This window comes from Chiloscyllium plagiosum, unplaced genomic scaffold (assembly GCF_037043375.1).
Source record: "Chiloscyllium plagiosum isolate Xiang-an unplaced genomic scaffold, Cpla_swu_hap1 HiC_scaffold_27, whole genome shotgun sequence".
Lineage (NCBI taxonomy): Eukaryota > Metazoa > Chordata > Chondrichthyes > Orectolobiformes > Hemiscylliidae > Chiloscyllium > Chiloscyllium plagiosum.
Window position 1 is genome coordinate 19,474,627 of NW_028270165.1, and position 243,793 is coordinate 19,718,419.

At 45.7% G+C, this 243,793-nt stretch overlaps 1 protein-coding gene, 1 long non-coding RNA gene, 4 other non-coding genes and 1 pseudogene across 6 annotated transcripts; 5 read left to right on the forward strand and 2 right to left on the reverse strand.

Annotated features, from left to right (window-relative positions):
* The first annotated feature begins 29,300 nt into the window (after positions 1 to 29,300).
* On the forward strand, positions 29,301 to 29,372 carry trnaw-cca (transfer RNA tryptophan (anticodon CCA)). Its single transcript has one exon. It is a non-coding gene; the product is annotated as a tRNA-Trp (tRNA).
* Positions 29,373 to 47,534: 18,162 nt separating this feature from the next.
* On the reverse strand, positions 47,535 to 199,068 carry LOC148143349 (uncharacterized). The gene is made up of 5 exons (XM_087975175.1): positions 198,322 to 199,068; positions 196,870 to 196,903; positions 119,270 to 120,153; positions 62,905 to 63,561; positions 47,535 to 47,657 (listed from the first exon to the last, which is right to left on the reverse strand). Exons 1-5 carry the CDS (start codon positions 199,066 to 199,068, stop codon positions 47,535 to 47,537), a joined length of 2,445 nt encoding a protein of 814 aa, XP_087831301.1.
* On the forward strand, positions 153,280 to 195,963 carry LOC148143350 (uncharacterized; annotated as a pseudogene).
* A 72-nt stretch (positions 199,069 to 199,140) lies between the features above and the next one.
* Positions 199,141 to 212,735, reverse strand: LOC148143351 (uncharacterized). Its single transcript, XR_015751197.1, has 3 exons — positions 212,680 to 212,735; positions 206,998 to 207,179; positions 199,141 to 199,467 (listed from the first exon to the last, which is right to left on the reverse strand). It is a non-coding gene; the product is annotated as an uncharacterized LOC148143351 (long non-coding RNA).
* A 9,099-nt stretch (positions 212,736 to 221,834) lies between these two features.
* Positions 221,835 to 221,908, forward strand: trnan-guu (transfer RNA asparagine (anticodon GUU)). Its single transcript has one exon. It is a non-coding gene; the product is annotated as a tRNA-Asn (tRNA).
* Positions 221,909 to 225,197: 3,289 nt separating this feature from the next.
* On the forward strand, positions 225,198 to 225,271 carry trnan-guu (transfer RNA asparagine (anticodon GUU)). Its single transcript has one exon. It is a non-coding gene; the product is annotated as a tRNA-Asn (tRNA).
* An 8,179-nt stretch (positions 225,272 to 233,450) lies between these two features.
* Positions 233,451 to 233,540, forward strand: trnap-ggg (transfer RNA proline (anticodon GGG)). The gene is given in 2 exon segments: positions 233,451 to 233,486; positions 233,505 to 233,540. It is a non-coding gene; the product is annotated as a tRNA-Pro (tRNA).
* The last annotated feature ends 10,253 nt before the right edge of the window (positions 233,541 to 243,793 follow it).

Here is a 243,793-nt window from a genome sequence, read left to right on the forward strand (position 1 = left end):
CAGATACTGGCTAAGGCAACAATCCGGGAAAAGGGTTTGACACTTTTTTTCTAAAACACTTCTACAATGAAAGGGCAGTTGTCCCATTCTTTTCCCCTGCTTTTGGTTTTAGCAAGCAGTCTGTCTGAAGCTGCTGCAGGAAGAGATGTTTCCTGATTCAACAGATGTTTCTGGCTGACTCTAAAGCTTCAGGGAAAATAGTACCAGCGTATTCAGCCTCTCCCTGTAGCTCAAACCTTGCAACCCGGGCAATATCCTTCCAAACTTTTCTGAACACTTTCAATTTTCACAATGTCTTAAAAAGACGTCTACTTTGCTCGACTAATGTGGGAGAATTTTCTGCATGATGCGTTGTGTCTGAAAGAGCCCTCCCCTGTGCTGTGACAGAGCTGCAGTGACTTTCAAAAGCCTGACAAATGCGGTTATCAGTCAAAGATTCATTGGGAGAAGCTTCTCAATCACATCTGTAAATGGAGAAAGTGTTTTTAATAATGAGACATGAATAAAGGGCTGCATTAATCTTTTGTTCTGAAGATTTACTCATACATCTCAAAACAGAGCATTTGAACCCGGTCACAAGAAGTCTACGGGAATATAAGACACCAATGCCTATTTCCTGACCAGGACCGACTTTGCACAGGAAACATGGACATTTTAAATGAATGCGGTGCCAGTCGTTTTAAGATCAGGTGAACTTAAGAGGCACAGCATTGGCTTAGAAATGAGAGATCCTTAACACACACACAGCCAAAATCATCACTGCCATTATTGTCAAATTAGAATTTAGGCTGGATAGGCTGGGATGTTTTTCCACTGGAGCAGAGGAAGTTGAGAGGCAATATTTTCAAACCATGAGGGGTAGATTTGGGTTAATTGTAGCTGTCTCTTCCCTAGGGGGAGGATTTCAAGTCCAAGGACGCGTTTTTATGGCGAGAGGAGAAAGATGGAAGAAAAGATGTGGGGCAAAATATTTACAGAGTGTAGTTCGCCTGGGGAAACAGCTGCCAGTGGAAGTGGTTGAAACAGGTACATTAACAATATTGAAAAGGCGTTTCAACAAATACATGGGTAGGAAAGCTTGAGAAAGATATGGGCCAAGTGCAGGGAAATGAGGTTAGTGTTGACAAACATTTTGGTCAACATGGACCAGTTTGAGCTGAAGGGCCTGTCTCTGTGCTATAGTACTCGATGACTGGCATCTCTTCGTAACTCTGACAATGTTGAGTTTCCACATGAACCAGGAAAAAGTAAGGACTGAAAATGCTGGAGATCAGAGTTGAGAGTGTGGAGCTGGAAAAGCACAGCAGGTCAGGCAGCACCCGAGGAGCAGGAGAATCGATGTTTCAGGCATAAGGGCAGCCAGATGAATATCTCACGAAATCATGCTGAATATAATCTGATCTCATTCGTCAACTCTGATGTGGAGGTGCTGGGGGTGGACAGGTCAGAAGTCACACAACACAAGGTGACAATCCCAATAGATTGATTTGAACTCATGAGCTTTCGAAGCACTGTTCCTTCATCAGGTGAAGTGATGAAGGAGCAGCACTGATGAAGGAGCAATGCTCCCAAAGCTTGGGATTTCAAATAGACCTGTTGGACTGTAACCTCCTGTTGTGTGACTTCTGACTTCAACTTCTTCAACTGCGCATTCATGTTGAACTTGATGGGATACTTTATCCAACTCGGCATAGTTAACTCATATCGCTTGGAGGGGTTCATTTGAAACCTTTCAGGAGGTGAATTCAACAAGATTGAATTCTTCAAAGTTACTCAATTCTAAACTTACATCAGGACCAGTAGTCATAGAGAGGTACAGCTTGGAAACAGATCCTTCAGTCCGACTCGTCCACGCTGACCAGATATTCTAAATTAATCTCGTTCCATTTGCCAGCACTTGGCCCAAAACCCTCTAACCCTTTCTATTCAAGTCCCCAACCAAATGTCTTTTAAATTCGACCAGCCTCCTCCACTTCCTCTGGCAGCTTGTTCCATACACGCACCACACTGCATGAAAAGTTTTCCCTTTCGGTCCCTTTTAAATCTTTCCCCTCTCATTCTAAACCCATGCCCTCTAGTCCTAACAACATCCTGATAAATCATTTCTGATGGAGTTGTCAACGTTTCGGGTAGAACCCTTCTTCAGTCCTGAGGGATAATACCTGAAATGCTGACTGCTCCACCTCCTGGTGCTGCCTGCCTTGTTGTGCCCAGCCTCCTGTTTGTCTATTTTAGATTCCAGCATCTGCAGTTTTTTATTTTGTCTCTAACAGATGGTGGAGCAGATTCGATGGGTCAAAATATTCTAACTTCTGCTCCAATGGTCTTGTGGTCGTAGGTTTGTGCGAGTCCTGGGCTCAATGAGCAGCAGCGCCCACTGGAAGCAACGTTCACAGAATCATAGAATCACTACAGTGAGGAAACAGGTCCTTCTGCCCAACAAGTTCACAGCGACCCTTTGAAGAGTAACTCACCCAGATACATTCTCCTACCCTATCACTCTGCATTACCCCTAACTAATGCACCACACCTACACATTCATCAACACTATGGGACTATTTAGCTTGGCCAATTCGCCCAAACATGCACACGTTTGGACTTTGGGAAGACACTGCAACACGCAAAGGAAACCCACGCAGACACAGGGGGGAATTACATGCAAATGCCACACAGACAATCTCCCTGAGGATGGAATTAAATCTGGGTCCCTGGCGCTATGAGGCAGCAGTTCTAACCACTGAGCCACCACCCCCGCTCCCCCAGTAGAAAGCAAAAAAGCCTACCAACTCTCCCACTACCCCCACTGTCAGAAAGGGCAGGAGGTTCAATCCTGGGGGTGACCCTCAGCAGCGTTACCGGCAGAATCTGATTGTTTGGAGCATTGGTGCCTCCGCTGGTGCTTGTTCAAGCTGCAGGACATTGTGAACCTCTGCCCACACTCGGGGCAGGCAAACGGCCTCTCCCCAGTGAGGACCCGCTGGTGCGTCAGTCGAGTGGAGGAGACAGCAAAGCCCTTCCCGCACTCGAGGCAGGTGAATGGCCTCTCCCCAGTGTGGAGCGACCGGTGTGTCAACAGGTGGGAGGCCTGGGGAAAGCCCTTCCCGCACACAGAGCAGCTGAAGGGCCTTTCCCCAGTGTGGACCCGCTGGTGCTTCAGCAGGTCGGAAGAGCGTGTAAAGCACTTCCCGCAGACAGAGCAGGTGAATGGCCTCTCGCCGGTGTGGACCCGCTGGTGGGCCAGCAGGTCAGAGGAATCGCTGAAGGCGTTCCCACATTTGGGGCAGGGGAAGGGCTTCTCACCGGTGTGGACCCGCTGGTGAATCACGAGGTGGGAGAAGCGAGTGAACACCTTCCCACAATCGGGGCAGCGGAAGGGCCTCTCCCCTGTGTGCACCCACTGGTGCCTCATCAGGGCGGAGGAATCGCTGAAGGTGTTCCCACACTTGAGGCAGCTGAAGGGCCTCTCCCCTTTGTGAACCCGCAAGTGCCTCAGCCGGGCGGAGGAATCGCTGAAGCTCTTCCTGCACTCAGGACAGCTGAAAGGCCTCTCCCCTGTGTGCACCCGCCGGTGCCTCAGCAGGGCAGAGGAATCACTGAAGGCCTTAACACACTCAGGACAGGAGAATGGCTTCTCCCTGGTGTGACTGCGCCGATGTGTCTCCGGGGCAGACGGGACACGGGAGCCTTTCCCGCAGTCGCCACACCTCCATGGTTTCTCCATGGCCGAAGGTACAGTTGCACACAAACGCGTGTATGTCCCCTCCCTGCCTTGAATTCCTCTTTCCAGGCCAGATAACCGTTTCAGGCTCCACACTCACTGCGTTGCTGCAACAGTAGGGTCTCTCTTCAAGTCCCACTGATGCTGAAAACGTACTGAAACAGGAACCAATTGGATCACAGTTGAAAATTGTTGCAGTCGTGATGGATTGAGTGACTCACAAATGCTGGAGAATCAGAGTCGAAAACTGCAGGTCAGGCAGCATCTGAGGAGCAGGAGAGTCAATGGGTCAGGCATAAGCCTTTCATCTGTTGATTTTGAAACTTCATCTTCAGATCAAATACTCTGAAAAGAGATTACAAAAGTCATCATTATCAGTCCAGGGTAGAAATTCAGAACAAGCAATTCTACTTTCTGCAGAACATTCTTTTCTTTTGTTATTCCACAAAACTGAAAGCACCATCCTTCTCACTCTCTCTCCCTCTATTCTGACTCCATTCTAATTCTCCTGAAAGTGCTGATTCAGGATCTGACAGGGACAGAAGAGCAAAACAGTCACAACTGACACCTCTCTGAATTTTGGATACCTGCACCTGAAAATCTTGGAGTGCCGTCACTAGCGGTGTTCCGCAAGGATCTGTTTTGGGACCATTGTTGTTTGTCATTTTTATAAATGACCTGGAGGAGGGGTTAGAAGGTTGGGTGAGGAAGTTTGCGGATGATACGAAAGTCAGAGGAGTTGTAGACAGTGAGGAAGGATGTGGCAGGTTACAGCGGGATATAGATAAGCTGCAGAACTGGGTAGAAAGGTGGCAAATGGAGTTCAATGTAGCTAAGTGTGAGGTGATTCACTTTGGTAAGGGTAAAAAAAGATGGGGTACTGGGCTAACAGTTGGATACTTGGTAGTGTGGATGAGCAGAGGGATCTTGGTGTCCATGTACACAAATCTTTGAAAGTTGCCACCCAGGTAAATAGTGCGGTGAAGAAGGCATATGGTGTACTGGCTTTTATTGGTAGAGGAATTGAGTTCCAGAGTACTGAGGTCATGTTGCAGTTGTATAAGACTCTGGTGCGGCCGCATCTGGAGTATTGTGTGCAGTTTTGGTCGCCATACTATAGGAAGGATGTGGAGGCACTGGAACGGGTGCAGAGGAGGTTTACCAGGATGTTGCCTGGTATGGTAGAAAGATCGTATGAGGAAAGGCTGAGGCACTTGGGGTTGTTTTCATTGGAGAAAAGAAGGTTTAGGGGTGACTTGACAGAGGTGTATAAGATGATTAGGGGTTTAGATAGGGTCGACAGTGAGAATCTTTTTCCACGTATGGAGTCAGCTATTACAAGGGGGCATAGCTTTAAATTAAGGGGGGGGGGGTAGGTATAGGACAGATGTTAGGGGTAGGTTCTTTACTCAGCGAGTCGTGAGTTCATGGAATGCCCTGCCAGTAGCAGTGGTGGACTCTCCCTCATTATGGGCATTTAAGCGGGCATTGGATAGGCATATGGAGGATAGTGGGCTAGTGTAGGTGAGGTGGGCTTGGATCGGCGCAACATCGAGGGCCGAAGGGCCTGTACTGCGCTGTATTCTTCTATGTTCTATGTTCTATGTAAAATTAATATCTTCCACGACATTGGGATACTGTTGAGAGTGAGCAGGTCTGATCTTTGGAAGTAACAATTTGATTAGATTACTTACAGTGTGGAAACAGGCCCTTCGGCCCAACAAGTCCACACCGCCCCGCCGAAGCGCAACCCACCCATACCCCTACATTTACCCCTTACCTAACACTACGGGAAATTTAGCATGGCCAATTCACCTGACCTGCATAGTTTTGGATTGTGGGAGGAAACCGGAGCACCCGGAGGAAACCCACGCAGACACGCAGTCTAGCAGCTCTTTCCTTATACGCGCAATCTTCTGCATGAATTGCCCCTTAGGTTCCTTTTAAATTCCTCGCCCCCTCCCCGGGCCACCTCACCCTTAACCTATTACTCTATAGTTCTACACTCCCAGAGAAACGACCTTGTCTATTTACCCTATCGATGCCTCTCTTGATTTTATAAACAATCGAAGCATCAAAGGCTCAGGGCAGGGATGGGGGCGGGTGGGGGGTGGGGTGGGGTGGGGGGGAGGAAGACGAATGTGCCGGAGCCAATGCGGAAGAAGAGGACATAAAACCTTGAAGCTGCAATGAGGAATACTGCATGTGCTGTACTTGTACCTGTTGATTTTATTTGTGGGAATCAAGTGCATTTTAAAAATAAAAACAAACAAGATACCTATCCCTCCCTTTTCCCAATCTACTAATGCTGTCCTGGACACAGAGTGAGAGAAATGGGAGCAGGTGTTGGCCATTTGAGCCTGCACCAACACTGAACAGATCATAACTGAATATGAATATACCTACAGCCAGGTGGATAGATTGGGTTTTCTTTCACTGGAGCAGAGGAGATTGAGAGGTGACCTTATAGAGGATTATAATATCATGAAGGGTACAGATGAGGTGAAAGGCAGGTGTCCTTTCCCTAGAGTGGGGCTTTCAAAATTAGGGAGCAAATTTTGAAGGGGAGAGGAGAAAGATTTTAAAAAGACATGAAGAGCACCATGTCTTTCACACAGACAGTGGTTTGTGTGTGGAATGTGTGTCCAGAGGAAGTAGTGGATGCAGGTACAGTGACAATGTTTAAAAGACATTTGGAAATGGGCATGAATAGGAAAGGTCCAGAGGGATATGGGCCAATCACTGGCAGATGGGACTAGTAGGGTTTGAGAACATAGTCAGCATAGACCAGTTGGACCGAAGGGTCTGTTTCTGTGCTGTATGACCCTATAGCTGTTCTGTACTGGTCTTTAAACCATTCTCTTGGAAACCCAAGATGGCGGTGGTTTAAGTGGTCTGCTGTGTTGGGCTCTGTGCCATACCCCCGGACTTTTACACCTCCCCCCACCTCATTAACCATCCGTAGGAGAAAACAATTGCTCATATAAACTTACCGAACGTCTGGAGCTGCTATAGTTGTGGTTTGACAGCTTTAGGACCAGAATGAAAGGAAATGAAGGAAAGGGGCTGACAGGGGTTCAGCAGGCAGGGCACTCCCCTATTGCATCGGGGGCGCCTGGAGCCATTGCTCAAACTCCCAGGGCAGTCCCTTTGGATTTAATGGGACAGCAGCAGTTATTCTCGGAGTTTGCCAAATTCTGAGAATAGATTGAAGCAGCGGTGGAACCACTATCTGCCACGCTGGAAAAGCATGGTCAGGAAATTCAAATGTTGGCCCGAAGAGAATAGGCAGCGGAGGAGAGGACCGTGGCATCGGAGACCATGGCGGAGGTCTCAGGAGGAAGGATCCAAACGCTGGAAGACCAGGTTCGGGTCCTTCAGGAGCGAGTGGACGACCTGGAAAACTAAAGTAGAAGAAATATCTTACAGCTCGTGGGTCTTCCGGAATACGAGGAAGGCGAAGACCTCGTTGGATTCCTGGGGCTGGAGTTGGAGTCGGGCCTGTTGAGTGTGGAGCGGGCCCTTCCGGATCGAAATGCGCAGGTCCGGGTCGGACCCGCAGCCCCGCGTGGTCCTAGTGCGCCTCCTGCATTATAAAGAAAAACAGTTAGTGATTGAAACAGCAAGAAGACTGGGAAGAGATCCACAGGCTTTAATGCACAAAGACTCAAGAAAAATATATTTTCAGGACTTCTCAGGAGCCTGGATTAAGAAAAGGGCATTTGATGAAGTTAAGAGAAAATTAAGGATCTGAATATACAATATTCCTTGAGGTCCCTGGCCGTATTGCGTGTCACTCATGGAGGGACGGTGTATAATTTTGATTCAGCAGGAAAGGCAAATGACTTTGCGAATTCGCTGAATTAAAGAAATCGAGTCGGGGTGAAGGCGGGAGGGACATAATTTCAGACAATGCTACTTTTTTGCCCCTTTTTTGTGGTTATTGGCTTTATACGTACTGCCTTGACAAAAAAACTGGAATTATTTAGTATATCGGTCAGTTACATATTGTGTGGGGCCTTTTTCTTTAACTGCTGTCCTTTTGTTTTGGATTGGGAGTGGCTATACCTGTGCTTAAGATGTATGGAGAAGGGGTGTGGGGAGATGGGCAACCATTGTTAACTCTCAGAATGTAAATAACATGTTTTTTTCAACCTGTGAATTGCCTGACGCTTGGGGCACAGCCTCAGTGGAAAGGAGCCAGGATGGTGGCAATGGTGGGGTTTGGGGAGGGGGGTGGAAGAGATCTCTACATAATTGAGGGTTATTTGAGCGTTTGCTTAAGTTATATGTGGTGGTTAGAATTTTATTTATTGTAGTTTTTAATAGGAGCAGTTTTTAGACTTTATAGAGTTAATGTCTTTGTTGCTCACTGCACCCGGATAAGCTTCCTCCTCTTGGGAAACCATGGGCTGCCCTGGATGACCATGGCTACTGATTCGTTCAGGTGGTGCACCTGGAATGTAAAAGGGAGCCATTTCCCCGTTAAAAAGAAAGAAGGTGCTGTCAAGCCTCAGGAAGGAAAAGGTGGACTTCGCCCTGCTGCAGGGCACACAATTAACTGATAAGGAACATCTGAAACTGCAGCAAGGAGGTTATGATAGGGTATTCTTCTCCTCCTTTAGCTCCAAGTGTAGAGGTATGGCTATACCGGTAAGAAGGAACCTCCGTTTGCAGGTAATAGAGCAAATTAAGGACAAACATGGACTGTCCGTCATTCTTAAAGCTCTAATACATGGAGAAGAGTATTGCGTCCTGAATGTGTATTGTCCCCCGGTGCACCCTCTTAAATTTCTAATTGATGCAGTTGCTAAATTAATGAGTCTTGGGGTACGCCACATGGTCATTGGAGAGGATTTTAATCGCCTAATAGATCCCGAGGTAGACAGGATGACAAGGGGCCAGGCAGGTACACCTGCGCAATGTAAGCAGTTGGTGGGCATGTGCGAGGAGTTGGGATTAGTGGATGTGTGCAGGCATCTCCACCCTAATGGAAGAGACTTTATTTTCTCTCCCAACCCACACAAGTACCACATGGGAACTGACTCTTTTTAATGCCATTGGATTGCTTGGACAGAACATTGGCTTGTGAAATTGGCAATATAGCTGTCTCGGACCATGTGCCAGTGTATTTAGATGGTAAAATCAAAAGTGGTGGAATGGATGCACAGCACTGGTGCATGGACCCATTCCTGTTAAGGGATAGCAAATTTGTTGAGTACATCACAAGAGTTCAGAGCCTTCTGGGATATGAACTCGGGTACGGCCAGTAATCCGGAAATACTGAAGGAGGCCACTAAGGCATATTTATGAGGCCTGATTATTTTTTATTTAACGACTAGAAGGACGCAGAGGAAGGAGCAACAACAGATGTTGGAGACCCGTCTGCAGATAGCTGAGGAAGTATATTACAATATGCCTTCACTGGTCACGCTGCAGCTCTCCGGGCTGCTCCCAACTCATTGCACATACTGGGGAAAAAAATGTCTGCTTTGCTCAACAAAGATTGTTTGAATTTGGAGATAAGCCACGTCGATATCTGGCGAGAAAGAAAAATGCTTCCCAATCTATTCTGTCTGTTCGAGAGAAGGTTGGCACAGTTACCCGTGAGTTAACGAAGATTAATGTTAGATTTAGGGAATACTTTGCAGAGTTATATCAGTCAGAGGGAGATGAACACAGTGCAGCGAGAATGCAGGCCTTTTTTGAGACCCTGCACCTCCCTGGTATAAACGCTGAACAGGTTTCCTGTTGAATACGCCTATGAAAATACAGGAGTTGCAGGAAGCAATAAAGCATCTCCAAGGTGGCAAAGCACTGCGGTCAGATGGATTCCCAAGTGAATTCTCTCAGGAATTCATAAATGTGCTGGTGGAGCCACATCTGGGGATGTATAGCTATTCATATGCACAGGATTATCTTCCGCCCTCTCTTAGGGAGGCTAATATCTCCCTCATTTTAAAGAAGGAGAAAGAGCCCGAAGAATGTGCTTCATACAGACCCATTTCACTGTTGAATGTAGATTTTAAAATTCTACCCAAGACGCTGGCCCTGAGGTTGGAAAAGGTGTTGTTCTGTATTGTGAAAGAAGATCAGATGGGTTTTGTTAAGGGCCGTAGCTCCTCCAACAATATCAGGAGGGTACTGAACATGGTGCAGGTATGCCAGCAAAGGTTGATCCTGGGTTCAGTGGCCTCTCCAGATGCAGAAAAGGCATTTGACCAGATAGAATGGCTATACCTGTTTGGGGTCCTCAAGCGCTTTGGTCTGGGGACAACCTTTGCTAGATGGGTGGTGGTGTTGTATAATGATCCGAAGGCAGCAGTCATCACAAACGGCACTAAGTTAGATAACTATAAACCTGGGAGAGGTAGTCGACAGGGGTGTCCTCTTTCACCGCTGCTATTTACCTTGGCAATTGAGTCTTTAGCTGAGGCTATCAGGAGGGACCCTGAAATAGTGGCGCCAGGAGTGGGAATGGGGGAACATAAGATTACCCTATATGCTGATGATGTCCTTTTGTTCTTGGCCAATCTGGAGGAGTCCGTTCCTCGATTGACTCAAACAATTATTTTGTTTGGCAGCTTTTCGGGCTGCAAGAATAACTTTACAAAATCAGAAGCCATGCCGATGGGGGAGGGGAAGAATTAGTGGAGGTGCCTGATCTGAAGGATGGAATGCAGTTCCTGTTTAGATGGTCGTCAAAAGGGTTTTTGTATTTGGGAATTTTTATTACCCCTGCCTTCCACCAGCTGTATAAAGCTAACTGTGTACAATTACTAGAGTGGATAAAGCAGGATTTGCAGCTGTGGGACGGATTATCGTTATCATGGTTAGGCTGAATAGCTCAGATTAAAATGAATGTTCTTCCTTGCCTGTTGTACCCCATGAGAGTGCTCCTGTTGTTGCTACCCAGATGAGTATTACTGAGGCTCAATGGTTGGCTAGGTTCTTTTATTTGGTGTCGCAGCCGCCCCCTAATTAAGTTTACCAAATTGCATCTCTCACAGGGTGAGGAGGAGTGGACCTTTTGGACTTGAAGAGATATCAAAGAAGCGTTTTCTTAGCATTTGTGTGTGACTGGGCACGAGGGGACTCGGGTCAATTTTGCTTGACGTTGAAGCATTGCAGTCGAGATGTCCCCTAGTTAATCTATTATTCATTGATAAGATGAAATCCGAGACTGAGCAGTGTAAGAGTACAATCATTCTAAATCCAGAGAAAGCCTGGAGGATAATGAGGCAAGACAAGGGCAATTGGCTGAAGACCTCACTGATTACCCCACTAGTGGCAGCCCAAGGATTTAAACCTGGGGCAATGGACTCCGGCTTTAAGTCATGGGAGAATAAAGGAATCTTCTGTCTGGGAGATTTATTCGAGGGTTAGGTCTTGATGTCATTTAGCCAGCTAAGTCAGAAATATGCATTGTCTAATAGGGACCTTTTCCAGTACTTTCAGCCAAGGGATTGTATGTAGAGGAATACTACGCTCCTGGCTCAGCATTACAGGTCAAATGTGGAATAAAGAGTATTCTGGTGTACAGGTGCTCTTTCAGTTAGTACGTTGTTTCGTTTACAGAAGGGACGTACCTTAGGTTATGTGGAGGGACTCTCTAGGATGTGGAATTGGGAGCTAGGATAGGATATTTCATTTTTGCAAGATATATGGGAAAATGTAAGGAAAATTTCAATATGTAACAAAGCACAGGGTATGCAATTAAAGATTTTACATAGGGCTTATGTGGTGCCAGAGAGGCTAGCTAAGTTCAACATAGGCACATCACCAGGGTATCCCAAATCCTGATGAAGGTCTTTTTCCAAAAACTTTGACTGTTCTGCACCTCGGATGCTGTCAGACCAGCTGTGCTTTTCCAGCGCCACAATTTTCGACTCTGATTTCCGGTATCTGCAGTCCTCACTTTCTCCACATCCCAATATATCACCATTTAAACAATGTACCTCCTTTCTGTTTTTATTTCATCGGAAAGGCGGCACGGTGGCACAATGGTTAGCACTGCTGCCTCACAGAGACCCGGGTTCAATTCCCGCCTCAGGCGACTGACTGTGTGGAGTTTGCACGTTCTCCCCGTGTCTGCGTGGGTTTCCTCCAGGTGCTCCGGTTTCCTCCCACAGTCCAAAGATGTGCAGGTCAGGTGAATTGGCCATGCTAAATTGCCCATAGTGTTAGGTAAGGGGTAAATGTAGGGGTATGGGTGGGTTGCGCTTCGGCGGGTCAGTGTGGACTTATTGGGCCGAAGGGCCTGTTTCCACACTGTAATCTAATGTAATGTAATGTAAACTTCATACTGCGTTACTACATTTACCATGTGTTGCCAATTAAGACACATACCTGAACCAACTTTGCTGCAAGTCAAGAACTGAACACCAGAGTGAAAAAATAAAATGGAAAAGGGGGTGAGAAGAGTGTGCTGCACCTATGTGACAACTGGCATTGACTGAAATGGAAAGCCTGAGCAGAAGGTAGCTGAGGCACGTTTGTACATCCACACATCATTCCTGATGAAGGGCTTTTGCCCAAAACGTTGACTGTTCTGCACCTCGGATGCTGTCTGACCAGCTGTGCTTTTCCAGCGCCACAATTTTCGACTCTGATTTCCGGTACCTACAGTCCTCACTTACTCCACATCCCATAATATCACCATTTAAACAATGTACCTCCTTTCTGTTTTTATTTCATAGGAAAGGCTATCACTTCACAGTGCGTTACTACATTTACCATGTGTTTGCCAATTAAGACACAGACCTGAACCAACTTTGCTGCAAGTCAAGAACTGAACACCAGAGTGAAAAAATAAAATGGAAAAGGGGGTGAGAAGAGTGTGTTGTACTCACAGATGTTGGACAGAGGAAAGAAGTTGCAGTCTGGGATGAAGTTCAATCTTCATTCATAGAGAGAGGAGCAGCAACACCTTCACATGCCAACTTCCGCATTCCGACAATAGTGGGGAGGCTCTCAATGGCAGGAGGACCACACTCCGTCCGGTCCTTCAGGCTCGATCAGAAGAATGTTGAGTGCCATTTCCGCTGACAGCAAAGAGCATGCGCAGTATTTTGCTGACACCAGCGGACATGTGCAATGCTTCCTGACATCGAGAAGCATGCGCAGTATGCCCAGTGGAGATGCTGGTCCAACTGCCAATCGGAGAGAAAAAACGGCTGGAGCCACACTTCTTTTGTTTTCCTGGAGCTCAATAGTTTATTCCTTTTGCATTTTGTCTGGCTGCTCAACTTTTGAATGTCTTTTCCCCAGGGTAGAGGAAATCCAAAACTGGAGGGGCATAGGTTTAGGGTGAGAGGGGAAAGGTTTAAATGGGACCAAACTGGTAACATTTTCATGCAGAGCGTGGTATATGTATGGAATGAGCTGCCAGAGACAGTGGTCGAAGCTGGAACAATTACAACATTTAACAGGCATCTGGATGGGTATATGAATAGGAAGGGTTGAGAGAGATATGGGCCAAATGGTGACAAATGGATCACCAGATTAATTTAGAATATGTGGTTGGCATGCACCGAAAGGTTTGTTTCCCAGCTCTGCAACTCTATGACTCTAACACTACTTAATCTGAACCAACTTCACAAGACGAGGAATTGGCCATTCCATCCTTACAGCCTGTCCTCAACTGTGGCCTAATTGCAGATTTCAATGCAAGTTTCAGATAAATGTCTGAAGAGTTTTTTTTTTTAAATAATTAAATTTGCTTTCAAACTTTACTGATGTTTTTGAAAATATCATTTTAGCGATTCTCAATGTTTAAGATCAGCCTTTCTCACATCACCCCCTCCCATCTCCCAGGTAGAGTGATCACCAACGGCTCTCTCTCTACCCTTAGACGGGCTGATACAGTGATAAAAGGGCGCTCGAAGCACAAGAAAGGATCAGGGTGGGGGTGCGGGTAGAGAAATTGGGCACGAAACAGAGGCTAGGGGGAAGAGAGAGAGAAAAATGGACACGTAGACTGAGCATTGGAGTTAGAGAAACCCTGGGGGTGCACAGGGTGGGGGGCAGAGCGTTTGTCAGAGAGAGAGAGAATGGGGTGCAGAGTGTGGGGAGAGAGAATGGACGTAGGTCAGTGGGTGGGGAGAGAATGGAAGGAGGCAGAGGGTGGAGGAGAAAGAGCGCAACAATGAATGTTAGGAGAGAGTCGGGGGAGAGAGAGGGAATGGATGGAGAGCAGAGGGTGGGGGAAGAGAGAGAATGGAGGGGGCAGAGAGTGGGAGGAGAGAGAATGAGTGCAGGGAGAGGGACTGGATGGAGGAAGGCAGAGGGTGGACGAGAGACTGGACTGGACAGGGGGCCGAGGACATGGCGATAGAATGGACGGAGGCGCAGTAGGTGGCATGTGAGTGAGACAGGTGAAGCTCGGGATCGCGAGAGAGAATAGACAGGGGGCGCTGTGGGAATGATTGTATCTTGATTGAACAGGGAGTTGGTGAATGCGTCCCACCCACTCCCAGCATCCCCTTCTTTGCACATGTGCAGTGCAGAATGACGTGAGAGAGAATCTGGAGCGTGAGCGCAATTACCCTCAGATCCTGGCATCAGCAAACCACTGCCTTTCTGTTTTAAAAACTAAATAAAGATGTGGGCAACATACTGGAAATGGCAAGAAGTGACTAAGAAACTGAACGGAGAGTCAGCGCTTTCCGGTGAGCGGAGCTGGGCAACAACAGGAGGCTGGAAGGATGAATTCGAGTTGGAATCCATTGAAAGGTGGAGGTAATGGGAGACAGATTTCGGGTAGAAGATAGGGAAGGCTGTTTGGTACGAACGAGAATTCTCTTATCCTATTTCCTGCCCTGCACTGACAGCAATGATCTGTTTTCTCAAGGTATTAGCAGAGGAGGATTTGCTGTTCAGGCGTGCACGAGAAATTTACTCAGGGCCTGAATATCAGCAGCGTTTGAATCCAGGAGGGGAAATTATTTCGAATATCAACGTGCCTTGAGAAGCCCCATGATTACACGCAGCCTGCGTGGGAGTGTTTCAGGGTTCTGACTGTGCAGAGAACTTTAACTCTGTAGCGAAATGTGGACGAGTGTTCTCGCTGTAGACGAGCCCTTCTTTTGATTATTGAAGCTGCTGAGACGCAATGACCCCTGTACCGTGGAAACTCTGTGGAAGCAAATTCAATTCCCCAAATGGGCTGGAGTGTCACCAGGACTGGCATGAAGCCAATCGATTCCTTCAATCCTGGAATGAAGTCAATCGATTCCTTCAATCCAAGACTGTAGGCGCGTGGCAGCAGCTCAGTGGTGAGCACCGCTGCCTCACAGTTCCAGGGACTTGAGTTCGATCCCACCCTCAGGGTGTTTGTCTGTGTGGAGTTTGCACTTTCCTACCTCCCCTCCCCCAATCTCCGGATGCTCTAGTTACCTTCCAAGATGTGCAGCTTAGAGTGGAGTAGGTGTTCTAAATTCAGGGATTAGCTGTGGAGATTATTGAGTAGGATGCTCTAGGGGGGGAGGGGGGGGTGTCAGTGTGCATTGTTGGGCCAAACGGCCCGTTTCACAGTGTAGGGGATTTGATGATTCCCCCAACGTGTCTGCAGCCGGCTTCCAGATGCATCTCCCTGAGGCGAAGGTGCTCCAGCATGTGTGTTCCCTACTTTTCAGCACTCAGAACCTCCCACCTTCTGCAAATCGAAAGACAAGTCCCACCCTGCCCTCTACAATGTGGATATGTAACTGCTTATTCAGTTTTAGTGGCCCAGCAGAGGCAAGTAGCCAAGTTCGGAACACATGAGGATGGCATCAACCAGGACCTTGGATTCATGTCACATGACAGTTAACCCCACTTCACTGTCACGCTCTCTCACACCCACACAAAGCACACACTCACACATTCACACAGATCCCTCTCTCAGACACACACACACATATACACCCTCTCACAGGCTGATACTCTATCACTCACACACTTTATCAAGCACGAACACAGTCACCCATACTCTCATGCATGCGCACTTACATATAAGGCTTTGGTGTGATTTTGTATTTGCAGAGACATTGTGCGCTTTTTGAGACAAATACAATCTACAGGCAGTTAATCCATGTGAGATTTTATAAATTCCTACTTTGGAAATAGAACCAGTCTCACTCAAGATTGGGATACAGATCTTAAGTTGTCTCGAATGTGTCTTCAAACAAGTTCTGGGATTTACATATTAATGAACCAAAACCTGCAACCCATTCTAAAAGATGAAAGACTTCACAACAATCTAAGTTTGTTCTATATCAAGATGCCTTTTAAATGCAAGAGGTTGAAAGAAATGAGCAGTTTTAAAACAAAAACCTATTGGATCTCATAGCTTTTATTGACAGTCTGAGACTGGGGTTAAGTTCAAGTTACCTTTATTGCCACCCAACTTTGTTACAGCTTCAGATCTCCCCAGCAAAAAAAGTGCAAGAATAGAAGCGTTTTTTTAAACAGCTCAAAGCTCACACACTCCTCCCAACTACACTTCCTTGACTGTTGGTCAGCACCGAGTTGTCCCTTTATAATTGGATCCTTGGTACAGCCGAAAGCTGAAGGAAGTATTGCCTCACTCAGCAATTTCAACCCACACACTGTATCCATTTAAGTTACTCCCACTCATTTGACATGGCGGGGAGGGGGCAGTCAATGGTCAACCATGCTGCTGTGGGTCTGGTGTCAGGTGGACGCCAGACCGGATTAAGGATGCAGTTGTAATGACTGAGTGAATCCTTTCCCACAATGGCAGTTTCCTTTCCTAAATGAGACATGAGTGAATTAGATGGCAGTTTCTCCCCCCAAAAATGGTTTCATTATTAGATTCAGAACTCCAAACTTCTGACCGAATTCCAATCCCACCATCTGCCTCGGCGGGATTCAAACCCTGGGAATCCCCGGAACTGGGTTGATAGTCCAGTCAATAATGGCACTCGGCCGTCGCTCCTTCAATCCCCATGCAATGTCACGTGAACTCAATAGACATAAGGTGCAGAGTAGGTCATTCTGCCCTTCGAGCCTGCACCACCATTCATTATGATCATGGCTGATCATCCTCAATCAGTATCCTGTTCCTGCCTTATCTCCTTAACCCTTGATTCCACTATCCTTGAGAGCTCTATCCAACTCTTTCTTAAACGAATCCAGAGACTGGGCCTCCACTGCCTTCTGGGGCACAGCATTCCACACACACACACAACTCTCTGGGTGAAGACGTTTCCCCTCATCTCTGTCCTAAATGGCTTACCCCTTATTTCTAAGCTGTGTCCTCTGGTTCGGGACTCATCCATCAGCGGAAACATGCTTCCTGCCTCCAGAGTGTCCAATCCTGTAATAATCTTATACGTCTCAATCAGATCCCCTCTCAGTCTTCTAAACACAAGGGTATACAAGCCCAGTCGCTCCAATCTTTCAACATAAGATAGTCCCGCTATTCAAGGAATTGACCTCGTGAACCTACGCTGCACTCCCTCAATAGCCAGAATGTCTTTCCTCAAATTTGGAGACCAGAACTGCACACAATATTCCAGGCCAGCATGCTATTAGCTTTCTTCACTACCTGCTGTACGTGCATGCTTACCTTCATTGACTGGTGTACAAGAACACCCAGATCTCTTTGTACTGCCCCTTTACCTAACTTGACTCCATTCAGGTAGTAATCTGCCTTCCTGTTCTTGCCACCAAAGTGGATAACCATACATTTATCCACATTAAACTGCATCTGCCATGCATCTGTCCACTCACCTAACATGTCCAGGTAACCCTGTAATCTCCTAATATCCTCCTCACATTTCACCCTGCCACCCAGCTCTGTATCATCAGCAAATTTGCTCATATTACTATTAATACCATCTTCTATATCATTAACATATATTGTAAAAAGCTGCGGTCCCAGCACTGATCCCTGCGGTACCCCACTGGTCACCACCTGCCATTCCGAAAGGGAGCCGTTTATCACTACTCTTTGTTTCCTGTCAGCCAACCAGTTTTCAATCCAAGTCAGTACTTTGCCCCTAGTACCATGCGCCCTAATCTTGCTCACTAACCTCCTATGTGGGACTTTATCAAAGGCTTTCTGAAACTCCAGGTCCACTACATCCACTGGATCTCCCTCGTCCATCTTCAGAGTTACATCCTCAAAAAATTCCAGAACTCGCTGGTGGCTCCGCAGGTGGGAAGAGCGGGTGAAGCCCTTTCCACACTGAGAGCAGATGAACGCCCTCTCCATGATATGGATCCTTTGGTAGATTACAGTGTAGATGTCTGAGTGAACCCCTTCCCGCACACAGAGCATGTGAACGGCCCCTCTCTGGTGTGGATCGGCTGGTGCCTCCACAAGTTGCCCACATGACTGAAGCTCTTCTCGCACGTAAGGCAGGTGAACGGCGCCTTTCCGATGTGGACCTGCTGGTGGGTCAGCAGGGTGTAAGAATCGACAAATCCCTTCCTGCACTCAGAGCAGGTGAACGGCCTCTCCCCCAGGTGAACCCGCTGGCGTTTCGGGAGGTGGAATGCATCGATGAATCGCTGCCCACACAGAGAGCAGGATAACGGCCTCTTCTTGATGTGAACCTGCTAGTGTGTTTGTAGGTGGGATGACTGAATGAATCCTCTCCCACAATTGCGGCACATGAATAGCCTCTCCCTGATGTGTACTCGCTGGTGTGTCTGCAGGCTGCACAGCCAACTGAATCCCTTCCCGCATACTGAGCAGGAGAACAGCGTCTCCCCAGCGAGAACGCATCTGTGGGTGTCTAGCCCCAATGGGGAAGGGAACCCTATCCCACAGTCCCCACATTTCCATGATTTCCCCATGAGGGGAGCATTCTTTGTGTCGCGCTGGGTTTGAAATAAAAAACAGAATGGATACATAGTCTCTCCCCACTGAGGGGTGTGATTTTGATCCCCCTAGCTGAGTAAATTGTTTGACGCATTTTTTACAGACAGCGTACTGAATCTGCCTCACTCGGGTGTCTCAGTATTATTCCTGCCATACCAGTGTTCAAAATCTCTCACACCGACAAAAGCAAACATTTCTTCTCGAATTGAATGGTTGCTGATATTCAAACCCCATTGATTCAAGTGGCTCTGTCAGAAGATGTATCATTTGTTTTCAGATTTCTTTCTGCATGTCATCCTGCAAAAAGAATCACAAATTGAGTGATCACTGTCAGTACTGTTAAATGAATATAACATCGGTGGCAATTCCTGTAGATTGCTAGATGAGTGCTGACCATATATTATGCAGGACGCAGAAAACCCTCATGCAACAAGATAGCCTTAAGTGTTTATGGAGGAAAACATAATTTCGATCGCAATAACCTTGAACAAGCTGTCGACAAAGGTGCTGGAAATGGAGCTGAATCACGAATATGATAATGAAATGTCAAGGCTGCTTGGGACAAGAAAGCCAGTGAAGTTACTGAATGACTTCCTGCTGTCCTAGTAAATAAAAAAAAGACAAGAAATCTAGAACGTAACTCTGTTACTGCATGAGAAGGTGAAAAATCATAGCCACAAAGTTTTTATAACAGCCAACAATATCAGATATATACCATATGAAGCAGCATATGTCTTCCTTTCAAATCAATGTGCCAGTCCCTTAAATACTGCTCAGTTCCATGAGAAACTACCCTTATAATTCTGAACATGAGGAAAGAAGTAAACCTTTTCCAGGGTGCAAACTCTATACGTGCCAAACTGAGGGAATACTCAAGGAAAATACCTTTGAGAGGGACAGAGAGCATCTGAGCACCTTTGGAGAGCCTGCTCAATCCATCGAGTCACTCCAGTTGCTGCAAGTGAACAGTCTCCACCCCATCCCACACCCACGCCATCCCGGCACGCCTCTCTCTCTCCCCCTCCCAGGTTGAGGAATGGAAAGGGGGAGACATTTCTTTGCTCCCAGATGTTGCCCAGAGGGAGGGAGTTTCACTCTGAAATTGACAGGGCTACCTCCATGTTGAGACGTCCACATTGGGTCGGGGACGCGCTGCCCTGCAGCTGAGGCATATGGGGAGGGGAGGACACTTTGCAAACTCCTTTCGCTCTCCTCCACATCAATGTGGTTTGAGTTCAAGCAAAGCACGGGGGTTTAATTTTAGCTTTACACTCAGAAAACCCCCACCTCTGTGAATCCAACACTTTACTCCCCCCTCCACCCCATGGAAATACCGATTTGAGAGACTCCAGAGTTGGAGTTGCTACCATACCTGCTGTAGGGGGTTTGGTAGAAGCTGCTTATTTTAATGAACCATTTCAATTCAACTTCATCCTTGCCATTCAAATACTAATTTTACGCAGAGGGTGGTTGATGTGTGGAATGAACCTCCTCAGGAAGAGGTGGATGCGGGTACAATAAAAAGACATTTGTTTCAGTACATGAATAGGAAAGGTTTGGAGGGAGACAGGCCAACAGCAGGCAAGAGAGACTGATTTAGTTTGGGATTATGGTTGGCATGGACTGGTTGGACCAAAGGTCAATGATCATGCTGTATACACTCGATGGTAAGTTCATAGTTCCTTGAAAGGGGAGTCGCACATAGACAGCATAGTGAAGAAGGTGTTTGATATGCTTGCCTTTATTGGTCAGTGCACTGAGTGCAGGAGTCGGGAGGTCATGTTGCGACTGTAGTAGACATTGGTTAGGCCACGTTTGGAGTATTGCATGCAATTCTGGTACCAGTGATCCCACCCTGACACACCATAAACCAGAGATAGTGACTGAAATTGACTCGGATATAAAATCAAATCATTAAATCGCTGCAGTGCAGAAAGAGGCCATTTGGCCCATTGAATGCATTGTGCACAGGAGTTGGGAGGTCATGTTGTAGCTGTACAGGACATTGGTTCGCCCACTTTTGGATTCGATTCTGGTCTCCCTACTATAGGATAGGAACGATGTTGTGAAACTTGAAAATGTGCAGAAAAGATTGATAAGGATGTCGCCAGGGTTGGAGAGTTTGAGGTATAAGGAGAGCCTGAATAAGATGGGGCTGCTTCCCTGGAGTGTCGGAGGCTGAGGGGTGATCTTAGGGACATTTATAAAATCAGAAGGGGCATGGATAGGGTAAATAGGCTAGAGGAAGTGGTGGAGGCTGGTACAATTACAACATTTAAAAGGCATCTTGATGGGTGTGTGAATAGGAAAGGTTTGAAGGGATATGGGCCAAATGCTGGCAAATGGGACACTAGATTTGTATAGGACATCTTGTCAGCATGGATGTGTTGGATCATAAAGTCTATTTCCGTGCTGTATATCTCTATGTCTATTTGATAACAGATGCTTTATTGCTGTTGATGTAAATATTGTTAGGGAGAGAGAATTCCTCAAGTAGGGGATGATAAGAATCCTGGGACACCCCTAATTCTGGTTTACTATCTTATGAACACACTTTAAGCGCCAAATGTGCATTTATGTATAATCTTGTTTCATTTTTCTTGTTTTATTCCCTGCTCCGATGACTCTCTCAGTCTGGATGGTTGTCAGGCTGAGAACATTGTGGATTGGGCCTTGATCGACTGAATGTTTTATTGCTCTGGAAGGTGTAAAAGGGGCTCAAAGTTTCAGCAGAAAGCCAGCTGAGCTGAGAACAGACAACATCTTACTCTGTGGGAACAGGGAGAAGAGGACAGAGAAATCAGGACCTGAAATCCGAGCTGACACCAGAGTACCATGTTATTAGTGCTTTGATTAGCAGTGCCAAGCCTCTACCTTTACCTCGCTTCCTCTTTAACCTGAATGCCACGTACCCCCTCAATATTCAGATCCAATCCTTGTCATACTGAAGCCACGTCCCTGTAAGGAGTCTCAGATCATGATTATTCTCTTCAATGTTTGCAGTCAATTCATTCAGTTGTGTTACATTGCAGCACACTTTCAGCCATACAGTCTTCAGTTTCAATTCTTGTGTTCTGTAGAATCCAGTTTTGATTGATTAGATTCGATTCCCTACAGTGTGGAAACAGGCCCTTCGGCCCAACAAGTCCACACCGACACCCTGAAGAGTAACCCTCCCAGACCCATTTCTTTCTGATTAATGAACCTAACACGATGGACAATTTTGCATGGTCATTTGATCTGACCTGCACATCTTTGGACTGGGACATTTACTTTCCGTGTCCCTTTTCTATCATTCTCTGATGTTCATTTCCACATCACTACATTGCTGACCTGCCTTGATACGGATTGGTCATTAAAAAATCATGTTCCTACATTCGCAGTAACAGAAGCAGGAGTAGGCCATTTGGTCCATCGAGCTACTCCACCATTCATTAAGATCATGGCTCATCTATCCATCGTCTCAGCTCCTCTTACCTGCATTATCCTGTCTATCCTAAATTCACCTACCATACAAAATCCCATCGAACTTTGTCTTGAATATGGCTGCTTCTCCTGCTTCCTTGGGCAGAGAATTCCAATGATTCACCACTCTCCGGGAAAAGCAGTTCCTTATCCTCTGTCTTAAACCTACTCCCTCTAATCTTGTGACCTAGTCTCACTCACCAGCAAAAACAACTAGATAGGGTGGGTCTGGGTGGCATGCTCGTCGGATGGGTCAGTGTGGACTTGATGGGATGAATGGCCTGCTTCCACGCTGTATTGATTCTATGATTTACCGCAGTTGTGTTTGCCATTGACCGAAGCACCAGAACCTCCCACCTTCTGCAAATCGAAAGACAAGTCCCACCCTGCCCTCTTGTACGTGTGTTAACTAACTGCTTAATCATTTCTAGTGAATCCAGCCCACACCCACCGCTGCTGCCAGTAACCTTTACAAAGCAGAATGAGACAATGCTATACCTGCAGTACTGAAAATCATAAGGCTTCTAACGATACCAGTAACTGATTCACCACTCCCACTGAAGGACAGCATTGGAAATACAATGTTGGAGGCTAAAAGAAATGAGCAGTTTAAAACAAAACTCACGTAACCCTTCACTCGGCTCCCTGCTCAGCACACTTTACTTAAATCACTTCAACTCCACATTGCAACAAATTCCCACTTTCCACTAATATCCTGAATGTACTCACTCACTCAGTTGCTGTCTCACAAATGAAAGATTTCATTGTAGCTTCTGCTCCCAGTAAGGAGAAAACATCTTTGAAATCTGCTCTGAAAGTTACAGTCTTCACAATGACACTTCTGCTTTCCTTCAGTCTAAATTGTCCGTGCTGACCAGATATCCCAAATTAACATAGTGTCATTTGTCAGCACATAACCCATATCCCTCTCAATTCTCCCTATTACCAGATGCCTTTTAAAATGCTTTAATTATACCAGCCTCCACCACTTCCTCTGGCAGCTCATTCCATACACACAACACCCTCTGTGTGAGAAAGGTGCCTGTAAAGTTCCTTTTAAATATTTCCCTCTCACCTCAGACCTATGCCCTCTAGTTTTGGACTCCCCTACTCTGGGGAAAAGACTTTGGCTATTCACCCTATCCATGCTCCTTATGAACTTCTATAAAGTCACTCCTCAGCCCCCAATGATCCAGAGAAAACAGCCCAGCCTATTCAGCCTCTCCATATAGATCAAACCATCCAACTCTGGCAATAGCCTTGTAAATCTTTTCCAAATCCTTGCAAAGGTTCATAACACTTATCCTGTAGCAGAGAAACCAGAACCGAATGCAGTATTCCAAAAGTGGCCTCATCAATGTCCTGGACAGCCGCAACATGACCTCCCAACATCTGTATTGAAATGCACTGACCTATAAAAGCAAATATACCAAACACCTTCTTTGCTGTCCTGTCCACCTGCGACACCACTATGAACCAGCAATCTAAGGTATGTTTATTCAACAACACTCCCCATTAAATGTGTAGGTCCTGCCCTGATCTGCCTTTCCAAAATCAATATTTCAAAATGTGGTCGAGAAACGTATATGCCGTGATTGAATGGTGGAGCAGATCTGATAGGCTAAATGGTTTAATTTCTGCACCTATGTCGTATGGTCTCTTGCTGTCCTGGACACAGTGAGAGAATTTGAAGCAGGAATAGGTCATTTGTATTTCCAGCTGGCACCAGTATTGAACAGTTCATAACTGGATGTAAATATACCTGCATCTAGATGGATAGGCTGGGACTTCTTTCACTGGAGTATCAGAGGTTGAGAGGTGACCTTAGAGAGGATTATAAAATCATGAGAGATATAGTTCAGGTGAACGGCAGGTATTCTTTCCCGAGTGTGGGTGTTTCAAGATTAGGGAGCAAATTTTGAAGGTGAAGGAAGAAATATTTTAAAAAGACATTAGGGGCACCTTTTTGTTTTTGAAGATAAAGAGGAGTTGGTGAGAGGAATCAATGTCCAGAGGAGTTGCTGGATGCAGGTACAGTTACAATGTTTAAAAGACATTTGGATAAGTACATGAATAGGAAAGGTTCAGAGGGGTATAGGCCAATCATTGGCAGGTGGGACCAGTTTAGTTTCAGAACACCGCCAGCATGGACTAGTTCGACTGAATGGTCTGTTTCTGTGCTGTATGACTCTATAACTGTTCTTTACTGGTCTTAGAACTTTTCACAGTCAGCGCACTGAATCTCCCTCACTCGATGTCTCAGTATTCTTCCTGCCACTGGACTGTCCAAACTCTCTCAAACAAACAAAAACAAACATGACTTCTTGATTGGAATGGCTGCTGATATTCAAGTCCCAATGAATCAAGTGGCTCTGTCAGAATTTGATGTATCATTTGTATTCAGATTTATTTCTGCACGTCTTCCTACAAAGAAAAATCACAAAATAAGTGATCACTGTCAGTACAGTTAATGAACATAACATTGGTGGCAATTCCTGTAGATTGCGAGATGTCTGCTGATCACTTATTATCCAGGCCACAGAAACCTGAAAACCCTCATGCAGCCAGATCGGCTTAGCTGTGCATGGAGGAAAACTTCATTTCAGTGTCAATAACATGGAACAAACTGCCTACAAAGATGCTGGAAATGGAGCTGAATCAAGGATATGAAAATGAAATGTTAAGGCTGCTTGAGAAAAGAAAGGCAGTAAAATTGCTGAATGACTTCCTGCTGACCTATTAAAGAAAACATTATGACAAAAAAGGACGTAACTCCATTACTACATTAGACGGTGAATAATAATTACAAAGAAACTTTTACAACAGTCAACAATATCAGATATACACCATATAGAACAAAGAACAAAGAACGTTTACAGCCCAGGAACAGGCACTTCAAGATTGAGCCGATCCAAATGTACTGTCTCAACCTATCGGTCAATTCCTTAGCATCTGTATCCCTCTACTCCCCACCCACTCATGCATTTATCCAGACGCATCTTAAATGAACCTACCTCTACTACGTCTGCTGGCAACGCATTCCAAACGCCCACCATCCTCTTTGTGAAGTAAAGCACGTATTCTCTTTGAATAAGTGCTGCCCTTGCCGCGTTCATTGAAACGGTATTGCGTGTAATGAAGCTGCTTTTTGAGAGTATTGACTGGCCCTTTTTGCACAAAACAGTGTAAGAAACAAGGGCTCGTCCGGGATTTGGACGCGGGATCTCTCGCATGCCCACGCACCAGAAGGCCCGATGTGAGAATCATACCCCGAGACCAACGAGCCACAGGCTCCAGGTGGCCTACATTTTTTTGAGCAATGTGCAATCCCTTAAATTTTTTTGAGCAATCCCTTAAATGCTGCTCAGTTCCTTGAGAATCTAACCTTTTAGTTGTGAACATGAGGAAAGGAGCAATCCTTTTCTGGGGTGCAAACTGTATACGTGCCAAACTGAGGGAATAGACAAGGAAAATAGCTTTAAGAGAGATAGAAAGTATTTGAGCACCATTGGAGTGTCTGCTCCCTCCCTGGATTCACTCCAGTTGCTACAAGTGAACAGAGTTTCACCCACCCCGACCTCCCCTTCCCCCTCGCTGCTGGAGGATGGTATATGGAAAGGGGGAGACATTGCTTTGCTCCCAGATGTTGCCCAGAGGGAGGGAGTTTCACTCTGAAACTGACAGGGCTGCATTCGCATTGTGACGTCAACAATGGATGGCGGGCCGGACAGCTGTCCTGCAGTTGAGGCACGTGTGGAGGGGAGGACACTTTGCAAATCCCACTCTCCTCCAAGTCAATGCAGTTTGACTTCAAGCAAAGCAAGGGGTTTAAATATACTTTAGAAAACCTCCTTTGTGCCGTGGGAAAACTCCGGCCGCGGGAAATGCAGTGTTACAGATTCAAAGTAACAGAAGCAGGAGGAGACCATTTGGTCAAGCCTGCTCCGTCATTCATTAAGATCACAACTCCACTAGCCTGCACTATCCCGACTACCCTTAATTCCCCCACCATGCAAAAACCCATCCAACTGCGTCTTCAATAAACTTCATGAAGCTGTCTCAGCTGCTCTCTTGGGCAGAGAATCCCATGGAGTCTCACAGAGTGACACAGATGTACTGCACGGAAACAGACCATTCGGTCCAACTCATCCATTCAGCCCAGATATACTAATTTAATCTAGTCCCATTTGCCAGCACTTGGCCCAAATCCACATAAAACCTTCCTACCCTCCAAACTCCAACCCTGGCAACATCCCTGTAAATCCTTTCTGCACCTTTTCTAGTTTCACAACATCTTTCCGATAGGAAGCAGACCAAAATTTAATGCAATATTCCAAACGTGGCCTGACCAATGTTCTGTACAGTGGCAACATGAGCTCCAACATCTATCCTCGAAGCTCTGACCAACAAAGGAAAGCGCACCAAACGCCTTCTTTACTATCCAATCTGCCTGCGTATCTACTTTTAAGGAACTATCAACCTGAACTCCAAGGTCTCTTTGTTCAGCAACACTTTCAAGGAACTTACCATTAAGTGTAAAAGTCCTGCTCTGATTTGTTTTTCAAAAATGCAGCACCTCATATTTATCTACATTAACCTCCAACTGCCATTCCTCAGCACATTGGCCCATCTGATCAAGGTCCCGTTGTGATCTGAGGTAACCTTCTTTACTGTCCACTGCACCTCCAATTTTGGTGTCATCTACAAACTTGCTAACTATACCTCCTCCGTTTACATACAAATCATTTATATAAATGACAAAAAGTAGCGGACCCAGCATCAATCCTTGTGACACACCATTGGTCACAGGCCTTCAGTCTGAAAAGGAACCCTCCGCCTTCACGGCAGTTCTGTTTCCAAATGGCTAGTTGTCCCTGCATGCCATGAGATTAAACCTTGCTCACCAGTCTCCCATCAGGAACCTTGATGATCGCCTTCCTGAAGTCCATATAGATCACGTCCATCGCTCTGCCCTCATCAATCCACTTTGTTACTTCTTCAAAAAACCCAATCATGTTCATGAGACATGATTTCCCAAGCATAAAGCCATGCTGACTATCCCGAATCAATTCTTGCCTTTCCAAATACATGTAAATCCTGTCTCTTAGGATTCTCTCCAAAACCTTGCCCATCACGGATGTCAGGTTCACTGGTCTATAGTTCCCTGGCTTTTCCTTACCACTTTTCTTAAATAGTGGTACCACATTAGCCACCCTCTAGCCTTCAGGCACCTCACCTGTGACTATTGACGATACAAATATCTCAGTAAGACGCCCAGCAATCACTTCCCCAGTTTCCCACAGAGATCTAGGGTACTCCTGATCAGGTCCTTGGGATTTATCCACTTTTATGCATATCAAGATATCCAGCAATTTCTCATCTGTAATATGGGCATTTTTTTCAACATGTTACCATCTACTTTCTCATATTCTCGATCTTCCATGCCCTTCTCCACAGTAAACACTGATGCACAATATCCGTTCAGTATCTCTCTCCCCCCACCCACCCCCCCCCCCCCCCCACGCCCTCCATCTTCTGCAGCTCCACACAAAGGCCGCCTTGCTGATCTTTGAGTGGCCCTATTCTCTCCCTTGTTATCCTTTTGTCCTAAATGTATTTAGAAAAACCCTTTGGGTTATCCATGACTCTATTTGCCAAAGCAATCTCATGTCTCCTTTTTTGCCCTCATTATTTCCCTCTTAAGTATGCTCATACTGCCTTTATACTCTAAGGATTCACTCGATCTCTCTGCCGATACCTGATATATACATCCTTCTTTATCTTAACCAAAATCTCATTTTCTCTAGTCATCCAGCATTCCCCAACCTACCAGCCTTTCCTTTCATCCGAACAGGAATATACTCTATGTCAGACAATCACCTGATGAAGGAGCATCGCTCCGAAAGCTAGTGTGCTTCCAAGTAAACCTGTTGGACTATAACCTGGTATGGTGTGATTTTTTAACTTTGTACTCCCCAGTCCAACACCGGCATCTCCGAATCAGGAATATACTGTGTCTGGACTCTTGTTATCTCATATTTGAAGGCTTCTCATTTTCCAGCATTCCTTGAACCTGCGAACATCTGCCCCCAATCAGCTTTTGAAAGATCTTGCCTAATACCTGAGTCTTCCTCCAATTTAGAACCTCAACTTTTAGATCTGATATATTATTTTCAATCACTGTTCTAAAGTTAATAGAATTATGGTTGCTGGCCCTTAGGTTTTGCACCCTCGCCAGTATGTACATCCATATTGTGAATTAGATAATGTCCTGGTACACACTTAACAAATTCCTCTATTTGGCAGATAGGTAAATGGGCAGGAGTTATACCTTGGGTCCAGTCTTCCTTCATTCCCATCAACCCTAACCCTATTCCCACCCCAATAGTCCAACGGCACTTTCACCTGCAACTGCCGAATGTGTGACACCAGCCCATTTACCTGCTCCCTCCTCTCTATCCAAGGGTCCAAACTTACCTTCCAGGTGAAGCAGCACTTGACCTGCACTTCCCCCAACCCAGTCGACTGCAGTTGCTGCTCACAATGTGTTCTCATCTACATTGGGGCAAACGAAGCATAAACTGGGTGACTGCTGCACAGAACATCTACGTTCTACCTGCAAAAAAGACCCTGAGCTTCCAGTTGCCTGCCAATTCCACACACCACCCTGTTCCCTGGCCAACATCTCTGTCTCAGGTTTGCTGCAGTGTTCCAGCGAAACTCAGCACCAGCAGAACGAAGAGCACCGAATATTACACTTGGGGAGCATACATCCCTCCGGTCCCAATATCGAATTCAATAATTCTCGAGCCTGAAATCCATCGTATCCTCGTCCCTTCCACACACACCAAGCCTTGTTATCACATAGTCTGTCATTACACACTACCTATTCTTAGCCACGAACAGTCTCCATACACCCTCCCACGCAGATCGTTATCAACTCCCTTTCCTGTCCAACAGTTCTTCCCTCGCTTTGGGCTCTGTCCTGATCTATCATTAACTGCATCCGCGTTCCTCCCACAATATCTCCTGCATATAAACGAACCAATCACCATCAGTTCTGTGGAAGGGTCACCGGCAACTCCTGGTTTTTGTTTCTGATATACAGCATCCACAGTTCTTTCACCTTTTTATTGAGGCAGAGTTTGGAAATTGTTTCGAGAGACAGAAGGAGGGAGAGACAGAACAGACATGAACTGTTGATCTCCGTTGTTACTCATAACGTAAAATCATTCCAGTGCGATCACTTCCCTTAAGCATGAATAGAGGACAGACATTTCGCGTGAGCTTGTGGCGCAACGGTAGCGCGTCTGACTCCAGATCAGAAGGTTGCGTGTTCGAATCACGTCAGGCTCACTGACGTCAACTTCTTACATTTCAAATCAAGAAGCTTTGCTGTCAGTTTGATTTGTGAACTCTGTGTCAGGGAGGTGGTGTGCCCATTGTTTGGGTAAATGTTCAGCACCCCCTGTTCAGCACCCCCAGTTCATCACGGGATTTAAACACAGCCGCCTCCCTCTGGGCAGCCGCTTCGTTCAGTTGGTGACAGCGCGGTGTGAATAACGTAATACCGATACTTTAACAACATAATCCAGAGACTCCCAGCTTTATGTTTCAATCTATCAGGAGAGTGATAGCGAGTTCAGATAGAAATGTTTCCCACCAACAGCAAATCCTTTCCTCTCACTGGACACAGTTAAAATTATCTTTATTCAACAGGAGGAGCGGAAACTCTAGTCCGACGGCCCTTCTCCACATTAATGGTGAGCCTGAATTTTATAAACGGTGTCAGTAAAATCCAATGCCGGACACTGATTTGGTTCAATCGATTTTTTTGCCAAGCGTAATTCACCGAGAGGATGCTGCTGTGTGAAACAGCGTGGGGAATTACTGCAGGGCCTCCTGGGCATGGAACACACCGCAACTAATGTGTTTCACCTTCACCTCCCCCCGCCCCAGTTTATTCGTATCTCGGAGAAGAGAGGTTTGATGATTCGGATCATAGCAGCCAGACAGAGAACAGGAGAAGAGCACTCAGACATTCACAAGCTTGTCACCACAGCTGGGTCATCGTGGCCCGTGTATCAGTATGGGATAGTAATCTGCATCTACTGACTGGAAGCACAGCAAATTGGAGTGCTGGTGGGACTATCACACAGGAGAAAACGGCTTCGACCTGTCAACTGGGGTGGCTCCCAATGCGCAACCCCGCTCACCTCAACTGAATAACTGTAAACAAATTACTCAGTGATTCAAAGGAATACTCGGTTTTGAATCTGCATTGTGTCATGTATCTTCGAGAATGATGTCAAAACACCTTCATTGCTGTGATGAAGTATCCTGTTGGGCAGAATATACCCGTTGTCAAATTTCCTACGTTCTGTTGGTCCAACTCCGATTTCACTCGGAATCACGAAATGTGTGACAGCGCAGACTGAGGCTACGTGGCCCACCTTAGCTCTGTTGGCTCAACACAATATGTAAATAAGTGTCTCATTCTGTCGGCTTCTCCCTGTAAATCTGCGCATTGTTACATTGAATATGCCAATCGAATTCCCTTTTGTGTCCATTGAATCTCCCTCTTTGTCACTGTCAGACAGCGACTTACTGACCCCACTCCCTGTGTGAAAACGGTCTTCCTAATGTCACTTTTACTTATTTTCCTGATGACTTTCAATCTCTGCCAAATCATTGTCGATCCTTTCAGGCCTGGGAGCATTTTCACTGCATTATTTCCTCTGTCTAAAACCCTCATGACGTGGAAAACTTCAATCAGACCAGCTTTCAGCCCTCTGTTCTCCAACGAGAGCTACCCCAAACTTTCCAATCTCCCTTCATTGCTGACATTCCTCAGGACGGTACCTGTTAAGCGCTGTCTGCAATCACTTCACTTCCCCGCTTCCTGAAGTATCACCCTCAGAATTGAGTGTAATACAGGTGGAGGCTTCATTCAGACTCGGATTGCGCGGGCGAAAAATCTGCAATACTTGTTTTCACTTTGAACAAGTATTTTCCTTCGCCGTGTTCACTGCAATGGCAGCTCTGCGCCGTCCCTAATTCAGGCAGTCCGATCTTATTTAATGAACCGGCTTTTTGAGAAAATTGATCGGCCATTTTTGCTCAGGTCAATTTGGGAATGATGGTTCGCCTGGAATTGGAACCCGGGAACTCTCACACGGCTGCATATGCTCGAAGACCCAAAGCTAGAATCATACCCCAGACTAACGAGCCACCAGCCATGGGTGCAGCCACCTCCGGAAGCAGATGAGACTTGCTCAGTACGAAATACTTTGTGCATTGCTCCCAGAATTGCAAGTAGGGAAGAGTTTCAAGAACATCTGCTTCTCAATCTGTCTCCCTGCTCCCAGGACGCTGCTGTTTGTCCCGTCCCCTGGGACCGGGTTCTCTCCTCTGGTGGATAATTGAACCATTTCGTTTCTACTTGCAAGCTGTGCTGGTGGAAGGCAGAGCCCATTCACTCTTCTGCTCTCTCACACTATTACGTGAGGCAGGAGAAGTCAGTTACAGTCATGCGTAGGAAATGGGCAACTTTGAACTTGTTCCAAAGGTCTTATTAAAGGAGAGATAGAAAGATGCTGTGCTGTCGGGACAGAGAGAAATGGACACCGGAGACTCTTCCCTCAGGAAAATTGGTATGAGTGCATTTTTGTGCAGCCTGCTTGGTGTTCAGAATTTGTCTTGATACAGCAATCCTGCAGGAAGTCTTTCATTATACAGTTGTTGGTTTCTTTACTGCAGGAAATGGACTAAAACAGCAAGTCATGTGTTTCAACTTCACCGGTTCATTGCCATCTCAGAGAAGAGGTTTCATACGAGATCAGGACACACCGACAGAGAACAGGACAAGACAACTCAGAGCTCCACAAGGGTGCCAGCGCAACTGTGTAAATTTGACTTCTGTATCAATGTAATATATTGAGATCAGATACCCGAAGTTTTGGGAAACAAATGACATGGCAAGGACAAGAACAGAGCGCCGTTATAGAAATTTGGACACTCAGGAATTCGTTTGAAAAGCAAGATGCTGAACAGAGTAACATCGCAAATGAAAGTCGCTTCAGGAGACACTGTACAAGAGCAGAGGATGGTTTCGATCCATCGACCTCAGGGCTATGGGCCAAGCACACTCCCGCTGCGGCACTCTGCTACGACGCACAGGGCCGTTTTCCACGGGTCCCTTCAGCCTTTCGTCTGGCGCGTGGCATGCACGTTCGAGACTAATGTCAACCTCTCCACTGCTGTCGTCTTATATGGTGTTTCGCAAACGTATGGAGGCTGTGTAAATATAAACTCTTTCTAACTTCCCACATTCTGTTGGTCGAACTGTGATTTCACTCTGAATCATGTGCCATAGCGCAGACAGACGCCATGCGGCCCACCTGCGCTCTGCTGGGTTGACACAGTAAGTAAACGTGGTCTCCATTCGTATCATTCTCTTGCCTTGTCCATGTAATTCTGCACATGGTTACTTTAAACATGACCACCGAATTCCCGTTTGTGTCTAATGAATCTACCTCTTTTTAAGTGTCATTTAGAGATTTACTGACCCCAACCACTCCCTGTACGAAAGCGTTCTTCCAAATGTCACTTTGGTTCTTTTCCCCATGACTTTAAAACTCGGCCGATCCTTTCAGGCGTGGGAGCATTTTGACTACATTACTTTCTCTCTCTAGATTCGCATGACTTGGAAAGCTTCAATCGGGCCAGATTTCAAACTTCTGTTCTCCGAGGAGAGCTGTCCCAAATTTCCAATCGCCCCTCACCGTTGACATCCCACAAACACCTCAACACTCACGTCAACCTGTTCAACGCTATCTCCAATCATTTCACTTCGCTGCTTTCTGTCCCATTGGTACTCCAGGGAGCCCAACCTTGTTAAACGAAGGTGCTTTTTGAGAAAGTTAAATAGGCACTTTTGCACAAGTCATGAAACGCGGACTCGCCCGGGATCGGAACCCGGGATCTCTCGCAAATTTGCGTCGGCGGACACCCAAAGCGAGAATCACACCCCTATACCAACGAGCCACACCAGAGGTGTGCCTGACCCCACCCCACCCACCCCCCTCCGCTCGCTCTACCTCTTGAACCAGCTGAGTCTTGCTCAAAGTGAAGTATAGTTGACATTGAACAGGCTGGGGCTGTTTTCTTTGGAACGTCGGAGGCTGAAGGGTGACTTTATGGAGGATTACAAAATTATGAGGGGCATGGATAAGATAAATAGGCAAAGTCTTTTCCCTGGGGTCGGGGAGTCGAGAACTAGAGGGCATCCATTTAGGGTGAGAGGGGAAAGATAGAAAAGAGACCTAAGGGGCAACTTTTTCACGCAGATGGTGGTGCGTGCATGGAATGAGGTGCCAGAGAAAGTAGCGGCGGCGGGTACAATTGCAACATTTAAGAGGCGTTTGGATGGATATATGAATAGGAAGGGTTTGGAGGTATATGGGCCGGGTGCTGGCAGGTGGGACGAGATTGGGGTGGGATATCTGATCGGCATGGACGGGTTGGACCGAAGGGTCTGTTTCCATGCTGTACATCTCTATGACTCTATGAACAGCTGCTTCTCATTCTGTCTCTCTGCTTCCGTTTGCCTGTCCCCAGGAACTACGCCATCTCTACTGGCAGAAAATTAAACCGTTTTCTTTCTAAACTTTTCTCTGACACCGGAGTGACCAGTGACAAGCATTGCCCTCCTCAATATAGGGTACAGAGAACAGGAGAAGACCCCGCAGACCTCCACGAGTGTGTCATCTCAACTGTGCGCATTGGGCATGTGTATCAATGTGAAATATTTACGTCGACGTTTTTTGGGAAGCAGATGAGAAGGCGAGGTGCACAACAGTGCGCCGTGATACGGGAAAGCTGCGAAAGACGACATTGAGTGAATAGGAAAGAGCTGGCGGGAAAGAGAGCAATGTACACTGGAGACTCTGAGCCAGCTGAAACTTGCACAGTGTGAAATACATTCCACTTTGTTACAAGAATTGCAAGCAGCAAAGAGTTTCCAGAACATCGGCTTGTCGTTCTGTCCCCGGGATGCGGTTTCTGACTATGCGGATCGTCTTGTTATTCACGTCAAACGGCGATTTGAAACCGGGATCACTCGCACATTGTGTCGAAGGAGACCCAAAGCGAAAAATCATACCCCTCGACCAACGAGCCACACAGCAGCCATGTCTGCAGCCCCGCTCTACCTCTTGAACCAGCTGAGTCTTGCTCAGAGTGAAATAGAGTTGACATTGAACAGGCTGGGGCTGTTTTCTCTGGAGCCTTGGAGGCTGAGGGGTGACTTTATGGAGGTTTACAAAATTATGAGGGGCATTGATACGAGACGGGCTGAAAATGTGTTGCGAGAAACGCGCAGCAGGTCAGGCAGTATCTAAGGAGCAGGAGAATCGACGTTTCGGCCATGAGCCCTTCTTCAGGAATCCTGCCGCATTGATAGGAAAAACAGACAAGGTCTTTTCTCTCAATTGTGGGAGTCTAGAACTAGATGGCATACATTTACTGTGAGTGGAGAAAGAAATAAAAGGGACTTACGGGACAACGTTTTAACGCAGAGCATGATCCGGGTATGGAATTAGCTGCTTGAGGAAGTCGTGGAGGCTAGTATAATTACGACATTTAAAAGGCATCTGGATGGTTACATGTATTGGAAGGGTTTAGGGAGATATGGGCCAAGTGCGAGCAAATGGGACTAGACTGTTTAGGATACCTGGTCAACATGGGTGAGTTGGACTGAATGGTCTTTTTCCATGTTGTAATTCGTGTGACTCTGTGGACTTCTCTGCCCAAGGGAGCAGATGAGGCAGCTTCATTAACTATATTCAAGACACAGTTGGATCGGATATTCCATGGAGGGGAATTAAGGGTAGATGGAATAATGCAGGTAGGAGGAGCTGAGATGATGGATAGATTAGCCATCATCTGAATGAATAGTGGAGCAAACTCGACAGGCCAAGTAGCCGACTCCTGCTTCTATTACTATGACACGATAACTCTGCATTTCCCATGGCTAACCTGTCTAACCTGCACATCCCTGGACATGATGGGCAATTCCAAATCAAGGCAGGTGAGCAATGTAGTAATGTGGAAAGTGAATGTCAGAGAACAATAGAAAGGGACAAAGGGAATAAATGTACCACTAATCAAAGCTGGATTGAAAAGATCACAAAAATTGAAACTAAAGACTGCGTCTGAATGTATGCTGCACTGTAAGAAAATGAACGAATTTACTGAAGAAAATAACTGTGATCTGAGACTCCTTACAGAGACGTGGTTTTAGGATGACAAGAGTTGGATCCTGAATATTGAGGGTACGTGACATTCAAATCAAATGGGAAGTTCGGTGAAGGTAGAGGGTTGGCAATGCAAATCAAAGCGCTGATAACATGGTAGTCTGATGTCAGCTTGGATTTGAGGTCCAGATTTCTCTGTCCTCTGTTGATCTCCCTGTTCCCACAGAGCTCGGTGTTGTCTGTTCTCAGTTCTGCTGGATTTCTATTGAAGCTTTGACATCCCCCGCCCACCACCCCGCCCGCCCAACCGCAACCCCACCCCCCACCCCGCCCCGGCCTTTTACACCTTCCCGAACAATAAAACATTCAGTCAATCAAGGCCCAACCCACAATCTCCCAGCCTGTCAACCATCAGACAGAGAGAGTCATTTGGCGGGAAATAAAACAAGTAAAGTGAAAATGTGAAAATCATTGTCCTCAAGATTCTCTCTGAGGTTCGCACTGCCTTCACCTGCCCAATACCCAATTCTGGATACTTGGAACTCTTGCACAATTAAATAATGAGAAGTTCAAATCCATTATGTCCAAATCACACTGCAAACACCACTCTCCAGCACCACTTCCATCTATCCTCATGCCAAATGTGTGAGGCTGAAGTAGCCGCTTGAAAGCTTGGTAAATGCTTTACCTCTCAGAAGAGCTACCAGCTGCATGTCCACACTTTCATTGGGACCACCTCTTCAAATCTCAGGAATAATTTCTGACCCTGCCCCACCTCAGTTCATCTGCTTCTGAAAATTACACTATGCCTTTGTCACCTCTTGAGTTTGATTCTTCTGTCACACACCTGAAGGCCTGAAACATTCTCCTCCCCATAAATCTGGATCATCCAAATCGCTAAACAAGAAACAAATAACTGTGGATGCAGGAAATCTGAAACAGAAACAAAAACAAAACTTGCTGGAGAACCTCAGTAGGTCTGGGAGCATCAATGGACAGACAGTACAGTCAACATTTCAAGTCCAGTGACCTCCTTTCCTTCCAGATCACAGCTGCTTCTCGCCTTCCTCACACCAAGTTCATTTAATCTATGATTGCTATGCCTGCTGACGCACACAGGTTCCTGGTGATGCAGCAGATCTATTATAAAATGTCAATCTTTGCTCATAGTCTTGTCCCTCGCTATCTCTATCATCTTCTCCAGCTCTAAACCTCTGAACTCAAGGAGCTCAGTAAATGCCCAACATTCTCGTTCAAACTGACATCGAACCCCAGGGTTTCCTGATGAAGGGCTTTTGCCCGAAACATCGATTCTCCTGCTCCTCGGATGCTGCCTGACCTGCTGTGCTTTTCCAGCACCACACTCTAGAATCCAACTCCAGGGATCTGAAGTCTGGAACTCAGAATAGCACAATTAGGGATAGCAAATCGCTGGTAAAGACGTTCAGGTCCCATGTATGAGTAAGATTGAGGAGTGCAGCTTAACAGTCGCAGCAAACTACAAACCACCAAAATTATCATGTGAATGAGACAGAGGTCAGAAAGACTCACCACATGACTCCAATCAAATATTCAAACATTACTCGAGGAAAGGCCTGTAAATGCCCCCCTCCCATTAGGGCGGCACGGTGACTCGGGGGGTGGTTCCCGCCTCGGGCAACTGTCTGTGTGGAGTTTTCCCCGTGTCTGCGTGGGTTTCCTACAGGTGCTTCGGTTACCTCCCACAGTCCAAAGATGTGCAGGGTCAGGTGAATTGGCCATGCCAAATTGCCCGTAGTGTTAGGTAAGGGGTAAATGTAAGGGTATGGGTGGGTTTCGCTTCGGCGGGTCGGTGTGGACTTGTTGGGCCGAAGGGCCTGTTTCCACACTGTAATGTAATCTAATCTAATCTAAAAAAAAACCCTCCCACAATCCAAAACTGTGCAGGTTAGGTGAATTGGCCATGCTAAATTACCCATCGTGTTAGGTGGAATGGCTAGGGGTAAATGTAGGGGAATGGGTCTGGGTGGGTTGCTCTTCGGAGGGTTGGGGTTGGGCCGAATAGCCTGTTTCCACACTGTAGGTAATCTAATCTAATCTGTGAGAGGAGTTTCTCGGAACGATCACTGTCAGTGTTGGACAGAAATTGACATCATCCTCCCTTCCGGCTTCCAGACCATCAATGCGCATGTTCCCAACTCCAGCCCATGTGCCTGTAAGCGCGCAATGCGCGTGCTCGTGGGACTCCTGCATTAAGAATGGAGTGCGATCATATTCGCATGCCATTTGGGTAAAATATATGCCATGGAAGACCGTGATTTTACATTAGACAGGGCGATTATAGATTGGTCGCTGAAAAAAATTTCAAAATTAATAAACATGGAAATTTTCAGAAAGGTAGCTAGATGCAAGGAAGGGTTTTATAGACTGGAATCTAATCAAGAGATGGGGCTTGTTAACTGACAGAATAACACAACCAGAAGTGAGCTACAGACGGAAATTTAATCGAGGGAATCAGGATGATTACATCCAGTATTACAGAAAACTGAGTGTGTAATACAGGCTATAATCTAATTGAGGGGTTCGGGATAGTTTGTGTATAGAATAACATACTCGGGAGTGAATTACATACTGGAACCTAATCAAGAGGATCGTTGTGATTTATAGAGAGAATAACGTACGCAGTAGTAAATTACATCCTGGAATCTAATCAAAGCACCTTGATGCCGCACTGGGTCGAATGCAGCCTTGAGGTCAAGGGCTGTCAATCTCATCTCACCTCTAGGATTAAGCTTTTTTGTCCATGTTTTAACCAAAGGCTAGAATGAGGTCAGTACCTGAGTGAGCCTGGTGGTACTGAGAGGATGTTATTCGATATGTTGCATACCTTTATCGATAATCGAGAGTATACTGTTAGGACGATTAATCCTGAGTTGGATGTGGCCTGCTACTTGTGCACAGGCAATCTGGCAAATTTCCAGATAGTTGGGTAGATGCCAATGTTGTAACTGCACTGAACAGCTGAGAAAACTGAATGCAGTTTGTATTACACTCGGAGCAAGTGGATGATCTCTCCCCAGTGTGAACTCATTGATGTGTCGGCAGAAGTGAATTCTTTTACACACTCTCACCAGAATGAATGTGTTGATGCATCAGCGGGTTGTGGGACTATCCGAATCCCTTTGCAAACTCTGAGCAAGTAAATAATTTATCTCCAGTGTGAACTCGCTGATGTCGCAACAAGTTTGATGTCCGTACAAATTCCTTCCCACATGCATGGCACATAAACAGCCTGTCCCCAGTTTGAACTCGTTGGTGCACAGTGAGGGTGACTGACTGTGTGAAACACTTTCCACAGGAGGTTCAGCTAAACGGTATCTCCTCAGTGTGATAAGCAAATTTTTCTGGAAGCTAGAATACACTGTGAATCCCTTTCCACATGTAGGGCAGGCAAAAGCTTATTTCCAGTGTGACTGTATCAATCAATTTCCAGCTAGACTGGGTAACTACAATCTCTTCCCATAGTCTCCACATTTACATGGTTGCATCATGGTGTTGGAGTCTTCGTGTTCGTTTAGGACAAATGATCAATGCAATGTTATGAAGTCGAAAGCATGTATTGACAGTTTAAGATAGAGAGTGCTTTTCTCAACTTAAAGTACAGCCACAGCTGCTAGCAAAAGGTCGGGCTGTTTCAAATGTAGCAATTGGCTGTTAAATGGATACCTGTGTTCTGTTTGATGTTTTTACAACAATTTAAATGTAATTAATTTAAGCTATGCCCAGGATACCAGAAGACAATGAGATTTGTATTTAATTGTTTTGATCCCTGGAAATCAATCAAATAAGAATTAAATGTGTCATATGGGGGATATAAACCCGACATTTTGAAAGTTAGTGGGAGAGCAACTTGCTCTCAGAGAAATTGAAAACACTCTCCATCAAAGGTACCTGTTCACGTGAAAAATACAGTAAAAAGAAGAGCACCCAGGAAGATCAGCAGCTAGAAAAGTGAAAACATCAATGAAGAGGAGACTGTGTGGCCTTGAGATTAAGTTCATGTAACGTTTAATAAATATGTTATTAGAATAGCATATTAAGTTGTGTCGAGTTGGGGTCAGATGGTAAGTAGTTAAAGAAAGGGGTGTTGGATTTGTGAAGAGGTTTTGTTCAGTGTTCACTATCAGAGTTAGAAAAAAAATTCTTCAAGTAGTGGAATTTAGGAATTCTGTCACTCATATTTTAACAGATTATGAGGCAAGATGAGCTTTTTCTGTGCGGTTAATTTAATTAACAGGGTTTGATCTCCATGACGTAACAATAAGTATTATTCTTACTCACACACGGATTTATGGATTATGATTCTTCTTTTCATATGTAAATCTTCTCCCTAAAATCCTGTTAGGAAGTTTTACAGAAGTTATTCCTGTCAATTCATGATGGAAATTCTGAATAGATACTTCTGGTTTCCCTAAAACATTGTGTCCTCTTGTTGACCAAAACTGGAAATTCCTGTCACAGGAGACAGTGGTTTTGTCTCAATGTAACTGGTCTAGTCCTAGCAAACCCTGGTTAATGTTCTGTGAGAGATGTTCAAATCTCACCAGGCCAGATAGGGGTGTTCCGTTAAGTCATTAAAAATCTGGACTGTCAACTATTGTAAGATACCATTGGGCTCACCTTTCTCCGGTTAGACTTACATATGACTCCATTGTGGTTAAATCCTCACTGCCCTCCAGACAACGAGGGATGGACAATAAACACACGCCGGCACAGAGATGAACACATATCTCTCTTATGCTTCAGCTCTTGTGTGACTGACCGCATGTCCTGCCCAATAGAAAGTGGGGCAGCTCGGGAGGACATTCTGGAATTGGCGGGACACCGAGCCAATCAGAGTGAACAAAAGGCAACGCCGAGTTATTTATGGAGCATGCGCAGTGCGGGTGTCTGAGCTGGTGGAGTTGAAAAGTGAGAGACAGTGCTGGAGGGAGGGACTGGATGGGTTTAGGAACAACCTGCTGGGAAGTGTTTGTATTCGAGTTAGTACTGAACTCTGGGAAATTCGTTCATACGGGGTTAGAGTGGAAGAATTTCCCCACAGCAATCTCAAACCAAGAGGAACGTTTGTCTCTCCTGCACTAAGAAGGAGAGGCTACGGAGCAGCTGGTTCTTGAAGGTAAGTGAGCTGCAATTCTCTCTCTCTGTCTCTCCCTCTCTCTGAAGAAACAAAAACTTGTGTCTACGGGAGGACAGTGTGTGTCTGAGAGCGGAGTTTATAGGTGATGCTTCTTCATACACTCTGATCTTGATCTTCTTGAAGTGAGGATCTGTCAGTTATTCCTGGGATGGAGATGGAGGAATCTGTCTGTAAGTACCCCACTGCTCTCACGATCTCTACTCTCATTGAGGGCTGACTCTTGTGGAGGGCCAGAACGCGCCCTTTACCTGAAAGACATTTGTCAGCTAGTTGAGTTTTTCGTGACAGTCCAGTAATGTGTCACGGTCAGTATTTGAGTGACTTTCACACAAATTGCTGGATGCAAAGAACTCCATGGTGACCCAATGGTTAGCATTGCTGCCTCTCAGCTCTGGGGACCTGGGTTTGATTCCAGACTCGGGTGACTGCGTGGAGTTTGCCCTTTCTTCATATGTCTGTGTGGTTTCCTCTCGGTGCTCCTGTTTCCTCCCACAATTCAACGGTATATGGGTTAGGTGGGTTGGCCATGCTAAATTGTGCAGGGATGTGCAGGCTGGTGGGTAAGCCATGGGGAATGCAGGGATATGGGGTGAGTCTTTGTGGGATGCTCTTCAGAGGGTGGGTGTGGATTCAAACGGTCTGCTTCCACACTATAAGGTTTTTATGATTCTTTACTCCTTTTAGTATCTTAAACAGTACGATTGCTCAATCTCTTATTTTTCCTGATTGAAATTTGTTTTACAGAGAATCACAGAGACACACTTATCAGCAAGAATTCCAAGCAAATCAGGATCTTAGAGTGAGTCAATTCATCAGGATTTGAAAACCATTAGATTGTCAATGTTTGTCTGTGGGAAAAGTTTGCAAACATCAGCGTACCCAGTGACAAATGGACAAGTCCTGCACCAGTTCCACAGATTGAATAGCATCCCACCATTCACAGCAGGGAGAGATTGTATCGCCACAATGGCTCAATCCCAGCCTCAGGCGACTGTCTCTGTGGAGTTTGCACATTCTCCCTGGGTCTGTGCCAGCTCCCTCTGGGTACTCTGGTTTCTTCTCCCAATTCAAAGATAGACAGGTTAGGTGAATTGACCATGTAAAATTGCACATTGTTTTCAGAGACGTGTTGGTTAGGTGCATTAGTCAAGGGGAAATGTTCAGTAATGGGGTAGGAGAATAGGTCTGGATGTCTTTATCCCCAGAGGGTTGGTGTGGACGTGTGGACTGTCGGGATTCTTTCAGTCTATTAACCCTGTCCTGTGTCTGGGTGAGGAATCAGCTGATCATCCAATATGGAGAGACATGATCTACAGTACAGAAACCATGGAAATGTGCAAACTGTGGGAAGGGATACAAATGTCTATACATGCTGGAAATTCATTGATGCAGTCACACTGGAGATAAATCATTCATCTACTGTTTGTGGGAAGGGATTCAATCAATCACCCGTTCTTGAGAAACAAGAATGCACTCAGTGGGGAGAGTCCATTCATCTGCCCTGAGTGTGGGAAGAGATTCAGTGACTCATCCTACCTGCTGACACACCAGTGAGATCACACTGGGGAGAGGCCATTCCCCTGCTCTGAGTGTAACAAGACATTCTCTGTTATCAACCTCTAGGCACACCAACTGGTTAAAACTGAGAGACATTTCAAATGCTCACATTGAGAGAAAAGCTTTAAACACAAACATGAAATGCTGATACATGAGTACGTTCACACTGGGGAGAGGGCATTCCCCTCTCTGTGTGTGGGAAACGATTTGTCCATTCAAAAAAACCTTCTGAAACCCCAACGAATACACACTGGTAAGAAACTGTTACCTGCTGCTTTTCTGGGAAAGGATTTACTCAGTCATCCCACCTTTTGAGTTCACACCTGACTCAGCCAGCTGTGTGCTGCTGCGGCTGTTCTCATTAAGATTCAGATGGATCTCCCCCAGGAAACAGATGCAGTGGAACAGCGAAATGTGGCGCTTGTGAGCAGAAGGCGGCATTGTGTTACTGTACTTCTCAGAGAGAGGGAAACTCTGACTTTGAAAGAATGAATTATAAACGTGATGATTCAAAGTTTGTCCCATTACAGGCAGAACTGGGCCCACACCAACACTCACAGGCACAAAATCAGATTCACAGACAGCTATAAAGAAACTTTCAGACACACGCTTCCGGGACAATGTGTGCCACTGCAGACAGTTTGTCATTCATACACAGACAGACACACTCAAACTTCCCTCCGACATAATCTGTGACCCATTGCTTGCAGAGATAGTCATATCAACACAGAAAAACAGACATTAATACAGAGATGGAAGCGCAATACGGTCAGAGTGAGACACAGAATCACTGACTTTTACAAAGAAGTTCGGAGATATACTCAGACAATGTTGTGTTCAGCTGTGTGAAAATCCTTGTTTCCTTGTGAAATAAATCTGTGTCCTTTGGGTGCAGAAGCCTGTGTTTTGTTGTCTAAATGAAAGTGTGTTGTGGCTGCTGCTGGTTTGAAACTGCGGCTTTGTCTCTGTGTGGATTTTAAGTCTGTAATCTGTGTGTGAGGTGAGGAGGTGGGGGAAGGAGGACAGCGACAGACAGACAGATAGTTTGGACTAAACTATTGAGCTGCTGCTTTCTCTCACACCACCCCCGCTTCCTCTCAACTCACAACTTGTAATGCTCCATCCCTGGGGGAGGTATACTCTCGGTAGAAGAGCTGAGTTTTGAGCACAGAAGGGTCTTTAAGTCATAGACCTGAAGGTATTTAAAGCTGGTCCTGTCAGCCATAGTTCCCATTGCCATGTGGATGGAGCATGAGGTGAGTATCAAAGGGTGTGTGTGTGTGTGTGTGTGTGTGTGTGTGTGTGTGTGTGTGTGTGTGTGTGTGTGTGTGTGTGTGTGTGTGTGTGTGTGTGTGTGTGTGTGTGTGTGTGTGTGTGTGTGTGTGTGTGTGTGTGTGTGTGTGTGTGTGTGTGTGTGTGTGTGTGAATGAGTGTGGGTACTGTTAGAGTCTCAGTGTCAGTTTTGATCGATTAACCACCGTCCATCACCCCCACACCGTCCGTGAACCAGCCAGACTGTCGTAGATTCTCGGAGCAAGGCCTGTCTCTCATGGATGAGAGGGAGTGTATGAAACCATAGAGAAAGCAGGGACCCAATGGAATTGTATCCCTTCCTCAGTCTCTCTATGTTTTTTCTTAACTTCTGTTTTTCTGACTTTTCTCCCTTTTCTCGCTCACTCTGTGTCTCTCTTTCTTCTTGTCTTCCACTCCCATCCGTCTGTCCTATGGGTTCAGGAACAAAATTGTTTGATGTTTGCGTCACCTACTGACCCTGATCACTCCCTGTACGAAAACGTTCTTCCTAATGTCACTTTTACTTCTTTTCCTCGTGATTTTAAAACTCTGCTGATTCGTTGTCGATCCTTTCAGGCGTGGGAGCATTTGAACTACTTTATTCTTCTGTCTCGATCCTCATGACTTGAATAACGTCAATCAGGCCAGCTTTCAACCTACTGTTCTCCAAGGAGAACTTTCCCAACTTTCCAATCTACCTTCATTGCTGACAATCCTCATACACGGCACCATTAACGTCAACCTGTTCAGCGCTATCTGCAATCACTTCACTGCCCCGCTTCCTGAAATTTCACGCTCACAATTGAGCAATAATGCAGCTGGAGGATTCCATCAGAGTCGGACTGCGCGGGCGAACGATGTGCAATGCTTGTTTTCGCTTTGAGCAAGTGTTTCCTTTTACCCTGTTCGCTGTCATGGGAGCTCGGCCCGATCCCTCCTTCAGGCAGTCCGATCTCGTTTAATAAATGTGCTTTTTGAGAAAATTGCGTCGGCGTTTCTGCAGCAGGCAACTTAAGCAATGAAGGCTCCGTTCGGGATTCGAACCCAGGATCTCTCGCAAGTCCACCCAACTGTAGGTCCGAAGTGAGAATCATACCGCTAGACCAACGGGCGACCGGCCGCTGCCGCCGCGCGCTTCCTTGACCCCGGACGCTCCAAGCGCCCTCCCCTGAAGCAGCTGAGACTTGCTCAGTGTGAAATACGTTTGAGTTGCTCCAAGAATCGCAAGCAGCAAAGAGATTCCACAACATTTGCTTCTCATTCCGTCTCCCTGCGCCCAGGAAGCTGCTGTTTGTCTCGATCCCAGTAACTGGACTCTCTCCACTGGCGGATAATTAAACCAATTTGTTTCGACTTGCAAACTGTTCTGGGGGAGGGCAGAGCCCATTCGCTCTTCTGCTTTCTCTCAATCACTTGGGATGGGAGACGTCAGTTACACTAATGCGGAGGAAATGGGCAAGTTTTAACTACATTACAAAGGTCTGTAATCAAAGAGACAGGAAGATGCTGTGCTGGTGGGACAGAGCGAAATGGACACCAGAAACTGTTCCCTCAGGTAAATTCATATGAGTGCATTTGTGTGCTGCCTGCTCGGAGCTCAGAATTCGTCTTTACACAGCAATCCTGCAGAAAGACTTTTCTAACACGGGCGTCTGTTTATTTGCTGCGAACGGGCAGCCGTGAACATCTGAGCACCAACTGTCCCAGATGAAGTTGAAAATGAGCCATTGTTTCTCCCTCAGTCACTCTGTCCCAGAGACAGGGAGAGGGGCGGCATAAACGCGTGACGTCATTCCGCCGCAGCCTGAAGCCGTTCAGTCCATCATTTCCATGCGACTCTCTGTCACTTGTATCTTTCCGAGGTGATTCGCAATCGGTGATATGTGTCCTAATCACTTGGAACTGTGTCTGTATGGTGATGCTGCTTTCGAAATGCTGATCGTCCTGTCATTCACGTCTGAACCGGAGTGGGGAATTATTGCAGAGAATGAATACGACCGCAAATAATGTGGCTTTGCGGCTCAGTAGTTAACACTGCTGTCTCAGAACGGTACCTGAATTCGATCCTACCCTTGTGCGGCTTGTTTGTGTGGAGTTTGTTCAATCCCCCTGTGTCTGCGTGGGTTTCCTGTGGTGCTCCGGTTTCCTTCCATCGTCGAAAGATGTGCAGGTTAGGTGGACTGACCATGCTAAACTGCCCCATAGTGCCCAGAGGTCGGTAGGTTAGGCGCATCATTCAGAAGTAAATGTCGGGTCTGGGCGGGTTACTCTTCGGAGGGTTGATAAGGACTTGTTGAGCAGGAGGGCCTGTTTCCGCAGTGTAGGGATTAGAATTCGAATTGTTTCAACTTCACCAGCTCATTCACATTTCAGAGAAGAGGTGTTAGGATTCAGTTCAGAGCAGACTGGCGGAAAGCAACTCAAATCTCCACAAGCACTTACCCTCAATTGTGTAAATTGGGCCAATGTTTAGTGACACATTCAGCTCAGATGCTTGAAGATTTCGAAAGCAGAGGCAAAGGCAAGATATAGAACAGAGTACCGTTACAAAGGGAAGCAATAGCAGACGAGAGTTTCGATTGAGAGACATGAACCCAGCACCCTCCCACTGCGACACTCTACTTTCCCACACGGAGTGTTTTCCATAGATCCCTTCAGCCTTTCGTCTGGCACGCGGCAGGCACGTCCGAGACTGATGTCAAAGACCTCCACTGCTGTCGTGTAATATGCTGTTTCGCAGACGTATGGAGGCTGTGTAAATATAAACTTATTTCTAAATTCCCACATTCTGTTGGTCGGGCTGTGATTTCACTGTGAATCACAGCATGTGTCACAGCGCAGACGGAGGCCATGCGGCCCACCTTCGCTCTGCTGGTTCTACACCGTTAGTAAACGTGTGTCTCAATTCGTATTTCCGTGCCTTTTCCGTGTGAATCTGCACATCTGAACATGACCACCAAATTCCCTTTCGGGTTCATTGAATCTTCATCTTTGTCAATGTCAGACAGGGACTTACTGACACCAACCACTCCCTGCACGAAAACGTTCTTCCTAACGTCACTTTTACTTCTTTTCCTTCTGACTTTAAAACTCTGCCGAATCGTTGTGGATCCTTTCAGTCGTGGGAGCATTTTCACAACATTATTTCCTGTGTCCAGGCCGCTCATGATTTGCAAGGCTTCTGTTCTCCGTGGAGGGCAGTCCCAATTTTCCAATCTCGCTTCATTGCTGACATTCTTCAAGCACCGCGTCTCTGGCAAGTCGGAGTAGTAGAAGACTCAAAGCGAAATGTATACCCCAGCTAGAAACCAGGCGCACCCCATCGCCCGTAACAGGCCCACCTCTGGAACTGGCTGAGACTTGCTCAGTGTGAAATACATTTGACATTGCTCTAAGAATTGCAAGCGGCAAAGTGTTTCCAGAATAGCTGCTTCTCATTCAGTCTCCCTGCTGCTGTTTGTCCCGTCCCCAGGAACCGGGCACTCTCCACTGGCAGATAATTCAACCGTTTTGTTTCCAAACATTTTTCTGATACCCAGGTGGCCAGTGACAAGCATTGCCCTCCTCAACATAGGGTACAGAGAACATGAGAAGACCACGCAAAGCTGCTAAAGGCGACATTACGTGAATCGGAGAGAATAGGACATGGCGGATTTCAGGCCCTAAAGACATGGAACTCGATATTGAAGACCGGGGGGGTTGAAGGGTCTTCAAGTGGAAAATGAGGCTTTGTTCTTCCGTCTGGAGTTGAGCTTTTCTGGAACACTACTGCATGCCTGAGACAGAGATGTTGGCCAGGGAACAGGGTGGCGGGCAACCAGAAGCTCAGGGCATTTTTTGAGATGTTCTGCGAAACTGTCATCCAGTTTACGCTTCATGCTACGTTGGGGAAACCACACTGTGAGCAGCGAATGCAGTAGACTAGGTTGTGGCAAATGTGCAGGTAAAGTGCTGCTTCACCTGGAAGGTATGTTCGAACCCTTGGATATTCAGGAGGGAGCAGGTAAATGGGCAGGTGTTACACATTCGGCGGTTGCAGGGGAAAGTGCAATGGGAGGTGGGTGTGGAGTGTTGCGAGTGAAGGAAGAGTGGAACCGAGGTGGAACCCTGCCCATTTACCTCCTCTCATATATAAATCCGTGAAGTTGAAAGAACTTTCCAAAGAATGATTCAGTACCACGTGACTCATGAGCTAATTTGTATTCATGTTCTGGGGCCAGCATCGTTATTGTGTCACAGCAGCTGCAGGCCATCGCCGGGGTCTCGCCCTATGACGTCACGGTGCGGTTGGAAGCCCCGGGACAGTTTATCAAAGAAACCTCCATGTGGGTCAGGGCAGCCCTGCATCGGGAAGCACTGGGATGGCCAACCACTACCAGTTAACATGGGGAACACATCTCCACATTACACAGCCTCGAGGCAAATTTCTCGTCCTTCCACTTAAAGTTCAAGAGCCCTCAAACCGAAATTTCCCAGGTGCGTTTGGAAGAATTTTTTCCAGGTGTTCGCAAAGTATATCTATGAGCACTTTGTTAAAGTTTGAATTTTGCGAGTGTTGAAATTTTGTGCTTTTGAGGTAAATCACAGTTCGAAAAAAGAGAATGTGGGAATTTAGACAGAGTTTATATTTGCGCGTCGGTGATATGTCTGCGGGTGCGTGATAGGAGCATAACCCAGAAGGGAAACAATTTCTCCTATTCACTCAATGTCGTCTTTAGCAGCTTTCCCGTATAACGGCGCTCTGTTGTGCACCTCGCCTTCTCATCTGCTTCCCAAAACACTTGGACATAAATATTTCACATTGATACACTGGCCCAATGTGCACAGTTGAGATGACACACTCGTGGAGGTCTGAGTGGTCTTCTCCTGTTCTCTGTTGAGGAGGGCAACGCTTGTCACTGGTCACTCAGGTGTCAGAGAAAAGTTTAGAAACAAAACGGCTTAATTTTCTGCCAGTAGAGAGGGGCCGGTTCCTGGAGACGGGACAAACTGCAGCAGGAAGACAGAATGAGAAGCAGCTGTTCTGGAAATTCTTTGCCTGACCCCATTAAAAACACACGACTGCGTAGAAGGAGGGAGAGCAACAAACACACCGCCCCTGGGCGGGCTTAAACCACCAAACTTTCGGTTCACAGCTGAATACGCTGACAAATTGCGCCACAGAGACAGGTGATCAGGCTGGCTGCGCCATTGCTTCGGGGAGGCTATTAGTGAATTCATAATTCAGCCTCCCCGCCTCGAATTACAATTGTCGTCTATCAGTTTTACATTTCCATAATAAAGCCTGGGACATTCATTGTGGAGACACCGGGGACAGTCTGATCCCACTCTCTGCAGACACATCCATGTCACGAGGAACGAGCTTTCTTACTCCGGGGCCGTCGCCCTTCGAGCCTTTCAGTGTTTTGCCTGTTCCCGAGTTCTCTCATTGGCTCGGCGGCGAGAAGGAGTTTGAATTCCTGATGTGCAGGAACGACAATTCTTTCAATGTCTCAGATCAGTTCATGTCCCGAGAAAATCAGAGTCAATCTCCCGGCTTCTTTAACAAGGGGACGGTGTCTGGACTGTCTCTACTCAGTCGGACAGTTCATCTTTCATTCTCCTCTAAATCCGCTTCCCAAAGAGTTTCTAAAGATTCACAAAGCTGGAGACTGGGATTTCTGTTTTGCTTCATGAACATTTTTCCATTTCCTAACTGACAATATTTTGCCGAAATCTCTTCCCAATTGTACACCTTGCCTCATGTCCAGGGATGAGGAATTTCCATTTTGGGGAGACATTCCCAAGGTTGGGAATGTTCGCTTTGGAGCAAAGAAGGTTAACTGGAGATTTCCTGGGGCTGTTGGTAATGATGGGAGAAGAAGCGGTGGGAATGGGCAGATTAATGATCAGAAGATCAAAGTTTGTGCGAAGATTTATCGCTCGGGTGCTCGTTGCTGTGGTTGTTTTCGCCGAGCTGGAAGTTTTTGTTGCAAACGTTTCGTCCCCTGGCTAGGCGATATCATCAGTGCTTGGGAGCCTCCTGCGAAGCGCTTCTTTGATGTTTCCTCCGGTGTTTATAGTGGTCTGTCCCTGCCGCTTCCGGTTGTCAGTTTCAGCTGTCCGCTGTAGTGGTTGGCATATTGGGTCCAGGTCGATGTGTTTGTTGATGGAGTTTGTGGATGAATGCCATGCCTCTATGAATTCCCTGGCTGTTCTCTGTCTGGCTTGCCCTATGATAGTAGTGTTGTCCCAGTCGAATTCATGTTGCTTGTTGTCTGCGTGTGTGGCTACTAAGGATAGCTGGTCATGTCGTTTCGTGGCTAGTTGATGTTCATGTATGCGGATTGTTAGCTGCCTTCCTGTTTGTCCTATACAGTGTTTTGTGCAGTCCTTGCATGGTATTTTGTACACTACATTAGTTTTGCTCATATTGGGTATCGGGTCCTTCGTTCTGGTGAGTTGTTGTCTGAGCGTAGCTGTTGGTTTGTGTGCCGTTATGAGTCCGATTCACGAGAGAAGAAGAAAAGGATAGCCAACTCCCATTCCTAGACGTGATGGTACAGAGAACACCGAACGGAGAATTCACTACAAAGGTATACAGGAAAGCCACACACACAGACCAAGTCCTAAACTATGAAAGTAACCACCCCAACACACACAAACGAAGCTGCATCAGGGTACTATTCAAAAGGGCCACAACACACGGCAGTACACCAGAACTGCAAAAAGAAGAAGAGGAACACCTGTACAAGGTATTCGCCAAAAACGTATACCCGCGCAACTTCATCAACAGATGCCTAAGGGAAATACCACGGAACGAGGACATACCACAACCAAAAGGACTAGCCACACTACCATACATCAGGAGCATCTCGGAACTGACCGCCAGACTACTGCGACCCCTTGAGAGATTAATAATCAGGGCCGAAAATAAGAAATTTGGGGTTCATTCAGCAACGCTAATGTAGAACTGTTCACAGAAAATTGTGATGAAAGTCCCTCGAGTTATTTTGATGAGAAGTGTTGATGATGCTAATACATTCGATAGGATGAACGTGGATTGGAAAATGTATTTGGTGACAGTTCTGTTCTAGCCCTGTGAGCGAAACCTGGATCTGAAGGAATAAAAGGGACATTAACAACATCGATCTGAAATTGGATACGTGACAAGAAACAGAGCCATCATTAACAGTTGGCTTTTGAACTGGAGAAGGTTTCTCGTGAAATTAGCTTGAGGCTTGAGGATGCAAGGTCAAGATAATTTAGGTAAAACACGGAAACGCTATCCTCATGAGCAGACAGTGAAAGGATTACAAGACCCAAATTAAACAAATTCGATAAGTGATACAGGGGACTGGGAAGATAAGTATTATAAACTGTGAACAACAAAGTTCTGGAGCACAACACTTACATTCAAAGGCCGAAAACATCCAGATCCTGATTAATCAGATTGCATTGTGGTGCTTTTCTGCAAAACATCCACTTGCAATGTCCTACAAAAGAGTGACAAAACCCATCCCTGTCATCCCAGGATAGAAAATCCGAAAGGATGAACGTTTGCTGATTTTCTGAAGATTCACAAAGCTAAGACTGGGTTTTGGTGATTGTTTCCTTTCCACTCCCAGGAGCCGCAGTGGTTGAGGCGGTGAGTTGGGGAAAGTAAAATGTGCCCGTTAGCAGCGTGTGGGGCTATTTCAGCTTCCCCTCATCTGACAGCGCTGTGACGTGACTCCGATGTCCTCAGGGTCATTGAGTGACGCGAGACAGTGAAAAGATTCTCATTCCCGCAGATCGGAAATTCAAACCGTATGCCGGCTTCAGGACAATGAGAAAGATTAATTGGGGTGTTTGAAGAAGCTGTGAGCTGCATTTCAAACAGGGAGGTGGAGTCAGATGCGTCATCCATTGCGCCCCGGCCCTGTGCATATCTCACGCCACCATGATGCAGAGCTCTGACGTTAACACGGACATGCGCAGCAATGGGAACCTTCACAAGGTGAACAACCAAAGATAATCACCGTCACTGATTCCCTTCCACAGGCCCAACTTTGTGAAGCAGTATCTTTCACTGGCAAAGGAAACACCCTTGTCCTCAGGTGCCTGCTTCATTTCGATCACGATTTCATGCCCGTCACTGTTCTAATCTCATTTCCAAACACTTTGCTCACAGCCTCAAACGAAGGTCTGCGGGTATCTGCTTGTTCCACCCGAACAGGCAGTGGGTTGCAGATTCCCACCAGTCCCAATGTCAGTGAAATACGTTTGCCCCTCCTCTGATTTGAATCTGAAAGAAGAAGCCGGGGAGTAAGTTCCCTTTCTTTTCGACGACATTTCTCATTTTGTCGTCGGCAGGGTTCACACCTGCGTGGGGAAACCGCAATGGATTTCAAGTCCATCGCATTAACCACTCGGCCCACGAATACAGAACCACACTGACAACTTCACTTCCCAGGCCTGTCTGCCTGTGGAGCTGTGAAAGAGTGAATCATCGCAGAGTTTGTTTGAATCCAATCACTTCACAGTGATTCGAAAGGGTTAAATATCTGCACATGGCGAGTCTAGGTGTTTCATCCCAAAAGGTGAAATGAACTTTCAGTTAAAAACAAAACTAGAAATTGCAGGAGGAACTCAGCAGGTCAGGCAACATCTGTGGAAAGAGAATCAGAGACAACATTTCAAGATTCTGTTTTCTCCGACAGGTACTGTCAAACCTGCCGAGTTTCTCTTTTGGTCTCGGCTTTTCAGCATCCGCAGTCCCTTACATTAGACATTAATTCAATTCAGAAACCCCTTTGTGGAGAGGATTTCCGTTTGGGGAACATTTTCCTGACCCCATTAAAAGCGTACAGCTTCGAAGCCAAGGAAAAAGCAGGGAACACACCGCCCCTGGGTGGGCTCGAACTACCAACCTTTTGGTTAACAACCGAACGCGCTGACCAATTGCGCCACAGAGACAGGCGTCGGCGGGGGCTGCACCATCGCTTAGAGGAGGCAATTAGTGAATTCATAATTCAGCCTCCCCGCCTATAATTACAATTGTCGTCTATCAGTCTTAAATTTCCATAATAAAGCCTGGGACATTCATTGTGGAGATACCGGGGACAGTCTGCAGACACATCCATGTCACGAGGAACTAGCTTTCTTACTCCGGGGCCGTCGCCCTTCGAGCCTTTCAGTGTTTTGCCTGTTCCCGAGTTCTCTCATTGCCTCGGAGGCGAGAAGGGGTTTGAATTCCTGATGTGCAGGAACGACAATTCTTTCAATGTCTCAGATCAGTTCATATCCCGAGAACATCAGAGTCAATCTCCCGGCCTCTTTAACAAGGGGACTGTGTCTGGACTGTCTCTGCTCAATCGGAAAGTTCATCTTTCATTCTCCTCTAAATCCGCTAACCAATGAGTTTCTAAAGATTCACAAAGCTGGAGACTGGGATTTCTGTTTTGCTTCATGAACATTTTTCCATTTCCTAACTGACAATATTTTGCCAAAATCTCTTCCCAAGTGTCCGCCATGCTTCATTTCCAGGGATGCGGAATTTTCTTTTTCGGGAGACATTCCCAAGGTTGGGAATGTTCGCTTTGGAGCAAAGAAGGATAACTGGAGATTTCCTGGGGCTGTTGGTAATGATGGGAGAAGAAGCGGTGGGAATGGGCAGATTAATGATCAGAAGAACTAATTGCCACTGACCAGAGTCAGTTACCGGTGGACAGGAATTGAAGTTTTTGAATGAAAAGCAGCACTTGTGCCTAATAAACACAGAGAATACTGCAGAAAGACAACAGGTCGAGCAGCATCTGTGGAAAGATAAACAGAGCTGATGTTTTGAGTCTGGTACGTTGTTTGTTCAGAACTCGAGTTTCCTGCTTGGCAATAAATTCCCAGACATGAGAAAACTTGACTTTATTGAGACGGGCTTTGTGAAGTTTGAGCGATAATGCAACCAACAGGAAGTCATTTAAAATCGCCAGCGAAGAAAGCATAGTCAGCAGGTTACCACCCTGGGCGGGGGAGCCCCAAAGGATCTCTACACCAGCACCTTAAGTGTTCGGTCACAACTACACGCCCAAAGTTGTGGTCTAAAATTTTTCATGGAATTCCAAAGTCATGTGGTTGCCTCTTAACTGCCCTCTGAATTGGCACTTGGTTATTTTTTGGGAGACCAAGTGTCACGTTCCATGAATGAATAAAGAAAAATATTCAGGACAAGATTGTCAATGTCACTGTCAGTGAAGGGAAGATTGTGATCTAGTAATACTGGTTAAGTAACCCAGAGATCTCGGTCTTCTGAGAACAAAAATTAAAATCCCATCATGGATGCTAGTGGACTTTATTTTCAATGAATAAAAAGATCTGGAAGTGAGAGTTTGTCTCTGTACTGGCAACCAGGAAACCATTATTGGCTAAGACAATGAATTGCAGATGTTGGAGATCAGCAACAAAAGGCACAATTGCTGGGGAAATGCAGCAGGTCTGGCAGCATCGGTGGAAAGAAAACAGTTAATGTTTTGAATCCAGCCTAATTTTGAAGGGCCACCGGACTCAAAACAGTAACACTGTCGTCTCCTCATAGATGCTGCCAGAACTGTTGCTTTTGTCCAATCATTACAGAGTGTTGTGAAAGTGTTCTTTTTGGGAGGGAAATCTACCACTCACAACCCTACACACGCGTGCACACGCTCACATCATGTGACTCCAGACCGACACAATGTGGTTGACTCTCAACTGCAATCAAGCATGTAGCCAATTGCTCGGTCCAAAGGCCATGAGGGATGGGGAGGAAATGTTGGACGTGCTTGCAACAATCCCATCCCTCAAAATATTTTCTTATATATTATAAAGCATAGGTTAATGAAGGACAACCAAAACAAACTGCTATGGGAAAGTTATGCCCAACTAACCTGATTTGCTTGTAGTTATAAATATTGTTTTAAAATCCTCTTCAGAGAGGACATTGGTTCCATCATTGTTGCAATACTGCATGCAATTCTGTGCTTTCTGCTACAGGAAGGGTGTTGTGAAACTTGAAAGGGTTCAGAAAACATTTACAAGGATGCTGCCAGGGTTGGAGGGTTTGAGCTACAGGAAGAGGTTGAATAGACTGGAGCTATTTTCCCTGGAGCTTTGGAGGCTGAGGGGTGACATTAAAGACATTTATAAAATCATGAGGGGCATGGGTAGGGTAAATAGGCAAGGTATTTTCCCTTGGGTGGGGGAGTCCAAAATTAGAGGGCATAGGTTGAAGGTTAATGGCAAATGGAGTTTAATATAGATAAGTGTGAGGTCTTACATTTTGTATAGTCAAATCAAGGTAGGAATTTCATGGTGAATGGTAGGACCTTAAGGAGTGCAGTGGAACAGAGGGATCTTGGAGTTACATGTTCACAGTTCTCTGAAAATTGAGTCACAGGTAGAACTTTTTTGGCACACTGGCCTTCATCAGTCATGGCATTCAGTAGAAAATACCGAATTAGAGTCGAGATAAGCACCAAATAATAACACATACCAACAAGCACCAAATCAGTTTCATATGCAAGAGATGTAGGGGTGCAGGTTCATAGCTCCTAGAAAGTGGAGTCATGGGTAGACAGGGCAGTGAAGAAGACTTTCGGCATGCTTGCTTTCATCAGTCAGAGCACTGAGTACAGGAGTTGGGATGAATTGTTGCAGCTGTCACAGATTCCACACAACAACACAAGACGTGACCCTGCCCTCCCCTGACTTGCATATCAGGGGGAAGACACCCCTTTAATTGTGATGATCAGGAAACATGCCATCCTTCAAAAAAAGGCCTGTGTTCACAAATATTTTGACAGAGGAAGGAAGTTGCAGTCTGGGGTGAAGATCAATCTTCATTCAGAGAGGGAGAGGAAGAGCAGCAGCAGCTTCAGAAGTTTATGGTCCAAGTTCTGAAAAGACCTTGTCTGATTTGCAGTTGTTTCTGGGCTTGTAATATCGTACTGCAGCATATTGTAGATCTTCAGTAAGAGTGTCAATACTGCACTACAGAGGTCCATTCAGCAACTTGAGTCCATGTGAACTCTTCGTGGAGGTATGCAGTCTGCCCCATAACCCTGTTGGTTTACAGTTACATATAGATCTACACAAAGATCTTTGGGATTGAGAGGAAAGAATGTTCCACAGTAACTAGAATTACGTTCAGATTTTCTATCATGGACTGACTGTGATGACCTTTGCAATCTCTTCACAGGAATATTACAAGAGAAGAATTTGGTGGCAGAAATATCAGACCAAACATCACATCAAAGTCTGACAGTCACTTGCTTCACGAGGACGTGGATATTGATGGCCTTGAAAACAAAGAGGCGAAGGTCTGTCTGCTTAGTTAGGTTTTAAACGTCAGTGTGAGTGGAAACTCAGAGTCTCACATACCCACACAGCAGAGTAATGACTGGAACAAGCTTTATAGACTGAATGAGAGTGTTCCAATTATCAGAGGGTTCACCAGTAACACCACACACATGCTGTAAGCGTGAGCGAGTTTTCAACTGATTGTTATGGTCTGAGACAGACGAGGGCACCTGCACCATGGAGAAACCGTGGAAATGTGGGGAGTGTGAGAATGGTTTCCCTTCGTCATCTACACTGGAGATTCATCGGCGTTTGCACACCAGGCAGCGGCTGTGCACCTGCACTCAGTGCAGGAAAGGCTTCACTCAGTTACACCACCTCTTGGCCCATCAGTGGGTCCACACCAGCAAGAACCCGTTCATCTGCCGCGTGTGTGGGCAGGGCTTCACTCAGTCACACCACCTGCTGCCGCACCAGCGGATGCACACCGGGGAGAAACCGTTTTCCTGCTCCGTGTGCGGGAAGGGCTACACCCAGTCGTGTCACCTGCTGCTCTGCTTCCGCGTCCACACTGGGGAGAAGCCGTTCACCTGTCCCCTGTGGAGCAATGACTTCTGTGATTCCTCCACCCTGCGCAAACACCAGTGCATCCACACCAAGGAGCGGCCGTTCACCTGTCCAGTGTGTGGGAAGGGCTTCACCCAGTCGTGCAACTTGTGGAGACACCAGCAACTTCACAAGTGAGATGGCGCAGGGATTCAGGTTTGATTCTGCTGTTACCGCTGCTGAGAGTGACATCTTGAACCCTGTTTTGTGGGTGAAGTGGGAGGGGTAAGGGGTTCCTTTATGCTGACTGGCCGCTCTCTCACCCATTTTACTTCCAGTGGGTGCTGATGCTCTCTAAGCCTGGGATTGCACCTTCCCTACCGAAACGTCCACAAAAGCGGCTGAAGTGCGGGTAGATCTGAAATAGATACATTTGTCTCTGTCCCATTGACTCTCCAGCACAGTCGATCCAATTGACCTCTGTCAGTGTTTATGCTCCACCTGAGCCTCCACCCACCCCTTCATCAGCATACAGATATCCCCTGCTTTTTGAAAGTTCACTTTACCCACTGCCCCCTACCCGCCCAAGCCTGTCCAAGTCTTAATCCTAACTTAGACCTGCTATTTATTGCTGATGTGTGGTTTCTGTCCCTGTATTCACATCCCATTCATGTGTCTATCCAGATACACCTTAAGTGTTGCTAAGGTGCCTCTTTCCACTACATCCACTGGCAGTGCATTCCAGGGATCTACCATCCAACTGTGTGAAAAACCTTCCCTTTCAATTCTCCCCCAGACTGTCCCCCTATCACCTTGTACCTGTGCCCTCTTGTAGTTGACTTTTCCACTTTGGGGGAAAGCCTCTGAGTATCTAACAGACTATCTGGTCCAACACCAAACATCCAAAGAATAATCCACACAGACCCATTTCCCTACCCCTATTACTCGACATTTACCCCTGACTAATGTACCCAACTTTCACATTCCTGAACACTGTGGGGCAATTTAAGCACGGACAAACCAACTTAACCTGTCAATCCCTGGGCAGTGGGTAATTTAGCATAGCCACTCCACCCTAACCCACACATTTGGATTGTGAGAGGAAACCGGAGGAAAGCCATATCGACACAGGGAGAATGTGCAAACCCCACACAGACAGTCACCTGAGACTGAAATCGAACTAGTTTCCCTGGCGCTGTGAGGCATCAGTGCTAATTATTGAGCCACCATGCCGCCCCGGTCCAGCCAATCTGTGTGTCTCATCATTTTGTTGAGGTCATCCCTCCGCCTCCATCTTTACAGTGAAAATAATCCAGGTTTATCCCATCTCTTCTCATAATGAGACCTCCAGACCAGGTAATGTCCTAGTGAACCTTCTCTATACCCTCTCCCCAGAGCATCCATGTCCTTCCGGTAGTATGGCGACCAGAACTGCACGCAATATTCTGAATGTGACCGGAATAAATAGCTGTAACATAACTCGCCAACTCTTACACTCAAGACAAACGTGCTGTGTGCCTTCTTGATCACATTACCCGCCTGTGTTGCCACTTTTGGAGATTTATATGGTCAGATCCCTCTGTATGCCAGTGCTTCTATGTGGTCTGAAATTTATCGTACAATTTGTGCATTTCCTATGTATCTGTATCCAGCTTCACCTTAATTGTATTCTCCTCTTTATCTCTTTTCCCCCATCCTCACCCCTCCACACATCAGCATATCATTAGACTATAGGAGCAGAAATTATGCCATTCAGCCCATTGAGTCTGCTCCACCATTCAATCATGGCTGATAAGTTTCTCAACCCCATAACCTTTGATCCTCTTGGTACTCAAGAAAATATATTCAATGATCTGGCCTCAACAGCCTTCTGGGGCAGTGAATTCCATAGATTACCACTCTTTGTCTGAAGTTCTCCTTATTTCTCTTCTAAAAGGTCTTCCCTTTACTTGAAGGCTGGGGAGGAGGCAGAGGGGAGCGTGGTGTGCACCTGTAAACTCCAGAACTTCCCAAACTTCACGAGTCAACAATAACGCTTTCTGGAGGAAGAAATGAAAGGGCTGACGAGAAACTGTGACACCACAGGAAGTGAAATTAGGCCATTCAGCCCATTGAGTCTGCTCCACTATTCACTCATTCTTGAGTATAAGGGGCTGAAAGGTTACGGGAGAATGGGGTTAAGAAACATATCAGCCATTGTTGAATGGCAGAGCAGATTCAATACGATAAATGGCTTGTTAACCATCCCTGGGAAGAAGGAGGCAACACAATAAGTTGTTTCTTGGGACAGGTAAGATAATGTTATTTTACAATGGTGTGACAAAAGGACAATTAATTCTGCCTGTAGAAGGAAAGCCCTGACACAGAGGGGTTAATTGCAGGGCAGGCTGTTTCAAACAGACAGCTAACCCTCAAGGATAAGAAGGTAAGCTGCAGACCTGAGGTCTCCAGCAATGTGAGGTGATGTTAGAGTCTTAAAAAAAAGTCACACCATAGATTTGAAATTGAGGAAACGCCACCATAATTCAACTCCAGAATGATACAGCAGCAGCAGTACTTAGAAGAATAATACTGCATCACACCCCTGGACACTTCCAGAGATGGGCACTGTCGGTGGAAACATGGTTAAATTCAGCCATCAACTGGGTGATAGCCAAGTTTGGTGGGTGGGGGGGCGGGGGGGGGGGGGCGGGTGGGAGTCGTGAAGCTGAATGAACTTGAGAGGTTTTATTTGTGGTTGCTACGTGAAATAAAGTGCAAATCATTGTTTCAGCAGTTGATTCTCTGTGCGGTTTCTGAGTCAGGAGCCAAATTAAGGTGATTCACCCACAACCACACCAAGAGGTTGGGATTAATATTGACTCCATTGCATTCAAGAGAATGTCATCAATACTGTTATAAAGCGAAGGCTGAACTCCCCCTCCCACTCCCCCACCCACTCTCCAAGATCTCAAACCGAAACGTCCAAAGAGTGGCACTTTGCCCTTTAATCTGTAAAGTCAGTGTGATAAGTGGTGTAACCTGCTGTAGTGTTAAAAGTAAATCCCTGACACTTTAAAATGGACAATCAGCAATTTATTTAACCAACTCTCACGGTAAACAAATGAACAAAATTACTAACAAACTGAATAAATCCGGGCAAACGACTGAGTATTCTGGAATAAATCAAGATTCTTCTGGTATGCTGTTATAATCAATACATGTCCCACTCAGATAACACAAAATAGAATTTAATCTCTCAGATTACAACCAGGTTATGTGTCTTCCGGAATATTCTGTGCCATCTTCTGTCGGGGATGCCTCCTCCGATTTCTCTGTCAGGAATGCCCTTCTCTGTTTTTCTCAATGATGCTTTCTCTAATACACAGATGACTGAGAGCACCAATTCTTTATGATAGGATTGGTCCTGTTGTCAAAACTTTACGATTTAAATTTAATAAGTTTTTGGTAGCCAATGGGGCTGATTTAAATTGATTGGTGAAATTGAAAACCTGTTTTCGTGTCCTGCTAACTGGACAGCCTTTTGTTACAAATGTTTCAGTTCAAGTGCTTTTTGTTGTGATTATGCTGCTCCTTTAAGAAGATTATGTTGTTCTTGGTTTATTTTCAGGAGGGGTTGTAAAAGGCAGAGTTTCTCATTCGTCTAGGATTAAAGATTTTGCTAATGGTTAACAGATACTGGCTAAGGCAACAATCAGGGAAAAGAGATTGACGTTTTTTTTCCTAAAACACTTCTACAATGAAAGGGCAGTTGTCCCATTCTTTTCCCCTGGTTTTGGTTTGGGTTTTAGCAAGCAGTCTGTCTGAGGCTGCTGCAGGAAGAGATGTTTCCTGATTCAACAGATGTTTCTGGCTGACTCTGAAGCTTCAGGGAAAATAGTACCAGCGTATTCAGCCTCTCCCTGTAGCTCAAACCTTGCAGCCCTGGCAACATCCTTCCAAACCTTTTCTGAACCCGTTCAAGTTTCACAATGTCTTAAAAAGACGTCAACTTTGCTCGACTAATGTGGGAGAATTTTCTGCATGATGCGTTGTGTCTGAAAGAGCCCTCCCCTGTGCTGTGACAGAGCTGCAGTGACTTTCAAATGATTGATAACAGCATTTGTCAGGCTAAGATTCATTGGGAGAAGCTTCTCAATCACATCTGTAAATGGAGAAAGTGATTTTAATAATGAGACATGAATAAAGGGCTGCATTAATCTTTTGTTCGGAAGATTGACTCATACATCTCAAAACAGAGCATATGAACCCGGTCACAAGAAGTCTACGGGAATATAAGACACCACTGCCTATTTCCTGACCAGGACCGACTTTGCACAGAAAACATGGACATTTTAAATGAATGGGGTGCCATTCATTTTAAGATCAGGTGAACTTCAGAGGCACAGCATTGGCTTAGAAATGAGAGATCCTTGACACACACACAGCCAAAATCATCACTGCCATTATTATCAAATTAGAATTTAGGCTGGATAGGCTGGGATGTTTTTCCACTGGAGCAGAGGAAGTTGAGAGGCAATATTTTCAAACCATGAGGGGTAGAGTTGGCTTAATGGTAGCTGTGTCTTCTCTAGGGGGAGGATTTCAAGAGCAAGGACGCGTTTTTATGGTGAGAGGAGAAAGATGGAAGAAAATATGTGGGGCAAAATATTAACAGAGTGTAGTCCGCCTGGGGAAACAGCTGCCAGTGGAAGTGGTTGAAGCAGGTACATTAACAACATTGAAAAGGCGTTTCAACAAATACATGGATAGGAAAGCTTTAGAAAGATATGGGCCAAGTGCAGGGAAATGAGGTTAGTGTTGACAAACATTTTGGTCAGCATGGACCGGTTTGGGCTGAAGGGCCTGTCTCTGTGCTATAGTACTCGATGACTGGCGTCTCTTTGTAACTCTGACAGTGTTGAGTTTCCACATGAACCAGGAAAAAGTGAGGACTGCAAATGCTGGAGATCAGAGTTGAGAGTGTGGTGCTGGAAAAGCACAGCAGGTCAGGCAGCACCCGAGGCGCAGGAGAATCGATGTTTGAGGCATAAGGACATCCAGATGAATATCTCACTAAATCATGCTGAATAAAGTCTGATCTAATTCGTCAACTCTGATGTGGAGGTGCTGGGGGTGGACAGGTCAGAAGTCACACAACACCAGGTGAGAATCCCAATAGATTGATTTGAACTCATGAGCTTTCGAAGCACTGTTCCTTCATCAGGTGAAGTGATGAAGGAGCAGCACTGATGAAGGAGCAATGCTCCCAAAGCTTGGGATTTCAAATAAACCTGTTGGACTGTAACCTGGTGTTGTGTGACTTCTGACTTCAACTTCTTCAACTGCGCATTCGTGTTGAACCTGATGGGATACTTTATCCAACTCGGCGTAGTTAAATCATATCGCTTGGAGGGGTTCATTTGAAACATTCCAGGAGGTGAATTCAACAAGATTGAATTATTCAAAGTTACTCAATTCTAAACTTACATCAGAACCGGTAGTCATAGATAGGTACAGTGCGGAAACAGATCCTTCAGTCCAACTCGTCCACGCTGACCAGATATTCTAAATTAATCTAGTCCTATTTGCCAGCACTTGGCCCAAATCCCTCTAACCCTTTCTATTCATGTCCCCAACCAATGTCTTTTAAATTCTGTAATTCTACCAGCCTCCTCCACTTCCTCTGGCAGCTTAATCCATACACGCACCACACTCTGCATGAAAAGTTTTCCCTTTAGGTCCCTTTTTAAACCTTTCCCCTCTCACTCTAAACCTATGCCCTCTAATTCTAACAACATCCTGATAAATCATTTCTGATGGAGATGTCAACGTTTCGGGTAGAACCCTTCTTCAGTCCTGAGGGAAAATACTTGAAATGCTGACTTCTCCAGCTCCTGGTGCTGCCTGCCTTATTGTGCCCAGCCTCCTGTTTGTCTATTTTAGATTCCAGCACCTGCAGTTTTTTTATTTTGTCTCTAACAAATGGTGGAGCAGATTCGATGGGTCAAAATATCCTAACTTCTGCTCCAATGGTCTTGTGGTCGTAGGTTTGTGCGGGTCTTGCGCTCAATGAGCAGCAGCGCCCACTGGGAGCAAGGTTCATAGAAACATAGAACCACTACAGTGTGGAAACGGGCCCTTCAGCCCAACAAGTTCAGAGCGACCCTTTGAAGAGTAACTCACCCAGACACAATCTCCTACCCTATCACTCTGCACTTACCCCTAATTAATGCACCACACCTACACATTCATCAACACTATGGGACTATTTAGCTTGGCCAATTCGCCCAAACATGTGCACGTTTGGACTTTGGGAAGACACTGGAACACGCAGAGGAAACCCACGCAGACACAGGGGAGAATTACATGCAAACTCCACACAGACAGTCACCCTGAGGATGGAATCAAATCTGGGTCCCTGGCACTATGAGGCAGCAGTGCTAACCACTGAGCCACCACCCCACCTTCCCCCTCCACTCCCCCAGTAGAAAACAAAAAACCCTACCAACTCTCCCACTAACCCCACTGTCAGAAAGGGCAGGAGATTCAGTCCTGGGGGTGACCCTCAGCAGCGTTACCGGCAGAATCTGATTGTTAGGAGCATTGGTGCCTCCACTGGTGCTTGTTCAAGCTGCAGGACATTGTGAACCTCTGCCCACACTTGGGGCAGGCAAACGGCCTCTCCCCAGTGTGGACCCGCTGGTGCATCAGTAGAGTGGAGGAGACAGCAAAGCCCTTCCCGCACTCGAGGCAGGTGAATGGCCTTTCCCCAGTGTGGACCCACCGGTGTGTCAGCAGGTGGGAGGCCTGGGTAAAGCCCTTCCCGCGCACATAGCAGCTGAAGGGCCTTTCCCCAGTGGACCCGCTGGTGCTTCAGCAGGTCGGAAGAGCGTGTAAAGCACTTCCCGCAGACAGAGCAGGTGAATGCCCTCTCACCGGTGTGGACCCGCCGGTGAGCCAGCAGGTCAGAGGAATCGCTGAAGGCCTTCCCACATTTGGGGCAGGGGAAGGGCTTCTCACCGGTGTGGACCAACCGGTGAATCACGAGGTTGGAGGAGCTAGGGAACACCTTCCCACAATCGGGGCAGCGGAAGGGCCTCTCCCCTGTGTGCACCCACTGGTGCCTCATCAGGGCGGAGGAATCACTGAATGCCTTCCCACACTTGAGGCAGCTGAAGGGCCTCTCCCCTGTGTGAACGCGCAAGTGCCTCAGCCGGGCAGAGGAATTGCTGAAGCTCTTCCTGCACTCAGGGCAGCTGAAGGGCCTCTCCCCTGTGTGCACCCGCCGGTGCCTCAGCAGGGCAGAGGAATCATTGAAGGCTTTCCCACACTCAGGACAGGAGAATGGCTTCTCCCTGGTGTGACTGCGCCGATGTGTCTCCAGGGCAGACGGGACACGGAAGCCTTTCCCGCAGTCGCCACACTTCCATGGTTTCTCCATGGCCGAAGCTACAGTTGCACACAAACGCGTGTATGTCCCCTCCCTGCCTTGAATTCCTCTTTCCAGGCCAGATAACTGTTTCAGGCTCCACACTCAGTGCGTTGCTGCAACAGTAGGGTCTCTCTTCCAGTCCCAATGATGCTGAAAACTTACTGAAACAGGAACCAATTGGATCACAGTTGAAAATTGTTACAGTCCCGATGGATTGAGTGACTCACAAATGCTGGAGAATCAGAGTCGAAAACTGCGGGTCAGGCAGCATCCGAGGAGCAGGAGAGTCAATGGTTCAGGCATAAGCCCTTCATGTGTTGATTTTGAAACTTCATCTTCAGATCAAATACTCTGAAAAGAGATTACAAAAGTCATCACTGTCAGTCCAGGGTAGAAATTCAGAACAAGCAATTCTACTTTCAGCAGAACATTCTTTTCTTTTGTTATTCCACAAAACTGAAAGCACCATCCCACTCTCTCTCTCGCTCCCTCCCTCTGTCCTCACTCCATTCTAATTCTCCTGAAAGTGCTGATTCAGGATCTGACAGGGACAGAAGAGCAAAACAGTCACAACTGACATCTCTCTGAATTTTGGATACCTGCACCTGAAAATTAATATCTTCCACGACATTGGGATACTGTTGAGAGAGAGCAGGTCTGATTTTTGGAAGCAAAATATAGTATTTAAATTCAGGATGAATTTACAATGCAGCTTCTTGACAACCAATCAGACACAAAATAGTTAACGAGCCCCCACAGGGGTGTGGGAGTTATGGACTGAGACATCAAGGCTATGACACCAGAGAGAAATTGAACAGACTGGCGTGGCAAACCAGAGTCATCTAGATATACAGCACAGAAACAGGTCCTTTGGTCCACTGGTCTGTGCTGACCATATATCCTCACTGAATCTGGTCTCATTTGCCAGCATTTGGCCCATATCCCTCTAAACCCTTCCTATTCATAAACCTATCCAGATGCCTTTTAAATGGGTCATAATTATACCAGCATCTACTACTTCCTCTGGCAGCTCTTTCCTGACATGTTCTGCATGAATTGCCCTTTTAAATCCCTTGCCCCCCACTCCGCCCCCCACTCCGCCTCGCCGGGCCACCTCACCCTAATCCTATTACTCTCTGGTTCTACACTGCCAGAGAAACGACCTTGTCTATTTACCCTATCGATGCCTCTCTTGATTTTATAAACAATGGAAGCATCAATTGCTCAGGGCAGGGATGGGGGCGGGTGGGTGGGGGGGGGGGGGGGGTGGAGGTGGGAGGAAGCCGAATGTGCTAGAGCCAACGCGGAAGAAGAGGACATAAAACCTTGAAGCTGCAATGAGGAATACTGCATGTGCTGTACCTGTACCTGTTGCTTTTACTTGTGGGAATCAATGCATTTTAAAAATAAAAACAAACAAGATATCTATCCCTCCCCATTCCCAATCTCCCAATGCTGTCTGGACACAGAGTGAGAGAATTGGGAGCAGGAGTTGGTCATTTGAGCCTGCACCAACACTGAACACATCATAACTGAATATGAATATGTATACAGCCAGTTGGATAGACAGGGATTTCTTTCACTGGAGCAGAGGAGATTGAGAGGTGACCTTATAGAGGATTATAATATCATGAAGGGTACAGATGAGGTGAAAGGCAGGTGTCCTTTCCCTAGAGTGGGGCTTTCAAGATTAGGCAGCAAATTTTGAAGGGGAGAGGAGAAAGATTTTAAAAAGACATGAAGAGCTCCACTTTTTTCTCACAGAGAGTGGTTTGTGTGTGGAATGGGTGTCCAGAGGAAGTAGTGGATGCAGGTACAGTGACAATGTTTAAAAGACATTTGGAAAAGTACATGAATAGGAAAGGTTCAGAGGTATATGGGCCAATCACTGGCAGATGGGACTAGTTGGGTTTGAGAACATAGTCAGCATAGACTAGTTGGAGCGAAGGGTCTGTTTTTGTGCTGTATGACCCTGTAGCTGTTCTGTAATGGTCTTAAAACCATTTTCTTGGAAACCCAAGATGGCGGTGGTTTGAGTGGTCTGCTGTGCTGTGCTCTGTGCCATACCCCCGGCAAGGTGGACTTTTACCCCTCCCCGCACCTCATTAACCATCCGTAGGGGAAAACAATTGCTAATATAAACTTACTGAACGTCTGTAGCTGCTATAATTGTGTTTTGACAGCTTTAGGACCAGAATGAAAGGAAATGAAGGGAAGGGGCCGACAGGGGTGCAGCAGGCAGGGCACTCCCCTACTGCATCGGGAGTGCCTGGAGCCATTGCTCAAACTCCCAGGGCAGTCCCTTTGGATTTAATGGGACAGCAGCAGTTACTCTCGGAGTTTGCCAAACTCTGAGATAAGATTGGAGCAGCGGTGGAACCACTATCTGCCACGCTGGAAAAGCATGGAGCAGGAAATTCAAATGTTGGACCAAAGAGAATAGGCAGCGGAGGAGAGGACCATGGCATCGAGACCGTGGCGGAGGTCTCAGGAGGAAGGATCCAAACGCTGGAAGACCAGGTTCGGGTCCTTCAGGAGCAAGTGGACGACCTGGAAAACTAAAGTAGAAGAAAAATCTTGTAGCTTGTGGGTCTTCCGGAATGTGACGAAGGCGAAGACCTTATTGGATTCCTGGGGCTGGAGTTGGAGTCGGGCCTGTTGAGTGTGGAGCGGGCCCACTGGATCGAAATGCGCAGGTCCGGGTCGAACCCGCAGCCCCGCGTGGTCCTAGTGCGCCTCCTGCATTATAAAGAAAAACAGTTCGTGATTGAAACAGCAAGAAGACTGGGAAGCGATCCACAGGCTTTAATGCACAAAGGGTCAAGAATAATATATTTTCAGGACTTCTCAGTCGCCTGGATTAAGAAAAGGGCATTTGATGAAGTTAAGAGAAAATTAAGGGATCGGAACATACAATATGCCTTGAGGTCCCTGACCGTATTGCGTTTCACTCATGGAGGGACGGTATATAATTTTGATTCAGCAGAAAAGGCGAAGGACTTTTGCGAATTCTCTGAATTGAAGAAATCGAGTCGGGGTGAAGGCGGGAGGGACATCATTACAGACAATGCTACTTTTTTGCCCCTCTTTTGTGGTTATCGGCTTTATACGCACTGCCTTGACAAAAAAATGGAATTATTTAGTATATCGGTCAGTTACGTTTTGTGTGGGCCTTTTCTTTGTCTGCTGTCCTTTTGTTTTTGGATTGGGGGTGGCTATACCTGTGCTTAAGATGTATGGAGAAAGGGGTGTGGGGACATGGGTAACCATTGTTAACTCTCAGAATGTAAATGACTTGTTTTTTTTTCAATCTGTGAATTGCCTGGCGTTTGGGGCACAGCCTCAGTGGAAAGGAGCCAGGATGGTGGCAATGGTGGGGTTTGGGGAGGAGGGGTAAGAGATCTCTACATAATTGGGGGTTATTTGAGCGTTTGCCTAAGTTATATGTGGTGGTTAGATTTTTATTTATCGTAGTTGTTAATAGGAGCAGTTTTTAGACTTTATAGAGTTAATGTCTTTGTTACTCTCTGCACCTCGGATAAGCTTCCTCCTCGTGGGAAACCACGGGCTGCCCTGGATGGCCATGGCTACTGATTCGTTCAGGTGGTACACCTGGAATGTAAAAGGGAGCCATTCCCCCGTTAAAAAGAAAGAAGGTGCTATCAAGCCTCAGGAAGGAAAAGGTGGACATCGCCCTGCTGCAGGGGACACAGATAACTGATAAGGAACATCTGAAACTGCAGCAAGGAGGTTATGATAGGGTATTCTTCTCCTCCTTTAGCTCCAAGTGTAGAGGAGTGGCTATACTGGTAAGAAGGAACCTCCCTTTCCAGGTAATTGAGCAAATTAAGGACAAACATGGACTGCCCGTCATTCTTAAAGCTCTAATACATGGAGAAGAGTATGGCGTCCTGAATGTGTATTGTCCCCCCGGTGCACCCTCTTAAATTTCTAATTGATGCAGTTGCTAAATTAATGAGTCTTGGGGTTCGCCGCATGGTCATTGGAGGGGAATTTTAATCGCCTTATGGATCCCGAGGTAGACAGGATGCCAAGGGGCCAGGCAGGTACACCTGCACAATCTAAGCAGTGGGTGGGCATGTGCGAGGAGTTGGGATTAGTGGATGTGTGGAGGCATCTCCACCCTAATGGAAGAGACTTTACTTTCTCTTCCAACCCACACAAGTACCACATGGTAAATGACTCTTTTTAATGCCATTGGATTGCTTGGACAAAACATTGGCTTGTGAAATTGGCAATATAGCTGTCTCGGACCATGTGCCAGTGTAATTAGATGGTAAATCCAGAGTGGTGGAATGGATGCACAGCACTGGTGCATGGGCCCATTCCTGTTAAGGGAGAGCAAATCTGTTGAGTACATCACAAGAGTTCAGAGCCTTCTGGGATATCAACTCGGGTACGACCAGTAATCCGGAAATACTGTAGGAGGCCACTAAGGCATATTTATGAGTCCTGATTATTTTTTATTCAACGACTAGAAGGACGCAGAGGAAGGAGTAACAACAGATACTGGAAAACCGTCTGCAGATAGCTGAGGAAGTATATTACAATAGGCCTTCACTGGTCACGCTGCAGCTCTCCGGGCTGCTCCCAACTCATTGCACACACTGGGAAAAAAAAGGTCTGCTTTGCTCAACAAAGATTGTTTGATTTTGTAGATAAGCCAGGTAGATATCTGGCCAGAAAGAAAAATGTTTCCCAATCTATTATGTCTGTTAGAGTGAAGGCTGGTACAGTTACCCCTGAGTTAAAGAAGATTTAGGGAATACTTTGCAGGGTTATATCGGTCGGAGGGAGATGAACACGGTGCAGCGAGAATGCAGGCCTTTTTTGAGATTCTGCATCTCCCTCGTATAAACGCGGAACAGGTTTCCTGTTGAATGGGCCTATGACGATACAGGAGGTGCAGGATGCAATAAAGCATCTCCAAGGTGGCAAATCACTGGGGTCAGATGGATTCCCAAGTGAATTCTATAAGGAATTCATAAATGTGTTGGTCGGGATGTATAGCTATTCATATGCACAGGATTATTTTACGCCCTCTCTTAGGAAAGCTAATATCTCCCTCATTTTAAAGAAGGGGAAAGAGCCCGAAGAATGTGCTTCATACAGACCAATTTCACTGTTGAATGTAGATTTTAAAATTCTACCCAAGACGCTGGCCCTGAGGTTGGAAAAGGTGTTGTTCTGTATTGTGAAAGAAGATCAGATGGGTTTTGTTAAGGGCCGTAGATCCTCCAACAATATCAGGAGGGTACTGAACATGGTGCAGGTATGCCAGCAAAGGATGATCCTGGGTTCGGTGGCCTCCCTCGATGCAGAAAAGGCATTTGACCAGATAGAATGGCTGTACCTGTTTGGGGTCCTCAAGCGCTTTGGTCTGGGGACAATCTTTGCTAGATGGTGGTGGTGTTGTATAATGATCCTAAGGCAGCAGTCATCACAAATGGCACTAAGTCAGATAACTGTAATACTGGGAGAGGTAGTCGACAGGGGTGTCCTCTTTCACCACTGCTATGTACCTTGGCAATTGAGCCATTAGCTGAAGCTATCAGGAGGGATCCTGAAATAGTGGCGCCAGGAGTGGGAATGGGGGAACATAAGATTACCCTATATACTGATGACGTCCTTTTGTTCTTGGCCAATCTGGAGGAGTCCGTTCCTCGATTGATTCGAACAATTAATTTATTTGGGTGGGTGGGGGGAGAGAATTAGTGGAGGTGCCTGATCTGAAGGATGGAATGCAGTTCCTGTTTAGATGGTCGTCAAAAGGGTTTTTGTATTTGGGAATTTTTATTACCCCTGCCTTCCACCAGCTGTATAAAGCTAACTATGTACAATTACTGGAGAGTATAAAGCAGGATTTGCAGCGGTGGGATGGATTACCGTTATCATGGTTAGGCCGAATAGCTCTGATTAAAATGAATGTTCTTCCTCGCCTGTTGTACCCCATGATAATGCTCCTGTTGTTGCTACCCAGATGAGTATTACTGACGCTCAATTGTTGGCTCGGTTCTTTTATTTGGTGTCGCAGCCGCCCCCTAATTAAGTTTACCAAATTGCAGCTCTCACAGGATGAGGAAGAGTGGACCTTTTGGACTTGAAGAGATATCAAATAAGCGCTTTCTTAGCATGTGTGTGTGACTGGGCACGAGGGGACTCGGGGTCGATTTTGCTTGACGTTGAAGCATTGCAGTCGAGATGTCCCTAGTTAATCTATTATTCATTGATAAGATGAAATCCGAGACTGAGCAGTGTAAGAGTACAATCATTTTAAATACAGTGAAAGCCTGGAGGATAATGAGGCAAGACAAGGGCAATTGGCTCACTGATTACCCCACTGGTGGCAGCCCAAGGATTTAAGCATGGGGCAATGGACTCCGGCTTTAAGTCATGGGAGAATAAGGGAATCTTCTGTCTGAGAGATTTATTCAAGGGATAGGTCTTGATGTCATTTAGCCAGCTAAGTCAGAAATATGCATTGTCTAATAGGGGCCTTTTCCGGTACTTTCAGCTAAGGAATTATATACAGAGGAATACCACGCTCCCGGCTCAGCATTGCAGGTCAAATCTGAAAATGTGTTGCTGGAAAAGCGCAGCAGGTCAGGCAGCATCCAGGGAACAGGAGAATCGACGTTTCGGGGTAGCATCCAGGGAACAGGAGATTCGACGTTTTGGGCATAAGCCCTTCTTTAGCTCTGATCTCTAGCATCTGCAGTCCTCACTTTCTCCATTACAGGTCAAATGTGGAGTAAAGAGTACTTTGTGTACAGGTGCTCTTTCAGTTAGTACGTTGTATCATTTACAGAAGGGACGTACCTTAGGGGATGTGGAGGGACTCTCTAGGATGTGGAATCGGGAGCTAGGATAGGATATTTCAATAGAATTATGGCAAGATATATGGGAAAATGTAAGGAAAATTTCAATATGTAACAAAGCACAGGGCATGCAATTGAAGATTTTACACAGGGCTTATGTGACGCTAGAGAGGCTAGCTAAGTTCAAGATAAGCACATCACCAGGGTGTCCCAAATGTAAAATTAGTATAGGCACTCACACACTGCTATTGGTCATGTTGTAAGATCCAGAGATACTGGAGTGCTATAGTAAGGGAGCTGAAGGACATCCTGGGGGATTGAAGTTAATGTGAATCCGGTATTTCTTCTTCTGGGGTTGCCAAATTTGCCTTCTCTTGGAGAACACAGGAACAGACTGTGTAACATTCTTATGCACTGTGCAGGGAAGAACATTTTAATTAATTGGACGTTGGAAAAAACCCCATGGCTTATGGGGTGGCATATGCTGGTGATGGAGCATCCCCCCAAGATGACCTCACAAATATGGTGCACCACAAAACAGTAGTTTTACAAGACGTGGCAGCCCTTTCTAAATTATATTGATGCAGACTGATCAGCAGTATTAATTAGCGCCGTGGTATAACTGTGGGAATCAGTCCGGGCGCTCATGGGGCCCTGGGAGGGCAAGGCTGTGTGAAAGGAATACGGGTGCAATAACTGGTGCTCCCATGGATGGGAGCCTTACTGGAGGTGTGGTGAGTGAAATAGAATAAAGTAATGTGATAGAATTCAAAGTAACTTAAATTATGTTTAATTTTATTTTTATTCAATTTGATTGTAGTTTAGTTTAAGCTAAGTTTGTTCTAGCAGAATAATAGGTAGCTCATTATTAATCGTATCATAATATGACATTGTTGTACTGCTATTTTTCTGTATTTTGGTATTGTTCTTTTTTGTATATAGAGGTCTTGAGAGATTTGAAAAAGTTTCTAATAAAAAATTTTTTAAAAAATCTTGCCTTCCCCATAACTATTTTTGACATTCAAAAGTCAGACGAACTCAGCTTTGAATATATTCAATATCTCCCTAACTACAGGAAGGCATCCACACTTTGAACTCAATTCCTCTTGCTAATATACCACTTGCCTTGCTGATTGCTTGCTGCACCGATGTGACAACTGGCATTGACTGGAGTTGAAAGCCTGAGCAGAAGGTAGCTGAGGCACGTTTGTACATCCACACATCATTCCTGATGAAGGGATTTTGCCCAAAACGTTGACTGTTCTGCACCTCGGATGCTGTCTGACCAGCTGTGCTTTTCCAGCGCCACAATTTTCGACTCTGATTTCCGGTATCTGCAGTCCTCACTTACTCCACGTCCCAATATATCACCATTTAAACAATTTACCTCCTTTCTGTTTTTATTTCATAGGAAAGGCTATAACTTCACACTGCGTTACTACATTTACCATGTGTTTGCCAATTGAGACACATACCTGAACCAACTTTGCTGCAAGTCAAGAACTGAACACCAGAGTGAAAAAATAAAATGGAAAAGGGGTGAGAAGAGTGTGTTGTACTCACAGATGTTGGACAGAGGAAAGAGGTTGCAATCTGGGATGAAGTTAAATCTTCATTCATAGAGAGAGGAGCAGCAACACCTTCACAAGCGCATTGTCCAACTTCCGCATTCAGACAATCGGCGGGAGGCTCTCAATTGCAGGAGGACCACACTCCTTCCGGTCCTTCAGAGCTTCCCATTGGTCGATCAGAAGAATGTTGCGCGCCATTTCCGCTAACAGCAAAGAGCATGCGTAGTATTTTGTTGACACCAGCGTACATGCGCAATGCTTCCTGACACCGAGAAGCATGCGCAGTACGCCCAGTGGAGATGCTGGTCCAACTGCCAATCGGAGAGAAAAAAAGGCTGGAGCCACACTTCTTTTGTTTTCCTGGGGCTCAACAGTTTATTCCTTTTGCATTTTGTCTGGCAGCTCAATTTTTGAATGTCTTTTCCCCAGGGTAGAGGAAATTCAAAACTGGAGAGGCATAGGTTTAGGGTGAGAGGGGAAAGGTTTAAATGGGACCGAACTGGTAACATTTTCATGCAGAGCGTGGTATATGTATGGAATGAGCTGCCAGAGACAGTGGTCGAGGCTGGAACAATTACAACATTTAAAAGGCATCTGGATGGGTATATGAATAGGAAGGGTTGAGAGAGATATGAGCCAAATGGTGGCAAATGGATCACCAGATTAATTTAGAATATGTGGTTGGCATGCACCGACAGGTTTGTTTCCCTGCTCTGCAACTCTATGACTCTATTACTACTTAATCTGAACCAACTTCACAAGATGAGGAATTGGCCATTCCATCCTTACAGCCTGTCCTCAACTGTAGCTAATTGCACAGATTTCAATGCAAGTTTCAGAAAAATGTCTGGAGCTTTTTTTAAAAATAAGTGAATTTGCTTTCAACCTTTACTGATGTTTTTGAAAGTATCATTTCAGCGATTCTCAATGTTGAAGATCAGCCATTTCTCACACCACACCCTCCCATCTCCCAGGTAGAGTCATCACCATCCGCGCTCTCTCTGTCCTTAGAAGGGTTGATACAATGATCAAAGAGGGCTCGCGACACAAGAAAGGATGAGGGTGGGGGTGCAGGTAGAGAAATTGGACGGGAAACAGAGGGTAGGGGGAAGAGAGAGAGAAAAATGGACACGGGGACAGAGCATTGGAGTTAGAGAAAACCTGGGGGTGCACAGGGTGGGGGGGCAAAGCGTTTGTCAGAGAGAGAGAGAATGGGGGTGCAGAGTGTGGGGAGAGAGAATGGACGTGGGTCAGTGGGTCGGGAGAGAATGGAAGGGGGGCAGAGGGTGGGGAGAAAGAGAGCAACATTGAGTGTTAGGAGAGGGTGGGGGGAGAGAGAGGGAATGGATGGAGAGCAGAGGGTGGGGGAAGAGAGAGAATGGCGAGGGGCAGAGAGTGGGAGGAGAGAGAGAAAGAATGTGGGGAGAGGGACTGGATGGAGGAAAGCAGAGGGTGGACGAGAGACTGGACTGGACAGGGGGCAGAGGGTATGGAGATAGAATAGTGGGCGGCACGGTGGCACTGTGGTTAGCACTGCTGCCTCACAGCGCCTGAGACCCGGGTTCAATTCCCGCCTCAGGCGACTGACTGTGTGGAGTTTGCACGTTCTCCCCGTGTCTGCGTGGGTTTCCTCCGGGTGCTCCGGTTTCCTCCCACAGTCCAAAAAGATGTGCAGGGTCAGGTGAATTGGCCATGCTAAATTGCCCGTAGTGTTAGGTAAGGGGTAAATGTAGGGGTATGGGTGGGTTTCGCTTCGGCGGGTCGGTGTGGGCCGAAGGGCCTGTTTCTACACTGTAATGTAATCTAATCTAATCTAATCTAATCTAATCTAATCTAATAGAATGGACGGAGGTGCAGAGGGTGGCATGTGTAGGGCGGGGGAGCTAGGGATAGCGAGAGAGAATAGACAGGGGGCGCTGTGCGCATGATTGGATCTTGATTGAATGGGGAGTTGGTGAATGCGTCCCACCCACTCCCAGCATCCCCTTCTTTGCACATGTGCAGTGCAGATTATTGTGAAAGACGCGAGAGAGAATCTGGAGCGTGAGCGCAATTACACTCAGATCCTGGCATCAGCAAACCACTGCCTTTCTGTTTTAAAAACTAAATAAAAAAACTAAATATGCTGGGAATGGCAAGAAGTGACGAAGAAACTGAACCGAGAGTCAGCGCTTTCCGGTGAGGGGAGCTGGGCAAAAACAGGAGAATGGAAGGATGAATTCGAGTTGGAATCCATTGAAAGGTGGAGGAAATGGGAGACAGATTTCGGGTAGGAGATAGGGAAGGCTGTTCGGTACAAACTAGAATTCTCTTATCCTATTTCCTGCCCTGCACTGACAGCAATGATCTGTTTTCTCAAGGTATTAGCAAAGGAGGATTTGCTGTTCAGGCGTGCACAAGAAATTTACTCAGGGCCTGAATATCAGCAGCGTTTGAATCCAGGAGGGGAAATTATTTCGAACATCAACGTGACTTGAGAAGCCCCGTGATTACACGCAGCCTGCGTGGGAGTGTTCCAGGGTTCTGACTGTGCAGAGAACTTTAACTCTGTAGCGAAATGTGGACTCGTGTTCTCGCCGTAGACGAGCCCTTTGGATCGTTGAAGCTGCTGAGACGCAATGACCCCTGCAGCGTGGAAACTCTGTGGAAGCAAATTCAATTCCCCAAACGGGCTGGAGTGTCACCAGGACTGGCATGAAGCCAATCGATTCCTTCAATCGAGACTGTGGGCGGCGCGGCAGCAGCTCAGTGGTTAGCACCGCTGCCTCACAGTGCCAGGGAGTTGAGTTCGATCCCACCCTCAGGGTGATTGTCTGTGTGGAGTTTGCACTTTCCTACACCCTCCTCCCACCAATCTATTGGTGCTCTGGTTTCCTCCCAAGATGTGCAGCTTAGAGTGGATTGGGTGTTCTAAATTCAGGGATTAGCTGTGGAGGTTATTGGGTGGGATGCTCTAATGGGGGTCAGTGTAGATTGTTTCTACAGTGTAGGGGATTTGATGATTCCCCCATCGTGTCTGCAGCCTGGCTTCCAGCTGCATCTCTCTGAGCCGAAGGTCCTCCAACATGTGTTTTGCCTAGTTTCCAGCACCCAGAACCTCCCACCTTCTGCAAATCGAAAGACAAGTCCCACCCTGCCCTCTCCAATGTGTGCTATGTCACTGCTTATTCAGTTTTAGTGGCCCAGCAGAGGCTGGTAGCCAAGTTCGGAACACATGAGGATGGCATCAACCAGGACCTTGGATTCATGTCACATGACAGTTAACCCCACTTCACTGTCACGCTCTCTCACACCCACACAAAACACACACTCTCACATTCACACAGATCCCTCTCTCAGACACACACACATAAACACCCTCTCACAGGCTGATACTCCATCACTCACACACTTTATTAAGCACGCACACACTCACCCATACACTCATGCATGCACACTTACATACAAGGCTTTGGTGTGATTTTGTATTTGCAGATACATTGTACACTTTTTGAGCAAAATACAATCGGCAGGCAGTCAATCCATGTGAGATTTTATAAATTCCTACTTTGGAAATAGAACCAGTCTCACTCAAGATTGGGATACACACCTTAAGTTGTCTTGAGAATGTGTCTTCACACAAGTTCCGGGATTTACATATTAATGAACCAAAATCTGCAACCCATTCTAAAAGATGAAAGACTTCACAACAATCTAAGTTTGTTCTATATCATTTCTGTTGCATGAAGTAAGGCGTTTTATAAGGTTCCCCATGGTAGGCTACTGCAGAAAATACGGAGATATGGCATTGAGGGTGAGTTGGAGGTTTGGATTAGGAATTGGCTGGATGGAAGAAGACAGAGGGTAGTAGTTGATGGCAAAGTTTCTTCATGGAGTGCCGTCACTAGCGGTGTTCCGCAAGGATCTGTTTTGGGACCATTGCTGTTTGTCATTTTTATAACTGACCTGGAAGAGGGGTTAGAAGGTTGGGTGAGCAAGTTTGCGGATGATACGAAAGTCGGAGGAGTTGTTGACAGTGAGGAAGGATGTGGCAGGTTACAGCAGGATATAGAGAAGCTGCAGAGCTGGGCAGAAAGGTGGCAAATGGAATTCAATGTAGCTAAGTGTGAGGTGATTCACTTTGGGAAGAATAACAAAAAGATGGGGTACTGGGCTAATGGTCAGATACTTGGTAGTGTGGATGAGCAGAGGGATCTTGGTGTCCATGTACACAGATCTCTGAAAGTTGCCACCCAGGTAAATCGTGCGGTGAAGAAGGCATATGGCGTACCGGCTTTTATTGGTAGAGGAATTGAGTTCCGGAGTCCTGAGGTCATGATGCAGTTGTATAAGACTCTGGTGCGGCCGCATCTGGAATATTGTGTGCAGTTTTGGTCGCCATACTATAGGAAGGATGTGGAGGCACTGGAACGGGTGCAGAGGAGGTTTACCAGGATGTTGCCTGGTATGGAAGGAAGATCGTATGAGGAAAGACTGAGACACTTGGGGCTGTTTTCATTAGAGAAAAGAAGGTTTAGGGGTGACTTGATTGAGGTGTACAAGATGATTAGGGGGTTAGATAGGGTTGACAGTGTGAACCTTTTCCCGCGTATGGAGTCGGGTATTACAAGGGGGCATAGCTTTAAATTAAGGGGGGTAGATATAGGACTGAAGTTAGGGGTAGGTTCTTCACTCAGCGAATCGTAAGTTCATGGAATACCCTGCCAGTAGCAGTGGTGGACTCTCCCTCTTTATGGGCATTTAAGCGGGCATTGGATAGGTATATGGAGGATAGTGGGTTAGTATAGGTTAGGTGGGCTTGGATCGGCGTAACATCGAGGGCCAAAGGGCCTGTACTGCGCTGTATTCTTCTATGTTCTATGTTCTATGAAACTGCGATCTTTTGCTATAAATTCTCCTATGGTCCTGCTCCACAAACACCTGATGAAGGAGCAGTGTTCCGAAAGTTAGTGCTTCCAAATGAACATGTTGGACTATAACCCGGTGTTGTATGATTTTTAACTTTGTTTCTTGTGAATACATCCCACACTTCCCGGTGCTGCTAGTAAACCTTACAATGTCGATGAAATGATGCAATACCTGCAGAGATGAAAAATTTACAATTTCTAACGATATTAGCTACTCATTCACTGCTCCTTCTGATACACGATATTGGAAACTTAGTGCAAGAGGTTGAAAGAAATGGGCAGTTTTAAAACAAAAACCTATTGGATCTCATAGCTTTCATTGACAGTCTGAGACTGGGGTTAAGTTCAAGTAACCTTTATTGCCACCCAACTTTGTTACAGCTTCAGATCTCCCCAGCAAAAAAAAGTATATGAAAAGAAGCATTTTTTTTAAACAGCTCAAAGCTCACACACTCCCCCCAACTCCACTTTCTTTACTGTTGGTCAGCACCAAGTTGTCCCTTTATAATTGGATTCTTGGTACAGCCTTAAGCTGAAGGAAGTATTGCCTCACTCAGCAATTTCCACCCACACACTGTATCCATTTAAGTTATTCCCACTCATTTGACATGGGGGGGAGGGGTCAGTAAATGGTCAACCATTTGCTCATTGCTTGCTGCACCTTTCTGACAACTGGCAGTGACTGTTGTAGAAGGACACTGAGGCCCCTTTGTCTATCCACACATCACTCCTGATGAAGGGCTCGTGCCCGAAACGTCGACTCTCCTCCTCCTCAGTTGCTACCTGATCTACTGTGGTTTTCCAGCGCCACAATATTCAACTCTGATCTCCAGCATCTCACTTTCGTCACATCTCAACATATCACCATTTAAACAATGCACCTCCTTTCTGCTATTTTTTTCACACTACAAAGGCTATAACTTCACATTGTGGTACTGCATTTGACATGTGTTTGCAAGTTGACACACAGACCTGGGTCAACTTCTCCAGAGTCTGGCCCCTCCCTCGGTTCACTCTTGAACCCCAGAATGAAAAAGTGGTGAACAAACCACTGTTGTACTCACAAATGTTAGACAGAGGAAAGAAGTTACAATCTGGGGGTGAAGTTTAACCTTATGCAGAGAAAAGAACAGCAGCAGCTTCAGAGCTCATGGTCCAACCTCTGCATTTCCACAATGGCCGGCTCTGATTGGCAGGAGGACCAGACTCCTTCCGGTCCTCCAAGGTTCCACATTGCTCCATGGAAAGGAGCTCGCACGCCGTTTCTGCGGACACCCAAGAGGATGCGCAGTGCTTTGCTGACACTGGCGGTCATGCGCAGTACTTGCTGACACCGCGGAACATGCTCAGTGTGCAGGAAATTGTTACAAATTTTAAAGTTAAAAATCACAAAGCACCTGGTGATAGTCCAACAGACTTATTTGGAAGCACTAGCTTTCGGAGCCCTGCTCCTTCATCAGCTGATTGTGGAGTATAACATCGTAAGACACAGAATTTATGATCTTACGATCTTATATTCCACAACCACCTGATAAAGTAGCAGCACTCCGAAAGCTAGTGCTTCCAAACAAACCGATTGGACTGTAACCTGGTGTTGTGTGATTTTTAACTTCGTACACATTAGTGCAACACGGGCACCTCCCGATCATGACAAATAATAAGCGTCCAAATGCGAATACGAGAGAAAAATGCCGAAGCTATTTCATTTTGCCGATTTTTTTTCCCTGTGTCTCGACATTTTATTTCTTTTGCATTTTGTTTGGCTGCTCAACGTTTCTGTCTTTTCCACTGGATAGAGGTATTCCAAAACTAGAGGGTAAAGGTTTAGGGTGTGGGGAAAGATTTTAAAAGATCTAAAAGACTAGGACGAGAACATTCACCCCTTACTGGGGGAAAGTGAGGACTGCAGATGCTGGAGATTAGAGTCGAGATTGTGGAGCTGGAAAAGCACAGCAGGTCAGGCAGCATCCGAGGAGCAGGAGACTCGACGTTTCGGGCAAAACCCTTCGTCAGGAAATAGCCATGGGGAACTGCAGGGTTGTAGCGTAAACGAGTGAGTCTAAGTGGGATGCTGTTGGGAAGGTCGGTGTGAATGGCCTGTTGGGATGATATGGTCCCACTGCCTTAGCCACGCGTATTTTGAGAAATGTGGGAGGAGTGGGTTCCAGTTCGTGGGACATTGACAGGAGTCCTGGAGAAGGTGGCATTTGTGCTGTCTCTCTCTTCACATTCTGCCCCCTGTCCATTTTCTCCCCATCCACTGCCCCCTGCCCATTCTCTCTCCTCACACTGCACCTTCTATTCTCTCCCCCAATCCTCTGAACCCCTGTCCATTTCCCTCCCTTCTCCACCACCACCAGCGACCCCCTCACCGCCCCGACCCCCACAATTGTCCTTTCTCGTGCCTCAGCCCTCTTTGATCGCTGTATGAAGTCTTTCTCAGGGAAGAGAGAGAATGGATGGTGATGACTTTACCTGGGAAACACGGCATGTGAGAAATAGCTGATTCTTAAAATTGAGAATAACTAAAACCATATATTCAGAAACTTCGTTTAAGTCGGGAAGAATGTTATTTTTTTTTTCAAAAAAAAGCTGCACAAATCTTTCTGAAACTTGCATTGATGTATGTGCAGTTAGGCCACAACAAAGGACAGGCTGTAAGGAGTGAATGAGTGAATAAAAGACAAGTCCAACCTTGCTCTCGAGGAGAAGGTGAAAAATGCAGATGCTGGAGATCAGAGTCGAGAGTGTGGTGTTGGAAAAGCACAGGTCCGGCAGCATCCAAGGAACAGGAGAATCGACGTTTCGTGCATAAGCACTTGGCACTCGGCCATCGCTCCTTCAATCCCCCTGTGATGGCGCGTGAATTCACTGGTGCCTCCGCAGGTGGGAGGAGCAGGTGAATCCCTTCCGGCACATACAGCAGATGAACGGCCTCTCTCCAGGGTGAACCCGCTGGTGGGTCAGCAGTGCAGCTGACTGAGTGAAACCCCTCCCGCACATGGGGCACGTGAATGGCTTCTCTCACTTGTGGACTCACTCATGCGTCTGCAGATGGCTGATCCGACTGAAGCCCTTCCTACACACTGAGCAGGTGAATGGCCTCTCCCGGGAGATTATGGATTGGGTCTCAATTGACTGAATGTTTTATTTTTCCCGAACGTGTAAAAGGGGGCGTTAAAGCTTCAGCAGAAATCCAGCAGAGCTGAGAACAGACCAACATCTTACTCTGTGGGAACAGGGAGATCAACAGAGGACAGAGAAATCCGGACCTGAAATCCAAGCTGACACCAGACTACCCTGTGATCAGTGCTTTGATGAGCAGCACCAACCCTCTCCCTTTACTGAGCTTCCCATTTGACTACCCCCTCGATATTCAGGATCCAGTCCTTGCCATCCTGAAGCCATGTCCCTGTAAGGAGTCTCAGATCATAATTATTCTCTTCAATGTGTTCAGTCAATTCATTCACTTCTGTTACAATGCAGCTCACATTCAGTTTTTAGTTTCAGTTTTTGTGATCTTCTGAATCTAGTTTTGATTGCTGGTATATTTACTCTCCTTGTCCCTTTCTATCATTCTCTGATGTTCATTTCCACATCACGACATTGCTCAAAAGCCTTGATTTGGATTGGCCAGGCTAAATTGCCCATAGTGTTCAGGGATGTGCAGGTTAGTTGGGTTAGCCATGGGAAATGCAGGGTTATAGGTTCATTGTAATAGAAGCAGGAGTCAGCCATTTGGCCCGTCCTGCCTGCTCTGCAATTCATTAAGATTATGGCTGATCTATCCATCAACTCAGCTCCTCCTCCCTGCAGTGTCCCAACTATCCTTAATTCCCCAATTATGCAGAAACCCATCTAATTGTGTCTTGAATATACTTAACGAAGCTGCTTTCTATGCTTCCTTGGGCAGAGACTTCCATAGTTTCACTACTCTCCAGGAAAAACAGTTCCTCCTCATCTCTGTCCTAAATCTACTTCCCCTAATCTTGGGGCCGAGTCTCATCTACCAGCAGAAATGACTGGATAGGGTAGGGTTTCATCCCCACAGTGCAATGAATTCCCACTTTCCACCAAATCCCAGATGTACTCACTCAGTTTCTGTCTCACAAATGAAAGATTTCATTGTAACTTCTTCTGCTCTGAGTAAGGGCAAAACATTTTTGAAAGCTGCTTTGAAAGTCCAGTCTTCACAACAACACTTCTGCTTTCACTGAAGATGATTAAAGTCATACAGCACAGAAACAGACCCTTTGGCCCAACTCATCCGTGCCAACTATATATCACAAACTAATCTAGTCCCATTTGCCAGCATTTACTCATCCCTCTAAATCCTTCCTGTTCAAGTACCCATCCAGTGGCTTTTAAATGTTGTCATTGTATCAGCCTCCCCACTTCCTATGGCAGTTCATTCCATGCACGTTTCACCTTGTCTGAAAATATGTTGTCCCTCAGGTCCCTTTCCCTACTCACCTTAAACTTCTGCCCCTTTAGTTCTGGACTCCCCTATCATGGAGAAAAGACCTTGGGTATTCACCCTATCCATGCCCCTTATAAACTTCTTTAAAGGTTACCACTCAGCCTCTGATGCTCCAAAGGAAAATATCTCCCTGGCCTGTTCAGCCCCTTCCTGCAGCTCAAACCCTCCAAATCTGGCAACAGCCTTCTAAGTATTTTCTGACCCCCCTCAAAAGTTTCATAACATCTTTCCTACATCAGAGAGACCAGAATTGAATGCAGTATTCCAAAAATGGCCTAAGCAATGTACTGTACAGCCGCAAAATGATCTTCCAGCTCCTATACTGAATGCTCTGGCCAATAAAGGAAAGCATACCAAACATCTTGTTCACTATACTGTCTATGTAAGACTCCACTTTCAAGGAACTATGAACCTGCACTCCAAGGTCTCTTTGTTCTGCGACACTCCCCTTAACTGTGTCAGTCCTGCCTGGATTGCTGGACCAAAATGCAACATCTCACATTTCTCTGAATTAAACCCCATCTGCTACTCCTTGGCCCATCCAATCAATTCTAATTTATGCTAAACTCTCTTTCCTCTGTTATTCCCTAGAAGCTGAAAATCTCTGTCCCACATACTCTCCCTCCATTCTCTCATTGCTGAACCTAATCCCTGCTGTACCTCATCCTGAAGGGTCTGTTTCATGCTGATTAACAGGCCCACACTCAGAGGGATCTAATGGAAACATACAGAATACTGAATGGCCTGGACAGAGTAGACTTTCAGAGGATGTTTCCATTGGTAGGAGAGACTAGGACCCGAGGGCACAACCTTCGAGTAAAGGGAAGGTGTTTTAGAACGCAGATAAGGAGATACTTCTTCAGTGAAAGAGTGGTGAATCTATGGAATTCATTTCGACAGAAGGTTGTAGAGGCTCGGTCACTGAGGATATTTAAGACTGAGGTAGATAGATTCCTGAGTATCATGGGAATGGAGAGTTCCAGGGAGAGCACGGGAGAATGGGGTTGAGAAAACTATCAGCCACGATTGAATGATATGAACAGACCTGATGGGCTGAATGGCCTAATTTCTGCTCCTATGTCTTATGGTCTCTTGCTGTCCTGGCCACAGTGAGAGAATTGGGAGCAGGAGTTGGCCATTTGGTCTTTCGAGCCTGCACAAGCATTGCACAGATCATAATTGAATATGGATCTACTTACATCTAGATGAATAGGCTGGAACTTTTTCACTGGAACATAGGAGGTTGAGAGGTGACCTTATTGAGGTTTATAAAATCACGAGGGGCATAGAGGAGGTCAATATCAGCTGTTGTTTCAAGAATATGGAGCAATCATTTTAAGGTGAGAGGAGAAAAATTTTAAAAAGACATGAGGAGCACATTTTTCGTTTAAGAGCGTGGAGTGTGTGGCAAATGAATATCCAGAGGAAGTAGTGAATGCAGGTACAGTAACAACATTTAAAATAAATTTGAATAAGTGCACAAATAGAAAAGTTTCAGAAGGATATGGGCCAAATATTGGCAGGTGGGACTAGTTTAATTTGTGAATATAGTCAGCATGGGCTAGTTGGACTGAAGGGTCTGTTTCTGTGCTGTATGACTCTGTAACTGTTCTATACTGGTCTTAAAACCATTTTCTTGCCTTCCCCCAAAACCATCCACTTCTTTGTTCATCAAAGGCAAATGAACTTAGCCTTGAATACATTCAATGACGGGCCTAACTGCTGAAAGACATCCACACCTCTGAACTCAATTCCTCTTGCTAATATATCACTTTGCTCATTGCTTGCTGCACCTGTCTGACAACTGGCAGTAACTGGTTTCGAAGGATGCTGAGGCCCCTTTGTCCATCCACACATCTTTCCTGACGAAAAGCTCGTGCCCGAAACGTCGACTCTCCTCCTCAGTGGCTGCCTTACCTGCTGTGGTTTGCCACACTTTTCAACTCTGATCTCCAGCATCTCACTTTCGCCACATCTCAACATATCACTACATAAACAATGCACCTCCTTTCTGCTTTTTTTTTTTACATACATCAAAGGCTATACCTTTACATTGTGGCACTGCGTTTGCAAAGTGAGACACAGATCTGGATCAACTTTTCCAGAGGTAAAAACAATGACTGCAGATGCTGGAAACCAGATTCTGGATCAGTGGTGCTGGAAGAGCACAGCAATTCAGGCAGCATCCAAAAAGCTTTCTACAAACCCACCGACTCCCACAGCTACCTGGATTACACCTCTTCCCACCCTACCTCTTGCAAAAATGCTATCCCGTATTCTCATTTCCTCCGCCTCCGCCGTATCTGCTCCCAGGAGGAGCAGTTCCACCATAGAACACACCAAATGGCCTCCTTCTTTAGAGACCGCAATTTCCCTTCCCACGTGGTTAAAGATGCCCTCCAACGCATCTCATCCACATCCCGCACCTCCGCCCTCAGACCCAACCCCTCCAACCGCAACAAGGACAGAACGCCCCTGGTGCTCACCTTCCACCCTACCAACCTTCGCATAAACCAAATCATCCGCCGACATTTCTGCCACCTCCAAACAGACCCCACCACCAGGGATATTTTTCCCTCCCCACCCCTCTCAGCCTTCCGCAAAGACCGTTCCCTCCGTGACTACCTGGTCAGGTCCACGCCCCCTACGACCTACCCTCCCATCCTGGCACTTTCCCCTGCCACCGCAGGAACTGTAAAACCTGTGCCCACACCTCCTCCCTCACCTCCATCCAAGGCCCTAAAGGAGCCTTCCACATCCATCAAAGTTTTACCTGCACATCCACTCATATCATTTATTGTATCCGTTGCTCCCGATGCGGTCTCCTCTACATTGGGGAGACTGGGCGCCTCCTAGCAGAGCGCTTTAGGGAACATCTCCGAGACACCCGCACCAATCAACCAAACCGCCCCGTGGCTCAACATTTCAACTCCCCCTCCCACTCTGCCGAGGATATGGAGGTGCTGGGCCTCCTCCACCGCCGCTCCCTCACCACCAGACGCATGGAAGAAGAACGCCTCATCTTCCGCCTCGGAACATTTCAACCCCAGGGCATCAATGTGGACTTCAACAGCTTCCTCATTTCCCCTTCCCCCACCTCATCCTAGTTTCTAACCTCCAGCAACATGAACCCCTTGACTTGTCCGGAATTGTCCGACCTGCCCAGCTCCTTTTCCACCTATCCACTCCACTCTCTCCTCCCTGACCTGTCACCTTCATCTCCTCCCCCACTGACCTATTCTGCTACTCTATTCCCATCCCCACCCTCCTCTAGTTTATCTCTCCACGCTTCAGGCTCTCTGCCTTTATTCCTGATGAAGGGCTTTTGCCCGAAACGTCGATTTCGAAGCTTTTCGGATGCTGCCTGAATTGCTGTGCTCTTCCAGCACCACTGATCCAGAATCAACTTTTCCAGAGTCTGTCCCCTCCCTCGATTCACTCTTTCCTTTCATTTGCTACAAATCAATAACTGAACCCCAGAATGAAAAGAAAATGGAAAACGTGTTGACAAAAACACTATTATACTCACAAATTTTAGACAGAGGAAGGAATTTATAGTCTGGGGTGAGGTTTAGTCTTCATTCAGTGACAAAAGAGCAGCATCAGCGGCTTCAGAGCTCACGGTCCAACTTCCGCATTTCGGCAACGGCCGACTCTGATTGGCAGGAGGACCAGACTCCTTCGGGTCCTCCAAGATTCTCCATTGGTCAATGGAAAGGAGCTCGTGCGCCTTTTCGGCGGACACCCAGGAGTATGCGCAGTACTTTGCTGACACCGGCAGATTTGCGCAGTACTTGCTGACACCGGCAGACATGCGCAGTGCTTACTGACACCGCGGAGTATGCTCTGTCACGATGCTGGTGTTACTGACAAAGTTTAGAGTTAAAAATCACAAAACATCTGGTTATAGTCCAACAGGCTTATTTGGAAGCACGGGTTTTTGGAGCGCTGCTCCTTCATCAGGCGGTTGTGGAGTATAACATGGTAACACAGAATTTATGATCTTCTGATCTTATACTCCACAACCGCGTGATGAAGGAGCAGCGCTCCAAAAGCTAAGTGTTTCTAAACAAGCCGTTTGGACTGTAACCTGGTGTTGTGTGATTTTTAACTTTGTACACGCCAGCCCAACACGGGCACCTCCAGATCATGACAAATTTTAAGTGTCCAAATGCGAATACAAGAGAAAAATGCCAACGCCATTTTGTTTTGCCGAAATGTTTTTTTTCCCTGTGCCTCTGCGGTTTATTCCTTTTGTATTTTGTCTGGCTGCTCAACGTTCCTGTCTTTACCCCAGGGTAGAGATATTCCAATACTAGAGGGTACAGGTTTAGGGTGAGGAGGAAAGATTTGAAGAGATTCAAAAGACTCGGCATAGAACATTCACCCCCTACAGGGCGAAAGTGACGACTACAGATGCTGGAGATTAGGGTCGGGAGTGTGTGCTGGAAAAGCACAGCAGGTCAGGCAGTGTGCGAGGAGCAGGAGAATCGACGTTTCCGGCAAAACCCTTCATCAGGAAATAGCTACGTGGAATTGCAGAGCTGTAGCATAATCGAGTGGGTCTGGATGGGATGCTATTGGGAAGGTCGGTGTGAATGGCCTGCAGGGATGATATGATTCCACTGCCTTAGCCACGCGTATATTGAGAAATGATTGCCCCAAGTCTGCTGTGGGAGGAGTGGGTTCGTTCGTGGGACACTGATACCAGTTCTGGGGAAGGTAGGATTGTGCTGTCTCTCTCTTCACACTCTGCACCCCCCGTCCATTTTCTCCCCCCCCCCCCCCGCAAATTCTCTCTCCTCACACTGCATCCCCAGTCTCTCCCCATAACCTTCTGAACCCCAGTCCTTCTCTCCCCCCCAACCCTGTCCCCCTCTCCATTTCTCTCCCTTCTCCAACCCCACCAGCGACCGGCCCCGTCCTTTCTGGTGCCTGAGCACTCTTTGATCGCTGTATCAAGCCCTTTTAAGGAGAAAGAGAGAATGAGTGGTGACGATTCTACCTGGGAAACAGGGTGTGAGAGAAATGACTGATTTTTAAAATTGAGAAGAGCTAAAATCATATATTCAGAAACGTTGTTAAAGTCTGGAAGAATGTTCTTTTTTTAAAAAAAAACAACCTGTAGAAATCTTTCTGAAACTTGTATTGATATGTGCACAGTTAGGCCACAACCAAGGACAGGCCGTAAGAGTGAATGAGTGAATAAAAGACAAGTTCCACCTCGCCCATGAGGAGAAAGTGAGAACTGCAGATGCTGGAGGTCAGAGTCGAGAATGTGATTCTTAAAAATTACAACAGGTCAGGCAGCATCCAAGGAGCAGGAGAATCAACGTTTCAGACATAAGCCCTTGCCCTCTCCAGTGTGTGTTGTGAAGCTGCTTAACTGCTTAATCATATCTAGTAGCCGAGCAGAGGCTGATAACAAGTTTGGAACACACGAGAATGACCTTAGCTGAGACCGTGGGTCCATGTCTCACTACAGGACACAATACACACAGGACACAGCTACACAATACACACGCAAACTCTCTCTCTCTCTCACACACACACACAGACACACACTCAAGTACTCACACGGTCATGCAGACCCACCCTGAAAGACAGGCTCTCTCTCAGACACACATTGAGACACCCCTCACACTCACATCCATGCACACACCTTCTCACACAATTATAGTCCATCACACGCACACTTTACCCAGCATGCACACACACACACACAGACGCTCTGTCTCATGCATACACTCACACATAGAAGTCTTTGGGGTGAATTGCATTTGCAGGATTATATATTTGGAAATAGAACCAGTCTGACTCGAGACTGGGATACAGACAGACTCTAACCTCACAGCTCTCATGCGTTGTCTGACCTGAGGTGTCACCTCCCTTTATAAAACATTAAGTTACCTGGAGAATGTTACTAAAAAGAAGTTCTGGGATTTGCAGATGAATGAACCGAAATCTGCAACCCATTTTAAAAGATGAAAGACTTAACAGGTTTCTTCAATATATCATTTATGTTGCATGACACTATAATCTTTTGCTATATATTCTGTGTCTTACCATCCTACTCAACAGCTACCTGATGAAGGAACAGCGTTCCAAAACCCAGTGCTTCCAAATAAGCCTGTTGGATTATACCCTGGTGTTTGTGTCATTTTAAAACTATGTTTCCAGTGAATACAGCCCACACCTCCCACTGTTGCCAGTAAACTTTGCAATGCCAATGAAACAATAAACCTGCAGTCCTGAAAAATTTACAATTTCGAACAATACTAGCTACTCATTCACTGCTCCTTCTGAAACCGACACTGGAAACTCGGTGCTGGTGGCTGAAAGAAATGGGAAGCTGTTGGATCTCACAGCTTTCAATGAGAGTTTAAGCCTGACAGTAAGTTCAGGTAACCTTTACTGTGACCCAACTTTGTTACACCTTCAGATCTCCACATCACAAGGGGTACAAAAAGTAGCTTTTCTTTAAAAAAAGCACCTCAAGCTCAAAGTGCACACACTCACCCCCACTCCCCCCACCACACTTTCTTTATTATTGGTCAGTTGAGTTGTCCCTTTGTAACTGGATTCTTCGTACATCCGGGTAAAGCATGTAGCTGGGACGACTGAGTGAATCCTTTCGGCAACGGCAGTTTCCATCACTGAAAAGGACATGAGTGAATCAGATGGGTTTTTGCCCTCTGAAAATGGTTTCATCCTTAGATTCTGAAGTCCAGACTACTGACCGAATCCCAATTCTGCCATCTGCCGCGACAGGATTCGAACCTGAGAGTCCCCAGAGCTGGGTTGTTAGCGGCGCTCGGCCATCGCTCCTTCCATCCCCCTGCGATGGCACGTGAACGCGCTGGTGCCTCCCCAGGTGGGAGGAGCAGGTGAAGCCCTCCCGGCACTGACAGCAGGTGAACGGCCTCTCTCCGGTGTGGACCCACTGGTGGGTCAGCAGTGCAGCTGACTGAGTGAACCCCCTCCCGTACATGGGACACGTGAATGGCTTCTCTCACTTGTGCGTCTCCAGATGGCTGATCCGACTGAAGCCCTTCCTGCACACTGAGCAGGTCAATGGCCTCTCCCCTCTGTGAATACGTCTGTGGGTTTCCAGCACGGATGGGGAAGGGAATCCTTTCCCTCGGTCCCCACATTTCCCCAGTTTCCCCATTGGGGGAGCTTTCCTTGTGTTGGTCTGGGTTTGAAATTACAATCAGAACGGGGACATAGTCTATCCCCACCATGAGGGATGAGACTTTGATTCCCCCAAGCTGAGTAAATGGTGTGAAGCACTTTTCACAGTCAGCGCACTGAATCTCCCTCACTCGGTGTCTCAGTATTCTTCCTGCCACACCAGTTTCCAAAATCTTTCAAGCAAACAAAAGCAACCATGTCTTCTTGATTGGAATGGCTGCTGATATTCAAGTCCCAATGAATCAAGTGGCTCTGTCAGAAGTTGATGTATCATTTGTTTTCAGATTTCTTTCGGCACGTCTTCCTGCAAAAAAAATCACAAAATAAGTGATCGTTGGCGGGACACTTAAACGAACATAACATGGGTGGCAGTTCCCGTAGTTTGCCAGATTCCTGCTGATCACATAATACCCAGCACACAGAAACCTGAAATCCCTCATGCAGCAGATAGACTTAGGTGTGTTTAGAGGAAAACTTCATTCAAATCTAATCTAATCTAATCTTCAACTAAATGCGTGTACACATATATATCAATATGCCAATCCTTTCAATGCGGCTCAGTTCCATGAGAAACGACACTTTTAATTGTGAACATGAGGAAAAAAGCATTTTCCAGCGTGCAAACTGCATACGTGCAAAACTGAGGGAATACACAAGGAAAATACCTAAAAGAGAGATAGAAAGTATTTGAGCACCTTTGCAGAATCTGTTCCCTCTCTGGATTCACTCCAGTTGCTACAAGTAAACCTCCCTGGGGGTCAGGCAGCCCCGCATCGGGAAGCACTGGGATGGTCCACTACGACCAGTTTACATGGAGAACACATCTCCACATTAAGCAGCCTCGAGGCAAATTTCCCTTCCTTCCACTTAAAGTTCAAGACCCGTCAAAGCGAAATTCCCCAGGTAAGGTTGGAACAATTTCTTCCAGGTGTGCATTAATCATTTCTATGAGCACTTTGTTAAAGTTTGAATATTGCGAGTTTTGATAATTAGTGATTCTGAGCGAAATCACAGTTCGAAAAACAGAATGTAAAAATTTAGAAAGAGTTTATTTTTGCACATCGACGATATGTCTGTACAACAGCATATGACACGACAACAGTGAAGATCTTTTGACCTCATTCTCAAACGTGCCTGCCACACGCCAGATGAAAAGCTGAATACTTCTCTGGAAAAACTGCCGAGCAATGCAGGAGAATGGCACAACGCGTGCGCGTTGGGACCAAAACCCAAAAGAAAAACCATTCTCCCCTATTCATTCAACGTCGTCTTTAGCAGCTTTCCCGTATAACGGCGCTCTGTTCTGCACCTTGCCTTCTCATCCGCTTCCCAAAAAAATCAAGTCTCTGAACTTGATTTGTGCAAAAATGGCCCATTTATTTTCTCAAAAAGCACCGTCGTGAAACGATGTTGGGCTGCCTGGAGAACGAATGGGGCAGAAAACAGGCAAGTGAAATGGTGTCGACCCAGCAGAGCGAAGGTGGGCCGCATGGCGTCTATTCAGAGTGAAATCACAGTTCGACCAACAGAATGTGGGAAGTTAGAAAAAGTTTATATTTACACAGCCTCCATACGTCTGCGCAACACCATATAAGACGACAACAGTGAATATCTTTGACATCAGTCTCGAACGTGCATGCCACGCGCCCGACGAAAGGCTGCAGGGACCTGTGGAATACGATGCTGGGCATAGGAGCAGAGTGGCGCAGCGGGAACATGCAAGACCCAGAGATCGATGGATCGAAACCATCCCCTGCTGTTGTTCAATGTCTCCTTGAGCGATTTTCCTTTGCGATGGTATTCTGTTCAGCATCTTGCCTTTCAAACGACTTCCTGAGTGTCGAAATGTCCCCTATCATACCGATACTGTCGCGAAACTCACACCGTTCAAGTGACGTGCTTTTGGAGGTCTGAGTGGTCTTCTCCTGTTCTTCGTCGGTTTCCTATGAACTGAATCGCAAATCCCAGACTAACGAGCCACCAGCCATGGGTGCAGCCACCCCCTGAAGCAGCTGAGACTTGCTCAGTACGAAATACATTGTACATTGCTCCCAGAATTGCAAGAAGAGAAGAGTTTCAAGGACATCTGCTTCTCAATCTGTGTCCCTGCTCCCAGGACGCTGCTGTTTGTCCCGTCCCCAGGGACCGGGCTCTCTCCACTGGTGGATAATTGAGCCATTTCGTTTCTACTTGCAAGCTGTGCTGGTGGAAGGCAGAGTCCATTCACTCTTCTGCTCTCTCACACTATTACGTGAGGCAGGAGAAGTCAGTTACAGTCATGCGTAGGAAATGGGCAACTTTGAACTTGTTACAAAGGTCTTGTTAACGGAGAGATAGAAAAATGGTGTGCTGTCTGGACAGAGAGAAATGGGCACCGGAGACTCTTCCCTCAGGTAAATTGGTATCAGTGCATTTTTGTGCAGCCTGCTTGGTGTTCAGAACTTGTCTTGACAGCAATCCCGCAGAAAGTCTTTTTTACATGGCTGTTGGTTTCTTTACTGCAGGAAATGGACTAAAACAGCAAGTCATGTGTTTCAACTTCACCGCATTATCAGCTCATTGGCATCTCAGAGAAGTGGTTTTGCGATTCAGTTCATAGGAAACCGACGAAGAACAGGAGAAGACCACTCAGACCTCCAAAAGCACGTCACTTGAACGGTGTGAGTTTCGCGACAGTATCGGTATGATAGGGGACATTTCGACACTCAGGAAGTCGTTTGAAAGGCAAGATGCTGAACAGAATACCATCGCAAAGGAAAATCGCTCAAGGAGACATTGAACAACAGCAGGCGATGGTTTCGATCCATCGATCTCTGGGTCTTGCACGTTCCCGCTGCGCCACTCTGCTCCTATGCCCAGCATCGTATTCCACAGGTCCCTGCAGCCTTTCGTCGGGCGCGTGGCATGCACGTTCGAGACTGATGTCAAAGATATTCACTGTTGTCGTCTTATATGGTGTTGCGCAGACGTATGGAGGCTGTGTAAATATAAACTTTTTCTAACTTCCCACATTCTGTTGGTCGAACTGTGATTTCACTCTGAATAGACGCCATGCGGCCCACCTTCGCTCTGCTGGGTCGACACCATTTCACTTGCCTGTTTTCTGCCCCATTCGTTCTCCAGGCAGCCCAACATCGTTTCACGACGGTGCTTTTTGAGAAAATAAATGGGCCATTTTTGCACAAATCAAGTTCAGAGACTTGATTTTTTTGGGAAGCGGATGAGAAGGCAAGGTGCAGAACAGAGCGCCGTTATACGGGAAAGCTGCTAAAGACGACGTTGAATGAATAGGGGAGAATGGTTTTTCTTTTGGGTTTTGGTCCCAACGCGCACGCGTTGTGCCATTCTCCTGCATTGCTCGGCAGTTTTTCCAGAGAAGTATTCAGCTTTTCATCTGGCGTGTGGCAGGCACGTTTGAGAATGAGGTCAAAAGATCTTCACTGTTGTCGTGTCATATGCTGTTGTACAGACATATCGTCGATGTGCAAAAATAAACTCTTTCTAAATTTTTACATTCTGTTTTTCGAACTGTGATTTCGCTCAGAATCACTAATTATCAAAACTCGCAATATTCAAACTTTAACAAAGTGCTCATAGAAATGATTAATGCACACCTGGAAGAAATTGTTCCAACCTTACCTGGGGAATTTCGCTTTGACGGGTCTTGAACTTTAAGTGGAAGGAAGGGAAATTTGCCTCGAGGCTGCTTAATGTGGAGATGTGTTCTCCATGTAAACTGGTCGTAGTGGACCATCCCAGTGCTTCCCGATGCGGGGCTGCCTGACCCCCAGGGAGGTTTACTTGTAGCAACTGGAGTGAATCCAGAGAGGGAACAGATTCTGCAAAGGTGCTCAAATACTTTCTATCTCTCTTTTAGGTATTTTCCTTGTGTATTCCCTCAGTTTTGCACGTATGCAGTTTGCACGCTGGAAAATGCTTTTTTCCTCATGTTCACAATTAAAAGTGTCGTTTCTCATGGAACTGAGCCGCATTGAAAGGATTGGCATATTGATATATATGTGTACACGCATTTAGTTGAAGATTAGATTAGATTAGATTTGAATGAAGTTTTCCTCTAAACACACCTAAGTCTATCTGCTGCATGAGGGATTTCAGGTTTCTGTGTGCTGGGTATTATGTGATCAGCAGGAATCTGGCAAACTACGGGAACTGCCACCCATGTTATGTTCGTTTAAGTGTCCCGCCAACGATCACTTATTTTGTGATTTTTTTTGCAGGAAGACGTGCCGAAAGAAATCTGAAAACAAATGATACATCAACTTCTGACAGAGCCACTTGATTCATTGGGACTTGAATATCAGCAGCCATTCCAATCAAGAAGACATGGTTGCTTTTGTTTGCTTGAAAGATTTTGGAAACTGGTGTGGCAGGAAGAATACTGAGACACCGAGTGAGGGAGATTCAGTGCGCTGACTGTGAAAAGTGCTTCACACCATTTACTCAGCTTGGGGGAATCAAAGTCTCATCCCTCATGGTGGGGATAGACTATGTCCCCGTTCTGATTGTAATTTCAAACCCAGACCAACACAAGGAAAGCTCCCCCAATGGGGAAACTGGGGAAATGTGGGGACCGAGGGAAAGGATTCCCTTCCCCATCCGTGCTGGAAACCCACAGACGTATTCACAGAGGGGAGAGGCCATTGACCTGCTCAGTGTGCAGGAAGGGCTTCAGTCGGATCAGCCATCTGGAGACGCACAAGTGAGAGAAGCCATTCACGTGTCCCATGTACGGGAGGGGGTTCACTCAGTCAGCTGCACTGCTGACCCACCAGTGGGTCCACACCGGAGAGAGGCCGTTCACCTGCTGTCAGTGCCGGGAGGGCTTCACCTGCTCCTCCCACCTGGGGAGGCACCAGCGCGTTCACGTGCCATCGCAGGGGGATGGAAGGAGCGATGGCCGAGCGCCGCTAACAACCCAGCTCTGGGGACTCTCAGGTTCGAATCCTGTCGCGGCAGATGGCAGAATTGGGATTCGGTCAGTAGTCTGGACTTCAGAATCTAAGGATGAAACCATTTTCAGAGGGCAAAAACCCATCTGATTCACTCATGTCCTTTTCAGTGATGGAAACTGCCGTTGCCGAAAGGATTCACTCAGTCGTCCCAGCTACATGCTTTACCCGGATGTACGAAGAATCCAGTTACAAAGGGACAACTCAACTGACCAATAATAAAGAAAGTGTGGTGGGGGGAGTGGGGGTGAGTGTGTGCACTTTGAGCTTGAGGTGCTTTTTTTAAAGAAAAGCTACTTTTTGTACCCCTTGTGATGTGGAGATCTGAAGGTGTAACAAAGTTGGGTCACAGTAAAGGTTACCTGAACTTACTGTCAGGCTTAAACTCTCATTGAAAGCTGTGAGATCCAACAGCTTCCCATTTCTTTCAGCCACCAGCACCGAGTTTCCAGTGTCGGTTTCAGAAGGAGCAGTGAATGAGTAGCTAGTATTGTTCGAAATTGTAAATTTTTCAGGACTGCAGGTTTATTGTTTCATTGGCATTGCAAAGTTTACTGGCAACAGTGGGAGGTGTGGGCTGTATTCACTGGAAACATAGTTTTAAAATGACACAAACACCAGGGTATAATCCAACAGGCTTATTTGGAAGCACTGGGTTTTGGAACGCTGTTCCTTCATCAGGTAGCTGTTGAGTAGGATGGTAAGACACAGAATATATAGCAAAAGATTATAGTGTCATGCAACATAAATGATATATTGAAGAAACCTGTTAAGTCTTTCATCTTTTAAAATGGGTTGCAGATTTCGGTTCATTCATCTGCAAATCCCAGAACTTCTTTTTAGTAACATTCTCCAGGTAACTTAATGTTTTATAAAGGGAGGTGACACCTCAGGTCAGACAACGCATGAGAGCTGTGAGGTTAGAGTCTGTCTGTATCCCAGTCTCGAGTCAGACTGGTTCTATTTCCAAATATATAATCCTGCAAATGCAATTCACCCCAAAGACTTCTATGTGTGAGTGTATGCATGAGACAGAGCGTCTGTGTGTGTGTGTGTGTGCATGCTGGGTAAAGTGTGCGTGTGATGGACTATAATTGTGTGAGAAGGTGTGTGCATGGATGTGAGTGTGAGGGGTGTCTCAATGTGTGTCTGAGAGAGAGCCTGTCTTTCAGGGTGGGTCTGCATGACCGTGTGAGTACTTGAGTGTGTGTCTGTGTGTGTGTGTGAGAGAGAGAGAGAGTTTGCGTGTGTATTGTGTAGCTGTGTCCTGTGTGTATTGTGTCCTGTAGTGAGACATGGACCCACGGTCTCAGCTAAGGTCATTCTCGTGTGTTCCAAACTTGTTATCAGCCTCTGCTCGGCTACTAGATATGATTAAGCAGTTAAGCAGCTTCACAACACACACTGGAGAGGGCAAGGGCTTATGTCTGAAACGTTGATTCTCCTGCTCCTTGGATGCTGCCTGACCTGTTGTAATTTTTAAGAATCACATTCTCGACTCTGACCTCCAGCATCTGCAGTTCTCACTTTCTCCTCATGGGCGAGGTGGAACTTGTCTTTTATTCACTCATTCACTCTTACGGCCTGTCCTTGGTTGTGGCCTAACTGTGCACATATCAATACAAGTTTCAGAAAGATTTCTACAGGTTGTTTTTTTTTAAAAAAAGAACATTCTTCCAGACTTTAACAACGTTTCTGAATATATGATTTTAGCTTTTCTCAATTTTAAAAATCAGTCATTTCTCTCACACCCTGTTTCCCAGGTAGAATCGTCACCACTCATTCTCTCTTTCTCCTTAAAAGGGCTTGATACAGCGATCAAAGAGTGCTCAGGCACCAGAAAGGACGGGGCCGGTCGCTGGTGGGGTTGGAGAAGGGAGAGAAATGGAGAGGGGGACAGGGTTGGGGGGGAGAGAAGGACTGGGGTTCAGAAGGTTATGGGGAGAGACTGGGGATGCAGTGTGAGGAGAGAGAATTTGCGGGGGGGGGGGAGAAAATGGACGGGGGGTGCAGAGTGTGAAGAGAGAGACAGCACAATCCTACCTTCCCCAGAACTGGTATCAGTGTCCCACGAACGAACCCACTCCTCCCACAGCAGACTTGGGGCAATCATTTCTCAATATACGCGTGGCTAAGGCAGTGGAATCATATCATCCCTGCAGGCCATTCACACCGACCTTCCCAATAGCATCCCATCCAGACCCACTCGATTATGCTACAGCTCTGCAATTCCACGTAGCTATTTCCTGATGAAGGGTTTTGCCGGAAACGTCGATTCTCCTGCTCCTCGCACACTGCCTGACCTGCTGTGCTTTTCCAGCACACACTCCCGACCCTAATCTCCAGCATCTGTAGTCGTCACTTTCGCCCTGTAGGGGGTGAATGTTCTATGCCGAGTCTTTTGAATCTCTTCAAATCTTTCCTCCTCACCCTAAACCTGTACCCTCTAGTATTGGAATATCTCTACCCTGGGGTAAAGACAGGAACGTTGAGCAGCCAGACAAAATACAAAAGGAATAAACCGCAGAGGCACAGGGAAAAAAAACATTTCGGCAAAACAAAATGGCGTTGGCATTTTTCTCTTGTATTCGCATTTGGACACTTAAAATTTGTCATGATCTGGAGGTGCCCGTGTTGGGCTGGCGTGTACAAAGTTAAAAATCACACAACACCAGGTTACAGTCCAAACGGCTTGTTTAGAAACACTTAGCTTTTGGAGCGCTGCTCCTTCATCACGCGGTTGTGGAGTATAAGATCAGAAGATCATAAATTCTGTGTTACCATGTTATACTCCACAACCGCCTGATGAAGGAGCAGCGCTCCAAAAACCCGTGCTTCCAAATAAGCCTGTTGGACTATAACCAGATGTTTTGTGATTTTTAACTCTAAACTTTGTCAGTAACACCAGCATCGTGACAGAGCATACTCCGCAGTGTCAGTAAGCACTGCGCATGTCTGCCGGTGTCAGCAAGTACTGCGCAAGTCTGCCGGTGTCAGCAAAGTACTGCGCATACTCCTGGGTGTCCGCCGAAAAGGCGCACGAGCTCCTTTCCATTGACCAATGGAGAATCTTGGAGGACCCGAAGGAGTCTGGTCCTCCTGCCAATCAGAGTCGGCCGTTGCCGAAATGCGGAAGTTGGACCGTGAGCTCTGAAGCCGCTGATGCTGCTCTTTTGTCACTGAATGAAGACTAAACCTCACCCCAGACTATAAATTCCTTCCTCTGTCTAAAATTTGTGAGTATAATAGTGTTTTTGTCAACACGTTTTCCATTTTCTTTTCATTCTGGGGTTCAGTTATTGATTTGTAGCAAATGAAAGGAAAGAGTGAATCGAGGGAGGGGACAGACTCTGGAAAAGTTGATTCTGGATCAGTGGTGCTGGAAGAGCACAGCAATTCAGGCAGCATCCGAAAAGCTTCGAAATCGACGTTTCGGGCAAAAGCCCTTCATCAGGAATAAAGGCAGAGAGCCTGAAGCGTGGAGAGATAAACTAGAGGAGGGTGGGGATGGGAATAGAGTAGCAGAATAGGTCAGTGGGGGAGGAGATGAAGGTGACAGGTCAGGGAGGAGAGAGTGGAGTGGATAGGTGGAAAAGGAGCTGGGCAGGTCGGACAATTCCGGACAAGTCAAGGGGTTCATGTTGCTGGAGGTTAGAAACTAGGATGAGGTGGGGGAAGGGGAAATGAGGAAGCTGTTGAAGTCCACATTGATGCCCTGGGGTTGAAATGTTCCGAGGCGGAAGATGAGGCGTTCTTCTTCCATGCGTCTGGTGGTGAGGGAGCGGCGGTGGAGGAGGCCCAGCACCTCCATATCCTCGGCAGAGTGGGAGGGGGAGTTGAAATGTTGAGCCACGGGGCGGTTTGGTTGATTGGTGCGGGTGTCTCGGAGATGTTCCCTAAAGCGCTCTGCTAGGAGGCGCCCAGTCTCCCCAATGTAGAGGAGACCGCATCGGGAGCAACGGATACAATAAATGATATGAGTGGATGTGCAGGTAAAACTTTGATGGATGTGGAAGGCTCCTTTAGGGCCTTGGATGGAGGTGAGGGAGGAGGTGTGGGCACAGGTTTTACAGTTCCTGCGGTGGCAGGGGAAAGTGCCAGGATGGGAGGGTAGGTCGTAGGGGGCGTGGACCTGACCAGGTAGTCACGGAGGGAACGGTCTTTGCGGAAGGCTGAGAGGGGTGGGGAGGGAAAAATATCCCTGGTGGTGGGGTCTGTTTGGAGGTGGCAGAAATGTCGGCGGATGATTTGGTTTATGCGAAGGTTGGTAGGGTGGAAGGTGAGCACCAGGGGCGTTCTGTCCTTGTTGCGGTTGGAGGGGTTGGGTCTGAGGGCGGAGGTGCGGGATGTGGATGAGATGCGTTGGAGGGCATCTTTAACCATGTGGGAAGGGAAATTGCGGTCTCTAAAGAAGGAGGCCATTTGGTGTGTTCTATGGTGGAACTGCTCCTCCTGGGAGCAGATACGGCGGAGGCGGAGGAAATGAGAATACGGGATAGCATTTTTGCAAGAGGTAGGGTGGGAAGAGGTGTAATCCAGGTAGCTGTGGGAGTCGGTGGGTTTGTAGAAAGCTTTTTGGATGCTGCCTGAATTGCTGTGCTCTTCCAGCACCACTGATCCAGAATCTGGTTTCCAGCATCTGCAGTCATTGTTTTTACCTCTGGAAAAGTTGATCCAGATCTGTGTCTCACTTTGCAAACGCAGTGCCACAATGTAAAGGTATAGCCTTTGATGTATGTAAAAAAAAAAGCAGAAAGGAGGTGCATTGTTTATGTAGTGATATGTTGAGATGTGGCGAAAGTGAGATGCTGGAGATCAGAGTTGAAAAGTGTGGCAAACCACAGCAGGTAAGGCAGCCACTGAGGAGGAGAGTCGACGTTTCGGGCACGAGCTTTTCGTCAGGAAAGATGTGTGGATGGACAAAGGGGCCTCAGCATCCTTCGAAACCAGTTACTGCCAGTTGTCAGACAGGTGCAGCAAGCAATGAGCAAAGTGATATATTAGCAAGAGGAATTGAGTTCAGAGGTGTGGATGTCTTTCAGCAGTTAGGCCCGTCATTGAATGTATTCAAGGCTAAGTTCATTTGCCTTTGATGAACAAAGAAGTGGATGGTTTTGGGGGAAGGCAAGAAAATGGTTTTAAGACCAGTATAGAACAGTTACAGAGTCATACAGCACAGAAACAGACCCTTCAGTCCAACTAGCCCATGCTGACTATATTCACAAATTAAACTAGTCCCACCTGCCAATATTTGGCCCATATCCTTCTGAAACTTTTCTATTTGTGCACTTATTCAAATTTATTTTAAATGTTGTTACTGTACCTTCATTCACTACTTCCTCTGGATATTCATTTGCCACACACTCCACGCTCTTAAACGAAAAATGTGCTCCTCATGTCTTTTTAAAATTTTTCTCCTCTCACCTTAAAATGATTGCTCCATATTCTTGAAACAACAGCTGATATTGACCTCCTCTATGCCCCTCGTGATTTTATAAACCTCAATAAGGTCACCTCTCAACCTCCTATGTTCCAGTGAAAAAGTTCCAGCCTATTCATCTAGATGTAAGTAGATCCATATTCAATTATGATCTGTGCAATGCTTGTGCAGGCTCGAAAGACCAAATGGCCAACTCCTGCTCCCAATTCTCTCACTGTGGCCAGGACAGCAAGAGACCATAAGACATAGGAGCAGAAATTAGGCCATTCAGCCCATCAGGTCTGTTCATATCATTCAATCGTGGCTGATAGTTTTCTCAACTCCATTCTCCCGTGCTCTCCCTGGAACTCTCCATTCCCATGATACTCAGGAATCTATCTACCTCAGTCTTAAATATCCTCAGTGACCGAGCCTCTACAACCTTCTGTCGAAATGAATTCCATAGATTCACCACTCTTTCACTGAAGAAGTATCTCCTTATCTGCGTTCTAAAACACCTTCCCTTTACTCGAAGGTTGTGCCCTCGGGTCCTAGTCTCTCCTACCAATGGAAACATCCTCTGAAAGTCTACTCTGTCCAGGCCATTCAGTATTCTGTATGTTTCCATTAGATCCCTCTGAGTGTGGGCCTGTTAATCAGCATGAAACAGACCCTTCAGGATGAGGTACAGCAGGGATTAGGTTCAGCAATGAGAGAATGGAGGGAGAGTATGTGGGACAGAGATTTTCAGCTTCTAGGGAATAACAGAGGAAAGAGAGTTTAGCATAAATTAGAATTGATTGGATGGGCCAAGGAGTAGCAGATGGGGTTTAATTCAGAGAAATGTGAGATGTTGCATTTTGGTCCAGCAATCCAGGCAGGACTGACACAGTTAAGGGGAGTGTCGCAGAACAAAGAGACCTTGGAGTGCAGGTTCATAGTTCCTTGAAAGTGGAGTCTTACATAGACAGTATAGTGAACAAGATGTTTGGTATGCTTTCCTTTATTGGCCAGAGCATTCAGTATAGGAGCTGGAAGATCATTTTGCGGCTGTACAGTACATTGCTTAGGCCATTTTTGGAATACTGCATTCAATTCTGGTCTCTCTGATGTAGGAAAGATGTTATGAAACTTTTGAGAGGGGTCAGAAAATACTTAGAAGGCTGTTGCCAGATTTGGAGGGTTTGAGCTGCAGGAAGGGGCTGAACAGGCCAGGGAGATATTTTCCTTTGGAGCATCAGAGGCTGAGTGGTAACCTTTAAAGAAGTTTATAAGGGGCATGGATAGGGTGAATACCCAAGGTCTTTTCTCCATGATAGGGGAGTCCAGAACTAAAGGGGCAGAAGTTTAAGGTGAGTAGGGAAAGGGACCTGAGGGACAACATATTTTCAGACAAGGTGAAACGTGCATGGAATGAACTGCCATAGGAAGTGGGGAGGCTGATACAATGACAACATTTAAAAGCCACTGGATGGGTACTTGAACAGGAAGGATTTAGAGGGATGAGTAAATGCTGGCAAATGGGACTAGATTAGTTTGTGATATATAGTTGGCACGGATGAGTTGGGCCAAAGGGTCTGTTTCTGTGCTGTATGACTTTAATCATCTTCAGTGAAAGCAGAAGTGTTGTTGTGAAGACTGGACTTTCAAAGCAGCTTTCAAAAATGTTTTGCCCTTACTCGGAGCAGAAGAAGTTACAATGAAATCTTTCATTTGTGAGACAGAAACTGAGTGAGTACATCTGGGATTTGGTGGAAAGTGGGAATTCATTGCACTGTGGGGATGAAACCCTACCCTATCCAGTCATTTCTGCTGGTAGATGAGACTCGGCCCCAAGATTAGGGGAAGTAGATTTAGGACAGAGATGAGGAGGAACTGTTTTTCCTGGAGAGTAGTGAAACTATGGAAGTCTCTGCCCAAGGAAGCATAGAAAGCAGCTTCGTTAAGTATATTCAAGACACAATTAGATGGGTTTCTGCATAATTGGGGAATTAAGGATAGTTGGGACACTGCAGGGAGGAGGAGCTGAGTTGATGGATAGATCAGCCATAATCTTAATGAATTGCAGAGCAGGCAGGACGGGCCAAATGGCTGACTCCTGCTTCTATTACAATGAACCTATAACCCTGCATTTCCCATGGCTAACCCAACTAACCTGCACATCCCTGAACACTATGGGCAATTTAGTCTGGCCAATCCAAATCAAGGCTTTTGAGCAATGTCGTGATGTGGAAATGAACATCAGAGAATGATAGAAAGGGACAAGGAGAGTAAATATACCAGCAATCAAAACTAGATTCAGAAGATCACAAAAACTGAAACTAAAAACTGAATGTAAGCTGCATTGTAACAGAAGTGAATGAATTGACTGAACACATTGAAGAGAATAATTATGATCTGAGACTCCTTACAGGGACATGGCTTCAGGATGGCAAGGACTGGATCCTGAATATCGAGGGGGTAGTCAAATGGGAAGCTCAGTAAAGGGAGAGGGTTGGTGCTGCTCATCAAAGCACTGATCACAGGGTAGTCTGGTGTCAGCTTGGATTTCAGGTCCGGATTTCTCTGTCCTCTGTTGATCTCCCTGTTCCCACAGAGTAAGATGTTGGTCTGTTCTCAGCTCTGCTGGATTTCTGCTGAAGCTTTAACGCCCCCTTTTACACGTTCGGGAAAAATAAAACATTCAGTCAATTGAGACCCAATCCATAATCTCCCAGACTGTCAACTAGTCCAAGTAAATCTGAAGTAGGGGTCTCCCAGGATTCTGATAGTGCTCTACCTGAGGAATTCTCTCTCCCTTACATATAACTATTAGTACCCAGCTATGATTTACAACAATACTTGCACCAACAAAAATAAAGCATCTGTTATCAAATAGACATATGGATATGCAGCATGGAAACAGGGTTTCTCTATTACACACATAGAACCACACTCTCCATGGGGATGAATTTGAATTTGCAGCATTACATTTGCAGATACATTGTATTTTGCTCAAAAATTCTAAATTGGAGGAAGGACAAATTTGACGGTGTTAGGCAAGAACTTTCAAAAGCTGATTGTGCGCCAATGTTTGCAGGTAAACGGACGGCTGGAAAATGGGAAGCCTTCAGAACTGTGATAACTAGAGTCAAGAGAAAATATATTCTTGTTAGGGTGAAAGGAAAGGCTGGTAGGTATAGGGAATGCTGGATGACTGGAGAAATTGAGGATTTGGTTCAGAAAATGAAGGAAGCATATGTCAGGTATAGACAGGACAGATTGAGTGAAGCCTTACAGTATAAAGGGAGTAGGAGTATACTTAAGAGAGAAATCAGGAGGGGAAAACGGGGGACATGAGATAGCTTTGGCAACTAGAGTTAAAGAGAATCCAAAGGATTTGTACAAATACATTAAGGACAAAAGAATAAGTAGGGAGAGAATAGGGCCCCTCAAAGATCAGTAAGGTGGCCTTTATGTGGAACCGCTGGACGTGGGGGAGATACTAAATGGGTATTTTGCATCAGAGTTTACTGTGGAAAAGGATATGGAAGATAGATGGGAAATAGATGGTGACATCTTGAAAAATGTCCATATTACAGAGGAGCAAGTGCTGGATGCCTTGAAATGAATAAAAGTGTATAAATTCCCAGGACCTGATCAAGTGTACCCAAGAACTCTGTGGGAATCTAGAGAAGTGATTGCTGGGGCTCTTGCTGAGATATTTGTATCATTGATAGTCACAGGTGAGGTGTCGGAAGACTGGAGGTTGATTAACGTTGTGCCACTGTTAAAGAAAGGTGGTAAAGACAAGCCACGGAACTATAGACGAGTGAGCCAGACGTCGGTGTTGTTGGAGGGAATCCAACTGAGGGACAAGATGTACATGTACTGGAAAGGCAAGGACTGATTAGGGATAGTCAACATAGCTTTCCGTGTGGGGAAATCATGTCTCACAAACTTGAATGAGTTTTTTTGAAGAACTAACGAAGGGAACTGATGAGGGCAGAGAATACATGTGATCTATATGGACTTCAGTAAGGTGTTCGAGAAGGTTCCCCATGGGACACTGGTGAGCAAGGTTAGATCTCATGGAATACAGGGAGAACTTGCCATTTGGATACAGAACTGGCTCAAAGGTAGAAGGTGGTGGTGGAGGGTTGTTTTTTTCAGACAGGAGGCCTGTGACCAGTAGAGTGCCGCAAGGATCTGTGCTGAGTCCACTACTTTTCATCATTTATATAAATGATTTGGATGTGAGCATATGAGGTATAGCTATAAGTTTGCTGATGACACTAAAATTGGAGGTGTAGTGGACAGCGAAGAAGGTGACCTCAGATTACAACGAGATCTTGATCAGATGGGCCAATGGGCTGAGAAGTGGCAGATGGAGTTTAATTCAGATAAATGTGAGGTGCTGCATTTTGGGAAAGCAAATCTTAGCAGTACTTATACACTTAATGGTAAGGTCCTAGAGAGTGTTGCTGAACAAAGAGACCTTGGAGTGCAGTTTCATAGCTCCTTGAAAGTGGAGTTGCAGGTAGTGAAGAATAGTATAGTGATTGGATAGTGAAGAAGGCATTTGGTCTGCTTTCCTTTAATAGTCAGAGTATTGAGTACAGGAATTGGGAGGTCATGTTGCGGCTGCACGGGACATTGGTTAGGCTACTGTTGGAATATTACATGCAATTCTGGTCTCCTTCCTATCAGAAAGATGTTGTGAAACTTGAAAAGGTTCAGAAAAGATTTACAAGGATGTTGCTAGGATTGGAGGATTTGAGCTATATAGTGAGGTTGAATAGGCAAGGGCTGTTTTCCCTGGACCGTCAGAGGCTAAGGGGTGACCTTGCAGAGATTTAATTAAATCATGAGGGGCATGGATAGGATAAATGGACAAAGTCTTTCCCCTGGGGTGGGGGAGTCCAGAACTAGAGGGCATAGGTTTAGGGTGAAAGAGACCTCAGAGGCTACTTCTTCACTCAGGGAGTGGTATGTGTATGGAATGAGCTGCCAGAGGAAGTGGTGGAGGCTCGTCTGGATGGGCATGTGAATAGGAAGAGTTTGGAGGGATATGGGCAAGTTGCTGGCAGGTGGGACTTGATTGGGTTGGGATATCTGGTCGTCATGGATGAGTTGGACTGAAGGGTCTGTTTCCATGCTGTCCATCTATGACTGTATAACTCTAAATGCACAATGTGCTGCCAGTCAATACATGTAATATTTTGTAAATTCCACTTTGCAAATCGAAGCGGGCTGACTCAAGATTGGGATACAGACAGACTCTGACCTCACTCCTTTCATGCATTATCTGAGCTGAGATGTCACCTTTTCTTATAAAACCTTAAGTTATCTCGAGAAGGAGCCTGACAGGAAGTTCTGGGACTTGCATATTATTGATACCTGCAACCCATTCTAAACGATGAAAGACTTAACAATCCAGGTTTGTTCACTATATAATTTCAGTGGCAGGACATTATAATGTTTTTCCATAAATTCTGTGTCTTATGATCTTGTACTCCACAACCAACTGAATAAGATGCAGCACTCCGAAAGCCGGTGCTTCGAAATAACTTGTTGGACTGTAACCTGGTATTGTGTTATATGTAACTTTGTCCAGGTTGGGGTGGATTCGCCATATTAAATGACCCATAGTGTTCTGATTTGGATGGGTTCAGGTGGATTGGCAGTGTTCAGTTACCCATATTGTCGAGGGATGTGCAGGTTAGGGTGGATTGGCTGTGCTACTTTACCCATAGTGCCCAGGGATGTGCAGGTTAGCATGGATTGGCCGTGCTAACTTAACCTACACACCCCTGGGCACTATGGATAAGATGGATTCACTGTGCTAAATTCACTCTTTCATTAAGAGAGTGGTGCGTGTAAAGAATGAGCTGTCAGAGGAAATGGTGGATGCTTGTACAATTATGACATTTGAAAGGTATCTGGATGGAAATATAAAATGGAGGGTTGAGAGGGATATGGGCCAAATGCTGGCAAATGGGTCTAGATTAATTTAGAATATCTGGTTGGCATCGACGAGTTGGACTGTTTCCATGCTGTATATCTCTGACTCTGGCTTGCCACATCTGTATGTTCAATTTCTCCCTGGTGTCGGTGTTAATGCCTTTGATGTCTCATTTTGCTCTCTCCTTTCCAGGGATGTTAACCACTTCATGTCTGGTTGTTCCTCAAGAACTTGCATTGCAGGTTCACCCTGAACTGACACTATTTTTTCAGCTTCCCATAATCAGACCTGCTCACTCTCAACAGTGGAGTTATCCAAAATTCAGAGAGATGTCAGTCTTGAAGTTTTTGCTGTTCTGCCCCTGTAAGATCCTGAATCAGCACCTTCAGGAGAATTAGTTAGAGCAGTGTGAGAACAGAGAGGGAGAGAGAGAGTGCGATGGTGCTTTCAATTTTCAGTGTGGAATAACAAAAGAAAAGAATGTTCTACAGAAAGTAGAATTGCTTGTTCTGAATTTCTACCTTGCACTGACAGTCATGACTTTTGTAATCTCTTTTTACAAAGCATTTGATGATCTGAAGATGGAAGTTTCAAAATCAACAGATAAACGGCTAATGCCCGAAACATCAACTTTCCTGCTCCTCGGATGCTGCCGGACCTGTTGTACTTTTTCAGCGCCGCACTGTTCAACTCTGACTCTCCAGCTTCTGCAGTCCTCACTTCGACGTCAATGTCCGACAGTCACTCAGTCCATCAGGACTGCAACAATTTTTGACTGTGATTCTGTGAGAAGGAGCAAAGCCTTTTGGTTCCTGTTGGAGCACGTCTTCAGCATCAATGGGACTGGATGAGAGACCCTACTGTTGCAGCGCACTGATTGTGGAACCTGAAGCAGTTATACGGCCTGGAAAGAGGAATTCACGGCAGGGAGGGGCTGTACATGCGTTTGTGTGCAGCTGAAGCTTCGGCCATGGAGAAACCCAATGGATCCCGCCCCGTGCAGAAACCGTGGAAGTGTGGCGCCTGCGGAAAAGGCTTCTGTGTCCCTTCTATCCTAGAGACTCATCAGCGCAGTCATACTGGGGAGAGGCCCTTCAGCTGCCCCGAATGCGGGAAGGCCTTCAGCAATTCCTCTGACCTGGTGAGGTACCAGCAGGTCCACACAGGGGAGAGGCCCTTCAGCTGCCCCGAGTGTGGGAAGGGCTATACCCAGGCCTCCACCCTGCTGGCCCACAGGCAGGGGCACACCGGAGAGAGGCCGTTCTTCTGCACTGAGTGTGGGAAGGCCTTCAGCAATTCCTCCACCCTGCTGGCCCACAGGCAGGGGCACCCCGGAGAGAGGCCGTTCTTCTGCACTGAGTGTGGGAAGGCCTTCAGCAATTCCTCCATCCTGCTGGCCCACTGGCAGGTGCACACTGGGGAGAGGCAGTTCACCTGCTCTCAGTGTGAGAAGGGCTTTACCCACGCTTCCCATCTGCGGAGGCACCAGCGAGTTCATGTGCCATCGCAGGGGGATTAAAGGAGGGATAGCCAATTGCCTTATTGACTGGACTATCAACCCAGTTCCAGGGACTGCCAGGTTTGAATCCTGCCGTGGCAGATGGTGGAATTGGATTTCGGTCAGAAATCTGGAGTTCAGAACTTCATGAAGAAATGATTGTTTGGGGGACATCACCCATCTGATTCACTCACATCCCTTTTTAGGGAAGGAAACTGCTGTTGTAGGGAAGGATTCACTCAGTTGTCCCAGCTGCATCCTTTACCCGGTCTGGCCTACACGTAACTCCAGACCCACAATAGCATGATTGACTCTTCATTGCCCACCACTGCCACCGGTCATTGAGTGGGTAAACACTTACTTGTTTACAGGGTATGGGTTGAAATTGCTGAGTGAGGCAATACTTCCTACAGTTAAGGCTGTACCAAGGATCCAATTACAAACTGACAACTCAGTGGTAACCATAGTAAAGAAGGTAAGGTGGTGTGGGGTGGGGGTGCACGCTTTGACCTTGAGCTATTTAAAAAGCAGCTACTTTTTCTACACCTTTATGCTGGGGGGGATCTGATGCTGTAACAACGTTGGGTCACAATAAAGGTTACCTGAACTTATCGCCAGGCTCAGACTCTCATTGAAGACTTTGAGCTCCAAGAGGTTTTTGGTTTAAAGTTGCTCATTTCATTTCAGCCTCCTGCACTAAGTTTCCAATGTCATGTATCAGATGGAGCAGTGAATGAGTAGCTCGTATCGTTATAAGTTGTAAATTTTTCAGAAGTGCAAGTACTGCACCGTTTCATCAGCATTGTATAGTTTACTGGCAGCAGCGGGAGATGTGGGCTGCGTTCACTGGAAACGGTGTCGAGGTGCCGGTGTTGGACTGGGGTAGATAAAGTTAAAAATCACACAACACCAGGTTATAATCCAACAGGTTTATTTGGAAGCACTAGCTTTCAGAGTGCTGCTCCTTCATCGGGTAGCTGTTGGCCGGGGAATAATACACCGATTGTATAGCAAAAGATCACAGTGTCATGTGACTGATAGGATATATTGAACAAACCTAGATTGTTGTTATGTCCTTCATCTTTTAGAATGGGTTGCAGGTTTTGATTCATTAATATGTAAATCCCAGAACATCTTTAAAGTCACGTTCTTGAGATGACTTAATGTTTTATCAAAAAAAGTGACATCTCAGTTCAGACAATGCATTAAAGATGTGAGATTCGAGTCTGTCAGTATTCCAATCTTGAATCAGACTGGTTCTATTTCCAAAGTAGGAATTTATAAAATATTGCATGGATTGACTGCCTGCAGATTGTGGGCTTTTTGAGCAAAATTGAAAGTATCTGCAAATATAATTCTGCCAATACAAATTCACTCCATAGAGTTGTGTGTGTGTGTGTTTGTGTTTGAGTGCGTGCATAAGAGTGAAGTGTGAGTGTGATGGAGTTTAAGCCTGTGAGTGTGTTGTGGGGTGTATGTGTGTGTGCACCTATGAGAGAGGTATGAATAAATGTGAGAGGTTGCATTTTGCTAAACAAGGAAGGGCTGGACATAGTGAGTTTTGAGAAGATTTGTAGCTCAGGTTGAGGTTTTGGATGTAGGTTTGCTTGCTGAGCTGCAAGGTTCATTTCCAGATGTTTCGTTACCTACTGGGTAACGTCTTCAGTGGGCTTCAGGCGAAGAATTTTCAGCTTTGCTATGTATAGTTAATGGTAGGTCCCTGGGTTGTGTTGTAGAACACACACTTTGGCAGTGGCGGTGGCGGCGGGGGAGGGGGGGTGGAGTTAGGGGGTTCAGGTATATAGTTCTTTGAAAGTTGCATCACTGGTAGACAGGTGGTAAAGAAGGCATTTCGCACCATTGCCTTCACTGTCCACCCCATTGAGTATAGAAGTTGGGACATCATGTTGAGGTTGTACAGGATGTTGGTGAGGCCACTTTCTGGGTACTGAGTACAGTTTTGGTGGCTCTGTGATAGGAAGAATACTATTAGAGAGAGTTCCGTAAAGATTTACCAGGATGTTGCCAGGACTGGAGGGTTTGAGTTATAAGGAAAGGTTGGGACTGTCTTCATTGGAGTGTAGCGGGTTGAGGGGTGACCTTACTAAGATTTATAAAATCATTAGGAGTGGAGGTACAGTGAATAGCAAAGAGTTCTTCCTTAAGACCATAAGACACAGGAGTGGAAGTAAGGTCATAAGTCCACTCCGCCATTTAATCATGGCTGACGGGCATTTCAACTCCACTTATCATACTCTCCCCATAGAGATACCAAGATTCCTTGCGATACCAAGAATTTATCAATCTCTGCTTTGAAGACATTTAATGTCCCGGTCTCCACTGCGCTCCATGGCAATGAATTCCACAGGCCCACCACTCTCTGGCTGAAGAAATGTCTCCTCATTTCCATTCTAAATTGACCCCCTCTAATTATCAGGCTGTGCCCATGGGTCCTAGTCTCCCTGCCTAATGGAAAAAAAATTACCAGCATCCACGCTTTTTAAGCCATGCACTATCTTGTAAGTTTCTGTTAGATTTCCCCTCAACCTTCTAAACTCTCATGAATATAAATCCAGGATCCTCAGCTGTTCATCGTCTGTTAGGCCTATGATACCAGCGATCATCGTGTGAATCTCCGCTGGAAACGCTCCAGTGCCACTATGTCCTTACTGAGGTGTGGGTCCCAAAATTGGACACAGTATTCTAAATGGAGCCTAACCAGAGCTTTATAAAGTGTCAGTAGCACATCGCTGCTTTTACATTCCAACTCGCTTGAGATAAATGACAACATTTATATTTGCTTTCTTAAGCATGGACTCAACCCGCAAGTCAACCTTTAGAGAATCCTGGACTCGCAGTCCCAGATCTCTTTGTACTTTGGCTTTATGAATTTTCTCACTGTTTAGAAAATAGTCCATGCTGTATTCTATTTTTCCGAAGTGCAAGACCTCACATTTGCTTACATTGAATTTCATCAGCCATTTCCTGGACCACTCTCCTAAACTGTCCAAATCTTTCTGCAGCCTCCCCACCTCCTCAGAACTACCTGCCTGTCTGCCTAACTATGTATCGTCAGCGAACATCGTGGGAATGCCCCCAGTCTTTTTTAACCAGATCATTAATATATAAAGTGAACAGCTGCAGCCCCAACACTGAGCCCTGCGGGACACCACTTCTCACCAGCTGCCATTCCGAAAAAGAACCTTTTATCCCAACTCTCTGCCTTCTCTCAGGCAGCCTATCCTCAATCCATGCCAGTAGCTCAACTCGAATACCATGGACCCTCACTTTACTCAGCAGCCTCCTATGAGGCACCTTATCAAAGGCCTTTTGGAAATCTAGGTAGATAACATCCTCTGGGTTTCCCAAGTCTAACCTACTTGTTAACTCTTCAAGTTTGTCAGGCACGACCTCCCCTTGCTAAATCCATGCTGACTTATTTTAATCCAGCCATGCACTTCCAAGAATTTAGAAATCTCATCCTTAACGATAGATTTTAGAATTTTATCTACAATTGAGGTTAGGCTAAACGGCGTATAATTTTCCAGCTTTTGTCTTGATCCTTTCTTAAACAAAGGACTTACAACAGTGATTTTCCAATCATCTGGGACTTTGCCTGACTCCAGTGATTTTTGAAAGATTACAACCAACATCTCTGCTAATTCTTCAACCACCTCCCTCAGAACGCTAGGCTGTAGCCAGGAGGGCCAGGAGATTTCTCAATTTTTAGACCTATTAGCTTTTCTAGCACTTTCTTTTTTGTAATGGCTATCATACTCAACTCTGCCCCTTAACTCTCCTTAATTGTTAGGATATTACTCATGTCTTCAACTGTGAAAACTGACACAAAGTATTTATTAAGTTCTTCAGCTATTTTCTTATCTCCCATCACTAACCTTCCTGCACCAATTTGGAGCAGCCCAATTTCTACTTTTGCCTCTGGTTTGTTTCTTATGTATTGCAAAAAAACTTTTACTATCATTTCTAACATAACTGGTCCACTTACCTTCATATTTGATCATCTCCTGCCTTATTTCTCTCTTTGTTATCTTCTGTTTGTTTTTGTAGTCTTCCCAAGCTTCTGATTTCCCAGTGGTCTTGGCCACTTTATAGGCTCTCTTTTTCGTTGATACATTTCCTGACTTCCTTTGTCAGCCATGGCAGTCTTCTTCCCCCCTCCCTCCCCACGCTGCCCGATAATCTTTATTTTTGGGGGGATGAACCGCTGTACTGTGTCCTCAATTACACCCAGAAATTCCTGCCATTGTTGCTCTCCTGTCTTCCCCACTAGGCTCTGCTTCCAGTCAATTTTTGACAGTTCCTCCCTTATTGCCCTTTATTTAACTGTAACACCATTACATCTAATTTTGCCTTCTCTCTTTCAAACTGCACACTGATCTCTACCATATTATAATCGCTGCCTCCTAAGTGTTCATTTGCTTTAAGATTTTTAATAAAGTCTGGCTCATTACATAGCACTAAGAATTGAAATATGCTTACTTAGGCCACAATTGAGGACAGTGTGTTAGGGGCGAATGGCCTATTCCTAGCCTTTTGCAATTGGTTCTGGCTCTGTGGAAATAGAACCATTGAGTTGTAGAGCACAAAAAACAATCCTTCGGTATGTGCCAACCAGATAGCCTAAATTAATCTCATCCCATTTGCCAGCACTTTGTCCATATCCCTCTAAAACTTCCTATTCATGTACCTATCCAGATGCCTTTTAAATGTTGTATTTGTACCAGCCTCCACCATTTTTCCTGGCAGCTCATTCAGTTCACACACCAACCTATATTTGAAAAAGTTGCCCCTTGGGGCCGTTTTAAATCTTTCCCCTTTAACCCAAAAACTAATGCCCTCTTGTACTGGACTCCCCCACCCCACGGAACACCTTATCTTTTTCTCATATCCATTCCTGTCAAGATCTTATAAACCTCCATAAGGTCACCCCTCAGCCTCCAATGCTCCAGGGAAAATAGCCCCAGCCAATTCAGCCTCTCCCTGTAGCTCAAACCCTCCAACCCTAGCAACATTCTTATAAATAATTTCTGAACTCTTTTAAGTTTCACAACATCCTTCTTGTTTAGTGAGTAATAGGCTGTGAACAATCTATTTTGTTCAGGTCGTAAGAGGGGGCTTTTCTTGAGGCAAATTAACTTTCACACTTTTTTTTTAATCCTTGGGTTCCTTTTAAATCTTTCCCCTCTCACCCTAAACCTGTGCCCTCTAGTTTGGGATTCCCCCTCCCCTGCGGGAGAGACCAGCAAAAGGAATGAGATGTGAAGTCACAGGGGAAAAAAATTGTGACTCCCGCCTTTTTTATCCCAAATTGGCAATTGGACACAAACTCTGTCAGTAACAACCGGCGCCGGTCGCCATTGGTCAGGTGGAGTAAGATGCGCTCTGATTGGGCGAAGCGTGGATGACGCGCGTCACTGAAGGAGGAGTCGGAAAGAAGAAGAAAAACAAAGATGGCGGCGCGAGGCTGCGGTTTTCTCATCGACTCAGCGGGCGGTTTCTGACGGAGGGAGTGGGCAGACAGGCATCGTTTACCTCAGAAAACACCTTTAAAATACATTTCAAATTAAAGTCGGAACTTTTCAAACAAAAGTTGTGAAGAAAAGGAGACAGTCCCCGGTGGGGTTTATTGTTTATTTGTGTATAATTCCCGGGGCCTGGGAAGGGGGAGGTGACGGTTACGGGGTGAACGAGAAAACAAATTAAAAATGTCGGCGGTGGAGGAGAGAGAGCCGGCGCCCGCGGCTTCCTCGGCGGCGGGAGGTGGAGGAGCGGCGGCGGGGGGTAAAGTCCGGCGGAACACAAGCTGGAGGAGAGGCTGCACTCGGTGCTGTGCTGGACCGTGAGCCTGGAGCTACCCGCGGCTTCACTCTACCAGGTACCGGGCTGGGCTGAGGGGGAACCCGGGGGATAAGGCGGATCGCCATTAGCCTGGAGCCACAATCACTCCCATTCCTAAAACAAACATAATTTCTATTAGAATCACCATCTAATCCTCCATACACCTTCTATAATCCATGTAGGAGGGCAGGCTGTACCATCTGACTGAACTGTTCCGATGTTAAATTGTGTATAATATATAGATATCTTTTTTTTTAATAAAATATACAATGTTATTTAACACATTGGTTATGAAATACTGTCATCATGGGATTTACAGCACTTTACAGCGCTGTAGAAGGTCACAGGCAATATTGTGTACGAGAGCCTGTGTAAACCCCTATGGTTATGTTTTATAAATGTGATTTGAGGTAATTGCACGTAAAATGGGTAGGATTGTGTGTGTGTGTGTATGTAGGTATGTTATTTAGATCCTGGGGTTTTGTCTTGCCCAGTGATGATTTGGCTGTGGAGGGAGGGGAGTGAGGGTACTAATTAATCTTTCTACCAAATCCAGCATTTTGTTGAAGAGCTTCATTTCTTTGCGATTGTCATCTTCCAAAGAATCAACCTACCCAGTATTTAAATGGACATGTGCACATGTATAGTTGTGTATGAATGCTGGAAATCTCTTTTTTTTAAAAAATTCTTTACTTTATTTCCTGTTCTCCATGCATGGCGAATTGGACGTGTTTGATTTCTTTCTCTTGCAAGTGTTGTGAAAAGTAGTCTGATCATGTAAAAGTCGACCCTAGTTCTTCATAGACAACAGACCCATGTTTGTGAGTCAGTGTGATGGCCGTCATGTTCCACTCCAGCTCTGCAGTCTGTCGGTTGTTCGGCTCTGTTCCTGTCTTCCAGTCCGTTGTCTGTATGTTCCACTCAGTTTTCAGAATTACCATAATTTTTTTTGCTTTGTTCATCAGTTGAGCTTCTGCTTATGATACGGTATGAATCTTGACAGGCATGAATTTCAGCCCCTCAAGTAGTATCCAAGTAACAGTCGACCCCCTAAATTTAACCTTAAAAAGTAGTCAAAAATTTGACTATTAATTTGAGTATATACGATATAAATGAATTAATGTTCATTGCTTCTTCGCTTTACGCTATTTTGCCTTATGAAAGGTTTCATAGGAACGCTCCACTTTTGCACAGTGGGGAAAACCTGTATCAGTACAACACAGTCACAAGCCATTCTTATTTGGTTTAGGCACCCCCGTCAATCCTGTGCCAATTCTTAATCATCACTTGGACCTGCTATTTATTGCTCATGTGCGGTTTCTATCCTTCTGTTCATCTCGCGTTCATGTGTCTATCAAGATACACCTTAAACGTTGCTAAGGTGCCTCCTTCCACCACCCATCACCCCTCTGTGTGAAAAACCTTCCCCTCCACTTCTCCCGTAGACTACCCTCCTCTTGCCTTGAACCTGTGCCCTTTTGTTGTTGTTCTTTTCACCCTGGGGAATAAAAAAACCTCTGAGTAACATAGAATCCCGAGTGTGGAAAAGACCATTCGGCGCAACATGTGCACACTGACCCTCTGAAGAGTAACTGACACAGACTTATTCACCTACTCCTATTACGCAACATTAGCCCTTGACTATAGCACCCTCTCCCAGAGCATCCACGTCCTTCTGATAGCGTGGTGACCAGAACTGCATACAATATTCCGAATGTGGTTGAAATAAATAGCTGTAATGTAACTTGCCAACTCTCACACCCAGGAAAGGCAAGCGTCCTATGTGCCTTCTTGACCACCATACCCACCTCTGTTTCCACTTCCAGATCCCTCTGCATGCCAGTGCTCCTAAGAGTTCTGTCATTTATTGTACAGTTCTTGTATTTCTTTCTCCCTTGTGGCTGTATCCAGCTTCCCCTTAATTCTACTCCCCCTTCATCTCTTTGCCCACTCATCACCACTCCACACATCAGCATATCATAAGACAATAGGAGCTGAAATTAGGCCATTCATCCCATTGAATCGACTCCACCATTCAATCGTGGCTGTTAACTTTCTCAAGCCCATTCGTCCCGGAACCCTTGATCCCCTTGATACTCAAGAACATTTCTGTCTCCATCTTAAATCTGCTCAATGACCTGGCCTTCACAGCCTTCTGTGGCTGTGAATTCCATAGATACACCACTCTCTGGCTGAAGAAGGTTTTCCTTATCTCCCAACTAAAGGGTCTTCCTTTTCTTCTTAAGGCTGTACTCTCGGGTCCTACTTTGTCCTAACAATGGAAACATCTTCCCAACATCCACTCTGTCCAGGCCGTTCAATATCCTGTAGGTTTCAATTGTAACCCCCCTCATCCTTCTAAACTTCATATAGTCCCAGAGTCCTCAAAAGTTCCTCATATGTTAAACGTTTCATTCCTGGGACCATTCTCGTGAACCTCCTCTGAACATTCTCCTGGGGCACATCCTTGCGAATAGGAGGCCCAAAACTGCTCTCAATGCTGCAAATGTGGCCTGACTAGAGCCTTATAGAGTCTCAGAAGTACATCCCTGCTTTTGTATTCAAGTCCTGTCAAAATAAATGCGATTATTGCATTTGCCTTCCTAACTACTGACTCAACCTGCAAGTTTACTTTGAGAAAATCCTGGACTTGAACTCCCAAGTCTCTTTGCACTTCGGATTTCTGTATTTTCTTCCCATAATCCTTCTGTTCCAACAGTGACTGTCTGGTGTCAGGGCAGCACTAGTGATTTCCTGACATGTGGATTGTATTTGGGGATACCAAGGAATGTTAGGAATTGCGAGTATCTCAGGAACAGTCGTTATTCCTGGAAGAGGCAGACAGGAATGTGGTGTGGTCCTGTAAACTCCAGAACTTTGATAACTTCATGAGTCAGCAATAACGCTTTCTGGACCAAGAAACGAAAGGGCCAATGAGAAACTGCTTCAAGGGAGTTAACAAATAACATACATTAACTATCGCTGGGAAGGAGGAGGCAAAACAATGAGCTGTTTCTTTGGACAGATGAGATAATGGTGTTTAATAACTGTGACAAAAGGACAATTAATTCTGCTTGTAGAAGGAAGGCCATACAAGGAGCAGGAAAATCAACATTTCGGGCAAAAGCCCTTCATCAGGAATCCTGTATTCCTGATGAAGGGCTTTTGCCCGAAACGTCAATTTTTCCTGCTCCTTGAATGCTGTCTGAACTGCTGTGCTTTACCAGCACCACTCTAATCTCGACTCTGGTTTCCAGCATCTGCAGTCATTGTTTTTACCTTGGCGTAAAGAGGTTAATTGCAGGACAGGCTGTTTCAAACAGGTGGAAAACCCTCAAGGATAAGAAGGTAAGCTACAGACCTGAAGTCTCCAGAAGTGTGGGGAGATGGTGTTAGAATCTAAAGAAACGTTACACCACAAATCTGAAAGTGACGGAACTCCACCAGAATTCAACTCCAGAACGTTTCAGCTGCAGTGCTTGGAAGAACAACCCTGCATCAGACCCCTGTAAACTTCCGGAGATGGGCACTATTGGTAGAAACAATGTTAAATTCCGCCAACATTTGGGTGATAGCCAAGATTTGGGTGGTGAGGGTGAACTTGCTTACTTGAGGGGTTTTATATTTTGGTTCCTACTTACAATAAAGTGTAAATTATGATTCAACAGTTGGTTGTCTGTGCAGTTTCTGAGTCAGTATTCAAATTAAAGCGATTCACCCACAATCAGAGTGAGAGGCTAGGATTAATAATGACTCCTTTGCATTCAGCAGGACGGCACGTCAATACTGTTATAAAACGAATGCTGAATCCCCTCCCCTCTCTGAGATCTCAAACCGAAACACCAATAGAGGAGTGCATTGCCCTATAATTGGAAAATTAGTGTGAAAAGTCGTGTCATCTGCTCTAGTCTTAAACAAAAATAAATCCCTGACACTTTAAAAATCAACAAAAAACAATTTACATATCCAACTTGAATGGTGAACAACTGAACTAAACTATTAACAAACCTAATAAATCCCTTCGAACTACTGACGATTCTGGCATGAAACAGGATTTTTGTCATATGCTGTTCCAATAAATACAAGACCCACTAAAACAACAAGAAATAGAATTTAGTCTCTCAGATTACATCTTCCAGAATATTCTAAGCATCCTTCTATTGAATCTTTTGTCAGGAATGCCTCCTGCAATTCCTGCTCTTCTGGTTTTTTTGTAAATGATGCTGTCTCATTCACAGCTGACTGTCAGAGCTGATGTCTCTCTCTAGTGCTGAGGACTCTTAGCTCTAGCAATGGGGAGTTAGCTCTGGGGTTCTGTCCAACTGTCCCCTTCTTTTATACCCTTGATGCCATATTGAGTTTTTACAATAGGATCGGTCCTCTGTTGTCAAAACCATCACATTTAAATTTAATAGATATTGGTAGCCAAAGGACCGGATTTAAATTGATTGGCTAAATTGAAAAGTCATTATCTTGGCCTGTTAACTGTACAACCTTGTGATAGAAATGTTTCTGTTTGTGTGCTCTCTGTTGTGATGATGTTACTCCTTTAAGAAGATGTCATCTTGATTTTTTTTCCCAAGAGGGGTTGTAAAAGGCAGAGGGTCCGATTCGACTGGGCTAAGGGACTTCACTCATGGCCAGATGTTGGCAAAGGCTACAATCGGAAAAAGGTTTGAGATTTTTTTTTTCTGAAACACTTCTACAGCGAAACAGTCTGTAAGGTCACCCCCCAGCCTCTGACCCTCCAGGGAAAATAGACTGGGGCTATTTCAGCCTCTTGCAACAGCTCAAACCCTCCAACCCTGGCAGTATCTTTGTAAATCTTTTCAGAACCCTTTCATGTTTCACAACTTGTTACAAACATGTCAACTAATTCAGAGAAGCCTCTCAATTACAGCTGTAAATGGAGAAAGTGTGTTTAATCATGAGTCATGAATAAAGGCTGTATTAATCTTTTATTGTGAAGTTTTACTCCTACATCTCCAAACAGATAATACAAACCTGGTCAGAGGGGAGTGATTGAAAAAATATGTGGGGCAAAAATTTTAGAGTGTGGCTTGTGTATGGAATGAGCTGCCAGTGGAAGTGGTTGAGGTCGGTACATTAACAACATTTAAAAGACATTTGGTCAAACACATGGAGAGGAAAGGCTGAGAAGGATAGTGGCCAAGTGCAGGGAAATGGGGTTACTGTTGATGGACATTTTGGTCGGCATGGACCAGTTTGGGCCGATGGGCCTGTCTCCGTGCTGTAGCACTGACTCGTGTCTCTTTGTCTCTCCAACAGTTTTGAGTTTTCAGATGAGCATCTCACTTAATCACACTGAATAAAATCCAATCTCATTAGTCAACTCTGATGTGGAAGTGCTGGTGTTGGATTGGGCTGGACAAGGTCAGAAGTCAAATGGCACCAGGTTAGAGTCCAACAGGTTTATTTGAACTCAAGATTTCAGAGCACTGCTCCTTTGTCGGTGAAGTGATGAAGCAGCAGCATTGAAGAAGGAGCAATGCTTCTAAAGCTTGTAATTTCAAATAAACCTGTTGGTCTCTAAGCTGGTGTTGTGTGATTTCTGATATCTTCAGCTGTGGGTTTGTGTCGAACTTAATGGGATATTTTGTCCAACTCGGCATTTTTAAACAGTATCACTTGGAGGGATTCACTTGAAACCTTTCAAGAGGTGAGTTCAACAAGACTGAACTATTCAAAGTTACTTGGACTCAATTTTAAAACTTACATCAGGACCGGTAGACATAGATGTACAGCACGGAAACAGACCCTTCAGTCCAACTCATCAACGCTGACAAGACATCCTAAATTAATTTGATTCCATTTGTCAGTATTTGGCCCATTATCTTTCTGAACCGTTCCTGTTCATGTCCGAAACCAGATGCCCTCTCAGTGGTATAATTGTACCAGCCTCCACTTTCTCTGGAAACTCATTCCATACATGCACTACCCTCTGCGTGAAAACATTGCCCCTTACGTCCCTTTTAAATCTCTCACCCAGCCAAATAGCCTCTCCCTGCAGCTCAAACCCTCCAACCCCCGGCAACATCCTGGTAAATTGTTTCTGATACAGAAGTCAATGTTTTCGGAAGAACCCTTCTTCAGTCCTGAACGAGGGTTAATACCCGAAATGCTAACTTCACCTCCTAATGCTACCTGGCTTGCTGCGTTCTCCCAGCCTCCTGCTTGCCAACTTTGGATTCCAGCAACCGCAATTATTTTTTGTTTCTAACAAATGGTGGAGCAGACTCAATGGGCTGAATGGCCTCATGTCTGCTCCAGTGCTCTTGTGGTCTAAGGTTTCTGCGGATTCTTAGCAACGTGCAGTCCCAGACTCCGAGTAATGTCGCCCACTGGAAGCAAAGTTTATGGAATCACAGAATCCCTACAGAATGTAAACAGACCTTTGGGACCAAAAAGGCAACATCAACCCTCCGTATAGTTACCCACCCAGACCTATTCTCTTAACCCTGTTACTTTACATTTACTTGGAGAAAGTGAGGACTGCAGATGCTGGAGATCAGAGTCAAGAATGTGGTGCTGGAAAAGCACAGCAGATCAGGCAGCATCCGAAGACCAGGAGAATCCTGATGAAGGACTTATGCCCAAAACGTCGATTCTCCTGCGCCTTAGATGCTGCCTGACCTGCTATGCTTTTCCAGCACCACACTTTTGACCAGTCTACATTTACCCCTGACTACTGCACCACACTTACACATCCCTGAACACTATGGACAATTTAGCTAGGCTAACTCACCCTAACTTGTACATCTTTGTATTGTGGGAGCAAAAGCGGAACACCCGGAGGAAACCCATGCAGACACGGGAGAATCAAACACTAGATTCAAACCCGAATCCATGGCTCTATGAGGCAGCTGTGCTAACCACTGAGCCACCATGTCGCCCCGAGCCACTTTAGAGTTGCACTTGGGGGTGTGAGGCAGTGTGCAGTCCAGACATTTTTTTAAAAGCCCACCAACTTTCCCACTGCACCCATTGTCAGAGTGGGGCACAAGGTTTAATCCACAGTAGCGTCACTTGCAGTATCCGATTGTTGGGAGCACTGGTGCCCCTGCTGGTGTCTTCGCAAGTTCCTGGAAAATGTGAACCTCTTGCCACACTCAGGGCAGCTGAATGGCCTCTCTCCTCTATGGACCCGCTGGTGGGTCAGCAGAGCAGAAGAATTGCTGAAGCCCTTCTTGCACTCAGGACAGTAGAACGGCCACTCTCCCATGTGGACCCGCTGGTGGGTCAGAAGGTGGGAGGAGTGGTTAAAGCGTTTCTCGCACTCTGGGCAGGAGAACGGCTTCTCCCCTATGTGGACCCGCTGATGCCTCAGCAAGTGGGAGGAATTGCTGAAAGCCTTCCCGCACTCGCGACAGCTGAAGGGCCTTTCCCCCGTGTGGAACTGCTGGTGGGCCACGAAGTTGGAGGAGACCGCAAAGCCCTTCCCGCACACTGAGCAGGAGAATGGCTTCTCCCCGGTATGGACCCGCCGGTGGGTCAGCAGTTGGGAGGGCTGGGGAAAATTCTTCCCACACTCAGGGCAGGCAAATGGCCTCTCCCCAGTGTGGACCCGCTGGTGTGTCAGCAGGGAGGAGGAACTGCTGAAGCCCTTCCCACATTCAGGGCAGGGGAACGGCTTCTTGCCTGTGTGGACCCACTGGTGCCTCAGCAGGGCAGAGGAATCGCTAAAGGCCTTCCCGCACTCGGGGCAACTGAATGGCCTCTCCCCTGTGTGGACCCGCTGGTGCTTCAGCAGGTCAGAGGATTTGCTGAAGGCCTTCCCACAATCAGAGCAGGGGAATGGCCCCTCCCCGGTGTGGACAAGCTGGTGCGCCAGCAAGTGGGAGGAGTGGGTGAAGCTGTTCCCGCACTCGGGGCAGGTGAATGGTCTCTCCCCAGTGTGGACTCGGCGGTGGTCCAGCAGGTGGCAAGAGCAGATAAATCCCTTCCCACACTCTGGGCAGGAGAACGGCCTCTCCCTGGTGTGACTGCGCTGATGAATTTCCAGGGCAGATGGGACACTGAAGCCTTTCCCGCAGTCACCACACTTCCACGGTTTCTCCATGGGGCGAGATTCCTCTGGTTTCTCCATGGCCAAAGCTTCAGCTGCACACAAACGCATGTACAAACCCTCCCTGCCGTGAATTCCTCTTTCCAGACTGTATAATTGTGACAGGCTGCACATTCAATGCGCTGCCACAGTAGCGTCTCTCATCCAGCTCCACTGATGCTGAAAGCGTACTGAAACAGAAACCAAAGAATTTTGCTCCTTCTCGCAGAATCATAGTCAAAGATCGTTACAGTCCCAATGGATTGATCGACTGTCTGTCATTGACATGAAAATGACGACTGCAGATGCTGGAGAGTCAGTCAAAATGTGTGGTGCTGGAAATACACAGTAGGTCAGGCAGCATCCAGGGAGCAGGAGAGTTGCTGTTTCGGGCATAAGCCCTTCAACTACTGAATTTGAAACTTCAGTCTTCAAATCTTCAAATGCACTGGAAAAAACAGATTATGAAAGTTATCACTGTCAGTCAGGGTAGAAATTCAGAACAAGCAATTCTCCTTTATGCGGAACATTCTTTTCTTTTGTAATTCCATGAAATTGAAAGCACCATTACCCTACTCTGATTGCTCTACATTTACACCTGATTAATGCATCTAACCTACACATCCTGGACACTATGGACAATTTAACATGGCTAATTCACCCAAACCTGCACATCTTTGGATAGTGGGAAGAAACAGGTGCACTGGAAGAAATCCGCAGCAAACACCAGACGGAGAATGTGCAATATCCACACAGACAACGGCCCCGAGGCTGGAATTGTATCTGGCTCTCTGGTGCCGTGAGGCAGCATCACTAACCACAGACACCGTACCTTCCTTTTCCAGTCCTGCCACCAAGTCACTCAGCTTGAGCTCAAGCAAAGCACTACGTTTAATTTTCGCTTCACACACACTGAACTTTCGGCCCGTCCCCACTTCCCCTACAGGAAATGCAAACAGCTGGTGGGTTGCCACATCGAATCCCTACAGTGCGGATTGAGGCCATTTGGCCCAACAAATCTCCATTTACCTCTGACTAATATACCTAATCCACACATCCCTGAACCCTATGGGGCAATTTAGCATAGCCAATTCATCCTAACCTGTACATCTTTGGACTGTGGGAGGAAACCGGAGCATCTCGATGAAACCCACACAGCTACGGGGGGGAGACAATATTCAAACTCCACACAGACAGACAGTCACCTGAAGCTGGAGTCAAATCCTTGTCCCTGGTGCTGTGAGGCAGCAGTGTAACCACTGAGCCACGTGCTGAAAGAGATGCAATGTGGAACTTTATTGACTGTACCGCACAGTGGATTGTTGAGTAAGGTTGAGTCTCGAAGGATCTGGAAAGAGATAGCTAACATTTAGGAGCGCATTGCGACAGATGCTGGAATCCTTCCTGAAAACAACAAATGCTGGAGATCACAGCTGGTCAGACAGCGTCCACATCGAGAGAGCAAGCTAACATTTCAGGTCTTCTTTGAGATTTATAAAATCTTGCTGGATACAGAGAAGATGAATGCCAGGAGTCATTTCCCTGGAATGAGGGATTTCAAGACGAGCGGACATATTTTTAAGGTGAGAACAGAAAGATTTAAAAACAAAATAAGGGGCAACATTTTTACACAGAGTGCTTCACGTGTGGAATGAATTTCCAGAGAAAGTGATGGATGCGCTTATAGTCCCAACATTTAAATGACATTTGGATAAGTACATGAATAAGAAATGTTCAGAGGGATATTGGGCCAAGCACATGTAGGTGGGACTAGTTTAGTTTGGGATTATAGTCAACATGGACTGGTTGGACCGAAGGATCTGTTTCCGTGCTGCGTGACTCTGACTGGATACAGTGGATGTGGGGAAGATGTTTCCACCAGTAGGAGAAACGAGGACCAGAGGATACAGGCTCAGGGTGAAGGAATGCCTTCAGAACTGAGATGAGGAGGAAATTCTGCAGCCAGAGGATGGTGAATCTGTGGATTTCATTGCTGCAGAGCGCTGTGGAGGCCAAGTCATTGAGGGCATTTAAGACAGGGATAGATAGGTCTTTGATAAGTAAGGGGATCAAGGGTTACGAGGAGAAGGCAACAGAATGGGGTTGAGAAACATATCGGCCATGATCGACTGGTGGAGCAGACTCAATGGGCCAAATGGCCTCATTCTGCTCCTGTCTATTGTCGTCTTAAAACTGGGCAGATTACTGAAGTGGTTTTCATGAACAATTTCAGAGTCCTGAATTAAAGCCGTAGACTTGTACAGCACAGAAACAGACCTTTTAGTCCAACTCATTCATGCCGACCAGTTATCCCAACCTAATCTCGTCCCATTTGCCAGGACTTGGCCACTATCGCTCTAAACCTTTCCTATTCATATACCCATCCAGATGCCTTTTAAATGCCGTAATTGTACCATCCTCCATCACTTCCTCTGACACTCGTTCCATACATGCACCACCCTCTGCATGAAACACTTGTCCCTGAGGTCCCTTTTAAAATCTTTCCCCTCTCACTCTAAACCTATGCCCTCTAGTTCTGGACTCCACAACCCAGGGAAAAGACCTTGTCTGTTTATAAAATCATGAGGATTATGGATAGAATAAACGTGTCGAAGGTCACCCCCACCCCCACCCACCCCCACAAAAGCTTCTGACGCTCCAGGAAAACAGCCCGAGTCTATTCTGCCTCTCCAGATAGCTAAAATCCTCCAAACCTGGCAACATTCTTGTAAATCTTTTCTGAACCCTTTCAAGTTTCACAGCATCCTCCTGTTAGGAAGGAGACCAGAATTGCACACAATATTCCGAAAAGGCCTAACCAGTGTCCTATACAGCTGCAACGTGACCTCTCAACTTTCCTACCCAATGTTCTGACCGATAAAGGAAGGCATACCAAATGCCTTCCTCACTGTTCTATCTACCTGCGACTCTACTGTCAAGAAGCTATGAATCTGCACTCCAAGGTTTCTTTGATCAGCAACACTCCCTCGGACCTTTCCTGATTTGCTTTTCCAAATGTAGTACCTCACATTTATCTAAATTAAACTCCATCTGCCATTCCTTAGCCCATTGGCCCATCGGATCAAGATCCCATTGTCATCTGAGGTAACCTTATTTGCTGTCCACTACATCTCCAATTTTGGTGTCATCTGCAAACTTACTAACTATACCTCTTATGCTCACATCCAAATCATTCATATGAATGATGAAAAGTAGTGGGACCAGCACCAATCCATGTGGCACAACACTGGTCACAGGCCTCCAGGCTGAAAATCAACCCTTCACCACCACTCTCCGTCTACTACCTTCAAGCCAGATCTGTATCCAAATGGCTAATTCTCCCTGTATTTCTCGAGATCTAACCTTGCTAACCAGTCTCTTATGAGGAACCTTGTTGAATGCCTTTCTGAAGTCCATGGAGATTATGTCGACTGCTCTGCTCTCGTCAATCCCTTGTTGCTTCTTCAAAAAATTCGATCAAGTTCGTGAGGCATGATTTCTCACGCACAAAGCCATGCTGACTATCCCTAATCAATCCTTGCCTTTCCAAAGACATGTAAATCCTGTCCCTCAGGATTACCTCCAACCACTTGCCCTCCGGCAATGTCAGGCTCACTGGTTGATAGTTCCCTGGCTTTTCCTTGCAATCTTTCTTAAATATTGGTACCACGTTAGACAACCTCCAGTCTTTCATCACCTCACTTGTGACTATCGATGGTACAAATACCTCAGCAAGGGACCCAGCAATCACTTCTCTCGCTTCCCACAGAGTTCTAGGGTACAACTGTTCAGGTTCTGGGGATTTATCCACTTGCATGCATTTCAAGACATCCAGCACCACCTCCTTTGTAGTATGGACATTTTTACATTTTTCAAGATATCATCATCTGTTTCCACACATTCTATTTCTTCCATGTCCTTCCCTACAGTAAACACTGATGTAAAATACTTGTTTATTATCTCCCCCAACTCCTGCAGCTCCACACATAGGCCGTCTTGCTGATCTTTGAGGGGCCCTGTTCTCTCCCTAGTTACCCTTTTCTCCTTAATATATTTATAAAAATCCTTTGGATTCTCCTTAACTCTACTTGTCGAAGCTATCTCATGTTCCCTTTTTGCCCTCCTGAGTTTACTCTTAAGTATACTCCAACTGCCTTTGTACTGTCAGGATTCACTCGATCTCTCCTGTCTATACTTGTCATATGCTTCCTTCTTTTTCTGAACCAAAAGCTCAATTCCTCTAGTCATTCAGCATTCAGTACACCTACCAACCTCCCCTTTCACCCTGGGTTCTAGATGAGAGTGGTGCTGGAAAAACACAGCAGTTCAGGCAGCATCCGAGGAGCAGGAAAATCGATGTTTTGGGCAAAAGCCCTTCATCTAATCTAGAATCTGGTTTCCAGCATCTGCAGTCCTTGTTTTTACTTAGATTTTCCCCTTTCACCCTAACAGGAATATACTGTCTCTGGACTCTCAGTTTCTTATTTTTGAAGGCTTCCCATTTTCTAGCCATCCCTTTACCTGCGAACATCTGCTCCCAGTTAGCTTTTGAAACATCTTGCCTACTCCCAAGTTAGCCATCCTACAATTTAGATCTGGTCTATACTTTATCTTCACTCTTTTATAGCTCATAGAATTATGGTCACTGGCCCCAAAGTGCTCCTCCACTGACAGCTCAGTCACCTGCCCTGCCTTATTTCCCAAGAGTAGGTCACGGTTTGCACCTTCACTAGTCAGAACATCCACTTACTGAATCAGAAAATTTTCTTGTACACATTTATATTCCTCCTTAACTCTACTTGTCGAAGCTATCTCATGTTCCCTTTTTGCCCTCCTGAGTTTACTCTTAAGTATACTCCAACTGCCTTTGTACTGCCTTTAAACACTATGGCAGTCCCAGTCTATGTTTGGAAAGTTAAAATCCCTGACCATAACCACCCTATTATTATTAAAGATAACTGAAATCTCCTTAAGTTTTTTCTCAATTTCCCTCTGACTATGAGGGAGTCTGTAATAAAATCCCAATAAGGTGATCATCCCTTTTCTTATTTCTCAGTTCCACCCAAATAAGCTTCCTGCATGTATTCCCAGGAATATCCTCCCTAAGCACAGTAATATATCCCTTATCAAAAAAGCCACTCTCCCTCCTCTCCTGCCCCTCTTTCTATCCTTCCAATACCATGAGTGTTCTTGAACATTAAGCTGCCAGTGCTGTCCATGTTTCTGTAACTGCCATGATATCTCAGTCTCAAGTTCCTAACCATCATCTGCCTTCCCTGTTCGGCCTCTTGCAATTGAAATAAATGCAGTTTAATTTACCAGTCCTACCTTGTTCTCTGCTTTGTTACTTCCTGCTCTGATTGTTTAACTCAGTCCCTTTCCCAACTGGACCAGTCACAGACTGATCTCTTTCCTCACTATTTCTCTGGGTCCCAGCAATCCCTGCCCCCCACCCACCCCTACCTTACTAGTTTAAATCCTCCTGAGCAGCTCTCGCAAATCTCCCAGCAATATATTAGTCCCCTTCCACTTCGGGTGCGATCCATCCTTCTTGTACAGGTCTTTTCTACCCCAGAAGAGATTCCAATATTCACATTTTTGGATCCTTTCTCCCATGCACCAGTTCCTCAGCCACTGATTCATCTGCCCTGTCCACTTATTCTCACCCTCACGAGCAACATTCCCCATTAACTGGTTAAGTCCTGGATTGCTTTCCGAAAATGCAACACCTCACGTTCGTCTAAATTAAACTCCATCTGCCAATCCTCGGTCCATTATTCCATCCGATCGATTATAATTTATAGCAAACTCTCTTTCCTCCCTTATTCCCTAAAAGCTGAAAATCTCCATCCCACACACTCTCCTTTCATTCTCATTTTACTGAACGTATTCCCTGCTCTGCCTCATCCTGAAAAGTCTGGTTCATGCTGATTAACAGGCCTACACTCAGGGGGGATTTAATTGAAACATAAGAATGCTGAATGGCTTGGACAGAGTGCATGTTGGGGGAGATGTTTCCAGTGGTAGGAGAGATGGGGACTCGAGGGCACAGCTTTCGAGTAAACGGAAGATCTTTTCGAACAGAGATAAGGAGAAACTTCTTCAGCCAGACAGTGGCGAATCTATGAAATTTACTGCCACAGAAAGCTGCGGTAGCCAAGTCACTGAGTATATTTAAGACTGAAACAGATGATAGGTTCTTGAGCATCAAGGGGAGAAAGCTGGAGAATGGGGTTGAGAAACTTATCAGCCATGATTGAATGGTGGAGCAGACCCAGTGGGCTGATTGGCCAAATTCCCGCTCCTGTGTCTTATGGTCTCTTGCTGTTCTGGACACAGTGAGAGAAACTTGGGAGCAGGAGTAGGCCATTTGGTCTTTCAAGCCTGCACCAGCATTCAACAGATCATGACTGGATATTAATCTACCTACATCTAGGTGGATACACTGGGATTTTTTTTCACTGGAGCACAGAGGTGACCTCACAGAGGATTATAAAATCACGAAGGATAGCGATGTCCTTTCGCTCAGATGTGAGCATCAAGATTAGGGAGCACATTTTTAAGGCGAGAGGAGAAAGATTTTAAAAAGACATCAGAAGCACCCTTTTTTAAGAGAGTAGTTTGTGTGTGGAATGAATGTCCAGAGAAAGCCCAGAGGTCAGATCAGTTTTCCTTCATGTGAATCCAAGGAAAGCGATGGGATCAGACGTAGGACCAGGCCGTGCACTCAGAGCATGGGCAGGTCAACTGACAGAGGTCTTCTCGCACATCTTCAACCTCTTCCTGCAGCAGGCCATTCTCCCTGCCTGTTTCACGAGGGCCAACATCATCCCTGTGCCTCAGAAGACTCATGCAGCACGTGTCGATGACTACCACCCAGTTGCCCTAACTCCGGTGGTCATGAATTGCTTTGAAAAGCTGGTCATGGCATTAATCAACTCCAGCCTTCCCACTACTCTTGCCCCACTCCAATTTGCCTATTGGCAAATTGGGATCCACGTCAGATGCCATATCATTTGCCCTTCCCTCCTCCCTAGAACATCTTGACACCAAGAACAGGTACGTAAGAATCCTACTTGACTGCAGTTCAGCCTTCAACACTGTTATCCCCTCGAGACTGATTACTAAACTTAGTGATCTCGGACTAAGCCCCACTCTCTGTAACTGGATCCTCAGTTTCCTGACCCACAGGCCACAATCAGTGAAGACTGGGGACAACATTTGATCCTCACTAACACTCAACACTGGAGCCCTCCAGGGGTGCATACTCAGCCCCCAACTGTACTCACTGTATACCCATGACTGCGTCACCAAATACAAGACTAATGCCATTTACATGTTCACTGGCACCACTATAGTCAGTCAAATCTCAGATGGCAACAAAACAGACTGCAGACGGGAGATGGAAGACCTGGAAAAATGATGCACTGAAAACAAACCAGATCTCAATGCTAGCAAAACCAAGAAACTCGTTATTGACTTTTGGCGGGATGTTACTCATGCCCCCATACACATTAACAGCACAGAGGTGGAATGAGAGGAGGGTGTCAAGCTCCTGGGAGTGGTCATCCACAACAAGCTGTCTTGGATGTATCACTACCTGGTATGGCAACTGTACCATTCAAGATTGGAGACGGTTACAGAGAGTGGTGAACTCAGCCCGGACAATCACAAAGGCCTACCTCCCATCTATAAAATCCATCTACCAGGCCTGCTGTCAAGGGAAGCTGCCAGCATTCTTAAAGATCCATCCCACTCTGGCAATGTTTGTCTACAACCTCTACCATCAAGGAGAAGGTACAGAAGCCTGAACAAACGCACCAGCCAGTTTTGTAACAGTTTCTACCCTACTATTGTCAGAACACTGAATGGACTCTCAAACTCTCAGGATTTGCCTGAACCTTTATTTTTGTTTTTGCCGCTGTTTACCTATTATTTACTATGCGACTTAACTATGTGATCGCAAGACAACGCTTTTCACTGTGCCTCAGTACATGTGACAATAAAGAAATTCAATTCAGTTCAAGTGGTGGATGTAGTCCAGTTAAAAGGGTTAAAAAGCATTTGGATCAGCACATGAATAGGAATGGTTCAGAGGGATATGGGCCTTACACTGGTAGGTGCAACTAGTTTAGTTTGAGAACATAGTCATCAACATCCATTCTCCTTCTCTCTTCCTAGAAGGGTTTGATACAGCGATCGAAGAGGGTTTGAGGCATCTGCAAGGAGAGGGAGTGGGTGGAAGAGAAGGAGAGAGAATGGACGGATGGGCAGAGTGTCAAGGGGTGAGAGAGATAATTGACAGGGGGACAGAGGGTGGGAGGATGAGAACACTGGGGGGAACAGAGGGTGATGGGATGGAGAAGATTGTGGGTACCGATGGTTAGGGAAAGAGAAAGACTGGTGGGCAGAAGTGGGGAGGAAGAGAATGCAGGGCAGAGGGTGGGGGTTGAGAGAGAATGGACGGGGACAGTGGGTGGGGAGAGATTGGACAGGGGGGCAGAGGGTGGGGGTGAGAGACTGCCCAAATCCCACCTTCCCCAGGACTGGTGTTGATATCTCACGAACTGGAACCCACTCCTCCCACAGCAGACTTGTGTCAATCATTTCTTAATATATACGTGGCAAAAGCAGTAGAATCATAATTCTGACAGGCCATTCGGCCCATCGAATTCACACTGACATTCCAAATAGCATCCCATCCAGACCCATCTGCTGACCCTACAGCCCTGCAGTTCCTCATGGCTAACCCACTCTAATCTGCACGCTTCAGCATGGCCAATCCACCTTAAACTGCAGATCTTTGGACTGTGGGAGAAAACCAGAGCACTCGCAGGTAACCTACACAGACAGAAGGAGGAGGACGTGCCAAGGTCCACACAGACAGTTGCCCAAGGATGGAATCAAACATGGACCCCTGGCACTGTGAGGCTGTGGTACAAACCACTGAGCCACTGTGCCGTCCAGAGTTAGCTTCTAACTTTTCACGTACCCTCAGCAGAGGCTCTCTCCTGACATTTGTGGACCACACCTGCTGTAACCTCCCTTTCCCACATCTTCAGCCCTGAGCACAATGGTTCCCGAATCCTGGCACCAGATAGACACCGATGTCATCTCGCCTCCTGCTTACAATTGCGGAGACCGGAGACAATCCGTCACTATTCTGTCTCTTACCACCACCTCCCCAATGTTGTTCGTATTCCCAGCACCCAGCCAGTTCGCTCCTCCACTCCCTTGCAGCCCTCTCTCAGATTCCCTTTACCTGCCTGATCCACGCTCACACCTCCTGACCCTGTCCACTGACTCAATCAGAAGGGTCTGTCCGGAGAGGAATGACTAACTCCTGGAATAAAATGTCTGGTTATCTTTTACATCAAAGGTCTGCAGCCTGGCTTTCAGCTCCATCTCTCTGAGCTGAATGTCCACCAGCATGTGTTTGCCCTGGATCACAGCATCCAGAGCCTCCCACCTTCTGCAAATCAGAAGACAAGTCCCACCCTACACTCTCCAATGTGTGTTGTGCAACTGCTTAATCATTTCTGGTGGCCGAGCAGAGGCTAAGTTCAACTTGGATTCCAAACTTGGGTATCAATAGCCATGAGGATGGCTTCAAATGGACCTTGGGTTGATGTCACACTACATGTGACTCCACTACACTATACAGTCTCTCTCTCTCTCACACATACACAGACACACACACTCTCATACACACACACATGCATGTAAGTCAATAGGGTGAATTTGCGGAATTATATTTCCAAATACATTGTATTTTGCTCAAAAAGTTCACAATCTGCAGGCAGTCAATGCATGTAATAATTTTATAAATTCCTACTTTGGAAATAGAACCAGTCTGACTCAAGATTGGGATACTGACAGACTTGAACCTCACACCTTCCATGCATTGTCTGAGCTGTCACTTCTTTTTATAAAATAGAGTCATAGAGTCAAAGAGATGTACAGCATGGAAACAGACCCTTCGGTCCAATCCGTCTACACCGACCAGACATCCCAACCCAATCTAATCCCACCTGCCAGCACCCAGCCCATATCCCTCCAAACCCTTCCTATTCATATACCCATCCAAATGCCTCTTAAATGTTACAATTGTACCAGCCTCCATGACATCCTCTGGCAGCTCATTCCATACACGTACCACCCTCTGCGTGAAAAACTTGCCCCTTAGGTCTCTTTTATATCTTTCCCCTCTCACCAAAAGGAATGCCGTCTAGTTCTAGACTCCCCGATCCCAGGGAAAATACTTTGTCTATTTATCGTATCCATGCCCCTCATAATTTTGTAAACCTCTATAAGGTCATCCCTCAGCCTCCGACGCTCCAGGGAAAACAGCCCCAGCCTGTTCAGCCTCTCCCTATAACTCAAATCCTCCAACCCTGACAACATCCTTGTAAATCTTTTCTGAACCCTTTCAAGTTTCGCAACATCTTATGGGTGGCGCAGTGGTTAGCACTGCTGCCTCACAGCGCCAGAGACCTGGGTTCAATTCCTGCCTCCGGCGACTGACTGTGTGGAGTTTGCACATTCTCCCCGTGTCTGCGTGGGTTTCCTCCGGGTGCTCCGGTTTCTTCCCACAGTCATAAAGATGTGCAGGTCAGGTGAATTGGTCATGCTAAATTGCCCCTAGTGTTAGGTAAGGGGTAAATGAAGGGTTATGGGTGGGTTGTGCTTCAGCGGGTCGGTGTGGATTTGTTGGGCCGAAGGGCCTGTTTCCACACTGTAATATAATCTGTAATCTTTCCGATAGGAAGGAGACCACAATTGCATGCAATATTCCAACAGTGGCCTAACCAATGTTTTGAACAGCTGCAGCATGATCTCCCAATTCCTGTACTCAATGCTCTGACCAATAAAGGAAAGCATACCAAATGCCTTCTTCACTATCCTATCTACCTTAAGTTATCTCGAGCATATGACTTAAAAGAAGTTCTAGGATTTGCATATTAATGAACTGAAACCTGCAACCCATTCTAAAAGATGAAAGACTTAACAGCAATCTTGGTTTGTTCAATATATCATTTCAGTTGCATGACACTGATCTTTTGCTATAAATTCTGTGTCTTATGATCCTGCTCCACAGCTACCTGATGAAGGAGCAGCGCGCCGAAAGCTAGTGCTCCCAAATAAACCTGTTGGACTATATCCTGGTGTTATGTGATTTTTAACGTTGTTTCTCATGAACACAGCCACAACACTTCCTGCTGCTGCCAGGAAACATTACAATGCTGATGAAACGATGGAGTACCTGCAGAGATGAAAATCTTAACAGTTTCTAAGGATACTTGCTACTGATTCACTGCTTCTTCTGATACACGACTTTGGTAACATAGTGCTGGAAGCTGAGTGAGCAGCTTTAAAACAGAAACTTGTTGGATTTTAAATCTTTCAATGTCTGAGTCTGAATTTAGGTAACCTTTATTGCGACCCAACTTTGTTACAGCTTCATGATCTCCCCAGCAAAGAAATTACAAAAAGTAGCTTTCCTTTTCTTCAACAGCTGAAGCTCAAAGCACGCACACACACCCCTGACCTCCCCTGCTACCCCAGTTGCTTTATTATTGGTAAGCACTGAGGTGTCCCTTTGTAACTGAATCCTTGATACAGTCTTAACCCGGAGGAAGTAATGCCTCTCTCAGCAATTTCAGCCCATATACTGTATCCAAGTAAGTTTCTCCCCACTCATTTTCCGGGGGCAGGGGTGGGGACAGGGGCTTAAAGTCGACCATATTGCTGAGAGTCTGGAGTCATGTGTAGGCCAGACCGGGTAAAGGATGCATCTGGGACGACTGAGTGAATCCTTTCCCACAACAGCAGTTTCCTTCCCTAAAAAAATCATGAGTGAATTAGATGAGGATGTTTTCCCCCTGAAAATGGTTTCACCATTAGATTCTGAACTCCAGATTTCTGACCAAATTCCAATCTGCCATGGCGGGATTCAAACCCGGGGGAGTTCCCAGAGTTGATGTAGTAATCCAGTTGATAATACCACTCGGCCATTGCTTCTTCGATCCCAGTGATGGCACATGAACTCACTAGTGCCTCCGGAAGTTGTCCACCCAACCAAATCCCTTCCTGCACTCAGCAGGAGAACAGCCTCTCCCAGTGTGGACCCACTGGTATGTCTGCAGGGTGGATGAACTCATGAACCCCTTTCTGCAGTGACAGTAGGTGAACGGCCTCTCCCCAGTGCGGACCCAAGGATGTTTCAGCAGGCCAGGAGAATTGACGAATGTATTCCTGTACTTGGAGCAAGTGAATGGCTTCTCCCCGGTGTGAACATGCCAGTGCATCAGCTGGTTGCACAACCAACTGAATCCCTTCCCACACACAGAGCAGGAGAATGGCCTCTCCCCTGTGTGAATGCTTCTATGAGTCTCCAGCACTGACGGGGAAGGGAACCCTTTCCCACAGTCCCCACATTTCCACAGTTTCCCCATGGGGAGAGCTTTCCTTGTGTCCCTCTGGGTTTGAAATTACCAACAGAATGGGTACACAGTCTCTCTCCACCGTGAGGGATGAAACTTTGATTCCCCAAACTGAGTAACTGGTTTCAAGCACTTTTCACAGTCAGTGCACTGAATCTCCCTCACTTGGGTGTCTCTGTATTCAAAAAGTGTCCAAAATCTCTCAAGCAGACAAAAGCAAACATTTCTTCTCAATTGGAATGGTTGCTGATATTCAAGTCCCAATGAATCAAGTGGCTCTGTCAGAAGTTGATGTATCATTTGCTTTCAGATTTCTTTCTACATGTCTTCCTGCAAAATTAAATTCACAAAATACGTGATCACAGTCAATACTGTTAAATGAACACAACATAGGTGACAATTCCTGTAGTTTGTCAGATGCCTGATCACATCTTATCCAGGACACAGAAACCTGAAAACCCTCATGCAACCAGATAGCCTTAAGTGTGTATGGAGGAAATCTTCATTTCGGTGACAATAACCTAGAACAAGCTGCCGACAAAGGCACTGGAAATGGAGCTGAATCAAGGACAATGAAAATGAAATGTCAAGGCTACTTGAGAAAAACAAACCAGTAAAGTTGCTGAATGACTTTCTACTGTCCTATTCAATAAAAAAGATGACAAGAAATACAGAATATAACTTCAGTGCTAGATTAGAATGTGAAAAATAATAGCCACAAGGCTTTTATAACAGCGAATAATATCAGATATACACCATATGAAGCAACATATGTCTACATTTTATATCAACGTGCCAATCCCTTAGATTCTGCTCCGTCCCATGAGTAACTACCATTTTAATTCTGAACATGAGGAAAGAAGCGATCTTTTTCCGCAATGCAAATTGTATTTAAATAAACGTATCAAACTGAGGGGAAAAATTTAGTATACCGTGAAGAAGGACAGAGAGCATCTGATACCTTTGCAGAGTCTGCTCCCTCCCTGGATTCACTTCAGTTGCTACATGTGAATAGTGTTTCCTCCCTCTCTTTCTCCCTCCAAGGATGAGAAATGGAAAGGGCAAAGATATTGCTTTGCTTCCACAATTTCTCCATGATGTGGGAATCCTTGTCTCTCTCCAGCTTTGACAATCGGTTGAAAGACCACTCATGTATGGAACATGTTCCATCTATTGCTGCTGCGAATGGGGTGTTGCTATTTTAGGCTGTGTACCCGCTTAAAGCTCTTCCCACGGTCAGTTCATTGGAACACTCTCACTCAGGTATGCATACCTCAGTCTCACTGATGTTTGAAACCTTGTGAAGCAGACAGGACAGGAGGGAAATTAAAAAATGCTACTAGATTCAAAGGCCGATGATATTCCCGTGCCAATGAATTGATTGTCTCTATCAGATCTTGTTTTGAGATTTCTGGCTGTAAATCCTCCCTTTCTCGTATACTGTAAAAGGAGATTACAGAAGACATTGCTGTCTACACAGTATAGAAATTCAATACAGACAATTCTGGTTTCTGAGGAACATTCTTTCTTTTCTCCTTCCCTCAAAAATGTGAATCGTAATGCTACAGTCTCCCTCCATTCTTACTCTACTGTGGCTATTATCACCCTCATTTCCGTTCTCCTAAAAATGCTGAAAAATGTTGACTGACAGATCTTGTGGAACCCTAGGTCTGAATATCATACAGAAGTTGAAACATTTTATCTTGTCAAGGTCCCACAGGATGTTTATAAGCCCTTCGACCAAAATAATCCATTCACCCCATCAAATCTGCTCCACCATTTATTACCATAATGATTAATATTATAATCCAAAAATCCACATTCATGCCTTATTATTGATTCCCCTATTGATTAAAATTCTGCCCAACATCTGCCTTGACTGTACTTAGTGATTGAACTTCAATAGCCCTGTCATTCATTACCCTCTGAGAGAAGATATCCACCTCATCTCCATCATAAATATGCAAACACTTAAGATTAGAGGCTATTCCTTCTGGTCTGAAACTCTCCCACAAATGAACACTACCTTTTTGGCAACTAACCTATCAGGCCCACTAAAATTCTGATACTTATTCATTCAGATCTCCTCTCATTCTTCCAAACTCGAACGAATGCTCAGCTAAGCTACTCAACATTTCCTCATTAGCAAACACGTCAATTCCCGGGATGAATTTTGTGAACGCTCTCTCACCAGCTTCCAATATTTCTGTCTTCTCCTCTACTTCGAGGGACCAGAGTGCAAAACACGCAAGTTACAGCATAATAAAGAATGCTGAATAATAGACATTTTTCCAGCAGAAAATCGAAAATGTGCAAAAATAGTCAGATGGAAAAGAGTCCAATCATGTAGTGGTAAGGAGCCTGATGGCTTGGGGGAAGAAACTGTTGCCTAATCTGGTCGTGATAGATTGAATTGGGAGGTGGGTGTGAGGATCTAAAGTTGGAATTAAGGCAACAAAATATGTACATTTTTATTTCAACAAAATGGCTTCTCGATTTAAAAGAATACTACAAAATGGCCTGTGAACCATACTGCTGAACAAACTGTTGATTTGCAGAATTAACTTGCAGTTCAAAGATAAGAGGACAATAGAATTTTCATAAGATGAATACTGACACATTATTTGACCATTTGAACTAACCTTGAACTAATACATGGCATGACAATTTATGTAAATTAGTTATCCTTCATAAAGAAAATATCATTGGATTAACTTGCTGTAAATCATGTCACCTTATTATATGTGATTGGTCTTTCTCGTAATTAAGACTACTATTTCTTAAAAAAATGTAAATAATGTATAATTTTTAAGTGTAATTGCGCAACTTCATCACGGAACACAGAAGCTTCAATCTCTGTGTTGCTGGATAGAATTGTGTTAAGATACCTTAATTCAATAAACTAATGAACCTTGCTTTTCGAATACACCGCATTTGTCGATTCCTTTGACCGATCTCGAACCAAGAGGCCCCTCTTGAGGAGACGCAGATCTTCATTTTGGTGCCCTGGCACGTTTCGGCTCGGACAGATTGTGAACAGCAGTGTACGAGTTAAATGTCCTTCACTATTGAGTGTTGAGGAATTCGGCCTGCCAGACGTGATTATTTAGAGAACGTTTGGTTTCCTGTCAGTCAAGTGGTGTCTGACGTGACCAGTCCAGCCCGAAAGGATCGGTCTCAGCAATGGTTGAGGTAAAAACAATGACTGCAGATGCTGGAAACCAGATTCTGGATCAGTGGTGCTGGAAGAGCACAACAATTCAGGCAGCATCAGAGGACAGGCAAAATCGACGTTTCGGGCAAAAGCCCTTCATCAGGAATAAAGGCAGAGAGCCTGAAGCGTGGAGAGATAAGCTAGAGGAGGGTGGGGGTGGGGAGAGAGTGGCATAGAGTACAATAGGTCAGTGGGGAAGGAGATGAAGGTGATAGGTTAGGGAGGAGAGGGTGGAGTGGATAGGTGGAAAAGGAGCCGGGCAGGTCGGACAAGTCCGGACAGGTCAGGGGATCGAGTTGCTGGAGGTTAGAAGCTAGGATGAAGTGGGGGAAGGGGAAATGAGGAAACTGTTGAAATCCACATTGATGCCCTGGGGTTGAAGTGTTCCGAGGCGGAAGATGAGGCGTTCTTCCTCCAGGCGTCTGGTGGTGAGGGAGCGGCGGTGGAGGAGGCCCAGCACCTCCATATCCTCTTAGCAATGGTTGAGTCTGGGGGACTTGTTAAACTAATTAAGACTACTATTTCTTAAAAAACATGTAAATAATGTATAATTTTTAAGTGTAATTGCGCAACTTCATCACGGAACACAGAAGCTTCAATCTCTGTGTTGCTGTTTAAAAAGGGGAGAGATTAATTGAAGTTGAGGGTGCTTTGGTACTTGCGGACAGTGGTCTTCGAAAATTGCTGAACTCTGAGGGGAGGGTTGAAATCTGAATTCCCAAGCTTTATTAACTTTTGTTTTTTAAAAAAAAATTCTTTCTCCCGAGCTTCGTTGCTTTCAGAAATAAAACAATATCAATCTCCAGAGATTGGTTATTTTCTGGTGTTATCTTTTTAATAGAAAAAAATTCGATCGCTCAAAATTCATTTATTTTCGGTTTGGGTTGTGTTAACTTCGTTACTTTTCGGTTTAAAAAAAACTCCGATTGCCTTAAATTCGTTTATTTTCGGGTTCGCTTAATTTGAAATTCGTTATTTTTCGGGTTTATGTTTCATGCTAAATTGGGAAAACGACACTGCAGTGGACTAGGTTGTGGCAAAAGTGCTGCTTCACCTGGCAGGTATGTTAGAGCCCTTGGATATTCAGGAGGGAGCAGGTAAATGGGCAGGTGTTACACATTCGGCGGTTGCAGGGGAAAGTGCCTTGGCACTATGGGAGGTGGGTGTGGGGTGTTGCGAGTGAAGGAAGAGTGGAACCGAGGTGGAACCCCTGGCACAACGGGTGCATGTTGGGACCATAACCCAGCTGAGAAAGCATTCTCTCCTATTCACTCAATGTCGTCTTTAGCAGCTTTCCGGTATAACAGCGCTCTGTTCTGCACCTCGCCTTCTCATCTGCTGCCGAAAAAAGCTTGGACATAAATATTTCCCAGTGATATACTGGCCCAATGTGCACAGTCGCGTTGATACACTCGTAGAGGTCTGCGTGGACTTCTCCTGTTCTCTGTATCCTATGTTGAGGAGGGCAATGCTTGTCACTGGCCACTCGGGTGTCAGAGAAAAGTTTCGAAACAAAATGGTTGAATTATCTGCCAGTGGAGAGAGCCCGGTTCCCGGGGACGGGACAAACAGCAGCAGGGAGACTGAATGAGAAGCAGCTGTTCGGGAAACTCTTTGCCGTTTGCAATTCTCAGAGCAATCTCAAATGGATTTCATACTGAGCAAGTCTCAGGTCGCGCAAGCGGTGTGGGGGGTTAGTAGCACTCCGGCCCTCTGGCTCGTTGGTCTAGGCGTATGATTCTCGCTTTGGGTCTTTTACTGTACCGAGTTGCGAGAGGTCCCGGTTTCAAATCCCGGACGAGCCCGCGTTTTTTAACTTGACTTGTGCAAAACTGCCTGATTAATTTTCTCAAAAAACGCCTTCGTGAAACGAGGTTGGGCTGTTTGGAGTACGAATGAGGCAGAAAACAGGGAAGTGAAATGGTTGGAGATAGTGTTCAACAGGTTGACGTGAGTGGTGCTGTGTTTGAGGAATGTCAACAATCAAGGGAGATTGGAAAATTGGAACAGCTCTCCTCGGAGAACCGAACTTTTCCAAGTCATGAGGGACCTAGAAACAGGAAATAATGTTGTGAAAATGCTCCCACACCTGAAAGGATCCTCAACGATTCGGCAGAATTTTAAAGTCACGAGGAAAAGAAGTAAAAGTGACATTAGGAAGAACGTTTACGTACAGGGAGTGGTTAGGGTTAGTAAGTCCCTGTCTGACACTGACAAAGAGGAAGATTCAATGGACACAAAAGGGAATTCGGTGGTCACGTTCAGATGTGCAGATTTACGCTGAGAAGGCGAGAGAATGAAACGAATAGAGACACACGTTTACTTAAGTGTAGAACCAGCAGAGCGAAGGTGGGCCGCATGGCCTCCGTCTGCGCTGTGACACATGTTGTGATTCAGTGTGAAATCACAGTTCGACCAACAGAATGTGGGAATTTAGAAATAAGTTTATATTTACACAGCCTCCATACGTCCGCGAAACAGCATATTACACGACAGCAGTGGAGGTCTTTGACATCAGGCTCGAACGTGCCTGCCGCGTGCCAGACGGAAACCTGAAGTGTTCTGTGGAAGGGGTGCGGAGTGCGGCCGCGGAGTGGTGCAGCGGGAGCGTGCTGGGCCCATAACCCAGAGGTCGATGGATCGAAACCATCCTCTGCTATTGTTCAATGTCACCTCGAGCTGCTTTTCTTTGGATCGGTGCTCTCTCTTCTGCAAGCTGCCTTTGCATCTCCTCACCGAATGTCCAAATGGCATGTTAGCATATCAATGCTCTCGTCAAATCAAGTGGCACGGTTGCAGAGGTCTCAGAGGTATTCTGGTCTTCGTCGGTTTCCTCTGAACTGAATCGCAAACCCAGTTCTCTGCGATGCCAATCAGCTGGTAAAGTTGAAACACATGCCTTGCGGTTTCGTCCATTCCCTGCAGGAATTCGCCACCCTGGTTCAGACGAGAATGACAAGCATGTCAGAAACCGCATCACGACTCAGACAGAGTCCCCGACTGTTAGGACGGATACCACCGATTGTGAATAACCTCAGAGAGAGAGACAAGTGACAGACAGTCGTCGTGGACTCGATGGGCTGAACGGCTTCTGTCTGGGCGAGAATGATGCTACGTGTTTTTGCCGTCCCACTGCCTGTCTCTGGGACAGAGAGGCTGAGGGGGCAAAACTGGTTCATTTTTAACCGTCCCTTCCGTGTTGGACTGCCTGCAGTCCCTCAGCTCAGAGCCGTGGGGATGACTCTCAGTGAGTGAAGGTTTCACTCGGATTCTCTTCATCTGGGACACTTGGGGCTCAGATGTTAACTGCTGCGCGATCGCAGCAAAGAAAGCGATGCCCACTTTGCAATAGACTTTCCGTAAGATTGCTGCGTGAAGACGATTTCTGAACACCACGAAGGCTGCACAACAATGTGAATTTACCTGAGCGAAGAGTCCTCGGTGTCCATTTCTTTCTGTCCTGCCAGCACAGCATCTTTCTATCTCTCCGATAACAGACCCTTGGAGAAAGTTCACAATCAAAGTTGTTCATGTTCCCCACATTAATGTAACTGACACCTCTCACCCCAAGGGTTTCATAGAGAGAGAGAGAGAGAGAGAGCAGAAGAGCGAATGGACTCTACCCGCACCCCACCCTATACCCCGTCCCACCCCGCAGAACAACGTGCAAGTAGAAATAAAATGGTTTAATTATCCACCAGTGGAGGTAGTCCAGTTCCTGGGGATGAGACAAATATCAGCGCCCCGGGGAAAGGATGACAAGCAGATGTTCTGGAAACGCTTTGCTGCTTGCAATTCTTGCAGCAATGTGGAATGTACTTCACACTGAGCAAGTTTCAGCTGGCTCAGAGTCTCCGATGTACATTGCTGTGTTTGCCGCCAGCTCAGAGAGAGAACAATAGGAAGGACGTAGGAGTGAATAACGATCCGCGTGAGAGGGCGAATAACTGTTAATGGAGACTGTTAGCGGCTTACAATACGTCGTGCGTCTGAGCAGACGAGGTGATAACAAGGAGTCGTTTGTGTGGTAGGGGTCAAGGACATGGGGGAGTTCAGGCCCTAAAGTTATGGAACTCGATATTGAAGACCGGAGGGCTGTAAGGTCTCCAAGTGGAAAATGAGGTGTTGTTCTTTCATCTGGAGCGAGAACACTGCTGCAAGCCTGAGACAGAGATGTTGGCCAGGGAACAGGGTGATGTGTTAAAGTGGCAGGCAACCGCAAGGTCAGGGCCTTTTTTCTGCGGGCAGAACCGGGTTGTTCTGCGAAGCAGTCACGCAGTTTATGCTTCATGCTACATTGGGGAAACGACACTGTGAGCAGCGAATGCAGTGGACTAGGTTGTGGCAAAAGTGCTGCTTCACCTGGCAGGTATGTTTGAGCCCTTGGATATTCAGGAGGGAGCAGGTAAATGGGCAGGTGTTACACATTCGGCGGTTGCAGGGGAAAGTGCCTTGGCACCACGGGAGGTGGGTGTGGGGTGTTGCGAGTGAAGGAAGAGTGGAACCGAGGTGGAACCCCTGGCACAACGGGTGCGTGTTGGGACCATAACCCAGCTGAGAAAGCATTCTCTCCTATTCACTCAATGTCGTCTTTAGCAGCTTTCCGGTATAACAGCGCTCTGTTCTGCGCCTCGCCTTCTAATATGCTTCCGAAAAAAGCTTGGACATAAATATTTCCCAGTGATATACTGGCCCAATGTTGAATTATCTGCCAGTGGAGAGAGCCCGGTTCCTGGGGACGGGACAAACAGCAGCAGGGAGACTGAATGAGAAGCAGTTGTTCAGGAAACTCTTTGCCGCTTGCAATTCTCAGAGCAATCTCAAATGTATTTCATACTGAGCAAGTCTCAGGTCGTGCAAGCGGTGTGGGGCGCTAGCAGCGTGCCGGCTCTCTGGCTCGTTGGTCTAGGCGTATGTTTCTCGCTTCGGGTCCTTTCCTATGCCGAATTGCGAGAGGTCCCGGGTTCAAATCGCGGGCGAGTCCGCGTTTTTTAACTTGACTTGTGCAAAACTGCCTGATTAATTTTCTCAAAAAACGCCTTCGTGAAACGAGGTTGGGCTGTCTGGAGTACGAATGAGGCGGAAAACAGGGAAGTGAAATGGTTGGAGATAGTGTTCAACAGGTTGACGTGAGTGGTGCAGTGTTTGAGGAATGTCAGCAATCAAGGTAGATTGGAAAATTGGGACAGCTCTCCTCGGAGAACCGAACTTTTCCAAGTCATGAGGGACCCAGAAACAGGAAATAATGTTGTGAAAATGCTCCCACACCTGAAAGGATCCTCAACGATTCGGCAAGTGGAAAATGAGGTGTTGTTCTTTCATCTGGAGCTAGAACACTGCTCCAAGCCTGAAACAGAGATGTTGGCCAGGGAACAGGGTGATGTATTAAAGTGTCAGGCAACCGCATGGTCAGGGCCTTTTTAGTGAAACTGACACCTCTTACCCAAGTGATTCAGAGAGAGGGAGACAGCAGAAGAGCAGGTGATTGGAGACAGCGCTGAACAGGTTGTCGTGAATTGTGCCGTGTATGAGGAATGTCAATAATGAAGGCAGATTGGAAAGTTGGGACAGCTCTCCTTGGAGACAGAAGTTTGAAATCTGGCCCAGTTGACGTTTTACAAGACATGAGGGGTTTAGACAGAGAAAATAATATAGTGAAAATGGTACCACGCCTGAAAGGATCGCTAACAATTAGGCAGTGTCTCGAGGAGAGGAAGTAAAAATAACATTATGAAGAACGTTTTCGTGCAGAGAGTGGTTAGGGTCAGATTTACACAGTTGCGCTGGCACCATGTGGAGCTCTGAGTTGTCTTGTCCTGTTCTGTCGGTGTGTTCTGATCTCAAGTGTGAAACCTCTTCCCTCAGATGGTGAAGTTGAAACACATGACTTGCTTTTCTTCGTCCATTTCCTGTGGTAAAGAAACAGACGCCCGTGTAACAAAATACTTTCTGCAGGATTGCTGTGTCAAGACAAATTCTGAACACCAAACAGGCTGCACAAGCAGGTACTCATATCAATTTACCTGAGGGAAGAGTCTCCGGTGTCCATTTCTGTCAGTCCCGATAGCACATCACCTTGCCATTTCTCCGATAACAGACCTTTGGAACAAGTTCAAAGTTGCCATTTGATGCATTCGTGTCAATGACGTCTCCTACCCCAAGTGATAGTGAGAGAGAGCAGAAGAGCGAATGGGCTCTGCCTTCCACCAGCACAGCTTGCAAATAGAAACAAAATGGTTCAATTATCCGCTCCTGGAGAGAGCCCGGTCCCTGGGGACGGGACAAACAGCAGGGTCCTGGGAGCAGGAGACAGACTGAGAAGCAGATGTTCTTGAAACTCGTTGCGGCTTGAAGTTCTGGGAGCAATGTACAATGTATTTCCTACTGAGCAAGTCTCAGCTGCTTCTGGAGCTGACTGCGTCCATGGCATGTGGCTCGTTGGGCTCAGGGTATCAACAGATTGACGTGAATGGTGCCGTGCCTGAGGAGTGTCAGTTCTGAAGGTAGATTGGAAAGTTGGGACAGATCTCCTTGGACCTGTAGTTGCTGTGGAGGAGGATCATAAGACACAGAATATAGAATAAAAGATTATAGTGTCATGTAACATAAATTATATATTGAAGAAACCTAGATTGCTGTTGAGTCTTTCATCTTTTAAAACGGGTTGTAGATTTCGGTTCATTAATCTGTAAATCCCAGAACTTTTTAAAAATCACATTCTCCAGGTAACTTAAGGTTCTATAAAAGGAGGTGACACCTCAGGTCAGACAATGCATGAAAGCTGTGAGGGTAGGGTCTATCTGTATCCTAATCTTGAGTGAGACTGGTTCTATTTCCAAATATATAATTCTGCAAACGCAGATTCACCCCAAAGACTTCGATAAGTGAGTGCATGCATGAGAGAGAGACTGTGTGTGTGCGTGTGCATGCTGGGTACAGTGTGTGTGTGTGTGTGTGTGTGTGTGTGTGTATGTGTGTGTGTGTGTGTGTGTGTGTGTGTGATGGAGAAGAAGTATGTGAGATGGTGTATGCGTAGGGTTGAGTGTGGGGATGTATTACTGTGTGTCTGAGAGAGAGCATGTCTATCAGAGAGGGTCTGCACGAGCGTGTGAGTATGTAAGAGAGTGTGCTTGTGTGTGTGAGAGTGTATTGTGTAGCTGCGTCTCCTGTAGTGTGATGTGAACCCAGGGTCTCGGCTGAGGCCATTATCATGTGTTCTAAACTTGGCTATCAGCCTCTGCTCGGCCACTAGATCAAAGAGGGCTGAGGCACGAGAAAGGACGGGCGGGAGCACTTGTGGTGGTGAAGAAGGGAGAGAAATGGAGAAGGGACAGACGTTGGGGAGTAGAGAATGACTGGGGTTCAGAGGGTTGGGGAGAGAATCGAGGTGCAGTGTGAAGAGGGGAGAAAGGGCGGGGCAGTGGGTGGGGAGAAAATGGACAAGGGGCAGAATGGGAAGCGAAAGACAGCACAAATCCCACCTTCCCCAGGACTGGTGTCAGTGTCCCACGAACTGGAACCCACTCGCCCCAGAGCAGATTTGGGGCAATCATTTCTCAATATAAGCATGGCTAAGGCATATCATCCCTGCAGGCCATTCACACCGACCTTCCCAACAGCATCCCACCCAGACACACTCGATTATGCTACAGCCCTGCAGTTCCCCATGGCTATTTCCTGATGAAGGGTTTTGCCCAAAACGTCGATTCTCCTGCTCCTCAGATGCTGCCTGACCTGATGTGCTTTTCCAGCACACACTCTCGACCCTAATTTCCAGCATCTGCAGTCCTCACTTTCGCCCTGTAAGGGGTGAATGTTATATTCCGAGTCTTTTAAATCTTTTAAAATCTTTTCCCCTCACCCTAAACCTATACCCTGTATTTTTGCAATACCTCTACCCTGGGGAAACGACAGAAACGTTGAGCAGCCAGACAAAATGCAAAAGGAATAACATGTCTAGGCACAGGGGAAAAACATTTCGACAAAATTTGCTTTGGTATTTTTCTCTCGTATTCGCATTTGGACACTTAAAATTTGTCATGATGTGGAGGTGCCCGTGTTGGACTGGGGTGTACGAAGTTAAAAATCACACAACACCAGGTTACAGTCCATTAGGCTTGTTTGGAAGCACTAGCTTTCGGAGCGCCGCTCCTTCATCAGGCGGTTGTGGAGTATACGAACATAAATTCTGTGTCTTACGATCTTATACTCCACAACCACCTGATGGAGGAGCAGCGCTGTGAAAGCTAGTGCTTCCAAATAAGTCTGTTGGACTATAACCAGGTGTATTGTGATTTTTAACTTTAAAATTTGTAACAAATTCCTGCACACTGAGCATGCTCCGCGGTGTCAGCAAGCACTGCGCATGACCGCCAGTGTCAGCAAAGCACTGCGCATATTCCTTGGTGCCCGCAGAAACTGCGCGTCAGCTCCTTTCCATGGACCAATAGAGAACCTTGGAGGACCGGAAGGAGACTGGTCCTCCTGCCAACCAGAGCCGGCCATTGTCGAAATGTGGAGGTTGGACCGTGAGCTCTGAAGCTGCTGCTGCTCCTTTCTCTGTGAACTTCACCCCAGACTGTAACTTCCTTCCTCTGTCTAACTTTTGTGAGTACAACAGTCTGTTTCTCACCACTTTTTCCATTTTTTGTTTCATTCTGGGGTTCAATTGTTAACTTGCAGCAACTGAAAGGAAAGAATGAATCGGGGAGCGGCGGGGGGACAGACTCTGGAAAAGTTGATCCAGGTCTGTCTCAAATTACAAACACATGGCAAATGCAGTGACACAATCTAGAGCTTTTGATGTTAAAGAAAAGCGCAGAGAGGGGACGTATTGTTTAAATGGTGATATGTTGAGATGTGGTGAAAGTGAGATGATGGAGGTCAGAGTTGAAAAGTGTGGCGCTGGAAAAGCACAGCAGGTTAGGCAGCAACTGAGGAGGAGGAGAGTCAATGTTTTGGGCATGAGCCCTTCATCAGGAATGATGTGTGGATGGACAAAGGGGCCTCAGCGTCCTTCTACACCAGTTGTCAGACAGGCGCAGCAAGCAATCAGCAAGGCAAGTGGTATATTAGCAAGAGGAATTGAGTTCAGAAGTGGGGATGTCTTCCTGCAGTTAGGTCAGTCATTGAATGTATTCAAGGCTGAGTTCATTTGACTTTGAAGAACAAAGAATTGATGGGTATTGGGGGGAGGTAAGAAAATGGTTTTAAGACCAGGATAGAACAGTTACAGAGTCATACCACACAGAAACAAACCATGAAGTCCAACTAGTCCATGCTGGCTGTGTTCTGAAACTAAACTAGTCCCATCTGCCAGTGTTTGGCCCAGACTCTTTGAACCTTTCCTATTACAATTGGAACATTTAAGAGGCATTTGGATGGGTATATGAATAGGAAGGGTTTGGAGGGATATGGGCCGGGTGCTGGCAGGTGGGATTAGATTGGGTTGGGATATCTGGTCGGCATGGATGCGTTGGGCCGAAGGGTCTGTTTCCATGCTGTACATCTCGATGTACTTATCCAAATGTCTTTTAAACACTGTAACTGTACCTGCATCCATCACCTCCTCTGGACATTGATACCACATGAGAACCATTCTCTGTCTTAAAATAAAAAGGTGCCCCTCATGTCTTTTTAAAATATTTCTCCTCTCATCTTCAAAGTTTGCTCCCTAACCTTGAAACACCCATCCCAGGGAAAGAATACCTGCTGTTCACCTCATCGATACCCCTGAAGATCTTATAATCCTCTCTAAGGTCATCTCTCAACCTCCAAAGCTGCAGTGAAAAAAATCCCACCCTGTCCATCTAGATGCCGGGATATTTATATCCAATTATGAACTGTTCAATGCTGGTGCCGACTGGAAAGACCAAATGACCTATTCCTGCTCCCAATTCTCACACTCTGTGTCCAGGACAGCAAGAGACCATATGACATAGGTGCAGAAATGATGCCATTCATCCCATCAGATCTACTCCACCATTCAATCACAACTGATACGTTTCTCAACCCCATTTTGAAATTTTGATTTTGGAAAGGCAGATCAGGACAGGATCTGCGAAGTAAATGGGGAGTGTTGTTGAATAAAGATAGCTTTGAATGCTGGTTCATAGTTTCTTGAAAGTGGAGTCGCAGGTAGATAGGATAGTGAAGGAGTTGTTTGGTATGCTTGCCTTTATAGGTCAGTGCATTTCAGTACAGATGTTGGGAGGTCATGTTGCCCCTGTACTGGACATTGATTCAGCCACTTTTGGAATACTGTGTTCAGTTCTGGTTACCCTGCTACAGAAAAAGTGTTGTGAACTTTTGAAAGGGTTTGGCAAAGATTTACAAGGCTATTGCCAGAGTTGGAGGGTTTGAGCTATAGGGAGAGGCTGAATAGGCCGGGGCTGTTTTCCCTGGAGCATTGAAGGCTGAGGGGTGACTTTATAGAAGTTCATATGGAGCATGGATAGGGTGAATATCTAAAAACATTTCCACATAGTAGGGGAGTCCAAAACTAGAGGGCATAGATTTGAGGTGAGAGGGGAAAGATTTAAAAGGAACCTTATGGACAACTTTCTCACACAGAGAGTGATGCATTCATGGAATGAGCTGCCAGAGGACGTGGTGGAGGCTGGTATAATTACAACATTTTAAATGGCATCTGGTAACAGGGTGAATTGAGAGGGATATAGGCTAAGTGCTGACAAATGGGACTATGTTAATTTGGGATATCTGGTCAGCACAGCCAATTTGGACTGAAGGAAAGCAGAAGTATTGTTGTGAAGACTGGAATTTCAGAGCAGCTTTCAAAGATATTTTGTCCTTACTGGGAGCAGAAGCTACAATGAAATCTTTCATTTCAGAGACAGCAACTGAGTAAGTGACGACATCCAGGATTTTGATGGAATGTGGAACTTGTTGCAATGTGGGGTGAAGTGTTTTAAGCTGGAAATGTGTTGCTGGAAAAGCGCAGCAGGTCAGGCAGCATCCAGGGAACAGGAGAATCGACGTTTCGGGCATAAGTCCTTCTTCAGGAAAGATTTCCTGAAGAAGGGCTTATGCCCGAAACGTCAATTCTCCTGTTCCCTGGATGCTGCCTGACCTGCTGCGCTTTTCCAGCAACACATTTCCAGCTCTGATCTCCAGCATCTGCAGACCTCACTTTCTCCTCCTTGAAGTGTTTTAAGTAAAGTGGCCTGAGCAGGAAGCCCAGTGAAGGGTTAGGTGGGTTTTTGTTTTAAACTGCTCATTTCTTTCAGCCCCCAACAATGTACTTCCAATGCTGTGCATCAGAAGGAGCGGTGAATCAGTAACTGGTATCATCAGAAGCCTTACGGGTTTCAGTACTGCAGGTATTGTATTGTTGCATCAGCATTGTAAAGGTTACTGGCAGCAGTGGGAGGTGTGGGCTGTATTCACTGGAAGCGATGAAGCAGTTTGATAACACACATATGAGAGGGCAGGGTGGGACTTGTCTTTCAATTTGCAGAAGTTGGGAGGTTCTGGGAGTTGTGGTTCTGGGCAAACACAACTGCAGTAAATCAGAGAAGCCCTGCAGTGTGGAAGGAGGCCATTCAACCCATCAAGTCCACATTGACCCATCGAACAGCATGCCACCCAGATCCATCCTATCTCGTCGTTTCTGCTGGTGGGTTAGACTAGGTAACAAGATTAGGGGTAGGTTTAAGGCAGAGGCGGAGGGACTACGTTTCCTGGAGAGTGGTGAATCTATGGAATTCTTTGCCCAAGGAAGCAACAGAAGCAGGCATATTCAAGACACAGTTCGATGGGATTTTGGATGGTAGGTGAATTTAGGGTAGTCAGGATAATGCAGGTAAGAGGAGCTGAGATGATGGATAGATCAGCCATGATCTTAAAGAATGGCGGAGCAGGCTCGATGGGCCAAATGGCCTCTTTCTGCACTGCAGGGATTTTATGATTGCTTCATATGGTGTCTATCTGATATTCGCTGTTGTACAAGCTGCATGGCTATGATTTTTCACCTTCTAATATAGTAATGGAATTACATCCTGTATTTCTTGTATTCATTTTTATTTTAACAGGTCAGCAGGACGTCTTTCAGCAACTTTACTGGCTTTCTTTCCTGAAGCAGCCTTGACATTTCATTTTCATATCCTTCATTCAGCTCCATTTCCAGCAACTTTGTGGGAAGGTTGTTCCAGGTCATTGTCACCTAAATGAAGTTTTCCTCTTTATATACTTAATGCTATCTGGCTGAATGAGGGTTTTCAGGTTTCTGTGTCATGGATAATATATGATCAGCAGGTATGTGGCAATCTAAGGAATTGTCACCGATGTTATGTTCATTTGACTGTACTGACCGTGACTTATTTCGTGATTTTATTTGCAGGAAGACATGGGGAAAGAAATCTGAAACCAAAAGATACATCAGCTTCTGACAGAGTCACGTGATTCATTGGGACTTGAATATCAGCAGCCATTCCAGTCGAGAAGAAATGTTTGCTTCTGTCTGGTTGGACACTGGTGTGGCAGGAAGAATACTGATACACCCGAATGAGGGAGATTCAGTGCGGTGACTGTGAAAAGGACAGGACTTCACACCATTTACTCAGCTTGGAGGGTCAAAGAGGCTGTTCACTCGCTCTCTGTGCGGGAAGGGCTTCACCCGCTCCTCCCACCTGCAGAGACATCAGTGAGTTCACCTCCCATCGCAGGGGGATTGAAGGAGCTTCGGCCGAGTGCCATTATCGACTGCATTAATAACCCAGTTCTGGGGACTCCCGGGTTTGAATCTCACCATAGCAGATGGCGGATTTGGAGTTCAGTCAGAAATCTGGAGTCCAGAATCTCATTATGAAACCATTTTCGGGGAACAAACACCCCAATCTGATTCACTCATGCTTTAGGGGAGGAAACTGCCGTTGTGGGAAAGGATTCACTCAGTCGTCCCAGCTGCATCCTTTCCCTGGTCTGGCCTATATGTGACTCCAGACCCACAGCAGTGTGGTTGACTCTTGACAGCCCATCTGCAAATGCACGGGGAGAATCTTACTTGCAGACAGGCTATGGGTTGCAATTGCTGAGTGAAGCAATACTTCCTCCAGGCTGAGGCTACACCAAGGATCGAATTACAAAGGGACAACTCAGCTGACCAATAGTGAAGAAAGTGGGATGCAGGGGAGTGTGTGTGTGTATATGTATGTGTGTGTGTGTTTAAAAAAAGCTACCTTTTGTGCCTCTTTTTGTTGGGACGATCTGAAGCTGCAACAAAGTTACCTGAACTTACCGTCGGATTCAGACATTGAAGGCTATGAGATCCAACAGGATTTTCTTTTAAAGCTGCTAATTTCTTTCAATCTCCGGCGGGAGGTTTCCAATGTCTTATATCAGAAGGAGCAGTCAATGTGTAGCTCGTATTATTAGAATTGTACATTTTTCAGGACTGATGGTTCATTGTTTCCTCAGCATTGTAAAGTTTACTGGCAGCAGTGGGAGGGGTGGGCTGTTTTAACTGGAAACAAAGTTAAAATCCAGTTCCAGTCCAACAGGTTTATTTGGAAGGACTAGCTTTCGGAGTGTTGCTCCTTCGTCAGGTAGCTGTACAGCAGGATCATAAGACACAGAATTTGTAGCAAAATGATATATTGAACAAACCTCGACTGCTTTTAAGTGTTTCATCTTTAGAATGGGTTGCAGGTTTCAGTTCATTGGTATGTAAATCCCAAAACTTTTTTTAAGTCACAGTCTCGAGATAACTTAAGGTTTTACAAAGAGGTGCCCTCTCAGCTCAGACAATGCATGAAAGATGTGAGGTTCGAGTCTGTCTTGAGTCAGACTGATTCTGTTTCCAAAGTAGGAATTTAGAAAATATTACATGGATTGACTGTCTGTAGATTGTGCACTTTTTGAGCAAAATAGAATGAATCTACAAACATAATTCTGCAAATGCAAATTCAGCCCGTGGTCTTATCTATGTGTGAATGCATGAAAGTGAGTGAGTGTGTGCATACGCATGAGTCTGGCTGAGAGAGTGTGTGTTAGCGTGTGTGCATGCTTGGTAAAGTGAGAGTGTGCAGGAGTATAAGTCGGTGAGAGGATGTGTGTGTGGGTGAGAGTGTGGGTGGGTACATGTGTGCGCATCTGAGAGAGCGCGTATATCTGAGAGAGTGGCTGCGTGAGTATGTGAGAATGTATGGCTGTGTGTGAGAGACAGAGAGACAGAATGTGTACAGTGTAGTGGGGTCACCTGTAATGTAACATGAACCCAAGGTCCTGGTGGAGGCCATCCTCATGGGTTCCAAACTTGCCTATCAGTCTCTGCTCGGCCACTAGAAATGATTAAGCAGTTACACAATAGACACGGGAGAGGGCAGGGTGAGACTTGTCTTTCGATTTGCAAAAGGTGGAATGCTCTGGATGATGTGATCTAGGGCAAACACAACTTGGAGGACCTTCGGCTCAGAGAGGTGGAGCTGGAAGCCAGGCTGCTGACACGCTGGGAAGGCAAGGCGTAAAGTTAATCAGATGTTTTTTTATTCCGGGAGATGGTCTTTCCCTCCATACAGAGCCTTCCGATGGGGTCATTGGACAGGGTCAGGAGGGTGTGAGCCCGGGTCAGGCAGGTAAACGGGATCTGAGAGAGAGCTGCAGGGGCGAGGAGCTAACTGTGGGGTGGTGGGAATAAGAACAACGTTAGGGAGGGGGAGGTATGGGACAGAATAGTGACGGGGATTGCCTCTGTTCTCTGCAGTTGGCAGCAGAAGCACAGATGGTATCGGAATCTGGTGCCAGGATTCAGGAACCGATGCGTTCAGGGCTGGAGAAGTGGGAAAGGGAGGTGCAATGGGTGTGGTCCAACGATGTCAGCAGGAGACAGCCTCTGCTGAGGGCGCATGAGAAGTTAAAAGCTGCAAAGACAAAGCAGAACCTCAAAGCACTGGGTGGGATGGTGGCTCAGTGGTTAGCAATGCTGCTTAATAACGCCAGGAGCCTGGGTTTGATTCCACCCTTGGGTGACTGTCTGTGTGAAGTTTGGCATGTTCTCCCCCTTGTGTCTGTGTTGGTTATCTCTGGGTGTTCTGGCTTCCTCCCACAGTCCAAAGATCTGCACTTTAGGGTGGATCAGCTGTGCTAAAGTGTGCAGGAGAGCTTGCATCTTTTAGGATGACCATGTTAGTTTCGGGTCCTTCATTTGTAAATCCCAGAACTTTTTTAAACTTACATTCTCAAGATAGCTTTTAACAATAGGTGTCATCTCAGCTCAGATAATGCATTGAAGGTGAGACATTAAAGTCTGTCTGTGTCCCAATGTTAGGTCAGACTGATTCTATTTCTAAAGTGGGAGCTACAGAATCTTACATGGATTTTTACAGTTTTTGAGTAATTCGGAATAGAATGGGCTTCTGCAAGGAAGTGTACAAACAACTGACCAGGAACACGACAGGCAACTACCAGCTGATCTGACCAAAGAGCACAAACGTGAATTGACAGCATTCATCAAGACTTCTGATCCAATCCTTCCAGAAGTTCAGCATCCACGGACGAGTTGAATCCGTGGATGTGTCAGTACTCTCCACCAGCATCCCTCACGATGATGGCATGAAGATAACAGCCTCAGTACTCAATACCAACAACTGCCAATCTCTGAGCACTGTCCTACAACTCATCCACTTCATCCTTGACCACAATATTTTCACCTTTGGCAACCAGTTCTTCATCCAGACACATGGAACAGCCATGGGGACCAAATGTGCACCTCAGTATGCCAACATTTTCACGCAGAGGTTCAAACAAGGCTTCTTTTCTGCACAGGACCTCCAACCAACACTATACATCAGATATATTGATGACATTTCTTCCTGTGGACCCATGGTGAGGAGTCACTGAAACAACGATACTGTGATATTAACAAGTTTCATCCCACTATCACATTCACCACACTCTTTAGTATCTGTCTCATTTTTGAACACATGCAGCTCTATCAAGGATGGGTATCTCAGCACTTCTCTGTACCGCAAACCCATGGATAACCTGACAGTGCTATACTTCTCTAGTGAAACATATTAAAACATCCACCCCCTCTGGACAAGCCTTTCACATACATAGGATCTGTTCAGGTGAGGAGGAACATGACAGACACTTGGAAGTACACAAGCATGCTCTCATAAGAACGGGGTAAAATGTTCAACTCATCAACTGCCAGTTCCAATGTGTCACAGCAAGAAACTGTAATGACTTCCTTTGGGAGATAGACATGAGATGCAACCAAAACTGTATCCTTTGTTGTCCAATACTTCTCAGGAGCCAAAACACTACGCAATCTTCTTCACAGCCTGCAGCACATTATTGATGAGGATGAGCACCTCACCAAGACCTTCCACACGCCTCCACTTCCCGCCTTCAAACAACCGCCAAACTTTAAACAGATAATTGTTCGCAGCAAACTGCCTGGCCTTCAGGACAACACGATACAACACTGTCACGGCAGATGATGAAAGACGTATCAGAATGTTGACACGATTACCACCATTACACGTGAGGACACCACCCACCATGAGTGCAGCAGGTACTCATGTGACTCAGCCAACATTGTTTATCTCATACACTGCAGGCATTGATGCCCTGAGTCTTGGTATATTAGTGAGACCAAGCAGAGGCTACAGCAACAGATGAATGGACACTGCACAACAATCACCAGCCGGGAGTGTTCCCTCGGGGAACACTACAGCGGTCTGGGACATTCAGCCTTGGACCTTCGGGTAACTATTCTTCAAGGTAAACTTCAGGATAGGCAACAACGGAAAGTGGCTGGGCAGAGGCTGATAGCCAAGTTCAATACCCATTGAGACGGCCTCAACCGGGACCTTGGGTTCATGTCACACCACACTATACATTCTCTCTCTCTCTCACACTCACACACACACGCATACATTCACACACACCCTCTCACAGACTTATACTCCATTACACACTCTCTCTCACACACACACAGACACACATACACATCCACACCCTCTCAGACTTATTCCCCATTACACTCTCTCACACACACATGATCACTTGGTTTCTCCTGCACACACACACACACATAAAAGTTTGTGGGTTGAATTTGTACTTGCAGAATCGCATTTTATTTTGCTGATAAACTCATAGACGGAAGATTCTGTAATACAACGATAGAAATAGAATCCGTCTGACCTAACATTGGGACACAGACAAACTTTAACTTAACACCTTCAATGCATTATCTGATTGAGATGACACCTATTGTTAAAAGCTAGCTTGACAACGTAACTTTTGAAAAGTTCTGGGATTTACATGTGAAGGAATCAAAACTAACATGGTCATTCTAAAAAATGGTAGAGGTAAGCTAAAGTTGATTAATATTCCATTCCATGACACTGCAATCCTGTTGCTATGAAGACTGTGTGTTATGATTCTGCTCCACAACCAACCGATGAAGGAGCAGCGCTTCGAAAACTAGTGATTCCAAATAAACCTGTCGGGCTATAACCTGGCATTGTGTGATTTTTAACTTTGAAAATCTGTCAGTAACGCCAACATCTCCATACTGCGCATGCTACTCGGTGTCAGCAACGCAGTGTGCATTTTCCACGGTGTCAGCAAAATATTACGCATGCTCACGCAAGAAGCGGAAACACTCCGTGACCTTGTTTTGATGGACCAATGAGAAGCTCTGGAGGACTGGATGTAGACTGGTCCTCCTGCCAATCACAGCAAACCCATCGTCTGGATGCGGAAGTAGGACCATATGCTTCTGAGCTGGTTGTTGCTGCTCCTCTCTCTCTGAATGAAGATTGAGCTTCACCCCAGACTGCAACTTCCTTCCTCTCTCCAACATCTGTGAGTACAACACACTTTTTTCTCACCCCCTTTTCCATTCCGGGGTTGAACTGTTGACTTGCAGGAACTGAAGGGAAACGGAGTGAATCCAGGGAGGGGACAGACTCTGGGAAAGTTAGTCCAGGTCTTTTTTTCAATGGCAAATACAGGAGAATTGACATTTCAGGCTCGAGCCTTTCATCAGCAATGATGTGTGGATGAACAAAGGGGCCTCTGCGTCCTTCTAATCCTGTCAATGCAAGTTGTCACACAGGTGCAGCAAGTAGTGAGCAAGGCAAGTGGTATATTAGCAAGAGGAATTGAGTTCAGAAGTGGGGACGCCTTCCTGCAGTTTGGGCGTAATTGAATATATCCAAGGCTGAGTTCATCTGATTTTTGAACAACAAAGAAGTGATGATTATGGGGGAGGCAAGACCAATACAGATCACTTACTATGCTGACTATGTTCTCAAACTAAACTGGACCCACCTACCTGTGTTTAACCTCTATCCCTCTGAACCTTTTATATTGGAGTCATAGAGATGTACAGCACAGAAACAGACCCTTTGGTCCAATTTGTCCATGCCTATCAGTTATCCTAATCTAGTCTATTTGCCAGCCCTGGGCCCATATCCCTCGAACCCCTTCTATTATAGACCAATCCAAATGCCTCTTAAATTCTGTAATTATACCAGTCTCCGCCACTTCCTCTGGCTGGTCATTTCATATATGCACTACTGTGTGAAAAGGCTCCCCTTAAAGCTCTTTTATGTCTTTCCCCGTTCGCCCAAAACCTTTAGTTCTGCACTACCCCACCCCAGGGAGAAGACTTTGTCTATTTACCCTATCCATGCCTCTCATGACTTTATAAACCTCTAAGGTCATCCCTCAGCCTCCGACGCTCCAGGGAAACAGCCGCAGCCTATTCAGCCTCTCCCGAAAGCTATTTTTTTCAAATCTGGCAACATGCAGGTAAATCTTTTCTGAACCCTTTCAAGTTTCACACCGTCCTTCTGATGGGCAGGAGACCAGAGTTGCATGCAATATTCCAAGCACGCAATATTCCAAATGTGGTCTCACCAATGTCCTGTAGAGCTGCAACATCACCTACCTCCCAACTCCTTTACTCAGTGCTGTAACCGATAAAGGAAAGCATGCCAAATGCTGCCTTCACTATCCTATCTACCTGGTACTCGACCTTCAAGGAACTATGAACCTGCACTCCAAGGTCTCTTTATTCAGCAACACTCCCCAGGACCTTATACACTTTATTATAAGTCCTACTTTGATTTGCTTTTCCAAAATCCAGCACTTCACATTTATTTAAATTAAACTTCATCATTCATATACTAATCCAAATGTCTTTTAAAAGTTCTAATTGTATCTGCATCCACCCCTTTGTCTGGAATTCATTCCACACACAAACCACTCTCTGGGGGGAAGAAAATGGCGACCCTCATATCCTTTTAAAATCTTTCTCCTCTCTCTCTTTTAAAATTTGCTCCGTAATCTTGACCCCCAGCCTAGAGAGAGGATTTTGGCCGTTCACCTCATCTATACCCCTCACGATGTTATAATCCACCTCTGCTCCAGTGGAAAAATTTCCAGCTTATTAACTTGAATGTAGGTATATTCATGGCAGGTCAGGCAGCATCCAAGGAGCTACCTGATCTGCTGTGCGTTTCCAGCACCACTCTAATCTAGACTTTGGTTTCCAGCATCTGCAGTCCTTGTTTTTACCTTTTACGTCGGTATACTCAGATCTACTTATGATCTGTTCAATGCTGGTGCAAGCTTGACAGGCTAAATGGCCTATTCCTGCTCCCAATTTGCACACTCCTAGTCCAGAACAACAAGAGACCAAAAAACACAGGAGCAGAAATTAGGCCTCTCAGCCCATCAGGGGTGCTGCACTATTAAGTTCTGGCTGATAAGTTTCTCAATCCCATTCTCCCACTTTCTCCCTGTAACCCTCGATCCCCTTGATACTCAAGAACCTATCTATCTCCATCTTAAATCTACTCAGTGACCTGGCCTCCACAGCCTTCTGTAGCAATGAATTCCACATATTCACCACTTACCGGCTGAAAATGTTTCGCCTTATCTTTGTTCTAAAAGATATTCCTTTTACTCTGATGCTGTGCCCTCGGGTCCTAGACTCTCCTACCAATAGGAACATCTTCCCCATGTGCACTTTGTCCAGGCCATTCAGAATTCTGTCTGTTTCAATTAGATCTCCACCTCCCCCGAGTGTGTGCCTGTTAATCAGCATGAAGCATACCCTTCAGGATGAGTTCCAGCAGGAATTGGGTTCAGCAAAGTCAGAATGGAGGAAGTGTGTGTGGGATGGAGATTCTCAGCTTTTAGGGGATGAGAGAGGAAATAAAATTCAATATAAATTAGAATTGATCGGATGGGCTGATGGACCGAGGAATGGCAACATGAGTTTAATTTAGATAAATGTGAGGTGTTACATTTTGAAAGGCAAATCAGGGCACGACTTACATAGTTAATGGTGGGTGTTGCTAAACAAAGTGTCCTTGCAGGTTCATAATTCCTTGAAAGTGGAATTGCAGGGAGACAGGATTGTGAAGAAGGCATTTGGTACGCTTTTCTTTATTGGTCAGAGCATTGAGTACAGGGGTTGGGAGGTCATGTTAGGCCACTTTTGGAAAACTGTGTGCAATTCCAGTTGCCCTCCTCTGGAAGAACGTTGTGAAACTTAAAATGGTTCAGAAAAGATTTACAAAGATGTAGACAGAGTTGGAGAGTTTGAGCGATAGGAAGATGCTGAATACGCCAGGGATAATTTCCCTGTAGCATTAGAGGCTGATAGGTGACCTTACAGAAGTTTATAAGGGGTATGGATAGGTTGGACAGCCAAAATCCTTTCCCCATGGTAGGCAACTTCAAACCTAGAGGGCATAGGATTCATGTGAAAAGGGAAAGATTTAAAACGGACCTGAGGGGCAACTTTTTCACACAGAGGGTAGTGCATGTTTGGAATGAGCTGCCAGAGGAAATGGTGGAGGTTGCGACAACTACAACATTTAAAGGCATCTGGATGGGTATGTAAATAAGAAGGATTTAAAGGGATACAGGCCAAATGCTGACAAATGGGATTAGATGGGTTTAGGATATCTGGTCGGCATGGATGAGTTAGACCGAAGGCTGTGTTTCTGTGCTGTATGACTTTAATCATCTTGTGTGAAAGCAGAAGTGTTGTTGTGAAGATTGGACTTTCAGAGCAGCTTTCAAAGATGTTTTGCCTTTACTGGAAGCAGAAGAAGTGACAATGAAATATTTCATTGGTGAGACAGCAACTGAGTACGAGAGTACGTCTAGGATTTTGGTGGAAAGTGGGAATTCATTGCACTGTAGGGGTGAAGTGCTTTAAGGTTTACCAGCAGTAAGGACAGTGTGCTGATTGGGGTGCCCAGTGAAGGGTTAGGTGGAATTTTGAGTTAAACTGCTCATTTCTGCCAGCCTCCAACATTGTATTTCCAACACTGTCCTTCAGAAGGAGCGGTGAATCAGTAACTGGTATTGTTAGAAGCCTTACAATTTTCAGTACTGCAGGAATGGCATTGTTTCATCAGCATTGTAAACGTTACTGGCAGCAGAGGGGAGGTGTGGGCTGTATTTACTAGAAACAATTAAGCATTTAGATAACGTACATACGAGAGGGCAGGGTGGGATTTGTCTTTCAATTTGCAGAAGGTGGGAGATTCTGGGAGCTGTGATCTGAGGCAAACACAACTGCGGTAAATCATAGAAGCCCTACAGTGTGGAAGCTGGCTATTCAGCCCATCAAGTCCATTCTGACCCCTCCGAAGACCATCCTGCTCATACACCCCTCGCGCCCCCACCCCTTAGGGAATCAAGAGTTTGAGATAACACAAGTAAGAAGAGCTGAGATGATGGATAGATCAGCCACGATCTTAATAAATGGTGAAGCAGGCTCAACAGGCCAAACGGCCTACTCCTACTTCTATCACTATGAAACAATAACCCTGCATTTCCCATTGGCTAACCCACCTAACCTGTACATCCCTGGGCACTATGGGCAATTTAGCACAGCCAATCCAAATCAAGGTTGGTAAGCAATGTAGTGATGTGGAAAATGGACGTCAGAGAAAAATAGAAAGGAACAAGGAGAATAAACGTACCAGCAATTAATACTGGATTCAAAAGATTACAAACAATAAAACTAAAAGCTCAGTATCTGAATGTGTGCTTGTTATGAAGGGGGAGAGGTACTGTACCTTGAAGGGGTAGAGATACTGTACCTTGAAGTGGTAGAGGTACTGTACCTTGAAGGGAGTTAAAAAGCTGAGCAGAACAAAGTGTTCTAAACAAGATGAGAATGTAATATTTGGTCAACACAAATAGAGCAACTGGGTTGCCATGAGGCACAAACAAATTCAAATTTGGCCAATCAGTTTAAATTTTGCCCCAAAATACCAAAGTCCAATCAAGTTTGAATTAAGTATTTTGATAATATTGATACCAATAAAATGATCCGATGTTTTGGACTATAAAACCAGGCATTTTTGTGAGTTTTAATACTCTGTGTTGGACATAAAGAGTAAAGTTGTTAATTCTTACTTTAAATATTTACCTCTGGGATAGTACTTTGTCTCTCAAACTTTTACATATGACTGCGTGGGGTGAATCATTTCTGTGTTTGTGGTTTAATTTAGCAGAGGGGGTTACTCTGTGTCGTAATAGCGCTGCAACATAACAAAAGTGAATGAATTGACTGCACACATTGAAGAGAATAATTATGATCTGGGGCTCCTTACAGAGACATAGCTTCAGGATGACAAGGATTGGATCCTAAATATTGAGGGGAGATGTGGCATTCAAGTCGAATGGGAAGCTAGGTAAAGGTAGCGGGTTGACGCTGCTCATCAAAGCACTGATCACAGGGTAGTCTGGTGTCAGCTCGGATTTCAGGTCCTGGTTTCTTTGTCCTCTATTGATCTCCCTGTTCCCACACAGTTGTTGTCCGCTCTCAGCTCTGCTTCATTTCTGCTGAAGCTTTAGCCTCCTTTGACACCTTCCGGAACAATCAAAGTCCAACCCACAATCTCCGAGCCTGTCAACCATCCAGACACAGAGTATCATACCAGAAAATATAACAAAAAAGGCGAAAAGTTAGAATTAAATAGGTGCTTGTGTCTGTTCATTGGCAAGTAACCTAGAAATAGGGGTCTGCCAGGATTCTTATAGTGCCCTAATTGAAAAATTGTCTCTCCCTTACATCTAAGTATTAGTACCCAGCTACGATTTATAACAATATTTACATCAACAGAAATAAAGCATCTGTTATGCAATAGACATAGAGATATACAGTATGGAACTAGACTTTTACTCTCTCTCGTGTGTGTGTGCGCGCGTGCACACACACACCGATGTCTATGGGGTGAATTTGTATTTGCAGATACCATCTATTTTGCTCAAAAAATGCACAATCTGCAGGCAGATAATACATAGAATATTTTATAAATTCCACTTTGGAAATAGAACCAGTCTGACTCAAAAACTGGGATACAGACAGACTCTGGCCTCACACCTTTAATGCATTGTCTAAGCTGAGTTGTCATCTTTTCTTATAAAACCTTAAGTTATCTCGAGTAGGTGTCTTATAAGAAGTTCTGGGGTTTACATATTAATGACACCAGCAACTCATTCTAAAGATGAAAGACGTTACAATCCAGGTTTCTTCAATGTATCATTTCAGTGGCATGACTCTGTAATGTTTTGCTGTAAACTCAGTGTCTTATGATCTTATACTCCACAACCACCTGATGAAGGAGCAATGCTCCGAAAGCTAGTGCTTCCAAATAAACCTGTTGGACTGGCGTCATGTGATTTTTATCTTTGCCCAGGTTCGGGTGGATTGGCCCTGCTAAATTACCCATGGTGCTCAGGGTTTTGCAGGTGTGGGAGAATTGTTAGAAGCGATTTGATTCCACCTTCTCGTGACTGTCTGTGTGAACTTTGGTATGTTGTCCCCCTTCTGTCTGCGTGGGTTACCTCTGGGTGCTCCGGTTTCCTCCACAGTCCAAGGATCTGCAGTTTCGGATGGATCGGCTGTGCTAAAGTGTCCAGGGATGTGCAGGTTAGAGTGGGTTAGCCATGGGGAACTGCAGGGCTGTAGAGTAAGTTGATGAGTCTGGGTGGGATGCTGTGTGGAAGGTCGGTGTGAATTTGATAGGTGAAATGGCCTGCAGGGATTATATAATTCTTCTCCTTTAGCCATATGTGGATTGAGAAATGACTGCTGTGGGAGGAGTAGGCTCCAGTTCATGGGACACTGCCCCAGTCCTGGGGAAGGTGGGAATTGTGCTGTGTCTCTCCCCACCCACTGCCCCCATCCATTCTCTCTCACCCCGCAACTCTCTGCCCCCCATTTTCTCCCTCCACCCTTTGACCCCCGAGTCTTTCTTTCCGCCCCCACCACCCTCTGTTCCCCCCAGTCTGTCAATGGCCCCCACACTCTGTCACCCTGTCCATTCTGTCTCACTTCCAACTCCCACTGAACTTTCTCATGCCTCGAGCTCTCTTTGATCGCTGTATCAAGCTCTTAGAAGAGAGAGAGAGAATGGTTGGTGATGAAACTGCCTGGGAGATGGGGGTGCACGAGAATTGGCTCATCTTTCAAATTGAGAATAGCTAAAATAATATATTCAGAAACAGCATTAAAGTTTGAACGCATGTTCAATTTTATATTAAGACAAAGCTGCAGCCATCTTTCTCAAACTTGCTTTGAACTATATGCAGTTGAGGACAGGCTCTTCGGGGTGAATGAGGCTTTTGCTCGAAATGTCAATTTTCCTGCTGCTCGGATGTTGCCTGACCTGCTGTGCTTTTCCAGCACCACATTCTTGACTTTAATCTCCAGCATCTGCAGTACTCACTTTCTCCTGTTAGGGGTGAATGGCCGATTCCTAGTCTTGAAAAATTGGTTCTGTTAGAAGGTGTAGAGGTGTATTCTATCTTCAAGAGAGTTGAAAAGCGAGCAGAACCACCTGACATAGCACCAAACGTTCTGAACAAAGTAACAATTTAACATTTGGTCGAACAGCTCAGTAGCTGGGTTGCCTGGAGACAAAAACACACTCAATTTTGGCCAATCGATTTAAATCTTGCCCCAAAATACTGAATTCCAATCAAGTTTGAATTTAGTATTTTGAGAATATTGGTTTGCACTGCTGCCTCACACCACCAGGGCTGATTCCAGCCTTGGGTGACTGACTGTGTGTAGTTTGCACATTCTCCCCGTGTCTGCTTGGGTTTCCTCTGGGTGCTCCAGTTTCCTCCCACAGTCCAAAGATGTGCAGGTCAGGTGAAGTGGCTATGCTATATTGCCCGTAGTGTTAGGTGCATTCGTCAGAGGGAAATGGGTCTGGGTGGGTTACTCTTTGGAGTGTCAGTGTGGACTGGTTGGGCCGAAGGGCCTGGTTCCGCACTGTAGGGAATTTAATCTAATGTAATATTAACACCAATGAAATGATTTGATGCTTTGGAGTACAAAATCAAAAAAAAAAGTTGAACAGTTACATGAGAACTGTCAAAAGACCAACAAATGTAGGCTGCTAATGAGAACTCCTGAGAGGTACCTGTCCAGAGAAGGAGTCTGCATAGAGAAAAAACATCGACACCGACCTGGAGAGCAAATCTACAGAGGAAGATACAAAGAGAAGATTTAACAGCTGGCTGGTTTTGAAGTTTGAATCTTTCGGTAAATCTTAATCAGGGGTTTTTTATTGGACTGGTATCGTACAGGGGAAGTAGAAGATAGGTTAGAGACAGGAGTTGTAAATAGTTGTTAATTAATTATTCTCCATTAGACTTTAATAAATAAAGTTGTTAATTTTGACTTCAAATACTGACCTTTGGGAATAGTTTCTTGGTTCTTGAATTTTCACAGATTACTGCATGGGTTAAACATTCTCTATGTTGCTGGTTTAAATTAGGTGGGGGAGGTTGCATCCAATGTTTTAAAATTTGAGGGCTTTTGTCCGAGATTTGAACTGGTTCAGACAGATTTGAATAGATTTGGCAGTACAAAAAATCCCAGCAGATTTAAACACTTGCAAGTTAGTGTCCTATATCATTAAATAAAACTTTAAATAGTGACTTTTAGAAACAGTTCCTTATCTCTTGAATTTTCACATTACCACATGGGGTAAATCTTTTTTGGGTTTAAATTAGTGGGGGGGGGGGGGGGGTGCAGTCCGTGTCATAACAATTGTGACTATATAGAAACAGTAGTGGAGCGTGGAAACAAACTGTTTGTTCCGTGCCAATCATATATCCTAAATTAATCTAGGCCCATTTGCCAGCTCCTGGCCCATATCCCTCCAAACCTTCCTGTTCATATACCCATCCAGATGCCTTTTGAATATTGTAATTGTACCAGCCTCCACCACTTCCTCTGGGAGCTCATTCAAGCCACGCACCACCCTCTGCGTAAAATAGTTGCCCTTTAGGTCCCTTTTAATCCTTTCCCCTCTCACCCTAATATAAATCAATTGCTGCTTTTTCTGAACAGGCTCAGTGGCTGGCATTGCTGCCTTATAGCGCTGGGGACCCGGGTTTGATCCCAGTCTCGGGCAACTGTCTGAGTGGAGTTTGCACCTTCTCCCTGTGTCTGCGTGGGATTCCTTTGGTGCTCCAGTTTCTCCCCACAATCCAAAGATGTGCAGGTTTGGAGAGGGCACTTGAGGGGAATTAACTTTCACACTTTTTTTTCTTCTCCTTCGGTCCCTTTTAAATCTTTCCCCTCTCACCTTCAATCTATGCCCTCCAGTTTGGGAGTCCCCTACCCTGAGGAAAAGATGAGTAGTCAAATAAAATGCAAAAGGAATAAAATGTGGAGCCGCAGGATAAATATAAAACGTCGCTCCAGCCTTTCTGGTCTCCGAGTGTCATTTGGGCATAAAACCTGTCGGTAACACCAGCAACGTCACAGAGCATCTTGCGCATGCTCCTCGGTGACAACACACGACGCATGTTCGCCAGTGTCAGCAAAACCTGCGCGTGCTCCTGGTTGTCCGCGGAAACTGCGCGTGATCTTCTTTTGTTGGGCCAATAGGAAGCCCTGGACGACCGGAAGGAGCGGGGTCCTCCTACTAATCAGAGACACCTTTTTTGTGTGTGTCTCTCTCTCAATCTCAATTTATGGAGGGGAGAGATTCTGGAAAAGTTGGGCCAGGTCTGTGTCTCAGTTGGCAAACTCATGGAAAATGCAGTACCACGATGTGAAGTGATAGCATTCCCTGTGGGGTGTGGGGAGGGAAACAGAAAGAAGATGCATTGTTTAAATGGTGATATATTGGGATGTGGAGAAAGTGAGGACCGCAAATGTTGGAGATCAGAGTCAAAAAGTGTGGTGCTCGAAAAGCACAGCAGATGAGGCAGCATCCGAGGAGCAGGAGAGTCAGCGTTACAGGCTCGAACCCTTCATCAGGAATGTGTATAAAGGGGCCTCAGCGTCCTTCCATACCAGTTAATGCCAGTTGTCAGATAGGTGCAGCAAGCAATGAGCAAGGCAAGTGGTATATTAGCAAGAGGAATGGAGTTCAGAAGTGGGGATGTCTCCCTGCAGTTGTGGGATCATTGAATATATTCAAGGCTGAGTTCATCTGATTTTGGAACAACAAAGAAGTGGACGTTTATGGGAAAGGCAAAAAAATGGTTTTCAGACCATTGCAGAACAATTACCGAGTCATACTGCACACAAACAGTCCCTTCAGTCCAACTACTCCATGCTATGTTCTGAAACTAATCTAATCCCATCTGCCAGTGTATGGCCTATATCCCTCTGTCACAAAGCTGGTCCTTTTACTAAAAGCTGGTCCTTTTTTCTAAAAGCTGGTCTTTCTTCTCAAGGATGCTGTGTCCTTGGTTTTTTATTCAGAGGGGTGGTAAAAAGACCCGGGCTCCGAAGCGACTGGTGTAGTACAGAGATGAAAAACGGTATTGGGAGGCACTTTTGGTTATATGTGAACAGATGAGACTTGAGGCCAAAGCTTTTATGTTTTAGAAGTGACCTGTACAATGAAAGGGGAGTGGTCAGTCCTGAAAGCTGAAGTCTCGTTTGGGTGAGTTAAGCAGTGGACTATGTGGAGAAAGGCTGCTAACACTGTCTCCTTCTGCCCTTCTAACTTCAACTGTAAGCCTCTGTTTCAGTTTTACTTTGTTTAAGGGGTTTGTTTTTTTTTGGTACTGTTGTGTACCAGCATTGCGAAGAGTGTGAAGAGTTTCTCCACAACTTGTACTGTACTTAATAAAGTTTGGTTGTTCACAGAAGTTGGCGTATTGCAGTGTAAGAAGCTCAAGCAAAAGAACCCAACAAAGGAACTTAAGGGATAAGTCTTTCATGCAGAAAGTGGTGTGTTTAAGGAAAGAGCTGTCAGAGGAAGTGGTGTGTGCTGGCACAATTATGACATTAAAAGGCATCTGGATGGGTATACGATTAGGAAGGGTTTAGACGATATGGGCCAGATGCTGGCAAATCAGCCGAGATTAGGTTAGGTTATCTCGTTGGCACGGACATCTCAGACACAAAAGAGTGTGACTGTAAGTGAGGCAGGTAGGGGGAACCGGAGTTCAGGAGTGGAGGAGCCTCAGCCCTTGACCTTGTCCAACAGGTACGAGATTCTTGCTCCCTGTTCGGATGAGGAAAAGGGCTCTGGACAGGATCAGTCAACTGACCAAGGCACCATGGTCCAGAAGGCCATTCAAGAGGGGGGAGCGAATAGACAAGTAGTGGTTATAGGGGATTCTATAATTAGGGGGACAGATAGTATCCTTTGCAAGCCGGATCGGGAGTCTCGCATGGTGTGTTGCCTGCCCGGTGCCAGGGTGCGAGACATCTTCGACCGGCTTGAAAGGATATTGGAGGGGGAGGGGGAGGATCCAGTTGTTGTGGTCCACGTTGGTACCAACAACATAGGCAAGACTAGGGTGGAGGACCTGTTTGGGCATTACGAAGCACTAGGCAGGAAATTGAAGCACAGGTCCTCAAGGGTCATAATCTCTGGATTACTGCCCGAGCCACGTGCCAATTGGCATAGGGACAAGAAAATTAGGCAAGTAAACATGTGGCTAAGGGATTGGTGTGGGAAAGAGGGATTCCACTTCATGGGGCATTGGCATCAGTTTTGGAACAGGGGGGATCTGTACCGTTGGGACGGTCTCCACCTGAACCGATCAGGTACCAATGTTCTAGCGAAGAGGATAAATAGGGTGGTCAGTCGGACTTTAAACTTCTGAGTTGGGGGGAAGGGAAAGTGAAAGCGACAGGGAGTATGGAGGTAAATGGCAAGATAAGCAGCAGGATAGCATGTTTCCAGGCGGATTTAAAATTGAGGCAGACTGAGAATGCAGTAAAAAGCAAGGATAACTTAGGACATATGACTTCCAACATCTCTAATGATAAGGAGGTTAGCATTAAGGCACTTTACCTGAATGCTCGTAGCATTCATAACAAAGCCGATGAACTAATGGCACAGATAATAGTGAATGATTATGATGTAGTAGGCATCACAGAGACTTGGTTACAGGGGGTCAGGACTGGCAGTTAAACCTCCATGGTTTTTCAACTTATCGAAAAGACAGAGAGGTGGGCAGAGGGGGTGGGGTTGCCTTGTTAGTTAAGAACAAAATTAAATCTATGGTATTGAATGACATAGCGTCGGATGATGTGGAGTCTGTGTGGGTGGAATTGACGAACCACAAAGGCAAAAAAAACATAATTGGAGTTGTGTATAGACCTCCTAACAGTGGTCAGGACCAGGGACGCAACATGTACCGGGAAATAGAGAAAGCATGTCAGAAAGGCAAGGTTACATTGATCATGGGAGACTTCAATATGCAGGTGGACTGGGTAAATAATGTTGTTAGTGGATCTAAAGAAAGGGAATTCATGGAATGCTTACAGGATGGCTTTTTGGAACAGCTTGTCATGGAGCCCACAAGAGAGCAGGCTATTCTGGACCTAGTGCTTTGCAATGAACCAGACTCTATAAAAGATCTTAAAGTAAGGGAACCCTTAGGAAGTAGCGACTATAATATGACAGAGTTCAGTCTGGAGTTTGAAAGGGAGAAGGCAAAATCGGATGTAATGGTGTTACAGTTGAATAAAGGTAATTATGAGGGCATGAGAGAGGAACTGACTAAAATAGACTGGAAGCAGAGGCTAACCGGGAAGACAGTAGAGCAAAAATGGCAGGAGTTTGTAGGTATAATTGAGGACACTGCACAGAGGTTCATTCCCAAGAAAAGAAAGATTAACCGGGGAGGGATTAGACAACCTTGGCTGACAAAGGAAGTCAGGAAATGTATTAAAGAAAAAGAGAGATCCTATAAAGTGGCTAATAACAGTGGGAAATCAGAAGATTGGGAAGGATACAAAAGCAAACAGAGGATAACAAAGAGTGTAATAAGAAAGGAGAGGATCAAATATGAAGGTAGGCTAGCCAGTAATATTAGAAATAATAGTAAAAGTTTCTTTCAGTACATAAGAAACAAACGACAGGCAAAAGTAGACATTGGGCCACTTCAAACTGATGCAGGAAGCCGAGTGATGGGAGATAAGGAAATAGCAGGAGAACTTAACAAGTACTTTGCGTCAGTATTCACAGTGGAAGACATGAGTAATATCCCAAAAATTAAAGGGTGTCACGGGGCTGAGTTGAGTATGGTTGCCATTACGAAAGAGATAGTGCTAGAAAAGTTAAAAAGTCTTAAAATTGATAAATCTCCCGGCCCCGATGGGATACACCCTAGAATTCTGAGAGAGGTGGCTGAGGAAATAGCAGAGGCATTGGTTGAGATCTTTCAAGAGTCACTGGAGTCAGGAAAGGTCCCGGATGATTGGAAGATGGCTGTTGTAACCCCCTTGTTCAAGAAAGGATCAAGGCAAAAGATGGAAAATTATAGGCCAATCAGCTTAACCTCGGTTGTTGGTATAATTCTAGAATCCATCATTAAGGATGAGGTTTCTAAATTCTTGGAAGAGCAGAATCTGATTAGAACAAGTCAACATGGATTTAGTAAAGGGAGGTCATGCCTGACAAACCTGTTGGAATTTTTTGAAGAGGTAACAAGTAGGTTAGACCAGGGAAACTCAGTGGATGTGGTCTATCTAGACTTTCAAAAGGCCTTTGATAAGGTGCCACACGGGAGGCTGCTGAGCAAGGTGAGGGCCCATCGTGTTCGAGGTGAGCTGCCGGGATGGATTGAGGATTGACTGTCTAACAGAAGGCAGAGAGTTGGGATAAAAGGTTCTTTTTCAGAATGGCAGCCGGTGACGAGCGGTGTCCCGCAGGGTTCGGTGCTGGGGCCACAGCTGTTCGCATTATATATTAATGATTTGGATGAGGGAACCGGGGGCATTCTAGCGACGTTTGCCGATGATACAAAGTTAGGTGGACAGGCAGGTAGTACTGAGGAAGTGGGGAGGCTACAGAAGGATCTAGACAGGTTGGGAGAATGGTCCAGGAAATGGCTGATGGAATTTAACGTGAGCAAGTGCGAGGTCTTGCACTTTGGCAAAAAGAATAAAAGCATAGACTACTTTCTAAATGGTGAGAAAATTAATAAAGCCAAAGTACAAAGGGATCTGGGAGTGCTAGTCCAGGATTCTCTAAAGGTAAACATGCAGGTTGAGTCCGTGATTAAGAAAGCGAATGCAATGTTGTCTCTTATCTTATTGAATGGCGGAGTGGACTCGATGGGCCGAATGGCCTTACTTCCACTCCTATGTCTTATGGTCTTATGGATGAATTAGACCGAAGGGTCTGTTTCTGTGCTACATATCTTTATCACTCTGGCTTGCCACTAACATTTGCCACATCTATATGTACAGTTTCTCTCTGGTGTCAGTGTCCATGCCTTGATGTCTCATTCTTAACCGGACTGGCAGTGATGATTTTTGTAATCTTTTCTTACAGACTATCTGAAGACAGAAGTGTCAAAGTCAACAGATAAAGGGCTCAAGTCCAAAATGTTCATTTTTCTGCTTATCTGATGCTGCTTGCCGTGCAGCACTTTTCCAGCGACGCATTTTTTGACTCTGACTCTCCAGCGTCTCCATTCCTCACTTTCACGTCAATGTCTGACAGTCACTCAATCCATCAGGACCGCAACAATTTTCAACTATGATTCTGTGAGAAGGAGCAAAGCTTTCTTTTTGCTTCCTGTTTGAGTACGGGGGGACTGGTTGAAAGACCCGACTGTTGCAGCGCACTGAGTGTGGAGCCTGAAACAACTCTACTGCCTGGAAAGAAGAATTCACGGCGGGGTTGTACGTGTGTGTGTGTGTGTGTGTGTGTGTGTGTGTGTGTGTGTGCAGCTGAAGCTTCGGCCATGGAGAAACCTGAGGCAACACTCCCCGTTGAGAAACCATGGAAGTGTGGCAACTGCGGGAAGGGCTTCCATGTCCCATCTGTCCTGGCGGCTCATCAGTGCAATCACACTGGGAAGAGGCCATTCTCCTGCACCAAGCGGGCGAAGGGCTTTACTTGCTCCTGTGTCCTGCTGGCCCACCAGCATATACAGACTGGTGAGAGGACGTTTTACTGCTCCGTGTGCGGGAAAGGGTTCACTTGTGTGGACAACCTCCAGACCCACCAGCGAATCCATGCAGGGGAGAGGATTTTCAGTTGCCACGAGTGCGGGAAAGCCTTCAGCAATTCCTCCGACCTGCTGAAGCACCGGCGAGTCCACACGGGGGAGAGGCCATTCAGCTGCCCCGAATGCAGGAAGGCCTTCAGCGATTCCTCCAACCTGCTGGCCCATCAGTGGGTCCACACGGGGGAGAGGCCCTTCAGCTGCCCAGAGTGCGGGAAGGCCTTCAGCGACTCCTCCAACCTGCTGGCCCATCAGCGGGTCCACACGGGGGAGAGGCCATTCAGCTGCCCAGAGTGTGGTAAGGCCTTCAGCAATTCCTCTGACCTGTTGTCCCACCAGCGGGTCCACACCAGGGAAAGGCCATTCAGCTGCCCCGAGTGTGGAAAGGGATTCACCTGCTCCTCCAAACTGCTGGCCCACCAATGGGTCCACACCGGGGAGAGGCCGTTTGCCTGCCCCGACTGCGGGCGGAGGTTCACATTGTCCTGCAACTTGCGGAGGCACCAGCGGGGGCACCAGTGCACCCAACAATCAGATTCCACCAGTGACGCTGCAGTGGGTCATCCCAAGGGCTGAACCTCTTGCCCATTCTGACAGTGGGTGCAGTGGGCTTTTTTTTGTTTTGTGCTGGACTCACCATCCACCCCCCCCCCCACCCCCACCCCCCCCAAGCCCACCTATGTAGCTCACGGGAGGTATGGTGACTCAGTGGTTAGTACCACTGCCTCACGATGCTGACCTGGGTTCAATTCCACCCTCTGGGTGACAGTCTGTGTGTAGCTTTCACGATGACCCCCCCCCACGTCTCTATGGGTTACCTCTGAGTGCTCCGGTTTCCTTCCCCTGGTCTAAAGGTGTGCAGGTTAGGATGGATTGGCCAATCTAAATTGTCCCATAGTGTTCAGGGATGTGTAGGTGTGGTGCATTAGTCAGGGGTAAATGTAGAGGAATAGGAATAGGGGACTGGGTCTGGCTGGGTTACTCTGCGGAGGGCCAGTGTGGACTTATTGGGCCAAAGGACCTGTTTCCATACTGTTGGGAATCTAATCTTAAAAAAAAGAATTCCTCCAAGAGATACTGATAAAATATGCCGAGTTGGACAAAGTACCCCGTCAAGTTTGAGACAAACCCAGAGTTGAAGAAGTCAGAAGTCACACGACACCATGTTCCAGTGCAACAAGTTTATTTGAAATCACAAACTTTAGGAGCATTGCTCTTTCATGAGTGCTGCTCCTTCATCACTTCATCTTGTGCCATGTGACTTCAGGCCTTGTCCATCCCAATTCAATACCAGCACCTCCGCATCAGAGTTGAGATTGGAGATTGGAGTTTATTCAGCCTGATTTAGTAAGATGTTCATTTGGAAACTCAAAACTGTCGGACCGACAAAGAGACACGAATCATAAAGTCCCACAGCAGGATACAGGCCCTTTGGCACAACATGGTCCACACCGACCAAACTGTCCATCAACACTAAGCCCATTTCCCTGCACTTGGCCCATTTCCTTCCATACCTTTCCTATCCACTTATTTGTCCAAATGCCTTTTAAGTATTGTTAATGTACCCACCTCAACCACTTCCGCTGGCATCTCATTCCATATGTGTACCACCATCTGCATTAAAAAAAAAGTTGCCCCTCCCATTCCCTTTTATTCTTTTTCCTCTAACCTTAAACTGATGCCCTCTAGTCTCACTTCCCCAACCCCGGGGTAAACGTATGAGTGCATTCACCCTCTCCATGCCTCTCACGATCATTTCACTTCTCTAAGGGCCCCTATCAGTCACTAATGCTCTAAATAAAAATATCTTAGCTTGTCCAAAATCTCCCTTTTACACAGACCCTTGAGTCCTGGTAACATCCTTGTATATGTCTTCAGCACGCTTCCAAGTTGAATAACATATTTGTTATAGACACTGCCCTGTCTACCTATTTTGTTGGAAATATAGGACCTAATCCAAACTGGATAATCTGGCTGATGGGACAGGAAACCACTTCCTTTCTTAAGAGACAAGTCTCCTGGAGAGAACTGGCTGGCTGACTGATCTACTGACCCTCACAGTGTCCCACTGCCCTCAGTTGACTGGAGAGAGTCCACACATTTGCCTAAGGTGGTGCTTGAAACCTTTATCATCTTTGGGATGGATCCCCATTCATTCCGTGCTATGGAGTCATGCAGCCTGTAAACAGACCCTTCAGACCAACCAGTCCATGATCCCCAACTAAACTAGTGCCACCCATCTGCTCCTGGCCTGTATCCAGTATGTTAATAGTTTTGTTCATTTGTTCACCGTGAGAGTTGGATAAATAAATTGCTGATTGTTGATTTTAAAGTGTTGGGGATTTATTCTTCTCAGTAGAGCAGGTTACACCACTTTTCATGCTAATTTTACAGATTATTGGGCGACACGCTCCTCTGTTTGAGAAAGGTGGTGCTGTCAGCCTTCGCATTATAAGAGTATTGACGTGATGTACTGCTGAATGCAATGGAGTCAACATGAATCCCAGCCTCTCTCTGTGGTTGTGGGTGAATCGTCTTAATTTGGCTCTTAACTCAGAAACTGCACACAATTAACAGCTGAAACAATGATTTACACTTTATTGTATGCAGCAACCAAAAATAAAACTCCTCAAGTAACAAGTTCAACCTCACTCACAACTTGGCTATCACCCAATTGATGGCAGAATTTAACTGAGTTTCCACCAACAGTATCTGTCTCTGGAAATATCTAGGGATTCAGTGCAGCATTCTTCTTCCAAGTACTGCTGCTGCATCTTTCTGGAGTTGCATTCTGGTGGAGATTCCTCGCTTTCAAATCTGTGATGTGATGCTTCTTTAGATTCTAACACCACCTCCCCACACTTCTGGAGATCTCCGGTCTGTAGCTTACCTCCTTATCCTCGAGGGTTAGTGGTTTGTTTGATACAGCCTTTCCTGCAAAAAAAAACCCTTTATGTCAGTGCCTTCCTTCCACAGACAAACTTAATTGCCCTTTTGTCATGAGGTTATAAAACACTTAGATCATCGGTCCCAGGAAACAACTTGTTGTTTTGCATCCTTCTTCCCAGGGATGACTAACTACCAGAAATTAGGCCATTCAGCCCATTGAGTCTGCTCCACTATTCAATCATGGCTGATATGTTTCTCAACCCAATTCTCCCCGTAACCCTTGATAGGTAAGAATGATTGAATGGTGGAGCAGACTCAATGAGCTGAATGGCCTCATTTCTGCTTCTGAGGTCTTCTGATGTCGCAGTTTCTCAGTGGCCCTTTTGTTTCTTGGTCCAGAAAGAGTTACTGCTGACTCAGGGAGTTTGGAAAGTTCTGCAGTTTTCAGGACCACACCACATTCCTCTCTGCCTCCTCCTGAGATACTGGCAATTCCCAAGATCCCTTGGTATCCCTGAAAACAATCGAGGTATCTGTAAATCTCTGCTGCTACTCAGGAAAAGAAAGATTATGGGGAGAGACTATGGAGTTCTACTCCAGGATTCTCTCAAGGTAAACTTACAGGTTGAGTCAGTAGTTGGGGAGGCAAATGCAATGAAGGCATTTATTTTGATCAGACTTGAATATAAATGTAGGGATGTACTTCTGAGGCTCTGTAAGGCTCCGGTCAGCCCACAATTAGAGTACTGTATGTAGATTTGGGCCCCATATCTCAGGAAGGATGTACTGGCCCTGGAACATGTTCAGAGGAGGTTCACAAGAATGGTCCAGGAATGAAAAATTTAACATATGAAGAACATTAGAGGTCTCTAGGTTTATACTTCATGGAGTTCAGAAGGATGAGAGGGGATCTAATTGAAACCTACAGAATAATGAACGGCGTGGATGTTGGGAATATGTTTCCATTGGTAGGAAAGATTAGAACCTGAGGGCTCAGCTTTCGCGTCAAGGGAAGACCCTTTAAAACAGAGGAGAGAGAAACTTCTTAAACCAGAGTGTGGTGAATCTATGGAATTCACCGCCACAGAAGGCTGCGGAGGCCAAGTTACTGAGTATATTTAAGACTGAGATAGATAGGTTCTTGAGTATCAAGGGGATTAAGGGTTACGGGGAGAATGGGGTTGAGAAACGTATCAGCCATGATTGAATGGCGAAGCAGACTCAATGGGATGAATGGCCTAATTTCTGCTCCTATGTTCTTATGATATGCTGATGTGTGGAGGGGTGAGGAGGGGGGAGAAAGAGATGAAGAGAGAAAGACAGTTAAAGTGAAGCTCGATAGTGATGAAGAAAATATAAGAATTGTATGATAAATGGCAGAACACATAGGAGCACTGGCATACAGAGGGATCTGGGCATATAGATCCGTGGAAGTGGTAATGCAGGTGGGAATGGTGGTCAAGAATGCACACAGCACGCTTCCTTGAGTGTAAGAGTTACATACAGCTCTTTATTCTGACCACATTCGGAATATTGTGTGCAGTTCTGGTCACTGTGCAACTGGAAGGATGTGGGTGCTCTGATAGAGGGTACAGACAAGGTTCACCAGGACATTGCCTAGTCTGGAGGGCTCTCGTTACGAGCAGAGGAGGCATAAACCTGGATTGTTTTCTTTGGAAAAACAGAGGCTGAGACGAGACCTCGACAAAATGATGAGACACACAGATTGGCTGGACAGGGGTGGCAGGGTAGCTCAGTGGTTCGCACTGACGCCTCACAGTGCCAGAGACCTGCGTTCGATTTTAGTCTCAGGCAACTGTCTGTGTGGAATTGGCACATTGTCCCTGCACCCCACCTCCCATATCTGTGTGGGCTTCCTCCGGGTGCTCGGGCTTCCTCCTACAATCCAAATTTGTACAGGTTAGGGTGGATTAGCGAAGCTAAATTACCCATAGTGTCCAGGGAGAGGCAGGTTAAGTTGGATTGTCTGTGTGTAAATTGCCCCAATGTTCAGGGATGTGTAAGTTCGGTGCGTTAGTCAGGAGTAAATGTAGATAATAGGGGTAAGGGAACGGGTCTCTATGTGTTAATCTTTGGAGGGCCGGTGTTGACTTGTTGGGTTGTATGGTCTGTTTCCACGCTGGAGGGATTCTGTGAGAGTCAGAGGCGTTTTTTCCCTCCAGGGTGGAAAGGTCAACTAAAAGAGGGCACAGGTTCAAGGTGAAAGGGGGACTGTTTGGGGGAGAAGTGGTGGGGGTGGGGAATTTACACAGAGGGGTGGTGGGTTTCTGGAACGCACTGCCAGTGGAGGTAGTGGAAGCAGGCACCTTAACAATGTTTAAGGTGTATCTTGATAGACACATGAAGGGGAGGTGAACAGAGGAACAGAAACCACACATGGGCAATAAATTGCAGGTCTAAGTAAGGATTAAGAATTAGCACAGGCTTGAGGGGGTGTGTGTGCCGAAACCAAGAGAGAAGAGCCTGTGACTGTGTTGTATTGTATTATACAGCTTTCCCCCACTATTTGAAAGTAGAGTGTTCCTTTCATAAGCCGAAATGGGCCTAAAGCGAAGAAGCAATTACCATGAATTAATTTATATTATGCCTTTCTTTGTAAAAGCGACTATCCTCTTCGGATTTCTTTCGGTTTGTGAGAACAGGTATTAATGTAGGTCTTTTGTAAAAGTGAAGTAGTGTAAAGTGAACTTTCGAAAAGTGGGGGATGGAGGCTCAGGTGGAGAATAAACACAGAGACCAATTGTGCCTGGCCCTGTGCTGGAGACTCAATGGGACAGAGACAAATGTATCTATTTCAGGTATACCTGCAGTATGCTTCATCCAGGATAAAAAAAAAAATGTCCTTCATCTACTTCAGCATACAGGACAGATGAGCAGTTTCTCCCCAATGTGGACCAGGAGGTGATGCGACTGAGTGAAGCCTTTCCTGTGCTGAATGCAGGTGAATGGCCGCTGCCCGGTGTATAAATGCTGATGAATATCGGGCAGGCGGGGAAGGGAAACCGTTCCTACACTCCCTGCATTTTCATGATTTCTCCATGGTGCAGGTGTACTCGTATTTCTCCAGGTTCAACAATCAGTTGAAACTCGCTCACACTTACAGCATAGGTGTGGTGTTACTGGTGAACTGGTAATTGGAGGACTCCCATTCAGTCTGTAAAGCATGTTCCAGTCACTACTCTGGTGTGTGGGTATATGAGACTCTGAGTTTCCAGTCACACTGACGTTCAAAACCTAACTGAGCAGACAGACCTTCTCCCCTTTGTTTTCAAGGCCATCAATATCCAAGTCCTGGTGAATCAAGCGACTGTCAGACTTCGATGTGATGTTTGGTCTGAGATTTCTGCCTCCAAATTCTTCTCTTGTAATATTCCTGTGGAAAGAGATTGCAAAGGTCATCGCTGTCAGTCCACAATAGAAAATCAAAACACACAATTCTAGTTTCTGTGGAACATTCTTTCCTCTCTTAATACCCAAGATCTTTGTGCTGATCTTTATGTAAATGTATACAGCAGGGTAATGTGGTGGATTGCATACTCCATGAAGAGTCCACTCAAGTTGCTGAATGGACATCTATCATGCGGTATTGACGTTCTTACTGAAGATACACAATATTCTGCTGTACAATATTACAAGCCCAGCAACAACTGCAAATCAGGCTTTGAGAGCTATAAACATTCCATCAAATATGTAACATATACCCCAGACTTATCTGTCTTCTTTAACGCACGGTTGTCTTAAATCTGAGTCTTCTGGAAATGTAAGTTTTAAGTGTGACTGTGACTTTTTGTAAAAGAAGCTGTCGTTTTGGACTCCTTCCATGCCATACTGACTCTATTACTGGAAATACATCCATACTACACCAGGATTCATGGATCAATGACGTGAGGCTAATCTTTACCCACTTATAATTTTCTGTTACATAAATGTTTCGACGAATGCCAACGCTTTTCACCAGTCATAGAGTCAGAGACATAAAGCACAGAAACAGATCCTTCAATCTAACTTGTTCATGCCAATCGGATATCCAAAATTAGTCTAGTTCCATTTGCCATCACTTGGTCCATATCCCTCTAAACCCTTCCTTTTCATATATCCATCCAGATGCCTCCACCACTTCCTCTGGCAGCTCATTCCATACACGCTTCACCCTCTGCAAAAAAAAGGTTGACTGCAAGGTCCCTTTTAAATTTTTCCCCTCTCGCCCTAAACCTATGCCCTCTAGTTCTGAACTCCCCCTATCCCAGGGAAAAGACTTTGTCTATCCACCCTATCCACACCCCTCAAGTTTTTATAAACCTCTTTAAAAAACACACACTCAGCCTGAGATGCTCTAGGGAATCCCATCCTATTCAGCCTCTCCTTGTGGTTCAAACCCTCCTACCCTGGCAACAGCCTTGTGAATCTTTTCTGAATCCTTTCAAGTATCACAACATCCTTCCTATAGAAGGGAGACCAGAATTGCACACAATATTCCAGAAGAAGCCGACTGAAACTGACTTTTGCAGAGTTTGCTCCCTGCTTGAATTCATACTCTCTGCCTCCCGTTGCTGCAAATGAACAGTGCTTCCCCCCTTCTCTCTCCGTCCCAGGATAAGGAATGGAAAGGAGAGACATTGCTTCACTCCCAGATTTTACCCAGAAGAGTCCCCCTATTGTCTGAATGCGCAAGTTGGACCATGAGCTTCTGAAGCTACTGCTGCTCCTCGCTTTCTCTGATTGAAGATTGAGCTTCACCCCAGACTGCAACTCCCTTCCTCTGTCCAAACATCTGTGAGCACAGCACATTTTTGTTGAAGTAAGGCATCTTTCCTGAATGTTACAATGAAAGGGGTGTCTTCCCCCGATATTCAAAGGGATGGTAAGTCAGAGACAGGCCACGCCTTGTGTTGTGTGACATGTGTGACCGTTGCAACAGGATGTCCCAACTCCTGTGCTCAATTCAAAGTTTGTGAGAAGATTTGTAGCTCGGGTGCTCGTTGTTATGGTTCTGTTCGCCGAGCTGGGAATTTTTGTTGCAGACGTTTCATCCCCTGTCTAGGTGACATCCTTAGTGCTTGGGAGCCTCTTGTGAAGCGCTTCTGTGATGTTTCCTCCAGCATTTATAGTGGTTTGTCTCTGCCGCTTCCGGTTGTCAGTTCCAACTGTCCGCTGCATTGGACGGTGTATTGGGTCCAGGTCAATGTGTTTGTTGATAGAATCTGTGGATGAGTGCCATGCCAGAGAACAGCCAGGGAATTCCTAAAGGCATGGCCTCTAGGCATTTTTACGGCGCCACATTTTTCAACTCTGGATCTGGGACAAGGTGTGTGGTGTGGGGGTGGGTGGGGTGGGGGGAGGGGAAATAAAGAAACTGGTGAAATCTATATTGATCCTATGTAGTTAGTGGGTCCCAAAGCAGAAGACGAGGTGTTCTTCCTACAAGCGTCAGGTAGCTAGAGCTTGGAGGGAGAGGCAGCCGAGGACTTGCATGTCCTTGACGGATTGGGAGGGGGGAGTTAAAGTGTTCAGCCACAAGGTGGTGGGGTCGTTTAGTTTTGGCGTCTCAGAGCTGTTCCCTGAAATGTTCTGCAAGTTGGCGTCCAGTCTCCCCAATGTGGCAGAGACCACATCGAGAGCAATGGACTTATAAATAAATCTTATAAACAAATTGTACAAATCTTAGCCTGCTAGAGTTATTTTCTTTAATTAAGTTAAAGAAAATTTTAATTAAATTGGGTGACTACATGAAACGGTTTGTTGGTCAGACTCAAATGAGACAATGCCATTAATATCAGTGAACTGCTTTTTTTGTTAGAAGCACAAGTTCTTGATTTATTTTCACAACTTACTGGTATTCACATCTGCACATTCAATGTCAAAATCTGACATCAGAAATGACATGACACCATTAATTTTTTTCTTACAATAATTCAACAAACAAATTAATAACACACAGTGAACACCAACTCTCATTAACATCAAATTAAATTTGACGAAATAAAATGTAAAATCAAATGGGAGATAACAAATGGGGGAAGGGCAGAAGGCAAGAAATGCAGCAACATAGAAGGTGCTCCTCCAGGGAGTGTATTTTACCTACAACTGCTCAATATAAACAAACACTCTGACATGATCCTCCGGTTTTAATGTAAACCATAGCCCCATACAGTAGGTACCATTTAAATAAGTTAATATATACAAGCCTTGAGCAAATCCAGCATCCAGCCTCCAGCCTCCAGCCGGACCCCCCCCCCCCGCTTCTTGGAGCTCGGACCTTCCTCCAGCTCCGGGGGGTTGTTGAGCTCCTGGGCTCCGGCCGCCGCCGAAGAAGCCGCGGGCGCCGGCTCTCTCTCCTCCACCGCCGACATTTTTAATTTGTTTTCTCGTTCACCCGGTAACCGTCACCTCCCCCTTTCCGGGCCCCGGGAATTATACACAAATAAACAATAAACCCCACCGGGGACTGTCTCCTTTTCTTCACAACTTTTGTTTGAAAAGTTCCGACATTAATTTGAAATGTATTTTAAAGGTATTTTCTGAGGTAAACGGTGCCTGTCTGCCCCCCTCCCTCCGTCAGAAACCGCTCGCTGAGTCGATGAGAAAACCGCAGCCTCGCGCCGCCATCTTTGTTTTTCTTCTTCTTTCCGTCTCCTCCTTCAGTGACGCGCGTCATCCGCGTCCCCTCCAATCAGAGCGCACCTTACACCACCTGACCAATGGCAGCTGGCATTCCGTGTCGTGTTGGTCCCACCCTCTGTAAACTCTCTCTCCGATTAGTCGGTACCGACCACAAGCTTTGGGATTGGTGGGGAATTTCACAATCATGTCAGTGTATCCGCCCTTTTCATTCCCGTTCATTCATTCAACAGCAGATGACCCAATTTACTGCAACGGGCTCTGGGGCGATAGCGGTCGTGTCACATATTCAGGGGGAAAGATGTGATTTTTAACGTTATCAACCAATTCAACTGTGGCACCTCCGCATCCATTCATTCAACCTAAGAGGGCTCAATTTAGTGTAATGGGCTCTGAGGGTATAATATTTGTATCCCATGTTAAGAAGAAACCTCTCCCCATTCATTCAATAGAAGAGGGCCTATTTGCTGCAGAGGTTTTTTTTATGGCGCAGTGGTAGTGTCCCTATCTTCTTCACTGTGAGGATGCGTAATAATAAGTTTTTAGTCATAAGTCACATGACACCAGGTTATAGTCCAGCAGGTTTGTTTGGAAGGGATCTTACAGAAATATATTAAATTATGAAAGAAATAAAAGTAGGATGTTGCATTGGTAGCTGAGACCTCAAGATTAGACGAAGCAGGTTGAAAACTGAACGGAGAAGAAACTTCTTCACCCAGAGGGTTGTTAATCTATGGAATGCCTTGCCCAGGAAGTATTTAACATTACTTCAGCAATTACTCGAAGCAGTAGATAATTCTTTTATTTTTCAAAAACGTAAGGGATATGGTGAAAACGCAGGTAAGTGCAGCATAGTCCACGAAAAGATTAGTCATGATCTTATTGAGTGGTGGAGCGGGCCGGAAGGCCGACTCTTGCTCCTAGTTCTTATGCTCTTATGTTGAAATCACAAGCTTTTGGAGTGCAGTCACTTCAGTAGATGAAGTCATGAAAAAACAAGTGCAGGAAAGAGAATTTAGATAAATGAAAGACAGAACATCTCAACGGTCAATTACTTACTCTCATTCCTATTTCTGATTATCTTACTACACAGCAAGTTGTGTGTTTTCCAAACATTAATTTTATTTCCATTGTTTAAAGTCAAATATTTAAGATGAACAGTTTGTTTTTCCTCACTTGGACACACTGTGAATATCATAAACCCTCTCATGAGATATCATAGGAACAATTCATAAACTAGATTTGTCACTGAGTCACTCAAGTAGATACTAGAAAGGAGAAAAAATCCCAACATGTGCAGGATGCTAACGAAAATTCAGCAACCTGAAATGGTAACAGGAGCAAGTGAACAGTCCCAATCAGGAAACTCATATTCTGACATCCACTACAGTACCTTGCTTTCCTTTTCAGTTTAATGATCCATAATTGAATCTGACTCCAACACACTCTCTGGCAGACAGTTCCAGAGGTCAAAGTATTAACGAAGTAAGTTTTGGATCCATCCCAAAGACAATTCCGACGGACTTTTGCTTCCAAACATTTACACTAAGTTCTTGGTATGGACACATTTCCAACTTAGTAGGTTTATTCAAATTTTATAACATTTTGGGGTGGCACACTGCTTAGCATTGCTACCTCACAGCATAAGGGACCCAGGTTCAATTCCAGCCTCAGGTAACTGTCTGTGTGGAGTTTGCACGTTTTCCCTGTCTGCACAGTTTTCTTCTGCTGTCCAAAGAGGGGCTTCGGTACATCTGTGTGGACCTCCTCCTGTTAACTGAGGGCAATGGGGCACTGTGAGGATCAACAGATCAGACAATCAGTCTGCAACTTCTCTCCGGGAGACTTGTCTCAAGAAAGGCAGCGGTTTCTTATCTCATCCATTGTCCTACCCTCCACAAACTCCACACCGACAGTCGCCCCAAGGGTGGAATTGATCCTTGGTTCCTGGTGCCATGAGGCAGTGCTAATCACTGAGCCACCATGCCACCCCTGAGCCGTGAGGTTACAGTCCAATGGAAAACAAATACAGTGCACCAACTCTCCCACTGCACCCACTGTCAGGAGAATCAGTCCTGGGGAGGACTCATGGCAATGTCAGCAGTGGAATCTGATTGTTGTGAGCGCTGGTGCTTCCGCAAGTTGCGGGAAAATGTAAACCTCTTCCCGCACTCAGGGCAGCTTGTGGTGGACGCTGCAAAACGTGTCAGATTGTGGACATAGATACCACTATTACGCGTGGGAACACCTCCCACCGTGTACATGGCAGGTACTCATGTGACTCAGCCAACATTGTCTATCTTCTACGTTGCAGGCAGGGATGCCCGGAGGCATGGTACATTGGGGAAACCGAGCAAAGGCTACGACAACGGATGAATGGGCACCGCACAACAATCAACAGACAGGAGGGTTCCCTCCCACTTGGGGAACACTTCAGTGGTCCAGGACATTCAGCCTCGGACCTTCGGGTGACCATCCTCCCAGGTGAACTTCGGGACAGGCAGCAGAGGAAAGTGGCTGAGCAGAGGCTGATAGCTAAGTTCGGTACCCATAACGAGGGCCTCAACCGGGACCTTGGGTTCATGTCACATTACAGGTGATCACTATTGCACTACACACACACAGATATTCCTACATACACACGGACACAGATACACACAGACGCGCACACAGCCACCCACCCACACCCTTATAGACACACAGACTCCCACATTTGCACCCCCTCACAGACTTAAGACACTCTGCACTCACCACACACACACACTCACAACCCCCATCCCAGACAGACACACACACAGACAGACAAAGACCCACATGCACACATATATTTGGTGTGGTGAATTTTTTTGGTACTTTCAGAGTCACATTGCACTTTGCTCAAAAACCACATACGGTCCTGTAGAACTCTGAGCTCAAAAACTGCATGAATTTATGTAAAACTCTGTTATCTCACTTTTTAGATTAGAATCAATCTAAACATCAGGTCATAACTAGAGAACACAGGAGCCTAACACCTTCAACATATTGTCTAGCTATCACCACTGTTAACAGCTAACCTGAGAATGCAACTTTAAACAAAAAGGGTTTTGTGATTTACACATGAAAGAAGTGAAACTATCACTGTATTCTGACAGATGAAAGGCTTAACAGACAATCAATTTTTCAATGTATAATTTCAGTTACATCACACTGCAAATTTTTGCTATAAATTCTGTGTTACGATCGAGCCCTCCACTATCACCTGATGAAGGAGCGTCGCTCCGAAAGCTAGTGCTTCCAATTAAACCTGTTGGACTTTTACCTGGCGTTGTGTGATTTTTAACCTTTCTGGAGGCTGGGGGACGGCAAAACAATCGCCCCGCCCCCATTGTCACCGATTGGTTGGTGGCCTCCCCAACCACGCTCCCTCAACCCGGAAGACGTCACATACCTGGACCCCGCCCCTTGTGAGCTGGCGCATGTGCAGTGCAGGTCCTGCAGCGGGACTGAGGCAGTGTTCCTGAGTGTGGGAGCAGAATGGAGCCGGTGGCTGAAGTAATAAGAGCCGCTGGAAAAGGTGAGCAGGTCCGGCAGCTCGTGCCGAGAGAAATCATTTCGGGTCCGGTGATCCTCCTTCAGAACAGGACCAGGTTTCAGGAACATCCCGGGAAGGTCGCCAGGCCCCGAGCGCCAAGACCTGGCTCCTGCCCCCGGGGAGAGGAGACAGTGAGACAGGGTCGGATTGGGGACCGCAGGAGGAGGGAGACTGGGGAGTTTATAAACTCCTAGGGGGAGGCCTGAGGCCGCGAATAAAATCACCACAGGCTCAGTGTTTACTTCACCGGCGAAGGCGCTCTCGGGTTGCCCGGGCAATCAGCCGCCATCTTTGTGAGGGTCAGGCGCATGTTGTCTTGGGGCGTGGAGCGCGGGCGGCCATCTTGGTGAGGGCACCACCCACTGTCATTTCTGGGAGAGAATTCCAACCTCGTGTTAACCTCGGCCTTGGCCGAGCTTCATTCCCCATTCTGTCCAGCGATGTGCAGGTTAGGGGGAGTTCAGCCATGCTAAATTACTGATAATCCCCAAGGATGGTCTGGTTAGTGTATGTTGACCATGATAATTTACCCCCAGTGTCTAGAGATGTGCAGGTTAGAGTGGATTGGCCGAGGTAAGTGTATCCATAGTGTTCGGGGTTCTGCAGGTTGGGGTGAAGGTCTGGACCCCCTCAATTGGGTGTCTTGGTCCGAGATCGGTCAAAAGAATCACTAGGAGTACGGTCTATTTAAAGCAACGTTATCAGCTTAATGACATAAGGTAGCTTAGCACAGATTTGTCCAGCAACACAGGTTAAAAGCCTCTGTGTTCTGTGGCAAAATTACACAATTACATTTGAAAATTACGCATTATTTATTTTTGCGACAGCGCAGCCTGAATTACAAGAAAAGACCAATAAAATGTAACAAGGTGACATGATTGACAGCAGGTTAGTCCAATGGTATTTCATAGGAAACATTGTTTTACGCACAAAATCATCCCATGCTTGCTAGTTCAAGGTTAGTTCGAATACCAAATTACTTATGATTCATATTATGAAAACACTATTGTTCTCTTTTATTTCTAAATCCAGCAAAGCAGCAATTCAGGTTCAGTGTCAAATCATAACCTGAAGCTATTTTGTTATATTTATTTGAAAATATTATTTAAAATTGAAATGCCATTTTGTGGTTAATAAAAACCTACATACACCTGTTGCTCCTAACAACAGCCTAAATTCAAATTTTAAATCCTGATCTCAATAAAGCAGCAGTTGTCTCATTACCCAAAAGGGTGATGCCACAAACGATATAAGTACGGTTTTGATGGCTAATAACTCCTGAAAATCCTCCTACAGAAAAAAGTCACTGAGAACTGCATATCCCAAAGAGTGATATTACTGTTTTGTAGAGCTTTTGGATTCTTCCATTCTATGTAAAACTCAGGGGAGACGGTGTTCCTACAGTTACAGCATGAGGAGTACTTACGTTATTCAAAATAATAACCAGGTTTAGCATAGGTAAGGGAGGGACCTTGCCAATAAGAGGCATGCCTGTCTTTGTGACTTCCTTGAGGCTGTTCAATAGATAGGTCTTTTGGTAAGAGATGCGGTTATTGTCCCAGAACAGTTCCACCCATTCCATAATTGGAAAGACATTGGTGCCATTAGGGGTCAAAAAGTCTTTTGCTGAAGTCAGCACATAACAGACCACTTCATCCCTGCCAAATATTCTATTATGACTTTGAAGAAACAAATTGTAATCGAAAGATAACATTTCCGATCTTCTCTTTTGCGGTGTGACCTATTTGGATGGGGCAAGGCTTACCAGGGTAGCTCATAGCACAACTGGTATCAAACTGGCACACAACACCTTTACAGGATAAAGAACATTTAGACTTGTTCTGTAAATGAACTGTTCAATCTCTGACCACTGCAATAGTCATTCTTGGTAATGTTCAGTCCCTCAGCAGACGATGACATCTTCCTGGCATAGTTGGTGCACAGTCTGTGGTTGCTCAGGATCGCACAGGTAAACTGTCCCTTCTTGTGCACCAATGCTGGCAATGGCAAGTCCACACAGCAGGGCAAGTTCGATCTTTATCATAACCCCCCCCCCCCCCCCCCCCTTGCAAGGGGCTCGTCTGATGAGCTTGCAATGATGGAGATGAACCCAGGGGAGATGAGAATTTAAAATTTGAATTTAGGCTCTTGTTAGGAGCAACAGGTGTATGTAGGTTTTTATTAACCACAAAATGGCTTTTCAATTTAAAATGGCTTCAGGTTATAATTTGACACTGTGAACTTGAATTGCTGCTTTGCTGAGTTGGTTAGCTTTGGGGAAAAGAAAACAATGGAGTTTAATAATATGAATCATATGAATTTGGTATTCGAATTAACCTTGAACTTGCAAGCACAGGATGATTTTGAGAGTAAAACAATCTGTTTCCGAGGAAATATTGGACTAACCTGCTGTCAATCATGTCACCTTATTACATTTGATTGGTCTTTTAAGGCTGTGCTGTCTCTTAAAAAACATGTAAATGATGTGTAATTTTCGAAAGTAATTCTGCAATTTCGCCACGGACCTTTAACTTCTGTGTTGCTGGACAGAATTGCGTCAGACTGCCTTGCTTTATTAAACTGATAACTTTGCTTTGTACAGTCCGCATTGTGTTCGTTCTTTGACGGATCTCGAGACGGAGGGGTCCCTCTGGGATCCAGATCTTCAAGGGTGGATTGGCCAGGCTAAATTCCCTCAGTGTCCAGGGATGTGTAAGTTCGGTGTATCACTCTGGGATAAATGTAGGGCAATAAGGGGAGGGATATGGGTGAATTACCATTCAGAACGTTGGTTTGGACTTGTTGGGCCAAGTGGCCTGCGTCCACACTGTAAGGATTCTTTGAAGGGAAGGGATTTTTGCAAACTGCTCTCCTTCCATCTGCTGCAGAGTTCTGCTCTCGGCCTGTCCCCATTCCCTGCCCCATTTTTAACATCACAACGCGGAAGTGGCCGTATCAGTTTCAATATGAAACACCCTCTTCTGGGCAACTCCTCATCCTGGGAGCGAGAGAGAGAGGGCGGGAGAAATCTGTTCACTTGTAGCAACTGGAGTGAATCCAAGGAGGGAGTCTACTCTGCCAACTCAGGTATGTGTCTTCATTACCCGGGTGAGGAGGGACGGATGTTAGCTATTGGGGAGGGGGAGATACTTTATTTTTATTTTTTAAATGCATCTGATTCCCACAAATAAATGCATCAGGTTCAAGTACAGCACGTGCAATGATCCACATTGCAGCTTCAAGCTGGCTGCAACAGTTTTACATCCTCTGTTCTTGCTCCGTGTTGGCTGCAGCACGTTTGGCTTCCTTCCCTCCTCTCTTCTTTCTGCTCCCCCCCCCCTACCCCCCGAAGTGTTGATGCTTCCAAACTGACCCTCAAAAGTTCAGGTTCTTCCATTCTTTCCCAGTTTTCAAAACCCACAAAATACAACTTTCCCCATCCTCTGAGTATTGGAGTTGGGAGGTTATGTTGTGGCTGTACAGGACATTGGTTAGGCCACTTTTGCTCTCGCTCCTATCAAAAGCATGTTATGAAACTTGAAAGGGTTCAGAAAAGATTTACATGGATACTGCCAGTGTTGGAGGGTTTGAGCTGAATTGTTTAGGGCTGTTTTCCCGAGTGTGGCAGAGGCGTTTGTATACATTTATAAAATCATGAAAGGCATGGATTGGGTAAATAGTCAAGATATTGTCCCCTGGGTTTGGGGCTTTCCAGAACTAAAGTGTAATAGATTTAGGCTGAGGTGGATGAGCAAAGATTTAAAAGAAACCTAAGGGCAATTTTTTAACTCAGAAGGTAGTGAGCGTAAAGAATGAGCTGCCAGAGGAAATGGTGGAGGCTGGTACAATTACAATATGTGAATGGCATCTGGATGGTTTCTGAATAGGAAGGGTTCAGAGGGGTATGGGCCATGTGTTGGCATATGGGACTAGATTAATTTAGAATATCTAGTCAACATCAATGAATTAAGACCATAAGACATAGGAGTGGAAGTAAGGCCATTCAGCCCAATGAGTCCATTCTGTCATTTAATCATGGCTGATGGGCATTTCAGCTCCACTTACCCACACTCTCCCCGTAGCCCTTAATTCCTTAATCAAGAATTTATCAATCTCTGCCTTGAAGACATTTAATGTCCTGGCCTCCACTGCGCTCCCTGGCAATGAATTCCACAGCCCACACTCTCTGGCTGAAGAAATGTCTCCTCATTTCTGTTCTAAATTGACCCCCTCTAAATATCAGGCTTTGCCCCTGGATCCTAGTCTCCTCTGCCTAATGGAACCAACTTCCCAGTATCCACCCTTTCATAGCCAAGCATGATCTTGTAAGTTTCTGTTAGATCTCTCCTCAACCTTCCGAACGCTAATGAATACAATCCCAGGATCATCAGCCATTCATCGTATGTTGGGCGTACCATTCCAGGGATCGATCGTGTGAATCTCTGCTGGACACACTCTAGTGCCAGTATATTCTGTTGTTACTGCCGCTGAGTCACACCTTGAACCCTGTTTAGTGGGTGAAGTGGGAGGGGCAAGAGGATCCTTTCTGTCGGACTTGCTGCTCTCGCACCCACTTTACTTCCAGTGCTGACTGACAGCACCTTCCCTATGGAATTGATCTGCAGGAGCAGATGGAGGACATTTTTACCCAGGATGGAATGTAATGTTTGTCCAACCCCTGCAGGTCGGTCTGAAATAGATACATTTGTCTCTGTCCCACAGGGCTAGGTTGGTCGGCTCAATTGGCCTCTATCAGTGTTTTCGCTCTGCCTGAGCCTCCACCCACCCCTCTTCATCGCCCCTTCCCATCCCTCATCAGCAAACTGATATCCCCCACTTATCACACATTTGCTTTCTGCCACTTTGCTTTTACAAAAGACCCACATTAGTACCTGTTTTCGCTAATCAAAAGAAATCCAAAGAGGACTTTTCTTTCATGAGAGGCAACATCCTAGTGAACCTTCTCTGCACCCTCTCCCAGAGCATCCATGTCCTTCTGGTAGCATGCTGGCCAGAACTGCACGCAATGTTATGAATGTGGCCGGAATAAATAGCTGTAACATAACTTGCTAACTCTTACACTCAAGGCAAGCATGCTGTATGCCTTCTTGACCACATGCCTGCCTGCTTTGCCACTTTCAGGGATCTATATGCCCAGATCCCTCTGTATGCGTTCCGTAATTTAATGTACAATTCTTGTATTTCCTTCTCTTCCTTTCTCCCTCATCTGTATCCAGCTTCCCCTTAATTGTATTCCTCTCTTCATCTCTTTCCACCCTTTCTTCACCCCTCCACACATCAGTGTATCATAAGACCATAGGAGCTGAAATTAGGCCATTCAGCCCATTGTGACTGCTCTGTGATTCAGTCATGGCTGATAAGTTTCTTAACCCCATTCTCCCAGTAACCCTTGATCCCTTTCATACTCAAGAAACTATCTTTCACAGCTTAAATGTACTCAATGACCTGGCCTCCACAGTCTTCGGTGGCAGTGAATTCCATAGATTCACCACTCTAGCTGAAGAAGTTTCTCTTTACCTCCATTCTAAAGGGTCTTCCCTTTGGTCTAAGGCTGTGCCCTTGGCTCCTAGCCTTTCCTACCAAAGGAAACATCTTCCCAACATCCAGTCTGTTCAGAATTCTGTCGGTTTCAATTAGATCCTCCGTCATCGTTCTAAATTCCATTAAATATAGACCGAGAGTCCTCAAACATTCCTTATTTGTTCAGATATTCATTCCTGGGATCATTCTTGTGAACCTCCTCTGAACACACTCCGAGGCCAGTACATCCTTCCTGAAATTTGGGCCCAAAACTGCACACAATACTTCAAATATGGCCTGACCAGAGTGTTACAAAGCCTCAAGTACATCCCGACTTTTACATTCAAGTCCTGTCAAATTAAATGTCATCATTGCATTTGCCTTCCTAACTACTGTCTCAACCTCTACGTTTACCTTGAGAGAATCCTGGACTAGAACACCCAAGTCTCTTTGCACCTTAGATTTCTGCATTTTCTTCAGTTCCAAGGGTGACTGTTGGTGTCGGGGCAGCACCAGAGATTTCCTGTCATGCGGATTGTATTCGGGGTTACCAAGTAATCTGAGGAACTGGCAGTATCTCAGGAGAAATAGTTATTCCTGGAGGAGGTAGAGAGGAATGTGGTGTGATTCTGTAAACTCGAGGTCTCCAGAAGTGTGCAGAGGTGGTGTTAGAATGTCACACCACAAATGTGAAAGCGAGGAAACTCCACCAGATTTCAATTATCAGACATGACAGGGCCAATGGCGTCTATCTGTGACAGAATTCTATGATGCTTGCAACTGAAACATAACTTTCAACCCCATGTATTTCATCTCCTTTGTAATAGAGGCCTCGATTTGTATTTTTCGATTGGTTTTTGTACCTGTCTGCTACTTTTGATGATTTGTGTACTTGGTCTCCAAAGTCTTTTTTTCCCTTTTATAGTGCTTAGTTTCTCATAATTTAGCAGTTCTCCAATCAGTCTTTCTTGGGTGAAAAGTAAATGGTTCTGATTTTGTCGTATTGGGTGACATTAAACATTTTTTCCACTCATTCGTTTAACCCATGAATGCTGTTTAGCTGCTTCCTGCTCCTTTCTGCACAAGTTGATGCCCCTCTGCCCCTGGATAGTTGATAGTTGACCAAGAACTAGATCGGTGTCCCCTTGATCCAACCTCTCGAGCAATAAGCTATCAGTAACCAAGGACAAAGGTCTTGAACTCCAATTGTTAGCAGTAAACCTCCACTAGGGACAGAATCTTTGGACATGATCTTTGCTTTTGGCACAGAGGCAGGAAACATCTCGCCTGTTTCAGATAAATCAAATTACTGACTGTCAACTCCTTTGATACTGACACTGTCATGACACTGTCAACTCCTTTGATACTGACACTGTCATGACACTGTCAACTCCTTTGATGCTGAGCAGCATGAATTGAGTATTTACTGGCCCAACAAGAATGGATTTCCCAAACTGCCCCCGTGTTGGTGACAGTCATACACCAAACCAGCTGCTAGTATGGATCAGCCTTCTCTCTGAATCAGGAGGTCACAGGTTTAAATCACAGGATGTTGCTGGTAAGAGGTTCAGTGATGGAAATGTCATTCAGTGGAAAATACTAATAGCTCCCAGAAATTATGACACCAGAAATTAGGGGCTAGTATAAATGAAGAACTGACGGATATTAATATGTATGAAACAAAAATGCATCAGAGAATTGAAAAGGATTTAAAGTAGCTAAATTCCCTGGGCTTGGTGGTTAACGCTAGTTCACTGGAAAATGGTAATTGGAAAGTGGCACATGTCATCCCACTGTTTTAGAAAGAAGGAAGAGAGCACAGGGAATCTATAATGAAAGGTACAACAACAGGACAGTTAAAAATTAATGATAGGGCTGAGCAGAATCAACATGGGCTTATTGGAAATATATGCTGGTCAAACTCAGGTCATTCTAGCTAGCAGAATATATGAATGTCCAAATTAGGAGCTGAGGTAAGCCATTCGGCTCATTAAGCTGCTTCACTCCAAGAAGATAATGGCTGATTACTTTGTGTTATACATTGCACATTCGCATCCATCCCCATAACCTTAGATTCTTCTTAGGCAAAGGAATGAATCTACTTCTGTCTTAGAAATATTCAATGGTCCTGCCTCCGCTATCTTCTGTTGCAAAGTATTCCAAAGCTGCACAACCTTCGAAAAATTTCCCTCCTTCTTTGTCACAATTGATTGCGTTTTTTGAAGAAGTAACAAAGAGGATTGATGAGGGCAGAGCAGTAGATGTGATCTATATGGACTTCAGTAAAGTGTTCGACAAGGTTCCCCATGGGAGATTGATTAGCAAGGTTAGATCTCACGGAATACAGGGAGAACTAGCCACTTGGATACAGAACTGGCTCAAAGGTAGAAGACAGAGGGTGGTGGTGGAGGGTTGTGTTTCAGACTGGAGGCATGTGACCAGTGGAGTGCCACAAGGATCGGTGCTGGGCCCTCTACTTCTTGTCATTTACCAAAATGATTTTGATGCGAGCATAAGAGGTACAGTTAGTAAGTTGCCAAATGACACCAAAATTGGAGGTGTAGTGGACAGCGAAGAGAGTTACCGCAGATTACAACAGGATCTTGACCAGATGGGCCAATGGGCTGAGAAGTAGCAGATGGAGTTTAATTCAGATAAATGCGAGGTGCTGCGTTTTGGGAAAGCCAATCTTAGCAGGACTTATGCACTTATTGGTAAGGTCCTCGGTAGTGTTGCTAAGCAAAGAAACCTTGGAGTGCAGGTTCATAGATCCTTGAAAGTGGAGTCGCAGGTAGATAGGATAGTGAAGAAGGCATTTGGTATGCTTTCCTTTATTGGTCAGAGTATTGAGTACATGAGTTGAGAGGACATGTTGCGGCTGTATTGGACATTGGTTAGCCCACTGTTGGAAGATTGCGTGCAATTCTGGTCTCCTTCCTGTTGGAAAGATGTTGTGAAACTTGAAAGGGTTCAGAAACTATTTACAAAAATGTTGCCAGGGTTGGAGGATTCGAGCTGCTGGAGCATCGGAGGCTGAGGGGTGACCTTATAGAGGTTTACAAAATTATGAGGGCATGGATAGGATAAATAGGCAAAGTCTTTTCCCTGGGTCGGAGAGTCCAGAACTAGAGGGCATAGGTTTAGGGTGAGAAGGGAAAGATATAAAAGAGACCTAAAGGGCAACTTTTTCACGCAGAGGTTGGTATGTGTATGGAATGAGCTGCCAGAGGAAGTGGTAGAGGCTGGTACAATTGCAACATTTAAGAGGCATTTGGATGGGTATATGAATAGGAAGGGTTTGGAGGGATATGGGCCGGGTACTGGCAGGTGGGACTAGATTCGGTTGGGATATCTGGTCAGCGTGGACGGGTTGGACCGAAGGGTCTGTTTCTATGCAGAACATCTCTATGACTGTCTCAATGGGTTCACAACATTAAGAAAACATCCTTCAACATCCATCTTTTGAAGACCATTCAGGCTCATAGAAACTTCAATCAAATCACCCCTTGCTATTCCAAACTCTGGTTGAAAGCCAGATCTGCCTGTCTAATGATTTCCCATGAGACAGTCTGTTCATTGTGGGTGTCAATCTAGTTTACCTTCTGTGAATTGCCTTTAATGCATTTTCATTCTTCCTTAGGTAAGGATATCAAAACTGAGCACCGTGTTCAAGATGTAGTCCCACCATTGCTCTGTAACAGAGGCATAATCGCCTTCCATTTATGTCATTGGCCTTTCTAATCACTTGCAGTGCTTGCATTCTAACTTGTGACTTACTTGCAAGGCCCCCGGATCCCTCTGCATCTCAGAATTATGCAGTTGTTCTCCAAGTAGGTAACAAATTGCATTTTACCATATTGTACACCACTTGCAAGAGTTTTGCTTATTTATTTAACCAATCTATCAATCTGCAGCATTGATATGTCATCCCCACAATGTACATCTCCATCTATCTTTGTGTTGCCTGCAAATGTAACCACATACCTTTGCTCCCCTCCTGTAAGTCATCTATATAATTGTAGAAAGTTGAAGAGCCAGCAGAGATGCCTGTTGGAACCCCATCATACATTGTCATATACAACAAATTTGACAAAAGAACCATTTTTGCATATTCTGTTTTCTGCCAGTCAGTTGATGTTCTATAACTATACACCATGAGCTCCTCTGTGTAGTATGCTTTTCGTGAAAACATGTCAAACACCTTTTCGGATATTCAAGTTCAATATATCCACAGGCTTCAATTTACATACTCTTTCAAAGAATTCCTTTAGGACAGCATGGTGGCACAGTGGCTCCCTCTCACGGCCAGAGACACCTATTTGATATCAGCCTTGAGTCGACTATCTGTTTGGAGTTTGCATGTTCTGTCTATGTCTTTGTGAGTTTCCACTGGGGGCTGCACAGTCCAAAGATGTGTAGGTTGGGTGGATTACGCAATCCAGCGTGGCTAATGTCCTTGGATGTACAAGCTAGGTGAGTTAGCCATGCTAAATGCAGGGTTACGGGAGTAGGGTGGCGGTCTGGATCGGGGTGGGATGCACTTGAGGGTTGGTGCAGGACTTGATCGGCCAAATGGTCTCTTTCCACACTCTCGGAATTCTATGAATAAATTGGTGAAACAACATTTCGTTTTCATATTAGCATGCTGATTCTTTTCAATTACCACGAGCTTTTTGACATGGTGGTTATAATCTCCTTAATTGATTCAAAAACAAACGTTTAATTTCCATAAACTCAAGGGACCACATTTTCCACGACGCATCTTTCCCTTCAAGAACAGAAGTATTAAATATGTTACTCTCCAGTCTGAGGAAAACTTGCCTGAATCTAATAAATCTTGGAAAATTAATATTAATGCAAATATGAACTCATTAGCCACCTTTTAAAATTCTCTGACGTCCACCTGTACCCAGAGATTTGCCAGCCCATAGCACCATCAGTTCGCTCAATAGCATTTATCTAATGATTCTCATTTCACCAAACTCCTCTGTTTGTTCAACCTATGGGGTTAAAGGCAGATTTCTTGACTGTGGTGGAACAGAGGGATCTTGGCGTCCAAGTCCATAGATTGCTCAAAGTTGCCACCCAGGTTGATAAGGTTGTTATAAAGGTGTACGGTGTGTTGGCTTTCACTAGCAGGGAGATTGAGCTTAAGAGCTGCAAGGTTATGCTGCAGCTGTATAGAGTACTGGTTAGATCACACTTGGAATATTGTGTTCACTTCTAGTCACCTAATTTTAGGGATGTGTAGGGAAAATGCCAGAGGAAACATCACAGAAGCGCTTAACAGGAGGCTCCCAAGCACTGAGGATGTCACTTAGACAGGGGACGAAACGTCTGCAACACAAATTCCCAGCTCGGTGAAGAGAACCACAACAGGAAGCTGTGGAAGCTGAGAGAGGGTATAGAGGAGATTTACCTCGATGCTGCCTGGAATGGAGGGCATGTCTTAGGTTGGGGGAGCTAGGGCCTTTCTCATTGGAGCGAAGAAGGATGAGAGGTGACTTTATAGAGGTGTACTGTATGTTGAGAGGCATAGATAGAACGAATAACTAGAGACTTTTTCCCCCGGTCAGAACTGTCTGTCATGACAGGGCATAATCTTAAGGTAATTGGAAGAAGGTTTAGGGGAGATGTCAGAGTTAGGTTTTTTACTCTGAATGGTGAGTGCATGGAATGCACTTCCAGGGTTGGAATGAGAGTCAGATACATTTAAGCGACTGTTGTACAAGCACATGGACGGCAGTAAATTGAGGGGAATGCAGGCTAGTCTCATCTTCAAGATGGATAAAAGGCTGGTACAACATCGAGGGCTGAAGGGTGTGAACTGTGCTGTATTGTTCTACGTTCTCGCTCTAGAATGATGCAGCAGCAGTATTGGAAGAACAATATTGCGTCAAACCCCTTGACCCTTCCAGAGATGGGCACTGTCGATGGAAACTCGGTTAAATTCTGCCAGCAATCAGGTGATAGCCGGGTGGGGGGAGGGTGGCAGTGGTGAGACTGAACTTGCTTACTTGAGGCTTTTTAGTTTTAGTTGCTACGTGCAATGAAGTGTGAATCATTGTTTCAGCAGTTGGTTCTGTGTGTTGTTTCTGAGTCAGTGGCCAAATTAAGGCGATTCCCCCACAACCAGAGCAAGAGGCTGGGATTAATATTGACACCACTGCATTCAGCATGACATCACGTCAATACTGTTATAAAGCAAAGGCTGACACCACTTCCCCCCCCCCCCCCCCCCCCCGCGAGATCTCAAAACGAAACACCCAAAGAGAAGCGCATCTCCCTATAATCTGGAAAATTAATGTGAAAAGTGATGTAATCTGCTCTAATGTTTAAAAATAAATCCCTGACACTTTAAAATCAACAAAAAGCCATTTATTTATCCAACAGTAACGGTGAACAGATGAACTAAACTATTAACAAACCAAATAAATCCCTTCTAACTCCTGACTGTTCCGAAATCAAACATCAGCTCATGATATGCTGATCCAATAAATAAATATGGTTCCCTCTCGTAACAAAAATTAGAATTTAGTCTGTCAGATTACAGATGGAAATGTGTTGCTGGAAAAGCGCAGCAGGTCAGGCAGCATCTAGGGAACAGGAGAATCGACGTTTCGGGCATTAGCCCTTCTTCAGGAATGTGTGATTCCTGAAGAAGGGCTAATGCCCGAAACGTCGATTCTCCTGTTCCCTAGATGCTGCCTGACCTGCTGCGCTTTTCCAGCAACACATTTCCATCTCTGATCTCCAGCATCTGCAGACCTCACTTTCTCCTCTGTCAGATTACAGCCAGGTTACATGTCTCTTGGAATACTCTGTGCCGCCTTCTGTTGAATCTTCTGTCAGGAATGCCCTTCTCAGTTTTTTTTAAATTGATGCATTCTCTAATACAGAGATGACTGATGGCCAATTTCCCCCTCTCAATAGAACTGAGGACTCTTGGCTCTCGCGAGGGGGAGTTAGAGATCTGGGCGTTCAGTCGATTGTACCCTGAAGGTGGCAACACAGGTCAATGGAGTGGTCACGAAGGTTTCATTCAGCAGTGTGTAAATAAATTGTTTTCCTGGAAGCCAAGTGATTTGACCAGCTACATCACTCCTGAGATACCTCTGCCTAAAACAACTAAAATAAGTTAGGGTCTGAGCTACCTTCCTAGAATGTTTTGAGGGGATTTGGCCTGGTCCATAACACTGAATACCTGCAAATTGTGTCTCCAGGAAGGATGTAGTGAAACTTGAAAGGGTTCAGAAAAGATTTAAATGGATTGTTCTGAGGTTGGAGGGTTTCCTTCCCCGGGATTGAGTACAATGGTTGGGCAGGTTATGTTACAGTTGTATAGGACTTTGGTTTGGCCACATTTGGAATACTTCAGACAGTTCTGGTTGCCACATTCCAAAGCATCCACATCCTTTTGGTAGAGGGTGCAGAGAAGGTTCACCAGGATGTTGCCTGGTAAACAGGGCGCTTGCTATGAGGAGAGGTTGAGTAGATTTATGATTATTTTCATTAGAAAGATGGGGATTGAGGGGAGACCTGAATGAGATCTACAAACCATGGGGTGGCATGGTGGCTCAGTGGTTAGCACTTCTGCCTCACAGCACCAGGGCACTGGGTTTAATTCCCCCTTGGGCGAGTGTGTGGAGTTTGCATATTCTCCCCGTCTCTGATTGTCCTCCAGGTGCTTTAGTTTCTTCCCACAATCCAAAGATGTGTGGGTCAAGTGAATTGGTGATGCTAAATTGCCAGGTCAGGGGTAAATAAAGGGTAGGAGAATGTGTCTGGGTGGGTTACTCTTCAGAGGGTTGATGTGAACTTGTAGGGCCGAAGGGCCTGTTTCCATACTATAGTGTATCTAATTTAAGAAGAGAACAAGAAGCTTTTATTCCCAGAGAGTGAGACTCAATGACTGGCGGGGGGGTGGGGGGGTCACAAGTTCAAGGTGAGAGGGGAAAAGTTTAAGGTAGATATGCATGGCAAGTTCCTTATGCAGATGGTGGTGGGTGCCTGGAGCACATTGCCACCGGAGGTGGTAGAGGCGGACATGATAGTGTCATTTAAGATGTATCTAGACAGATACATGAAAGGACAGGGAGCAGAAGGATACAGATCCTTAGAAAATAGGCAACAGGTTTAGATAGAGAATCTGGATTGGTGCAGGCTTGGAGGGCCAAAGAACCTGTTCCGGTGCTGTAGCTTTCTTTGTTCCTTGTTTCGCTCTGGGCTTCTGTCCAACTGCCCCCTTCTTTTGTACCCTTGATGACATATCTTTCTTTTTATGATAAGATTGTTCCTCTGTTTTCAAAACCATCAGATTGAAATTTAACACGTTTTTGGAAGCTAAAGGACCTGGTTTAAATTGATTGGCTAAATTGAAAAACTGTTGTCTTAGCCTGCTAACTGTATGGCCTTTCAATACAAATGCTTCAGTTCAGGTGCTCTCTGTTGTGACAATGCTGCTCCTTTTAAGAAGATGTTGTTCTTGGTTTTTTTTTTGAAGAGAGGTTGTAAAAGGCAGAGGTTCTGATTCATCTGGGGTTAGGGACTTTGCTAATAGCTAACAGATACTGGCTAAGGCAATAATCAGGGAAAAGGGGTTGAGACTTTTTTCTAAAACACTTGTACAATGAAAGGACACTTCTTTTTGTTAACCCTGATTTGGTTTGAGTTTAAGCAAGCAGTCTATCTGAAGCTACTGGGGGAAGAAAGGTTCCCTGATTCAACAAATGTTTCTGGCTTACTCTCTCTCACAAACATCTCTCCTGTAAGAACCTGTGTTTGAACTGACCGTTCTTTTTTGCCATAGGGGTGTGTTTATGAGAATGTTGCAGGAAATCTGAACAGCTGCTTTAAGTTGCGGGAAGATTGTGACGGTCGGGTTTATGAATGGCTGCTATTCTAAATTCTGTTTTCTTTTGCTTGTGTTTCATTCGGCGGTGTGTAAATAAATTGTTTTCCTGGAAACCAAGTGATTTGACCAGCGACATCACTCCTGAGATACCTCTGCCTAAAACAACTAAAAAAAGTTAGGGTCTGGGCTACCTTCCTAGAATGTTTTGAGGGGATCTGGCCTGGTCCATAACACTGAACATCTGCAAATTATGTCTCCAGGAAGGATGTAGTGAAACTTGAAAGGGTTCAGAAAAGATTTAAATCGATGGTTCTGAGGTTGGAGGGTTTGAGTTACAGGGAGAGATTGAATAAGTTGCAGGTATTTTCCCTGGAACATCGGAGGCTGAGGAGTGACCTGGTAGATATTTATAAAATTGAGGGGCACAGATAGGGTAAATAGTCAAAATCTTTTCCCCAGGGTGGGGAATCCAAAACTAGAGGTTTAGGATGAGGGGGAAAAGATTTAAAAGGGACCTTTTCACCGAGAGAGTGGTGTATGTATGGAATAAGCTGCCAGAGGAAGTGGTGGAGGCTGGTACAATTTCAACATTTCAAAGGCATCTGGATTGGAACATGAATAGGAAGAGTTTAGAGGGATATGGACAAGTGCTGGCAAATGGGATGAGATTAATTTGGGACATGCAGTCAGCATGGACGGGTTGGACTGAAGGGTCTGTTTTCCTTGCTGTGCATCTCTTTTGACTCGAAGTCTCTAAAAGATACCACATTGCTTCAACCGAACTCTGAAACCCAACGTTACTGACAGATTCTGTGTGTGTGACCCCGAGAGGCCTCGTCGTAGAGATGTACAGCACTGAAACAGACCCTTCGCTACAACTCGTCCATGCTGACCAGACATCCAAAATTTAATCTACTCCCATTTGTCAGCATTTAGCTCATATACCCATTCAGATGCTTTTTAAATGTTGTAATTGTACCAGCCTCCACCACTTCCTCTGGCAGCTCATTCTGTACATGCACCATCCTCAGTGTGAAAACTTGTCCCTTGAGGTCCATGCTAAGTTGCCTGTAGTGTTAGGGTGGGTTACTCTTCGGAGGGTCGGTGAGGACTTGTTGGGCCGAAGGGCCTGTTCCAAGCTGTAGGGAATCTAATGAAAAGGCACCTGGACGGGTGTATGAACAGGAAGAGTTTAGAGGGATACAAGCCAAGTGCTGGCAAATGGGACTAGATTAATTTAGGATACCTGGTCAGCATGAATGAGTTGGACCAAAGGGTCGGTTTCCAGCACTTGGCCTATATCCCTCTCAACCATTCCTATTCATGTCCCCATCCAGATGCCATTTAAAAGCTGTCATTGTACCAGCCTCCACCACTTCTTCTGGCAGCTCATTCCATACATGCATCACCCTCTGTATGAAAAGGTTGCCCTTTAGGTCCCATTTAAATCTTTCCCCTCTCACCATAAACCCTCTGGTTCTGGACTGCCCAACCTCCAGGGAAATGACCTTGTTATTTGCCCTATCCATACCCCTCATGATTTTATAAACCCATATAAGGTCACCCCTCAACCTCTGACACTCCAGGGAAAACAGGCCCAGTCTATTCAACCTCTCCCTGTAGCCCAAACTCTCGGCAACATCCTGATAAATCATTTCTGGTAGAGAAGTCAATGATTTGGGTTAATACCTGAAACACTGACGTCACTGCTGGTGCTGCCTGGCTTGCTGCGTTCTTCCAGCCTCCTGCTTGCCTACTTTGGATTCCAGCATTTGCAGTTTGTTTTTGTCTCTAACGAATGGCAGAGCAGACTCGATCGGCTGAATGGCCTAACGTCTGCTTTGATGGTCTCACAGGCTGAGGTTTGTGCAGATTGTTTCAGTGGAAACGTGCAGTAGCGCCCAATGGATCAAAGTTCATGGAATCACAGAATCCCTACAGTGTGGACACAGGTCCTTCAGCCCAACAAGTTCAAACTGACCCTCTGAAGAGTAACCCACCCAGACCCATTTCCCTACCCGAATAACCTCGACATTACCCCTGACTATGCATCACACCTACAAATCCCTGAACACTGGGACAATTTAGCTTCGCCAATCCACCCGACCTGCACACCTTTGGACTGTGGGAGGAAACCGGAACACCCAGAGAAAACCCACACAGGCACAGGAGGAGAATGGGCAAACTCTACACAGATAGTTGCCCCAATGCCGGATCCCTGGCACTGTGAGGCAATGCAACTCACCACTGAGCCACCATGGGAGTGGGTGCAGTCCAGCAGAAAACAAAACAAGCTCACCAACTCTCCCACTGTCAGACTGGGCAGGAGGTTCAGTCCTGGGGGTGACCCGCAGAATCCGATTGTTGGGAGCGCTGGTGCCCCCGCTGGTGCCTCTGCAAGTTGCAGGCCTGGGTGAATGCCTTCCCGCACTCAGGGCAGCTGAAGGGCCGCTCGCCGGTGTGAACCCGCTGGTGCTTCAGTAAGTCAGAGGAATTGCTGAAGGCCTTTCCGCACTCAGGACAAGCGAATGGCCTCTCCCCGGTGTGGACCCGCCGGTGGATCAGCACGTGGGAGAAATTGCTGAAGGCCTTCCCACACTCGGGGCAACTGAAGGGCCTCTCCCTGGTGTGGACCCACCGGTGGGTCAGCAGGTTGGAGGCATGGGTGAAGGCTTTCCCACACTCAGGGCAGCTGAAAGGCCTCTCCCCTGTGTGGACCCGCCGGTGGGTCAGCAGGGCGGAGGAATCGCTGAACCCCTTCCCGCACTCTGGGCAAGTGAATGGCCTCTTCCCTGTGTGGACACTCTGGTGCCTCAGCAGGGAAAAGGCCTGGGTGAAGGCCTTCCCACACTTGGGGCAGCTGAAGGGCTTCTCCCCTGTGTGGACCCGCCGGTGGGTCAGCAGGGCGGAGGAACTGCTGAACCCCTTCCCACACCCTGGGCAGGAGAATGGCCTCTGCCCGGTGTGGACCCGCTGGTGCTTCAGTAGGTCAGAGGAATTGCTGAACCCCTTCCCGCACTCAGGGCAGGAGAATGGCCTGACCCCACTGTGACTGCACTGATGAGCCTCCAGGACAGACGGCACATGGAAGCCTTTTCCACAGTCGCCACACTTCCAAGGTTTCTCCACTGGGCGGGATTCCTCGGGTTTCTCCATGGCTGAAGCTTCAACAGCACACAAACACGTGTACAGTCCCTCCCCGCCGTGAATTCCTCTTTCCAGGCTGGATAACTGTTTTAGGTTCCACACTCAGTGCGCTGTAACAGTAGGGTCTCTCATTCAGTCCCACTGATGCTGAAAACTTACTGAAACAGGGACCAAAAAACTTTGCTCCTTCTCACAGAATCTTAGTCAAAACTCGTTACAGTCCCAATGGACTGAATGACTGTCAGACATTGACTTGAAATTGAGGACAGCAGACGGTGGAGAGTCCGAGTCAAAAAGTGCGGAAAAGCACAGCAGGTCAGGCAGCATCTGAGCAGCAGGAGAGTAGGAGTTTTGAGCATAAGCCCTTCATCTGTTGATTTTTAAACTTCAGTTTTCAGATCAAATACTCTGTAAAAAGAGATTACAAAAGTCATCATTGTCACTGAGAAGGTCTGTAGGCTTAAAACTTGTCTTTAAACATTTAGACTAAATGTAATGCTGAATTATGGAACACATTTATTACACTAGAAAATAGACAGAGAGCAAGGCTCAGAAAAGGGGGGATCTTAAAGAATGCAAAAGATAGGGACACCTGGGCTTACCAAGTGATAACAGGATGCTGTAAGACAATTAAGAATGTTTGCCTTAGCATTGGTGAATCTGCGTGAACAGGACACCAAGTGATAACATTCACAGCCGTTCCCTTTTGAAATTAATGACAGTGTTTGATTCTGACCCTGAAACGAAACTTGGTACTATCAAAAACTTTGTCATTAACGGTCAGTTGCTGTCAATTATAATGGATTCTTATACCCCTTGCAAGCAGGGCAGTCACAGAGAAAATAAATCTTTGCTGTTACAAAATCCTGACTTGAGAGTTCAAAAGGACACTAGAGAGAGACACCACTTTAGTGCTGAGACTGTTGAATCCAGTAGAAAATTAACTCTTAGTGCTTAGCTGCTATGGATTGAATTTAATTGTATTTTGTGACTTTTTGATGCTTTTGAGTAGCCAATTCTGGTTATGAAATGCAAACTCTGTAAAAGGAAATACTGATAAAGCTTTAACTTACTTGCTGTTTTTACAGACTGCCCCACTGTCAAATCTAACTAATCAGATCTTATGTTTTATTTGAATTTCAATCACAAACTTGAAAAGAAGGCATGTTTCATTCGAAGACGAATGAATCAGTTTAAATGCAACCTTATAGTAAAATCTCAGCCTCAGGTACAGAATGATTTAGTGCTTAAAAAGCAGGAGTCTGCTCCTAGCTTAGACATTATTCTAGGTCGAATATTGAAGAGATTCTTGCACAATGTGTCGGGAAGCCATTTTATGATTGAACGTTCGCCCTCCTTACTAAGAAGCCATTTTATAAAACAACTGTATCTGACATGTGAGCTGTGCAAGGTTATCTTGTGAACTCTCCAATTAGCTGAGACTGGTACCTCTTTATGAGAGGAGTTTATCTTGCGAGCAGGCGCCTAACTCAGCTGTTTTTCCCACCTGACGAATGGCTTAGGGCCTGTAGGAGTGATTAGTCAAGCTTCACAGATCTGTCAATTAGCTTTTCTTCCTTATGAATTATTGTATTTCACTGTTATCTGTATAATTAAGAACATGCAATTTCTTTTTCAAACTTTTGTACAAAGGAAGCCACTTTGTATCAATACATTGAAGTAGCCTGCTGGGCATTTGAACAGCTGGTAACCTACTCTCCTAGATTATTAGAACCTAGTTAGTTTAGCTGATAGGTATAAATGTTGTCACAGTGATGCTATTAGTGAATAAAGGGGATAACTAAAATTATACTAAACTGTCCATAACAGGTTTTTATTCCAGACTTCCAAACAGTACGATTTCCGGGGCGAATCAAGAGAGAGGCTTTACAGGTCTGAGACCACAAGGGATTCCCTGGGCCGTCGCAAATCTCCACTTTAACATCAGCCCAGGGTAGAAATTCAGAACAAGCAATTCTTTTTCTGCAAAACAATCTTTTCTTTCGTTATTCCACAAAATTGAAAGCACCATCCCAATCTCTCTTCCACCCCCCCCCCCCCCCCCCACCCCCCCATCCATTCTCACTCTACTCTCATTCTCCTGAAGGATGCTAATTCAGGATCTTACAGGGCCAAAAAAGTAAAAACATCTCTTGAATAACTCTCTACCTGAAAGTTAACATTTTTCACGACATTGGGATACTGCTCAGTGTGAGCAGATCTGTTTTTGGGAAGCAAAGGAAAACTGTATAAATTCAGGATAAACGTGCAATACAGCATCTTTAGAAACAACCAGACACGGGATCAAGACATTGACACCAACACCAGTGAGAAACTCAACATAGACGTGGCAAACCATCAGTCTTTAATCTTTTAGAATGGGTTGTAGGTATCATTAATATGTAAATCTCAGAACTTCTTACAAATCACCTTCTCGAGATAACTTAAGGTTTGTAACAAAAGGTGACATCTCAGCTCAGACAATGCATTAAAGGTATGAGGTCACAGTCAGTCTGTATCCCAATTTTGAATCTGACAGGTTCTGTTTCCAAAGTGAAATTTACAAAATATTACATGCATGCACTGCCTGCATTGACTGCCAGCAGATTGTGCATTTTTTGAACAAAATCAAATTTTTGGATCAGAACTTGGTTGCTGAAAGAAGACAGAGGGTGGTGGTTGATGGGAAATATTCATCCTGGAGTTCAGTTATGAGTGAGTTACCACAAGGATCTGTTTTGGGTCCACTGCTCCTCTTCATTTTATAAATGACCTGGATGAGGGCATAGAAGGTGGGTTTGTAAATTCGCGGATGACACTAAAGTCGGTAGAGTTGTGGATACTGACTAAAGATGTTGTCAGTTACAGAGGGACATAGATAAGCTGCAGGGCTGGGCTGAGAGCTGGAAAATGGAGTTTAATGCGGAAAAGTGTGAGGTGATTCACTTTGGAAAGAGCAACAGGAATGCAGAGTACTGGGATAATGGTAAGATTCTTGGTAGTGTAGATGAGCAGAGAGATCTCGGTGTCCAAGTACGTAGATCCTTGAAAGTTACCCAGGTTGATAGGGCTGTTAAGAAGGCACACGGTGTGTTAGCTTTTGTTGGTAGAGGGATTGAGTTTCAGAACCATGAGATCATGTTGCAGCTGTACAAAACTCTGGTGCGGCCAGATTTGGAGTATTGCGCACAGTTCTGGTCACCGCATGATAGAAAGGATGTGGAAGCTTTGGGAAAGGTTCAGAGGAGATTTACTAGGATGTTACCTGGTATGGAGGGAAGGTCTTCGGAGGAAAGGCTGAGGGGCTTGCGGCTGTTTTCGTTAGGGAGAAGGAGGTTGAAAGATGACTTAACTGAGACATAAGATAATCGGAGAGTTCGATAGGTTGGACAGTGAATGCCTTTATCCTTGAATGGCAATGGCTAGCACGAGGGGATATAACTTTAAATTGAGGGGTGATAGATATAGGACAGATGGTCAGAGATAGTTTCTTTACTCAGAGTAGTCGAGGTGTGGAACGTACTGCCTGCAATAGTAGTAGACTCGCCAACTTTAAGGGCATTTAAATTGTCATTGGATAGACATATGAACGAGAATGGAAGAGTGTCGGTTAGGTGAGCTTCAGATTGGTTCCACAGGTCGGTGCAACATTGAGGGCCGAAGGGTCTGCACTGCGCTGTAATGTTCTATGTATCTATAAATATAATTCTACATATACAAATTCACCCTATACACTTATATGCACGTGTGCGTGCATGAGAGAAAGCATATGTCTATGCTGTTTATCTCGATGCCTTTTTGATAACAAATGCTTTATTTCTGTAAATGTTGTTATAAATCAGAGTTGGGTACTAATAGTTAGATAGAAGGGAGACAGAATTCCTCAAGTTGGGTACCATAAGAATCCTGGGAGACCCTGATTTCTGGCTTACTTCCTAATGAGCAAACATTAAACATGCTCACCTATTTATTTCTAATTTTGTTTCATTTTTCTTGTTTATTCCCCACTACGATAGTCTCTCTGGATGGTTGACAGGCTGGGGCAATGTGGGTTGGGCCTTGAGTGGCTGAATGTTTTATTGTTCTGGAAGGTGGAAAAGGGGGTCAAAGCTTCAGCAAAAACCCAGCAGAGCTGAGGACATACGACACCTTACTCTGTGGGAACAGGGAGATCAACAGAGGACAGAGAAATCAGGACCTGAAATCCGAGCTGACACCAGGCTACCCTGTGATCAGTGCTTTGATGAGTAATGCCAACCATCTACCTTTACCTAGCTTCCCATTAAACCTCTCTGTAAGGAGTCTCAGATCATAATTATTCACTTCAATGTGTGCATCCAATTCAGTCACTTTTGTTACAATGCAGCACACATTCAGCTTTTACTTTTATTTTTTGTGATCTTTTGAATCCAGCTTTGATTGCTGGTACGTTTATCCTCCTTGTCCCTTTTTATCGTTCTCCAACGTTCATTTTCCACATCACCACACTGCTCACCGGCCTTGATTTGGATTGGCCATGCTAAATTGCCCATTGTGTCCAGGGATGTGCAAGTTAGGTGGGTTAGCCAAGGGAAATGCACAGTTATAGTTTCACAGTAATAGGAGCAGGAGTAGGCCATTTGGCCCATCCAGCCTGCTCTGCCATTCATTAAGATCATCATCTCAGCTCCTCCTATCTGCATTGTCCCAACTACCCTTTAATTCCCTACAATGCAATAACCCAGCCAACTGTATCCTGAATATACTTAATAAAGCTGCTGCTACTGCTTCCTTGGGTAGAGAATTCCATAGATTCACCACATTCCAGGAAAAGCAGTTCTTCCTCATCTCTGTCCTAAATCTACTCTCCCTAATCTTGAGGCCATGTCCCCTAGTCCTAGTCTAATTCACCAGCAGAAACGACAGGACAGGATAGGTGGGGTGGGGATGGGTCTGTGTGGCATGCTCTTCAGAGGGGTCAGCGTTGCCTTTATGGGCTGAATGGCCTGATTCCACACTGTAGGGCTTCAATGATTGTGTGCACTCCGGATGACAGCTCACAGAACCTCCCACTTTCTGCAAATCGAAAGACAAGTCCCACCTTGCCCTCTTGTATGTGTGTTCTGTAACTGCTTAATCATTTCTAGTGAATACAGCCCACACCTGCTGCTGCTGCTGCTAGTAACTTTTACAATGCTGATGAAACAATGCAATACCTGCTGTACTGAAAACCGTAAGGCTTCTAACGATACCAGTTACTGATTCACCGCTCCTTCTGATGGACAGCGTTGGAAATACAATGTTGGAGGCTGAATGAAATGAGCAGTTTAAAACAAAAACCCACCTAACCCTTCACTAGGTTCTCCACTCAGCACACTGTACTTACTGCCAGTAAACCTGAAAGCACTTTTCCCCACAGTGCAATGAATTCCCACTTTCCACTAGAATTCCAGATGTGCTCCCTCACTCAGTTACTGTCTCACAACTGAAAGATTTCGTTGTAACTTCTGCTCCCAGGAAGGGCAAAACATCTTTGAAAACTGCTCTGAAAGTCTAGTCTTCACAACCACACTTCTACTTTCACTGAGGACGATTAGAGTCATACAGCACGGAAACAGACCCTTCGGCCCAACTTGCTGGTGCCGACCAGATATCCTAAATTCATCCAGTCCCATTTGCCAGCATTTGGCCCATATCCCTCAAAACCCTTCCTATTCATCTACCCATCCAGATGCCTTTTAATATGTTATAATTGTACCAGCCTCCACCGCTTCCTTTGGCGGCTCATTCCACAGAGACATCACCATCTTTGTGAGGAGGTTACCCCTCTCATCTCAAAACTATGCCCTATACTTTTGGACTCCCATGTCATGGGGAAAAGATCTTGGCTATGCATCCTATCCATGCCCCTTATGAACTTCTATAAGGTCACCCCTCAGCCTCCACGCCAGGGAAAATAGACCCAGTCTATTCAGCCTTTCCCTGGAGCTCAAACCTTCCAACTCTGGCAACAGCCTTCTAAATCCTTTCTGAACTCTTTCAAGTATCACAACATTTTCCTACAGCAGGGAGATCAGAACTGAGTGTGGTATTCAAAAACATGGTCTAACTCAATGTACTGACCAATGGAGGAAAACATATCAAACAGCTCCTTCATTATCTGATCTACTTGCGACTCCACTTTCAAGGAACTATGAACCTGCACTCCAAGGGCTTTTTGTTCTGCTACACTCCCCAGGACCTTAGCATTAGGTGTATAAGTCCTGCCCTGATTTGCCTTACCAAAATGCAAAATCTCATACTCATCTAAATTAAACTCAATCTGCCACTCCTTGGCCAATCAGCCTATGTAATCAATTCTAATTTATATCAAACTTTCTTTCCTCTCTCATTCCCAGAAAGCTGAAAATCCCCATCCCTCAGACTCTCCCCCATTCTCACTTTGCTAAACCTAATTCCTCTGCACCTCATCCTGAAGGGTGTGGTCCATGCTGATTAACAGGCCCACACTCAGGGGGGATCTAAATGAAACAGACAGAATTCTGAACAGCCAGGACAGAGTGGACATTGACAAGATGTTTCCATTGGTAAGAGAGGGCACAGCCTTCGAGTAAGGGGAAGACTTTTCTGAAAGGAGATAAGAAGAAATGTCTTCAGCCAGAGAGTGCTGAATCTATAAAATTCATTGCCACAGGAGGCCAGGTCACCGAGTATATTTAAGACTGAGACAGATAGCTTCTTGAGTATCAAGGGAATCAAAGGTAATGGGGAGAAAGCAGGAGAATGAGGTTGAGAAATTTATCAGCCATGATTGAATGGCGGAGCAGACTCGATGGGTTGAATGGCCTAATTTCTGTTCTCATGTCTTATGGTCTCACACAGTATGAGCAGGGGTAGACCATTTGGCTTTTCGAGCTTGCGCCATCACTGAACAGATCATAACTGGATATGAATATACTTACATCTGGGTGGATAGGTTGAGATGTTTTTCACTGGACTGTAGGAGGTTGAGAGGTGACTTTATAGAGAGGATTATAAGATCATGAGGGGTATAGATGAGGTGACCAGCAGATGTCCTTTCCCTAGGGTGGAGGGGAGAGGAGAAAGATTTTAAAAAGATATGAGGAGAACTTTTTTTTTTAAGAAAGTGGTTTGTGTGTGGAATCAATGTCCAGAGGAAGTGTGGATGCAGGAACAGTAACAATGTTTAGAAGACATTTGGATAAGTACATGAATAGGAAAGGTTCGGAGAGATATGGGCCAGTCACTGGCAGATGGACCAGTTTAATTTGAGAACATAGCATGGACTAGTTGGACTGAAGAGTCTGTTTCTGTGCTATATGATCCTGTAGCTGTTCTCTACTGGTCTGAAAACCATTTTCTTGGAGATCCAAGATGGCGGTGGTCTGAGTGGTCTGCTGTGTTGGGCTCTGTGCCATATCCTCTGGCAATGTGGACCTTTACCCCCCCCCCCCCCCCCCCCTCATTAACCATCCTTAGGAGAAAAAAATACTAATATAAACTTAGTGAACATCTGGAGCTGCTATAATTGTGGTTTGACAGCTTTAGGACCAGAATGAAAGCAAATGAAGGAAAGGGGCTGACAGGGGTGCAGCAGGTAGGGCACTCCCCTACCGCATCGGGGGTGCATGGAGCCATTGCTCAAACTCCCAGGGCAGTCCCTTTGGATTTAATGGGGCAGCAGTTACTCTCGGAGTTTGCCAAACTCTGAGAAAAGATTGAAGCAGCGGTGGAACCACTATCTGCCACGCTGGAAAAGCATGGAGCAGGAAATTCAAATGTTGGACCAAAGAGAATAGGCAGTGGAGGAGAGGACCGTGGCATCGGAGACCGTGGTGGAGGTCTCAGGAGGAAGGATCCAAACGCTGGAAGACCAGGTTCGGGTCCTTCAGGAGCAAGTGGACGACCTGGAAAACAAAAGTAAGAGAAAAAGCTTACAGCTCGTGGGTCTTCCGGAACGTGAGGAAGGCGAAGACCTCGTTGGAATCCTGGAGAAGTGGTTCCTGACGTTCTTGGGGCTGGAGTTGGAGTCGGGCCTGTTGAGCTTGGAGCGGTCCCACCGAATTGCAATGTGCAGGTCAGGACCAGACCCACGCCCCCACATGGTCCTTGTGCGACTCCTGCATTATAAAGAAAAACAGTTAGTGATTGAAACAGCAAGAAAACTGGGAAGAGATCCACAGGCTTTAATGCACAAAGGCTCAAGAATAATATCTTTTCAGGACTTCTCAGGAGCAAGAATTAAGAAGAGAAAGGGCTTTTAATGAAGTTAAGAGAAAATTAAGGGATCTGAATATTCAATATTCCTTGAGGTCCCTGGCCATGTTGCATTTCGCTCATGGGGGGTCGGTATCTCATTTTGATTCAGCAGAAAAGGTGAAGGACTTTGTGAATTCTCTGAATTCAAGGACTCAGGTCGGGATAGGGCCATCGATATGGACAATGGTACAGTTCTTTCTGCCCCTTCTTTTCTTTTCCTCTCTCCATTTTTTTTTGTGGTTATCGGCTTCTCTGTACTGCCTTGATGTAAAACCAGAATTATTTAGTATATTGTTCAGTTGTGCATTATGTGGGGACTTTTGTTTTAACTGCTGTCCTTTTGGTTTTGGTTTGGGGGTGGCGACACCTCTGGTTAAGATGTATGGAGAAGGGGTGTGTGTGTGTGTGGGGGGGGGGGGGGTGGGGGGTGTGTGTGGGGGGGGGGGGGGCGGGAGAGGGGGGAATGGGCATCCATTTTTAACTCTCAGAATGTAAATAACGTTTTTTTTCATCTGTGAATTGCCTGGGGCTAGGGCACGGCCTCAGCTGGAAGGATCCAGGATGTTAGCTATGGGTAAGGTGGGGTGGGGTGGTGGAGAAAGTGAGGTCTGCAGACGCTGGAGATCAAAGCTGAAACTTTATTGCTGGAACAGCACAGCAGGTCAGGCAGCATCCAGGAAACAGAAGATTCGACGTTTCGGGCACATGCCCTTCTTCAGGGGTGGGGTGGTGAGGGAGTTATGATAGGGTATTCTTCTCCTTTAGCTCTAAAAGTAGAGGAGTGGCTATACTGATAAGAAGGAACCTCCCTTTCCAGGTAATTGAGCAAATTAAGGATGAACTTGGACAGTTCATCATTCTTAAAGCTCAACTACATGGCGTCCTGAATGTGTATCCTCCCCCACCCCACCACATGCACCCTCTTACATTTCTGATTGATGCAGTTGCTAAATTAATGAGTCTTGGGGTGCACAGCACAATCATAGGAGGGGATTTTAATCGCCTCATAGATCCTGAGGTAGACAGGGTAACAAGGGGCCTGGCATGTATGACTGCACAATCTAAGCAGTTGGTGGACATGATTAGTTTCCCTACAGTGTGGAAATGGGCCGTTTGGCTCAACAAGTCCACACTGACCCTCCGAAGAGTAATCCACCCAGACCCATTTCCCTCTGGCTAATGCACCTAACACCATGGGCAATTTAGCATGGCCAATTCACCTTACCTGTACATCATTGGACTGTGTGAGGAAACCAAAGCACCCAGAGGAAACCCATGCAGACACGGGGAGAATGTGCAAACTCCACACACAGTCGTCTAATGCCGGAATCGGACCTTGGTCCTGTGAGGCAGCAGAGCTAACCACTGAGCCACCGTGTTGCCCCAGTGTGAGGAGTTGGGGTTAGTGGATGTGTGGACGCACCTCCACCTGAATGGAAGAGACTTTACTTTCTATTCCAACCCACACAAGTGCCACACGCGAGTTGACATGTTTTTTTATGTCATCAGATATTTTGGATATAACACTGGCTTGTAAAATTGGGAATATAGCTGTCTCAGACCACGTGCCAATGTATTTAGATGGTAAAATCAAGGGTGGTGGAATGGATGCACGGCACTGGTGCACGGACCCATTCCTGTTAAGGGATAACAAATTCGTTGAGTACATCAGAAGAAAGTTCAGGGTCTTCTGGGATATCAACTCAGGTAAGGCCAGTAATCCAGCAATACTGTGGGAGGCCACTAATCCATATTTATGAGGCCTAGTTATTTCGTATTAAACAACTCGAAGGAAGCAGAGGGAGGAGCAACAACAGATGCTGAGGAAGTATATTATATTAGGCCTTCACTGGTCAAGCTGCAGCTCTCCGGGCTGCTCTCGACTCATTGCACACACAGGTGGCAAAAAAGGGTCTCCTTCGCCAAACAAAGATTGTTTGAATTTGGAGAACCTGCCCCTCCCCAGTATAAAGGCGGAACAGGTTTCCCTGATGAATGCACCTATGATGATACAGGAGGTGCAGGAAACAATAAAGCATCTCCAGAGTGGCAACACACCGGGGTCAGATGGATTCCCAAGTGAATTCTATAAGGAATTCATAAATGCCACCTCTGGGGATGTATAGCTATTCAGATACACAGGTTTGTCTTCCGCTCTCTCTTAGGGAGGCTAATATCGCCTTCATTTTAAAGAAGGGGAAAGAGCCTGAAGAATGTGCTTCATACAGACCCATTTCACTTTTGAACATAGATTTAAAAATTCTACCCAAAATGCTGCCCCTGAGGTTGGAAAAGGTGTTGCCCTATATTATGAAAGATGATCAGATGGGTTTTAAGGGTCGTAGCTCCTCCAACAATATCAGGAGGGTACTGAACATGGTGCAGGTATGCCGCAAAGATTGATTCTGGGTTCGGTGGTCTCCCGAGACGCAGAAAAGGCATTTGACCGGATAGAATGGCTGTACTTGTTTGGGGTCCACAAGCATTTTGGTCTGGGGGGATCCTTTGCTAGATGGGTGGTGGTGTTGTATAATGGTCCTAAGGCAGCAGTTATCACAAATGGCACTAAGTCAGATAACTTTCATATTGGGAGAGGTAGTAGACAGGGATGTCCTCTTTCACCGCTGCTATTTATCTTGGCAATTGAGCCATTAGCTAAGGCTATCAGGAGGGACCCTGAAATAGTGGCGCCAGGAGTGGGAATGGGCGAGCATAAGATCACCCAATATGCTGATGACATCCTTTTGTTCTTGGCCAATCTGGAGGAGTCAGTTTCTCGATTGATTCAAACAATTAATTTATTTGGCTGTTTTTCGGGCTGCAAGATCAACTTTACAAAATCGGAAGCCGTGCCGGTGGGGGGATTAGTGGAGGTGCCTGATCTGAAGGATGGAATGCAGTTCCTGTTTAGATGGTCGTCAAAAGGATTTTTGTATTTGGGAATTTTTATTACCCCTACCTTCCACCACCTGTATAAGGCGAACTATGTACAATTACTGGAGAGGATAAAGCAGGATTTGCAGCGGTGGGACGGATTACCATTATCATGGTTAGGCCGAATAGCCCTGAATAAAATGAATGTTCTTCCTCGCCTGTTGTACCCCTTGAGAATGCTCCTGTTGTTGCTACCCAGATGAGTATTATAGAGGCTCAATGGTTGGCTAGGTTCTTTTATTTGGTGTCGCAGGCACCCCCTAATTAAATTTACCAAATTGCAGCTCTCGCAGGGTGAGGGAGTGGGGTGAACCTTCCAGACTTGAAGAGACATCAAATATGCACTTTGTTACCATATCTGGGTGGCTGGGCGTGGGGGTGATTCGGGGTCAATTTGGCTTGATGTTGAAGCCTCGCCGTTGCGATGTCCCCTAATTATTTATGGATAAGATGAAATCCATGACCGAGCAGTGTAAGAGTCCAGTCATTTTAAATACAGTGAAAGCCTGGAGGATAATGTGGCAAGATTAGGGCAGTTGGCTTAAGACCTCACTGTTTACCCCATTGGATTTAAACCTGGGGCAATGGACTCCAGCTTTAAGTCATGGGAGAATAAGGGAATCTCCTGTCTGGGAGATTTATTCAAGGGGGAGGTCTTGATGTCATTTAGCCAGCTAAGCCAGAAATATGGATTGTACCTATTCCGGTACTTTTAGATAAGGGATTAATACAGAAAAAGACTATGGTCCCAGCTTAACTTTACAGGTCAGACGTGGAGAAAGAGTATTCCAGTGTGTTGGTGTTCTTTCAGTCAGTACTTTGTATTATTTACAAAAGGGACGTGCCTTATGGGACATGGAGGGAATCTGTAGGACGTGGAATCAGGAGCTCGGAGAGGATACTTCATTGGAAGTATGGAAAGAAATATGGGAAAATGTAAGGAAAATTTCAATACGTAACACAGCAAAGGCAATGAAATTGAAGATTTTACACAGGGCTCATATGGTGCCACAGAGGCTAGCTAAGTTCAAGAGAGGAGTATCACCAGGGTGTCCCAAATGTAAAATTAGTAGAGGCTCTCTCTCTCACACTGCTATTGGTCATTTTTTAAGATCCAGACTTACTGGAGTGCTATAGTAAGGGAGTCGAAGGACATCCTCGGGATTGAAGTTAAAGTGGATCTGGCATTTCTTCTTCTGGGGTTGGCAAATTTGCCCTCTCCTGGGAAACATGGGAAGAGACTGTGTAACATTCTTACTCACTATGCAAGGAAGAACATTTTAATGAAATAGACATTGGAAAAAAACCCAGGTCTTATGGGGTGGCGTCGGCTAGTGATGGAGCACCTCCCCCAAGACTACCACATGAATATGGTGCACCACAAAACAGAGCGGTTTTACAAGACATGGCAACCCTTTCTAAATTATATGGATGCAGACTTATCAGCAATATTGATTAGGGCCGTGGTATGCAATAGGAATCAGTTTGGGCACCAGTGGGGCCCTGGGAAGGGAGGCTGGGGGAAAAGATTATGGGTACAATAACTGGAGCTCCCAGGGATGGGAGCCTCAGTGGAGGTGTAGTGAGTGAAATAGAATAAAATAATGTGATGTAATTTAATTTGAATTCAGTTTAATTTAATTTTTTAAACATTTGATTGTAGTTTAGTTTAAGCTAAGTAGGTACGGTTGTTCTGGTAGAATAGTCGTTAGTTCATTATTAATAGTATCTTGATATGACATTGTTGTACTGCCTCTATCTTTCTGTATTTTGGTATTGTTCTTTTTTGTCTATAGATGTTTTGTAAAAGATTTGAAAAAGTTTCTAATAAAATATTTTTTAAAAAAATTTCCTTGCCTTCCCCCATAACTACTTTTAACATTTAAAAGTCAGATAAACTCAGCTTTGAATATATTCAATGACCCCCTAACTGCAGGAAGACATCCCCACTTCTGAACTCAATTCCTCTTGCTCATCCACCACTTGCCTTGCTCATTGCTTGCTGCACCTATCTGACAACTGGCATTGACTGGGATAGAAAGCCTGAGTAGAACGTAGCTGAGGCACCTTTGTACATCCACACATCATTCCTGATTAATGGTTTTTGCCCAAAACATTGACTGTCCTGCACCACGGATGCTGCCTGATCTGTTGTACTTTTCCAGCGCCACATTTTTCGACTCTGATCTCTAGCAGCTGCAGTTCTCACTTGTTCCACATCCCAATATAAACAATGCATTTAACAATGCATCTCCTTTCTGTTTTATTTCACAGGAAAAACTATAACTTCACACTGTGTTACTGCATTTGCCATGTGTTTGACAATTAAGACACAATTAGCCAACTTTGCTGCAAGTCAAGAACTGAACTCCAGAATGAAAAAATAAAATGGAAAAGGGGGGTGAGAAAAGAGTGTGTTGTACTCACAGATGTTGGACAGAGGAAAGTTGCAGTCTGAGGTGAAGCTCAGTCTTCATTCAGACAGACAGGAACAGCAACTACAGCTTCACAAACTCATGGTCCAACATCCGCATTCAGAGAATAGGGGCGCTCTCAATGGCAGGAAGACCACACTCCTTCCGGTCTTCTAGCGCTTTCTATTGGTCCATCAAAAGAATGTCGCGCGCTGTTTCCACTGTCAGATAGGAGCATGCGCAGTATTTTGCTGACAGCGGCATACATGCGCAGTAATTTGCTGACACCGGCGTACATGCGCAGTGCTTGCTGACACCGGTATACATGCGCAGTATTTTGCTGACACCGGCGTACATGCGCAGTGCTTGCTGACACCGAGAAGCATGCGTAGTATGTCCTGTGGAGATGGTATCGCCGACAGATTTTCATTCCAAATGCTAATAGGAGAGTAAAAAAAGACTGGTGCCACAACTTTGTTTTCCTGGGACTCAACATTTTATTGTTTTTGAATTTTGTCTGGCTGCTCAATTTTATATGTCTTTCCCAGGGTAGAGGAAGTCCGAAACTAGAGGGGCATCGGATTAGGGTGAGAGGGGAAAGTTTTAAAAGGGATAAAGTTTCATGCAGAGCATGTATGGAATGAACTGCCAGAGGCCGTGTGTCAAGGTACATTTACAACATTTAAAAGGCTTCTGGATGGGTTCTGGAAAGACCTCGATATGAATAGGAAGGGTTGAGAGAGATATGAGCCAAATACTGGCAAACAGGTCACTAGATTAATTTAGGATATGTGGTCGGCGTGGACCAAAAGCTTTGTTTCTGTGCTCTGCAATTCTATGACTCTATTTCTACATATTCTGTACCAATTTCACAAGACTAGGAATAGGTCATTCCTCCCTCACAGCCTGCCCTCAACTGTGGCTTAACTGCAAGTTTCAGAAAGATGTCTGCAGCTTTTTTTTAAGCAATTGAATATGCTTTCAAACTTTATTGATGTTTCTAAATACATTATTTTAGCTATTCTCAATGTTTTAAAGATCAGCCATTTCGCTGGCTCAGTGGTTAGCGCTGCTTCCTAACACTGCAAGGGATCTGGGTTCGATCCCACTGTTTGGCAACTGTCTGTGTGGGATTTGCACGTTCCTCTGCCCTCTTTTCAGTGCTCCAGTTTCCGCCCATGGTCACAAAGATGGGCAGGTTAGGGTGGATTGGCCTTGCTAAATTGCCCCACAGTGTTCAGAGATGGGTTTTGGGGTGGGTCTGGGTGGGATGCTCTTTGGAGGGTCAGTGTGGACTCGATGGGCCGAATGGCCTGTCCCACAGTGTGGGGATTCTATGATTACAAGAGTTGTCAAACCAGCAATTTTAATTGGTGAAGTATAAGACCAGGAGCCAATCTTTAAGCAGTTTTCCATTCATGCACAGAGTGAAATTTTAGAATTGTATCACTCTGAGCTCTACTCCAATCTCCATTTAGGACAGAGATGAGGAGAAACTTCTTCACCCAGAGAGTGGTGGCTGTGTGGAATGCTCTGCCCCAGAGCGCAGTGGAGGCCCAGTCTCTGGATTCATTTGAGAGTTGGATAGAGCTCTCAAAGATAGTGAAATCAAGGGTTATGGAGATAAGGCAGGAAGAGGATACTGATTAGGAATGATCAGCCATGATCATATTGAATGGCGGTGCAGGCTCGAAGGGCAGAATGGTCTACTCCTGCATCTATTGTCTATTGTCAATGTCAATAAATGTCTTTTTATCTGTCCTCAAACAATCATATAATCAATCTGTCCCTCCTTAACCTTGATTTTTTTTAAAGTTAGCAGTTTCTTCCTTTAGATAAACCTTATCAATCAAAACACAAAACAACATTTCAAACCTAATTAAAGATTTGTCAAGTTCTGTACAAATCTTCTGGGATCCCCAGTAATCACCCCATATGAGCTGTTATCTTCATCAAATAATCTGACAATTATTAACTGCTATCAAGCTCTTCCGTCCCAGGAAATTTCCTTTCTCTGCAAAGTTTGGTTCATGTTGGCTAGTTCAATCCTCCTCCATTTCCCAGGAACACACTCTATAACGTGTTACATTCTCAGTATCTGTTTAACGCTCAGTGGGAAAACTGTTTTCAGTCTCACAGTTATACAGAATACCTCCAAAATGTTTTTGAGGAATGCACTGCTCCCACAAGAGCTGGTAGTTCCACAGTTAAAATGCTATCAACGGCACTTTTTGTTATTTACCCACCTTCCCAGGATACAGGATTTCTCTCACCAGAAACTGTGCCCTCTGTAAAAAATCCAGCAGGAAGATCATTATGCAGCTATCAGTAAAAATGTCTCATTTGGGTCACCCAATGATAGAAATGGAAGAACCTGTCTCTTCACGAGAGATATCCGGCTGGCCTTGTGTTGGTGCTTGCTTGGTTGTCTTTGCTGTTTCCCCTCTAACTGTTCAAAACGTCTGGTTTTATTCCCCAAAACAACAGATCATTTCATTGGTTTGGTGTCATTCCAAACGGTAAAATTCAAATTCGATAGGATTTTGGTATCGGGGCATACTTTAAACTGATTGGCCAAATTGGAATTTGTTTTTGTTCAATGGCAACGCAACTTCAGCTATTTGTTTCAACCAAATGTTACATTTTTTAATTGTTCAGCACGCTTTGTGCTTTCAGTCAATCCTTGCTCACTTCCTCTCTGTCAAAAGGTACACTACACACCTACACCTTCATTACACCATGCAAATGTCTTTTAAATATTGTAACTATACCTGCGTCTATCACTTCTGGAAGTTCACTTACTCACAAACTAACGTCTGTGTAAAAACGTTATCCCTCAGGTTCCTTTTAAAATCTCTCTCCTCTCACCTTAAAAAAATGTCCCCTAGTTTTTAATTCTCCTTCACTAAAGGAACAGACATTTGCTAATCACTTTACCTACAACCTTCATGATTTTATAAATCTCTGCAAGGTCACCCCTCAACCTCCTACGCCCTCATAACAGGGCGACCAAACCAATGAAATGACCTGGAGGAGGGGCTAGAAGGTTGGCTGAGCAAGTTTGCGGATGATACGAAAGTCGGGGAGTTGTTGACAGTGAGGAAGGATGTATCAGGTTCCAGCGGGATATCGATAAGCTGCAGAGCTGGGCAGAAAGCTGGCAAATGGAGTTCAATGTGGGTAAGTGTGAGGTGATTCACTTTGGTATGAGTAACAAAAAGATGGGGTACTGGGCTAATGGTCAGATATTTGGTAGTGTGGATCAGCAGAGGGATCTTGGTGTCAATGTACACAGATCTCTGAAAGTTGCCACCCAGGTAAATAGTGCGGTGAAGAAGGCATATGGCGTACTGGCTTTTATTGGTAGAGGAATTGTGTTCCGGAGTCCTGAGGTCATGTTGCAGTTGTATAAGACTCTGGTACGGCCGCATCTGGAGTATTGTGTGCAGTTTTGGTCGCCATACTATCGGAAGGATGTGGAGGCACTGGAACGGGTGCAGAGGAGGTTTACCAGGATGTTGCCTGGTATGGTAGGAAGATCGTATGAGGAAAGGCTGAGGCACTTGGGGTTGTTTTCATTGGAGAAAAGAAGGTTTAAGGGTGACTTGATAGAGGTGTACAAGATGATTAGGGGTTTAGATAGGGTTGACCATGAGAACCTTTTTCCACGTATGGAGTCAGCTGTTACGAGGGGGCGTAGCTTTAAATTAAGGGGCAGTAGGTATAGGACAGATGTTAGGGGTAGGTTCTTTACTCAGGGAGTCGTGAGTTCATGGAATGCCCTGCCAGTAGCAGTGGTGGACTCTACCTCTTTATGGGCATTTAAACGGGCATTGGGTAGGCATATGGAGGATAGTGGGCTATTGAAGGTTAGGTGGGCTTGGATTGGCACAACATCGAGGGCCAAAGGGCCTGTATGCACTGTATTTTTCTATGTTCCATGTACTTAGTACACTACAAGTGGCCTCATCAACATCCTGTACAACCTCAACATGAGGTCCCAACTCCAACACTCAATTATGTGAAAAATGAAAGCAAGTGTGCTAACCACCACCTTAACCACCCTGTCTACCGGTGATGCAACTTTCAAAGAACTATGTACCTGAAACTTTCCCCCCACCGGGTCTCTCCGTTCTACCATTTACTGTATAAGCCTTGCCCTTGTTTGCTTTACCAAAATGCACCCCTCGCTTTTATCCACACTTTCTCTCTCAGGTACACACACAAATACACCCTTTCACAGGCTTACACTCCATCACACTTACACTTTACCAAGTTAAAAATCACACAACACCAGGTTATAGTCCAACAGGTTTAACTGGAAGCATTAGCGTTCGGAGCACTGTTCCTTCAACAGGTGGTTGTGGAGGACACAATTATAAGACACAGAATTTATAGCAAAAGTTTACAGTGTGATGTAGCTGAAATTATACATTAAAAAATACCTTGATTGTTTCTTGAATTTTTCATCTGTTCGAACACCATGATAGTTTACATATGAAAAAAGTGAAACTAAAAAAGGTTTTGTGATTTACATAAGTTACATTTTCAGGTTAACTGTAACAATTGATGTTAGCTAACACCAATTGTTACAGTTAACCTGAGAACATTTAAGGGGCATTTGGATGGGTACATGAATAGGAAGGGTTTGGAAGGATATGGGCAGGGTGCTGGCAGGTGGGACTAGATTGGGTTGGGATATCTGGTCGGCATGGACAGGTTGGACCGAAGAGTCTGTTTCCATGCTGTACATCTCTATGACTCTATTTACATACGAAAGAAGTGAAACTATCATTGTTTGTTGAGTCTTTTATCTGTTCAAAAACCATCAAAGTATTTTTCTCTGTATAATTTCAGTTACATCACACTGTAAATTTTTGCGATAAATTCTGTGCCTTACAATTGTGTCCTCCACAATCACCTGATGAAGGAGCGGCGCTCCAAAAGCTAGTGCTTCCGATTAAACCTATTGGACTATAACCTGATGTTGTGTGATTTTTAACCTTGTACACCCCAGTCCAACACCGGCATCTCCAAACCATCACACTTTACCAAGCATGCAAACAAGCACTCTCTTATGCACACACACACAAAGTCTATAGGCTGAATTTGGATTTTCAGAATTATATTTGCAGATACATTCAGTTTTCCTCAAAAGGTGCGCAATCTGCAGGCAGTCAAGCCATTTCATATTTTATAAATCCCTACTTTGAAAATACAACCAGTCTAACTCAAGATTGGGATACAGACAGACTCAAACCTTACACCTTTAATGCATTGACTGAGCTGAGATGTCACCTCTTTTTATAAAACCTGAAGTTATCTGGAGAATGTGACTTAAAACTAGTTCTGGGATTTACATATTAATGAACAGAAACCTTCAACCCATTCTAAAAGAAGAAATACTTAACAGCAATCTAAGTTGGTTCAATATATCATTTCAATTGCATGACACTAATCTTTTGCTATACATTCTGTGCCTTATGATCCTGCTCCACAGCTACCTGACGAAGGAGCAGTGTTCTGAAAGCTAGTCCTTCCAAATAAACCTATTGGACTATAACCTGGTGTTGTGTGATTTTTAGTTTCTAGTGAACACAGCCCACACGTTCCCGCTGCAGGCAGTAAACTTTACAATGCAGATGAAACAACGCAGTACGTGCAGAGATGACAGACTTAACAGTTTCTAACAATACTAGCTACTATTTCACTGCTCCTTCTGATACATAACATTGGAAACTTAGTGTTAGAGGCTGAAAGAAATTACCAGCTTTAAAACAAAAACGTGTTGGCTCTCATAGATATCAGTGTCTGAGTCTGATGGTAAGTTCAGGCCACCTTAATTGTGACCCAACTTCGGTACTGCTTCAGATCTCCCCAGCATAAAGGCATATGAAAACCAATTTATTTCATTTCAAAACAGCTCAAGGTCAAAGTGCACACACTCCCCATCCCCACTTTCTTTACTATTGGTCAGCACAGACGTGTCCCTTTGTAATTGGATCCTTGTTACAGCCTTAACCCAGCAGAAGTATTGCCTCACTCAGCAATTTCAACCTACGGTCTGTATCCAAGTAAATTTCTCCCCACCTATTTTCCAGGAATCAGGGAGCGTAGTCAAGAGTCCACCACATTGCTGGGGTCTGGAGTCACGTGTTGGTCAGATCAGGTAAAGGATGCAGCTGGGATGACTGAGTGAATCCTTTCCCACAATGGCAGTTTCCTTCCCTCAAAAGGACATGAGTGAATCAGATGGGGGTTTTCTTTGTTGCCCTGAAAACGGTTTCATTGTTAGATTCTGAACTCCAGATTTCTGACCAAATTCCAATTCCGTCATCTGCCACAACAGGATTCAAACCTGTGAGTTCCCAGAACTGGGTTGATAGTCCATTTGCTAATGGTACTCGGCCGTTGTCCTTTCAATCCCCCTGCAATGGTATATGAATTCACTGGTGTCTCCACAGGTGGGAGGAGCTGGAGAAGCCTTCCCGCGCTGAGAGCAGGGGAGTGGGCTGTCTCCAGCGTGCATCAGCTGGTGGGTCAGCAGGCCAGAAGAATCAATGAATTCCTTCTCACACTCAGAGCAGGTGAATGGCATCTTCCCTGTGTGGCCCCGCTCATGTTGCTGTACATTGCCCACAAGCCCTTCCTGCACACGGGGCATGTGAATGGCCTCTCTCCCGTGTGGACCTGCTGGTGGATCCGGAGTGTAGATGACTGCACGAACCCCCTCTCGCACATGGGGTATGTGAATGGCTTCTCTCCTGTGTGGACCCGCTGGTGCACACAGGTTGTCCATCCAACTGAATCCCTGCCCGCACATGGAGCAGGTGAATGGCCTCTCCCTGGTGTGAATGCGTCTGTGAGTTTCTAGCACCGAAGAGGAAGGGAACCCTTTCTCACAATACTCACATTTCCACAGTTTCCCCATAGGGAGAGCTTTCCATGTTTCGCTCTGGATTTGAAATTACAGACAAAATGTGTTCACAGTCTCTCCCCACCGTGAATGGTTAGATTTTTATCCCCCAAGCTGAGTAATTAGGTTGAAGCAGTTTTCACAGACATCGCACTGAATCTCCCTCAGTTGTGTGTCTCAGTATTCTTCCTGCCACACCGTATCCAAAATCGCTCTGAAGCAAACAAAAGCAAACGTTTCTTCTCGATTTGAACAGTTGCTGATATTCAAGTCCCAATGAATCAAGTGTCTCTGTCAGAAGTTGTTGTGTCATTTGCTTTCAGATTTCTTTCCGCGTGTCTTCCTGCAAAAGAAATTCACAAAATATGTGATTAATGTCAGTACAGTTAAATAAACATAACACAGGCGGCAATTCCTGTAGATTGCCAGATGCCTGCTGATCACATATTATCCAGGACACAGAAACCTGAATACCCTCATGCAGCCAGATAGCCTTGTGTGTGTATGGAGGAAAACTTCATTTAGGTAACAATTAGCTTGAACAAGCTGCCTCCAAAGGTGCTGGAAATGAAGCTGAATCAGGGACATGATAATGAAATGTCAAGGTTGCTTGAGAAAAGAAAACCAGTAAATTTGCTGAATGACTTCCTGCTGTCCAAGCTTGCCACAAGGTTGGAATTCTCCTCCGGAAATGACGGTTAATGGGGCCCTCACCAAGATGGCTGCCCGCGCTCCCCGCCCCAAGACAGCGCCTTACCCTGACAAAGATGGCGGCAGGTTGCACCGGCAACCCGAGGTCCCTTCCCAAAGAAGGAAACACTGGGCTTGTGGGTTTTATTCCGAGGCCTCAGGCCTCCCCCTAGGAGTTTATAAACTCCCCACTCTCTCTCCTCCCGCGGTTCCCAATCCTACCCTGTCTCACTGTCTCCTCTCCCCGGGGGCAGGAGCCAGGTCTTGCCGCTCGGGCCTGGCGACCTCCCCGGGATGTTCCTGAAACCTGATTGTGGCCCGAGACTCTGCCATTTTCACTTCACTGGAAAGAATGTAGATTGATGAGGGAAGTTTCAGTCTCAAACCGCCACGCAATGCCATCTGTTACGGCTTAAAAGATAAGAATATACATGATTACCAACCGTATTTTGGGTTGTATAAATCTTTGCCTGCCAGAATTATTTTCCAAAAGACTTTAATTAAACTGGGTGACTGCATGAAATGGTTTGTTGGTCAGACTATAATCATCATCCTCAAAGGAGACAATGCCAGTAATACCATTGAACTCGTCTTTTTGTTTAAAAAGCACAAGTTCTTGATTTATTTTCACAACTTACTGGCATTCACACCTGCACATTCAATGTCAAACTCAGACAACATAAATGAAATTACACCATTACAACAATCCAACAGATTAATTAATAACACACAGTGAATACAAGGCTGATTAATGTGAAATTAAATTTGACTGAAAATATAAAATCGAGATGAGAGATAACAAATGGGGGAAGAGCAGAAGGCAAGAAATGCAGCATCATAGAAGGTGCTCCTCCAGGGAGTGTATTTTACCAACTACAACTGCTAAATATAAACAAACACTCTGACATGACCCTCCGGTTTTTATGTAAACCATAGCCCCATACAGTAGGTACCAATTAAATAAGTTAATAGATACAAGCCTTGAGCAAATCCAGCCTCCGGCCGGGCCACCCGCTTCTTGGAGCTCGGAGAGGGGTTCCCACTCATTCATTCAACAGGAGAAGGCTTAATTTATTGTAATGGGCACGGAGGGTACAGTGGTCGTGTCTCATGTTGAGGAGGAAGCTGTTTCCTCTCATTCAACAGAAGAGGACCTATTTACTAGAGTTCTTTTTTGTGGTGCAGCTGTAGTCTCCCATAGAACCCTGAGGCTCAGGTTCAAATCCCTCTGCTTCAGTGTGTGCAATAACATGACTGCCCAAGCCACGTGCCAATTGGCACAGGGATAAGAAAATTGGGGAAGTAAACACGTCAACCTGTTCAATGCTATCTCCAATCATTTCACTTCCTGTCCCATTCGTACTCCAGGGAGCTCAGCCTCTTTTAACGAAGGTTCTTTTTGAGAAGTTTAATCGGGCATTTTTGCACAAGTCAAGTTAAGAAAGCCGGGATGTCTCGCAAGACTGCGCGGAAGACAACAATTGTAATTCTAGGCGGGGAGTCTGAATTATGAATTCGCTAATAGCCTCACCTAAGCGATGGTGCAGCCCATGCCAACGCCTGTCTCTGTGGCGCAATTGGTCAGCGCGTTCGGCTGTTAACCGAAAGGTTGGTGGTTCGAGCCCACCCAGGGGCGCTGTGTTCGCTTGGCTTCGAAGCTGAACACTTTTAATGGGGTCAGGAAAATGTTCACCAAACGGAAATCCTCTCCACAAAGGGGTTTCTGAATTGAATTAATGTCTAACGTAAGGGACTGTGGATGCTGAGAAGCCGAGACAAAAAGACAAACTCGGCAGATTTGACAGTACCTGTCGGAGAAAACAGAATTTTGAAATGTTGTCTCTGATTCTCTTTCCACAGATGTTGCCTGACCTGCTGAGTTCCTCCTGCAATTTCTCGTTTTGTTTTTAACGGAAAGTTCATTTCACCTTTCGGGATGAAACACCGAGACTCGCCATGTGCAGATATTTAACCCTTTCGAATCACTGTGAAGTGATTGGATTCAAACAAACTCTGCGATGATTCACTCTTTCTCAGCTCCACAGGCAGACAGACCTGGGAAGTGAAGTTGTCAGTGTGGTTCTGTATTCGTGGGCCGAGTGGTTAATGCGATGGACTTGAAATCCATTGCGGTTTCCCCACGCAGGTGTGAACCCTGCCGAGCACAAAATGAGAAATGTCGTCGAAAAGAAAGGGAGCTTGCTCCCCGGCTTCTTCTTTAAGATTCAAATCAGCGGAGGGGGAAAAATATTTCACTCACATTGGTCCTGGTGGGAATCTGCAACCCACTGCCTGTTCGGGTGGAACAAGCAGATACCCGCAGAGCTTCGTTTGAGGCTGTGAGCAAAGTGTTTGGAAATGAGACTAGAACAGTGAGGGGCTAGAAATCGTGATCGAAATGAAGCAGGCACCTGAGGACAAGGGTGTTTTATTTGCCAGTGAAAGATACTGCTTCACAAAGTTGGGCCTGTGGAAGGGAAGCAGTGACTGTGATTATCTTTGGTTGATCACCTTGTGAAGGTTCCCATTGCTGCGCATGTCCGTGTTAACGTCAGAACTCTGCAGCATGGTGGCGTTAGATACGCACAGGGCCGGGGCGCAATGGATGACGCATCTGACTCCACCTACCTGTTTGAAATGCAGCTCACAGCTTCTTCACACACCCCAATTAATCTTTCTCATTGTCCTGAAGCCGGCATACGGCTTGAATTCCCGATCTGCGGGAATGAGAATCTTTTCACTGTCTCGCGTCAATAAATGTCCCTGAGAACATCGGAGTCAAGTCACAGCGCTGTCAGAGGAGGGGAAGCTGAAATAGCCCCACACGCTGCTCACGGGCATATTTCACTTTCCCCAACTCACCGCCTCAACCATTGCGGCTCCTGGGAGTGGAAAGGAAACAATCACCAAATCCCAGTCTAAGCTTTGTGAATCTTCAGAAAATCAGCAAACGTTCATCCCTACGGATTTTCTATCTTGGGCTGACAGGGATGGGTTTTGTCACTCTTTTGTAGGACATTTCAAGTGGATGTTTTGCAGAAAAGCACCACAATGCAATCTGATTAATCAGGACCTGGATGTTTTCGGTCTTTGAATGTAAGTGTTGTGCTCAAGAACTTTGTTGTTCACAGTTTATAATACTTATCTTCCCAGTCCCCTGTATCACTTGTCCAAACTGTTTAATTTGCGTCTTGTACTCCTTTCACTGTCTTCTAATGAGGATAGCGTTTCCGTGTTTTACCTAAATTATATTGACCTTGCATACCTCAAGCCTCAAGCTAATTTCACGAGAAACCTTCTCCAGTTCAAAAGCCAACTGTTAATGAAGGCTCTGTTTCTTGTCACGTATCCAATTTCAGATCGATGTTGTTAATGTCCCTTTTATTCCTTCAGATCCAGGTTTCGCTCACAGGGCTAGAACAGAACTGTCACCAAATACATTTACCAATCTACGTTCATCCTTCCGATTGTATTAGCATCATCAACACTCCTCATCAAAATAACTCGAGAGACTTTCATCACAATTTTCTGTGAACAGTTCTGCATTAGCTTTGCTGAATGAACCCCAAATTTCTTGAAGTGGCTCCTTATTTTCGGCCCTGATTATTAATCTCTCTACGCATGGGAATGGATCCTTCCCACCCGCTCTATCTCTCATCAATGTGTGTAGTTCAGTTCGATCTCCCATCAGCCTCCTCTGTCCTGATCAAATCCAGGGGAACAGGATACGTTGGGGCTATGGCGCGGACAGGACAAGCCCAGTACTCACCTTTCCTGTTAGAACCATTCCATGAGAAATTTTACACCACAACTTTGGGCGTGCATTTGTGGCCGAACACTTAAGGTGTTGGCGTAGAGATCCTTTGGGGCTCCCCCGCCCAGGGTGGTAACCTGCTGGCTATGCTTTCTTCGCTGGCGATTTTAAATGACTTCCTGTTGGTTGCATTATCGCTCAAACTTCACAAAACCCGGCTCAATAAAGTCCCGTTTCCTCATGTCTGGGAATTGATTGCCATGCAGGAAACTCGGGTTCTGAACAAACAACGTACCAGCCTCACAACGTCAGCTCTGTTTACCTTTCCACAAATGCTGCTCGACCTGTTGGCTTTCTGCAGTATTCTGTGTTTATTAGGCACAAGTGCAGCTTTTCATTCAAGAACTTCATTCCCTTTCCTCTGGTAACTGACTCTGGTCAGTGGCAATTGATTCTTCTGATCATTCATCTGCCCATTCCCACCGCTTCTTCTCCCATCATTACCAACTGCCCCAGGAAATCTCCAGTTAACCTTCTATGCTCCAAAGCGAACATTCCCAACCTTGGGAATGTCTCTCCAAAATGGAAATTCCTCATCCCTGGACATGACGCAAGGGGTACAATTGGGTAGAGATTTTGGCAAAATATTCTCAGTTAGGAAATGGAAAAATGTTCATGAAGCAAAACAGAAATCCCAGTCTCCAGCTTTGTGAATCTTTAGAAACTCTTTGGGAAGCGTATTTAGAGGAGAATGAAAGATGAACTGTCCAACTGAGTAGAGACAGTCCAGACACCGTCCCCTTGTTAAAGAGACCGGGAGATTGACTCTGATATTCTCGGGACATGAACTGATCTGAGACATTGAAAGAATTGTCGTTCCTGCACATCAGGAATTCAAACCCCTTCTCGCCTCCGAGCCAATGAGAGAACTCGGGAACAGGCAAAACACTGAAAGGCTCGAAAGGCGACGGCCCCGGAGTAAGAAAGCTAGTTCCTCCTGACATGGATGTGTGGGATCAGACTGTCCCCGGTGTCTCCACAATAAATCTCCCAGGCTTTATTATGAAAAAGTAAAACTGATAGAGGACAATTGTAATTCTAGGCGGGGACGCTGAATTATGAATTCACTAATAGCCTCCCCTAAGCGATGGCGCAACCCATGTCGTCGCCTGTCTCTGTGGCGCAATTGGTCAGCGCGTTCGGCTGTTAACCGAAAGGTTGGTGGTTCGAGCCCACCCAGGGGCGGTGTGTTCGCTGTTCTTACTTGGCTTCGAAGCTGTGCGCTTTTCATGGGGTCAGGAAAATGTTTCCCAAACGGAAATCATCTCCACAAAGGGGTTTCTGAATTGAATTAATGTCGAACGTCAGGGACTGCGGATACGGAGAAGCCGAGACAAAAAGAGAAACTCTGCAGGTTTGACAGTTCCTGTAGGAGAAAACAGAATCCTTCAGATCCAGGTTTCGGTCACAGGGCTAGAACAGAACTGTCACCAAATGCATTTACCAATCTACGTTCATCCTATCGATTGTATTAGCATCATCAAAATAACTCGAGAGACTTTCATCACAGTTTTCTGTGAACAGTTCTACATTAGCTTTGCTGAATGAACCCCAAATTTCTTGAAGTGGCTCCTTATTTTCGGCCCTGATTATTAATCTCTCTCCGCATGGAAATGGATCCTTCCCACCCACTCTATCAGTCATCAATGTGTGTAGTTCAATTCGATCTCCCATCAGCCTCCTCTGTCCTGATCAAATCCAGGGCAACAGGATATGTTGGGGCTATGGCGCGGACAGGACAAGGCCAATACTCACCTTTCCTGTTCGAACCATTCCATGAGAAATTTTACACCACAACTTTGGGCGCTTAGCTGTGGCCGAACACTTAAGGTGCTGGCGTAGAGATCCTTTGGGACTCCCCCGCCCAGGGTGGTAACCTGCTGACGATGCTTTCTTCGCTGGCGATTTTAAGTGACTTCCTGTTGGTTGCATTATCGCTCAAACTTCACAAAACCCGTCTCAATAAAGTCCAGTTTTCTCATGTCTGGGAATTGATTGCCATGCAGGAAACTCGGGTTCTGAACAAACAACGTACAGACTCAAAACGTCAGCTCTGTTTACCTTTCCACAGATGCTGCTCGACCTGTTGGCTTTCTGCAGTATTCTCTGTGTTTATTAGGCACAAGTGCTGCTTTTCATTCAAGAATTTCAATCCCTGTCCTCTGGTATCTGACTCTGGTCAGTGGCAATTGGTTCGTCTAATCATTAATCTGCCCATTCCCACCGCTTCTTCTCCCAAAACCCCAGGAAATCTCCAGTTAACCTTCTATGCTCCAAAGCGAACATTCCCAACCTTGGGAATGTCTCTCCAAACTGGAAATTCCTCATCCCTGGAAATGAATCATGGCGTACAATTGGGAAGAGGTTTGGGCAAAATATTGTCAGTTAGGAAATGGAAAAATGTTCATGAAGCAAAACAGAAATCCCAGTCTCCAGCTTTGTGAATCTTTGGAAACTCTTTGGGAAGCATATTTAGAGGAGAATGAAAGATGAACTGTGCGACTGAGCAGAGACAGTGCAGACACCGTCCCCTTGTTGAAAAGGCCGGGAGATTGACTCTGATGTTCTCGGGACATGAACTGATCTGAGACATTGAAAGAATTATCGTTCCTGCACATCAGGAATTCAAACCCCTTCTCGCCTCCGAGCCAATGAGAGAACTCGGGAACAGGCAAAACACTGAAAGGCTCGAAGGGCGACGGCCCCGGAGTAAGAAAGCTAGTTCCACGTGACATGGATGTGTCTTCAGACTGTCCCCGTATCTCCACAATAAATCTCCCAGGCTTTATTATGGAAAAGTAAAACTGATAGACGACAAATGTAATTCTCGGATGGGCAAGCTGAATTATGAATTCACTAATAGCCTCCCCTAAGCGATGGGGAAAGGGGCGTGGCTCCTTGTCTCTGTGGCGCAATTGGTCAGCGCGTTCGGCTGCTAACTGAAAGGTTGATGGTTCAAGCCCGCCCCGGGGCGGTCTGTTTGCTGTTCTCCCTCCAGTTGCGAAGTTGTCTGTTTTTAATGGGGTCAGGCAAAGAATTTCCAGAACAGCTGCTTCTCATTCTGTCTCCCTGCTGTCGTTTGTCCCGTCTCCAGGAACCGGGCCCTCTCTACTGGCAGAAAATTTAGCCGTTTTGTTTCTAAACTTTTCTCTGACATCTGAGTGACCAGTGACATGCATTGCCCTCCTCAACAGAGAACAGGAGAAGACCACACAGACCTGCACGAGTGTGTCACCTCAACTGTGCACATTGGGCCTGTGTATCAATGTGAAATACATATGTCGATGTGTTTCGGGAAGCAGATGAGAAGGCGAGGTGCAGAACAGTGCGCCGTTATACGGGAAAGCTGCTAAAGAGGACATTGAGTGAACAGGAGAAATGGTTTCCCTTCTGGGTGATGCTCCCATCACGCACCCGCAGACATATCGCTGATGCGCAAATACAAACTCTGTCTAAATTACCACATTCTGTTTCTTCGAACTGTGATTTCGGTCAAAAGCACAAAATTTCAACACTCGCAAAATTCAAACTTTAACAAAGTGCTCATAGATATACTTTGCGAACACCTGGAAAAAATTCTTCCAAATGTACCTGGGGAATTTCGGTTTGAGGGCTCTTGAACTTTAAGTGGAAGGACGGGAAGCTTCCCTCGAGGATGTGTAATGTGGAGGTGTGTTCCCATGTAAACTGACAGTAGTTAGCTATCTCAGTGCTTCCCGATACAGGGGTTTCTTTGATAAACTGTCCCGGGGCTTCCAGCTGCACCGTGACGTCATAGGGCGAGCCCCCGGTGATGGCCTGCAGCTGCTGTGACACAATAATGATGCTGGCCCCGGAACATGAATACTAATTAGTTCATGAGTCACGTGGTACTGAATCATTCTTTGGAAAGTTCTTCCAACATCACGGATTTATACATGAGAGGAGGTAAATGGGCAGGGCTTACACCTCAGGTCCACTCTTCCTTCGCTCGCAACACCCCACACCCACCTCCCATCGTGCCAAGGCAGTTTCCACTGCAATCGCCGAATGTGTAACACCTGCTCACTTACCTGCTCCCTCCTGAATATCCAAGGGCTCAAACATGCCTGCCAGGTCAAACAGCACTTTGCCTGCACATTTGCCACAACCTAGTCTACTGCATTCGCTGCTCACAGTGTCGTTTCCGCAAAGTAGCATGAAGCATAAACTGGGTGACGGTTTCGCAGAACATCTCAATTCTGCCCGCAAAAAAAGGCCCTGACCCTCTGCTTTCCTGCCACTTTAACACGCCACCCTGTTCCCTGGCCAACATCTCTGTCTCAGGCTTGCAGCAGTGTTCCAGCAAAGCTCAGCTCCAGATGGAAGAACAACACCTCATTTTCCACTTGAAGACCCTGCAGCCCCACCTACAGTTCCATGATTTTCGGGCCTGAAATCCGCCATGTCCTATTCTCTCCTATTCACGTAATGTCGTCTTTAGCAGCTTTCCTGTCTAAGGGCGCTCTGTTCTGCACCTCGCCTTCTCATTTGCTTCCCAAAAAACTCAACATAAATATTTCACATGGATATACTGGCCCAATGTGCACAGTTGAGGTGACACACTCGTGGAGTTCTTTGTGGTCTTCTCCTGTTCTCTGTACCCTATGTTGAGGAGGGCAGTGCTTGTCACTGGCCACCTGGGTATCAGAAAAATGTTTAGAAACAAAACGGTTGAATTATCTGACAGTGGAGAGAGCCCGGTTCCTGGGGACGGGACAAACAGCAGCAGGGAGACTGAATGAGAAGCAGCTGTTCTGGAAACTGTTTGCCGCTTGCAATTCTAAGAGCAATCTCAAATGTATTTCACACTGAGCAAGTCTCAGCTTGTTCAAGAGGTGGGGCGGGTATGGGCGATGGGGTGCGCCTGCTTTCTCGCTCGTTGGTCTCGGGGTATGAATCTCGCTTTGGGTCTTCTACTACTCCGACTTGCCAGAGATGCGGTGTTTGAGGAATGTCAGCAATGAAGCGAAATTGGAAAATTGGGACTGCTCTCCACGGAGAACAGAAGCCTTGCAAATGATGAGAGGCCTAGACACAGGAAATAATGTTGTGAAAATGCTCCCACGCCTGAAAGGATCCACAACGATTCGGCAGAGTTTTAAAGTCAGGAGGGAAAGAAGTAAAAGTGACATGAGGAAGAACGTTTTCGTACAGGGAGTGGTTCGTGTCAGTAAATCCCTATCTGACATTGACAAAGAGGAAGATTCAATGGACCCGAAAGGGAATTCGGTGGTCATGTTCAGATTTACACAAAACAGGCACGGAAATACGAATTGAGACACACGTTTACTAACAGTGCGCAACCAGCAGATCGAAGGTGGGCCGCATGGCCTCCGTCTGCGCTGTGACACATGTTGTGATTCAGTGTGAAATCACAGTTCGACCAACAGAATGTGGGAATTTAGAAATGAGTTTATATTTACACAGCCTCCATACGTCTGCGAAACAGCATATTACACGACAGCAGTGGAGGTCTTTGACATCAGGCTCGAAGGTGCCTGCCGCGTGCCAGACAAAAGGCTGAAGGGACCTGTGGAAAACACTCCGTGTGGGAAAGTAGTGTCGCAGCGGGAGGGTGCTGGGTTCATGTCCCTCGATCGAAACCCTCGTCTGCTATTGCTTCCCTTTGTAACGGTACTCTGTACTATATCTTGCCTTTGCCTCTGCTTCCCAAATCTTCGAACATATGAGCTGAATATGTCACTAAACACTGGTCCAACTTACACAATTGAGGGGAAGTGCTTGTGGAGATTTGAGTTGCTTTCCGCCAGTCTGCTCTGAACTGAATCCTAACACCTCTTCTCTGAAATGGGAATGAGCTGGTGAAGTTGAAACAATTCTAATTCGAATCCCTACACTGCGGAAACAGGCCGTCCTGCTCAACAAGTCCTTATCAACCCTCCGAAGAGTAACCCGCCCAGACCGGACATTGACTTCTGACTGTGGTAAAAAGCTCGACCTCTTCATTTCCAACTGCCGCCGGGACATTAACCGCCTCAACCTGTCGACCCCCCTCCCCCACTCCAACCTCTCACCCTCACAACGCGCAGACCTCCAATCCCTCTGCTCCAATCCTGACCTCACCATCAAGCCAGCGGACAAAGGGGGCGCAGTGGTAGTCTGGCGCACTGACCTCTACATCGCTGAAGCGAAACGCCAACTCGAGGACACCTCTTCCTACCGCCCCCTTGACCATGACCCCACCCCCCATCACCAAACCGTCATCTCCCAGACCATACAGAACCTCATCACCTCAGGAGACCTCCCACTCACAGCTTCCAACCTCATAGTCCTGGAACCCCGCACTGCCCGGTTCTACCTCCTTCCCAAATTCCACAAGCCTGACCACCCTGGCCGACCCATTGTCTCAGCATGCTCCTGCCCCACTGAACTCATCTCTAACTACCTCGACACTGTCCTATCCCCCCTAGTCCAGGAACTCCCCACATACGTTCGAGACACCACCCACACCCTCCACCTCCTCCAAGACTTCCGTTTCCCCGGCCCCCAACCCCTCATCTTCACCATGGATATCCAATTCCTCTACACCTCCATCCGCCATGACCAGGGCCTCCAAGCCCTCCGTTTTTTCCTCTCCAGACGTAACCCAACAGTACCCCTCCACCGACACTCTCATTCGTTTGGTCGAACTGGTCCTCACCCTTAACAATTTCTCCTTTGAATCCTCCCACTTCCTCCAGACCAAAGGGGAGCCATGGGCACACGTATGGGCCCCAGCTATGCCTGTCTCTTTGTTGGCTACGTAGAGCAGTTGATCTTCCGTAATTACCCCGGCACCACTCCCCACCTCTTCCTCCGCTACATTGATGACTGCATTGGCGCCACCTCGTGCTCCCGCGAGGAGGTTGAGCAATTCATCAACTTCACCAACACATTCCACCCTGACCTTAAATTTACCTGGACCATCTCTGACACCTCCCTCCCCTTCCTGGACCTCTCCATCTCCATCAGTGACGACCGACTTGACACTGACATCTTCTACAAACCCACCGACTCCCACAGCTACCTGGATTACACCTCTTCCCACCCTACCTCTTGCAAAAATGCCATCCCGTATTCCCAATTCCTCCGCCTCCGCCGTATCTGCTCCCAGGAGGAGCGGTTCCACCACAGAACACACCAGATGGCCTCCTTCTTTAGAGACCGCAATTTCCCTTCCCACGTGGTTAAAGATGCCCTCCAACGCATCTCATCCACATCCCGCACCTCCGCCCTCAGACCCAACCCCTCCAACCGCAACAAGGACAGAACGCCCCTGGTGCTCACCTTCCACCCTACCAACCTTCGCATAAACCAAATCATCCGCCGACATTTCCGCCACCTCCAAACAGACCCCACCGCCATGGATATATTTCCCTCCCCACCCCTCTCCGCCTTCCGCAAAGACCGCTCCCTCCGTGACTACCTGGTCAGGTCCACGCCCCCCTACGACCCACCCTCCCATCCTGGCACTTTCCCCTGCCACCGCAGGAACTGTAAAACCTGCACCCACACCTCCTCCCTCACCTCTATCCAAGGCCCCAAAGGAGCTTTCCACATCCATCAAAGTTTTACCTGCACATCCACTAATATCATCTATTGTATCTGTTGCTCCCGATGCAGTCTCCTCTACATCGGGGAGACTGGGCGCCTCCTAGCAGAGCGCTTTAGGGAACATCTCCGAGACACCCGCACCAATCAACCAAATCGCCCAGTGGCTCAACATTTCAACTCCCCCTCCCACTCTGCCGAGGATATGGAGGTGCTGGGCCTCCTCCACCACCGCTCCCTCACCACCAGACGCCTGGAGGAAGAACGCCTCATCTTCCGCCTCGGAACACTTCAACCCCAGGGCATCAATGTGGATTTCAACAGTTTCCTCATTTCCCCTTCCCCCACCTCATCCTAGCTTCTCACCTCCAGCAACTCGATCCCCTGACCTGTCCGGACTTGTCCGACCTGCCCAGCTCCTTTTCCACCTATCCACTCCACCCTCTCCTCCCTGACCTATCACCTTCATCTCCTTCCCCACTGACCTATTGTACTCTATGCCACTCTCTCCCCACCCCCACCCTCCTCTAGCTTATCTCTCCACGCTTCAGGCTCTCTGCCTTTATTCCTGATGAAGGGCTTTTGCCCGAAACGTCTATTTTGCCTGTCCTCGGATGCTGCCTGAATTGCTGTGCTCGTCCAGCACCACTGATCCAGAATTTACTTCTGACTGATGCGCCTAACCCACCGACCTCTGGGCACTATGGGGCAGTTTAGCATGGTCAGTCCACCTAACCTGCACATCTTTCGACTGTGGAAGGAAACCGGAGCACTGCAGAAAACCCACGCAGACACGGGGGATTGAACACACTCCACACAAACAAGCCGCACAAGGGTAGGATCGAATTCAGGTACCGTTCTGAGACAGCAGTGTTAACCCCTGAGCCGCAAAGCCACATTATTTGCGGTCGTATTCATTCCCTGCAATAATTCCCCACTCCGGTTCAGACGTGAATGACAGGACGATCAGCATTTCGAAAGCAGCATCTCCATACAGACACAGTTCCCATGGTTAGGACACATATCACCGATTGCGAATCACCTCGGAGAGATACAAGTGACAGAGAGTCGCATGGAAATGATTGACTGAACGGCTTCAGGCTGCGGCGGGATGACGTCACGCGTTTATGCCGCCCCTCTCCCTGTCTCTGGGACAGAGTGACTGAGGGAGAAACAATGGCTCATTTTCAATTTCATCTGGGACAGTTGGGGCTTAGATGTTCACTGCTGCCCGTTCGCAGCAAAGAAACAGACGCCCGTGTTAGAAAAGTCTTTCTGCAGGATTGCTGTGTGAAGACGAATTCTGAGCACCGAGCCGGCTGCACACAAATGTACTCATATGAATTTACCTGAGGGAACAGTTTCCAGTATCCATTTCACTCTGTCCCACCAGCACAGCATCTTGCTGTCTCATTGATTACAGACCTTTGTAATGTAGTTAAAACTTGCCCATTTCCTCCGCATTAGTGTAGCTGACGTCTCCCATCCCAAGTGATTGAGAGAAAGCAGAAGGGCGAATGGGCTCTGCCCTCCCCCAGAACAGGTTGCAAGTCGAAACAAAAATAGTTTAATTATCCGCCAGTGGAGCGGGTCCAGTTACTGGGAACGAGACAAACAACAGCGTCCTGGGCGCAGGGACACGGAATGAGAAGCAAATGTTGTGGAATATCTTTGCTGCTTGCGATTCCTGGAGCAACTCAAACGTTTTTCACACTGAGCAAGTCTCAGCTGCTTCAGGGGAGGGCGCTTGGAGAGTCCGGGCTCAGGGCAGCGCGCATATGGAACGGCCTGTGGCTCGTTGGTCTAGCGGTATGATTCTCGCTTGGGGCCTACAGTTGGGTGGACTTGCGAGAGATCCCGGGTTCAAATCCCGGACGAGCCCTTGTTGCTTTGTGCAGAAACGCCGGCGCAATTTTCTCAAAAAGCACATTTATGAAACGAGATCGGAAACGCCGGCGCATTTTTCTTAAAAAGCACATTTATGAAACGAGATCGGACTGCCTGAAGTAGGGATGGGGCCGAGCTCCCATTACAGCGAACAGGGTAAAAGGAAACACTTGCTCAAAGTGAGAACAAGCATTGCATTTCGTTCGCCCGCGCAGGCCGACTCTGAATGAATCCTCCAGCTGCATTATTGCTCAATTGTGAGCGTGAAATTTCAGGAAGCGGGGAAGTGAAGTGATTGCAGACAGCGCTGAACAGGTTGACGTTAATGGTGCCGTGTATGAGGATTGTCAGCAATGAAGGTAGATTGAAAAGTTGGGACAGTTCTCCTTGGAGAACAGTAGGTTGAAAGCTGGCCTGAGTGACGTTTTTCAAGTCATGAGGGTCTAGACACAGGAATAATGTAGTTCAAATGCTCCTACGCTTGAAAGGATCGACAACGATTCAGCAGAGTTTTAAAATCACGAGGAAAAGAAGTAAAAGTGACATTAGGAAGAACGTTTTCCTTCAGGGAGTGATCAGGGTCAGTAGGTGACGCAAACTTCAAACAATTATGTTCCTGAACCCATAGGACAGACGGATAGGAGTGAAAGACAAGAAGAAAGAGAGACACAGAGTGAGCGAGAAAAGGGAGAAAAGTCAGAAAAACAGAAGTTAAGGAAAAACATAGAGAGGCTGAGGAAGGGATAAAATTCCAGTGGGTCCCAGCTTTCTCTATGGTTTCATACACTCCCTCTCATCCATGACAGACAGGCTCTGCTCCAAGAATCAACGTCAGTCTGGATGTTTCAGGGACGGTGTGGGGGTGATGGACGTTGGTTCATCGATCAAAACTGACACTGAGACTTTAACAGTACCCACACTCATTCCCACACACACACACACACACACACATACGCACACAGAAACCCTTTGATACTCACCTCCTGCTCCATCCACATGGCAAAGGGAACTCTGGCTGACAGGACCTGCTTTAAATACCTTCAGTTCTATGACTTAAAGACTCTTCTGTGCCCAAAGCTCAGCTCTTCTACCGAGAGTATACCTCGGTAGAGGGATGGAGCATTGCAATTTGTGAGTTAAGAGGAAGCGGGAGTGGGGTGAGAGAAAGCAGCAGCTCAATAGTTTAGTCCAAACTATCTGTCTGTCTGTCCCTCTCCTCCTTCCCCCACCTCCTCACACACAGATTACAGACTTAAAATCCATACAGAGACAAAGCTTCAGTTTCAAACCAGCAGCAGCCACAACACACTTTTATTTAGACAACAAAACACAGGCTTCTGCACCCAAAGGACACAGATTTATTTCACAAGGAAACAAGGATTTTCACACAGCTGAACACAACCTTGTCTGAGTATATCTCTGGACATGTTTGTAAAAGTCAGTGATTCTGTGTCTCACTCTGATTGTATTGCGCTTCCATCTCTGTGTTAATGTCTGTTTTTCTGTGTTGATGAGACTATCTCTGCAAGCAATGGGACACAGATTATGTCGGAGGGAAGTTTGAGTGTGTCTGTCTGTGTATGAATGACAAACTGTCTGCAGTGGCACAGTTTGTCCCGGAAGCGTGTGTCTGAAAGTTTCTTTGTAGCTGTCTGTGAATCTGATTTTGTGCCTGTGCGTGTTGGTGTGTGCCCAGTTCTGCCTGCAATGGGACAAACTTTGATTCACCACGTTTATAATTCATTCTTTCAAAGTCAGAGTTTCTCTCTCTCTTTATGAGAAGTACAGTAACACAATGCCGCCTTCTGCTGGCCTACCCATGTGACATCACAAGCGCCACATTTTCCTTTTCCACTGCATCTGTTTCCTGATCCTCCTGTGGCGGGGGAGGGCGGGGGTGGGGGGGGTGGTGGAGGGAGATCCATCTGAATTTTATTGAGAACGGCAGTAGCAGCACACAGCTGCCTGAGTCAGGTGTGGACACAGAAGGTGGGCTGACTAAGTAAGTCCTTTCCCAGAAAAGCAGCATGTAACAGCCTCTTACCAGTATGTATTCGTTAGCGTTTCAGAAGGTTTTTTTGAATGGACAAATCGTTTCCCACACACAGAGAGGGGAATGGCCTCTCCCCAGTGTGAACATACTCATGTAGCAGCATTTCATGTCTGTGTTGAATGCTTTTCTCTGAATGTGAGCATTTGAACGGTCTCTCAGTGTTAACCAGTTGGTGTGCCGAGAGGTTGATAACAGAGAATGCCTTTTTACACTCAGAGCAGGGTAATTGCCTCTCCCCAGTGTGATCTCACTGGTGTGTCAGCAGGTAGGATGAGTCACTGAATCTCTTCCCACATTCAGGGCAGATGAACGGCCTCTCCCCACTGAACTCATTCTTGTTTCTCAAGGACGTGTGATTGATTGAATCCCTTCCCACAAACAGTAGATTAATGACTTATCTCCAGTGTGACTGCATCAAAGAATTTCCAGCATGTACAAACATTTGCATCTCTTCCCACAGTTTGCACATTTTCATGGTTTCTGTGGTGTAGATCATGTTGGATGATCAGCTGATTCCTCACCCAGACACAGGACAGGGTTAATGGACTTATAGAATCACTACAGTCCACAAGTCCACACCAACCCTCTGGGGATAAAGACATCCAGACCTATTCTCCTACCCCATTACGAAACATTTACCCTTGACTAATGCACCTAACCGACACACCCCTGAACACTATGGGCAATTTTACATGGCCAATTCACCTAACCTGTCCATCCTTGAATTGGGAGAAGAAATCGGAGTACCCAGATGGAGCTGATGCAGACCCAGGGGGAATGTGCAAACTCCACAGAGACAGTCGCCTGAGGCTGGGAGTGAGCCACTGTGGCGATACAATCTCTCCCTGCTGTGAATGGTGGGATGCTATTCAATCTGTGGGACTGGTGCAGGACTTGTCAATTTGTCACTGAGTACACTGATGTTTGCAAACTTTTCCCACAGACAAACATTGACAATCTAATGGTTTTCAAATCCTGATGAATTGACTCACTCTAAGATCCTGATAAGATATTTGCTTGGAATTCTCGCTGATAAACGTGTCTCTGTGATTCTCTATAAAACAAACTTAAATCAGGAAAAACTAGAGATTGAGAAATCGTACTGTTTAAGATACTAAAAGGAGTTAAGAATCATAAAAATCTTATAGTGTGGAAGCAGGCCGTTTGAATCCACACCCATCCTCTGAAGAGCATCCCACAAAGACTCACCCCATATCCCTGCATTCCCCATGGCTTACCCACCCAGCCTGCTCATCCCTGCACATTATGGGCAATTTAGCATGGCCAACCCACCTAACCCATATAGCGTTGAATTGTGGGAGGAAACAGGAGCACCGAGAGGAAACCACACAGACATATGAAGAAAGTGCAAACTCCACGCAGTCACCCGAGTCTGGAATCAAACCCAGGTCCCCAGAGCTGAGAGGCAGCAGTGCTAACCATTGGGTCACCACGGAGTTCTTTGAATCCAGCAATTTGTGTGAAAGTAACTCAAATACTGACCGTGAAACATTACTGGACTGTCATGAAAAACTCAACTAGCTGACAAATGCCCTTCGGGGAAGGGCGTGTTCTGGCCCTCCACAAGACTCATCCCTCAATGAGAGTAGAGATAGTGAGAGCAGTGGGGTACTTACAGACAATTTCCTCCATCTCCATCACAGGAATAACTGACAGATTCTCACTTCAAGAAGATCAAGATCAGAGTGTTTGAAGAAGCATCACCGATAAACTCCGCTCTCAGACACACACTGTCCTCCTGTAGATACATATTTTATTTCTTTAGAGAGAGGGAGAGAGAGAGAAAATTGCAGCTCACTGACTTTCAAGAACCAGCCGCTCCGAAGCCTCTCCTTCTCAGTGCAGGAGAGACAAACGTTCCTCTTGGTTTGAGATTGCTGTGAGGAAATTCTTCCACTCTAACCTCGTGTAAAAGAATTTCCCAGAGTTCAGTACTAACTCGAATACAAACACTTCCCAGCAGGTTGTTCCTAAACCCATCCAGTCCCTCCCTCCAGCTCTGTCTCTCACTTTTCAACTCCACCAGCTCAGACACCCGCACTGCGCATGCTCCATAAATACATCGGCGCTACCTTTTGTTCACTCTGATTGGCTCGGTGTCCCGTCAATTCCAGAATGTCGTCCCGAGCTGCCCCACTTTCTATTGGGCAGGACATGCGGTCAGTCACACAAGAGCTGAAGCATTAAAGAGTTATGTGTTCATCTCTGAACCGGCGTGTGTTTATCATCCATCCCTCGTTGACTGGAGGGCAGTGAGGAGTCAACCATAATGGAGTCACAGGTAAGTCTAACCGGAGAAAGGTGAGCCCAATGGTATCTTACAATAATTGACAGTCCAGATTTTTAATGACTTAACGGAACACCCCTATCTGGCCTGGTGATATTTGAACACCTCTCACAGAACATTAACCAGGGTTGGCTAGGACTAGACCAGTTACATTGAGACAAAAGCACTGTCTTCTGAGACAGGAATTTCCAGCTTTGGTCAACAAGAGGACACAATGTTTCAGGGAAACCAGAAGTATCTATTCAGAATTTCCATCATGAACTGGCAGGAATAACTTCTGTAAAACTCCCTCACAGGATTTTAGGGAGAAGATTTACATATGAAAAGAAGAATCGTAATCCATAAATCCGTGTGTGAGTAAGAATAATACTTATTGTTACGTCATGGAGATCAAGCCTTGTTAATTAAACTAACCGCCCAGAAAAGCTCATCTTGCCTCATAATCTGTTAAAATGTCAGTGACAGAATTCCTAAATTCCACTATTTAAAGAAAATATTTTTCTAACTCTAATAGTGAACACTAAACAAAACCTGTTCACAAATCCAAAACCCCCTTTCTTTAACTACTTACTGTCTGACCCCAACTCGACGCAACTTAATATGCTATTCTAATAACATATTTATTAAACGTTACATTAACTTAATCTCAAGGCCACACAGTCTCCTCTTCATGGATGTTTTCACTTTTCCAGCTGCTGATCTTCCTGGGTGCTCTGCTTTTTACTGTATGTTTCACGTGAACAGGTACCTTTGATGGAGGGTGTTTTCAAATTATCTGAGAGTAAGGTATTAGATCGGCAGTTGCTCTCCCACTAACTTCCAAAATGCCGGGTTTATATTCCCCCATATGACACATTTAATTCTTATTTGATTGATTTCCAGTGATCAAAACAATAAAATTCAAAATCTCATTGTCTTCTGGTATCCTGGGCATAGATTAAATTAATTAAATTTGAATTGTTGTAAAAACATCAAACAGAACACAGGTATCCAGTTAACAGCCAATTGCTACGTTTGAAACAGCCCGACCTTTTGCGATCAGCTATGGCTGTACTTTAAGTTGAGAAAAACACTCTCTATCTTAAATTGACAATACATGCTTTCGACTTCATAACATTGCATTGATCATTTGTCCTGGACGAACACGAAGACTCCAACACCATGATGCAACCATGTAAATGTGGAGATTATGGGAAGAGATTGTAGTTACCCTGACTCGCTGGAAATTGATTGATACAGTCACACTGGAAATGAGCTTTTGTCTGCTCTACATGTGGAAAGGGATTCAGTGTATTCCAGCTTCCAGAAAAAAAATGCTTATCACACTGAGGAGATACCATTTAGCTGAACCTCTGTGGAAAGTGCTTCACACAGTCAGTCACCGTCACTGTGCACCAACGAGTTCACATTGGGGACAGGCTGTTTATATCCCCTGTATGTGGGAAGGAATTTGCACGGACATCAAACTTGTTGCAACATCAGCGAGTTCACACTGGAGATAAATTATTTACTTGCTCAGAGTTTGCAAAGGGATTCGGATAGTGCCACAACCCGCTGATACATCAACACATTCATTCTGGTGAGAGTGTGTAAAAGAATTCACTTCTGCCGACACATCAATGAGTTCACACTAGGGAGAGATCATCCACTTGCTCCGAGCGTAATACAAACTGCATTCAGTTTTCTCAGCTGTTCAGTGCAGTTACAACATTCGCATCTACCCAACAATCTGGAAATTTGCCAGATTGCCTGTGCACAAGTAGCAGTATACATCCGACTCAGGATTAATCGTCCTATCAGTATAAACTCGATTATCGATAAAGGTATGCAAAATATCGAATAACATCCTCTCAGTACCACCAGTCTCACTCAGGTACTAACCTCATTCTAGCCTTGGTTAAAACATGGACAAAAAAGCTTAATCCTCGAGGTGAGATGAGATTGACAGCCCTTGATCTCAAGGCTGCATTCGACCCAGTGTGGCATCAAGGTGCTTTGATTAGATTCCAGGATGTAATTTACTATTGCGTATGTTATTCACTATATAAATCACAATGATCCTCTTGATTAGGTTCCAGTCTGTAATTCATTCCCGAGTATGTTATTCTATATACAAACAATCCCGAACCCCTCAATTAGATTATAGCCTGTATTACACACTCAGTTTTCTGTTATACTGGATTTAATCATCCTGATTCCCTAAATCAAATTTCCGTCTGTAGATCACTTCTGATTGTGTTATTCTGTCAGTTAACAAGCCTCATCTCTTGATTAGATTCCAGTCTATAAAACCCTTGCTTGAATCTAGCTACCTTTCAGAAAATTTCCATGTTTATTAAATTTGAACTTTTTTCAGCGACCAATCTATAATTGTTCTGTCGAATGTAAAATCGCGGGCTTCCGTGGCATAAATTTTACCCAACATGGCATGCGAATGTGATCGCACCCCATTCTTAATGCAGGAGTCCCACGAGCACGCGCAATGCGCGCTTACAGGCACATGGGCTGGAGTTGGGAACATGCGGACTGATGGTCCAGAGGCCGGAAGGGAGAATGATGTCAATTTCGGTCCAACACTGACAGTGATGGCTCCGAGAAACTCCTCTCACAGATTAGATTAGATTACCTACAGTGTGGAAACAGGCTATTCTGCCCAACATCAACCCTCCGAAGAGCAACTCACCCAGACCCATTCCCCTACATTTACCCCTGGCTAATCCACCTAACACTATGGGCAATTTAGCATGGCTAATTCACCTAACCTGCACAGTTTTGGATTGTGTGAGGAAACCGGAGCACCCGGAGGAAACCCACGCAGACACTGGTAGAATGTGCAAACTCCACACAGACAGTTGCCCGAGGCGGGAACCACCGCCCGAGCCACCGTGCCGCCCTAATGGGCGGGAGGCATTTACAGGCTTTTCCTCGAGTAATGTTTGAATGTTTGACTGGAGTCGTGTGGTGAGTCTTTCTGACCTCTGTCTCATTCTCATGATAATTTTGGTGGTTTGTAATTTGCTGCGACTGTTAAACTGCACTCCTCAATCTTACTCATATATGGGACCTGAACGTCTTTAGCATCTATTTGCTATACCTAATTGTGCTATTCTGAGTTCCAGACTTCAGACCCTTGAAGTTGGATTCTAGAGTGTGGTGCTGGAAAAGCACAGCAGGTCAGGCAGCATCCGAGGAGCAGGAGAATCGATGTTTCGGGCAAAAGCCCTTCATCAGGAAACCCTGGGGTTCGATGTCAGTTTAAATGAGAATGTTGGGCATTTACTGAGCTCCTTGAGTTCAGAGGTTTAGAGCTGCAGAAGATGATAGAGATAGCGAGGGACAAGACTATGAGCAAAGATTAACATTTTATAATGGATTTGCTGCTTCACCAGGAACCTGTGTGCGTCAGCAGGTATAGCATTCATAGATTAAATGAACTTGGTGTGAGGAAGGCGAGAAGCAGCCGTGATCTGGAACGAAAGGAGGTCACCGGACCTGAAATGTTGACTGTACTGTCTGCCCATTGATGCTACCAGACCTACTGAGGTTCTCCAGATTTCCAGCATCCACAGTTATTTGTTTCTTGTTTAGCGATTTGGATGACCTCAGATTTATGGGGAGGAGAATGTTTCAGCCCTCACTTGTGTGACAGAAGAATCAAACTCAAGAGGTGACAAAGGCATAGTGTAATTTTTAGAATCAGATGAACTGAGGTGGGGCAGGTAAGAAATTATTCCTGAGATTTGAAGAGGTGATCCCAATGAAAGTGTGGACGTGCAGCTGGTAGCCCATCTGAGAGATAAAGCATTTACCAAGCTTTCAAGCGGCTACTTCAGCCTCACACATTTGGCATGAGGATAGATGGAAGTGGTGCTGGAGAGTGGTGTTTGCAGTGTGATTTGGACATAATGGATTTGAACTTCTCATTATTTAATTGTGCAAGAGTTCCAAGTATCCAGAATTGGGTGTTGGGCAGGTGAAGGCAGTGCGAACCTCAGAGAGAAACTTGAGGACAATGATTTTCACATTTTCACTTTATTTGTTTTATTTCCCGCCAAGTTGACTCTCTCTTTCTGATGGTTGACAGGCTGGGAGATTGTGGGTTGGGCCTTGATAGACTGAGTGTTTTATTGTTCGGGAAGGTGTAAAAGGCCGGGGCGGGGTGGGGGCGGGGTCCGGTTGGGCGGGCGGGGTGGTGGGCGGTCAAAGCTTCAATAGAAATCCAGCAGAACTGAGAACACACACCTAGCTCTGTGGGAACGGGGAGACCAACAGAGGACAGAGACATCAGGACCTGAAATCCAAGCTGACACCAGACTACCATGTTATCAGTGCTTTGATTTGCATTGCCAACCCTCTACCTTTACCGAACTTCCCATTTGATTTGAATGTCACGTACCCTCAATATTCAGGATCCAATCCTTGTCATCCTAAAACCACGTCTCTGTAAGGAGTCTCAGATCACACTTATTTTCTTCAGTCAATTCGTTCACTTTTCTTACAGTGCAGCACACATTCAGACACAGTCTTTAGTTTCAATTTTTGTAATCTTTTCAATCCAGCTTTGATTAGTCGTACATTTATTCCCTTTGTCCCTTTCTGTTGTTCTCTGACATTCACTTTCCACATTACTACATTGCTCACCTGCCTTGATTTGGAATTGCCCATCATGTCCAGGGATGTGTAGGTTAGACAGGTTAGCCATGGGAAATGCAGAGTTATCGTTTCATAGTAATAGAAGCAGGAGTCGGCTATTTGGCCTGTCGAGCCTGCTGCACTATTCATTCAGATGATGGTTGATCTATCCATCATCTCAGCTCCTCCTACCGGCATTGTTCCATCTACCCTTAATTCCCCTCCATGGAATATCCCATCCAACTGTGTCTTGAATATAATTAATGTAGCTGCCTCATCAGCTCCCTTGGGCAGAGAATTCCACAGTGTCTCACGAATTACTGCATGGAAAGAGACCCTTCAGTCCAACTCATCCATGTTGACCAGTTATCCTAAACAGTCTCGTCCCATTTGCTAGCATTTGGCCCATATCCCCCTAAACCCTTCCTATTCATCTACTCATCCAGATGCCTTTTCAGTGTCATAATTATATTAGTCTCCACGACTTCCTCAAGCAGCTAATTCCATACCTGCAACATGCTCTGTGTTAAAAAGTTGTCCCTTAAGTCCCTTTTATTTCTTTCCCCTCTCACCGTAAATGTATGCCATCTAGTTCTAGACTCCCTCAATTCAGGGAAAAGACCTTGTCTGTTTATCCTATCAATGCCCCTCATGATTTTATAAATCTCTGTAAGGTCACCCCATAGCCTCCGATGTTCTCAGGATAACAGGCCCAACTTATTCAGCTTCTCCCGATAGCTCAAATCTTCCAACCCTGGCAACATCCTTGTAAATATTTTCTGAACCCTTTCATGTTTCACATCCAACTTCCAATAGGAAATAGAGCAGAACTGCACATAATATTCCAAAAGTGGCCTAACCAATGTCCTGTACAGCAGCAACATCTTCTCCCAACTTTATACTCGATACTCTGACCAATAAAGGAAAGCACACCAAATGCCTTCTTGACTATTCTGTCGACCTGTGACTACTTCCAAGGAAATATGAACTTGCACTCCAAGGTCTCTTTGTTCAGGGACACTCCCTCAGACCTTACCATTAAATAGAGAAATCCTTCTCTGGCTTGCTTTTCCGAAATGCAGCACCTCATATTTATCTAAATTAAACTCCATCTGCTACTCCTCAGCCCATTGGCCCATCTGATTAAGATCCCGTTGTGCTCTGAGCTAACCATCTTCGCTGTCCACTATAACTCCAATTTTGGTGTCATCTGCAGCTTTATTTACTATACTTCCTATATTGACATCCACATCAT

Bases quoted from the DNA above. Each gene is read 5' to 3' on its own strand.
- LOC148143349 (XM_087975175.1), bottom strand. From the start codon at position 199,068: ATGGAGAAACCCGAGGAATCCCGCCCAGTGGAGAAACCTTGGAAGTGT. The intron at 63,562-119,269 runs GTGGATTAAACC...GTAGCTTCGGCC, and splicing joins ATACTGCAAGTGACGCTACT to ATGGAGAAACCATGGAAGTG. The intron at 47,658-62,904 runs GTGGGTCCACAC...TGGCCATCCCAG, and splicing joins TCCCACCTGCTGACACACCG to TGCTTCCCGATGCAGGGCTG.